The sequence below is a fragment of the Miniopterus schreibersii genome, assembly GCF_964146895.1.
Source record: "Miniopterus schreibersii genome assembly, chromosome: 1".
NCBI classification, from domain to species: domain Eukaryota; kingdom Metazoa; phylum Chordata; class Mammalia; order Chiroptera; family Miniopteridae; genus Miniopterus; species Miniopterus schreibersii.
Window position 1 is genome coordinate 192198247 of NC_138101.1, and position 243001 is coordinate 192441247.

Genomic DNA, 243001 nt, shown 5'->3' on the forward strand with positions numbered 1-243001 from the left:
AGAAGGCTCCCTAGTGTCAGCCCAGTCTGGTGCCTGTCTTGCACAGCCAGTGACCTGGGGCCATTTTTCAATGATACTTTTGACTCTGGCTACATTATCTTAGAGAAGTCTTAAGGTTTTGTATTCCAACGCCTTGCTCATTACCTGGAACACAGTGAGCTTGCAGTACAGGTAGGTGCTATTATTTGTTCAACCAAGTTGAAGGCATGAAGGAAACTGGCCCATTGGCGGGAAAAAGTGACTCTTCTCCTGAAGTCAGGAATTGATAAGAATCAGGGAGCTCAGGTGGGTGGCAAGAACCAGCAGAGGAGTGGAGCATCCCGGCCTGCAGAGTGGGGGTTGAGAGAGAAGCAGAGGGGTTGGGGACCTCCCCCGTGGCAGAGCCACAGCAGCAGCCCGGCTCAGTGCTGCCAGGCACATGGATGGAAGGAAACTACCTGTAATGACCACCTCTAGGATTTTGAGACGCAGCAATTATCAGCATCTGAAAACCGTGATAAGAGTTTAATCGCGAGTATGTAGCACTCCATTATTGGTAGAGTGAATGTTGACATTTAAATACATGGCAATCTATTGGTCTCTCTGGAAGTTGCTGAAAGCAATTCACACCGTTAGGTTGATTTCTGCCCATTGTTCATGGCATATTCGAAGTCTTTAAAGCTGACGAGGCCATCTGAGTCTTGATCTACTTCCCTAGAAAATGAAACAAGAAGTTACTTACAGGTTATTTTCATTACACTTATGCATCAGGTGCACATCAGAATATTTCTTTGCATGTTTATGGGAGAGGCACATATGTATCTACTTGAAGGCTAAGGATGATGCCTACTTTTTTCCTTACATTGATAAGCGGGAAGGAAAGAGAAAGGTATTTACTAAAACCCGCTGAAATAACATATTCAACACATTTAAAGGAATGAAGCCAATGCACAGGTTAAGTAAGAAAAGCAAGAAGGACGATTTTTCTAGTCATTTTGCAAATTCTTTTTGTGAGATATCAATAAATACATATGCATTACCCAACAGGAATGGGGGATAAACCAGTAAGGGGTCAGAACACTCTGGGCATGGTAATCACGGGACCAGTGACTGACACCCTGCACCACACCAGTGGCCTTTACATTCCGTCTCCCATTGGTTCTGTGCACTGATGCTAGGATGGGCCCTCCTACGGATAGAAACATTGAGCTTAAAGAGGGTAAGTAGTTTCACAAGATCACACTGCTGGTGAGTGGCAGGCTTGGAAATCAAATCAGGATCATTAAATTCCAGAACCAGGGCTCCATACTCTCTCTATTGCACGGTGCCTCCCTGCGTAAATAGGACGTTCAGGAGAGAAAGGATTGTACTGCGATTTCCACGTGGCTAAGGCCAGCTCCTGAAGTTCTCACTGGCTCCATTCGTGGCCTTGTAGGCTCTGTTAAACCCTCACAAACTCCCCATCAACTTCTCTGACTCCTATAAAGAGAGGTGAAGATGGGAGCCTCTGGCTGGTCGGCTGAGGGTGTGGGTGCCTTAGTGGGGTTGGCCCAGAACCCCTGAGACAGGACCATTGCCACCCCAACAGAGAGCAGAGAAATGGCACCCACGCAGGCAGAATACCACATGTCAGAAGGACATAATTACGGCCTAAGCCACACATTCAGCCATACTAGTAAAAGTATTGTTTATTTGAAAAGAATGTTTGAAAGGATAACTGATGAGTAGCGGTCACAATTCCTCTTTGGGGGGCATTCTAAAACAACGCTTTACATGCCTTATGCAAATTATATCCTGTTGAAACAACAAACGGTTTCAACCATGACACAGAGCTCTTAAAACAAAGACTAGCCCACATAACAGAGCCACTAATCACTGTAATAGTTTTAAAGCAGGCTTTTAAAATATTGAATTCTAAAATCAACTTTCTGAATATTTCATGCCAAAGTCTCTGAAGTCTGTAATGGTTCTGGATGGAGCGATGATAATTTTTCATTCTTTTGAAGCAGAGAAAAATCCCCACTTCTCTGCCCCAGGGCACAACCATGTTGCAGTGTGTTAGTGTAAAATGATTGCCGAGTGTGGAGGCCATTATTCCAGTTACTTCTCTAGGTGAAATATACACGACGATTTCATGCTATACAGGACCAAACGCAGGATGTCAGATCCCTTCTAAGGGATTAGAAATAATCAGAATCACATGTTACTGACTACAGAACAGAAACCATGCCTTTTATTAAATTAGATAACTGGAGATCCTTAATATTGCCTAAGTACCCCCCCCCCCGAGGAATTGGATGAGATAAACGGCCTTTTTTCTTTCCGCTCTGAACTGGTATGGTTGACGTCTGCGTATCAGAGGGTGACTTAAGTGGGTAACAAAGAAAAGTGATGTTTAGAATAAATGGCTTCTGGTGATATTTTTCGGTCTTTTTTCACGTATGGAGACGCGTGTGCTGTAGGAAGGGGGACCCCTCTGCCTGCCTTTCTCAGCAAGCAGCCTTCGCTGGAATTGCCCTCACTGCCTGTCCTCCCTGCCGCCTTTGCCGGGCCCTCATCCTAACAAGGCCGGTGCAGCGCGAGGAGCTGACAGGACGGGCTCTGCACAGGCCTGGGTGGCACGTCATTCGGTGAATGGAGGGACGCCGCGTTTATGTTTAGCAGGAGACACGGTACAACACTCTCTCCCCCAGGTTTCTTCCTCATCGCACCTATGCTTGAGCAGATCTGGTTGCTTCAAGGAGCGTGAAGAGGAAATCGCATCTGAGAGCTATAATTTTAAAAGCTGAGATAGACCGCTGTTCACGGCAGATGGAATTATTCCGAAGAGGGCAGGCTTCACGGAGCCCACACGCCCGGCGCCCTGCGAACCAGGAGCGGGTGCGGCTGGCGGGCAGGGTGAGGGGCGATCCAGGAGCAGGTGCGGCTGGCGGGCAGGGTGAGGGCGAGCCAGGAGCAGGTGCGGCTGGCGGGCAGGGTGAGGGGCGATCCAGGAGCAGGTGCGGCTGGCGGGCAGGGTGAGGGGCGATCCAGGAGCAGGTGCGGCTGGCGGGCAGGGTGAGGGCGAGCCAGGAGCAGGTGCGGCTGGCGGGCAGGGTGAGGGCGAGCCAGGAGCAGGTGCGGCTGGCGGGCAGGGTGAGGGGCGATCCAGGAGCAGGTGCGGCTGGCGGGCAGGGTGAGGGCGAGCCAGGAGCAGGTGCGGCTGGCGGGCAGGGTGAGGGCGAGCCAGGAGCAGGTGCGGCTGGCGGGCAGGGTGAGGGCGAGCCAGGAGCAGGTGCGGCTGGAGGGCAGGGTGAGGGCGAGCCAGGAGCAGGTGCGGCTGGAGGGCAGGGTGAGGGCGAGCCAGGAGCAGGTGCGGCTGGAGGGCAGGGTGAGGGCGAGCCAGGAGCAGGTGCGGCTGGAGGGCAGGGTGAGGGCGAGCCAGGAGCAGGTGCGGCTGGTGGGCAGGGTGAGGGCGAGCCAGGAGCAGGTGCGGCTGGTGGGCAGGGTGAGGGCGAGCCAGGAGCAGGTGCGGCTGGAGGGCAGGGTGAGGGGCGATCCAGGAGCAGGTGCGGCTGGCGGGCAGGGTGAGGGCGAGCCAGGAGCAGGTGCGGCTGGAGGGCAGGGTGAGGGCGAGCCAGGAGCAGGTGCAGTTGGCGGGCAGGGTGAGGGCGAGCCAGGAGCAGGTACAGTGGCGGGAAGAGTTAGGGGCGAGCCGAGGAGATGAAAACATCGCGATGTAAAGAAGTTGTACTATTTCTGTTCGCAGCATTCGGCCCTAAAGGGAGTTTACTCCGGTTATGAAATGAGAGTATGCTGTCCGGTGTCACCAACATGCGTTCAGCATGAAACCAGTCCGACGCCCGTCACCCGGATTAGAAATAAACCCTAGGGTGGCGAGAACCTTCTCTTGTTCGCTGCTGTGCCCCGCTTGGCGCAGAGCAGGCAACGGGCCTTTGCAGAGTGGCTGGGCTGTGGAAGGAACGAGCACAGCAGACTGGGGGGGAAACGGCGGGCCCCACGGCGGAGTATGTGCCGCCCTCCGGGAGGGACGGGGGATGAGAGCGGGGACGTCGCCACTGCTGCTATGGAGCCCAGTACCGAGCCAGAGAAATCACACACTGGAGATGCCCCTGGGACCCGTCGCCCAGGGCCCACAGCACTGTCGGTTCCGGCCTCCATGCCCGCCGCGTTTTACAACAGGGACGCGGTATGAGACCGAGTGAGGGGTGAGCTCTGGGACGAGGCTGCGGCGGGGCGCTGGGCGGGGGCCTTTGCGTGGCAGGCTGGACAGGGCAGGGGCACGGGGCGGGAGCTGGACGCCAAGGCAGGGCCCGGGCGGGCTGCCTGCGGGGGAGCCCGGGCGCTTCAATCGGCCCGGGGCTGCTCTCGCGCCAGCGCGTGGACAGAGACACGGTGGCCCTTACACAGCACAGTGTTGGGGCGCTGACCCCCACGCAGTCAAAACTAGCCTGACTCCCCCAAAACTTAACTACTAATAGCCTCCAACTGACAGGAAGCTCTACCGATACCACAGACAGTCCATTAACACAGATTTTGCATGTTACATGTATTATATATGGTATTCTTAGAATAAAGTAAGCGAGAGAAGAGAAAATGCTATTAAGAAAATCACAAGAAAGAGAAATTACATTTACAGTATTTATTGAAAATAATCCGTGTAAGTGGACTCCTCCAGTTCAAACCGGTGTCGTTCGGTTCGTATCCACCGTAGACATATAAACAAGCTTATGTTTCAAAGCTGGTTTTTCAGAGGAGTTAACAAAGCTTATACAGATGTGCAGGAGAATATAAATTGTTACTGATAATAACTGCTTTTAGGAATGTAGGTCCAGTTACCTGAAAGACTTTCTGGTTTGCTTGCTGTTGAAAAGCAAAAGACCCAGAATTGGTTTTGGGAGTAGGGACGCCAGAGAGCTGAATGCTCTGCGTAGGTCAGTATGACAACCGAGGACCGCTGGCAGAGGGGGTGGCAAGGAGGACAAGGGAGGGTGCAGGGAGAGGCGGCTGAGAGATGCAGGGGGAGGCTGGGATCCCAAACAAGTAGAACTCGCCCAGGAAAAATTCCCCAGTGGCGCAGTGATCAGAAGTCCTTGCGGTAACTGCCACGCTTGCTGTGTGCTTCAAGGTTGTTTGTATTACTTGGTATAACCTCTCTCTTTCTTCGCCAAGGGGTGCAAAGGGCACATACTCTAAGGGAGGGGGCGTGTTTGGGGTGTCTGTGTTGAGTTAGGTGATGAGTTTGGTCTGAGCAGGTGCAAGAGCAGCAAGTGGGGAATGGTTAAGACGATCTATCAACCGAATGAATTCAGAGAGATAAAAACTCAGATCCATAAGCCATCCAGAGCTTTGCAAAAAATCTTGGGGGGTGCTTTAAAATCCTACAGGCTGTGGAATAGGGGTTCCTGGCAATACTATCTAGACTTGGAGGTGTAGAAAGACCTCAGATGACACTGGGTCTCATGGAGAATTTCAGGCAGGGCTAGACTCAGCCTATTCTGCTGAGTTCCGACAGTTTTCATGCCTGCTAAAATGCATTTTCTGACTCATCATGTAAGTGGTTATAATTACTTTCATCGGCATGAGCCTTAGCATTTGCCTCTTTTACATCCTGATTTGTTAGGCAAGATTCTGTTCTGTCCCTTTTTATGATGCTGTGTGAACTTCAACAGCCCAGATTAGATGGGCTCCTGTGACCTAGAGGCTCGGGGCCCACCCTGAAGGAGACAGTTTCACACCGCAAATCTTTCATTAAGCCATAATGTTGCTCTAATACACTCTGAAGAGAAACATAAGTTGTTGCTTTTTTAATTTAAAAAATATGTAAATAGCCGAGCTGGCATGGCTCAGTGGTTGAGCACCGACCTAGGATCCAAGAGATCTCGGTTCGATTCCCGGTCAGGGCACATGCCTGGGTTGCGGGCTCCATGCCCAGTCAGGGTCGTGCAGAAGGCAGCCGATCAATGACTCTCTCATCATTGGTGTTTCTGCCTCTGTCCCTCTCCCTTCCTCTCTCTGAAATCAATAGAGATATATTTTTAAAAATAAAAAAATTAAAATATGTAAATAGTGAATGTTGCCCAAAACGTGTTTTTTGGTACAAAAATATTTCACAGACAATAGTGTGGTGAAGGCCTGGGGGGGGGGGGATGTAGGGGGGAGAGGCCAGTGGGGGGGGGGATTCTGTAATACTTTCAACAATAAAGATAAATTTTAAAAAATATTTACATCGTAACAATCTCTTGTAATGTTCTGAAAGTAGTTATTCCTTGGAAAATACTTTTTGCTGTAAAATAAGGTGAGAGAGTACCCCATGGCCAACTCTCCAGAGCCAGGTTTCACACTGGAATAGTCGCTTTTGCTCAAGTTACTTAAAAAGAAAAGAAAAGAAAAGAGAGGAAATGGTTGGATTTCATTACAGTGAAACAATGAAATATTCTCTATACAAATGATATAAAGACTATAAAAGTGACATTTTTCAGTGGAAACAGAACACAAACTAGTACATATAATTGTAGCCTTATAACATCTATATTTATTTGGGTAAAAGTTGAAGGTTACACTCTCAACAGAAACTTTGTCTTATGAGTAATGTCTTAAAATATTCTTTAACACTGATATCTTTTTCAACTAAAGGAATACTTTTTTTCTTTTTATTCTGAATTTTCTAAACAAGTGACCTTATTTCTCAAGTATGAATCCTCAATAGCCAGAGCAGGGTTTTGCAACCTCAGCTGTTTGGGGCTAGATAACTCCTCCTTGAGGGGCTGTCCTGTACACTGGAGGACGTGCAGCTGTGTCCCTGGTTTCTACCCACTAGGTGCTGGTAGTACCCTCCCCCCTCTCCAGTTGTGACAGCCAGAATTGCCTCTAAACATTGCCAAGTGTCCCCTGGGGGACAAAAATCATCCCTGGTTGAAAACCACTGAGCTAGGCCCTGGCCGGGTAGCTCAGTTGGTCACAGCATCACCCCAATACCCCAAGGTTGTAGGTTTGATCCCCAATCAGGGCACATACAAGAATCAGCCAATGATGCATAAATAAGAGGAACAACAATTCGATGTTTCTCTCTCTCTAAGTCAAGAAAGGAAAAAAAAAGAAAAAAATAGGAAAGAAAGCCACTGAGCTACAGGAACCAAAGTTGGAGACAATTCTTTGGAACATCCAGCTACATGTGCACTTACTATAATAATTGCTTTAAAGATTGTTTTTTTAACAAATGATTTCAGGGGCAGCTGCGGCTTACGTGTTCCTGGGATGGATTATGCAGATAACTGCCCACCACCACTAAGGTTTTGAATGGAGCCCAGAGAAGACCCCACTGGGAGGCCAGCTCCTGGTGGCAGCAACAGAGCCAATGACGGGCGCATGTATCTATGTTCCCAGCAAAGACACTGACAGACAGCAATTACTGTGAGTCACTGTGACAGTCACACAGGGCTTTGAAAGTTGACGCCGTATTGATTCACCTGAAGCACAAATGAGAAACTTAATGTGGATACAAAGATTTCAGTGAGAAAAGTTTCCTTAGTGGAATTTGCGGGGTGGGGAAAAGGGAGAGAGAAGCTCCTTCTTTTTGATTCTTTGCAGAATAGTTTAAACTCAAGTCAAAACTGCCATTACATTAGGGACAAAGCTGTCATGCTGACTGAACAGGGAGGGTAAAAATCACCCCCTAAGTGGGGAGCCCCTGCTGGGGAAGAGAGGACTCGCCAGCTGAAGACGCGATGATGACGGCTTCTCCAGAGAGCAGCCTCCTCAGGAGGAACCCGCTGGTGCCTCCCACCCCGTCCTTGCCTCTTTGCTGATGAGAGTTCTGCAGGCTCTACTCACTTCAGTTTATTAATTTTACCTTTTTAAAGACATGTGTTAGGCTACTGAGACATGCAGGAAAGACAAAGGAGATGTGGAGATGATTTCCGGTCTTTTCTGGGCCCCTAGGTTCAGAGTGTGTTGGACTCCTTTGGTGCCCCACCTCTCACGGTCTCCAGCCACTGCTGGAGCCCCTCTCTCACCCTGCACCAAGGGCCTCTGGGCCTCTTGCTGTTGGCCTGGGGCTGCTCTAATACCCGGGTGTGGCCCTCACACAGATCAGAAAGATCTGGAAGTATGGAAAAAGAAGGACTTAGTCCCATAGGCAACCCTTGACCAAGGAGGGAACAGGCGCCAATGGATTAACGCTCTGGCCCTCACTCAGGCAGACAACTTGGAGGTTGTTCTAGCAGCTCGTGGCTCTGGTGAGATTGAGATTGAGCTCCAGTGGCTCACAGAACACCAAACCGGGTACCAGGCCCTTGAGTTGGCGCCCCTCACCCTCCCTTCCACTCCTGCTCGCGAGCCCTCACCTAATGCTCTGCTTTCCAGGGGGAACCCAGGCTAAGACACAGCAGAGAGTTCATCTGAGAGATGACATTCTCATGGGGCATTTTAAACTGCCATCAGCCATAGCTTGTCACATGCTCAGATTCTCACTCAGGTGAAAGGGATCTCACTACTTGAAATGATCTATTCTCTGATCTAGAGTGTTCTTCTATTTGGAAAATGATTTTAGGAGCAAATTAAACATTGCCTTTAAGAAGAGCTCTGATGTTTGAAGTTCCAGGCAATTTTAATATCAGAGTTAACTGGAAAAAGATAGCAGCAGTATTCTCTTCTCTGTCTAATATTCATGTCTTATTTAATAATATTTAGTCTGTTAACAATACATAGTGTTATTAGACTTCAAGTGTTCCTTCAGCATGAGGACATTATATTCCTGAATATAAGAGAGTTCTTCTGTCTTTTGGATGCACAGGTACAGCCACAGACTGGCCGTGAGCAGGTGGTGGACTTGGCTATTTAGGATGAGCTATGAAGGACAAAAGGACAACCAGACCAAGAACAAAGACTGACAGAAACCAGGCAAACTTCGGCCTCATTAGGACCTGGCTCAGCCTACTAGATGCAAGACGCAGTGGACATTGTCGGTTCCTTCCCCAGCATCCACCCCCCCACCCCCCTGTGTTCTGCAGCTGCTGTGTGCCTGGTGTGGCTGGATCCCCACCCCAAGCTCCAGAAGTGGGATTTGACTGGCCTAAGCCAATCATCATAATCTCACCCTCCTTGGCTTAAGTACATAGCATCAGTACATAGCTTCCTCCCCTGGCACTACTAATTGGTAAAGAGTTGGGCCAACCATAATGAAGCCAAGGAATTTTGTTTGGAGTTGAGAAAGAAGCTCTTTCATTGGACAGCTGGGATGCAGAAGTGAGGCTTGGTATTACAACAGTCCTTTTCCTACTGTAAGGGTGCAATCTCCCCAATAGCTCTAAGATCCAATGGTGCATTGGTCCAAAAATTTATGTACATTTTTAAGTGTCAATTATCAGCCTGAGAATGGAGTTACACAGTGAGGGGAAGAGTCAGAAGAACAGCAGAGAGCTAGAGCCTAATCGAACCATGCCTGAAGGTGGAGTTGCCTGGGTTGTAAGGCTGCCTGAGATGGGTTTCCTGCTACTTGCAAATATCAGTGTCCTGATATACCAGGTATCCCATCTGAAATCTCTTATTAACCTTGCAGTATTTGGAACTTGGTAGACATACAGCAATACATATAACATTTTTGAAATGATGATTCCATTTTGAAAGGAACTCTAAAATAAGTCCTATTTCTCTTTAGGTGCTATTGCATGATTCTGGATTAAGTCTCTGTAGTTCTGCATTCTAAGGAAGTAATTTTCTTCCTGTATCCAAAAAAAATCTCTGTTCACAGTGCCTTAACTGTGATTATGTGCTAAAAGAGGCTATTGATGGGACCAATATGGTGTTTTCCCTAAAGAGTGACAAGATAGATTCTCTAGTCCAAGAAAAGGGAAAAAAATGGATGTGAAATACAGTCACAGCTGGCAAAAGTGATTAACCATAAATAATGACTCACTTTTTCCTATTTACTCGGTTTTAAAAATGAGGAGTCTTATTGAAAGCTAGAAATATTTTAAAAGGAGGAAGGACTGTAATTTCAGTGCGCCTGACGATTGACTACTTGCGGGCATGTGGATAAATGCAATCAACACGGGGCCCAAAGTCTCATTTCCGGCAAATGGTTTCAGGGCCCTTCTCTATCAAGTGTTTCAGCAGAGCCGCTAATAAATAGTGACGGGATCTCTTTTCTTGGTTTGATTCTCTGGAAGAGAAATTGGGATGTAAGAAAACAGCACAGATCAGACAGCTTTAAAGATAAAGAACAAAAGCCAGAGTGGACATCTTTGAACTCGTCATAAAAAGTCTAGTTCCTGTCCTTTTTGGGTGCCCGGATCTCCCACTCTGCCCCCAGGCCGTATCTGTGTAATAGGAATACCCTGAATGCGGCAGGAAGGCAGTGTGGTCCACCAGGAACGGCTGGCCGGCCGTGAGCTGCTGTCTCAGAGAGGCTGCGACCCTGGGCCAGTGTCTCAGCTGCTGTGAGTCACGGGCTCCTCACTTGTCAAGTGGAAAGACTGGGCCACAATTACTAAGATTCTATGCGGCTCTACATTCTCATGGATCTAAGCTGGATGTTATTATACAAACTAGTGGCTTTGTGCACAGAAAAATTTACAAAGCAATCCAAGTCCTGCTAGCCATTGGTAGCCTTTGAAAAGTACTTAGATCCTTTAATACTGTGGACAGTTGTAAAGAGCCATAAACATATATAAATGTAAATGCAGTGGGGAGAGGGGCTGATCCTACCTTCGACAGTGTGGAATATGAATGGAGATAAAGCCATTTCTATTTCAAATACATAATCACTTCGGCGGAGACGTCTAGTGCCATCTTGAACTTGATTATGAGATAAAAGGAATGGGACAGAGATGGCAATCATTTAATCTCTTAAGAACAGCTCTTCTGAAAAGCTTTTCACTCCACGCTCAGTAGATTTCTGGCAGGTTACGATCTGGCTAGAAAGAAAGCATACTGATGAGGAAAATGATGTTTTCAATAACACGCACTTTTACAGTACGAGCCCTTCCACAAAGGAGGCGATAAGATGAACTCCGGCCACTTGAACAGATGGCGCGCTGGCTCCGCGCACAGATGCGGCCTCTCCCCGAGCAACAAGTTCGCGCCTCGGACGGGAGGTGCGGGAATGAGGGGAGCTTTCCAGGGTAATGCAGGGAAGGCTGCACCCTTCCAGACAAGGCAGTGAGGGCCAGTGCGCCCAGAGGCTTGCGGAGCCGGAGACAGGCTGGGAGAATAAGGCTTAATGAGCCTCATTTTGCTAATGCAACAAATAGAGTTGAAGTCGAAATACGAACTGCAAACACCAAGCCATTTATCAATGCCCCGCTAATGACAGTTAGCCACTGCTTCATGGGAAGCTTGCTATTTTAAAAGCATACTTCCTCGGAGTCAGGAGACACCAATTGTCCAATAATGCTCATTTTCTCTAATAGTATGATATTTTTCAAGCGGAACATATTTTTAATGTGATAGAGGGGTTGTAGGGTTTTTGTTTGCTTATTTCTTCCTTTTTTAAGTAAATTTGATAAATTGATTCTGAAGCTCATCTGAAAAAAAAAGTCAGATGATTCAGATTTTTTTTTAAAAATATATCTTTATTGATTTCAAAGAGGAAGGGAGAGGGGGAGAGAGAGACAGAAACATCAATGATGAGAGAGAATCATTGATCCTCTGCCTCCTGCTCACCCCTTGCTGGGGATCCAGCACGAAACCCAGGCATGTGCCCTGACCAGGAATCGAACCTCGATCTCCCGGATCCTAGGTCAATGCTCAACCTCTGAGCCACGCCCAGCTGGGCCAGATGATTTTTCAAAAAATAGTAATATCAAAACAAAACCAAAATATAATGCCTGGCTAATTAAAACAGTGTGATTATGACCTGGGAATCCATGAATGAGAATAGCACCCGGGACTAGTAAATAAAGGAACTCAGCAAGGGTTAAAGGAGGCATTGCCAGTCGGTGGGGATGAAACAAAACAGGTTGGTGGGAAAAGGAGCTGGGTCATTGGCCAGCCGTTTGGGGATGGTGGCATCTGATCCCACGGCAGAGCCTGCTACAAACTCACTTCCTTCTCTTCCTGAGGCCACAGCTAAGCGTCCCTCACAATTAGACACGACTGGGAGTTGTAGCAAAGGGATGATCATAAAATAAGAACATAGAAAGATTGTCCATTGCTCCATCTAATTAAAAGCGCTCCCATTTAGAAGGAGTGTGCAGGACCCGAGAGTCACCTAGGGGCAGTGCCCTGGCCACACTCTGAAAGATGTTCTCATACTGTGTTAGAGCCTCACCAGTGATCCAAGGATCCAAGGGACTTATCCAGACAGCCTGGTTATTTGAACATTACTTGAAAATTCTATCAGGTTATGTTTTTCATTAAATGAGAATGCAGAAATTTACAAAAATTAAGATTTTTTTTTTACTGTTTATACTTTAGTTTTAAATAAATCATTTAGGAAAATAAGATTTTTACATCCCAGACCATTTCTCATTGATGTGCATCACTGAGCCAAGAGAAAATCTGGCCTCAGTTCAGCATAATTATAATAAATTATTTATGTTTTCATTTACAACATGCTCCCAGCATTTAAAACCTCTGGGTCTGCGGACAATGATAAACAACATACAAAAATGAATATTTCATAATGAAACAACTCCCTCCGATGATCAGAAGCACTCTATTAATAAAGGCCCACCTGTAATCTCAAAGCCACACCAAACGGAATGACCACGAGGGCTTTGAATATGAGAATTTCGGTAGAAAGAAATGAAAGTTCAGAGGCACATGACAAGTGTTTAGAAAACTATGAAATGCACCCAGAATGTCAACACGGGCCCAAGTTAATCAAGCCCTAGGCTATTACCAAGGGATTCCTAGTACAAGTTCAGAGGGGATATGTTAGGACTGGAACCGTAAGTTGTCTAGAAAACAAACTTGCTTTCTATCCTTGAAATAATCATTTTCCTCTGAAAAGCAATGGAAAAAATGTCCTTGAGTGAGGATTAAAAATATATAATAATAATAATAATAATGTTCAAGGTTCATAATGGGGGCAGGGAAAGGGGTGTACCCCCTATATGAGGTCTGACAGACTGCATGACACCCCCTGCCCCATCCTGACAGGTCTCCCCCTCCTGCCCAGCACTGAGCATTCTCCAGGCAGGGCCCCTGTGCTGGAAGCTGGAGCGGCACATGCCTTCGTGGGTGGTTGGGGGATGCGGAGGAGAATCTTCAGAGGTTTCAGCCTGAGAACAAACACGGGCCATGAGGGGTTTCAATAATGTGAAAGTCACTAGGGGACATTCGAGGTGTTGGGGGGCTCCTAGTCTTGGGGAGAAACTGTGCTCTCCCATAAATGGCCACACTAATACCAATCTCAAGGATTCAAATTGCTTCCCCATCCAGTGTGACATTTCCGGCCGATTATCTAGTCCCTGGTGCCTCCAGGCAGGGCCACATCATTGATTACCGAGCATCTCAGCCACTGAAAAAGACCTGGATCATCATTAAAGGCATTTAGTGTTGATCTGTGCTGGCTAAGTGAGTTAAAAGGTTCGTGCCCTTCTAGTAACAACTCCAAGAGGCTATTTCAGGATATTTATTAAACAAGTTAAGTATTTACATTATGCCCAAGCACAGAGGCACAGCCACTGAATGCATACGGAGGTGAGACCTGAGAATTTATGTCGGGAGAGCACTGCTTTTTCAGTTTCCTAGGGTGGGTGCTGAGGACTCACGAATGCTCGGGAACGAGTCTGAGGTGGGCAGGTGTCGACTGTGTCCTGACGAGCACCTCCACGAGTCTTTACTGCAGCCGAACTAAGGTGACCAGGTAAAGTTCCTCCTGACCCCAGAGGTTTTCCTTCCAGAGCATACGGTCTGCGTCTTGGAAAGCAGTGATTAAGGATTGGAGAGAAGATTTAGGAAACCTACAAAGCCTAAAAACTAAGGAAATTGGGTTATTACTCCTACAACTTTCCCCACAATTAAAAATTTAATGCAACAATAATAATAATAATGGATCCAATCCCAAAAGTGTTTTCTTTAGCCTATGGTACCTAGTGTGGTAAAGAAACCCATGTTTTCTCAAACACAGCAGCAGTCGAACAGTGGGCCGCGGTGCCATGGTTATCCTCAGCTTCCTCCCCACTCGGCTGAAAACCTGCCGTGGGCAGAGACCACCCTGTTTTTCTTAGCACTCGACACAGTGCCTGTCCCACTCTGCCATCCACCCAGCGTGGGCTGAACATATGCACGTGTGAACAGGAAGGGTGGACACGGGAGAAGAGAAACATCGCTCCCCACCCCATAATCTTAAACCAACTGCTAAGGTCATTTTGGTACCTTTCCTTCTTAACACAGAAACATTTTCTATCCTGTTATTCTAAACATAATCTAAACATTTCCCCCACTGTTAGCGTCTTTACCATATTCATTTTTTATCCTCAGTTTAGGATATGTATTTTATTGATTTTTAGAGAGAGAGGAAGGGGAGGGAGGGAGAGAAGAGGGAAACGTTGTGACAAACACCATCCCGCCGCGTCCCACGTGCGCCCCAGCCAGGGATCTAGCCCGCAGCCGGGTGAGAGCCCAGCCGGGAGGCGGACCCGCACCCTTCTGGGGGCGCTCGGACCAACCGAGCCCCGGCCAGGCCGTCACTTGGTTCTTTGACGGAACTGTGTAACTTTGTCAAATGGATTTATAATCATTTCCTTATCTGTTGGACTTTTAAAATACCCCAGTCCACTTGCTTTTAAGAATGTGTCAGTGAACACCTTCATGAGCGCTTTCTCTCCTTAGAAATCGGCCCGAGTTCGTCTCCCGTGGGACAAACAGGAGCCCACGGCGGGCCGGCAGGGGCCGGGGTCCTGAAGGTGGGGGGGCAGCAGGAAAGACACGGCCCCCCTGCAGCTTCAGGCAGCGCCAGAGAGCGAAGGCCCTCTCTCCGCACAGGGCAAAAGGATGGGGCGCGCACCCCGGGAGAGGCGCAGCGATGGGGCGGGACAGGTGCTGGGGGTGCGGGGGGCGCGGGGGCCACTCCCCAGGCAGAGGGAACAGCCTGTGCGAGGGGCTGCGGCCTGAGAGCGAGCTGCGCCCGGGCCCCGACGGCACCAGGGCTCAGCGCGGCGCCTTCAGGGTGCTGCTGGGACCCAGGGGCGCGGGAGGGCTCATCTGTTTGGCGACTCCCCTAACGGGTGGCCTGAGATTTAAATGACTTTACCTTTCATATGAAAAGACAACACAGTTAAGGTTGGTTCCAGTTCTGACTCTCTGAGAATATACACTTGGAAAGGAACAGATTTGCTTTTCACTTAGATTCCTGTCGGTACTTGGCAATCATTCGGGAAAAAGTGAAATTAAAAATAGAAACAAACTCATAGAGAACAAACTGATGGCTGCCAGAGGGAGGGAGGGGAGCGGGAGGGGATTAACAAGTACAAACTCCCAGTTATAAAATAAGTGCACAGAACGTCAAGTACAGCGTGGGGAATACAGTCAATAATAGCGTAATAACTATGGACAGTGACGGATGGTTACTAGACTTATTGTGGCGAACACTCCGTAACGTACATAAATGTTGAATCACTATATTGCACACCTGAAGCTAACACATTGTATGTCCACTATAATTAAAAATAAATTTAAAAAAGAATATTAAAAAAAAAAAGTGGATCTAAACTAAAGGGGGATGGGGGAGACTCCATTAAAAAATAGTACCCTAAATGTAAAATAATGTGGGAATACCTTAATAAGAAATGTGTTGAATCTATGCAAGAAAACTACAGAACTCCACTGGGACACAGCAGACGTTTGGAAAGTGGAGGAACGTGCCATTCGTGGGTTCCTGGCTGGGAAGACTGAATGGTGTCAAGATGCCAAATTCTCCCCAGTTAATTTATAGGTTGAATGCAGTTTTCATCAAAACCCCAAAGGGAGGTTTTCAGAACTCCCCCAAAATGACTCCACCATTCGTGTGGAAAACAAGCTAGCAAGAATCACCGAGAATAATTTGAAACCAAGAAACATCAGGTTTTAGAACATGAAGCAGAACTAGGGCGGGCGGGGGTGGGGTGAGGGGTCCTGGATGTAAGAGCAGGAAGACCAAGGGGACGGCAACGCCAGCCTGGGGAGGTCGCCCCGGATGGGACAGAGCTCAGTGCCAAACACGATAATGAATTACTTACTATTCATTGTTGTTCAAGGGATTATTTAACAAATGATAATGGAAAAACTAGCTAGCTTTTTGGAACAGAAATGTTCGGATGATCACCCCTCACTATATACCAAAATAAATTCCAAAGATATTAAAGGGCTAGACAGTCTTAAAAGTCAAGCCACAGATTCAATCCAACCAAGAAAATGGAAGTGAATATTAACTTGGTTTCTAGATGAGGGAAAGTTTCTTAGTATAAAAGCAATGGAAGAAATTGTGAAGGAAATGATCACAGACTTGAGTACATGAAAACTTAAAAATTTTGCACATCAAAAATCATACAAAGAAAAAAACAATAAACTGGAAAAATAACTATACTGAAAATCGAAGCAGGTAAATATTTTCACTATAGAAGAGAAGGTGGGCAAATGGCATGAATAGATAATTCACAGAAGAGGGAATCAAAAGAGCTAATAAACCTGTGAGAATGTTCAGTATCACTGGCAATCAATGAAATGAAACAAAAAAAAAAAGAGGCACTATTTTCACCTGTTAGACTAGCAAAGATTAGAAAAATAAGTTAACATTCAATCACTGGCAAGAACACGGGGAGGGGGAGATGTTGCGAGAGGGGTAGAATTTGTTAATTAGGTGATTTAATAAGAAGAATAGGGAGTCGTAAAAATGATAAAATAAATTCACAGCCTCTCACACAGTGTTCCCACATGTACGAACCTCTCCCAAGGAAGTAACTTCAAAGTGCAGACAAATATGCTGATTGTAGGGTTATTTATAGAGTGAAAATAGCAAAATAATGGAAAAGCATGGGCTATAAAACTCTCATTTATTTTAATAGCAAAAACATGGAGAGAAACAGGAAAAAATGAATACCAAAATATTAACAATGATTCTCTTTGGTTTAATAGGAACATGGTTGATTTTTATTTCCTTTTTCTTACCTTTCTCTATTTCCAAAATTATTCTACAAGGAGCATTTGCCACTTTTGTAACCAAATACCCCCCCATACACATGTACACCCACGTGGGCGCACAAAGTGCCCAAGCCCCCCCCCGCCCCCAGGACCACCCCTCCCCAATTCTGCCAGCTTCCCTGGCCTGCAGTTGATAGCCAAGGGGAAATTCATGCTTGATAAAATCATCTTGAGTGCTATGGCCAACAAAGGAAAAACATTTAGCACTTCGGGGGCTTACATAACATGTGTTTATAAGAAAGGAATGAAAAGAGGGATGGTACAGCCAGGAATTCGAGAAACGAGTGTGCCCCAATCTGCAGAGAGGAGCGGGCTCCGGGTGCCCTGTCTGGATGCACATTCCCCAGAGGCCCCTTTCTTTCCGTGACTACATGGTCCGACTATTCGGCTCCCTTGACACTCTCTCGTAAGAAATATACCCCTGTATGGAAGTTGTCCTGAAAACACCTCCCTGGGGGGAGAGAAAACAAAACAAAACCCTTTTCTTAGCCCTGGCTGGTTTTCTCAGTGGTTAGCGCATCAGCACTCAGGCTGAAGGGTCCAGGGTTCAATTCCAGCAAAATGCTCAATCCCGGGCCCCGAATGGGGCCTTGTGCAGGAGGCAACCAATGGATGTGTGGCTCTCCCATCGATGTGCCTCCCCTTCTACTCTGAAGAGCAATGGAGAAAATGTCCTCGAGTGAGGATTTAAAAAACAACATTAAAACAAAACAAAGAAACACCTTTTTCTTGGTTTGAACCAAACCGCAGGGACAGCACAGCCCTGAACGTCGTGCTTGGCGTCAGACGCGCTGGAGCAGCGTACTGAGCAAACTCCCCGGGACAGGGACTTTTCATGTCGTTTCTTCCGTTGCTTCTCTGCATCCCAACCCCAAACCACCCCCTGCGCAGCCAAGTGACCTGCTGCGCTGAGGGCCTCGGACCTGCCACCTGCCAGTGCCACGCGCTCTGGTGCACGGGAGAAAGGCCACTTCTAACCTGCCCACCACGCTTCCAAGTCCTGACCCTCTCTCCAGAATCACAGCACTAGTCACTTTTTCCTGTAAGGGACTTTAGAAATCACCCCGCCTGCTCTTTTCACTTTACAGATGAGGAAACTGAGGCTCAGGAGCACGAAGCAACTTTCCTAAAGTTACAGATCCAGTTGGCAACAAAACCGGAATAGAAAACCAGGTCTCTTGATTCATAGCACAGTCCTATGCCCAGCTAACAATTCTGGGCTTTCTGAGATCATGGGGACCTTGGTTAAAAATCCACATTGGGCCCTGGCCGGTGTGGCCCAGTGATTAGAGTGTCAGCCCTCGTGCTGAGGGGTCCAGGGTTCGATTCCCAGTCAAGGGCACACACCTGGATTGCACGTTCGATCCCCAGTCCGGTTGGGGTGCATGCGGGAGGCAACCAATGGCTGTGTCTCTCTCACACTGATGTTTCTTTCTCTCTCCTCCCCTCTCTCTGCCCCCCTCCCTCCCTTCCACTCTCTCTCTAAAAATCAATGGAAAAAATGTCCATTGGGTGAAGATTAACCAAAAATAAAATAAAATAAAATCCATGTTGATCTCATATTACACAGAAAGAAGAGCCAAGTTGCAGAATACCTCCAGCTCGCACTATGCACACACTACCTGAAGTACCAGGAACAAGGCTTCAGGACTCCTGGCTTCCAACTCCTCGAGCATTCTCAGTTTGTGTGTGGACACGAGATAAACTCTAGGACCAGGATCACTTTGTTGTACAGTCAATGGAAAGCTTTCCACAGCCTCGCAGAATTACGGGTTGAATAAGGCCAGGACCTGGAATTCACTAATCATGACATCACCCCAAGTGTCCTCCCCAAAGCTCCACAGACTAGCCGAGGGACCTGTCCCAAAATCCAGGGGTGGGAAGAAAAAGCACAAAACCATTTCAAAATATTAGTACTTCCAAGTTATGCAGTAAGTGTACACTTGGAAATGTTCCACTAAAGTTCTTAATTGTGCTTTTCCCCTGCAGATGCTGGGTCGTGCTGAAGAAAACAACCCTTAGCAAAACTTGACTTCAACAGAAGCCCTGGTATCAGAATGAGAGGGATTTCTTTATAAAATCCTTTTTAATACGAAGTAGACGGCTTTGAGCAATGGTGAGGAAGTAAACTGTTAGAGGAGAAAGGTGCTCCTGGAACTTCCTAAAGACTAGAGTTTTGATTTGGTAGAGCATCTGATTGGAAAAACAAAAACCAATGTGTATCCAGGGGAAAGTCGAATGAGCGGGTTAGAGGCAGCGCTGACTCGGGGGAACGTGATGTCTACAGGAGCCGTAGCAACACAGCACGGGAGTGCCAGTCTCCTCGAAAGGAAAATCTTGGAAAATTCAGAACAAAAGATGAAATATTTGTGAACCAAAAATGGAAAGTAACCAAAAACAGAAATAGGTTTTGGTTGTGTGTTTTTTTTTTGTTTTTTTTTACTATATAGTTAATTCACCCCTAGCATACTTTGCAGGCACTCAGCATTATTTGTATATTAGAAGGTTTAAAAAGGGAATTCTATAAAATATAGAGTCTTGATTTTTAATTTCTGGAAACAAAACAAAACGAAAAAACTTTAAAATAAAAAGTGAAAATTGTTTTTAGTGGAGATACAAATAGTAGTGGCAATGTCAAAGCAAAGATACTCTTAATCACACATGTTATTAATACACTCTTAGAGGGTTTTGCCATGGTGATAAGGCAGGAAAAACAAGTAAGAAAGTTAGTAGGAAAAGACTGTCACTACCTGCTAAAGTCATAACAATATAACCCAGGAAACTCGAAGGAATCTACTAAGGATTTTGGAAATAAAATAATTCAAGAATATTTATCATATAAAATATATTCCAAAATAACAACAGCATTTATTTTTAACAGTAACAACTATTAAAATTTTTGTTTCGAAATAGATTTCCCTTATAACAAGGACAAAATATATCCGTACCTAATATACCTTTGTTGGGTACCTAATTGGTAACTAACTTAATGCGGGTTATATAAGCCCAATAAAAATTAGCCACAAATATTTTATAGAAGAAAAAAACTAAACAAAAATATTGTAAACATGGCAATATTTCAAGTTAATTTATATATTTAATATATTTTGAAATAATAGTAGGATAATTTGTTCCATAAAAATTCTAAAAATTAGAGATTGGTTTGGACAATTAGGAGGAATTTGCTTTAGGAAATATAAGATTGTCATAAAGCAACCCACATTAAAAGCATGTTGCTGACTTCAGAAATTCATGGAACAAAGTAAAGAATCTAGAAATAGGACATATTTCTATGAATTTAGGACATAAGTTATATGAGAACTTACTATACGACAATCTGAGTGCAACAGAAAGAACTGCTGAGGTTATTCATTAATAATATTTAGACATATAAACTTAGACCCTTACTTAACACCAAAAATCATAAGAAAATTATAGTAAAGAAAAAGTTAACACACAACTTCCCAGCTTTAGGAGAAAAATGAAATAATATATTTATTCCAAGTGGCCATTTAGATTTACTATTTAAAAAACAGAAGAAATTATAAATAAGTGGCAGTTGGCTGGGAGAGGGGTAAAACTAAGGTAAAAGGTAAACAGTGACATGGAAATATTTGTGATAACTAGTACACATTCGTTTTTACTTCTAAATTACATGAAAAGCTACTACAAAGCTGTAAGGACAACTCAAAATTTTCAATGACAAATGGTCAAAAGTTACAAAAGAAAAAAATTCTAAATATACCAAATTTAAGTAAATGTCCAACTTGCCAGGTGAGTGGAGTGAAATAAAACTATAATGTAACATTTACACTCGAGAAAACAGCAAACATAAAGAGAAGTGAGAGAGACCAGAGTTGGGAAGTCCCCAGTGAACATACTACTATTTAACGACAGTATTTCAAATTCTTCTGAAGACAGCCTGACAAGAGGTAACTAGGCGCGCGTACACACACACACACATACACACACACACACACACACACACACGATGATATTTTTGACCCTTTAGTCCTGCTTCTGAAAATGTATCCAAAGAAAACACATTTTTAAAACTTCTGCTCTTCAAAAGACACTGTTAAGGAAAAGACAAGCCACAGACAAGAAGATCATCTCTGCAAAGCATAGAACTGATAAAGCAAATAAAGAATTCTTAAAACTCTGTAATAAGAAAGCAAACAACACAATAAAAATGGGCAAAAGACTTGAACAGACATTTCACTAAAGAAGACATACAGGAGAAAAATAACACGTGGAAAGATTTTCAACATTAGTCATTAGGAAAATATGGCTGGAACCACGAGATAACCATTGAACTGTACGAATGGCTAAATTTACAAAGACTACGGGTGCTGGTGAAGATGTAGAGAAACTGGAGTTTCTCATTTACTGCTGGTGGGAATAACAACACTTTGGAAAAGTTTGGCAGTTTCTTAAAAAATTAAACCTATACCTACCCTACACCCCAGCCATTCTACTCCTAGGTACTTAGCCAAGATGGAGGGGGCGGGGGCGGAGAGGAGAGCACATATCCATTCAAAGATTTGTACCTGAACGTTCATAGCAGTTTTGTTTGCAACAGTCAAAACCCAAAAACAACCCAAATGTCCATCAACATGTGAATGGATACATAAACTGTGGTACATCAATACAATGGAATACTACTCGGCAACTAAAAAGGAATGAAGTACTGATATACACTACAACATGGGTAAATCTCCAAATAATTATGCTGAGTCAAAGAAGCCAGACAAAAAAATGAGTGCACTTTGTGACTCTGTTTATAGAATATTCTAGACTATGGGACCTAATTTGTAGTGACAGAAAACAGTTTGGTGGTTACCTGTAAAGGGCGAGCAGGGATGTGGTTATGGTAAACAATGTTGCAATGAACACAGGGGTGCAGATATTCTTTCAAATTAGTATTTTGGCTTTCTTCAGATATATACCCAGAAGTGGAATCACTGGGTCATAAGGCAGTTTCATTTTAATTTTTTGGGGGGAACCTCCATTCTTTTTTCCATAGTGGCTGCACCAATCTGTATTCCCACCAACAAACAGTGCACAAAACTAATCACGGGGATGTAAAGTACAGCACAGGGGACAAAGTCAATAATACTGTAATAACTGCATGGTGCCAGGTGGGTACTGGAAGTATTGGGGGGAACACTCTGTAAGGTATGTGATCGTCTAACCACAATGCTGTACACCTGAAACTAATACAAAATAATGTTGAATGTAAAACAAGAAAGACTGTGACAAAGATGGTAGTGCCCAGGGCTACGCGAAGCCTCTGTCACTGGCAGGGCTGAGGAAACAAAGGCAGGAGACTGAGGCTGTCAGGACCTGGCAGGCTGGCGGGGGTCCTGGCCACTGGGACCAGACCTCTGGGGACAGGGCTGGAGGCTGCAGCCGGTGTCCAAGGGCCCAGGGCGGGCATCAATGGGACTAGAACCGACTACAGGCGCTGGAGTGAAGAACTGCTGCTGGGCCACCCTCCCGGGGGCTGAGCAGACAGAAGGAGCCGCCGCATCCCCTGCACCGGGGGGCCAGCCTGGAGCGAGGCAGCCGCTGAACAAGCCGTGCGGTCAGTGTCCTTGTCCCAGCCTCGCCCTGCAGGGGGCCGGGCACGGACCACAGCTCACTCCCAGCGCACGCTGCTTCGGCCACGATCATGTCTCATGAAATAATCTTATTTTTTCTTGACAGGCACCTTCGTATAAATGTTCTTATTAGCACCAGAGCCACTTTGGAGACCCCGACACCGTTTCCCAGGGCAGGTCATCTTCCCATCTGTTAAAGTTGTGTGGAGGAGAGGACTTTATAATTCCCTGGCTTTTCCCGACACTAGAAATCTTCACCTAAAGCTATTTGTATAACATTATATAAGCCCCCCCCCCCATTTAACCTGAGATATATATATCTGTGATCTCCAATATGTAACCACTTACAGCATTGCTTTTTAAATGACTTTTAAAGACTTGTTTACAATGATGGCCAGTATCTGCAATGATGAGTTTATAAGACCAGGAATAGAAATTGGATCTGGGTTAACTTTCTTTCCTCCTTTATTTGCCAGATTTATCAGGTGACCTCTGTAAGCATCAAAACCTCAAATTGGATGAGGCTGTTTCAGGCTCAACTTACTATTTTCTTGTTCCAAATAAAGTAACTGAGAGCATGTTTGGTAGTCTAGAGACTCTGTCAGAGAACTAATTCTTTCCAGAAAAGGCTCATTTTATATTCAGTCCCATAAGTCAGTGCTGCTTAAATTCACTGCGGTAAAGGACACTGTTAAATTCTTTCCACTCTGTTGCAAACTGATACTTCATAAGAATTAATAAAAATGAATTACTAGAAAAACAAAATGAAAAAAAGACATGATAAAAGCTGTAATTTTGTATTATTAGTTCAACAAATAGGAAATTATACTGCAATAAATGTTACCAGGGTAAACATAGTACAGGCGAAAAGGTATGAAATTGTATGTTTTGTTTACTCATTGAAAGTATGCACGTAGGCAACCGATACATAGGCTCACTATTACACTTGCAACTTTTTTTCATTTTAAGGGAGAACAATGAATCCCCATATTAAATGTCTATAGGCACATTTTGAATGAGCACAGTGTATATAAACATTTAAAGTTTTTAATGTGACAAACTGAGTTGCTTCTTGCTAGATGGGGTCGGCAACAAGGCTACTTGTTGGGGGTAGTATATAGCTAAACTGTTTCTGTTTTATTTTAATAATAATGAGAGAGCGAGAGGCAAGGAGGAAGGAAGGAAGGAGGGAAGGGAAGGGAGGGAGGGAGGGAGGGAGGGAGGGGGGGAGGGACCAGTTTCATAGAATGAAATGAAATAAGATATTTTTGAGCAATTTTAGTGAGTTCAGCTTAGTTTATTCATTTTAAAATTTTATCTAAAATTGAGAGGCCCTGGCTGGGTAGCTCAGATGGTTAGTGTTGTTCTGATATGCCAAGGCTGTGAGTTTGACCTCTGGTCAGGGAAAATACAAGAAGCATCCAATGAATGCACAAATTAGTGGAATAACAAATCAATGTTTCTCTCTCTCAAAATCAATAATAAAATAAAATGGAGAAAGTGCTACTATGTTTTCAGAGTCCTTTAAAGCTGTCGCTAGAAGTCAGTTCCAGCCATGTATCCTGTCAGTTACAGTTAATTTTAAATTATCTTTTGATGAAAGAAATGGATTCTGGATCCATGCTTTTTTTTTTTAGGCATCAATATCCTTTTGGTGGAAAGTAAAACTCGAAATGCTTTATCAAACTCTATAAGATGTTTGCAACAGCTCTTCACAGATGTGCAATATCAAGATCACCACCTTGGTCACTGATACTTGTTCAACTATGGAGCATGTGGCATAATAATCTGTAGAAACTCTTCTTCCCACCTTCTAACTTTCATTTCTGCCCTTTAATCATATCTGCTGTTAAAAACCATGCGCATTTCCCCCTCTGAGAAAGCACTGAGATCATTAAAGGCGCTGAAGAGCTTATTCGCACAGTCCTGCGGCCCCAATCATCTCTTCAACAAGCCGGAACCAGACTGTCTCCTGATCGCGCAGAAACACTGAGTTGGTCTGCGGATCAAAGGTTCTCGAACATATGTCTTCTCGATGCTCATCACTCCAGCCCACACTAACAGCTGTTGGCGGTCCTTCCACAGTATCACATAACACAAGAGAACAATCCAGAATTGAACACACCAGCTTGTACCTAATTCACGATGCTCAGTACGACACACCGTTAAGTTCCAGCCGCAGACCTCGCTGCCGGCCGTTCTCGGGAGAGAACCAGTGCAGCGATTTACGTCCTGATGAGCCCTACCCAGGGTTTCAAGGCCCGTGATGTTTCCTGCACCGTCCCAACACGCTCCTCCACGAAGTGTGAATGCACTTGTCGACGATGCGATCCCGCACAGCTCTATACAGTTCAGGCCTAGTTACGACCGTCAGCAACGAGGCTGCAAGCGGGACTCCCCCTGCGCATCGCCGGCGCGGCCCCGGCACGTGTGCAGGAGTCAAGTGAAATTTCAGCTGCAGCGGAGCCTGCTGCTGGCGCTGACCGCCCGAGCTCGTCCGGATCGTTAGCCGGCTCCCGGGTGAGCGGGGCCCTGGCCGGCTTTGCTGGGCCGCCCACCCTTTCCGGGCAAGCCCCTCTGAACCCGAACGGGTCCTTCACCGAGGCCTGCGAGGCCCTCTGCGGGATGCAGTCCTGGCAAGGGGAATGCGGCGTGTCGGCGAGCCCGGAGCACCCTGGCGTGTGTGAAACGCTGAACATCGTTTCCATCAGCTTTTCCACCCAATACTCTCTTCCTTCAAAACATTCTTGTGGGTTTACACTTACTTTCTATAATGCCCCGTGCTTTTTGATGGTTCCATTGCTTCACAGCCGGTACATCTCTACAATAACTAAACGCTTTTTTTTAGGACGTCAGCATGAACTGACCTCGGTGCGTGAGGGATCAGAGTTTTGAGGAAAAACAATATAAAGTCTGGGGTCTTTGTTTCTGCAGAATCACTTCCACCTTCCTCATTTAGTTATTCTCGCCACATTCAGAAAATATAAGTATTTTCTTGCCAAAAAAAAGCCAACAAAAACTCCAGGGAGGCCCAGCCGGCGTGGCTCAGTGGTTGAGCATCAGCCTAGGAACCAAGAGGTCACGTCCGATTCCCAGTCAGGGCACAGGCCCGGGTTGTGGGCTCCATCCCCAGTAGGGGGCGTGCAGGAGGCAGCTGGTCGATGACGTTTCTCTGTCATCGATATTTCTATCTCTTTCTCTCTCTCTCTTCCTCTCTCTAAAATTCAATAAAAACATTTAAAAAACAAACAAAAAAAAACCCTCCAGAAGGCTAGTTTTACCTTCAGTGAATTGAGGATGAAAATAACTAATATAAAACTTTTATCTCCCCAATTAACTAATGTTAATAAAATTAAAAATTTTTAATGAAAATGTGTAAATATGTTATAAAAATAAGTGCTTACATTTTCACAGGTTTTCCTACACTTTGAGCATACAGTTGTCAAGCTAATCATAAAATATCACACATTGTAATCGGGTCCCACTGCACAGGAAGATTTATTATGCAACTTGCACCACGTACAACTCACCACTTGAGCCTTCCGGTACTGCAGTGGTCTACACCCTCTCCAACGAGGCGAGTTCACCATCGCTATATAATTTATGTTCTTTATTTAAAATTCCTGACAATATAGAAATAAAGTAAAACTTGCTCCTTACTCAGTTTTGCCTTGTGCTGTCTTGGGCACATAGGTGAAGTCAGAAGATTAAGAGTATTAGTCATTTTTCCCACAAAATCTGCACTTGTCTCATCCATCCCTCTCTCAGCCATAAGCATTTTCTCGGACAGGTCCATAAAAATTAAAGTGGTCATAATATCACTTTTCCAGTTCACAATTACATTGTAAAAATGTGAACTATACAAGTCAGTAGGCAACGAAACCCTGACTTCTAATCAATTTTGACAATTCCTTCCTTCCTGGGCTGGCAGGAGTTTTCCCTCTGCTTACGTACAGAGTCGCACCAAGAAATCACGACCCAGATCATTATAAAGCGGCTGTGGCAGAGACAGATGGAAGCATAACAGTATGACACATGTGACTGTGACTATGCAAAGCAGGTCCTGCTGACTGACACAGGCTGAAGGTGGGGGGAAGAAACATTGGCAGGTAAAGGCCAAATAAAGAAAACACAAACTCAGCATTGTGTCTGCCAAGCATCTTTCTGCACATTAAATAACATCCATTCTAAGATGACTCTGAGTGGCTATTAGCGTAATTACTCGCTGAACGAATGATGAATGAATATACAAACGAACGCTCTGCATGTGGGGTCTCTTGATCTCAAAAAAACACACAAAAACACTGAAGAGTTTTTGCAAAGTGGGGTTCTGAGATTTAAGTACAGCCCCTAGGCTGTTGTTGGGTGTGTGGGCCCCTCAAGTTCTGAGTGTGAAACATGCAGCTAAGAGAAACTTTACCACAAAATATGGGAGGGAAAGGGCCATAATGTTTAATCAGTTGTCTCTGGGGAAGAAAAAAAAACCTCTGAAAATGTTCTATTTCCAATAATCGTGGGACATACATTGCCTTTAAGATTTGTTTCTCAGAGCAACAGAAGTCATTTACTTTAGGAGAACACCGCTTGGCTTAATATTTATTTATTTTTTCTTTTCTAGATCCTCTGCCAAGAACTACAGAGCAAAATGAAATGACAGTGTGGGGAGACAGCTGCTAAGTAATCTCTGTTGTATTTCTAATAAGATAGCTACATCATTTCTGTTGCTAACGTATAGCCATGTTAGTTTGGAAATAAGCTATTATGTTTTTTTCCCTTCAGTGGGTTCCAGTTGCAATAAGTAATATATCATTTATAATGGGAAATGTGTATCTCTCCAAAAAGTTTGTTCCTCCTTGCTCATACATTTAAAGACTTTTGAGTATATTGCTTGAATCTGAAACCAGCATATTTGCACACATAATTGGCTATTGATTGAGCACCTTCTATAGGCCAAGCAGTGAGAATATAGCAAGAGAGAGGCAGTCAAGGGCAGAACTCTAAGGAGGACAGCATTTAGGGGATGGAGGCTTGGAAAGTTGGCTGGGAAAGCAGGAAGAGTACAGATGTCAAGGGCAAAGAGCATGTTTAGAAGGTGCGTGCACTCGTGTCAAACACTGTGGAGAAGGGCTAAAGTACCCACTGGCTTTAGCAACAAAGAGGTCACTGTTGAGGACAGAGGATCAAAGGACTGTAGGTCTTGATGAAGGTAAAAATCAGGCGTAATGGGACCAGCACTAGATCCAGGCCAGAGGGGACCTGCCCTGGGCCCGCATTTTAGAGGGCTCTGCTCTGGCCCTTCTCCAGCCCTACCCCCCTCCACAGAACAAGAAATATGCAGGACAGAGAGGAGGTTGTAAGATATAAGAAGGTTGTAAGATAAGAAGAGACAGAAATGAAAGAGAAACAATTGAAAATCTTGGAATGAAAAAATATAATTGGCAAGTTTGACACTATTTAAGAGAGACTTAATGAACTGGAAGGCAGAACTGAGGAAATCTCCCAGAATGCAGTAGAGAGAGAGAAAACAGGGCGGAGGGGAAAAACCTAAAAGGAAAATTGAGGAGACATGGAAGATGTAAGGGAAATGGACATGAAACTAAAAGAAGTTTCAGGAGAGAGAAAATAAAATGGATGAGAGAAAATACTTAATGCTGCACATATCAGAATAAAGGAGAAAAAAAAATATGAGCACATCACATATATATGAAAAAAATAAAGCAGTCCAACACCTATTTAAAATGGAAAAACTTAGACTTGAAATATAAGAGATTTTTCCTTCAGCCCAAACTCTACAGCAGTATCATACTAAATGGTGAGCCTTTAGAAGCATTTCCATAAAAAGCTAGAAACACAATCTGGATGCTCACAACCACCGCTACTACCCAATATTGCATGAGAGGTCCTGACACATGGAAAAGAGTTACTTGAACGTGAAATGTTAGAGATGTTGCATTTCCTGGTAACGGACCAACGTACAGCTAAAGGGACAGACAGCTAACATAATGACGATGAAGGCCACTAGAACAGAGTGAAGGACCTAAACATTTAAAGTACTGGGTAGCACCCAGGATGGTGTCAGGGCTTTGAGTCTGGGGGGGAGGCTATACGTGATGCAGGTGACCTGGAGGTTGGTGGATGACTGTGCCATGGACACAGAGGGAAAATCAGTCAGATGGTAGGATGATCAGAAGAGCAGGGTTGCCCAGCCGGCATGGCTCAGTGGTTGAGCATCAACCTAGGATCCAGGAGATCCCAGTTCGATTCCCAGTCAGGGCACATGCCCGGGTTGCGGGCTCGATCCCCAGTTGGGGGCGTGCAGGAGGCAGCTGGTCAATGACTCTCTCATCATTGATGTTCCTATCTCTCTCTCCCCCTCTCCCTTCCTGTCTCTGAATCAATAAATAAATATTAAAAAAAAGAAGAGCAGAGTCTACCTACCATAGGGTGGGAATCGGTCTCCACAGAGCATTGTGCTTCTGGAGCAGTGTTTGCTCAAAAGACCCACTGGGCAAAGCTCTAAGGGAAACGCCAAACGTCAGTTAAAGCAAGAAGGCAGGTGCGATGCTCTACTCCCAGTGAAGGGCATAGGAAAGTTCGTTTACTATGGAAAAAGGGCTCCAGGAATGTCTTTGAAAAGTCTGAAGGAGGGGAAGGGCTGGGGCTGATCAGAACAAGTGAAGAGCGAAGTGGAGTGGGGATGAGACAACCAGAGAATGGAGGGGCTTCTGTTCTTAACAGAGATGATGGGCTGTGAGCCTGGTGGGGTTAGGGGCCCTGAAGACCAAGCTCTCTCCGTTAGTCTGCCACAGCCTTGACCCTGGCAGGAGGGTCCATTATGTGGGTTAGGAAATGGAATACAAGGCCTCTCTGGGTTACAATGGGAATAAAAAAATAAACTCTGACTTTCAGATGGGATCCACTAAGCATCAGATGCAGGCTTCTCATTTATCAGTGCCTTGTGCTACACTGCAGTCCACACTTACACATATTCAACAGAGTTATATTCACATTTACCAGTATTAGAAGTCTAGAGAAATTAGGATATGTGATTAATGAATGTATCTAAAACAAACACCAAAGTCTTAAATACAATAAACATCTAGTAGAGGGCTCAAGGCAGGAAATCTGGAAATATTTAATAGGTTAATCTTATATCCAAGCTACTTAAGATATTTTATTTTACAATTTCAATGAAGAAATTGCTTTGTACTTTGCATAATTAACCTCAGAGAGAGAGATTTTAGAGCCCGACCTCTTCCCTGACCACTGAACTGCTGCCCCCCCGCCGCCCCACCCCCAAGCAATCGTCTCCACTGCATCCGCCTTATCACTTCCCCCGATGCAGAAAATGGCACATGTAAGTCGTAGGAAGCATCCCTTTCAATGAGGAACAAATAGCAAAACAAGCAAGGAAATCTTGGCATCTGGGCTGTTAATTATGTACGACAAACACGATGTATTCACGAACATAGTACCCATTCATCTGTTTTTTTCAAAATGGAAAAGCACTACATTTAATTTGCGGTTCTCTGCATTTTAAATAGGCAGCTCAATGAAGCAATAAATGCGCTCATAATGAATAGATTTTTCTACGTAGGGAACTCTCAACGGCAGGAACATAACTGAAGACTTAACCTGGTAACCGTAAAAGCAAACAACAGAGACACATAAGGATTATTTGAATTGGCCAGGAAACGATGTGTTGGTGGTTAAAAAGAAAAAGGGATCACTATTGCTAAGGGAAACTTTTAGGCTGCGATGTAAATGCATTATTGTGTAAAAAGATAAGAGAGCTGTAATGAAATTCCTGGAATCTAAAATGAGAAGGGGCTTTCCTTCCGTCACCTGGCCCGGCTGTCTCGGCAGGTAGCGGGGCCGCCGGCCGCGCTGGCGAGCCCGTCCCCTCCCTCGCACTGCTCCGTCGCTGTCCTTTGCTCTGACCCCTTCCGAACCTGTCCGCTGAGCGCCGTCAGCTTCCGTTTCTCACTAAGTCGTCCTACATCTCAGCTTCTTCAGCTAACGCTCTTTCCACCTCAAGCCTTGAGTGGAACTTGGTTCCCTATGGCGACATGGCTTCCTTCCACCTGTCCCCCAAGTCCCCTCCCCTGACGTTCCTGGACCCTCACTCTACCAACTTCCCCTTCTCCCTTGTACCTTCGACCTTCCCCAGGGGGCTCTTCCCCGAGAATCACAGCCCTCTGCTCTCCCCCTGCCTCCTGCTCCCCGAGCCTACCTTTCCCTCTGACACTGTTCCGGATGCAAAGACCCAACGGCTTCCTCCTTGCTGCGAAATCAAAAGGACCCTCTTAACCCTCCTGTGACTGACTTGCTGGCAGTACTGTCCACCACTGACCTCTCCTGCCGCCTCGGAATCCCGTTCCCTGGGTCTCAGTGACGCCTAGTTTCTGGGCGCTCTTCATTCTCTGGGCACTTTTCTCAGACATCTTTCCGCTTTCCTTTCTTTGCACGGTTCTCTGTCGGGCCGTCTCCCCCTCCTGTTTAAACCTCCTCTCTGAGATACTCACTCAGCCCCCGGCTTCAGTCACCCCGTGCACGCTGGTGATCCTCAGGCTGACGTCTCCAGTCCAGGGCGCCCTCCTCAGCCTCAGAACCACACCTCCCGACGCTGCCTGGGCGTCACCCTTGGACCACAGGTAGCCCAGGTGGAATGCACCCCTCTCCTTTGTAAACCTGCACCTCCTGCCCCCCCCCCGTGGGTGAACATTGTCATCACTCCCGACTCTAAACCTGAAACCTGGAGTCAAGCCTGATGCCTACCCTTCCCGCTGAACCACACCAATCTGTTCCCTAGATATGTAAGCTTCTCCCCGCCAACATCGCGAAACCTATCCGCATCACTCCGACGCCTCAGCCATGCCCGGGCCAGGCTCCATCATCTCTGTGATGGCCACGATGACCCTACTGCGTCTTCCTGCCTTTCCACAGCCATTCTCTACGGCCAGAGGGATCTGTCTAAAATGCAACCTGATGTCACTTCCCTGTATGAAAACCCTCCAGGATCCTTCCCGTGCTCTAGGAGGACGTGTTAACTCCTAAACCCGCAAAGCCCTCAGGCCATAACCTGGCTGCGCCCTCTAGTCCAGCTTCACGCCTTGTCATCCCCTCGACTCTGTGCTCCTGTTGGACTCTACCTCTTTCACTTTTGCAGTGAAGCCATGACCTCCTGCATGGGGACTTTGTATATGCTTTTCCATGTACCCCAAACAATCAGCCTCTCCTCTTTGTCTGGCTAACTCTAATTCCTCCTTCGAGAATCAGCAGAGACATTAGTTGCTCCTGGGAGTCTTCCCTACGCAAGGCCAGGTGGCCCTGCAATGTGCTCCCATGTCACCTGGTGCTTCTCCTGTCACTGCGCTTACCACACTCCATGGCAATTATCTCTTTAATTGTGGGCGACTATTCCACCATTCTACCCCTACACCAGCCCAGGCCCAGGATGTGGTGGGCACTCAATATGCACGAGGTCTAAGTGGTTCTCAAACTTTCTGGCTTCGGGATTCCTTCACACTCTTAAAAATTGAGACTCGCAACGAGCTTCTGTTTATGTTGGCTATATCTATTGATATTTACACTAGAAATTAAAACTGAAAAAATTTAAAATGTTAATTCATTTAAAAATAACAATGAGCCCATTGCATTTTGACACAGATATTTCTATGAACACTAAGTTTTCCAAAACAAAAATTAGCAAGAAGAGAATTATTTTATGTTTTTTTGCAAGTCTTTTTAAATGTATTGCTTAATACATTACAACTAGATTTTCATATCTGCTTCTGAGCTCCCTTTGTGGCGCTATGATTACAGTATGTAAAGAAAAATACAGCCTCACACAGATAACTCACTGAAAGGAGAGCAGTGCTTAACAGTTTTTTTCAGATAATTGTAGATGTTCTTTTTTAATATGATAACTCAATAAGTGGTAGTTTCCTAAAAGCTAGGTATAACACAGAATTTGAAACCATATCAATTAACTTTTTATACTTTGTTACATTAAAGCCCACTGGTGTCTCTTGTACTTTCAATAGATCTTTTACACAAGCATGATTTTGTAACATCATGCATTGGTTATCTGAAAAATATTAATTCACAGAGCTATATAGATCTTCTGAATGTTAACAGATTTCATTATACAATATAAGAAATCACATTTGCTAATATCACCACTGAATTAATCAGAAAAGTCTTTAAGTATAGAGAAACTGTCAAGCTCGCAGTGGTGGATACAAGTTTCCCAAATTCTAATTTTCACTTGCAAGCTTGAATTTGATCATTGGCAACAAAAACTGTCAGTTGTTTTCCTGAAATGACAGGTTTGGTTCGCTCATTTTTGAGACACTATTGACAAAACACTTAGGTCTGAATAACAGTAGTTTGCCTGTCAGTCATTCTTTCAAATAAAATCAGTGTTCCATTAAAACAGTGGCCAGTTCAGACCTCAACTTAAACAACTGTGCAAGCGCTTCTGGAGACGTCGTGCTTCGGCACGGAGCAGAAACGCTGTTCGGATACGTCCCAGATGTTGAGAAGATGCGCGTGAGGATGGAGATTTAATAAAATAACTCTTATTGCTTCGTCAAGGATATTCTTAAGTGAAACTGACTTTTTCTTAACTGTGAGCAGAAGGTAGTGAAGAATACAGTGATGACTACTGCGGCTGGGTGCTTCTGCGCGATTCGTGTAAAACACAGAGTGATTCCCCCAGCTTTACTTACCCACGGCTTTCGCATCTTCGATGTAAACATCATGAGTGAGACGAGGTAAGCCGTGTCCTGGCTTTATGAAAATGGCTTTGACCTCTCGGACCCCTGAGGGCCATAGGCCACATGTAGAGAATCACTATGCTAGGTGAACGAACACAGGGAAGGAGGTCACAAGCCAGCTCGGGTGCCTGTGACAACGCTCCCTGGGGCACCAGCCAGCCCAACCTGACACCCACCCCGAGCACCTTCTGCATGGTTAACTCCTCCGCTCTTTATTGTCGGGCTTCCCAGTTGCTTCCTTCCACCCAACACCTGGTTTTGGGCGTGGACACCTGGACCTTGGAAATATTGGAAGGTTGTAAGTAGGGCCCAGAGGTTTAACTTCTGGGGGACTTTGGGAAAATGTCTCATGCTGGCCCTGGCAGTGAGGGTGAGGGGCACTGTCGTGGGAAAGCAGTGTGCAACGGGGTGATGGATGCTCAAGGCACGGTGAGTTGTGCTCCAGGCAGAAGCAGACTGAAGGTGTCCCTGGGGAGATGCGAGCCAGCTGGGAGCCCTAGTCCCATTGGGGCACCTCTGGGACAAGTGATCTCGAGGGTGGCTCCTTTCTTCCTTCCTCACAAACAGGAATACACTGCTGTCCAACCTGAGTGAGGTCGAGCTGAGTCTCCCCAGACACTGAGAGGAGGTATTTCCTAGTTAGGATGCTGAGTCTGGAGGCAGACTGCCTGGATTTGAATGTTGCTTCCATCACTTATAAGCTGAGTGACCTAGAGCAGGCGACTTTCCCAATCTTCAGAATCCCTATCTATAAAACAGAGGCAGAAAGTGCACCCATCTCGCAGCGTTATTACAAGGCTCTACAGAAAGTGCTTATCACTGTAGCTGTGATGCAGAAAGTGCCTAACAAATGGCAGCTATTATTATTATTATTATTATTATTATTATTATTATTCTGAAAGTGAGATGTGCAGCCCCTAGAAGGAGAAGAAACAAATCGAGGAGTTTCATGTTCTTCCCTACCGATCCGTGAAGAGGACCCTGGGGAAAAGTTGAAGACCCTGGAGATGTCCGGGGCACCAATTACAGAACATGTGACTCTCTATCAGAAGTGTTTCCACCCTTATTGGGAGGGACCTCTTTAGACATAAACATTGGATTATTAACAAAGTATTATAAAATGATGTAGTCTTATTAGGAGAGACTCAAAAGGACACTGCTGTGAGGTCTCGACCACAATTCTAGGCCTAGAGTCCCTTGATCTCCTCAATTCTGATGACCTTCACCTCCATTGTGCTCCCCAAACTGACCTTTAATGGCTAGCCCAGGGCCTTGTCAACTACCCAGAACTTCTTTGCATATGAGTTGTGCAATGTCAAGATCCCATTCACTGCACACAACTCCCTATTCTTACAACTTTATTGCTCATTTATTCCCAACTTCCCTCCGACATCTTTGGGATGCCCAGGATCTGGACCACTCTTTGCTCCAGTAATGCAAACTCCATGCCCCTGAGCGCGTCACGTGGTTGCAGTTCTCTATGCCTTCACATGCACTGCGTTCTCTAAAATGCCTTCAAAACATACATGTGTGTACACACGATACAGTAGGGGCATAGGGAGTATTAATATGAACCCTATCTACGTTATGGACATGACCGTGTCTCCTTAACCTTGGCGTTCCAAGTGTCTCTGGCGCTCTGGAAACTAGAGTGTGGTCTGCACCAGTAGGCTCACCATCACTGGCAGCTTGTTAGAGATGCATATTTTCAGGCTCCTACTGTCTTCGCTGGCTGACTCCTGCTCAACATTCAGTTTAGGCAACAGCCATAAGGGATTACTCAGAAGAGACTTGAACGTCAGACAATAGGAATTAAGTTAGAATAGTGCTCACTACTTATTGAATAAGAAACTCTGAGGATGGGTCCTGCAAAGGGTGTTCATATTGCCTTCCAGGTGACTATGCACCTAACATGCGAGAAGCACTACTCTAGGTAACTTAATATTGGCTAAATAAACTGACACATAATCAAAAACTTGGGACACTCCCTTTATGTATTTTTTTAAACCTACCTCCAGGCCAAGCTTTTGCTTTTTTGTCAGTCCAGACATATGTATATGTATATACAAAAATTTAAAAAAATTTAAAAATTCCAATCTTATCAAAATATCCAGTGAAATTTTACTTAATTATTTGATGACTGCAGGTCATTAAGCTTCCTCCTCAAAAAAGAGGCAGTTAAAACAAAACAGGACTTCTCTTATGATTAGTTAGTTGCTTAGTAGCTAAATTTACATTACAGTTCAGAATTTTGGTTGCAGGAACAGAACACTGGGAAGTTAAGCATGTGATGACTTGCCGAGGACCAAGCGGCCAGTTAGCGGAAGGCGGGGTTAAAATTGAGCAGCCTCGGAATTTCCAACCACGGCTGAGTCCACGGAGCCACAGTGCTGCTCTACTTCCAGGTGTATCACTGGAATTAACCTGATGTAGAGAACTTGGAAGGTTCCAGTAAACACTTTATTTTGGGGGCAGGCAATTAAATGTGCAAAGGTCCCTCGCCTCTATCTGATCATTACCTAAAGGCTGTTCCTATCGGGCCGGGAGTGATTTGTTGGTGTTGGAAGATAGGCAGCCTTTTTACATCTCCCTCTGTAGCTATTGAGATCTTGGCTCGCACCCAGCTGCCCCACTTGGGTTTTGTTCAGGGAAGATTTCTTCCAGCTGCTTTATTTGTTCCACGATTACATGTATGAGCTTCCAGAATGTACAAGATCACAAGTCAAATGAAAAGCTTCAGGTCCCAGTTCGCCTAAAGAGATAAAATTTGAAACCAAGGAAACAACAAAACATGGCAAAATGAAGGGCTAAGTGTAAATGAGACGGAACAGCATTCCTACTGAAAGGCAAGCATGTGCCAAAATGCAAAGGAAAAAGAGGCACCGTGGGGTAATCACAGTATCTGTGTGCTATATTTATGGTCACGCTTGCAAAGGGGTTCAGACTTCCTCTTTAGCATTTACGAGCTGATAGAAAGAAAAAAAAAAAGTATTTAAAAATAAACAAAACCCTGAACGCCCATGTTCACAGCAGCATTATTCATAATGGTCAAAAGATGGAAGGAAGCAACCCAAATGCCCGTGGACAGATGAATGGATAAACAAAACGTGGTGTTCACACACGGTGGAGCATTATTCAGCCTTTAAAAGGGAGGACATTCTGACACTATGCAGGTGAACCGAGGATATTATGCTAACTGAAATAAGCCAGTTAAAAAAGATAAATACTGTACGACTTTACTTATATGAATTACCAGGAGAAGTCCAACTCATAGAAACAGAAAGTAGAATGGTCATTGCCAGGGCCTGGGGGGAGGGGGAAATGGGAGTTGTTTAATGGAGACAGACTTTCAGTTTTGCAAAAAGAAAAAGTTCTGGAGACTGATTACAGGACAATATGAATACTGTGAACACTACTGCACCGTCCACATAAAAGTGGTTAAGATGGTTAAAAAAATAAGCACATAAACAGGTCTCCTGTTTTCAGGATCGGAGGAGTGCATATAAGAATGAAACCTGGGCATCCTGGATTCTGGCATCACTCCTGTGAGAGGCCGGGATCAGGACGAAGGGATGCAGGGCCAAAGGGAAAACGCAGGCCTCAGAGGACAGGGGTGGGCAGTCACCTGTGGCTGGTGGAAGGGGAACTGAGGAATGTGCAGATACAGACCCACAGGTCACTGGGCATGAGAGGAAGATGGCCTCTAGCATAAAAATGGAGAGGCTGACCAAAATAAATAAATAAATAAATGCCAAAAAAGCCTGGAAATTTAAGAAGCAAAACTCTGAGGTTTCACGAACCTCAAAATACATACTGGAAAGTCTTTAAAAGTCGACAGTCCTAACATGAGTGGAGGCTCAAACACATCACCCACGTTTATTACTTGTCCTTAAGCCACACGGTCTTGTTCTATCACAAATGGGACAACTGGCACATGTAAGAAAGATCAAACACGCTGACGCGTCCGGAGATTGTGCACGGACAGTGGAGATGCTCTTATCTGAAGCAATCTGGACCAACAGGCAATCAGCTACTTTTCAAGAGTCTGTAGAAATGAGGAAACGCTCAAAAGATGGATACACACAGTTGTGGGTGCTGTGGCACACCATCAGATCCCCAGCCGAAAGTGCGACCTGCTGAGAGTTCACAGCTGAGAACCTTGTGGGCCTCGGGGGAAGGAAGCTGCCTTGCTCAAGGTGACGTCCCCTCCCCTGGGGGAAGCCCACACCCAGTGTCTGCTCAGTGCCAGACGACAAGTACAAACTGCCTTTCTCTGTCACCTCTGCCAGTGCTCGGTCCGCCGGGGCTTTGACCCTCCGTGAGTCCTGCTTCCCTCACACCCATACGGCCTGGTTCCGAGAGCTCCCGGTCTGTTTCCCAGCACCCAGTCTAAGAAACTCCCATAACTTAAATGTTTAATTTTAAATATCAAATGTAAACATGCATGCATCCCCGAGATTCTGCTCTATGCTGAAGCCTTCTTCGAGAACAGCCCGTGGATGAGGAGGCTTTGATCTCCTTCCCGCATAAACTGAGCCTCCAGTGCGTTCCCTATGGTTTTTTATTGTGGTTTCCTGAAAGCATGAAAACTTAAAGACCAATGGGAAACAACCTACATGTGGAATCCCTCTACATTTTTTATCCCTCCCCCCAATTTTTAACAGTGACCTCACCCGCAGCTAATGCGACAGATTTAAAAATTTTAAACTGAAATAAAATACATAGAATATCATAATATTTACCATTATAATCATTGTTAACTATACAGTCCACTCACATTAAGTACATTCATATTGTGCAACCATCACCACCGTCCATCACCAGAACTCTTTTCATCTCATGAAACCAACACTCTGTACCCATTCAGGAGTGGGGTGGGCAGGGAGAAGGAAAGGAGGGGATCCCCCCTTTCACTCAGCCCCTGGCAACCACTATGCTACTTTCTATCTCTAGGAAAATACCTCAGACTTTTTTTAATTTAGTGACTAATCTCTATTAAGTCTTCCAAAGCCTTCAAAATTTAATTTTTGCATTCTGTTTGCTTAATATTTAATTAAATTACATAATTATAGTAACAAGTTCAACTGGCATAAATAGGTTTGAGAACAAACAACATAAACAGGTTTGGAAGCAAATGCACATCAGTTTGTTGGAGAAGCACATGAGTGCCCCAGAGAGAGGGCTCCCAGTTACAAGGATGCTGTGGCATCCACCAGATTGCTCTGCATCAGGACTGCAAGCTCTCTTTACGCTAGTGAAGTGGTTAAGAGAGCTTCCTCTAATACACAAAAATAGACATTGCTAGCATTTATTGAGCACCTACTATATGCCAGGCACTGTGCTGAGCACGTAGCTTACATTATGTCATTTAATCTCCATAATCCACAAGGCAATTATTACTGTCTTCATTTTATGTACAGGAAACTGAGGCACAGAGAGGTACTCAAGGAACTTACCCAAAGTCGCAGCACTAGGCGGTAGGGCTGAGGTTTTTAAGCTGGTGTGAATCCAAAGCCTGTCCCTCACCCCACCCGCCACACTGGCTCTTCAAATGAATGCTAAATAAAAGGTGTAAGGAGAGCAAAAATACAGTCATGATCCTTGGTTTTTATTGGCATCATGCAAAATGACAAAATATGTCACATCTAGGTTTTATAAAAGACTGTAATTTAACAAAGAAGGGATGCCTTGAACACCTCACAAGAAAGGAGTGTGGGTGGTACAATCTGCAATTGTTATTTGTTTACATGGGAATGGTTTCAGCTAATTAAAATAGGTATTTGTTAGGAAAGAACTGAAGTCAGACATTTTCATTTTGCTATCAGATTAGCACAAAAGAGAGTAAGCTGGAAAGTTTGTACGATATAATAAAAGCTAAGTGTGTTACGTCTCAAGATATCTGTTTAAATCAAAATAAAACAGTGAGCCGGCACATCTAAAATAATTCATAGTCAAACAGAAAGTGACTAATCAAAGAGGTCTCATTACAACCATCTATATTGACACCCACGTGGAAAAACCAAGCTACAGTTTTATCAGAAGTATTTTCCCCAGGAAAATAAAGCATGAATTTGTGGTTGTCTATTAAGAAGAAAAGTGAGTGACATTTCAAACAGATACAGACGTTAAACACGAATGGGGGAAAAAAGGAGGATTATGATTGCCAGATCATAAAATCACAGTGAGTGGAAGCAAGCTTCACGCAACAGCCTACGGGAGACCAGGCAGCGAGAAGGCCGCTGCTCCAGGGCAACACTCGCTTCTACATCTGCACACAGGTCACTCGCTGCTCCCCTCCCTCCTCACCCGGGACACAGACATAAGGCCAGCAGCAGGGGTTCCCTACACAAGAGCACTGCAGGGAAAGGCTGCCCGGGCCACTGGCTCTTCTCTGTCCAACAATCCATGGAATGGACACTTCTAAGACCCGGCTCCCTCCCAGATATCCCGGGACTTCTCTTTCAGGGAACCACCTGACCTTGAGGCCCATTTCTAGACAGAACACCTTCCCTGTTGTCCCACAGGCACATTCCCAAATTGGCGTCATCAGCCCCGCACCTGCTCCTTTTCCCGTGTTCCCTGTTAGACTCCCAGGCCTCCACCTCCCTCCAATGCACGTCCTGTCACCAGGTTCCATGGATTCAGGCATAAAACATCACTTGGCTGCATCTGCTCTTCCCCCATGCCCTCAGTTTAGGGCCTAGGCTCTTGCAATGAGGCCTCTTAGTCATGCTCAGGGTGGCCAGGGAGTCTGACACACAATTTTCTCATTTACTGAGCTCCCACTTCATATCTAAATACCACGGTTTGATTCCTTCATCAACCAGGGTAAAATCCCTGGGAAAAATGGGAAAAGAAAAGGAGACCTTCCCATAGCACCTTACGTGTGAGGAATTTCCAGCATCCCGCTTAGAGACAGAGGAACAACACGGGGAACGCCACACACTCATCTCTAGCCTGAATACAATAGGCTTGCTAATTTTCAAGACCCCTTTATTGGATCAACACACTGTTTCCTTCTGGCAGTCTCTTAAATGACAATGATTCTTTCAGGGAAAACTCAGAAATGCCCCTGTAATTCCTCCCGGGTGAGATCTGTAAGGATCCTCCCAACACAGCTGCCTCCCAGAGTTTTCCGGAGAGCGCCTGTGCTGGAGCACAGACACAGACCTGGCTTTGAACCCCAGACCCTGCCGCGCACTGTGCAGCTTCAGTCCAGTTACACACCCCTATAGAGGCAAAGAAGATGATACTCGTGAAATTCAACAACAAACCATAGCGATCAACCAAGGGCCAGCCACTGCCTCGAGCCCCTGGGATTCATGAACGTCACAGTCTGCCCCTTAGGCACGTCCTAGTCTAGCGGGGCAGACAGACACAGACCGAGAACTGTGACAAACCACGTGCTAGGTGTGAGAAGCCCGTGAAGGCGGGGAGACTGACTGGGATGACGGAGAAGGATCCAAAGAGAACTTACTCGAAATGAGATGCTTATGTAAAGGCCCCCTGCCTGCCCGCTGGCTCCCTTACTCAGTGCCCTGCGGCTGGTGTTTACCTTCCCCACTGGGGCTCACGCCTGCACTACCCTCTGCCCTTGTCCGTGTCTTCCTAAAAGTTCATCTATAAAATCGCCAACGAAACACCTGCGGGTCACTGGCTCCATTTTCGGAGAAATTCTCCTTTAATTGTAAGACGCTCCTCTGACCGCCTGGTTTTGGGGGCACCTGCTCTAACCAGCCGCGAGGGCCACGCAGGCGGTGCTCAGGGCTCCTCGGGAGGCGGGGCCGGTTCCTTCAGCTCCGCCTCCCTCAGGAGGCTCCTCCGAGGGGTAAGCTCTGAACTCTGTGCTGGACGGGGAGAGCTCGTGGTCTGGAACGCAGGGGGAAAATGACATCTTTTCATTCCAACACTTCATGGTTGTTACCACCACACCTCATTGCCTTACACAGAAAACAAGAAGGGAACAGACACTGGACATGATAAGGTGGAAACCAGAAATCCTGATGTCCACCTTCTGTTTGTGGGTAAGAAATAAAATAAATAGCTTGACTCACAGACGCTTTCAGGTCCTAGACAACGGGCTGAAGGCAGCAAACAGTGTTTTATGGTTATATAGGCTGTGGTGGTTTTAAAATAGGTCCACAAATTCTTTAGCGTTCCTCCCAAGAGTGGAGCCTGAGAGCCCGCCCTTAACTGTGGGCATTGGGGGGTCCTCCTTGCTCTTCCTCTCCTGAGTCACTTGCTCTGGGGGACGCCAGATCCATGTCATGACGATGACCTCCTGGAACTCAAAGATAAGAGTCTTTGGCGAGACGTGGAGAGAAACCGAGGCCTCCTGCAAACGGCAGGCACTAAATGCCAGGCGTCTGAGTGAGCCACCTCGGAAGTCGGTCCTCTAGCCCCACTCAGCCTTCAAATGACCAAGGTGCCGGCCAGCGTGTTGAGTGTGACCTTGTGAGAGGACCTGAGCCAGAACCACAGGCTAAGTCACCCCTGGATTTCTGACCCACAGGTGAGACACTGCTTTAATCTGCCTAAGAGTCTAAGAGTTAGGGTAATTTGTTGCTCAGAAATGTAGGCAGACCTCAGGCACATTGTGGGTTCGGTTCCAGACCACCGCAATAAAGCAAGTCCAAGGAAGGTCTTGCGGTTTGTTGCAAACGCAGCATCTGTGACGTGTGGTCAAGCAGGGCGCAATAAAAAGGTACGCCTGCAGGTGACCAAGACACAGGTCAACGGGCTACTAGGGATGAGCGTTTGTGTTCAGGATGGCATAGCTTTCTTACTTAGAAAACAACTCCCTCAGTTTCGTTCCTCTGGGGCACAGAAACACGACACACACCACTGTGGGTTGTGAGACAACACGGAGTTAATGCCTGTTCGACTTCAGTCCCCTGCTTCGCATCCTCCGCGCCGAGGAAAGAAAACTATAGTTCAAAATACTAGAATTACCTAACTAAAGAAAGTGATGGGTTGTGGCTTCTTCTTTGAAAGCAATGTAAAACACCGTATGTGAACTGTGTAAAGTATATGATGTCGGACCGCTGTGCTGTACACCTGAAACTAATACGAAATAATACTGAATGTAAAGTGCAATTGAAAAAAAATAAAGTGTGATACTGGAAGAAAGAAAAAAGAAATAAAATTAGGTAGATGGCAAGGAGGTAATAATGAAAGGCAATGACTTATCACAAAATTGTAAGAATTGGGAAAGTAGAGCAAAGTAGTCCTAGCCACAATCATTAGGTAACAAGCCACGAGTTTTGAATTTTATTAGAACTGGTGATTTGGGCACTTAAATAACTTATTTCATGTATTTAAAACTACAGATTTTTAAAAGTAGTGTGAATTAGCACTTAAAGTTTCAAGGTGTTATATCTGCAAAAAAGGGGCATTTTATTCTCATACATATTTATCTCAAAGTTTAGATTCACTTATTTACAAACATTTATTGTATACCTAATTTCTGCCAGACATTACCCTAAAGCAGAAGTGGGAACCTTTTTTCTGCCAAGGGCCATCTGGATATTTATAACATCATTCCTGGGCCATACAAAATTATCACCTTAAAAATTAGCCTGCTATATTTGTTCAAACATTTAACTGAATTTTGAGTTCCACCTGTGACTGCCTCAAAATGACTATGGCCCACAGGCTGGATGTTCCCCACCCCTGCCCTAGGGACTGGGAATAAACTAATAGAAACTATCGTCTGTGACCTCGAGGAACTCACAGAGAGTAGAGTAGTGTGCTCTCACATGAGCATGACCTAAGGAGATATCTGAAAATATAAATGCACAGGCCCATTTCTAGAAACTCAAATAGCAAAGGTGGGGGAGTGGGACCTGGAACTCTCCATGTTTTTTTTAAATTCATAACTGATTCTGAGGCTTAGTCTAGTGGTTCCCCACCACCAGGGTGGACAGTAATACAATACAGCCTATTTGCTTGATCACTGAATATTTACCGAGCACCTAATGTGGACTGGAGGTGCTGGGTGCTGGAGGTACCATCATATCCCAGAAAAAAGGCAACATGTGCTTAGAAGGCTAAGAGTCAGTGAGGAGGGAGAGGGTGTTGTCATAGACAGAGCACGCAGCACCTTCGGGAGACAGTAGGGGACTCAAGGACCTGACCACATCTTCCAATGTGGAATCATACCACGCGGTAGGCTTGATGGGTAAGTTAAAAAGAACAAAATAGCCCGGCCTGTGTGGCTCAGCAGTTGAGCACCAACCTAGGATCCAGGAGATCATGATTTGATTCCCAGTCAGGGTACATGCCCGGGTTGTGGGCTCGATTCCCCAACAGGGGCCGTGCAGGAGGCAACTGATCAATGACCAATAACTCTCTCGTCATTGATGTTTCTCTCTCTCTCTCTCTCCCCCTCTCCCTCTCTGTCTCTGAAATCAATAAAAATATATATTTTTAAAAAGAACAAAAGCATATTCATAGATTCTGAGGGTTTTTAATTTGAAAGACCTAACTGACCCTCTAGTATAAGCCTCTCACTTCATAGCTGAAAAACTCTAGGGTTGACCTGCCCAAGGTCATTCATTCAACAAAGAAGGAAACAGAACCTGGGTCCTGCACTTTTTTCTTTACTCTTAGGAATACAGGACATCTTCAGGAACCAGAAGGTCAAAGTATATTTCTCAATTCTAAAAAGCACAATTTCTGTGTTGTTACCATAGGCATACTATCTCAGGAGCTATCAATCTGGGGCGTTTTTAGAAAGACACAATCAACAAAGAAAAAGCAAGGTAGTTGTAAAAAATGTCTTTGAAGCTATTTCAGTTGTTGCTGTCAGAAAAATGTATGAATTTAAACTCTAGTAGGCATAAAATAAGCTTATAGAAAACACTAGTTTTGGAATCCAAATCAGTGACCTAGAAATAAACTTCAGAGAGGGAAAAGCGAAATTTTGAAAGAGTAGAATCAAAGAAAATAAAAATGCTATTTCCAAATGGTTTGTAAAAATAATGTTTTTGGGTTACAGTGGGAAAATGGGTGCATTTTAAATCTACAGGTATTAATCATATACTGGCGTTTTGTTACACAACACTAGTCAGGTAAGGAGTGGATTTCCTTCCAAGGTACTTATTAGTGGAAATGCCTGAAGGATCTTGTGTTACAGTCTCACCAATAACACAAGCTCCTCTCCCTTTTCGGAGTCTTGCTGGCATTTACTTCCACCACTTTTCTGAAGTTCTCAGAGGTCAACATTTTGTTCTCAGTCCAAAATCTCTGATTTCTTGACTTCTCTGTTCACCTCCCCTCTGTCTCTGTGAAACTGTGGGTTGCTGGCTCTCCTCTGCCACTCCTGGCTGGCTCCCCCCTCCCCCGGGGACCCTCTTGAGGCTCTGCTGGGCCCCTGTTCTTCCGAGCGCTCCATTCGCGCTGACGCGGCGCCACGATCCTCCTGTTCACCCCGGCCCCGGCCCCCGGCCCTCGGAGCTCGCCTCGGCATTTCTCCCTCCATTGCGTCCCAGTATTTCATCAGCTTTTGAAGCCATCATATTACTTTTGTGTAACATTCATAAGATTTGACCTTCCCTTCCCATGTCTCTCTCCTTTTCCCTGACAACAGGACCCCAGTGAAGCCCCAGGCAGTGACCAGGCCTCCTGTGGACCAGCCGCTTCGTTCCCCAGTATGTCCCGCAGCCTGAAGCCAGGTGAAGCCTTTCTCATCCTGTCCCTTCTTTGTCCAAGAATCAGTCATGCCCTGCTGACGTCAACCTCTGTGCCCCTCATCTGGAATGACTTCCCCCTTTGCAAATCCAATCTGATACTTTCTCCAAGATCCAACAAGAAATTCCTTCTCACACGATGCCTTCGCAACGAACTCCCCTCCACAGTGAAGTTTAATTTCCTGTCACATCTGGATCACACTCTCTCACACTCACTCTTGCAGCTAAAGGGCAGTTCTTGTAGAGACCATGGTAATGAGGGGCTGACAAAAGGGTCTCCATAAATGTTTGCTAAATTGAACTTAATGATACCACAGCTCTGCCAAAGCTTAATTTTAATTATATAAAAATTGAGGGAAAATAGAAAGCACATCTTTGTTCCAACTGTAACAGTTATACTTTAATTTCTTAAACTGTAAAATCAGAGATAAATACATATTAAAAGCGTTTTTTAAATTGGAGCTATTACTGGAACAAAATCTTTAACTATTCTTAAACTGTCTCTCCTTTGATGTTTAGAAAGATCTTATCACTCTGAAAATAAAGGGATCTTCTGGTATTTGTGGAGCTAAGGATTGATGGCAACGGGTGGACTCAAATATGTGAAGGATGAGTTGTGTCCAAAAAAGTGGGGGTCAGAGAGATATTTTCCAAATGGAAAATGAATTCTGACAGGAAGCTGCCTGCTGGGAAATGAAAGGAGGCTGTGAAAAGCTAGTAATCACCACCAAATTTCAGTTGTGTTGACTAGTCTGAAATACACATGTGGAATCTACAACATAGGTTGCTCTGTGAAGAATTTTATACAGAAGAGGAAACCAAAGATCTTTTCAAATTTGAGCATCCACATCGTCAAACGTGTTAAGATGCCACAGATAACAGGTCTGTCTTACAAAGTAACTGACGTTCGAGAGATCTTTGCAAAGCTCGTAAATCTTACGGCCTTCATGTCAAGGTTGGCCCCCGGCAGGGTACAACGGGCAGGAAGTTGCTATAATAAGATTGTTCAAAAATCACGTGTGAAAATTAAAATCACACATGTGTACTTGTATCTAATTTCCTCCGCATTATTTCTTTCTAATCACATGTGGAATGTTTTTTTCATTCATTCACTAAGCACTTACTGAGCACCGTTCAAAGCTCCAGAGATTCAGTGATCTCTATCCAAAAGGAATTCACAGCCAAACAGGAGCTCAAGGCTTGATGGAAAGAAATGAAGAGTAAAGGACAGGAAATAACCAAAAAGGGAGAAAACGCTCAATGGAAAAGTTTAGGTTTACTCCTAAATCTATTACATAAAAAATAACCCAACAGCTCAGCGCTACACAAAGCCAGCGGAGAACTTGGGCAGCTCGATCGCAGGTTCCGTTTTCTGAAATTTTCGAGTCTGAACGTGTCAGGCCAAGACAACAGCAGCGAGGGACAGTCCAAACATTTTAAGATGCTGCAAAACAGGGACTGTGTCGATGGAACAGTTTTTAGCAACCACAAATAAACTGTCCCTACATTTATTTCATAAGAAGTAACTGTTGATAGCTTTACTTTCTAGTTTGCTCTTGGCAATACTTTCTTCATCATTATTATGTCATCATAAAACAATTCTGAAAGAGTAACAGGAAATCGTTACAGAGATGCTGGAAAATACACAAGCAGTGGGAAGTGATCCATATGACCAAATCCTAACAATTCGACAGGAAACACATAACAAAGAAAATCATGAAATTAAACAAGATGCTCCAACAGTAATTTTAGGGGAAACAGAATGAAATGGAACTGCCAAAGCAGACTCACTCGGTGGCCCCGAATGCTCTCCCCTCCTGGCCAATGTCGGAGCCTCTCCACCCTCTCAGGCCCACCCACCCCCACCCCAGCAATTGTTCCCTTTCCTGAACGCCCTGTTTCATCTCACCCTGTGGAACTAGCAGTGAATGACTATTTGTTTTCCATGATTTTGCCTCTCTTTCCAAATAGATCACATGCTGTTCCCTGAGGACAGGAAGTGTGCTTTCTACTTCTCTAGCAACTAGAAAGCGCCCTGCACACAATAAATGTTTGTTGATGAGGACACATATGCTAATGTTAGTTTAAATATTTATGCGAATATTAACAAAATATAGTTGGTTCAGAAGAAAGGTTAAAAATTTTATTTTGCTTTACTTGGAAAGATGTCTGAGGAGTTCAATATAGTCTTGTATTATTTAGACAAGTAAAAATTGTAAGAAATGAAACCACTCCCATCAAGATTCATTTATTCTGAATATTTTTAAATATATATTTTTATTGATTTGAGAGAGAAGGAAGAGAGAGGGAGAGAGAGAGAAACATCGATGTGAGAGAGAAACAACAATCGGTTGCCTCCCATACACGCCCTAACTGGGGATCGAACTCGCAAACTGGGTATGTGCCCTGACCAGGAATCAAACCAGCAACCTTTTGGTGCTCGGGATGACACTCAACCAACTGAGCCACACCGGCCAGGGCTATTTTGAATTTTAAAATTTCTTTAAACTTAGATAAGATATATAGAGAACCAAAGATCATCAAACCTTTCACTAACCAATAATAATCTTTATTTTCATCTCCTTCCCCTCCTGCCAAACTCTAGTTTATAAAGTGATCCTAATACATCCAATGAAGAATACTGTTTAAATTTTTTTAAAACAAAGAATACTTTTCAATAGTGCATAATTGTTCTAAACAAATAGGATCTATGCCTTTTTTGAATTCAACCCACCATACTCACACACTTAGCCTATTTAAACTTCACAGACTCCCTGGTTCAAAGGCCATTGGCACAAGGGGTGTCAGAGACAAAAATCACTGGATAATCGGAACCATACCAGCAGGAAAGTGACTGCCTGAGTGTCGGGGGGAAAGGCTGGTGTGGGGAGCACACGTTTCAGGGACTCTTAGATGGCCCCACTGTCCCCTCTAAAGACAATTCCTTCCCCTTCTGTTGAACATTCTACAAGAAGACACAGGCTTAAAACACAAATACCCCTACACTGCCAGCACTGATTGGCGCTTCCCTAGAACCCACTAAATCCCGCTCCCATTGCCAGTATCCAGGATCCCCCTGAGGTGGGAGAGAAGGATCCCTCCCCCCCCACAGCTGGGGGGTTGCTCTGCCAATCAGCAGGATGGCACCCCCTTGCCAGCAGTGACTGTTCTCAGATTAGCAGACACTCCTGGACCTAGTAATTGGTTCAGGGTTGTCCCACGACCTTAGAGAGAAGCCCAAGACAAGACCTCGCACCCAATCCAGGCTGTGGGTGTGAGGCCTACAGCTGCTGTAGTTAGTGTCGCAACTATATTGGCCGTCAGGCCAAGATCACGGGACACGGGGTGAGGGCAAGGCTGAGAGATGCAGAGTCGAGTCCCAGCTCTGCTGAGTAACACACACCTCTGCAGGGTTCAGTCCTGGGAGCCAGCTCATCTCCTTTATCACTTAAGGCATCTGAGTTACAATCAGCACATGTTACATCCTACAGACAACTTCAAAACTGCACCATAAAGTTCTTATAAGTCATATTGGACAGAGTCTTGAAATGAGGTGTTGATTTCAATTAAGCCTGGGGAATCTGAAGGCAGAAGAGATGGCAGGAGAAAGGGAAAAGGCCATTTAGAAAGGGACAGCTGGGGAGGGGGACCTGGTGCACCTTTTCAACGTTACTCACGCTGCCATTCTGCCTCAGCCTTGGTTGTTAGGGAATCTGAGTTTTAAGAGAGATGAACTGAATTCCCCAATGACAAGATTTCAGACACTGTGTCAGGGATGATTGAAAAGATATTTTTGAACAGGGGCCCTGGGCACCCCTCAAATTACACACAGGAGGCAACAGCAGCCCCCTGCATGCCCCTTCAGATCTGAACAGCCCTCACCAATGGATTTCTTTCCCCTAAACCCAATTACACATATAGTCAGTGCCACACAGTATAACTTGTCACTTTTTCATTTTCAATTTTTAAAGTCAGAGACCCCAAACCTTTGAAGTTCTAGATCCCTAGCATGGCCTACAACACCTGGGAGACAGGTTCTCTCTGCTGCCCCCCTCCAGGCTTCCAAGCTCATGGCTTTTCCCTCCTCAAGTCTCACTGGCAATTTCTCAAAGTCACAAAGTATCTTTCCTCCCCCGGTTTGGCTCACACTGTACATTTTGCCCGTGATGCTCTCCACGTGGCCTGGCCGTCACCACCCTCTTCATTTGGCTGATCTGACTTGATCTCCAGGTGATCGCTGAAACGTCCCTCTCTCGGAGAAGCCAGCCGACCCCCATCTCACTCAGGGCCCTGGTTATAATCACTCATGGGATCCTTTGCTTTTCTAACACAGCAGGTAGATTCATGATGATCTGGTTTCAGCATAACTGTTCACCCAAGTCTCCTTTCCTGACTCGACTGTCCCTAAGTATAAAGGCAGGATCAGGGCTATTTGCTCATGACGTTTGCAGGGCCTGAATTTGCTGAATGATCTCATGACTCCTGATCTCTATTTAGTGTGATACCTCTGTCTCCTTCCACGGCCAGGGTCCGTGCCTTCTAGCTGGCTTACGCAAAACTCACACCTACAACCGGTCACTGATGTCCTCAGCTGATACCCCGGTCCTCCCCATCCCCTCGTAAACCTCACCTCCACCAGGGGAGCTTCGACTGCTACCTCACCATGTCAACATTTAGCCTTTTCTAGAACTAAGACATTCAGAAGCAGCACAAGGAAAGAAGTGATGAAAAGCAGGACTGGCTTAGGGGAGCTCTCCCCGGGGAACAAACTCCACATGGGGCTATTCCATCTGCATGGTGACCCTCCTGCCCCAGTATAAATTCCCTTGCTCGGCCTTATCTCTTATTTCACTGTTCTATGCCTTGCATAATCTATACTTGTTTGATTTAATAAGCATTTAACAAGTATTTTCTTTTAATACAAATGCCTCAGGGAGGCTAGGGAGCTATCAGTTGTGTACACCGTAGTATGAATTAGTTAAATCAAACCGCTTCCCCACTACCACCTACCTGAGATCAGCTACGCTGAAGAGATGAGAGTTTTGATGGAGTGGAGATGGGGAAGCAGCTGGTTACCTGGGAGTAGTGTGATACATGGACATGGGAACCTGTGAGGTAGGAAGGCACTGAAGAAAGGGTGAGCCTCGAGCCCAGACAGGCAGGGGAAAGGCTCCCCCTCCTTTCCTTTCCGCAGTTTAACACCAACAGGACCCTTAGGCATTGGGCATGAGTCAACCACCTGGGAAAGATACCTGGGAAAGAAGCATCATTTTATTCCACTGTCCAGTTATCACATTCCAGGTTCCAGATTCAACTTTCCCAAACCTAGGAAACCAATCCACTCTCAGCCAGCAACTATACTTTCGTTGTTTCTTCTAAAGGGGAAAACTCTGAACTAAGCCCATAATAACTGTGCAGTAAACACCTGTTTAACTGACAGATCAACTGTGTGCAATCTGATCACAGAATCAAAAACCTGGCCTCTGAGAAGAGGCCCAGGACTCAATGAAAATAAAGGTTTCTTTTTGATCATCTAAGACCTTCATGCCGTTTATAGAAGCAGCACAAGGAAAGAAGTGATGAAAAGGAGGACTGGCTTAGGGGAGCTCTCCCGGCGAACAAACTCCACATGGGGCTATTCCATGGGGTGGCCTGCATTTCAAAGCAGACATTATATTTCAACTATTATTACTGCATATGGGATTGTGTGATCTTTGGGAAGAGTGTATGACATGAAATGTTCCTACGATAAGAAAAGATATTTTGATTTTGCACCAAGCCCCACCAAATTAAGGTGTATAAGTACACATCAAGATGAAAGTACTCCACAGAGTTCAGTAGTGAACTGCCTCCTGTGAAATGCTCTCCTGAAAACACTGCCACTGGGGCTTCTCTTCCCGCTTTCTCTGGTTTCTCGAGCCCCGAGTGCTTGTCCTCAACAAGGCTGCCATCGGGAGGTACCTCATGGGACGGGCGCCCTCCTGCTATCTTTACACTGCAGCTCCTTACGTTAAGTGCTCTGTAAGTCAAAGTATTCACTTATTTTTTTCTGCAGCTGAACAAAGATACACCCGGGACTACTGGATCATAGACACAGGACTTCATTTTCACAGCAGCATGAGGATCAGCACACTTGTGTCCGTTCCCCTTACCCTCAAGTTCGATGGGGGACACAGATGGGCCCAGGCAGATGCCTGCAAATACAGAGGTAGTGTTGTGGGTAAGGAATCTTGAGTTTAGGGAGCCCAGATCTTTTCAAATGGCTGGTAAGCACGCCTGCCTCTTGTTCTAGAGGGAGACATAAGACACTGTCTTCTAAGGCTGTTCACTACACAAACATCCTTGAAAATATATTCTGGAGCAAAGGGCAGCCAGTGCTTCAGTCACAAGGTGTGTAGAAACAACAGAGGTCCATAGGGTCCCCACAGTCTCCCACCGTCTGCTATCCTTTAAAGTTTTTATGAAATATTTTATTGTATGATTGTTTTAAATTCTATCCTGAGCCCAGAAATGACATTCATATTTACAGAGCCTCATGGAGGGATGCGTGTCTGTGTGCAGCAAAGGGTTGCCCAAAAGGTGTGTGTTTATTAGGGTTGACAGACATGAGGTTTCTAGGTTCAGGCATTCAGAAGTTTGGAGAGAATCTTTCTGACTCAGTTTTTTCTTCTATTACACAAAAACAATTTTGCTCTATTTTGTAATATTAGTTTGGTACTTAATTCATAATTCTAAGAGACACAAAGATCTGCTGTGGGTTAGAATCGTAAAAATGCTGAACGTTCTAGCCAGTGTCTGTACAGCCAGCAAGCCTCCTTGATATGATGGAAGCTCATCCATATCGAAGCCCCTACTCTCCATTACCCTACAGTTTGCACATTTCCTCCCAAACTGTCAGTTTTCCCATGTTACTAATGTACTGACCTCTCCTTTATATTACCCAGCAATCTGTACCTTTTCTTTAAGTCCATCAGATTCCTTGCAGTACCAACGGGCTGACCTCCCCTTTCCAGTATCCTGCAATTTACACCTGTTCCCCCGACCCCATCAGGTTTCCCACGTCACAACTAATGTACTGACATCTCACAATTTGTACTGCATTTCTTGCAATTTGTACTCATTTCTCTTTTTTTCCCAGAAAAAAAAAATGAAGAAAAGCTGCATTGTTACTGTGTGTCCAGGGCTAAGGAGCAGACTGCTGAGAGTGAGGGCTCTGGGCTTCTCTATAAGCCTTTGGACAGGGCTCCCAATTTAGAAAAGTGTTAAGATGTGATTAAACATGACGAGCGGGGTTGAGCCGATGGCTAAGTAAATAAAGATGTAAATTCTATTATCTGTCCTTTAAAAAAGCTTTAGGGGCTCCACAGAATGAGCAAAGTCTATAACTACTAGCACAATTTACATTTAACTTACTCTCTTTTATTGCATCCATATGAAAGAGATGCTTGTTCACATGCTAACAATTTTCCTCAGTGTGTCCTACTGCTATTTGCCACATTTCTTCCTGGTCACTCTGAGGTGAGACTTCCTGCAGAAAGTGCTACCTCCGCTGAGTCTCCCAGGACTTAGAGTTGGTGAGACAAAGGAAACAGAATTAAGACAATTCCAGATGCAAAACGCCGCGTGTGCAAAGGCACAGAGGTGCATGTCTAAAACCTTTAGGGAACTTCAGATACTTCCTAATGGTTGGAGCACATCTGAGCAGGAAGGGGGCTGAAGCTACCAGGCCGTGAAAGAGCCACCTGAAGGAATGTGGACGTCACGCTCAGTGTAATTGGGAGCCATTGAGGAGTTTAAGCAGGAGGGTAGTGTGCTCATATCTGAAATCAGGATAACGTCTCAGGTGGTGGTCAGGAGGATATGTTCGAATGGAAATGATACTGAAGGTAGAAAAAGCAAATTAGGTGAGCACACAATTAGCTAGTAAGGAGATGATGAGGGCATGTGCCATGGGCTGAACTGTGTCCCCCTTCTAGGAGCCCAACCATGCCATGTAGAGATCACAGCCAGAGCCAGGTCTGTATGCCCTGATGCCCAGGTCCTGCTTACAGGCAAGAAGGAGCCAGCGAATGTCCACCCCTGACGCCTATACCCTCTCATGAGACAGGACAGGCCAGGGAGGGCCGTGTCACTGAGACGGGCAGACAGCCACTCTCCGGGTAGGTGACCAAAGCTATTTTTGAGCAACGTCAAGGTTACATCCAGGGAAATAAGGTAACGAGGCCAAGGAGGGTTTCAAAGGGCAGACTAAAGGAAACTGGATGAGAACAGCCTTTAATATGTGACATTTGAAAACAACCCAGAACCCGCAGCTGTGAAGTGTCTGTTTGGGCTTAAGGTGCACATTACCTTAATTCATTAATTCTCAGGACATCTTTCCCACATTTTAAAATCTCTAAAATTGTGATGCATCTTATAGTCCTTGGTATCTTCACATTAGGTCACAGTTTAACAGGCAGGATTTTTTCTTTCGTTAGTGGCACCAAATACAATGGGGCCCCGGAATCAATGGTGTGTCAGACTTAATAATATGATATTCTACTCTAGAAAAGGGTGTGGCACTTGTTTTGATCTGCTGCTTCGGTTAAAAACACTCAGCCTCAGTGATGGGTAAATCCTAGGGCTACTGAGCAGAGGTCACTGTGGACATCACTCAGGTCACACACACAAATTCTAAGTGCTACCTCAACAAGAGAGCGGCTCAAGGGCACCCCTTCATATGTTACGACACTGAGTAACTACTGGAGAGCTGACTGCGTTTAATTGACCACTCTCAAAACAGTGACCAGTAAGAACTCTAATTGGCAGAAAACACGGTTATGGTCTATCATGAGTAATGACATCCAGGTCCCAGAACTCAATAAAAAGAGCCTGATTGTTATCATTTTTTCGTTCAATTGTTTCTATGTTTGTAATTAAGTCTGTGCTTTCGTTCCAGCACTGTGGAATGCCAATCCCTTACTACATGGGGGGGGGGGGGGGGGGGCCTTGAGTACCCTCGGCTATTTCAAAAGATGGAAGAAAAATTCCACCTTACAGTTGGGACATACTGGAAGATGGTTCTGAGTAATATTTGAGACAGTAATCTTTTACCAGATGAACCCTGCAGTAACTGTGTATTTGGGGTTTCTATTGCCTTCAGTATTTACAAGGTCAAATCTAAATTCATATATTAGAATGCACTCTATTTTAACTGCTGAGTATGAGATGAGTCGATTTATTTGCTTGTTTTTAAATGTGTCTACTGGCCTTTAGAAGCTATATTTACATAAAGGTGGTTTTGAACTTTACAAACACGTTGGATGCTGCCTACTGTCCAAATATTTTAAATGAGGTATTAGATGTGTACAAAGCAACAACCTATATCCAAAATAAGAAAATGAAAGATGGAAATCATTGCTAAATGCCTTCCTAAATCATATCTTAAAAATAACCATTTTCACAGATTTCTTTTCATCATACTGAATTAAAATGTTTTCTTAAAATATGAAAACATGAATTTCTAGATCCATTTTCAATGCTTTATATAGACTATTACAAAGTACATTTTTGCCAACAATCAATATGTCTACTTCGGGCAGTTTTACAATGGTTATTACAATTCGGTGTCTAATTGTGTTTTTTTAGTTGACCTAAGAGACAATTAACAAATGTGAATATTTATCTTAACCTTCTTTGAGGTCTAAATTCATTTTCATCTCGGCTTTTCTCATTTTCACCTTGTACCAATTATTTACAAGACGTGTCTCTCTCTCTCCCTTTAACTGGCTTTCGCCCTTCCTTTTCCATTCTTCTTTAGAAACAAAACTGCCTGTTGTTCAGCGACGTGCGTACATCGGGATATACATTATTACCTTCCAGCGTCACCGAGGCGGCATTACTGTCCTCTGCGCCTTTCCCTCATTTGACCTAAACTGCACCATCTGCTTTCTGTGGGCCATTCTTCTCGCCGAAACACGTTCCCCCACCTTCCTGTCCTTTGATCACTGCTCAATAGCTATTGTATTCAATAGTTAGCCCCATTTTTTTTCTGTTCTCTGTTGTTTTTGTCAGCGTCTGGTGGACAGACTCGTAACATATGACTATTTTTCTTTTTCATCTACTCTCTTTGTCTTACTTCTTTCACTGTCCTTAAAGACATTAAACAGGCACCTCCTCTTCTATGGAATCTAGGCCGCTGCCTCCTATTTCCCTTTCTCGTGACGTTGCTTCTTTCTGAACCGTAAGGCCTGTGCCGCTCTCTTCCTCATCTCGCTCCTTTACTTCATTGATCACAACATTAACTGTGGCATAATCCCATAAGCCCTAGCACTTGCTCAACAGAAATCCGTTCTGTTTTTCAGTGAGCTACAAGGCCTCTAGAGCTGTGGTAAGATGCCAAGAAAAGTTCCCACAAAAAACCAAGCAACAAAACAGAAAACCAAATACCTCAATTGCTCACAAACATATACTGGCATTTTCTTTTCTATGCATGTCTGAGTAAATATTTTTGAAGAACACGAAGAGCATGCTTTACCTTTACGAAAGGAAATTTCTGGGCTAATCTGCACTGCTGAGCTCCAGGCTCTCGCTCCTCTCTATTGCTGTAGACTGATTTCTAGGAGAGCGCGGACTGGCTCACACCTCAGGATTCCCCGCATCCAGCTTGACTTACTCTGGCCATAACCTTATACGAGCTTCCATTTCCAGTCATAAGAAGAAAAAAGCGATGGCTCTTCCCCTATTAGAGCAGAGCGATTCTAAGCGAAATTTATCCTATGGAAACTCTCTGGAACAAGGCTGTTCTATCAGAAATGTCAGACGCGTGTATGTATATAGGTGCACGTTAGTATCAGCGTATTCTCTTTTCACATCTGGCCTATTAATAACTTTTAGTTCCCATTTATTCTGAATTTGGCAAGGACAGCTTTCTTACTATTTATTGTATGGCTCCTTTCTCCTGAATACCAGGCTGCGTAGCCAGATGAAGGGGCCAAATTAACTGATCTCACACTCAAAGGTTCTCGCCACATTTCAAACTGATCCTAAACAGAATTTGCTTTCATTTTTCTTTTCTTTTGAAGGTGGTTTATAATAAGTTGAAAAATAGCAATGGAAACTAAATAATAAAATGGGAAAAAATAAATGCTAGTTACCTAAAACCAATGGTAAAAATATGCCAGCTTTGTCTACCTATAAACTCGATGGCTTACGGAGAGGCAGTTTAGTGATGGGTAGACTCTAGCCAGTCGGCCTGGGAATCTTGGATCTTTCATTAAAATGAAACTAATATTACCTCTAGGGCAATAGAGTGTAGTGCTGAAGAATGTAAAGTCAAAAATTTATAAGAAAATGCAATAAGTTAAGAACAGTCAAGAAAATCCTGAAGAAATTACAAAGCTCTAGCACTTACACTACTAGTTACCAAGACTTATTATAAAGCCACATAATTAAGAGAGGGAGGTATTGGCTCAAGGATAGATGACTAGACCAATGCAAAATAACAGAGGGGAACTGATGTTACAGTCTCTCAAGTTCAAAGGTGGTTTAGAGGTAAAGTTCCTTCTTCCTTGGGCACCTCAGTCTTATGGCCTTTAACTGATTAGGTGAAGCCCACACACTTTATGGAGGGTAATCTGATTTACTCAAAGTCTACTGTTTTAAAAGTCAATTACATCTTAAAAATATCTTCACAGCAACTTTTAGACTGGTGTTTGATCAAAAACTGGGTACCATGGCCTAGCCAAGTTCACATATAAAATTCACCATCACACTGGCATTAGGAAAGACTTCTAAAAGAAGACCAAAAAAACATGAATAATTTTAAAATGATAAGTTGGACTTCATCAAAATAAAAAACTTCTGTCTCTAAAAGAAAATGTTAAGAAAATAAAAATAAAAGTTATAGACTGGAACCTGTATCTGGAATATATAAAACTCTTACAACACAGTAGTTAAGCCACTGATTTGAACATACACTTGATTACAAGAGATATGGATGGCAAGCGAGGACAAGAAACAAACTTATTTAAGTCAGTTATTAGGGAAACATAAATTAAAAGCAGAATGAGATACCACTATACATCTATTAAAAATGGCTAAAAAAAAATAGAAACAGAAATATTAGCAATACCAAGTGCCAGCAACAATGAGCAGCAGTCTTCTACCTTGCGAGTGAAAATGAAAATGGTACAGCCACTTGAAAAAAAAAAGACATTCACCAGTTTCTTATAAAATTAAAACATATATCTACCATGTGACCCAGAAATCACACTTATGAACCCAAAAGAAATGAAGACAAACATCCAAACAAAAATCTGAACACAGATGTTTAAAGTGGCATTATTGGGAATTGTTCCAAACTGGAAAAAATCCAAATGTCCATCAAGTGATGAGTGGATAAACAAACTATGGTACATCCATATAATAGGATGCAGCTCAGCAATTAAAAGGAACTAACCACTGCTACATGCAACACCATGGATGAATTTCCAACATTATGCAAAGTGAAAGAAGCTGGATACCAAAGATTTCAAACTGTATGGTTCCATTTATGAGACATTCTGGAAAAGGCAATAACATAGGGGCAGAAATAAGATCAGTGGTGTCAGAGACTGGAAAAGAAAGTGGAAACCAAAAGGGATAGAAATACTTAACATGTTGATTGTGGTGCTGGTTACACACTACATACAGTTGTCAAACTCATATGACTGTACACCTATGGATGGAAAATTCTACAACACGTAAATTATAACTCAGTAAACCTAATTTTAAAATACTGTCAGTGAAAGCCAAAAAGATGAAAACATATTACATTAGGATAAAATGTAGTGAGGGAAGAAAAACAGAAATATAAGTTCAAAAAAAAGGATGTAAAACTTCAAATTGTTAAAGAAAAATCTGTTCACATCACTTTAAATGCTTGTTCACAGGTTTTTTTTGGGGGAAAATGAGTATCTAATCACTATGGTATTTAGATTCCACTGGCTACATTTAAGAGCAATGTAATGGTTTTATTTTTAAATGCCAATATTTGTAACGCACTGGAAATTATATGCTATGCAACCATTTAAATGTACTTTGAAAAGTTTTAGCCATCAATCTAAAAATGCACGAGGAAGTCCATAGTTTCTAAGAATCCTTTTAGGGAAATACAGAGACCACCGCCCTGGAACACAGCTTCCTGAGACTCGGCCACAGATGGTTTGCAGGTGGCAGGATGCTGAGCCCACAGCCTCTCGGGCTGGCGGGCCCTTCACCTTCAGTCAGTAGCAACGTGTCTGTTTACCCAAATGTGCTTCATAAATAATCTCATTGCACCTATCTGGGGGCAACAAGGTGAAAATGACCGCAAAGCACTGCCCTCGAGGAATTCTTGTACATCTGTACAAACGCAAAGGCACAGGAAACTTAAACAACTTAAAAGTCCATCCACAGGCAGCTGGATAAATAAAATGTGGAATTATTTTTCAATGATACCCTCTTCAAGAAACCCAAAGAAAATCTGAGATGTTTAAACTGATAGAACTCAAATACCATATCTAGCCTAAAGAGCTTATTTATCTGACAGTCTTTAATAAATTCATTCATTCCACGAGAACCAAACGGCCACGTGCTTTGTGCTGACCTGAACATCCAGAGGCAATTGAGACAGGACAGCGTCGCTGCCCTCGTGAGCTTTAGAGTCACGTGTGGGAAACGGACAATCAGCAAACAAACATGAGAGACCATCTCAGGGACTGGGAAGTGCCACCAATGGCATGGGCCCGGGCAGCGGAGATGTCCTGCTGGGTGAGGGAAGGCAGGGTGAAGTCACTGGATAGGAAAGGCCTCTCTGCTGACGCAGTGTTTAAACAGGGAACCACAAATGCAAAGGCCCAGAGAGAAGGAAGCAAATGTCTCCAGCAACTAGCCGCTGGGCCTCATCAGAAAGACGCGAGCTTTCTAAGCCTATAGGAATGCGGGGACATTTGTCATCGTGCAATAGTTTGAAAGTTTTACAATTCTTTTTACAGAGTTAAAAATAACTTGTTTTCTATCCATGAATATCTAAATAAGCCTGACTTCTTGTGTGGTATTTAAGTAAAAAGAGTATTTTTACAGTATTATACTAAACTAATATAACGCTGAAAATAAAATAACAAAGACTCCTTAAAGTATTTATTGAATGACACTGGTGAAAATCAACCTTTTTCTAACATATGTGCCATCCATTTAAAAGATAATAACAGACTGTAAATATATTCTTGGGAACAGGTGCTGAGGTTAAAGCAAGCAAGCTTAGGCAGGGATCAAAACAGGTGACTATGAGCAGTAAAATAATATTAGAGTAACACATTTAAACATCTGTGTCATATTTCAGCACATGTGCTAACACTCAAACTTTTCTTGAAGCTATAATGTATTTTCTTGGGAATGGATACAGTAAATAGTTGATCTCTTCATTTCAGGAAAAAAAACCCTGGAATACACTAATAGAGAGGCGAGCTCTTCCAGCTATATTAGTTGCCATCTATATCCCAGATGGCCGTCCAGGGGCAATTTAAAGACCATTCCCTAAGTCACTGTCCGAGATACTGAAGTAGACAATATGGCTAATGCAATGATGGGAATTACAAGAAAGGAAATAAAACAGAACATGCTGTCCTGTCTTCGTTTATAAACCATCCTGCAGTGATACCGTCTCTTTGCAATTCTAATTGTTACGTCTCAAAGAGACCAAAAGGAGGTGTAGGAATAGTGGGACTAAACTGTGGTCAAAGACCAGACAACCCTCCTGTAGAAAGATGGAAACAAACAATTCAGATCCTCTGATTCAGGAACAGCTGAGAAAAGCTTATGAGATCAGGAAAGGTTTGTATATGCTAATGACAATGTTTTTCCAAATTTGAAAATTAGGAGCCACAAAACAACGCTGAAGATTAGAAAAAGTTGTATAAAGACAATTTCTTCTCATCACAGTTTTATGGACATGTAAGAAACATATCATCCACGAGATAAGACAAAAGGAAAAAAACACACACCCATAAAGCATTTGATAAATCATAGACTCTGAAGCTGGAGTTTGAATCCTGATTTCCTATTTATTAGCTGTGCTGCCTTGGACAAGTTTCTAAGTTTCTAATCTCTCTGCATCTCAGTTTTTCATCTATGAAATGGTTGTTGTGAGGGTGAAATAAATGAAGAACAGTGCTTGACAAATAGTGAGTGTTTTAAACGCGTTAGCCATACTCCACGTGCAGAAAAGAGTCCACGCACCAGGCCTGGCTACTGTCCTGCTTACAAGGACGGCCCTTGGCTGGCATCTGGGAACTTGGATTCCCAGAAGCTTCTCACCAACATGAACTCATAAGAATGGACCGCGTGCCTGAGACTGTGCAATAATATGGTTTATGGTGCACACCTGCTCTCCTTCTGGGAGTCTAGAATTCTGGTACATGCCAGGCAGAGAGACTGCCTTCATGATCGTCCCACAGTAAAACCCCTGGGTGCCGGGTCTCTGATGAGCTTCGCTGCCTGGCAACATTTCACGTGCGTTGTCAGGACTTGTTGGGGGAATTAAGCATGTCCTGTGTGACTTCACCGAGAGAGGCCCCCTGGAAGCTTGCACCTGGTTTCCCCTGGACTGCGCCCCACTGCCTTTCCCTTTGCTAATTTTACTCCGTATCCTTCCACTGTAACAAATCGTAGCTGTGAGTATAATTAAATGCTGATTCCTGCCAGGGAATCACCAAACCCTGGTCTCAGGGGCCCATCAACATACTCAGACATAGTTAGTTATTTTATACTAGGTATAAATATAGTAAAAATGCACTTTAATAAATCTTGAAGTTCAAGAAAAGTGATTTTTAGATATAATTCCTTGATGAAAAGAGAAAAATTTGCCTTGTTTCTTCTCATAAATAATGTATGAAATTAAAAGGTTGAGCCCAGCTGGGCGTGGCTCAGCAGTTAAGCGTTGACCTGGGATCCAGGCGATCAGGGTTCGATTCCCGGTCAGGGCACATGCCCGGGTTGTGGGCTGCAGCCGATCAGTGACTCTCTCATCATTATTGTTTCTATCTCTCTCTCTCCCTCTCCTTTCCTCTCTCTGAAATCAATAAAGATATATTTAAAAAAAAAAAAAGAAATTAAAAGGTTGAGATTCAGTGGTGTGTTTGTTAAACTATATCAATATTTCCTGATAATATGCTTTATGTCACAAGAAAATAAATATTTAGCTTACACCATCTAAATGATATTCAAGAGAATAGTAAGTGGTCAAGTAGTTGGGCACATCCTTCAAATAGCAACAGAAGATAGGGCACAACTAAAATGCCAGAATCACTAAACTTTAGGAACGCGCCTCTAATTTTACATATTTCTCTGCAGCTCTTACGAATGAGTGGTTAGTCTTCTCCAACACTTAACAAACCTGATGTTCTACCAAATAAATCAATTATCTGGAAAAAAGAGTTTGAAAAGAAAAATTTGAGACAAAAGTATTTAATAATTCATGCAAGTTTCTGTTTTTGGATTGTCAGGTCAATTTCCCAGCTGAAAAGATAAAAAATGCTGGATAAGACACTAAAACGAAACTACCTTAAAGGCACTGAGTTAAAAACACAGGAGGGCCAGGCCATATTCTTGGGGTAGCTCACACCCCCCGAGGTGAGTGGAAAGCTGGCATCCCAAAGCCACTTTTGCCCTGGGGTTGTGGCTCATATCTGCACTGGAACTTTGGTTTGGTGGCTTCATGGGAGAAGAGGCCGGGAGTCAAGACTCAGGGCTTGCCCAATTTATGATCTGTGTAAATTAACACTAATGATTTGGAAATATCATTTGGCATTATACTATTTTGGCACTAAGTAAGCACATGCATACATTATAACCCAGAAATTCTATTCCTAAGTACATGTCTGAGAGAAACACTTGCTCACGGACACCAGGAGTGAGGACACAGGACTGTTCAGACAGTATTATTAGCAATAGCAAGAACAAACAGAATTGGAGAGAAAAAGACCAAATGCCCGTGAACAGGAGAAGAGATAAATTATGGTCATGTCATACAATGGAACATTGTACACATTTAAAATGAGTGAATTATAATTGCATACAAAACAAGGATAAATATTGAGTGAAAATAAGTCACGAAAAGACTACATACATTTGACACTCATTTATATAGTTTTAAAATGAGGAAGAGTTGCCCAGCCGGGTGTGGCTCAGCAGTTGAGCATCGACCTAGGATCCAGGAGATCGAGGTTTGATTCCCGGTCAGGGGACATGCCCAGGTTGCGGGCTCAGTCTCCAGTGGCGGGTGTGCAGGGGGTAGCCGATCAGTGACTCTCTCATCATTGATGTTTCTATCTCCCTCTCTCCTTCTCCCTTCCTCTCTCTGAAATCAATAAAGATATATTTTTTTAAAATAATAAAAATAAATTTTAAAAAAATGAGAAAGAGTATACATTAGGGAAGCACATAGGCGTGTGCGTGTATATACACATATATATATATGTCTGCGTGCATGATGCATGTATTTTTAAAGCAGAAAAGTAATAATCACTGATTCCAGACAGTGGTTGCTAAGGTAGGGAAGCAGGAGGCAGGATACAGAAGTTTACGGGTATATGTGGGTTAATGGTAATATTTCAATTCTTGGATTAAATGCACTCGCTGTGATGTTAAACACATTGATGTAAATAAATAAACGATAGCCATGAAGGAAAAGAATTCCATTTAAAAAATTAACTACACACATTTACAAATCTACATGTTGTTCCAATCTGATTCAAAATTTATTAGAGCATAGTTTTAATTTATGCAAACTGTTAATATGCCATTTTGGAATAATTTACCATAACATTTAACTTATTTATACGAGATTGGAAAGACTAGCATGTAAACACCAGTCAAAAATAAGGAAGGAAAATAGTACATGGTCCTTCCTTAGAGTAATTTAAGGAAGTATGATAAATAGTTCCTTGGGTGCTAAGAAACTAAAAAGCTGCCAGCAACAAAAAGCCGCATGCACTGAAACCTCTCAGTCAAAGACATCTAGTTGTAAAAACATACACCGTTATAAAGACAGAGAATAAAGCTATGGTTCTACCTATAACCCATTTGCCACAGACTGCCTGTTAGTGTTCCCCCAAACTCATATACTGAATCCTAGCATGTGAGGGTATTCGGAGGGGAGCCTTTGGGAGTTGCTTAGTGCCCTTTAAAAGGGGCCCCAGAAAGCTCCCTTGCGCTCGCGCCACGTGAGGACACTCCAAGAAGACAGCAGTCTCTGAACCAGGCAGTGGGTCTTCACTGGACACCGAGCCTGCCAGCACCCTGATCTTGGACATCGGCCTTCAGAACTGCGAGAAATAAACGTCTGCAGCTTAAGCCCCAGCCTGTGGTCTTCTGTTTTAGGGCCGCAGTGGACTCGGACCCCACTGCAATGGGGAGCACACGGCGGCAAGGCTAAGACCTGGATCATAAATTGATCTGTCCCCACCGAGGTGTGTGACCTTGGGTGGGTCATTTAGCCTCATATTTGTAAAGTAAGAGACTGTACCAATTGCTCTTCAAGGATCTTTTTATTGGTGAAAGTCTGTGACCCTGTAAGAAGCTATTCTTATCAATAACCGGCAAAGCCGTGATGCAATTTCCCTGTATAGGGAGCAGGAGTAACAGTGCTCGAGCACCTGTGACGCTGACAATGTCCACAAGGTCTGCGGAGAGAACGGAGCCTCAGTGCCGCACTGCCAGGGGGCCAGTTAAAATGGGGAAGTTTTACTACACAGAGGAGAGTTTGCAAGTGGTCGATAAATCTGATTTTGGGTACAGCAGAGGTGTTCTGTGGTACAGAATAGCCTTTTCATGTGACTACACTGAGGGGAAAACTCATAATTTAAGCATTAGGGTTCAAACATTAAGCATTAAGTTCTAAAATGTCAAATAATTTGAAAAGTAAAGTAAATCTTGCAGAAATTCTGCTCAAACTGCCTAATATAATATAGGAAAGAAAGTTGAGCAATTGCTCAAAGAGAATGTGAGGATTCCAGCAGGCAGAGGCTCACAGGAGAAAGCCTGTTAGTCTGCTCGAGTGATACTTCAAACATTCTCCACATAATTTTAGACTCTGGACTTTCTCTTTTTAAAGTTCCCTCTAAAACCTCTGGTGGGGAAATACGTACGTACATAATGCCAAATGAAAGTTCCAAATCATTTGTGTGCACCAGGTATGCATCAAAAGGGATCCTATTTTTAAAAAGGAAAAGACACGCCACAAACAGGTAGAGATTTCTGTGACTCATAAATGAGAAAGGATCAGTATCCAGAATATATAATGAACCCCTATAAATCAATATAAAAAAATCATTCAATATTTTTATGTGGGCCAATAATAAAATAACCAACCAGCTAGTAGACATGATGCTGAACTTTACTAGTAATCAGGGAAATTGAAATTACAACAAGATGCCATTTCATAGCCAGCAGACTGGCAAAAGCTAAAGAGCCAAATGACAAGTGCTGATGAGAGTAGGATGGAAGGGAATTCGAGCGCCCTGATAAGTGAGAAGGTGAAACACCGCCGAAGAAGAGAGTCGGGTGCGGACACGCACAGCCACGATCCTGCCATCCCGCGCCATGAATGTGCCCTGCAGGCTCTCCCCGCTGTGTGGTCCAGAATATTCAGTGCAGCCCATTTGCAATAACAACAAATGAGTCCATCAATAGGAGAGGGAATGTATAAATTATGGGATATTCTTATGATGGAGAATCAAGTTCTGGGAAAAGCTGCCTTTTCTCTGTCTGCATTTCCACGCAGAGGACCCTCTTCTGGAGTAACGCTTGCAGCCTCTCTCCACCTCCTCACTCATCACCCCTGGAGAAATGACTTATCTCATTGGTGCCCCTCCACCTGCTCTCTATGTGCTCTGCTCCCCAATGCCACAGGGCAGCCCCCCTGGGGAGTCCCAGGCTAACTGCACAACCTGTGACCGGAAGGCTGCGTTCTAGCAAGCCCATCCCTCCAAGAGAACTAGTTCACAAATAAAGCTGGTACTTTTACCCACTACTCTCTAGCTCACACTCTCAGTTTGTCCTAGATGCTAAGAGAGGGTGCTAGCTACTGTGCCCCCTTGAGCCCCAACAGAACACTATACAGCAGGGGAAATAAAGGAAAGACACATGCATTAACATGAGTAAGTCTTAAAATATCATGAGAGAAAAAGCAATTTGCATGTAAGATTTAAAAATACACAAAACAGCCCAGCGGGCCATGGCTCAGCAGTTGAGTGTTGGCCTCAGATCCAGGAGACCACGGTTCGATACCCGGTCAGGGCACACGCCCAGGTTGCGGGCTCGATCCCATCGAGGGCGTGCAGGAGGCAGCTGATCAATGACTCTCATCATAGATGTTTCTATCTCTCTCTCCCTCTCCCTTCCTCTCTCTGAAATCGATAAAGATATATTTTAAAAAATAATAAAAAAATATACAAAACAATACTATGTATTATTTAAAATAACATAAATCTGTGTCATAAAATATAAAGACACACAAGAATGATTTTAAAAATTCAAGCTACTGTGCTAGCTGGCTTGTTCAGTGGTTAGAGCGTTGGCCCATAGACTGAAGGGTCCCGGGTTCGATTCCAGCCAAGGGCACGTGCCTCAGTCACAGGCTTGATCCCCAGCCCTCGTCGGGGTGCGTGCAGGAGGCAACCAATTGATGTGTCTCTCTCATATCTCTCTCTCTCTCCCCCTCTCCCCCCCCTCACATCTCTCTTCCTCTCTCCCTCTCTCCCTTTCTCTCTCTCTCTCTCTCCCCTTTCCACTCTCTCTGAAAAGCAATGGAAAAAATATCCTCGGGTAAGGATTAAAAAAAAAAAATTCAAGCTACTGATTCTCTCTGGGGCAGAGGAAGGGAAGGCAATCCAGCCGGGCTGCCCGGGGGCTGCAACCATGTTTGGAATGGAATGCTTTGTTTCTTACCCTGGGAGGAACATATATGGATTTCTTTTCCTGCCTCAAATATTTTGTGTCTATATACATACACACATTTACATACCACACGACATCTACCAGAGAAACAGAGCAGAGCCAAAGAAGCTATGAGAGCCGAGTGCCCTGCCGCAGCCAGGCCCTGTCAGCTCTTTCCAGAGCCCCTGGAACAAGGCCAGGAGAAGAGGCACTGGCCGTGCCTGGAGACAGATACTAAATGTAGCGCTGGCTTGGTTTTCTTCCAGACAGGAGGAAAACCTATTAAACCACAGAATCAGGGAGAGTTAGGACGGATGAAGCCAAACAAGCATCCAAGGAGTGGAATTTCCAGCAGCAAACCAGGGCCAGGCTTCTAGAACTTACTTCTGCCAGAATGAAACCTAAACTACTGCCTTTTTAAAAATAAAATATTTTTATTAATTATCTCTGAAGGAAGATTCAATAAGTGATCTTGCTAATGCATTTCAGTGTCTTATAAATCACTGGAAAGTTTAATTCAGTGGAAATTTTAAGTCAGTCTATTAGGACCACATGTGGTCTGAAGAAACACAGAAAGAAGGTGGTCGACATTATTTCCTGATTCTGTCAATCAAACACCCTGAATCCTAACCATAATAATAGAACAGAGTGTACAAATCCATATCACTTCATTTAAATATATATTTATTTAAAACATTCATGTATTTTATTAAACTGTTAATTCTGAACAACTTTCCTCCTCCAGGAGCAAGGCATTCAAATGATAAATGCTTTTGTACTGACACATGCACAGGTCTCGAAATCAATTTTTCACATCTGTGTCTCCAATCAGGGGGAACTGAAGGTGCACTAACTTTACAAATCACCCACGTTCAGACTAGATGCGTGGTCCTTAATATCATTGCACACATTAATTACAACACATAACCTAAGGATAAAGAAGATGTTAGAAAAGGTAGCTGACCCCTGATTGAAATAATAGATACAGCCCAGGAGAGTCGCTTTCCAATGAAAGTCTGTCACAGTTCCCGCCGCGCTTGTCTGTAACAGCCCTGTGGACTCGCCCTGTGGACTCATCAGTTTCTTGGGCCCAGTACGGACTCGGGAAATATCTGTTGAACTGAATTTAACTGATAATTAGAAACAAACATGGGGAAATGACAGGGATCCAAGAAAGCATACTAGCCGCTAGCATAACTGTATACTGGGGATGCCCAGAAACCCTATAAGACTTCAGGAGCCTAAGGTCTTTCTTTAACCTTCATCTCCCTTTTTACAAGGTTTGCAACCTTATGGAGGTTATGTAAATAATATCAATACAGTATAAATATACACATGATATGGACTATGATATAATGCACTAAGATACAGAATATAATATGCATCATAACATGCCCGTCTACCTTTCAAACCCTACCTCGGGTCTTCCTCTTGCTCATTACAGCCCAGCCTTCCTCTTTGCTCCTCAGTCCCACCAAGCTTATACCCACTTCAGAGCCTTTTCGACTGCTTTCCCTCTTTCCCGGTGCCTCTTCTCCCAAACGGCAGGCAGTTTTTCATCATTTAGATCTCATTCAAATGTCCCTCAAAAATGCCTTCCCTCACCTCCCATCTAAAACTACGTGCCCCCCCCAATCAGTCATTCCACCATTGATTCTGGTTTTCTCTCCTTACAGCTTGTTACCTCTACCTGAAGTTACCCTGTTCACTCACTCACTGTCTGCCTTTTTACTGTGAGCTGTGAGCTCCTCAGCAGCAGGGACCTAGTTTGCTTGGTTCATGGCTCTACTCCCAGCATCCAGAAAGGTATCAGGCACACAGTAGGTGCTCAATAACTATTTACTGAATGGGTTAGTGAATATATGCCAGCCCAATTTAAAAGTCCTCAGTTTCAAGGCTACAGCAACTGCATTCCCTATTTCATCAAATTCAAAAACCCTTAAGATTGGGTTCACTTGAAAATGGGGGAGAGCAGAAGAAAATGGAATTCTTAGAATGAATAGCAGAGAGCGTGGATGCCACAGAGAAGATCACTGAAGTGAACGTTGTTATTTAATTTACATATTTTAATCACACGGATCTGATCCATTAAAAACTAAAAATAAATCCTTTCACTATTTTTACACGAGGCACTAATTTAATTATATTCTGTTACTGAAGCTCTTACATTATTTTCTATCCAAATTACCATGTACTTTTCTAGCAATGATACAAGCTATCTCAATGTTGCAGGTATCCTTGCAGCCTGAGAAATAGTAAGAGGTGAAATGCAATATGAACATATTACTGAATAAAATGCCTATGAAATGGGATGCCTTTTCTCAGCCAGAAAAAGGAGACACAACACATTAGGTCAGTCGTTAGGAGTAAAAGCCCCATGAACAGAGCTGTGCCTGCGTTACATGTGAATCTGACGCTCCCACACGTCTGTGAGAATGTGAGTAATCTGTTTTACTGAATGCGCACTTAAAGGAGAAAGCCATCCCTTGAAAAACAAACTCAAGAATTATTCAAACACAGCTTTACTGGCATGGTTTCTGAATCTGTCGTGAGCTATTTTGTCTAAGTTAAATGTAAACTCATTTTTCAAGCTGACTTGCTACAACTAATAGGTTTTAACTCTTATTGAACTTATTGGGGTGACATTGATTAATATAATTATATAGGCTTCAAGTGTACAATTGTATAATACGTCATCTGTATATTGTATTGTGTGCTCACCACCCCAAGTCAAGTCTCCTTCCATCACCATTTACCCCCTTTACCTAAACTCTTCTCCCTCCCTCCACCCCCTTTCCCTCTGATAATCAGCATACTGTTATCTGTGTCTATGAGTTTTAGGGGTTTTTTGCTTTGCTTAATCCCTTCACCTTTTTCACCCAGCCTCCCGATCCTGCTTCCCTCTGAGAGCTGTCAATCTGTTCTCTGTATCTATGAATCTGTTTCTATTTTGTTTGCTGGTTTATTTTGTATAGCCCCAGAACCATAAAAAAAATCCCACTTTTATAAAAGCAAAAATCATTCTGTCTGAAATGAAGTTTCATTTTTAAAACTTCATGCATTTGAAAACATACACACACACTCCTGGAAGCCATCGTCATTTTCCCGTGAAAGAAAATGTTACTGGGATACAGCAGTAGCACAAACGTGAAATATACACTGTCAAATAAAGGCTTTTTTTCTATTTGGCAAATTCAGAGCTTATTTCCATATAGTGGGTAGAAGAGAAGGGGAAAGACAACTCCAGGTGTTTGCAAACCAAGAACACAACATTTTTTTTTAAACTTAGACTTGTGAAAATATTAGCATTTTAAAAATTAATGTTAGCTTTTAATTATGTTCAGGAAATTATAAGAGACAAAACAATTACTGTATTAGGGCATATAAATAATCACAATTTATTACCTACTTTTAAGACCATTTCTACAGAAATGTAAACTTTAAAATGCACTGACTGCTGTTAAGGAAGCATCTCAAGCAAACCTCATCTCCTGTGTACACACAGTGGGACAACTCGCAGGCTATGGGTCAAAGGCATGGCGTCAGATGGGACCTTTGGGGGGAGGTGGATTCCCAAGTTCACCCTCAGGTATGGTGATTTGCTACTTCTTGCTACATTCTTTCGTCAGTCAGTCACAAGGTCAGCTTAGATTCCGAGAGCAGATAAATGAACTCTACCCCTTGACGGGAAGGCCGCCAAGCCGCTTTGCCAGGGCTTACTGACGGGGTGGGGAGTTGCGAGCACCCCTACAGCCAGCCAAGCCCCTGCAATCTGTGAATGCGTGTGGTCGCTGCCCAGTGAGGGGGTGGCTAAGGTTTGGGGGGTTCTCGGGGGCTCTCAACTCAATGAGTTCAGTGTGAGAGATTTACAGTAGTTAACCACAAAAACTTCTATCCTCACATGTGCACACGGGGCACAGAAACTTTCGCGGGCGCAGCAGTGTCCCAGGTGTCCTTGGGGGGCTGGTCCCCAGCCCCGAGCCCACCGAGCGGCGGTCGCGAAGGGGAAGAGCCGCACCGCAGTGCAGGCGGGCAGCGCGTGCTTCGCGCGAAGTGGGAGATGCGGACAAGCGCTAAGAAGACGGGGGTCCCCGAGGAGTGACTGATCAGAAGGGTTCATAATAGAGGAGGGGACCCGACCGCGCCCTGAGGAAGGGCCAGGCTCATACAGCAGGCACAGTGGAGGGTGCATCCCAGAAAGGAGTTACCATGCGCAAGGGGCCACATGGGAAAAATGCAGACTGTGTTTAGCTCCTCGGTTGGGGAGAATCAGGAGAAGAACCTAAGAGGAGGGTGGGAGCCAGAGGGTAGCCAACCTTGAGTTCTGAGTTGAGGAGTTTGGCCGTTAGCCTGCACACTTAGGTGAGGCCTAGACCCCTGGACTGAGGTGACGGGAAAGAGGTTGACAGCGGAAAGACACTGAACACGCAAAGGGACTTGGTGACTGAATGGATCTGAGCAAAAACAGAGGCAAAAATCAGTGATGACTGCAAGAACGAATCCGAGAAAATCACGGTATCACTGACGGGAATCGAAAGAAAGAGCTGACCTGAGGGCCAGGAAAATGACTTCCACCTTAAATATGAGGAACTGCAGGTGACAAGGACCCTGAAACATTTTCAGCCACTTATTAACTGGGTGACTTTGGGAACAGCACTTACCTCTCTAAGCTCAGTTTTCTGATCTGTAAAATAGGAATAAAGGTAGCCTACAACTCACCAGGTTATTGTGAGGACTGGATGAATGCCTGGCACCATTAAGGCACCAGAGAAATGACACGTTTGCCATCACTATCCAGTGCATCATCTGACAAATAGCCCAATAGCTCTTTTTTGTCACATGAACTCATGACTATCTGATGAACCTCTTATCGGGTCTTTTCTCTCTCTCTCTCAATGCAGCAGATAATTTTAAACTTCCTATTCTAATGGCATCCTTATAAATTTTCCACAACGTTTAGGTCGGAGCAATTTATAACCCGGAGAAGGCTCCAATTCTACGACAAATTTATCACCACGAACCATTAAAACCAGTATGTCAGCTGACCCATCAGGATTAGATGTGAACATCTGATGGCCATGGTTTTTCCTGGAACCTTCCAACCCGCAGTCAGGCATGTTATCCATTGCGCCACTGGTCCATGCTGTAACTGTGGTTTTTCCTAAGCAGCATTACCCAGTAGCTCTAAATGGGGCTTCTGTACATTGAAAAAAATTGAAAGAAAAATGTTGTACACAATTTAATAATAATTTCCAACATGCTAAGGGATCACTTTGAGATGAAAGGTTTTTGTTTTTGCTTTCTTTGTTTGGGATTTAAAAAAAATAAGATTAAATAGTATAAGGTTCTATGGTAATAATGCAGCCACAAAGGGGACATTAGCAATGGGGAAACTGAAAGAAGGTAAACCCCAAGTAAGTCTGAGAATTTAAGACTGCAATTATTAGCAATACTGGGAAGCAATAAACACAAATGTTTATCATGTACATAGTAGGTGCTTAAAAACATTTGTTAAATATGCTGAATGAAATGGGTGAAACCAAATCATCTGCTTTTTCTTTTGTTCTCCATTTCTTGCTATTAGATCTTGGGCACTGTTAATTATAATTTTCTTTAAAGAGTCGGTAGACAGAAGGTGTGGAAACCGAGAATAGAGGTATTTAAAGCTAGACGTCCTTCATTAGAGCAGGCTGCTGTCCAGGGGGTCAGCAGACTAGCCTAAGTCGGTTCCCCTTAATACAGGATCCGAGCCTAAAGAACTGACCAACAGCCCTGTGCCCATCACGCTACCCCCCGGTGGAGAAGGGGCTATGGAGACACTCAAGCCAGTTAATTTTGTGATTTGTTTCAAGGTCTAACAAAAGGCTGAGACGAGGAGACAGATTCCCAGAAACGTGGACTTCAATTATTTGAGCCATAAATGTTTCCCATTATGATGTTTAAACAGTTCATGACAGTCTAAAATACGGACTTTTTTTTGCCATTAGCACAGTCACATTTTACAGCATTGCAGTATGAGGGTTTTTTGATATTTTTATCAAAAGACTTTATGACCAAATTGTCAGAAATCAAGGGGGAAAAATGTACAATTCAGCTAGTGTTTCCATATATCCACAGCCTTAGGTCTCTGAAAAGGGTTATAGCCATAGATTATATAGCTCTATTTTTGACTGTGAAAATTTATATGCTGTCTAGATCTTTATTCTATTGAAATAGAACTGGGAAAAGGCCCTTAAATAAAATGATTCCTTCGAAATCTGTAAACGGTAGTAGATCTGACTGATAAAGGGACTCAAAATCCCTTTCCAGGGTGCCCATGGGGAGCCATACAAAAGGGAAAGGCAAAGGTTCCCCCTGGCATGATGGGTATTCTTACTTGTATTTCCAATCTGGAACCAGACTCCCTGGGTCGAAGCCAAATTCCATCAGTTAATGTAATCTTAGCCAAGTTACTCAGCCACTCTGTGCCTCGGTTTCCTCAGCTGTAAAATGGGGGTGATACAGTGCCCTTCAGGGGCTTGTTGTGTGGATCAAATGAGTTAAGACAAGCAAGCATGTAGAGCAGGTCTTGGAGTGCAGCAGGCACTCGATGCCTGTTAGGTATTCTGGTCACTCCCTCACGCCTACTTACTCATCTTACCAACTACATCTCCCCTCTACTGCCCACTCTGTCCATGCTGTTCCCTCTCTCTGGATGTCTTTCCACCTAGGGATTTTTCAAAACCTACCTCGGTCACTAAGTTCTTGGATTGCCCTAGCTAAGTTAAATCCTTTGTTATTCCACAGTAGGCACCATTTTCTGCCTCACCTTATGGTCGCTCCATGAGACCATCCCTGCCTGACTTGCAGCCCTGCAAGTTCCCTTCTCAATGCCTTGCACGTGGCATTTGCTCAGGAACTGCTTGTGGGATAAACCAACACATAGCGTTGTCTTCTCTTGCCTTACCGACTAGTAGCTGTTCTTATTGCTGTTATTAAGCAGGAAAGGCTGCTCTCAGGAGGCCCAAACTGCAAAGTTGAGGCAAACATCACGAATGCCTGCTGGAATGAAGCATAATTTATTAAATGCAAAGCTAATTTAATTTCATGACAACTAAGAGAATTTCTGGAACAAAATCAGCACAGAACAAAACCTCAGATTTGAAATAAAGCCCACTTGGTCTGTACCCCCAACTGGGCAGGGTGTATGTAGCACTGCTATCATCTCTCAGTTACCCACAGTGAAGAGGAGTGGACCTTCCAAATAAATACCCATTGGCTGTGGCAAATTTTCCCGGCAGTCAAAAACCCCGTATGTTCTCCTGTCTCCTTCTCTGGGATATTCTAGACACCTTCATAAAACATTAATGAACAGTGTATGTCTACCGCGGGCCAAGCGTAGTGTTTTTATACGCACTCATTTGACCCTCCAAACAACTCTATGACATAGAATCTCTTAATATCCATAGCTTATGGGTAAGGAAACTGAGGGGCACAGAAGTAGGTAACTTTCCCAAAGGCTATGGGCTAGTTCAACTCATCCTATTTCAACCCATCTTCCCACATTTATTGTCCAACATGGGAGTGCAGTGGGGATCAGTATGGAATACCTAGAATGCTCAACTGCTGGTTAGAAAAAGAGAGCCAGAGGAATTCTCTCAGGCTCAGGTCTGGTCAGGTCTGGTCTGGCTGGGCAGGAAGGGCAACCATGTGAGTTACAATGAATCTAGGGGTCGGAGGAGCTCAGGCTAGATGCGAGCAGACCCCAAATCCTAGGGCATCCAAGCTAGTAGGCAAAGCAACGGACTCTCTTGGCAACAGTAATATGGGAGGCCCAGTGGATGTTCCAGATGGCACGTGCATTTTAGAGCAAGAGCCAGCCAGGAGCTTGGGAGAAGGCAGAGTTCTGGTCTTCAAGACAGGGAGCTAGAAAAGGGGAGTTAGGGTTTGGGACAAGCCCGCGTGCTAATCAGGAAAATGCAAGAAGCTGGACGCGCTGAGCTGGGCACACACTGTAGGGATATGGAGAAGATGAGTTTGGGAAGGTGGTCCCTGGGATTAACCCGGAGAGAAGCTACTCTAGGCACATTTAAGCCATTCTCCACACTGCAGTAGAAGACATCAGGAAAACCACAAATCTGATCATGTCGCTTCCCTACTTAACACATCTCGATGGCCTCTCAATGTCCTCAGGAGGAAGTTCAAACTTCTCAACAATTCACAAGGCCCTTCACGACCTGGCCGCTGCCTACCTCTCGGGTCTCATCATTCTGCATTTATCCTTTGGGTGCCACCACCCACCCAGGCAAATGAAAACAAGTGTCTTCAACGGCAGACTAGCGATACCGCACAACTCGGTTACCCAAAGTGCTTTCCTGTTGACCTCTGCAGGGGCGCTCTGTCTAGGCACACTCCCCATCCCTCTGCCTGGCTCCTCCCATCCTTCAGGGCTCACACTGGCGATCAATCTCTCAGCGCCCCCTCCCCAGCCTGCATGAAACATCCTTCCTAATTTCCCACGATGCTTAGAGGTCATCTTGCAGAATTAACTGCCTTGGATTAACTACCTATCTCCCCAGCTAGACTATAAGCTCCTAGAGGGCAGAGCAGTGTCTATTTTGTTTATTGCCAGATATTCCCAGTATCTACAATGCAGTAGATGCTAACAAATATTTGTTACCTTAGCAAGAAAGACATAAGACCAAGGGGAGAAATACACAGGGCAGAGCCCCCTCCTCTAGCAATTGGGGGGCAAAGAGCCGTTAAGTACAAGGTAAGGACCACACATACAATCAGGAGTCCAGGGAGAATGTGGAAACATTACTGAATATCTAGAGAGGGTCTAAATTTCAGGCACAGATTTGAAAGCCACACACAGTGAGTCCAATGTAGTCGCAAGAATACAGATGTCTAATGAGTACCTCACTCTCAGTGTCGAGAGCTTCACTCAGAAGACGTGAAAATCTGATTCTAGAGTTTTTACCTTGTGGGGAGAAGAGGAAAGACAGAGACGGGAGAACCCAAGGATTCAGAAAATACACTATCTCTTTAGAACTGACATGAGCCGAATGATTGGGGGACAGGGAAAGGCCAAGAACTAAATAAATAACTCGGGACACGGAGGTATAACACTGGGATGTGGCAAAAGGGGAACCATCAAGGCTACTTTGTTTTAATCATTAACAAAAGTGCAAGTAGGTCACGTGCTATGCATCAGGCTTGGGGGGAAACAAGACAAATTAATCTAAGGCTACTCACTTTGTGATAGCTTAAAGCAAACAACTTTTAGCAATATTATGAAGCCAGCTAATAAAATAAATAGAAATGGGGTCAAAGGAATTTCAACATGAAAATTTTGGGGGAAAGAACTGCACAAAGCAAAACAGACAAAATAGAAGGCTAACCAAACAAAAACTAAGTCCAATAAATAGGCATTGCTGTGCACCCTGGAGGACGGCCAAGGAGAGTGAATTTCAACAAAGAATGCTTCTGCCACCAGTTGGGAAAACTTCAATTTCAGAAAGGCTGAAGGGAGGCGGGAGGCGGCAGCCGCTGCCAACTGACACGGGGAGCATGGGGAGCAGAGGCAGATCACGTGTCACTTTAGGTGCTGTGGACAAACACCAAGGACCTGCCCCTAGCAAGACGGGATGAGGCAGATACTCCCTCCCCGCCCACCCCGTGCGCCGCCAGCTGTAAGAAACGAGCCCAGGTCATAGAGAAATCTGCAGCACACCTCTCTTCTCAATGTGCAGACAGGAAGACCACTGTAAAGACCTCTAGGCTACCATCCTAGTATCTAAAGCGTAGGGATGGATCCAGTCCCGGTAGCCCAAGTGAAACAAAGCACGGGCAATTATCATGAACCTGGATGCTGGGGACAGGGGCCTGGGCTTTGGTGCTGGCATCACTCTCTGGGTTAGAGCTCATCTCTCTACTCAGTTTTGGCCTGGAGTAGTCATAATAGTAACAGCAGTAATCCTAGTAGCAATAACCGTCACCACCACCAAAAAAGTCTCCCCACCCCCAGGCTCCCCTGCCTGAGCATTTATTCTATGCCAGGCACAGAGCTAAGCCCTTTGCCTGAATTACCCCAGAGAACTCTCCCAACAACCCAAAAAATATTTTTATTGATTTTAGAGAGAGAGAGAGACGAAGAAATAGAAACATCAATGATGAGAGAGTCATTGATTGGCTGCCTCCTGCATGTCCCAGGCTGGGGATCGAACCCGCAACCGGGGCATGTGCCCTGACAGGGAATCGAAGAGATCTCCTGGATCCTAGGTCAACGTTTAACTGCTGAGCCCACCGGCCGGACAACCCATTACTATCTTAATTTTATAGCGGCTCACTCTACAGGTAAGGGAGCCAAGGCAAGAAGAGACACTTTTCAAAGGTTTCACCTCCCATAAGCAAAGAAGCAGAGATTTAGACCCAGACAGTTATTCCAAAACATGCTCTCTTAAACAACAGACTTGACCGGAAACCCAGCAAGGAAGGCAGATAACCAACAAGCACTTATTAATTGTTGGCATGTTATGCAGTACTATGAACTATGCCAGGTGACACTGGGATAAGGTGGATTCTTTAAAAATAATGAGGAAGACTAAGAATTCCTTTCACTTACAGTGTAAAAAATTCTTGAACTTCATTTGCCTTTAAAAAAAAAATGACCCCTACTCTTTAATATTACCATATCTATCCAGCAAATACTTAGGTTGTTCAAACCTCTAAGGTAACTAGCAAAACAAAACAAAAGAGGAGTTGATAAGACATAGCTCAGGGGCTCTTTTTGGTTGGCAGGACCCAAAATAACAGAGTTATTTAGCTCCAAATACTGGGAGACCTGAGAATCTCAAGTACCTTAAAATCTCCTTAGCATAGCATTGCTTTTTGCTCCAACTTTACATTGCTTTCTTTATTGAAATGTCTGTACATTAATATGTGCTTTTTTTTTACATGACCTATTTTCCGATGGGACTGAGGAGGGGGAAAAAAATCACAAGTGCATATTTAAAGCCACAAAAATATTTAAATTCTCCCTATTTTTCTCATATGTTTTTAGTGCTTTCTATGTGCGATAAAAGATAAAAAACTTGTACGCAGGATGAATTGTGATGATGAAAGGACGCTAGGCAGTTGCTTAAGAAGCGAGAACAACAAAGGAATAAACTACTGCAGGCACCGCCAGGACTGGAAGGACACTGCTCTGTGTACTTCATTTCCATGGCAACTGGCAACGGGAAGATGAATGTTTCATAGTCACTCCGCTCTGCAGTGCACGTCTATAAATCAAACTTGCATACAGGGCGCGAGATTTCTGCTGTGGGCTGTACTCAGAGCCGGTTTATTTTCCTGTTACTGTATAATTATGGAAAAGAAGCCCAAAACAATGAGGTCACTTTGAGTCGGGAACAAACTCAGAAATTACCGATACACCTGCAGCCCGGATGCCATTCACCCGGCGAGGAGCGAGGAGCGGGCGAGGCAGAGGCTGAATGAAACCCGCCGGCTCGGGCTGAGGGCGGCCCTCCCCTCAGCTCTCGCTGCGCTGAAATGTGCGTCGCGAGCACCTTAATTAACCGCCTCCGATACAGTCGGAGTTTTCATTCTGATGAAATGATGCTCCGTGTTGAGTAGGAAAGTTTACTGAGGCTGAACAAGCATCCACTTGTTTTTATTTACGCTGAAAATGGCTCATGGTGTGGAAGTCAGGATGCAAAAATAATGCGCGGGCACTAAGCTGGGGGTCAGGGGACCCGGGTTTTGATCCAGCTCTAAGCAGCTGTGTCTCCCTTTTCTGAACTATTCTACAGGAGAGATGGCATCTGTGATTGCTCGAGTCTCGGCCACCACAGGATTCCATGATTCTGGAAACTCTAAATCTCAATGGTCTGAATCTATCAATTGATCTAACCGAAGATGTTAGCTGTGCTGTTCCTCAAAAATATATTCCTTACACTGTTAGACTTTAAATGCTATACTGGCTACAGCATCTAATTAGTAGAGTTTTATGATGTTACTATCTATTGAAGCCTTCTTTGGACTTGTTTCAACCTTCCAAACACAGAATATGCTGTGAAAAAAAATTTTTTAAAAAAAACAGATTTTTTAAGTTCTAAAAAAAATTTTTTACATAAAATCCTACCCTGATTTTTATAATATTATTAAAAAATACATAAATTCAAATGATCTTCCTGTTACACAGATAGGGGCTGTCGATGGATTCCTGCTGAGCGGGAAACGCCTGCTTCTTGGAGCCCGCAGCTCTCAGAGGTGTGCTGAGGCCGCCTGGACTCTCTCTGTGGAACGGTGCTGCTCAGTACAAGGCGTGGGACGAACAAGTGGGTGAACAAACTCGGAGTAATACCTTTGCTACGCCCTTCAGCAACCTTGTATTCCCTTCCTCAGTCTTAAATGTTTAGGCAGATTCAGACCAACACATAAATGTCCCCAGGACAGGCAAATACCCCAAAATCAGTTATGTCCAGGTGTCTCTTTTGTGAGTCTGAATCTTTACAAAATCTGTGTGGAACTTCATAACCTAGGAAAATCTTTTCACTAGCGAAGCATGAGACATTGTCCTAAGGCCCTGCCCAGGCCAGGGGGTATAGTGTGGGCTCAGAAATAACTGAGCCACTGCCCTGGACGGTGTGGCTCAGTTGGTTGGAGCATCGTCTTGCACACAGAAGGGCCATGGGTTCGATTTTCAGTCAGGGCACATTACCCAGGCCAGGTTAAGGGTTCGATCCCTGGTCAGGACACATACGGGAGGCAACTGATCGATGTTTCTCTCTCACATGACATTTCTCTCTCTTCCTCTTCCTTCCTCTCTCTCTAAAATCAACAAAAACATATCCTCAGGTAAGGATTAAAAATAATAAAATAACAGCCATAGTTTCTGCTTCAAACAAGGGAATGGAGGGTAAACAATACTCAAAGAGTACTCTTTATGTTGTGTAATGCTTACACCAACTCTGGGGAGATGTTACTGTTCCCGTTTTACAAGTTGGGAAGACTGAGCTGTAAAGAATTATATAAGAGACTAAGGGACAGTTAGGAAATACGTAGGGAAATTCAAAACCTGCTCTCCCTGACTCCCTGACTGCCTCTCAGGACACATTCAAGCAACAGACCTCTATTGGACTTCTCAGGCACTAAAAAACAAAGGGCTAAAAGGGTTTAACAAACAAACTTAGCCCCTAAAAAGCACACTAGTAGTAAAAGAAAATACAGTAGTACTAACAAGAATCAGTATTTCTTCAGTCTAAACCCGGCACCAGGAATACGTTATTGCCGGCACCCGTTCCTCAGACAGCAGGCTAGAGGCGTTCCCCGGATGGAGCCAGATGCTACACAACGTGCAATACCCAAAATGTGACTAGTATGAGAGCCAATGACATTTTTACAGTTTACTAAAAATGTATTCTGCTGTCCGTCAAAGAGATTTGGTTTGGTTCCTAAGCTCAGAAGATGTAATAATTTGAGCATATATTTTTGGTATTAATTTTTCAAAAACTAATAAGATAACATTTATTAGGAAAGGCTCCAGGTCAACCTCCTCTCCTTCCAATTAATTTCTTATCAGAGTTCTTAGCACCACCAACTGGTGGGAGAGATCTACTACATACTTGCTTGGCTCTCCATCTGCTTTGTTCATTAAGAGGATCATACATTTATTTCACATTTAATTTACAGCAAAGTAATTTATTTCCTTCTCTAAATAAAATTAGAAGTGACTTTCCTTGTCAGTCAAATAAATAATAATCCACTTTGGCTTTTTCACATAAGAAGGTATATTTCGGTTAGTAAGTCATTAGAGAAAACGAAATCTACCCACTAAAGCTAATTTGATTTATGCGACCATAAGCTCACACTCCAAAAAGCAAAGACTAAGAACTATAATGAAAATTAGAAACGAAGAGAGGGAGAGCAAAGTAAATGGTATGGAATACTACGTTAGCCTACAGTATCTATATAAGACATTAATTGGAAATTAAAATGAGGTAATTTCACATTTAAAAATTTTTCAGCTTTTTCTACCAAGATTCCTGACTCAAAGATGGATTCTGCCACCTGAGGTACAGCTATACATTGCCACTTATCCTTTCCTGGTTTAACTGAACCATATCTAACCATGGATAGCAGTACACATACAGCACAACTGAGCCCTGGGGGCTCAAATCTGATCTCTGCACAATAAATCAAGCTGTGAAAATAAGTATTCCTGGAGAAGTCCAATTTTTCCCCCAAACAACCAATTTGTGGATACAAGATGTCTATGAAAAGTACATCCGGCTACTTGTCATGACAAATTTGAAACCAGCAGAACAAATGACACCACACTATAAAAATGTGCAGAAACCTCTACTAGACAATGTGCTGGAGAAAAAGAAAAAGATTCCATCCAGTTAACTGAATTTGACCCCGATGGCAGGGTTCTCTTAACAAGTTTTCTCACAGAGCATAAAACTGCAATAATTTTACGATAGCAGTTAAAATCTCTATACAAATGTGTAGTCAAGTTCATATTTTTTAAAGCCTCTGAGTCTAAATCTGCAACTGAAAACTCAGTAAAGAAAATCTGTAATAGGCCTGGGACAGGCAGTCAGAGGATCAAGGTCAGCAGCAGGGGATCTAAGCAAAAGGATCCAAAAAGGTAGATATAGGGCTGGCCCACAGATCTCAGACATGACACGTGCTGAGAGAGGGAGGGAAACTGACTGTGGTACGTGTGTCTGGGAGAGGGGGGGGCACTGCAGGAAGGAAAGCTCAGTCCAGGTCTCAGACTGGCACAGAGCGGATCCAGAGCCCATTTAAAAGCTCGGGCCCTGCAGGCTCGTCAGAACCGAGGTGAGGCCTTTGGACGCAGGCACGGCCGAGGCCTGGGTTTTGGTGAAGATGAGGCGGGGAAAGCGGTATAAGCGTACGTGGGGCTTAGTCCCAGTTCAGGAGAACAGAGGTGGGGAATGCAGAGGATACAGCAGGGGGAAGAACGATCGGGTCCAGCATGGGGGTCCAGCAGCTGTGATCAGCCCCCAGAAACCGGTCTGGGCTCGTGAGACACGCAGAGGTGAGTGACGGGCAGGAGGGAGGGGTGGGAAAAGGTAAAGGTTGTTAGGCTTAGTGCCTGTCCTGTCTCTCCTGGTGACAGGCAGAGGCGAGGGAAAGAGCAGGAACCAGTAGGCACCACACGAAGTCTGTAGTGCATTTAATTACTGTTTCGCCCTGATTTTCTCCAGCAGCAGGTTGCAACCAAGGGGGGAGACAAGCAGATAATGTGAGCAAGCTGGAAATGATAAAACACAGTGCCGAACTCACAGCAAGTGATGAAAAGGGCGTTCCAAGTGAATCACAGCCTAACCCTGCCTTATGAAGAGACAACCGTGAATTCAGGTTAGCACTCTCCCCCAGTTAAAACGACAAAACTCTACTTATTCATTTTAAATATACTTTGTTTTTCCAGTGTATTTGGCAAAATACTTTGCAACTGTGATAGACTTCCAATGGCAACCTGCATAACACATGGCTTCCCATCAAAGCAACCCCAACTGGGCTGCCTACTAGTTTCATGTGATAAAAATGTGGCACCAGCTTCCTTTCGTAATTCTTGGTGAAGTTTCTTTTGCTTACATTGCAGATAACCAAGTGAAGCCTCAAGTATAACAATCCAAACCAAACCATATGAACAGGGGAGGGTTCATCAGGAGCATCTCTGGGCAGAGAGAACATGCACTGCTTCCTTAAATTTGTGCCAGGCGTGTGGGGATAAAAAGGCATCCCCCTCTCAGGGTGTATATACTGTTAGAAGTGAGAAGGAAACAGAACAGTGATTAAGAGCACAAGCCTGGGAGTGAGCCTGCCTGAGTATGAATCTTGGCTCCCTACTCACCAGCTTGTGACCTTGGGCAAGTCCTTTGACCTCTCCAGGCTTTTTTCTCATCTGTAAAATGGGAACACACAGAGCCTAACCCATGAGGATTCATTCAGCACAGTGTCTGGTACATAGTAGATAATCAGTAAATGTCAGCTGTCAGTGTTATTGAGGCTACTACCATTATTAGATGCATTAATGGGGCAAGTGCTATAGGAGCTCTAAGGAAGAAGAAATACATTCTGTGGGCTGGAATGACCAGGGAAAGTTAAGTGCTAAGGAATTTAGAAATGTGGATGGGGAAGTCAGAGGAAGAGAAGAGAGGGCAGTGAACCTGGCATGAGCAAAAATGCTACAAGAGAAATGAGTCAGGATCAGTAGGAAGCAAGTACATCAGAAGGGTGGAGTAGAAGTTTTGATTTGGGAAATGCTGGGAGACATGCTAAAGAGGACTGCCAGGTCTCTCTGTGTGGGGGCCTTGTAAGTCAGGCTAAGGAATCTAGACTTTATCTGGTAGGCAATGAAGAGCTATTAGAGTCAAGAAGAAACATTAAGAAGTAATGCTAAATTACTCTCATTATCCAAAATTTAACTAGAAGGGTAGCCAGTGATTTTCAAACTTTAATGTGCGTATGGATTGCCCAGGGATCACATTAAAGTAAGCACGTTTGATTCAGTACGTTTGGAGTGAGACCTGAGAGGAGGCATTGCTAGTACGCTCCCTGATCCCTTGCTGCTGGTCTTTGGAGCACTCTTTGAATGACAAGAATGAATCTATTCAAGGGAGCCTGACGGAGGAGAGCGACTGGATGGGAGGCAGGTAGACAAGACATGAGGCAGCAAAGCCACAGGTCAGTACGTCACAGATAAAAACACAGAGCTGGAAATCCTTGGTTCTGCTTTTAGGCTGTGTGTTCGGAAAATAACCCGAACTTTGAAGTGTAACTCTTCATTCTGACCCTATTTTTCTCTTGACACCTAAAACAAGTTAACTTAAATATCTCATATAAAATAGGAATTTATTAAGTACAAGTTTTTTTATTTTACAAACACAACACACAATATCGAAATTTTCTCCCAGAAGTTACCCATCTACCACAAAAGAAAAACATAGGACATGGCTTCCTTTCTCTATGAAGGAAAATGGCATGAATACATTCATGATGTGCGGCTATTAATAACTTCAAGGATGGCTGAAAGCGTTAGCAACATGAGGTCGTAAGAAAGAAACCATGGCAGCCCTTTCTTATGTGACAGTTGGATTAAAAGAAAAACAGCCCTCATGCTATTACAGCGAGAACAGCGTATTCAGCCATATATGCAGATGAGAAATTGGATACATTGGCCATAACACTTGCTATAGTGACATCTCAGAGACTAAACCCTGGGCTGGGTAGCTGTCAAACCCAGTAATTTCCTCCCGAGAGCAGCCTTTGTCACACTGACAGACCACATCTGTATTCATGCTGGGGTAGATTCTGAATAATATCTGTGAGACACAGAGAAAATAAAGGAGACTTCCAGGCCACTCTCCATGATAGATAACCCCATCAGTGAGTTTGGAGCCAGAAGGAGCCTGCCGGATCATGCAAGACGACACCCTCGTTTCTGAGAAGAGAGTGCAGGCCACAGAGGTTCGGGGACTGGTGGGAAGTCAGGCAAGTGGCAGAGCTGAGGCTAGAACTCGAGTCTCCCGATTCCCAGCCCTGGGGCTCACTGCACTTCGTGACCTTAATATGGCGCCAGTGTGGCATTTGGGGAGTAAAACAAAAATACATAAAAAAAGGCATGTTCCCTACAACAGCCATTCATTTGTACGAAATGGAGTCACCTATTCAACACATACGAAACGGCTGTGGGAGCGTGAGGATAAACACCTCGTGTGCCTACTCACGCCAAGCTCACACTCTAACACTGGGAATAACACGTGTATGCCAATAACTATGCACAAGCATGAACAAGAAAGACAGTTATGACAGATGAACAGTTGAAAGCAGAAGCTGGAGTCTGTTTCCTTTTAAGGGGTTGGAAGGGTATAGGGTAGAGCCAGCATTCAAGAAAAATATCTTGAAGGATGAGCAGAATTTGTATCTGAATGGGTTGAACATAAGAGAGCACTACAGTATCTGGATATCCCAAATGTGAAAGGAATGAAAACTGTCCTGGACAACATGAACTAAGTTAACCGAAGAAACGAAAATAACACGTTCGATTTGAACATCTGTATAACGAAGCCATTACTCTCCTCTACGTGTTTTCTGGTCCAGTGTCGGGGCAGATTAATTCCTGCATCACCATTCTAGAGTTTATGCTAGTGAAAGGATTGTCCTCAAATGCAAGGGTATCATTTTTGTCCATGGAGCAAAATGGATTAAGGACCCTCTGAAGAACAAATATTTTCTTAAAATGTTTAGACTATAATTGTTTCTATAGCTGGATTTTTAAAGTACAGTTTTATTCAATATATTACATGTGAAAGCCCCGGAGAGGGAATTCTGAGGTCATCTTGAAAAGCTTACACACATCCTACTCCCCAGAGTGACCACGTGCAAAAGGATAAATAGAAAAGGGGATCTCTGACAATAAAACTCTGAAACAAAACAGTTGAAATAAAAACTAAGGCAGTACCATTGCAAAGGAAATATACAAATTCATGAAATAAAAATTGGACTCTCAAGAAGTCTCCTCCTTAGGCCATTACACTCACACACCACACATAGCTGGTGATGGCTCTGTACGGTTACAAAGAGCCAGATAGGATTTCTAGTCTTTTTTCATACTTTTCTATACACAGGAGCATGTAGATACTTACAGATCAAAAATCACATTCACCAAAGCAGGTCCTCACTATAACAACTATGATTTTGAGAGGTCACATGACTACATGGATAAGAGAATCATTCTGATGCACAATGACTGGGAAATTCTCTTGTTAGAGATTGTCCGAGTAATGACATGTAACGAAGTCAGCTGCCAGCAGAAAGGAACTGTAGGAAGGTAAAGAACGAACGCAGGGAGGAATAATATTTCCAAAGAGACGCTAATGATTTGCAGAGACAAATGCTACCTTAAATCCTCTCCTATAGGCCCCTGGGATCTGTAAGACTCCCTTCCATGCAGCCTAACAGAAGAGTCTCTTGGTTCATTTTACCCAAGCTGGTGGCAATCCTTCCCTTTATAATGGCTGCAATATAGGCATATATGATCTTTCTGCCAAAAGAATGTCAAATATTCTCTTTTAAAACTGTCTAAGCCCCACCCACCCCCATTGACACCTGACACTGAAAACGTATTAGTCAATAAGTCATGATGCTCTTCCTGTCAACCAATTTTTTTAAAAATATGTCTTTGCTGATTTCAGAGAGAGGAAGGGAGAGGGGGAGAGAAACAGAGAAACATCAATGATGAGAGTAATTGGTCAGCTGCCTCCAGCATGCCCCCTACTGGGGATCAAGCCCACAACCCAGGCATGTGCCCTGACGGGGAATCGAACCATCTCCTGGATCCTAGGTTGACGTTCAACCACTGAGCCACGACGGCTGGGCTGTCAACCAATTTTTAATACCCCAAAAAGGAGAAGTGTATGGTCTATGTTTTTTTTGTTACTCCTCACCGGAGGATATTTTTTCCATTGAGTTTTAGAGACAGAGGAAGGAAGGGAGAGAGAGACAAAGAGGAGAGAAAAAGAGAGAAACATCGATGTGAGAGACTCATCGATTGGTTTTCTCCTGCACGCCATGACCAGGGCCGGGGATCGAACCTGTGAGCCAGGTACATGCCCTTGACTGGGAATCAAACCTGTGTCCCTTCCGCGTGTAGGCCAACACTCTCGACCACTGAGCCACACCAGCCAGAGCCTATGTTTTGTTTTCTGACCTTTCGCATGTAACAAGCAGAATGGGATTCCTACCCCAGAAACATGAGCTGTAACTTTAAGCGTCCCCTGTCACGCCTGGAGAGCACTTTGGTGCCTCAGTATTTCCACGTTGCGTTAATGTCTGACAACCCGCCTGCGCACTCAGAACCTAGCGGGCCGGGTCGGGGGTGGGCTCTCCACACATCCACGTTTCCTTCCACGGCTGGGAAGCAGAAGATTCCCAGCGCTTTCCGCCAACTGACAGGCGGTGGGAATGCAAACCTCAGTGCTCACGACGCGATGGAGAAGCCTCTCAGCGCGGAGAAGGGACATGCACGCGGGGAGACGCAGCCACAGAGAGCACAGGGCGCTGCTGGCGGGCAGGGTCAGAGACGGCATCAGCCGGCTCCTGATGGCAGCAGAGGCCAAATCACGAGCGGAAAATGTCCCCAAAATAAAGCAAGACGGGGCCATCGGAGATTAATGCATGAAAATCACACGTAGAGAGAGAAAAATGGGGAGCAAAGCTCCTGACTGCATTTTAATGTCCTCTTTCTTAGTTTATAAGAAGTAAATTAATCCACAAAGTGGAAATTTTACCATTGCTGGGTATTTAGAGTGACAATGGACCAACACTTATTTATTAAGTAACTACAGTGCATAAAGCAATAGGCTGGGAACAGTGGAAGAAGCTGTAGATAAGCTCATAAACCCAAGGAGCTCCCAGTAGTCTACAGAGATAATCCTAAACACTGTATTTTTGTTTACCAGGTAAGTGACTGAACAAAATACACAACCATAGGTACAGTCAAAATTTAGAGAAAAGAGACAAGAATGTTGGATGTAAAGAAAACAGGCTTTATTGAGCAGTACCTTGAAAAGACAGGTCAAACTTGGACAGACGGAGCAGAGGAAGGCACCGCCAGCAAGGGAAACAGAATGAAGTGTAAACACACCTCACACACTCTCAGGAACAAGCACGGGGCCAAGGAAAACACTGGGATTAGGGGCTAATGAAAGATGAGTTTGGAAAGGTGGCCAGATGTTGGACAGCCAGGTTAAATACTTTTAACTTGATCCATTAGAGTCACTGAAGATTTTGAACTTTTTTTAAAAGACAGCACTACAAAGTTTTCAGTAAGTTCCATTAATATTAAAAAGGATTTTTTTGTTTGTTTGTTTTAACCTTTTTGTGCTAGAAACAACCTATTAGCTCACATTAATTCTATTGTATAGAGTATTGTTAGTTCTCATACCTCTTGAACTTCTGCCATTCGTGGCGGGTAGAAGAAAGTTGCTTTAGTTACGCAAACACACTCAGTTATTTTAGAGCACAAACATACAAATCACGACTCTTGGCTCTAAGTGGAAATTATGTTTTAGACACTGAAAGGGACCTCAGATTTTGAAATCCAAATATTAAACATTTTATATCTCAGAATAACAAACGTACCAATTTTTGTTTTTTACACAAGGTATCATCTCTTGGCTTAAGAAAGTAGCCTTGTCCCTCAAAAGCCTTCCTTTAGTAAAAAACTTGCTTTTCTTAACTTATACTTAAAAAGCTAAAATAGCAGCCCCTAAGCAATCACCCATTAAAAATAAAATCTAAAAGATCATTGTTTCTCCCAATAAAGCAAGCACCTCTATAAAACAAGAGTTGAAAATAGATACAGAAAAGCTTAGAGGAGATATAAAATACAGCAAAATAACAAAAGGAAATGAAACATCAGCAGATACAGCTCAAGAAAGAAACGTAGGAGAAAAATAAAACCATAATAGGAGGGGTGCCATACTGGAGGCAGCAGAGGGGAGAACAGGCATCACTGAAGATATACTAAGAGACCTCAGCGAAACAAGCAAATGACACCGAAATTAACAATACATTTAAAGGGACTTCCAACGTAAGCAGTGTTCTTACAGAAAAAAGCAAGTGACGTGAAAATGTTAATGTTCAATCCATGAAGCCCTTTGATTCAAGGAAAATGGCCCAGATGAACATTTCTGAACATAAAAGACACCAGGGGAGATAGTTCTCATGATCCCTATTAGATGGTCAACTTCAGCTAAACAGAAACTATATAGCACGAGGCCTGGAAGTGAGTTCGGAATCCATTTAACTGTAGAAGTTACATTAAAACGCAAGAGGTTATGGTTGCAGAACAGAATGTGACTGTTAGGAACTCTGACGATATACTTAAAAAGACACTGCTTTTGTTCATGATAAAAATCACTAAAGTAGGCATAACCATAGTAGTGAGGCAACAATTCACAAACCATATACAAGTCTCTCGTTTGGTCCTTGGAACGCCCTCAGATTTAATCAGCGACACACCAGTGTTTCTACCACGTTATAAAGTGAAATGTTTCTTTCACGCCTTATGCCCCAAGTCTGTCTTTTTTAATTGCTCACTTTGGTTGTTTGGTTGGTTTTACTGGTGGGCTTTGTTGGTTTAGCTTGTAAAAGGGAAGTGTAATATGGGCAAGGACTTCTGAAAGGGACTGCTCTTGATCTTAGGAGTTGCTCTGGGAAGACTCTGGCAGTCAATGAAGTGAAGATTATGAAAACTTCCGTCATTAAAAGCACAGATGAATCCGCTCCAATTAGAAGCCTCCCTTCTCAGCTGCCTTCTAGTGATCTTCAGACACCACCTTCCTCCTGTGTAACTGTGGACCTGGGAAATGAACTCCATTTGTGCTGGTCAATTAAGACAAACGCCACTCAGGCTTCTCAGAAAGCAAGTGCCTAACCTTAGAAACACTACGTAATTGTGCATCACTGGTTCTCTTTCCTTGTTCCTGAAAACAGCCGCCAAAACAGAGAGGTGTCTGGAAGTTGGACATCTCTGTTTCTTGGGCTACTTCAATTTACACTTGGAGGAGATACTTTTCTCTCCTTTTTTGGTTTCACTACTTCATTGAATACTTATTATGCATCATTTATTCTGGCCTAGGGAAGTAGTGCCATAAAGAAATAATACAAAAGGGAGTTTAAACAGGGCAGGTTCAATGAACTAAAATGCCTTGCTTGGTTGTACACTGCAGTGGTCCCCAAATTGCTTTGATCACATAATCCTGGGAAAGATGAAGTCTATGAGCCTATGAATACATTTATTTATATATGCACATGTGCTACTATGTTACTCACATAATGTGCATTATAAAGCATAATGTAGAAATTCTAAAGAATTAAAGATGCAAATATTTTATTTGTTAATGACAAATGACTTTCTGCTGTCATCAGAAATTATGCATCATATTTATCAAGAACATGACTTAATATACTTTGTTATTTCTGAACATCTCAGTTTAATCCTTTGTGATTGAGCAATTTGTTTTAATACTTGATTTGGATGGCTGTCAGAGACATCTCACGAAGATGTGCAGATATGAATGGAAAAGGGCATCGTGGTGCCGAGTCCCTCGGTTTTTAATTCCATCCTTGAATAAGGAAAAGGTTTAGGGTTGTTTTGTTTTTTTAATGATTACTTTGACATTACTGCTAACTGACATTCAGCAAGTAAATGTCCATCTTTCCTGATATTAGTTGCTCTTGAAAGCTTATGAAAGCTATCAAATTTTTATATTTTAAAAACTGTGTTCTAAAAGCAATGAAACTTTGTAAGATTTTTTTCACCAGATTAAGACATTCTATTTTCAATGTATTAAACATGCAGATGTGAAGGGTTTTAATAGGTGATGCACATAATTTTTTAAAAATCACATTTCCAAATATCCATTTCCAAAAAATGCTCTCTGGGTAGCAAGGGTTTCTTTGGAGAAGCAGGTACTCTCACTCATGGTTAAAACATTACTTCTACCTTGAATGGCTATATTTAAGTGTATTGTTCAAAAACTTCTATGAAGTAGCTCCTCCTGAAACTGCTTAACACATAAAGGTAAGCAAATTTGGACACCTGTCTTTTGGTAAAAGGAAAATAAAGTAACAATTCTTTGTTCTCTTGTTACAACAACCCCTGTGTGGTAGAAATACATTGACATTCATGACACATCTCATCACAGAGTGTGTACAAAAATACTGTTATATTTTAAAGAACCTGCTGTTCCAGAATCAACTAAGCAATGCCGTCCTATGGCACAGTCTGCATGTGCCTTTAACTGCTTTGCTCTCCTTCAGTAGTTTGCTCAACAACTTGCCTGTGAATGATGCAGCAGAAGAATTTCATATATGTCACTGTCAATAACAGTGAGTGCAAATCCTTATTTCAAATAACCTACTTGATCATTTCTAATGGGCAGAGCTGACTGCTGGTCAGATTTCATCAAATTATTTTTATCCCAAATGGGAACACCTGCCAGATGTCCCTCAATAGCCATCCTCTCCTTCAGTATCAGAAACTCAGAGGGCACAAGACCACCCAGAGCAAGGATGACATTTCCCACATGGCCTTGAATGTGAGTTTTGGTCACGGGGACGATGGCCTTAAAAGGAGGGCATATCTTCTTTTTCCTTTCCTCCTACCTGGCTGGAGTTCAAGTGTGATGGCTGAAATTTAAGCAATCCTTGAAGCAGGAGGGAGAAGCCAGGTGTGGGAGCAGCCAAAACAAGAAAGGGGGAACCCAGGTCCTTCGTGAGTACGTTGCCATTGAATCGGCCCTGGACTGCTGTGTTTACGTGAGAGAGGTACACTGCTATCTTTCCTGAGCTGTGCTATCTGGGTTTTCTAGCTCCTGCTGCTGTACTGAGCCCTAATACACCTGGTAACAGGCGACAAAGAGCTGACACCGGTAGTCAGAGAAGAGGCAGCTCCACCACTTTCTCATGTCAGCATATTACCTTCAACCTGCAGTTTCCTAACAGAAGTTGCTTTTAAGCCACTTGCCCATTGTGTCCCAAATAGTTCACAAAGATAACATAACATACTCTTCAAATCTGCTTCATCAGGTGTGCATGCACTGCGTCGAGGGGGCCACTGTTAAGCAACCCAATTCTTCTCTCCAGGCAACTCAAGAACCATGTGCAGCCTGTGTCTGATGCAATGCAGACCATGGGAGAGCACCAACATCCACGTTAAATGCTGAAGCTTCATTGGTTTTGGTCAATTCATAAATACACAAACAAGTCCTGCTTTCTTCCTGTCACTCTCCCACCCCTGCCAAACGCTCTTAGGCACCTCCGTGGTGTGCAAGCACCCACTGCCGAGGGCATCGGTGTCTGAATAGCTGACTATAAATTTCTCTCTTGCAGCATGACCATCTACTATGAGGCGAAAATGTTCACTAGTGAAGAATCAGTATAAGGAGGTGTTCTCCATAAAACCAAAAACTTGTAAAAGCAGATAGTAAATCAAGGGGTTGGGGAGCATGTGGAGATTTTGGTGCCTTACCTGAAAACCTCGAGAATAATCCTTTCTGGTAACTTGGGAGCCACCTGCTTGAATGCTTTTTGGAAATCTTCCAGAGTTAAATACCCACGATCTATTTGAAAACAAAACATAAAACATTTCCTTACCTCTATTAACCCTCTGAACTATTATTTCAGCCATGCAACTTGCATGATACTTTAACATGTTATTAGGAGAAGAGCAGTAGTTTTAGTTGATTTTACATGTTAGGTGATGTGAGATTGTCTCATTGGAAGAATTTAAGAATCCACTCACACTCTCCTCAGTGCAGTCCCAGGTGACCTGGAAGGTCACTTCCAGCCCTGTCATTCGTGGGTTCTCTGAGTCCCAGGGGAAGGACTATAGAGACATACAGTGCAGTAACAGCATTAGGCGTCAAGTCTAAATTGCCAAAACAATTTATTCTTCAAAGTTCACTTTTTTTCTTCTTTCTTGGTATTAGAATTCTATATAATCATATTGAGAGAAAAACCATAACAGCAGCCAAGGTACTGAACCTGGACTCCATGAGTATTTTCATCCTGTGTGAGATGTGTGGGGCATAGGGGGTCTTGGAGTCACTCCTCTAGGCCACGTCCCATGTGGGAAAACAATTCCTCCAGTAATATGCGGGTTAAAGCAGGAGTCGAGGGAGACGTGATATGTCTTCCACACCTCCATAGGTGGCTCATGGCCTATACCTCACGGCCAGCCCTTCTGTTGTCCTGATTATAATCATAAGTACAATTATATAACTGTTAACATTTTTTCATCCATGGTAAATGTCAAGAATTTAAAGTCACCATGGAGAAAAAAATTCACACCAACATCCAAGGTAACAGCTAATGAGGACAGTAAAATAAACCTCCAAGTATATTTATCTGAAGTACTGAGTATACGTTCCCAGTCACAGTCTTTAATAGCAATTTTTAATTTCAAAACACTTTAAAGAGACTTACAGTGCCTGTCGAAAGCTGTGAAGATGTGTCTTATTTCATTCCGATACAGCTGAGCTTCCTTCTTTTTCCTTACAAAGTTTAAAAACTCCTCAAGTGATACACCTACAAGTGGGGGGGAAAATTTTTCTAAAAATGACTGCCTTCCTCTTTAAGAAAAAACAAAACATAAATAAGAATACATATCAACACATTTATCTTAATTTTGGTGGACAGTATTTATTCCTAAAGATCTATGAAGTCAAAAAGACATTCTGCTAAATGCTAAGCAGGCCCAACACTAGCAGCCAATAGCAAAAATAACAGAGGTTCCATTCGCTGGGCATGTCCAAGGGACAAAGGAATGGTGACCTCGCAAAAATGGAACACGCTTTCCTAAAACAGATCTAGCAGACGGACCCCAAACTACATATTAAACAAGGTCTCATAATTTTTCTTTCCTTCTGCTGCTTTGATCCCTTTTTTCCTAGCCAGGTGTCATTACCGCAGGTTTTTTCCCCAACTGGGAGATCGGGGCAAAGAAGTAGTTTCTCAAAAGTCAATACCAATTGCATACCACAGATAAAAGTGGAGAGAATATTCCATAAACAATAGAGCTGGCACCGTCCCCAGCCCCGGGTGCACCAACGACTGTTCTGCAGCCCCTGGCTCTGCTTCCCGCACTTCTCATAATAAAAGAGCCCAGCAGGATCATATGAGGTTGGATACTGTGCTTACAAAGTCTATTAAAATGAATTCTAATGTGATCTTTGTAATAGGTTTAAAGAGCGCAGCCAAGAAGTTAAACATCTTAGTGACCTGAGCCCTAAATATATAAGAAGAGCAGTTCATTTTTATACCTCAGGATTTCCATTAGAAAAAAATGTATCACTGTCTTAAAAATAGCCCCAAATCACACAATAACCACATGCTAATTTCTAAAAACTCACACCCTTTTCCTTTTGGTAAGGTCACACGGAGCTGCATACCCTTCCTAAAATAGTTCCAATGGTAGGGAAAACATAGAAAATAATTTTCTTCAGTTTCCACACATTTTCTTATTTGTAGTTAAAGATTTAGCAACCAAAAAAGTCGCTCTATCTTTATGTGTTGAAATGATTCCTTTACAACTCTTTAGGGCCCACTGTGTGCCGCATGCACTGTGTCAAGCTCTGGAAACAGAGGGGCGATGAGAACACACATGATTCTAGTCCCAAGGGAGCTACTGGTCTAGTGGGAGAAACAGTGATTATACAGTTTCAGTCACAAACACACACATAATTATAAACTGGGGCACATGCAACGAGGGAAAAACAGGAGGTTGTAAGAGTCATAGAAACTCTCCAGCAGGGGAGTCTGGTGAGGAGAGATCTCTTAGAGCGGGTAATATCTACACTAAGGCCTAAATGACGAGAACATCCCAACTGGCTAGAAGATGGGAAGAAGTGGGTTCCTGCCAGTGGAAACAGCAGCTGCCAAGGGTGAGAAGTGAGAGGAATGGAAGAGGCCATTGTGGTTGGGATGTAGTGAGCGAGAGAGCGACACAGGATGGGGTTGGTGAGATGGGCAGGCCCTTGGGGACCACAGGAAATCATTTGGGTTTATTTAAGTTACAATAGGAAGTCAATAAAAAATAAAAGGTTTGAATTGGGAAGTGACATTAACTGATTTAGATGTTTTAAAGATCTTCCTGGCTGTTACCTTGAAAAAGGACTGGGAGAAAGCAACGCGTAAAAAGGGAGACCGGTTAGGAGCCTACTGGCAAGAGACGTGGCTGCTAGGGTGTTGGCAGTGCGAATGGAGGAGAGGAAGGTGTCCAGACATGTTTCACGATAGATGGAGGGTTAGATGAGGCAGGTGAGAAAGAGGGAGACATCAAGAATAACCCCTAGGGTCTGGCTTGAGTACTCAGTGGTTGGAGGAGTCATGTAAGGAGCTGAGAAAGACTTGGGAAAGAGCAGGATTGGGGGCCGAGATGAGAGTGTGATTTGGACTTAAGTGTTCCATGCTTTGGAGACGACCAAGAGCAAAAGTCAGGTAGGCAGGTGGACATACTCTAGGCAACAAGGCCTGTCTCGCAGCACCTACGAGAGTGCTTGGGGTGTGCTGAACACATACGTGCAGTACGGAATTCGCACATGCGGCGATCCCCCCCGAAGTAGTCAGGGTATGTGCTGATGCGGCGTCCCCCTCACCCATTCACTCTCGTGACCAGAGAACGTATTTAAAACTGAAGTCATCATCCCATGTTCCCACAGGATCAAATCCGTAACTTGTTTCATGACCACCAAAAGCTAATCAACTAAATAGCATCTAGGTTAGCTGGAATTGTTGAATAATGTATTCACTGACCATGGCATATCTTAGGGGCCCTTCACAGTCCAGCCCCAGCTACCTCGCTAGCTTCCCTAGCAAATTCCTGATGTCTCCCCAAGACGGTCGGCTCTTTACACCCCCATACTTGTGCATGTGTTGGACACACTGCCTGAAATGTTGGGTCTCCTTGGGAATTTTTACATCTCCCTCCAGATGCAGCAAGGGCTGGCCTCCTCTTTGAAGGCTACCCTGGTTTCTTTCAGCTGAGTCCCTTTTCAGAGACCCAACAGGCCTCTGTCCATACCAGTCATAAGCCCCGACCAGTGTGGCTCAGTTGGTTGGAGCATGGTCCCGTACACCAAAAGGTGGTGGGTTTGATTCCCAGTCGGGGTATGTGCAGGAAGCAACCAATTGATGTTTCTCTTTCTCTCTAAAAATAAAATAATAATAACACAGTCACAGACTCTGTTGGGTCCTGTGGTAATTATTTGGCCGCACGTTTGCCTGAGACATGCTGAGGGAAAGCAGTCTATTGTCCAAATTTTTATCCCCAGTGCTTAGCACATTACCTCACACATAAGTAGGCACTCATTAATGTTTGTTGATTAAGTGAATAAAATAATAGGAAGATATTATTTCTAGTTTTCAGCAAAAAGCATTACAATGTGTTTTAATTGATCTTGTAACTTTGTAAACAAATGTCAAAAAAGTAGGTCAGTTTTTATTCACATAGTTAGCAAAATAAATCATCATTTTAGAAACTACAATTTCTAAATGCATATGATATAGTAAAAAAAAACACAAAATTCAGAGGGAAAGGAAAATGCATGCATAACATTTGCTCTTTACTTATCATTGCATCTGATTTAGGAAAATAATAAGAAAAAAAGCAAAATTCCCTGGTTCAATATGTGATTCACAAAAAAAAAAAAAAAAAAGTACATGAGTACTTTCATATCTTTTAAATTACATATTCAGAAAACTACTTGATATTTGGAGCTATAAAGTAGCCAGGTCTTTATTTCATAATCTTGTGGGATTAAAAGTAGATGTCCTTTAGCTTTTCCTAGGCGAAAATGTGGATTCAACTGTATGCTTATCACCACTTAGAGAGAGAAACAAGCTCATAACACAAATAACTACATATATATATATGTATATATATATAAAATCAAGTTCTATGACACTATTTTCTCACAGGATCATACATCTTATTTTTTTAAGTCAATACTCTAAAAGTCATCAACTAATATTAAACCATGTAAACACACCCTCACTGCCCCCTAACCCCACATGCCCTTAACTTGTTTTAATCTTCTATGGCAACACATTTCCAAATGCAAGCCCCTTCTTTAAAAAGGAGAGGGAACTTGGCATTCAGCTTGGCTGTCACACTGTAGTGGTAAGATCACTTTCAAAGCCAATGCATAGCAGCTTGCTATTCCTGCAGCTCTGAAATGCAAACGCATGGGCTATGCATATAAATTCTTTGGTTAATCTCTTCCCACCCCCAACAATAAAGATTAAAAAAAAAGAAGAAATGAAACGCAAACACATGAATGCAAGTTTTGTGCACCTTGCTGCTCTTTAAATGGCCTAGAAATAGAGGTCTTCCTACTAGCTCCACCTGCTGTTCCAATATTCAAACCCAAAATTACTTCAAGAAGACTTTTAGTAATTCTATTGTCATCAGATTTCATACCCAATGAGACGTGCATTACCTGTGCCCACCCCTGGAGGGAAAGAATACGTTCGAAACATTCTCCTTTCAAACACAATGTTGGGTCTTCTATGTACACTGTTCACTAATCACTTAAATGCACTTGACTGCAGCTACATGAGGATCACAGGTCAGGAACCACAAACCAGTGGCTTATCTGAGTTTATTATTAATCTGTCTACAGAAGGTGTTCAGAAATCTCCTGGGCAGCTGGATTCTATCAGTAGTGTGCAGCCTTTTTTTTTTTTCTTTTAAGCTGTGGCAAAGCCGAATGTGTAGAGGGGTTGAAGACAGAACTATTTGGTTTGGAGCGAGGTGGTCTCCCCACCATTCCCTGGCCAACAGTGCTCCAGGAAGTGCCCACACCGGACCCAGGGCTGAGGATTATGCCTTAGAGACCACGGGACCAATGATCTTTACAAATCCTGCTAGTATATGCTAGTCTCTGCACTTTCCACACCATTGGAAACGTTTCCTTCCATTTTATAAACCACTCTTGGCAGCCCTGGCTGCATAGTTCAGTTGGTTCAAGTGTCATCCCCATACCTCAAGGTTGAGGGTTTGATCTGGGCACATACAAGAAACCACCAATGAATGCATAAGTGGAACAACAAATCGATATTTCTCTCTCAAATCAATCAATAAATAAAAAATTTAAACCACTCTTAGCAAATTGGACACTTTTCATGTTCTATAATGCATATATTTTACTTCCCAAATACATGTGACATAGACACGTCATATAGAGAAACAGATTAGGAAATGTTATCTCTTCTCTTTTTGTTTTTTTTTTTAAAGCAATTTCCTAGGAGGGTGGATATATTCAAAAAGTCCAATGAAACTATATACATATTTTCTCTGAAAATTTCATTACGTATATATATTTTGTGGTTCACAGGTCTAAGCTTCAGGGGTCTGTGCACACAGAGAAATCCTCTTGAAAATGAAGCACTGGTCTGGTTTTGGCCATCACGGGAGCTTAAATTAGAAACTGCAATAAACCTGGGGAGAGTGAAGGAGAAAACAATAAAATTGCCAACATACTTAGACTGTAAGTCTGGCCCTAGACTTAGTAGAAAAGGGAGGGTTCGTGTCCATTTATGCCACATATTAATTTTTCCAGGCATTGAAAATGCCTGAAAATGAGGGTTTAAAAGGTGTACCTTTTTAAAGGTATAATGCAAGCCTTCTCTAGTTTGGGAAATAAACTTCAGATGATAATTTCTGGAGGCCAGGAGGGGGGGAAAAAATAGATAAAATGTGTTCACATAAAATACAGTAAGGACAGAAGGTGAAAGTGGCATCAATGACGTGTTGTCACAGTGAGATGGGTAAGGAAATTCAGAGGACTAATATTTTATTTCATCTTCTTGCATAAGAGTAAAATAAAGAGAAAAGAATCATCTTTAATGGAAGAAATCAAGTTTTACTATATCTTTGGGAGGAAACTGGCAAGGAAGAGTAAAACAGTTTAGGGCAGAATAGAAAAATCTGAACCAACAAACCTAATTTCAATCAAACGCGGACAGGAACTGTTACCTTTTTTTATTACATGCACCTCCTGCTCACGAGCCTTCCAAGGTTCCTTGGTGTTACCAGTGCGAGGTCCTGGTGCCTTATTCTGGAATTTAAAGCTTCAGGACACCTTCTAGGCAAACTGGCCCTCAGCCCCCTTCCCAACTCGCAGCTTCCTCCGGGGGCTTCCCCTGCTGCCGCCACCCGCCCACAGGTGGCACCGTCCGCCGCGCTGGTGCGGGGGGTGAGAGTTTTCCCAGGGTGGGTTCCAGTGACAGCTGAGAGTTTGGGGTATGCAGATCTGAGCGGGGGCAGGGAAGAGGGGGTACCGTAAAATGAGGGACAGGGATCTGGAAGAAGAAATTTCAGCCACTGAGCTGGACGCCGTGCAGAAGAGGGCCTGCGAGAAAGGCCGCAGAAAGACCCCTCCGGAGGAGAAAGTGCCACCCTGGCCTGTTCCATCGCCAGCTGTGGAGAGTGAGGGACAAAGCCCCTTCTCTGTACCGTTAACAAAGTGCCTCAGCCAGGCCCGCGTGGCGGGCAGCGTTTTTGCGGGAGCGGAGTGTGCGGGTAAGTCTCAGTTCAGGCCCAGTCCCGCGGCCTCTCGGGCCCGGGCAGGTGCGGGGCGGGCCAGGAGCAGTTCTCTTCTGTGCTGCCCCCTTTCCAAGTCCCACCCATCCTTCCTCCTCGGCCCGGCGGAAGGGAAGGTGGGCTCCTGTACATTCAGAGGTTTTCTTGTCTAATAGTACACAAGTGACATCTGACCATGAAAGAAGTGACAATTTCTCTTTCACCCTCCCTACCCTGCATTTTTTTTTTTTAACGTCTTTGTTAGGTCAGTGTCTGCGTCTCCTAACTTTTTTCTATTCCTACATTGAAACTTAGCATCCTCTTAAGTGGGCAAAGAAAAATTCAGGGTTGAATATCTGGGTAATACCACAGAATGACCCTAGGATTATGTTTCAAGAAAAGGTAATGTTAATGTGTATGCAGTTTCCTGATTATACAAAAGAACTAAGAAGTCAATTAAAATCTGAAGTGAAATAAAACCTAGTTGTACTGGATATACTGTGGATATAGGTGCTTACAAAGAACTTAAAAGACTAGAAAATGGAAATTTAAATTTGGGTCAAGAATATATTTAATAGTCAACTGCCTGGTTCAAAACAAATCAGACAGGACAGTAATAAATAAAAGCACATGAGCCAACTGGCCATTAACCTTGGCATCCACAAATTACTTTTCAATCGAACTGACGCTGGATAGCATGACTGAGTCAAACAGTCCGTAATCACCTTTATGACAAATCAATCTCTTTGATTTTCCCATCATTCAAAGGTAAAGGTTAAAAGTTCCTAGAAAGCTTTTTCTTTTTAAGCATGAAAGCAAAATAAGTTCACTGCTCTAAAAGGGTAGTAAGTAAGGAAACAGAAAGGAAAACAAAAAAAACAAACTCAATCTAAAATAAAATAAAATAAAATTCTGATGTACTTTGTTCTGGCTTTTTCCTGAAGGCATACTTTATATGGATCTGGGATAACACACATAGCTGTGGGAGGATTCGGTGGGGAAACATTCATGTGGTTTTCAACTGTTATTTGTACAAAATGCTCTACAATATGTCCCCCAATAAAGTCACATCATCTTTGCCCATCACGGAACTGCCTGGACATGTCTGGCATTAGACCCTCGCCTACACTGAAGAAATCTTAAGACACAGGTGCACAAAAGTCACCAACGTATTTATTGAACCGTTTTGCGGACATCAACACCCACTCGTCAGTCTCTCCATCGTGAACATCGCAGAAGAAATATCCCACACCCTGGAAAACTGTCTCTCTAGAAAAGAGCTTCACTGTATGGACCGCCGTACCTGGTTCTGATTCCCTATTTGCTCTGAACACTGGGCAGCTGAGAACCAAATTAGACATCAACATCTACCAACTGCACGGAACCTACCTTCTGTGTGCTGAACCACTCCTGACTTCAGCTCAGTTCCCAAGGGAATGAACACTGGCCTCAACTCTGTCACGATGACTAATAATGACTCACGACACTATTAAAATCAAGGGAAAGTTCTGTTGACTGGTTGAGAGGGTAAGCTTATAGATCAGACCTCCGTGGTCTGCTGCTTACTAGCCAGCTGTGCCACCCTGGGCAAATTACTCAACCTCTCTAAGCTTCAGTATTTTATTTTTAACTTACAAAATAGATATAATCCTCATATCATAAAGTTGTCTTAAAGTTAACAATCCGTACATAATGCTCATCACCGGATGTGGCAGGCATTAGGAAATTGTAGGTATAAGATCTATACTAATAATAATAAACACTGCGAGACAGGTAAAAGTATTTATAAACAAATAAAGAACCATCAAATGCCAGGATTAAGATATTTATTATTCCTCTCTAGAGCCCAGTTTTCTCATTTTAACAAAGGGAATAGATGACAGATGTCTAGGTTTCTTCTAGTTGCAAACTGTTTTCATTCTCTGTGCTTAGAGAAGATATAAAATGCATCACAGAGAACAAGGGTTGTAATGAAATAAAACCCTATAAAGGAGGCAATAGTGAACACTGGAATCAACCCCAAGGTAATCTGCTGCTTCCTTAAATGAGTGGCTTGATTTTTTTTCTCCCACTAATATAATTCCTAGATCCTGGTACCTGAACAGTTTTTGCTGATATTTGTTTGTTATGTTAGAAGCATTAAAAATGTTATTAGCACCTTTTTGCTCTTCATTCTGGCTGTCCTTAGATTCTCCCAGTGTGACTGTCCTAGAGACTTTCTACCCTTATTTCTAATGGATTTAACTTAACTTTCCACTCTTGATTTTTCACAAGGAACCTCCACAGAAACGACCCACTTTTAGAGAGATCAGGAGCTCATGGGAAGCAGGATCTGGGCACCCAGGTTTAGGTACTGTGTGACATGTGTGCATCTCAGGGCTCTGCCAAGTCAGGGGCAGTCCAGGATGTGAGTCTGGCCCTCAGCCAGGAAGCTGGGCAGCAACTGGGCACTACATAGAGAATCCTGGGCATGTGAAGTGGTGGCCTGACCCTGCCGGGACATAAGAGCTGCAACTAGCAGGAGAATTCCCAAGTCACAGCTACCCAGAAGGACTCTGGAAAGTTGATTACCTGAATGCATAGCTCCCAGAAAGCCAAGGCCAACATTTCAGTTCTTCTTCAAGATCAAAACATTAAGGAGAGATGATATATTTGGAAAAACATTTAATCTGTGCATAAGCCCTCCTACTGCAAGAAAAAGAACATATAGATATGACTTATGCCACTGAAAAGGAGGAAAGGGGGAGTTGGTGGCCTGAAATTCGTTTGGTATTGGGAAGGTCCAAGGGAAAAAATCATGTCAGCAGTAATCAGAGTTCAGCAGTGATGTCCTGCTGGGACAGCTATTTACTATTCCTCTTGGAAGTTTGCGGTCTTCAGTCTCCCCTTTCAAGTGGATGAGAACTGAAGCTAGAGAGTTAGCACGCTGGCTACAAGTCTATTCCTTTAAATCATGAAGAAAGTGGTGCTTTGAGAAAGTTAATTTGATATTCACATCAAGGCCAGGACAGGAAGGGAAAAGGCTGGAAGCTTGTAGACTCAGGACAGTCCTTTCCCAGGAATTTTGGAGCAAGGTGTTAAGCACCTACATTTTTACCTCATCTCTCTGACCCGGTCTTCCTGTTTCTCAGATGACTAATTTACTTTGGAACCTTTGAAATATAGTTTAAAATTAATTATTAGGAAAAGCTGCTGTGAAGGGAAGCATCCTAATGATCTAATTGAGAAGTGGATGTGAGAAGAGATGTAATATCCTTGATATGAAATGCAAGGAAATACACAGGGGAGCAGGTCGGGGAGCATTTATCATCAAAGTCAAAAAGCCCTCAGAGGGAAGACTAAAAAATTCCAGCATTGAAGTAATCCTTGGGCCATAATGAATTTGAGAAAATGTTCCATAATAAAGCAGCCTTCAATATATATGAGAGAACTGAGGCATGGGACAGACCACGTGAATGTAGTGAATGCATAGGAACTCTTGTCCGAAACTTAAAGCTCTAATGTACATCAGAATTCGTATCAAAAGGAAGCTCTATCCCTGCAACAAATGTGGGAAATATTTCTGCATGAAGTCAAAATTCAAGAATTAGAGAACTCATAAAGGAGAGGAAATTTTGTAAATTCCATGAATATATCTTCAGCCACAAGTCAACTCTCTCTCAAACACCAGAAAACAAAGAAAACATAGGGGAGGAAACAAGTGATGGATACTTGGAGCATCCATTTGCCACAGATCAGTCCTCATTTTACAACACTCAGGGAAGAAGGTGGAAGAACCTTCTGCCAGAATTTTCTCTTCACTGTATATCAAATTACCCACACAGGAAAGAAACCATACGAATGCTAGTGCATGTGAAAAACCCTTTTTACGAAGTCATATCTTACTAAATGTGAGATAATACATGGGGGGGGGTCTCATGATATTGAATGTGGGAAAAAGTTCTGCTGGAAGTCAACCTTTACTCTACACATCAGAGAACTCACTGTACCTGAAAAGAGCATGGGAAGTCTTTCTTCCAGAATAGCACCTCCCTATACATCAAAGAACTGGTGGAGGAAAGAAACGCCTTCTGTGTGACGTCAAATCCCTAATTCAGAATCAGAGATTGCACATAAGGGAGAAAATCTGAGAATAATGGGCATGAGAGGGTCTTCAGCAACAGCCACACTGCTATATCAGAAATGTCACAAAGCAGAGAAGCGCTGTATGAATGCCATGAGTGCGGGGAGACTTTCATCCAGACAGAATCGCGCACTGGCTGCCAGGGGACCCCTAAGGAAGAAACCCCTCAGCAATGCAAAGAAATGCGGAAAATGTGCAGAAGGCAGAAATCTTCCTTCTAGTTTAGAATATTGCATAGAAACCCAGAGAAAAAAATGTAGGGAAACCTTCACCAAGAAGTTGCAACTCACTGAACAGAAGCAATGTTTGAACAACCTGGGGAAATTCTCCTAGCAACAATATTGTTCTAAGTCATGTTTCACACGTAATACCAAACCTTGTATACAAAAAACAAACAAACAAAAAACAATCCAGTAATCTCTTTTATAAATCTAACATTTATAAATAAAAAGATTTTTCAAAATAAAGGGAAAAAAATCAAGGCCATCAAAAGGACAGAGGAGCCAGCTTGAAGAGGAACTCAGTGGTTAAACCTGTGATAAGTTTGAGCACTAAAATAAGGATGATAATGAATTATGAACCATTAAAAGCATATAAATTCACAAGTCCGTACTGATAAGGAAGGTAGGTAGGTAGTTCAGGAAGGAGGGAGATCTCTTGCTTATGGTAAAATGCCAAGAGCTAACTAAAAGCAGCACTGGGATTAGAAAATCATTATTTTGCAACCATTATAGCAAAAACTAGGTCAAACAAAAATCATGAATGGATGCCAAATCAAGGAGAAAATTTTGATGAGAAGCAGAATATTTGCAGTATCTTACACATGTCCCTCCCTACACTGCCTATTCGTTGCAAGGGAAGGAAATATAAAAAGAAATAATGCAATGGAGAAATTGGACAGCACCTTGACCAGTGATAAAAATTAATATTATCCATGAGAGAGATATTTGTGCCTCCAAATGTGGCACCCTGTGGGGGACATATTCCCCTAAACAGGATTCTGGCTGAAAATGCTAGACTTCAACCTAATTACAGAGAAACATCAGGCAAACACAAAATGAGTGCTATTCTTTTAAAAAACAAAACAAAAAAGAACAGTGAGGGGTAGGCTATTTCCTCAAAAATATCCATGTTATAAAAAGGCAAAAAAAAGTCTACAGAAATATTCCAGATTAAAGGAGGCTAAAGGGACATGACACCAAAGAAAAATTCCTGCAATAAATGAGGAAAGATGCTGCCACGGACATTATTAGATCAAGTGACAATGGAACAGAGACGAGAAATTCGATAAAAACATAGCATCGAGATAAATCTATGAGGTTAAGTGTGGTTACGTACAGTGCGGCAAGAGAGGGTAGTGGTAGAAAGTGCAAATGAGAAAGCAAATGGGGTAAAATGTTAACAATAAGAGAATGTGGGTAAAGGGTATAGAGCTAGTCTCTAGCCTATTTTAAATTATTTCTTAAAAAAGGAATTTTTACAAAGCCAAGCCAGCATGCTCTGGAGCCTATCTCCCCAAACAGCACGTATGCATCTCCCTTTCTCTCTGTGGCCTCTTCTCTGGGCCACTCTGCTAAGCTTAGAAACATCTTCATGTTCCAGAAAACAGAAAGCAAATACTGCTCTTGATCCACAGCCACCCTGGACCTGCTGAAAGACTGAGGCTTAGCTACTCGCGTACTCACACCGTCACGCTTTCTCACTTCCCAGCTATCTTCAGCCCACTCCAGCCTGGCCGCTGCCATCGCCACACAGAAACTGCCCTTGCTCGAGTCACCGAGCACCCCGGGCTGCCAACACCCAGGGATCCTCTCCGGTCCTTATGCTCCTTGACCCTTCCACTGCATTTGACACACCCGCTTCTCCTGGCTTTGGATCAAACACTCCTGATTGTCCCTGGCCCTTCAAACTGCCCTTTTCCACCTCCCCTCGTCCCCTACCTGACTTCTGATGGTTCTGGTTCCTAAGGTTCTCAGTCCCCTGTATCTCGCAAGGCGGTCTCGCCCATTCCCATGGCTTCAAAAGCCTTCTCCAAGCTGACAACTCCCAAATTTATTTCTTTAGCCCACAGGTTTGCTCTGAATTCCACCTTCATATAGCCCGGCTGCCTTGACCTCATTGCTTGAATCTTCTCAAAACTGAACTCTTGGTCTCCCCAAACCTGAAATCTTCTCCCCCAGCCTTCCCATTTCAGTAAGTGCCACTTAAGCTGCTCAAGTCAGAAAACCCAGATCATCCATTGGCTATTGAAATTATAAGCAACATTTTTTTCTTTATGCTTTTCAATGGTTTGAATTTTTCCTACAATAAACATACACTTATGAATACATGAATTCATCAAAATTAAAAGAACCCAAACTTCTTTCTCTGAAACAGAACACAAAGATGTGCTTAAACCCAATGCTTTATAGGCTCTATATCTGCTCTATATTTCATGCATGTCTAAATAAGAGTACTAAAAAATTAACATTAACTTTATTAATTACCGGAAGTGTTTGAATTTACTGAAGACATCACAGCATCAGCTTCTATCTAGAAAAGAAAAAAAAATAACAGGGCATATAATTTCATCAAATGTTTTCACAGTGCAAGTTCTTAATTCCTGGGGTGTGGGGAAGGGGTGTATTTTCTGAGAAAGCAACTCTGTTGAGCCTGCACACAGGCGGTGTCGCAGGACAGCTATAATGATCATTTTTCTCTTTCCTCAGTATCTACAAGATACCAGATGCTAATCTGCTGCAGACTCCACATTGGCCAACGCAGTCTAAGCATGGAAATCAACCTGGCTGTCACACAGGCAGCATAACCCAAAAGGTAACCTTCCCATTTGAGACAAATACAGAAATTGTTACAATAGGCTCCACCTGCTTTCACTAAATATTAAAACACAGTATAAACATTATGGAATTAGCACCTTGGCAGCACCTGACATAGTATCTCTTGGATTGCGTGCCCAGCACTTTCCTGGTTCCTCTTGCCTCCCCCAGATGTTCCTACTGCATCTTCTTCATGGAGCCCCCTGCCTACCCTTAAATGTCGGTACTCCCCAATATTCTAGCCTCAGGCTACTGCTCCTCACACTCTGGCTACTCTTCTTGGGCAGGCTATCCAGTCTCCCGTTTTGAGCTACCACCTGTAAACTGAGGGGTCCCCAATCTATCACCAGCGCTCACCTGTCCACCCAGTTTCAGATTCCTGTACCTAAGAGGCAGCACAATCTGAGAGCAGACCTTTACCGCCATAACAGGGCACCAGCACAGGATTTAATGACCGAATGCACTTGGCACGCTCGTAGCCTCCTCAAACTTAATGTGCTCCCATCTGAACTCACTGACTTTCCTCTGAAACCTACTCCCAAGTTTTCCTACTTGGTGGCATCACAATTGCTTCAGTCCTGGTGTCACACTACTCTCTTACCGCCACCACATCCAATCAATCAAAAGGGGGGAATTTCTCCCACCACCACGAAGTGCTCCCAGACGCTGCCCCTCAGAGATCTAGCTCCTCTAAACGACGCTCGGACTCCTATTACAGTTGCCACTAGGCTCAGACCCTCCTCCTTGCCCCCTTCACTTTCTGTCTTTCTCTTAGTATCTATCACGGAGTTTTATAAGTGTCTCTACACTGAATTGTAAACTGCTTCAAAGTAGGGTCTATGTTTTATTCACCTTTATATCTCTAGCAAGTAGCAATGTTCTTTTTATTAAATAGGAACATAATAAATTTCATCATGTAAACAACTGCATATGTACATAAGTGATTTATTACATAAGTGCTCTGCTGCTTCATGACCTGCATTCAGTAAATATTTCATTTGCTCAAAAGCAATACTCAAAAATAAAACTCTGAACCTCATCCCAGTATAAAAGTAAAAACCTGTGAAATTTCACACAGGGTACACATTAAGTGTCACTTACCTAATAAAACCTCCTTGTACAAATGATTGATACGTGTATAGGTGATTTGCTATATCAGTAACTTTAGTGTTTAGTGATCTTCAGACAATAAACGTTTCATTAGATTAAAAAATAAAATTCAAAACCTCAACCAGGTATGAAAACGAAAGCTAAAATCTGTTAAATTTCATGAAATGTACATACATAAGTTATCACATCACTGTGCCTGTCATTAAGTTCCTCACTTAGGTTCTAAAATTAAAACCAACTAAGTAGACACAGGGTGATAAAGGCAGGAGGCCAGGTATCTTTCCATCTGAATCAGGTTAAGTGCAGTCTTCAAAGACTGAGTCTGCTTAGCTGATCTGCTTTAATTTTCCAGCTGAAATGATTGCAGGTTAACAGGAGAGCTGCAATTTCCGGGAGCCAGCCCTACTTCTCTGAGCTCTGTAATCAGCCTCTCAGTGTAATCGAACATCCCCTAGTAGTTGAACTTCTAGGAACCCACCTGAGGTATTCATGGGAACTATCTGCATCAACAGACCGAGTTTACTGTGAAGTTGTGATGCATTTAAGCACAATGAAGGTTGGAGAAGTGGGACATCACTTGGTCCCTGGCCTCGCTGAGCTTGTAATCTGACATAGAGCCACTCATGAGCAGCAATGGGTCAAAGCGACTGTCAAGCTGTTTGGTCTTAACGAGGGCATGAACGAGGGCATGAGCGAGGGCATTCCGGGCAGAGTCCTAAAGCAGATTCACTGATATTCCGTTAAACTCTCATTATTAGTGAATTAATGCAACCTTTCCTGGAGACCAATATCCAGCAAAATTTCCTAAGTACCTAGGAATTGTACTTCTAGGAATTTATCCCACAGATGTACATGCCCAAGCACAGATACAGATATAAAAGGATGTTCATCGCAGCAATGTTTGCAGGAACAAAACAAAAAAAAAATCTAAACGACCAAAACCAGGAAACTGGCTAACGAAAATACTATGCAGCTATTTTTTTAAATGTGGTGGTGGTGTGTGCTTTTTATGTCCAGCTATTGTTAAGTCAAAAAAAGGAAAGTTACGTTTCCAATAGAATGCTATGTACGCACATGTTGGTCACGCGTAGCAAATTTTGGACTGATAACGCAAGAAACTAAATGATGGCAACCCGCCAAAGTGGGACCCTCTGCGGGCCGGGGGGGGGGGGGGGGGGGGGATTTACATTCAACTTTACACTTTTCTGCACTGTTTAAATTTTTTTAGTATGTCAATGTATTAATTTTATAATTTAAGCAAAGCAAAAAACCCCAAAAAGACATGTTAAGTCATTTTTTAAATCCTGCATGTCACTTCCTCTATGAATTCCTCCTGTTACCAATACTCCCCCTCCCGGCCTTTCCTCTTTTTGACACCTTTCTAGCATCTCACATTTATTCTAATCAGCAGCAGCCTGTCATGGGCTCCAGGGAGGGAGCTTGCTAATTCAGTTGGGGTCTAAAGAAAAGAAAGTAAAATTCAGCACCGGGCACATCTCGGAAGCTGCTTACAAGGCAGCGATTAACTTTATAAACATCACTCTCTGCCCCTCGCCATGCGGCGCGAGCCTCGCCGCGCGGCCGACCCCACCCCCACGCCCCGAGAAAAGCAAACGCACCTTGCAGGGCTTGTACCCGAACAGCATCCCCACGGCAACTTTGAAGTCCTCTCGGCTCAGGTAGCCTTTGTTATCTTCGTCACACGCTCTGAACACCTAGAGAACATCCGAGACCTTCCGTTAGGCCAGGAACGCTTGTTCTGTCATTTTCTTTATTACTACTTTATATTAAATTGGAACCGCCGAAATCTAAAACTCCGCCCGCCCAGCAGGCGGGGAAATGGGAGTTTCATTACCTGGACTTTTCAATTCTCAAGAAAGCTTAACGCTGGGCTCAAACTCACCCCTCAAAAGCTCCAAAGGCTTAATCGATAACCAGACGCAAATGCATTTTCCTTTAGACTCTCGGGATCATTTCTAACCCAAACTTCGGTCCTGGAAACAGGCAAAGGCGCTCGCTGGGGAAGGCGGGGGGAGGGACGCGGGTTAGTTAACGGGCGGTGTGGGGACAAGAGGGGACTGAGAAGCAGCCAGAACACACGGCAGGGAGCCCGAGCCTCGCAGCCCGGGGCTCAGTCACTAACACCCACACTTCGCAGGGACGGCCCCGTCCCGTCTCGGCCACGAGGCTCAGGAAGACCCAGGGAGGGAGGCGGCCGTGAGAGCTCCGGGGCAAGGTAAAGTCCGAGACACCTACTTCCACCCATTTCCTGTGCTCTGCGGGGCTGGCTTCCCACGTCCGCGGCCGGGCCCCAGCCTGGGAGAAAAACATCGCGACGGCCACTGCCCAGCAGGGACGGTCTAAGCCGGCGGCCTCCGCGGCCCGAGCCCTACGCGCCGCCGACAGCCTGCCACGCCCACAGCCGCTCCCGGAGCTGAAAGCTGCCGGGTTCCTCCAATGTCTCCGCTCATTGGACGGCCCACAAGCCATTAGCGTCGGCCCCGCAGTTCTATTGGCCAGAGGCTTTGTTTATAACGTTTCCCCGGAACAGCCAATGGCGGAGCGGCTCCCAGGCCCGCCCCCAGAGCCGGGCTCCGCCCAGGTTGAGCCCTTTAACTCCCTGAGCGCCGCTGACGAGCCGGCCCGCCCAGGGGCTGCTTCAGCGATTCCTCTCCTCCTCTGCTCCCACACCTCGCAATAAATTACTTTGGACGATTTTTGTCTACGGCATTGTGCTATCGTAGGAGAAACCAAACAAAACGAGCCAAGCCCGGCATGCACGTGCAGATCAGCAAATCACTGGGGTCGAGCCCTCCGGGGTCAGCTGTGTCCTCCCGGTAGCCCCTGCACCTAGCACGATGCCTGGCGCAAAGCAGACGAACCAAATGAACTCTTGAGCATATTTACGCAAGTTACTTCGTTCAAGCCCCTGGCAGAGGAGCTCGGTATGAAAGAGACTTCGAGAATAAGTAGCATAAGCAGCACTGAGCCCCAATTCCATAGCGAACATCCTTATTACAGCCAAAGAGTGTGGAGAGGGTTCCGTTGTGCACAGGAGCGTATCCTAGACTTGTCTTTCTTCGGGCAAATCAGCACGATTAAAAAGCACACGTACAAACACACGCCCGCCGGTTTGCATACGCGGTCGAGTCCGAGGGGAGCTCATTTAACCTTGCATTTCACAGCAGGCTTTACAGTGTGCGCCCCAGGCGAGCCCGTTTCTCCAGAGACACAGGCCTCGGCCCTCAGTTGCCTCGAACCTCAGCTGGTCCTCTCTCCGCCTTTAACCCCCCCCCCCCGCAGCCTCGAGCCCCGGGAGCCTGAAGCTGTCGGTGAGAATCCCTGTAAATGGGATGAGCTTTGCTAATGAACTAAGAGAAAAGGAGGTAACAGTGTCTCCGTGTTTTTGTTGTTGTGTTTTTGTTTTGAGAGAGAAGCCAGGAGGCGAGCCGAGACCGAGAGGCAGTGAGGTCTTCCTTCGCCCCCTCCTGGGAGAGCTCCCTGCAGCCCTTCCGGACACGGTGGTCTTTAGGACCCGGCGGCGGGCGTCCCGGAAGGGGAAGGGGCGGGGCCACAGCCTCGACGTCCGCTCAGGTCCGGGAGAGTTTGAACGGCGCGCAGGCGCAGGCGCCGGCGGCCGTGGCGCTGCGGGACCCCGAGAGGCTGCGGGAGCTGGACCCGCGCTCCTGCTCCTTCCGGCCGGGTCGCGGCGCGCGGGCCGCTCGGATCCCGCCTAGTCGTGAGTGCCCGGCGGGGCTGGGAGCGGAGCCTCTCGTAGATACCCGAGGTAGCGCTGGGCCTTGACTTCCTCGCGTCGTCGTACCTAATAGGTGCGAGCGGCAGGCGCCGCCACCCGGGTCCCGCCGGGAGTGTGGGCGTGAGGGCGCCCGCCGCCCGGGCTCTTGTTCCTGCCTCTGCACCCGGTGGGTGCGTGGGCTCGGCTGTGAGGAGTGATCGGTAGGTAGCGCTTGCTGAGCGTTTACCCCCCCCTCCACCCCGCCAACCACTTGACCCTCCCGTGCTGTTTCCCGCGTAGACGGGAGCGGCCGTGGTACTCAGTGTAGACCGGCTGTGGAAGTGAAATGAGTGAATCCCTGGAGAAAAGCTTCGAACTGTGCCTGGCCCGAGGTAGGCGCACAGAGAAGTTAGCAGCTGTCATTACTTCCCAGGCGTACCCCGACTTCACTCACTCCGCTCTGTCCCCACCGCCTTCATCAGGCAGCTCCCCGAGTCCCTGCAGGAGCCTCCTCTCGTTATTCTCCACGCAGAGCGGTAAGGAACGGAATCTTTTTTAAAAGGGGTAAACCGGGCCAAGGTCTCCTCCTCCCCTTATTAAAACCCTTCAGTGGAGCCCCGTTGTTCTTAGAACAAAGTCCAGTATCTTTACCACGCCTTCCTCCCCCTCTTCCCCACTGCCTTCGTCCTGGGCCATTGCATTCCTCGCCCAAGTCCTTCTGTCTTCTCTTGCAATTATGTTACAGCCTCCTTCCCAACCTACTGCCTTTGCAAGTTGGGTCCCCTCTACTTGGGATACTGCTTCACCCCACGCCCGCTGGCTCCTTTTCATCCCTCAGGCCTCACTTAAATATTACTTATTCAGACTGTTGCAAAATTAGGGCATCCCTGATACTGTCTCATACCTTAAGGTGTAAGGAATGTCTGTAAAGATACTTTGTTTCCTTGTTTGTTTATTTTTGTGTTGGTCTGTTTTCTTTCCCCCTGAAACCATCTGTATGTTAACTCTTTATTCCCGGTGCTTGGCACATAGTAGCTGCTCAATGAGCATTTGTTGAATGAATGAACTCTGGGAGGTAGGTATGGTACCCCTATTAGAGAGGAGGAGACTGAGGTTCAGCAGCTAAGTCTGAATGTATGTGTACCACCTGGCAATGACTGGATTTGAGATCGGGGCCCCTGTTTGCCCACTACTGGCCACACAGGGCCTCAGTTGAGGAGCCTTACTACTTCCAGGCGCTCCTGATGATTTGCAAGCTCTGTAAGAAGCGACTAGAAGTATAGAATCGCGGGGGGAGAGGAAGAGCTAGCAGCTTTAAAATTTGCATCTACAAAATTTTTAAGTCAGTAAAAGTTCTAACATTTCATGTTGGCACTTGGTGGGAGAATTTCTTTAGATTTTCCACCCTCCTTGGCATCTGTTTTCCTCTTGTGAGATAAAGAAAGTGGAAATTAGACTGTGTGGCCTACAAAATAAAAGTGTTTTGCTTCAGTGCAAGTTCTTTGTCTGCAGGTTTTAGCAGTTTGATTGAGGACCAGGCCAGTAAAGGTAATTATCTATTAAATAGTTTGGTCCTCATGGTAGTTCTTCTAATAGATAATGTATATACAGAATTGATCATTTGACGCTGCCTTGAGGACTTTGTTAAGATTTGGGGGAAGTAGCTTATCTTTGGGGAAGTAGGAAATAATCACCAAAGTCCTTCGGGGTTCATGCTTCAGTGAGGGATCGCTATGTAAATTCCAGTTTGACTGTAAAAATTTGAACATACTCAGAATTACTCTTGAAATCCCTTAAATTGGCCTTAACCCCAACCACCAGTTGGAAGCTTCAGGGTCAACAATGAACATTTTTGTTTCGTTTTCCACTTTAGCTCAACCCCCATTCGTGGGGCATCTAAGAACAAGGTCAAGATTGAAAGACTAAGGGAGAGGAGGAGGAGGTGATCAGGATTTTTCCTGCATTTTCTTTGCCAAATTCTGTAGCAGGTCCTGGTAATGTGCCTCTGACCACCTGCAAAGCAGCTGATGTTGGTTACGTGGCTCAGCATCTGGTAGGTGTCAGTGCGCCGTGTGTGTTGCGGACGCTCATATGGTAGGGAACTTGAGAGCAGTAGAGTTAGTTTGCTGATGGCTTAGTGAATGAGACATAATGATATTTCCATCTTTCGTTTCCAGAAGTATAATGTCTCAGGAAGGTAGTTATGGGAGATGGACGATATCCAGTAGTGATGAAAGTGAGGAGGAAAAGCCCAACCTGGACAAGCCGTCTACCTCTCTTCTCCAGCCTGGGCAGGAAGCAGCATGTGAGCCAAGCTACACCTGCTCCGAGGCTCGGAAAGCTGCCCACAGGAGGAAAATGTCACCCGTGAAATTCAGCAACACAGATGCCATTTCAGAAGTTTTACCTCCCAAGAGGCAGAAGAGTGGTTCCCAGGAAGAGCTGGGTTGGTGTCTCTCCAGCAGTGACGACGAGTTGCCACCAGAGACGCAACAGAAGGCAGCTAAGAAAGTGGCCGTCAAAGAGGAGAAAGGCGTCTCCCCTCCCAAAGATGGTGCTGCCCTGGGAGCTGGAAGTCACAGCCCCCCTGCCCGCCACGTGCGCACAGAGGATGGAGACGAGTATGAAACGTCAGGGGAAGGCCAGGACATTTGGGACATGCTGGTTAAAGGGAACCCCTTCCAATTCTACCTCACGAGAGTCTCAGGAATTAAGCCGAAGTATAACTCCGGAGCCCTCCACATCAAGGGTAAGTGGTGCTGGTGTCTGGAGCTGTCACACTGCTCTTGAGAGGCCCCGTTGGTGAAACTGCGAGGGTAGCCTGGTATTATCTCCAAGATCATCATGGTCTTAATCACTCTCAGGAAAAAGAAAAATACCATTTTGACAGCAAATGCAGGGGTTTGACCACAAACTGTTTACTTTGTCAGAAAATCAGAGGCTGTCTCTCACAGCCCTGTAGATCAACGCTTTGGAACACTTCGTGCAATGTTTAAAATTATTTAACTATTAACTTAAAGATTAAACTTGACCAATAACACTATTAATGAAGGAGCAAATACTTGACAGCAGCAGTTGCCTTTGGTCCCTGGATCAGCAGCATCACCTAAAACCTGTTAAAAATGCACGTTCCCGACCCCACCCAGATTCATTGGGAGCAAGGCCCTGCAAAGTTTTAACAAGCCCTTTAGGGGATTCTAATGCCCAAGCAAGTTTGAGAACCACTGCTTGGAAGTCTGGTTTTGTTTCCTGGCAAAGAAGCCAAAAAAGTTCCAGCATGCAAATAGATGTTTTAGTTCTGAACCGAAAGATGGCATTTGGTTGCTTTGGTCATTCCCTGGGGTGCATCTGTGTGGTATTGTGATATATACTAGGTCTTCATTCCTGGTTGCATTTGGTTTTTATCCTAAGCTCCTGAAACAGCTTCCAGGTAATTAAAGGTCAAAGACGTATGTTTTGTTATTCGAAACAAGCCCTGTTGTTCATCCACACCTGGGTTTATGTTAATAAAGTGACTTTTGGAAAGCCCCTAAGAGTCGGGGGGAGGGGGGGGGGTTGGGCTGGGCTGGTTGCCCAGTGAACCAACCACGTGATTAAAGTTAGGACTTGCCAGCATCTTCCCCCACCCCCAGTTATAGGAGAGAGACTGGAGGATAAGTGATTTAATCGGTCATGCCTGTGTAATGAGGCCTCCTTAAAAAGCCCTAACTGAATGGGTTTGGAGAGTTTCCAGGTTGATGAACAGGTGGAGGTGCTGGGAGGGTGCATCTGGAGAGGGCACGGCTCTCCATACCCTTTCCCCCTTACTGTGCCCTGTGCATCCTGTTCACCTGGCTGTTCTGAAGTGCCACCCTTTAATAATAAGCCAGTAATCTAGTAACGTGCTTTCCTGAGTTCTGTGAGATTTTCTAGCAGCTAACCTAACCAGAGGAGGGAATGGTTGGAACCCCCAAGTTATAGTCAGAAGTACAGGAGGTCTGGACTTGTGATTGGCATCAGAGGTGGGGGCAGGCCTGTGGGACTGAGCCCTTAATTGTGGGACCTGATGCTGCCTCCAGGTGGAGGGTGTCCACAACTTAGAGCAGTGAATACCTCTGCCCTGTCCTTCAGGGGAAGCTGGTTAGTCCTGGGTTGAGGAGGTCTCCTGAGAGGAACCTGAATGAGTACTTGAGGTAGTAAAAAATCAGAGATCTGGAAAGAATAACATGTATCATTGTCCTTATTGGCAGTTTCTAAAATTAACATCCAATATTGAAATTGTGGCTTTTAATTTTACATTGTATTTTATTAAAGAATATATAATATGTATTAATAGCACAGGGAAATTTCCTCTTGAATGCTATGGAACACGAAAGTCTGGCTTTGTAGTCATTTTTCAGTTCACCATTTCCTAAGCCAAATTTTGAGCATTAGTGATTATTATTACTAGAGAATTCCTATCACAATATGAACTAGATTTGAATGTTTTGTCTTCTCAGATATTTTATCTCCTCTCTTTGGGACACTTATATCTTCTGCACAGGTGAGTTTACAGTTAAGTTGTTTTGGGTTTTTTGGATGAATGGGGACAAATAATTAAACAACTCCATAAGAAAAGAGGGAGTGATAGGGACCTGTGCCTCAGTCCTGTGCAGGGTCCCTGGGATGACTCATGCCACAGCTGCAGTTGTGGGATCCATAGCCACCAGCGTGGAACGTGGATGCCACTATCTGTGGGCTCCTAGCTCTGGATTAGGCTACAGGGACTGGCTAAGAAGTCACTTTGGAAATTTCAGCCTGAGGGACTTCTTTTGGGAACACTGATCATCTCTTGGGACTCTGATGTGACCCCTCGGGAGGTGTGGGTAGAGAGGTGAAAGTCAGGTCAAGTTTAATTTGATTTTAAAAAGTAAGAAATTTCCTATACCTTCTGCATATTTGATTGCTCCTGCCAGACAAAGCTGGTCCTTTTGTGTTGATAAATCACCTTACTGCTCCAGGTTGTCAAGTAAATGGTCAGGGAAAAGGTTACTTCCCTGAGAAAGTGAAGCTTTCTATGATTAGGTATTTGGGGCTTGGCCTTGAGAACCCTGGTCTTCATATAAAACCTTGAGGTGATTGAATCACTCTGTCCAGCAGGAGGGTCAAGGGTTACTCAGGTGTGGGAGGAGCCCCCCGGGTAAGTCCAGTGCAGAACTTGGGGTCAAGATGTAATTGTTGTAAGCTTAGGGAACATCCAGTCCCAAGTGCCTGTTTACAGAGCTGGCTCTTAAGTTAGGCTGAGAGGAGATAGTTTTTCCTAAAAGTTCTTTTCATAATCACCTGGGGGGAGGAGATAAATTTATAAGCCCTTTTGTTTAAATTAATCAGAGAGCCCTCAGAAATAGCAAATGCAGATACTGCCAAAGCACACAGAGATGATTACCCTGAACCTGTTTCCTTGCTCACTCCTCCGTTCATTCAGACTCCTTGGACCTCGTGTTCCCTTCAAGATGTAGGTTTATGAGTATTGTGTCAGAACTGTCTAGGTTTATGAATAAATAACCAAACAGTACTCCATATAGACTGCTTGGCTAAATTACCGGCGACTGACTTCCTTTTTTTTCCTCCCATCTAGTTTAACTACTGCTTTGATGTGCACTGGCTCGTAAGACAGTATCCACCAGAGTTCAGGTGAGTTCCCTGGGATGATAGACGCCATCGTGACTGTCACGGGGCTTTGCAACACAAGACCTGTGCTTCTCAGGCAGCTGCCGGTCATCTTTTTTGCATGTCTTTTCAAAATATTGGGGAAATATTTTTTGATGTATCCTAACATATCACATGTGTTCCTTATACAGAGTTTACCATTTGCTCTGTCCAGAAGCAGATAAGAACAAATTCCAACCCAAATAAGAGAACTTTATGTCCAGTGTTAATGTGAAGGGAAAGATCACTGCCACCCGCTGTCCAGCCCTGTGAGCATGCCCCCATGTGGCCAGCATGCCACGCTTTACCTAACACATCAACGCTGTTCTGAGAATCACTTTCTCAAATCGTTCTCCCTGTAGTTTAAGAGTTAATAAAGGGACCTCCAGGGCCTTCCCTCATCCAGGTAATGGAGGGGATCCATTTTCAGTCCATCTTCTGGAGTCCTCAGTGTGGGGTTTGGCAATACAGACCAAATAGCATCACGCAGTGATGTGCACCGTCCTGGTTTCTAACATCTACACAGCAGAACCCATAACTACAAGGAAGGTACACGCAGGAGAAATGATTGTCAGGTCCTCAAAGTCCTTGGTGCATTTAGGGAACAGATGGTGGAAACCATCATTAACCGGATAAAATGCCATTGAAATTTCTCAAAACGTTGGCACTCAAGGGCTTGTGTTTGACCTGTGACACATTGGACTAGTTTTAGCTGCATGTGACAGAAACCCCAAAATAACGGTGGCTTAAGAGAAAAAATACATGCAGCCTAAAAAGTCCAGGTGGTAGACATTCGAGGTCTGGATTGGGGGCCAACGTGGTTCTCAGAGACATACCCTTCTGTCGGTCTGTCCCACCATCCCCATGTGCGACTTCAGTCTTCAGAATCACCTTGAGGTCCAGGATGGCACCTGGAGCTCCAGATCCCTGGTGTGTCCTGGAGGCAGGAAGGAAAGGGGAAGAAAGATGGAAGGACCGCGCCCCAGCCGAGCCCCTCTGGGCAGCCTTCCCGAAGTGCCTCTTGGCACCTGCTCGTGTTTCACTGAGCAGCGCTCGGTCACAGCACGACGACCAGCTGGGAGGTGCTGCGAATGAGGTCTTAGCCGAGCTCCCCTGTCCTGAATAAGATGGGGTTTGGGTAGGAAAGGAGAGGCGGCGGGCTGTCTGGGCGGCTCCTCTTGGCCATAGCCTCGCTGTTAGTTGTACTGGCACTTTTGTTATTTGTCCCTTTGCTTCTCAAAGACCTTGAAATCAAATTGTCACACCTTTCAAGTGTTGCCAAAGTGTAGACTACAACTCCTTGTGTATCTGTTATGGGTTGAATTGTCTCACGCAAAAAAAGATCTGTTGGAATTCTGACCCCCAGTACCTCAGAGTGTGAGCTTATTTGGAAGTAGGGTTTTTTCTGGGGATAATCAAGTTAAAATGAGTTCATTCGGGTGGATCTTGCTCTAATATGACTGGTGTCCTTATAAGAAGGGGAAATTTGGACCCAGGCACGTACAGAGTGAAGATGCTGGGAGAATACTGTCCAGGAGCCAGGAGAGAGGCCGGGAGCAGGTCCTTCCCTCCCAGCCCTCCCAGGGAACCAACCTGCTGGCACCTGGATCTCAGGCCGGGAGCAGGTCCCGCCCTGCCAAGGAACCAACTTGCTGGCACCTGGATCTCAGACTTGTTTCCGGAACCGAGAGACGAAAATTTCTGTTCAGTCCCCAGTTAGTCCCCAGCATACTAATGCAGTACCCACCGGGCTCTCAGTAACTAGTCAAGGGACAGAAGAGCCCAGCCTCTCCCACACCCACTCACTGCTGAGTGCACCTGGGGAACCCCATCAGGAGCGTTGTAAGGAGGAGGAGTGACCTAAGTGTCAGGTTAAGGCAACATCCAGAATTGATAGAGAAATTCAGATCGTAGAGGTTATAGTGCCTTAGGTCGTCGTTCAGATGCTGCCTGTGGTAGACTTTTCAGAAAAACAGAATGTGGAGGTTTATTAAGGGCAGTTGGCTCAGTCAGGAAGAGAACAAACTCTCCCTCCACTTTTTTTCCTGCTCAGGCGCTCGGAGGACTGGATGAGGCCCCCCACCCTGGGGAGGGCCGTCAGCTTTACTGAGCCCATCCTTTTAGATGCTCATCTCACCCAGAAACCCCCTCACAGATGCACCCGAAAGTGTTGTTTTGTCTGGACACCCTGTGGCCCAGTCAAGTTGACACATAAAGTTAACCATCACAACTGCCTTTTTGTGATAGTTTGTGGAACCAATAAATTTGAAGGAATTAATGCAGACTTCAACTTCTGTCAATAATGTTTAATCTTTTATTTTTTAAAAAGTCCTGGTGATCTGAGAACACTAATTGTTTTAGGTTATAGAGTTCCTCTTACCTTGTTCTCTGTACTGTTTTTCTAGTTGTAAAGTAGAAAAAGTTGGGAAGGTGTGTTTCTTAGTTTTATTTGAACTAACATGCTAAAGTTCTTGGGGGTTCGGTAGCTAGGCGTTTGTACCGGAAGTGCATTTTCTGTAATGTTTCTTTCTGTTGCACGTTGCTCCTTCGCTTATGGTAGAGAATCATTCTGCACAGTGATTGATGCATGTGGAAGTAGCTACATTTGTTCATCTTCAGTGATTGTTGGAGAAAACTCCAACTTTTGTTTTGTTGGGAGCACTTGTAAAGGTATATTGGTTTCTAAGGATTATATCGCTTTGAATTAACTGGAGAAGATCATGGTTCCCTTAAAAACCTTTTTAACCTATTCCTGAAGAGTATTCTTATGTTGTCCTTTTAGGAATTAAAGCTACAGCATTTTCAGTGTACCTTGGGCTCTGTTTCATTGAAATAGAACCACCTTTAATGAGTCTGTGATGCAGTGGACCTGGGCCTGTTCACTCTTGTATCCTGGGAGTCTAGTGCAGTTCCTAGCACACAGTAGGAGCTTGGTGAAAGTAGGGCTGGTAAAGTTCCAACAGAAGGGAAACTATACTGTATAGTATGTTGCATCATACTATACAACAGTAATTTTATATCTTTTAACCTGTATGAATTTATTAACATATTAACACAGAGCTAACTATATCCCCTTTGGGACCAAAGATGATGATTCATTACTCAAGGACTTTCTTGAGTCACAACCCCTCTAGGTCACAGTAGAGCTTCAGGATCCGGCCCCATGGCCCCATTGTAAAGGTAACTGGTCAGTGAAGATTAACTGATCACTGTTAGCCCTGTACTCAGTCCCCACAAAGGCCAGAAGCACGTGTAGGGTGATAAGGAAGCTAGCATTCCCTCACTGGGCAAGTCTGGCTTTATGAATGATACATACTTCTGATCTCTTTTCAGGAAGAAACCAATCCTGCTTGTGCATGGCGATAAACGAGAAGCTAAGGCTCACTTACATGCCGAGGCAAAGCCCTATGAAAATATTTCCCTCTGCCAGGTAAGCTGCTTATTGCCATTTGAGGTCATGCTTGGTCTGAGACTTGGAAGGAAATTTAGACATTTCATCTATCTACCTGCTTAGTGTGGGAATCCTCTCTCTAGCATCCCCAACAGATACTTGTCTGGCTTTGGCTTGAATGCTTCCTGAGGTAGCCCTTGTGGTTATAAAGATTCTTCTTTATGTTGACCTCATATCTCTGTATTAGGGTTCTTTAGGGAAACAGTCTATGACAGGGTGACAGGGGATGTATGTTTGGGGGCTGCTGGCAAGTCCAAAATCCATGGAAGAGGAGGTGTTGCAGTTTGAGTCCACAGGGAGTCTGGAAACAATTATCTCTTCCTTGAAGGAGTCCATCTTTTTTCTCTTGAGGCCTTCAACTGATTGGATATGGCCCACCTACCTTGTGGAGAGTAATCTGTTCTACTCAAAGTCTACTAATGTAAATGTTAATCTCATCTAAAAAAATACCTTCACTGCAACATCTGACCAAATATCGATACTGTGGCCTAGCCAAGTTGACACATAAAATTAACCATCACAGTCTTCCTCCTTGTGACTGCTACACATTGGTCCTAATTTTCCCCCTCTGAATAATTTTCCCCACATAGAATAAATCACTAGAAATAGTATTTTTCAAATACTAACTACCTGTCCTGAAAAGTTTAGGAGACATTGAGGCATACCTTATGGCGTGCTGCAGACTGGCCACTAGAGGGCGTAACAAGCCACAATCTTTTAAACCTTGTGCAAAGAACTATTCAGAAGCTCCCAGATTTAGTCTGAGGTACAGGATTGTGGCCCCATCCTGAACTATTGAAATACCTTTATGTCTTGTTTGTAAGATGAATTCTTGACTTTGACATCAGTCAAAGAGTCAATGAACCCTAACACTTCTCCCATATTGTGCCTATGGGGCAGAGGCTGGATACTGAGGCCTGCTGGTGGTCAAGGTTCAGACTACCTGGATCTATCCCAGCTCTCCATGACTAGCTGTGTCATTCTGGGCTCATCACCAAACTGCTTTAAGCCTAATCCCTTCATCTTTAAGGTGGGCTGCTAATACTGGGCTTCACAGGGCTGTTGCACAAGGGATTTTGTGCATCTGCCCCAAAAAGCACCCTGTTGAAGCGATGATCATCCTGATTTTGTGCTTAGACTTGCCCCAAGTAACACAGCTTATAGCAAAACTAAACTCAGAAGCCAAGTCTCTTGGCCATTGCTTTTTCTAAGCTAAATATCAGTTTATAGAGTGGCAGTCTTCAATCTAATTTTGTAATTATAAAGACATCGAATACAGTTCCTTGTTCTCTCTTCTGAGGCCAGACTGCTCGTGCATGCTGGTGTATGAGCATCCCCAAACAGTGGGTGTGACAGTGTGGTCGACTGGGCCACCTGTCCCTGAGCATCTCCAAGACAGGGCCTGTGTCATACTCACCTGTGTGTTTCAGTTGCTCATCACTGCCTCCAGCAAACAGATCCACCCACCTGTCATGTGATTGGAGGGCCAGGCTTGTAGCAGTACTTGCCTCCATTTGTAGAGTCCTTCCCGGTGCAGCTCCCTTTCCTACGCACTTGAAACACTTTTTCCCATTTACTCCTAACAGCTGTCTGAATCCCCTAACAGCTCCATCATTTTAAAGAGGAGTAAGAAGAAGCACGGAGATTTAAATATTTTTCAAAGTCATGCAAAGCTGTGAGGCTAGGGTTTTTGTGTTCCTAACTGCTGTTTTGATGTTTCTGTTTTAACTGTTTCATAGCCTGCATCTGGGGCATGTTCTGCTTAACCAAGGTCTTGCTATACTGGGTGTTAGAAAAATGTTTTGCTTCTCCACCCACCCCCATATGCATGTGAAGGAATTATTTTATAACATGAAAATGGATTTAACATGTTATCTTCTTCATTTTCATCATTTGCTATGTTATTAATATAAAAAAACTTCAGTTTTAATATCAACACAAGTCTTTCTGCTGTCGCAACATTCAGTATTTTTTGAATATGCTATGAAAACTGCATTTATTTCTGTATAAATCAAGTATGTCATTTAAAAACTTTGCAGTCTCGTTTGTTTTTATTAGATTTTAGTAACTAAAGAAGTTAGGCTTTTCAGCTTCTAATTTCTATAATTAAAAATGCAGAAAGTATTGAATCATTCTGGGTAACTTTAAAAAAGTTTTTTTAAAAACGGGCCTCACTGAATGTTATAAAAGCTGTATTGTTGATCAAGGGCTTGTCCACTAGAGGGCAGTAAAGTAAGAAGAGAAAGTTCACCTGCACCTTTTCTAATTTAATTTCCGATAGATAGGAATGTTTTGAGGTTTCTTTTTAAGTAAGTGACTTGACTTCTTTCTCATCCTAGGCAAAGTTGGATATTGCATTTGGAACACACCACACGTAAGCAATTTTTATGAAATGGGGGAGGGTATGATTTTAATAGGCCAAAGGATACTATTCAAAAAGTGCCCTTGGAGAAACTCAGGTGTGATGATTTTGCCAGGAGCGGGGGGGGGGGGGGGGGGGGGGGGGGCTGCTGTCAATAAAGAATTGTGGGAAGTGGAGCGGTTAACCGTGCTCCATCTATTTCTGAAGGATGTGACGAAATCCCAGAGTGTCTCTCTCAAGGCTTTAGAATTCTAAAGCTTTTCAGTTTCCCCAGAGCTAGGAGTGGAGTTAGCTCAGTTGGCCCTGAGCATCCGTAGGGAAGAAGTAAAGGAAGCCAAAGCAGCTCCATGTCCAATGTCCCCATCTAACGGGGGAGCCAGGCGGACTAACAGGACCACAGGATGGGCAGGCATGCCTCCTTCCACTTCCATCCGCAGTCTTTCTCACCTAGATCACTCATCCTTTACATGGCCCACTCCCACCCCTGGTTTCATGAGACATGAGACCGTGTCCATCCCTGAAGAAGCCATATGCAGTGAGAGGATGAGCCGGCACATCTGATCCAAACAAGCAGTTCCTCTGGCTTATTCTGTGGCTGTGGCCTCTCCCAGCCAAGGGTCCTGCAGCTGGAATGGAGTGGTGGCGACCTCTCTGGGTTACCGTGGGCACTTGTCATGCTGGCATCCCATGGGGCTTTGGGATGGTGCCCGGCACACGGCCTCTGCAGACGTGAGTTTTCTCCCCCTTCCCAGAAACAGCTTCAGATTTGGGGAGTGTCCCTTTTGCTGCCCCCACAGCTCAATAGGAAATATGCAGATAGAAATCTTCAAGGGAGACCCCATTTCCACCCTTTAATCCATTTTTAATTATGACCTGATTGGCACGTGCCATTTTGTCTCTGAAGAATGTGGGAGACTCCCCTTGGATTTGTTCACGGTTCTGTTTGGTGGGACTCACATCAGTGATTGATTTCCCTGATCATTGGTGCTTAATGGAAATATTTGCAAAACTTGTGTCACGAATTCATAGCTGGCTTATTCTTAATTACAGTCAGCTGCTAATTTGGTAACTGTGTACATAAATTTGCCCAGATTTCAGGAATGGAAAGATTGGCTCAACAGCTGTCGTTTCTTCAGCTCTGCATTCATTTACTGTTTGCCAGCTCGGGTCAGATCCTTGTTGTGGCAGGAGCTAAATCCCATTCCCTGTTCTTAAATTCTTTTCGGCATCTTTTTTTTTTTTTTTTTTTTAAACATATTTTTATTGATATCAGAGAGAGGAAAAGAGAGGGAGAGAGAGAGAGAAACATTAATGATGAGAGAGTGATTGATCGAGCCCGCAACCCGGGCATGTGCCCTGACCAGGAATCGAACCCCAATCGCCTGGATCCCAGGTTGATGCTCAACCGCTGAGCCACGCCCGGCCGGGCTTTTCGGCATCTTTTTATGCCAACCCTATCCTGTGCAGACAGCATCCACCTTGTTTATTTGGGAGGACCAGTGGTTCTGTTTCCCCCGCCTGTGAACTGACTTATATGAGTACATATTAAGTAGCATTTTGGCCTCAATAGAAATACAGTAATAAGTCAGGGCAGAGTTACTTCCTTGAGGAGTGAATCTCTGGTTGTGTAGAGAGCGAGCTTAGATTCCTGAAATGTTAGAAGACAATCAGGAAGCTAAAACCACCCAATGGTAGATGACTAAGGAAAGCAATGCCTTGAAGGACCGATGGGCGTGCACAGGCAAGAGTGTTTTACATCTAACAAAATGCACATTGTGTTTCATTCTTACAACCCTGTGAAGTAAAAGGGTTGATCATGTTACACATTAAAAAAAAAAATACAAGGTTCGGGGACACGGAAGGACTTAGGGATGTTAAATGCTCCCCAGGGTCATATGGCATGTACCTGATGGAGGCTGGAGCTTAGGTCTTGCAGCTTCAAAAGGAAAGCTCTCTAACTTATATAGTATCCCCCCTCTCACTTTTGAAATAAGAGAAGTACGTCTGATGACTGGAGGCCTGGGGAAGGCCTGCGGGAAAGAGCAGATCTATCTAGGACTGATTTGAGTTAATGGAGAAAAGGGCAGACTGGCCTCAAACCCAGGTACACTGCTGAGTGTGGCATCTGCGGAACATGAAAATGAAGCCTCTTTCACATTTTTTTAACCACAACCACAATAGGAAATACGTTTCACACTTCAGTCCTCTGCACACGTCTGTGCTTATATGGAGAAGTGATTAATGAGCCAGTACTGCCCTGAAATACACGCAGTACACTCAAGTTTATTGTTTCTTCTGCACTTTTTGTGAATGCTGGTTAATGCCAGAGCGAGAGGTTGTGACCATACTTTGAAAAACACTGGACAAGAAGGTTCCTATTGTCTCTGACAGGAACAGATGATGCCGAATAGATAACAAGGGGCCAGCCTGGAGGGGAGGTGTCTGAAGTGCCAGGACTGGCCATGTGGGGGGGATAGGGCAGAAGTTCATGGACCACCTAGTACTCGGAGCATTTGGGGAGGTAGTTTTCTGCCTAGAACTTGAGCAGACTTTGGTAATGTGTAGAAAAAAGGAGGATTATAGACGTTGAAAGTTGGGTAATATAAGAGTTTGAAGAATCCCTTTAGCTCTACGTTTGCATTAGCAAGGTGTAAGAGCTTTTGAAAGTGCCATCAATGCTTTCTGACGCCTTCTCTGTTAAGGAAAATGATGCTCCTGCTGTACGCGGAAGGACTGCGCGTCGTCATTCACACCTCCAACCTCATCCGCGAGGACTGGCACCAGAAAACGCAAGGGTGCGTGGGTTCTGTGTGCTGTCTGCCGGCGGCTGCGTGAGCTGACACAGGGCAAAGCCCGAGCATTCACTTTCTTCTTTTGTGTTTCTGTTTTTTCTAATTGTAAAAAATCCACACACATGGCATAGAAAAAAAACACATGCAGAAAAAATGATAGTGTTCTTTTAGTACCCCCCCGCCACATTTAGTGCACAATCATCCACAAATGTCTATTATACATGTAAACACAGGTAAATATCTACATACGGTAGGTTTTTTCATTTTTTTATAAAATGAGATCATTCACACTCTACAGGCAGGTACATCCGAGTATTCAAGGCAGGAAAGAGGATGCCAAGCGGAAGGTCTGAACCCATTATTCTCCCAGTAAGACCACCGATAACCTTTTGGTCTCCACTTACCCCTGCGCCACGTGGACTCAGGCTCGCCACCTCCCAGTGGGTATCAGACAAAAACTTGGGGATTAATCGTGTGCTAAAAATTCCCCTTACCCCCCAATCCGTGTAGTTTCCCACAAAACACATCTACACAGTGTTTTTTAAAAGCCTTTACTGTGTTCATGGGCTTGTGAATCTTGAAGAGAATGAACGTGGGGTTGTTTGGGCTTTGTCTATATTGCCGAGCCTTTGTCCTAGGTGCGTATATGTTGTGCGCATATGTCTAGCTTTCTGTTTTTTCTCAAGAGGGGTTTGGGTTTGCTTTTAGGTATTTGCCTAAATCAAGTTTTAACCATTGCTCTCCCTCCCGGTGAGCCCTGCTTTGCAAGTAGCCATAACTCACCTTTTTCTCACCTAAGCCGTTTTGTACACTCCGCCTCCTATTCAAGAAGGTTAAGAGCTGGGGAACTGCCTTTGTTAGAGGAAACGCAGGCACTCTTCGAGCAGCTTTCGGGGTCAGGCACTTTCCACTCATCCTCCCCCACCCACCTTGCCCCTTATCATTGCCCAGCCTGTGCCCACCCCTCACATGGGATGGATTAGCTGACTGAGTCCAAGTCCTGCCATGGGTTGAGCTAAAATGCAGAGCCTTCCAGCCTCCGTCCACTGGGCCTGCTTCAACATGAGTGTGTGTGTAGGAAAAGAGGTACCTCTCTTCCTTAAGACAGCCTGTCTGGGTTGGAAAGAATGTCTTTTCCCTGAGCCCAACACCCCTTAGTTCCCTCTCTGCACTCTGCTCCCCCACCCCAGCAGGTGGCTTTGAGCCCTATCCCATTTCCTGATCTGTTTCCTTTAAGCATGTTCCAGTTTGAGTCCCACTTAAAACCTGCTTCTCACAATGCAGGGTAGCAGACAGGTTCAGGGTCGAGGGCATCGCTGATGTAGCCGTGGGCAAAATCCTGCTGGGGTTACTACAGGTGGTGCGGATTTGCTATGACAGTTGAGAGCAGAGCTATTAACTGTCTTCATCAGTTAATGAGGGGAAGGTGTGAACAGATGAGAGGGAGCATGGAGGGGTTGGGTTGGGAGAGCTGGGCAAAGGATAGATCTTACTGGGTCTAAATAAATTCACAGCGAGGTGTTCAAAAATAATTCTGAATGTGATGGAGGCTGTCCGAGTGGTATCATCAGATTTATGTTTTGTAACTATCGCTGTACTTAGCAGTTGGAGAAAGATGGTGAGAATTCACCTCTTAGGGCGAGTGCAGAGTCAATACGGAGATGTCATTGTGACCAGCTGCCTTCCTGACTAATAGTCATTTTTTCCCATTCCAGAATATGGCTGAGTCCGTTGTACCCACGAATGACCCATGGGACCCACAGATCTGGAGAATCGACAACACATTTCAAAGCTGATCTCATCAGCTACCTGATGGCTTACAACGCTCCTCCTCTCCAGGAGTGGATAGACATCATCCACGACCACGATCTCTCCGAAACAAAGTACGTGTTGTCTTCCCTGTTTAGAGTCTGCACAGTAGGTAATTCCTGGACAGCTGCACGGGGCCTGGAGAGAGGTGGAGTGATATTTGGCTAGCCTTCATGACGAGATGTCACTGCATCTCCTGGTTCTCAGCCACCAAAGTGGAGCAGGAACTCTTGCCACGTACCCTCAGCCTCTGCTGGAGCCTTAAAATGAGCCAGTTCTCTGCCTGGTTCCCTACACCTTGTGGATGCTCCACCATTAGTCGATGTGCTTGAAAATAAGTTTAAGTATCAGTTACTCCTCTGAGGAAGTGTCCCAAGAAAATGGGTTGGCTCTTGGAATGGTTCATGATTACATTAGAGTCCATGTGTATTTTGTGGTTTTGGGTCCATAAATCACATCACTGTGGTCTGTAGCTTACATTTTATATCTTTGTAGTGTTTACCTCGTTGGATCAACCCCGGGACGCTTTCAAGGAAATCAGAAAGATAACTGGGGACACTTTAGGCTTCGGAAGGTAACAGAATTTTTACTGTTTTAACTTTTTTAATTTAATATATGTTGTCCCTCTTTTCACTTATAATTGTGTATTTTGATGGCAGCGCCAGAGTATCTCTAGCACAGTTCTGGGCGAATAGCAGGCACATGATAAATTGTCTAATTATAGTTTTCAATAATTTTTAAAGTTTTGTTAGGCCTCTTCTGTAGGTGTAGACTGTTCTAAATGGGTTTTTAGTTATATATCTTGTAATAAAGGTAATCAGAGCCTTCTCATTTTGTAGCTTTTGATCAGCATATCAAGGGCTTTTAACATCCAAATTCAACAAAGAACAGACTGTAGTGTTGAGTAGAGCTACAGCTGAGCTATAATGTTTTTTGTTTACTAAACCAGTGCTCTTAGAAAATAGTTACTACAGACATCACATTTACTGCAGGTATGAAAATGAACAAAGAAAGGTCTTTAACAAAATAAAACAACCAGCAAGTTGAAGATGAAAATTTTCTTCATCCCCTTTTAGGAAACACTTTACCGACAATATCCCTAAAGTGGCTTTCTTAAAAGCCTTACCTCTTTTTCCATGAATTATTTATGTTATGTAAGAATCCCCCTTGGTTAATGAAAATTTTAATTTTATTTTTTTTAAATGAGAGCACAGCTGAAAGCAGGCAGCATCTCGCAGCCAACACCTTCACATCTTGACCTAGAGAGTAGAGCTCACTGCACTGGCCAAGTGCCCAGCATTGCAGGTAGATGCCCACACCTGGGTTCGGAACCTGACCTGGTGTTTACAAGCCATGTCCTTGGCTTGCTCCTTAACCTGCCTCTCTTGTCATCTATAAAATGGGCATGATAATAGTGCTGCACTCACAGAATTGTGTGAGGATTAAAGGAAATGGATGCAGGGCACATGCCGAGTGGTCACCCGGCATTGGTGGTATTTGTAGGCTGTTGGCTTCAACAGGTTGGTACTAAGTGCACGTGTTGTGTGGGATCACAGTCTTCTGAAAGCTGAAGAGCCTCTTAGAGTTTTCCAGCCACTCTTCACACACAGGAGCTCATGTTGCACCACAGCTGCCTCCAGGGAAGACGGGAAGATCAGGGCTCTGTTTGATTGACATACATGGAGCAGAGGGACATGTCCAGGGTCATGCAGTTGATCAGGAGCCAAGCACAGAATAGACGCTGGGTCTTGTTGTTGTCAGTTCAGGCCTGTTCCCTGCACAGTGCTGCACCCGGGGTGCGAGTAGAGGATTATTTGGGCTTTTTGGTAGCAATGTCTATAAATATTGATGCCTAAGCTGTGTTAAAGAAAATAATCCACATTAAACTAAACAATACGTCAGTCAGAATACGAGCCCTGCCACGGGAGGCACCGTGGCTTATGTTTCTCACTCTCTCCAGCCTCTGTGTGGGCATTCGGTACATAGTTTAAGTGGATAAGATTTCCAAATATTTTCTGAATTGTTTCTCAAGCTTTGCACAAGTATCAAAACAGGAAACACCGATCAAGCTTAGTGTTTCAGGTTGTGTTGTCTATATGTAAATAGATTCTCTTTTATTTTAAGGACATCAGAGCCCAAGTGTTAAACCTCTTTCAGATGATAGAAGTCAGAATATACAGTAGCGTGGCCTTCTATGTATTGTGTAGGTATATTAAACAATTATGATTCCAAGGCAAAAATTAACTTCACAAGGCAGGGTGGTGATTTATCTGATATTCCTAGTAATATGGATCATTTTAAAATTTTTATTTGTTTTTGCTATTAGTACAAATCAAAGAATTTTGGGAGAAGAGGACTTCTCCTCTCCACTCACTCCATTAAAATAAAATATTTTCAGAATCTAAAAACAATTTCCCAAAGAAGAAGAAAAAATGCATACGTGGGTATGGAATTGATCACTGATCCTTTCAGCATTTCTTTGTTAATTAGGGAAGTCAGGGTGGCCTCCATGCCCTGAATCGTTACAGCGTTTTTGTTTGTGTGTGTGAGTGATATGGCTTTCACTATTATTTCTTCACAGCTCCTGAAAGAACATGCCTCCTCCATACCTAAGGCAGAGTCTTGGCCCATCGTGGGCCAGTTTTCAAGCATCGGCTCCATGGGGCCTGACGAATCCAAATGGTTGTGTTCTGAGTTCAAAGAGACCTTAGTGACCCTGGGGAAGGAAAGCAGGGCCCCAGGGAAAAGTGCCGCTCCCCTCCATCTGGTAAGTGCTCCTCCCCGGGAGTTAATTATTTATTTGCATCCTCTAGTCCGGGAGAGGAATCCAGAGTCAGTCCTTCTTGCCAGAGAGAGGTTGATTCAGTAGTTTGGGGATGGGAACAGCAGTGTTTTTAATCGGGTGGCCCTCTTATCACATGGTGCTGTGGCTTGCAGTTCAGCTAAAGCTTGGTGGTGTTGGTCACCAACGAGCCTGCAATTATCATTCCTTCCAGGTTGCCAAGCCCAGGAAAAAATATTGGATAAAGCAGCTCCCAGACAATTATGAGCATTGTTAATTACTTAGACACCTTTGAATTAATGGTTAATTTTGCATTCAATTCAGTGTTACTATGACATGTCACGAAAAACTCCAACCCAAGTATAATATTTTTATCATCAAATTAATTACCAGAAGTTCAATTTTTTCCCGTTAAGATGGGAACTTTTTAAAATTTAAAGCACGTTTTCTAAGTTTCTGAGGAGTTTTAATTGAGATTTTAATTTTCTTAAAAACTAATCAGCATTCCTTTTAATAAATAGTGTCTTCAACATGGTTCCTTTCAAGTTTTAATGGGGTTTTTTCTTATTTATTTTCAGGTCTATCCTTCTGTGGAAAATGTGCGGACCAGCTTAGAAGGGTATCCAGGTAATTGTTGGGAAGACTGTAACAGCTGTGTTTTTTGTGTATATTTCATAAATGCCCTGGTAAACTTTTAAAAACAAGTAATAAGAATGCCTTCCTCCTTGGGATGATAAATTTCTCTTAACTGGATAAGAATCGTGAACATATATAACATTGAGCACTGATAATGTTCCTGCAGTTGGGCAGGTTCTGTATGTTATTTAATTCTCACAATAGCCCTCTGAGTGGTTGCTAATCTCACTTCTACCAAAAAGGCTGCTCTCACCTCTCCCACCAACAGATTGGCTGTCTAGACAAGACATCCAAATAAAACCAGCTTCCTCTGCTGCTCGAGCTGTGCCTCTTCAGAGCGGTGGTAACTTTCCTTGCTCTGATCTCTCTCCCCCTCCACATCGTCCCTGCCTGTGTCTATGGCCCTGTGTGGTTGTTTGAAACATGAATCCTGGATACAGATCTATTTAAGGTTCGGAACTTACATTTAATATTGAGATGAAACTTTGGTATAGCCTGGTCTATACACCTAGCCTCTCAAGGGCTTCATCCATAAATGCCTAGGATTATTTTGTAGACATCGCCTCTGTTTCTCTTATACCAGTGCTGGACACCTAAACTTTTATTCGCAATTCAGCAGTACCCCAAGTATTTCCTTTGGGAGGTAATAACCAAAAACCTAAACAGTGTATGCCTCTGGAAAATAAGTCTAGCTGGCATTTGCTTATGGCTGGAAGCAGAATTTTCTGAATTTAGATTAATTTAGTCCACTTAGAGCTCATCAAGCTAGATGTGAGCCTTCCTGAAAAATCTCAGTAGGGTTTGGGGTGTTTTAGTCTGTTGCTTTTTAATGGCAGAGCTAAAATTATTTCACTGAGACTCGGAGACCTGGTGGTTGTGGTTTGTTTTCGTCTTCTTCCTGCACTTCTGATAGGCTAGGTCCATTGAAAGCATACTTTCTAACAGAGAAGAACATGGTATTTTCAGGAAAACTATCTTATAACTGGTCCCAGAACCCTGAACATGTTTTTAGTAATTTGCGGTAGGGGATGCAGCACGCTGCCTTTGGTATGCTGAAGAAATGTAAAGCCCTCCTTGGGTAGAGATTACTATGGAGAAGTTCCAACCCGTGTTCGGAAAGCGATTGGTGAATCTACACTGGAACTTTCCTCTGTTCAGAGATGAACAAAAAATTGGCTTCTAATTGTGTTTCCACTTGGTACCATATGTTTATTTTCTTTGCAGGAATATGGCTTTTAGAATTCCTTTTTTAAAACTGAACTGTTTATTTTAGTGATCACTGTCCCATTTGTAAGGATCCGTTTCGCTAGTACAAGGTGTGTTTAGGAGCAGCAGAGTAGCGAGTGAAGGAGGCAGGAACCGAGTTCTGGGAGTTATCCTAGTCTGCCCCAGTGCCCCGGCCTTGGGCCAAACAGAGGTGCCACACCTCATCTCGCAAATCAGGGCTGAGGATGTCTCGCCTGCATGAGGACAGCAGGATGGGCAGGATTCTTTCTAACACTTCAAGTCTGTGCTGATGCAGATATTAAATTACCACCCTGAGTGATCAAATACCTTTTCCTTTGCAGGTACTAAACATTTACATTTAATATGCATCCCTAAGGAAGTAAGCCCCACTGAGAGAACATACCTAGTGCAAGTGTAGACATTTTCTTTCAAAGAACTATTTTTTATAAGATGAGATAATGGAAGTAGCTTTGTTTTTTCCTTTAACCTTCCCACTGTTGTTTACTATAGAGTTTTTTCTTAATGAAGGGTCCTCAAATTATATTCCATAAGTTTTATTGTTGTTGTTTTTTTTCTTTCAAAAGCCGGGGGCTCTCTTCCCTATAGCATCCAGACAGCAGAAAAACAGAACTGGCTTCATTCCTATTTCCAGTAAGTAATTGGTTTGCAGTGCTGCTGCTGCTGCTGCTTCAGGAATAAGAGTGTTATTTGTCAGATTTTTTCAAGAACCTTACATAAGATAGCTATATATTTTAGCTGCATGTGTTACGGAATAGAAATAATTTAAAGCAAGGTTTAGAACATTTTTTTGGAATAGGTTTTTAATGCCAAAGTAAAATTTATCTCTGTGGCATTTCTATTTATATATTCACACACAAAATGATAAATAAGAGAGCACATTGGGTACTTTAGAATTTACAGTAGTACCTTTTAGTTCATATTTCCAGTGCGTAGAACATAATCATTCTGTGTACACGGTCTTTCACTGTGTGCCCGCAAGCTGCTGAGGGTAGGATCCTCACCCTGCCCCTCTAGCACTCAGGGTAGTGTTTGACACGTTGTAAGAGTTCGGTGCGTGGCTGAATGGACAGCGAAAGGAATGTCCTTTGTCCTCGAGCTGCAGCAGTCGCACATCTGTATGTTCTGGGCTGGTCCCCATTCCTTACTTGCTTCAGCAGCCACTTATTTGGCTGGACAGCCAGAAACGAAGGCAGATCACATCCCAGTAGCTCTCAGTCTGATCCGGGATGTCATCTGGAAGCCCTTCTTTAATGCTTTTTCAGGAAGTTGTTCCTTCCAGAGGACATTTCTTCAGATTGAGTGCCTTCCAGTATTGTCTGCATTCAGGTGGATTTAATAATCTGGCGATGGACCTAATCCTGATCGGTTTCTGCAGACAATCTGTTCTCTTGAGGGACCATCCTCTGATAAGTAAGGATTGTAGCCTCATGATCCAGGCGATGATTTTTTCCCGTGGCACCTTAGTCCTTCAATGTTGGAAGCCTAGAAACCAAACAAGATATGCAGGTGTCAGCATTTGATGAAAGTATTTCTGATGTATCCCCCTGCTTTTCAACTTTATGATATTCATACTGTTCGCATTTTTCCCGTTTTGTATTTTGTTTTATCAACAAGCTTTTACTGAGCCTCTACGCAGAAAGGCCTTGTGGGAGCACAGTTTGAGCTTTTAAAACCTCACAGTCCAGCTAGGAGACGAGATGTGCAGACATGCTGTTGAAAGCACAGCAGAAATAATACAGTATTTGCTTACGTGTGCACATTCACAGCAGAGAAGCCAGGGGCGCCAGGTGCCAAAAGCTGCTTTTTGTAGGTGGTGGTAAATTTTTTTCCTACTTACCTACATTCCAAAACTAATGTGCGTTATTCTGCCACCTGAACAGAGTTTTAGAAGATCTCACAGGTCATATCAAAGAGATCTGTGTACTCGCTGTTTTTTAGATTACAAGATTTTGCCTTTCTTATCAGTAATTGTGTCTCTCCTGTCACTAGTAAGTGGTCGGCTGAGACTTCTGGCCGCACTAACGCCATGCCACACATTAAGACTTACATGAGACCCTCTCCAGACTTCAGTCAGATCGCTTGGTTCCTTGTCACAAGGTAAATGGTTCTTATATTCCTGATGGGTGGGATTTATAAAATGTGTTTGTAACTCCTGCTCTGAACACTGAATGGGTTTCCAAAAGGGGATTTTATGAATCGTCATTAGTTTTCTGTGTTTCTCTCTCACGTGAGCCTTATTTAAAGGAGCCCATAACTTATGCCTTTATAGAGAATGCTGTCATGGCCTGATTTTACTCACATAGCACCTGAGAGACAGAACTTAAATAACACAGAAAATGCTTAAGCATTTTCTCAACCATTCCATAACAACGGAAGAGGTAGACCCCAGATGTAAATGATACCTACTGGTAACTGCCTTCATTTTTTTGGTTGTTAGCACCTCATCTCAAAGTCAGAACATCCCAAACTGAGTCCGTCTGTCTCAGGAGATTTCTTTCCCAACATCCTTCTTTGCTTTAGTGGCACCTGCGCACTCTCACATCATCAGGCTTGCAGCCCACTGCCCTCTTGTCCTGTCCCGTCCTTCGAGCATCCTGCAGCATTAACCAAGGTCCTTCCTCCAGTGGGTGCTGGACACACAGGATAAAACAGTAAGGTTTACACAGTGCATTTGAGATGCTCAGAAAACAGACACAGAAGTAATGGCAATAGGAAGGGATCCGTTCTGTGCTTGAGGTGGGCACGTGGGTGCTTTGGAAATACCCATCCAAGCCTATTCATCCTTGAAATGTCTCAAACTTTGCTTTTCTAATCCTTGAAGTTACCAGGTCAGATACTTATCACCTGGACTCCTGAAAAGGCCACCCGTCTGCTGTCCCGTCACACGGTTGTCCTCTTCCCAGGCCCCCGTCCTAGTTGTCGGTGACCGTTTGCCTTCGCTAACACGAGTTTTCCTCCTTGTCCTGTGTTCAGAATCCTCCTGCGCTTCCTGTAGACTAAGTCCGGAGTCCTCAGCCTGGCACTCAGACCTTCCACACCTGTATTCCCCAACACATGCTTCCAGAAACAGCCAGGCTACCCTCTGCCCCTGAAATCATCCTGCCAGCAGCCCATGTAGTTCCCTCTCCTGATCCCTTTGCCGTCTCTCTGCGTCTCAGTTGCTGCTCAGGTCCAGTCTCTTCTCTTCCTGTGGGCTTTGTCTCCCTCCTCCAGATCCTTCAAGCTAATGTGCACTGCTTACTGTCAGCTCCAAGTGCTCTTCTAAGCACATTGCATCCTCTCTTCTTCCCTCCTCTCCCTCCCTCTTTCCCTCCTCTCCCTCCCTCCTTCCCTTCTCTCCTTCTCTCCTTCCCTCCTTCCCTCCTCTCCCTCCTTCTCTTCTCTCCCTCTCTCCCTTTCTTTCTCCCTCTCTCTCATAATCCTCACAGCAGTTCTACAGTGTAGTTATTAATCCCCCACACAGATGGGGAACTGAAGCACAGAGAGGCTGAACCAGTGCCCAAGAAGCCAGGCCCACCCTCAAGCACTGTGCTCTGGGGTAGTGAGTCCCTGGGCTAGGTGGGAGGCTGCTCATTAAATAGATGCTCAGGGAATGCCTGACTGACGTCACATTTAAGCAGAGACCTGAAAGAAGTGAGGGAGCCATGTGGACAGAGAGCTGGGGGAAAGCATTCTGGGCAAAGGGTGGAGAGGCAGAGGCAGGAATATACTGAGAATATACGTTTGAGAAACAGCAAAGTGGTTTTGCTGGAGTGAGCAGAGTGGGAGGGCAAGTGAGATCAGAGCAGTAACTCTGGCCAGACTTTGCCTTTTACCTGCTTCAGAGGCCAAATTACTATTGCCTGGTGCCTCCTGGGTTTCCTGAAGCTTTGTTAGTTATGGGTCTGAATGAATGTATTTGATCATTTGAATTGAGTAGAATAAGTGCTTTGTAAATATTTGTTCCATGAGGCAAGACATGGTTTTAATGTAGCTGGCTTTAGCTTATGCCCAAATAGTGTGTTTCTCAACAGGGCCCTGTTGGCATTTTGGTCAGGCTAATTTTTTGCAGTGTCAAGCCTCATGCATTAAGGAAATTCAGTAACCTGTCCCTCACATACTAAATGCCTGCATGGTGAAAGTCCCCTGGGTGCCCCCTGCCTTCCTGAGTACCCCCTAGATTCTGCCCTGGTGGAGAATATGAGCACCTTGAGAATAAACTCAGAGCTGACTTACGAGAGCTGCTCTGCTTTCACTCAATATGTTTTCCTGCTTCAGCCTGGTGAGGACCCTGGATTCTAGTCCAGATGAGGTGACAGTGCTGAGCAAACCTTACAGTCCTTCAACCAAGTGGCAGATGTTTTATGTTTTAAGAATTGGATTTTAGCAAAAGAAACACATCAAAAGCTATATAAATTTAACTCCTTTTTTGGACACTTTCCTCCTTTTATTATTACCAGTGTTCATGTTTGGGAAGCATGACTGATTCCTTTAACTGCACCAAAGTTAAAACAGTTCCCAGAAAAAATGATAAAAGTAATAAGGTAGATGATAAGGAATAATAATTTTGACTGAAGTGATTATGAAACTTTTTATAATCCTGATCCGCACACCTAAAAAAAGTGTCACCTTTTGAAATTTGGTACTTTTACACTTCTGTTTTGGACCTTGTGTCAGTTTCCTGCTGCTGTGTAATAAGTTACCACAAACTGATTAGTGTAAGTGGAGGGTCAAATTGTCGAACAGGGCTGCATTCTCCTCTGAGGCTCAAGGTTCTCTTCTGAGCTCACTGGTGCTTTGCAGAATTCTGTTGCTTATGGCTGTAGGACTGTTTCCTGCTTTCTTGGTTGTTGTCAGCCGAGAGCCATTCTCAGTTCTCCGTGGATAGTTCACAGCACAGCTGCTTGCTTGCACTGAAGCCAAAGGAGAATCCTCAGGAAGAATCCAGTCCCTCTCTTAAGGTCTCATCCGATAAGGTCAGGCCCACCCATGATCATTCCATACCTTTTGATTAAATCAGTTGGCTGATTTGTAACCTAATCGTGGGAAAGAAATCCCATCATATTGACAATTTTCGCTCCCTCTTAAGGGGAGGGATTATACAGGGTATGTACACTGGGGGCAGGGGTGGGAATTCCACCTTCCACATGCCGCATGGGTATTTACTGCCCAGTTTCATTCATCCATCTTATTCTCCAGCCTTCATTTGAAGTAATTTCTTAATTTTATCTGTTTTCAAAATTGAGGTTTATTTTCCACAGTCAAGCAAAACTACCCTTGGATGTCCTCAAAAGACAACCCCAGGCTCCCAAGGCTGTCTGCGAGTGAAGTTCTGTAGCTATTTGGAGACAAAGGAGGCTGCTTTATTGGAGTGAGGGAGTAGCGCTGCAGCACGGTGGACAGGGCTGTATAGAGTTGTTAAAAATAATAAACCTTATAAAAGATAAATAGGATTCCCGTATGTCCAATTTCCTGATCTTAAAAAAGACACTCATCACTTGAGAGGCATACTTCACATATTTCCTACAGTGTGTGCGTAATATCCCATTAACCTGTCATTTCCCTGCCCATCATCAGCAGAGGGCGGTGGCTTCTTGTCGTGGGGACTGTTTTCTCCCATTGATGTTTCACAACTGTGGAAACTGGCTACTGAATATCAGGCATTGAAATCTGATAAAAATGCTTATAAAATACTAACACAGATTTCATCTTCCACTTTAGTTTTTTAAATACACATAAGTCACAGTTTTTCCTTCCCTCTCTCTCACTATATGGTGATTGGGGTTCTGACTGAAAACATTTCCACAGATCCTGGGCTATATTTTAGTGTATAGTTGCCACATCCCCAACCATTATAAAATCTGCACTAAAACCACTTTTTAACTAAGTTTCCACTTTATTGGACTGTCTGCATTAGAAGTTTTGTTCTACTCTAAGGGAACATGAGTTTTTAATTTCCATACTTCTTTTCCTTCCAAAATACTCATCCTGATTTTTGGTAATTATTTGTTTAATGTCTATATTTTCAGATCAACAAATGGAGTGTCTTGTACAGTGCCTGGCCTATAGTGGCTCTGAAAAGTTTGAATGAATGAATGAATGAATGAATGAATGAATATCCCTTTTAATCTAACTATCATTCATTTTCTAATTTCTTCTTGGGCTTTAAGTTTATGGTTTTCTTTTTCATACTGCTTGTCCTTCAGGTTCATCTTAAACGTTCTTCTTTGAAACTTCTTCTGGCTCAACAGGCGTAACTCGTGTTTTCCTTTGTGTCTTGTAACACTTTGTGCTTGGTCCTGTTCCACTTTCCTTGTTGGTTCTTTATGGTCCCATTTCTTCAACATTTTATGAGCTGCTTGAGAGCAGGTGGCAGGTCTTACCCATCTTTATATCCTCAACATCTAACATTGTGCATGGCTTATGGTTAGTGACCAATCCGTGTCTGTATCAGAGCCCTTTACAACACTGGTTTTTCCAGATAGATAATAGATGCACAAAATAGGGAAAGGTTGTGCAGAGAAAGATGCTCTTCCCGCTCCTGTCCCCAGCCATCCTGCTTATCAGCTTTGGACCATAGCTACTATGGTTTTAGGTTTAATAGCTTTAACCCCTTCTATGTTTACAAACCCAGGTGTCTCAGGTGGTGATATTACCCAATCAGCCAACATACTATGGAGAAAATAGCACCAAAGTAGAGTCCAAATGCCCATGTCCTAATTTGGGATTGCTTATCACCTGGGCTTTTCTTTTACTTATTGAATGCTCAGGATGATAGCAAAAAACATGTGAAGATTCCCTATTGTATGGTCAGTGTGTTAAACATTAGTTAACAGCTTGATTTTAGTAGCTGCTAACTACCACATGTTATTATTAAGCTCATGTTCATTAGACCTCTTGAGATTCAAGCAAGCAGCTTATAATTTGACTTGGGGTGGTAAACACAAAATACAATACAATATACAGGTGATGGATTATAGAATTGTACACCTGAAGCCTGTTTAATTTCATTAACCAGTGTCACCTCAATAAATTCAACTTAATAAATAAGTAAAAGCTCTAGCCCGTTTGGCTGAGTGGTTAGAGCATCAGCCTGCAGACTGAAGGGTCCCAGGTTTGATTCCGGCCAAGGGCACGCATCTCAGTTGCAGGCTCCATCCCGGCCCCAACTGGGGTCGCATGAGGGAGGCAACCAATAGGTGTGTCTCGTGTCTCTCACATCCATGTTTCTCTCTCTTTCTCTCCCTGCCCCCCCCTCCCCCCGCCTCTCTCATACTCTCTGAAAAGCAATGGAAAAAAAGATCCTTGGGTAAGGATTTAAAAAGTAATAATAAATAAATTAAAAGAAAGCAACTTATACAGCCTTTATCTGTTTTGTTTAACATATCAATGTATAATATGTGACCTAAAGACTTTTCAATAGATAGTCTTTTCTAAACTTAACATGGTTTATTTAAAAATTGCCCATAATTATTCTAATCAATTAGAACTTATTAGATATTTGTTGGCTGGCAATGTCTTCTTTCTGGTTGCTTTTATGGAAAGCTATGTATAGTTTTTGATCCCACCATGAAATCCTGCAGTGTTTGATGGGCAGCCTGTTGTTATGGAAATTGCCGGGCCTCGATGACAAATACAGTGTTTAAATTTTACCACCAGACTAGGCAGGCAAGGAGATGAGCTAGAAGCAGCAGCCCTGGGTGACCGGGTAGTGCCTGGGAGTAATTGGCAAAGCCAGTGAGAACAATTGTGAAGGCTGTGCATTGTGGGTGGGCAGAGAGCAAGCACTGTTGCAGTTGCCTAGCAACTGACAGGCATTATGGGATAGTTGAGATGAGCAGAAATGTTGGTGCTGCCACTTTTCGGGAAAGCGAGACAAGCTTGACTACAGAGCCACTGTGGCTTTTGAGGAAATAGAAAAGGCTGTCAACATAGCTACGCGGTACTTCTCTGACATCTGTTCCTGTGATTCGGAAACACGTAGGCCTTTTTCTCCTTTGAGCTTTTGGGTCCAAAATCAAATAGGATCATACACACACTCAAAAAAAGGTATTTGTACATGTCACCCTAGCCGGTCTGGCTCAGTGGTTAGAGCATCAGCCTGCGGACTAAAGGGTCCCGGGTGCAGTTCTGGCCAAGGGCATGTACCTCAGTTACAGGCTCAATCCCCAGCCCTAGTCGATGCGCAAGCGGGAGGCAGCCAATTGATGTGTCTCTCTCACACTGATGTTTCTCTCTCTTCCCTTTCCAGTCTCTGAAAAGCAATGGGAAAAATATCCTCAGGTGAGGATTAAAATATATATTTGTGCATTTCATTGGGTAGACTTGGTTGCCTGATGCTGCAGCTCTAAGATACTGGGATTAGTTGGTAAGCCTCAACTAATGGTAACAAGTAACCATTATTGGTAAAAATTGGTAACAAATAACCATTATTGGTACCAGTAATAGTTATCAGTACTAAAGTCTGCGAATGACTTCTGCTTTAGAGATGATTCAGGTCACATCACCACCCTCACTGTCCTGCATTCTGGGACAAGTAGACCAAAGGCAGAATGAGCCCCTTTTCACACTCAGGGGAGCAGGTCTCATGGAGCATTATCCCTGATGGGAAAAGGCTTGAGACCCCCTGATCTAGGGCCTCTAGACCCTTTGTGCACTGGCATTGCTGGTCACAAGGGTGCCTGTGGCTTGAGACTAGGAGGTGCTACTTGGGAGTCCTTCACCAGGCACAGGCACCAAAGAAGTGGCAGTGGAGTGGAAAAGCAGAGATGGATTCACACAGAGCCATTTTTGCAGAAGAAAGCAAAGGACTCAGGAATGGGCTGAGAGTAAGGCAGGAGGCATGGGGTTGCCTGCAAATTTGTGAGCAGTATCTCTAGGCGAGTTACAGATGTCATCAGGCCTTGTGGAACCAGCCTCACAGAGTCTGCTCCTCACACTGTCTCGGGAGGTCTTGATGAAAGCCATCTATACTCTGCCCATGAGCTCGTGATGCTGTTCCCCCTTAGTCTCCAGGGAAGAATGGTTCTCAGTAGACTGCACCACTGGGACCCAAGGAAGCAGGCAGGGCACTTCCTTCACAGGCTTTGGGGGGTTAGGGAAGTCAGTTGAGCAAATACTGGCTGCATATCAGACCTCTCAGTGTTACCTGGCTATATAAACAGTCCACTGTCTGCAAGCACAGCTTTGCTTCCAGACGGTTGCTTCAGCTCTCTAGGCTGTTTCCCCACGTACACGACCAGGAGTTGGGCTAAATCAGTGGTTTTCACGCCATGTTCCTTTGCACCCCAAGAGTTCTGGACCCCCCTTTCAGAGCCTACACAACAGTGGATGGGGGAATAGGGTGCAGGCAATTATTCCTGGTTCACCTGGAGACACTTGCCTTTTGTCTGCTTTAAATGTTGCCTCAGAATGAAGGATTCTCTAGGTTTGGTTTGGTTTGGTTTGGTTAAGCTTAAAAGACAATTATAACACACAATCTCCCAGGGCCCATGCTAACAAACATTTCATAGTTTTGCTATTGAAAATATTTCAAGTTTTTGTTATTGCTTTTCCACCATAGGTGATGATCCAAAATAATAGAACATATCAGTAGAAATTGAAATAGCAGGCCAGGCATGGCTCAGTGGTTGAGCATTGACCTAGGATCTAGGCGATCAGGATTCAATTCCCAGTCAGGGCACGTGCCCGGGTTGCGGGCTCGATCTCCAGTCGGGCGTACAGGAGGCAGCCGATCAATGACTCTCTCATCATTGATGTTTCTATCTCTCTCTCTCCCTCTCCTTTCTGCTCTCTGAAATCAATAAAGATATATTTTTTAAAAAAGAAAGAAATTGAAATAGCCGTTTTTGGTTATCACATCGGTTACTAGTAAATACATAGTGAAATTCTTTAGTAGGGTGTTGAGTACCAGTTTTGACCCAAAATTTGCAAAGCAGCTGTTGATCCTGCTTGACGGTATTTTTCATCATTTTGGATTTGGGATGCTGATGTGATGGCTTCTAAAGCCATGTAATTCCATTTGTGGGATCAAGTTTAGACAGATCCTTTTGAAGACGGGTTAGTGATGAGGCTGGAATGAAAGCTAGCCTTCAGTGTGGATTGGAAAGTGTTTGCTTGGTGTCATAGCCTGCCTGTGACTAAGGAACGAAGTCAGTTTGCAAATAGATTTCTCAGAATTTGGTGATTTGTCACAGTAACTTGCAGAGCTCACACCCAAGTATCTGATCTCTCATAGTGCTCTGCTCTCGTCTGTCTGTGGGAAAACGTGTGTCATAATCATTCGTGGTTTTTTTCCTGCTGACATTTCTTAGCCCCCAAAACACAGCTGGCGTGTTGCACCCCCTTTGGTAGTTAATCTCACATGATTTTTGTACATCTGCAGAATTGGTTTAATTTTAACCATGCTATTAAATTCCTGGCACTTTATCACTCATTAAAAATTGGGAGACATATCTGTATCAAGGGGACCAAGATCCTCTTGACTTCCTTTACAGAATAAAATAGAAGCTCCCTGCATTTCTGCTGCGGGGACTTGTGCAAGGACTGTGAAATCTGTGAAGCCGTTTGGTGAATAATTTTTAGACCCATCCTCCACCAACACTGTCCAGGATTAGGGGGCCTGGATGGACTTGCCTTCCAGAGGATTCCATTGCTTAGTGAATCACAGCAGAGAGAAGGACCAGAGTCACCCTCCCATAAATTTTAGCAAAGCATTGGTGATGGTGATAGCTGGCATCTACTGAGCATCATTCGTGTGCCCAGGACTTGACGTACCCTCTCTGACATGGGGCAGGTGCATTACCATATTGAGATCTGCAGCATTGGCCCTAATTGTCATCACACGTGTGCAAGCTCAGATTTTGCTCTCACCCACTTACCCTTGTGTGCCTTTTGTGCTTGTCAACAATTAGACATTTTCTCTAGATTCGTGATTTTAAAGTTTTTAATTCCCTAACCATAATTAACAAATACTTTTGATAAATTGTATCTTCTACGCCTTTGCATGTTAGTCTCTTTTCTTGAATTAATCACATGTTTCTTGCTTGCATGACATCTGCAGGATTCGCTTGGGAGACATCTGTGGGCTGGAATCTCCACAGGCAGCTTCTTGAAAGAGATACGGGGCCTGCGGGGGAGGAGAGGACTCATGCGGCCATGGGGTGGGCAGGGTGGAAGGCACTGTGGACGAGGAAATGATATTTACAGAGATGCGGAGGCCGTCAGTAAAGCAGTTCAGTTAGAGAGACTGAAAAGTGTTACTGTGGTCAGGCTGCAGAGGGTCTAAGTGCTAGGCAGTGCATTTACCTGGTGCTTAAATGGAAAGGACGTGCTGATGCTGAGAGCCACGGAGCAAGACACAGACCGAGAAACCAGAGAGGCAGTGCATTTGGATCTAGAGTCTGGGGAGAAAAGGGCTGAAGTAGGGGATCTGATTGGAAATACAAAGGACTTACAAGAGTAAAATAGTGTAGTGTCTGCTTTATGTGGTTGCCTGTGGAGCAGATAGGTCCAAGGTGCCTGAGATTTCTGAGCCTGACCGAATGAGACTGTGGACAGGAGGGAATGAGGAGAGAGCTGGTTCTCAGGGGAAGGCATGCTGGTAGGTTTGCTATTTGGAGTGTTGGGTTTGAGGTGACGTGATATTCCAGTAGAGCGTTCCCACTTGGGTTTAGAGATGCCCATTTGGAAATTCAATGAGAGGTCAAAGCAGGAGAAGCCTGGGAGTAATCCTTGTCAAGGTAATAGTTACACTTGGTGAGTGGAAAAGTCCCCAAGGGAGAGGACATAGGTAATAAAATTGTGTTCTCTTTAGCCGCTAAATCTGTGGCACTCTGTTAGAGCACCAGTAGGCGGCCAGTGCACACTGCATGTCAATAAACAAATAGCATAGTTTTAAAGTGGATAATTCACGGAGTTGAGAAACATAGATATCTAGTAAATACGGTTAAAAATTCTGAATAGTCGGAGAAGTCAAATCTAAATGAGCTATATTTTGCCTGTTAGATTAGCAAATATTTTTGTAGATACTATCAACCTGTGTCTCAAGGATCCAAGGGGAGGGTCTTGCACGCCATTGGTGATTGTCTGAACAGGAAAGCTGTCTTCAGGGAAACTGACAGAATCCATTAGAATGAAAGGTTATGGTTGTGTGTATACGACTTGAATACTTACAGTGAGGGTCTTTCCATATTACTCGTGAAACTTTTTTTTGTTGCATAGAAGGAAGCAGAGCCCCAGGGCAGTAGCACAGGGAAACCTAAAGCAGAGGGGAAGGTAACAGAATGGCAGTGAGTGTGTGACGGGCACACTTCTGTGGGGTGTCGGCAGGGGTGACAGCAGCCTCAGCCTTAACCATTTCCCTCCCCGTCTCCCCAGCTGCTCAGGCTCCATCTCCCCTCAGATCCGCTGCAGCATCTGTCCCATGCATCTGTCTGTGGACGCGTCTGCTCCCCCAGCCCGGTCCTCCCGGATGTGCGGCTGTAAGCTGAGTCTTAGTCATCTCTGCACACTGTGCAGCTGCTGCCTAGATTAAGTACCTACGATGAAAACAAATGTTCTATCGCTGGACACACGTTCCCATAGCAGCAGTCATCTTGGGAATTCGTACACCTCCCAAGAAAATCTTAAAAGTAAACCCAGTCAGCCGCTTGAACAGCTGCGCAGGCCAGGGTTGGAGGCGGCAGACTTTTAAAGATGCAGGTGGCAGAGTCTGGCCCAGAGGTCGCCTTCATCACTCCCCTCTCCTTCCTTGCGTGGCTGTTTCCCAACATATTATCATGAACATTCAAATGAACACTCCTGGGCTGTGAGTTCCCAGTGGCAATAGTGGATTTTGTCTTTGGCATTGTAATGCGTGGGTGGAGGGCGCCATCTGGTTAGATGTGAGTATGGACGTCTCATCACTGTAGACTAGGGTCTGGAAGGGGATGTTTGGTCTCATTGGCTAAAACCCTTCATTCCAGAGACAAACTGAGGCCTGGGAAGAAGAGTGCCTTAGAGAGTCGCAGTTACTGGGGAAGCAGGGACAAAGTCCTCTCTCCTGACCTGGGGTCCAGGGATCTTTCCTCAGCATAGGCCTCCCCTCTCCACGTACCTTAGGTAGAATCTCTACTTACTTGAGCTTTCCTTTAGGAACTTTCTGTCATAAATTAGTTTAAATTTACAATGAAAGGTTTAAACTTCGCGACATTTCCATGTTATGGACTAAGATCAGGTGTCTAATTAGCAGCCGCAGTGGCAAGCTGTGACAGTCCTCTATCACCAGGGGAGCTCCCTATCATTAGGGGCCTATATTGCCAATTGGATAATTAACCATTCATTGGTCAGCTTAGCTGGGCGCTCAGGAAAAGCACCCACCCTGTCCTGGCTATGCAGTATCAGTTTGCCTGGCCTGACCATATCTCCAGAATCCCCTCTCTTGGATGTTTCAGTGAGGATAGGCCCCAAAGGAGATTCTTGTGGAGACTTGGAGGACGAACGTACGGACACAGAGCAGCAGCTGTTTTTATAACGTCATTACTTGCTGCTGGCTCACCTTGTTGGCCTGAGGCAGCAGCTGGGCTTGTAGTTGCTGGCCCTGCCTCTCTAAGCACCGGCCTCACCAGGAGTGTGTTTAGCTCTGTGGCAAAGGGCCTGGCTTCTGCAGGACACCACACTCCCCCTGCCAGAGGCAGCACCCCGTGGCGTGGTTTCAGTCCGTGCTTGTGGCCTCAGCGAGTTGCTTATTGCTCTCCTCCACTCGCTTTCCGTCCTGCCCTAGCTTCTGCTTGCCCTGCAGACGCAAAGCTCCGGCATCAGGGCAGAGACGGCAGCATTACAGAGAGAGACTGCTTACCCAGCTCCCGTGGTTACATGTCAGATTCCTCTGTGTATCTTTATGTACACATACACACGTGTGTGCGCGCACCCCCCCATACCCCTCCAGTGGTTCTGTCTGACTGCACCGTGACTGCCACCCACCGTCCCCCAGAAGCCACTGTCTGCTTCATTGTGACTGTTAGTGGCCTGGCAGTTTCCGGTGAATAATATGGCTTGCTTTGGACATCCAGAACCCTGCCCTCTGGAATCCTCCAACATACAGAATCGTTCCATATCCCGAACAATGCAAAGTAAATTAAATACCCCAGCCGCCTTTGGTGATGAAGCTTCATTCAGCACCAACAAAATAAACCCCAGCACTGCAGGGAGAGAGCAGCCCTGTCCAGCAGGGGACAGAAACCAGAGGACTGGGCAGAAGCAGCAGCATGGCAGAACGGGCTCAAATAGTGGCAGTGGCCACAGCTGGAAGCACAGGTGGTGGACGTGGTTCCTGAGTGGCAGAGAGGAGAAGCGGGAACTCCTTTGGAGTTTTGGGAGCAAAAGAACTTGTCGTAAGCAGCTCTGTGGTGTCCCTCACTGTGCCTCAGGAGAGACACTTGTAGATGTCTGTTCACACCACCACACACAGCAGAGTGTGGAGATATATACCCTGTGTCCTGATTGCCCCAGGAGCCAGTGACCCACAGTGTATTCAGAGCATAAAAACTTATGAAAGGTTCTATTCCAAGCATATTGATTTATCACCTAGACAGCCTACAGGTGACTTCTGGTCTCAAGATTCAGGGTAGAGTTTGCAGTGCTTAGAAATCTGTTAGAAGCTAAATACAGAGAGGGGTTGGGGGAACCGCCTGAAGAGGTATCCTCATGGACTCCGTTGATCTTTACTTTGGAGTTTGCCCTCACGTCCTGGAATGTTGAGGAAAACACAACTAATTAGGAGAGAGGGAGAGCGAGCCTTCTGGAAAGTACCTCTGGCCCGTGGTGGTAAGATGCTGACCAGTCAAGGGAGTTGTCAGGAAAGCAATCATCTAGAAATGGGGAGATTGTTTGTAGGAAGACTGCTTCCGCCTCACGCTCACTGGTTGGTTTTGCAGTCAGACCGGTATCTGCCCCAGGAGGTCACCTTATTTTACTAACAGGCGAGAGGCCTAAAAGCAAGCTGTCACCTGGGACTGGAAAGAAACTATTCCCTGAGTTGTAATACCATGTAATACCACATAACACCACACCATTATCATCTTCCACTTTGTTTGCATTTTATGTTTGTGACACATCACAGACCTTGGTGTTCATGATGTGGCCCTTGGGCATCAGAGGTTCCCTGTCCTTAGTTAGGTCCATTGAAGGAGGCAGGGAGATCTGTAAATACACTTTGTTTTTATCTTTTTAAGTTAGCTTAATTGCGTTAAGAGTTTCCTTAGCTCTGATTTCTCTCACCCTTCATGTCTGTTCCCATAGAGCCCGGAAGAGATTATCATTTTCTCACCTTACTTGGTGACTGTTTCTCTTTGACTCCGGTTCCCACCAGTTCCTGCACTTAGTTCAGAAGACAACTCGGGGCCCCAGGGAATGAATCTTGAAGTACTCGGTTACCCAGGAGGTCCAGCTCTAAGGGGCTGAATAGCTGAGGCTTTACTCCATGTTCTAAAAAGAAACGGAATTTGGGTGAGCCTAATTGAGGAACGTGTTCGCAGTGGGTTTACATTAATTAATTGGCCTCATTTGCTTCCAGAGAGTCTCTGAAATGAGGCCTCAGCTCAGTCTGTCGTCTTTCATCTGAGCGTCCTCGTAGCCCCGGTGCCTCCCATCGGGTCAGATCCGAGGCTCCTTCCTCCCACTGCATCATGTGATTTTAGCCGCATCTATGACTGTTCCCGTATAAAACATGATTCTGAGTGCACTGTTTCTTTCTAGATACCAGTCCCAACCTAGTGCCCTCAGAGCTTTTCTGTAGATTAAAAGTCAAAATCGGCATACCTGCCCAAAACAAAAGGCAAAAAAAAAGAGGACTGCCGATGCTTGATACTAGTATATAATGTGATATTGACGTCATTTTTTCTTAATTGCTCCTTTTTTATACAACAAAACCAAACGTCCTGGCCATACCAGGGTCTTGGAAATTAAAAGGGTTTGCAGAGAAAAAAGAAATCTTCCTAAGGAAGGATAATTGTTTTAATAGCTGCCCCCGGGAAAACGCAGGTGAGGGTAAAGCTGTCCCAGATTAGCAATTGGATGCATCTTTAGGACTAACGCGCAGCTCTGCCAGAAACTGAATGAACCTGACTGCGGCCCTCCGTGGTTTCCATTGACGCTTGTGCAGCTGACATACCTCACTGAGCCGGACCCTCCTGTCCCCTTGTCCCTGCAGTGCAAACCTGTCCAAGGCGGCCTGGGGAGCGCTAGAGAAAAGCGGCACCCAGCTGATGATCCGTTCCTACGAGCTCGGGGTCCTTTTCCTCCCGTCGGCATTTGTAAGTTCACACTTTTCCTACCTGACTGGTCACATGTGAAATGAATTGGGTTTCTATGGTTTCTTCCTTAGTCCGGATGACCCGTCCGAGGCTGGGAGTTATCAGAGCCAGGTGCTCTGATAACCTGTGCTGACGAGCAGCTAGATGGCTGCTGTCAAGGAGTTTACCTGATTAGAGATGGAAGATATTGACAATATTTAAATAAATGTCATGGCATGGAAGCATAGATGAGACTGATGAATGTCAGAGGGATGGAGGAGGGCGAGTGGGTGGAGGGGGAGAGAGTAACCAAAGAATTTATGTGCATATATACACAACCCAAGGACATGGACAATGGTGGGGAGAGGGACTGGGGAGGGGGAAGGAACGGGATAGAATGGATCATTGGGGAGAAAAAGGTACATCTGTATTATTTTAAACAATAATAAAATTTAAAAATAAATAAATAAATAAATGTCATGAAACATGACGTGAAGATTTATTACAAGGTGGTAAGTGATGAGTCGCCAAAGCAATGACTCAGCCACATGCAAGACGTGTTTGGTTGGGGTGATGCCTTTGGGAGCAGGAGGGCTGGTGGGGGTTAAAGGATGCTTAGATTTAGGGCCAAGGGAGAGGGATGGGCATCTCATGTGAGAGCAATAGCATGAGTGCCAGCAGGAAGGTTCATGACATCTGCCAGAGATGGATTCAGGGTGTCACAGAGCACATGGACCGACTCCCAGATAAGCTCCCTGGGAAAATCCTGTGTCAGAAGCCTTGTCTATCTCAAGGTGTCCAGCACAGCCAGCTCATGTCTGTAGCTAAACCCCAGGTAAAGTGGCTGGTTTTCATATAGGGACTTGGTTGTACAAGCCCTATGTGTCTCCAAACACTAGAACCACAGACATTCCCACTGTAAGAGGCACACAACTCCCGAGACCTCCCATCCCCGCCCGTCACAGGCACTCTGGGCGCACACTTGTTGGTGGCACGCTCGTTGGTCAGAATTGCCCTCACGATGAGATGGCTAATGCTTTGTTTTTCTTTCTTTTTTTTTTTTACCACTTACTGGGTTGAGTTTTGATAAACATGCACACGATACAGCTCTTTGTAAACCACTGGGACTGGATCAGATTAGCTCAGGGAGTGCTGTGTGCTTGTCCCTAGGCTTAATCCCTGACCCACATAGCCTGTGAGCACCTTAACGCCTGCCCAGCAGTCCTAGAGGTTTCTTTCCTCACTCCTGAGAGCTCGCCCCCCCCCCCTCGCCAATCTTTGTCCACCCTTTTCTTCTCCATCCCAGAGGGCCTTACTACAGAACTGTCAGGCCTCTCCTGAGGGTAGTGTCGTAAGGTTACAGTACTTTTTGTTTCCTTCAGACTCAAACACCGAATCCCAGCACAGCTTACAGCTGAAGGTTTCGGCTTCTGCAGCCCTATAGGTAGATGGTCACCCATTTTCTGTAGACAGGTGTGTGGCTTCCCACAGGTTCTGCAGGTGAGTGCGGTCCGGCCTCAAACCTCAGGCTCTAACTGGCCCTTCCTGGGATCTTTCAGCTTTGTCTCAAGGGAACTCTACGTTCACAGCACCAGAGTAATGATATTCGGAAATTTGGTGTGGTTATAGTGACTGTAGCTTTGAGCGGAGGCCAGAGTTACCTTCCAGGTATAACTTAAACAGTGGACTGAGTTCCACATTGCTGTTGGCATTGTCAGCATTTGCAAAATTCTAGTTCTTTCTCATGTTCTGATCTGATCCCTTGTGAAATGATAATGGGAGGGAGGACCCTTCTAAGCTACTGGTTTTTACCTCTGCTGTCATTTCTGACTGCATCCTAGAGGAGGCTAATAGAGAGAAAATAGGCATAATCATTTAGATCCCCAAACTGAATCTCTACTAGACTTACATCTGTACTTTTGGAATAAGAAGGGGCCCCACTGTGGCTCATTGTAGGTGAAGTAGAAGTTCGGGTATTTATAAACACAAGGCAGGGATATATAAACAGATTCCACCCCTTCTCCCCCATGCTGTGCCATCAGATTCAAGAGCGAGGCCCCAGCCCAGTGACCATATGATTAACATACTGAGAAGACAGCAGATTCTCTAACAGTCAGTTCTTGGATGGTCTCAAGATGAGCAGGCCTCCTTCATAACACTAATAAGGACCCACAAACCGCCACCGTCTTGTCATCCTCCTTGCTGATGGGTCGTCCATGTCCCTCAGTGAATCATAAATGACCTGAGCAAGGTGCTGAAGTTGGGCGTGTGGACCATGCACAGAAGTGTTTGACCTTGCCCTCCTAATAGTCACGTTAGGCAAGAAGGTCATCAAATCAAACAGGCACCTCGTACGAGAAATGTCACAGGCGCGGACTGGTGCTGAGATGTGTGAGGAAGGGGCCTGGCCTGAGTGAGCAGACCCCAGAGGCTGTAAGGGGTGTTTGTGTTCTTTTAGTTGCATTTTACAGGCTCCAACTTGAGCTCACATAGCCCACAGGAGGGGGGAATGTCATGGGCTCAGAAGGAGAGAGGAGCAGCTGAGACTGGGAGGCCCGGAGCCTGGCCATCTCTGGGGCCTCGGCAGTAGACACCCCTCAGGCTGCTTCCACTGGCGTGACCCCCCAGATGGGCTTCTCCATGCAGTCGCCGGCCATTCTGTGTTTATAATGTCTGCTCGAGCTTGGGTCTGCCTTCCATGCCTCTGTAACCCCCCACCCCCGTAGAGGTCTGATTTTAGAGAAGGGGGGTTGCTGTGAGCAAGAAGACAGCCTCAGTGGTAGATGCTGCCTGAGGGCTCCACCCACGGGCGAGTTGATGGGTGCTCTATCAGCCTGCAGAGGAGGTCAGGGGCTCTCGCAATACAGGAGACTTTGTCCTTCAGCTGCTGTGTCACATCTGTGTCACTTATTGCCATGCAAAGCATCTGGAAAACCAGTCAACTGTGGCGTGGCCTTCACAAAAATTAACATTTATGACTTTGAGGGCAGACCGAGGCTCTGTGCCATGAGCTAATTTGTCATTTTACTGAGGTTATTCAAGTACAGACTGAGACACTTAGGCGGTGAAAGAGAAGCTGTTGAGCAGAACGACTCGGCCGTTCCCTCCTCGCTGTATCTCAAGCCTGGAACTGAACATTCTGTCTGCCAGGGTGACCTCGGGGGCTCGGATCAGCTCCACCGGCTTCCATGCCTCCTGTTTGGTAGGCCCTGGACAGAAGCAGGAATGAGTACGGGTCTTTGTTCTCATGGAGCTCGTTAAGGAACACTGACTACAGAGCAGTGGTATAGGGTGTTCAAAATAGAAGGACTCTGAGCCCAGTGGTGTGGCTCAGCGGTTGAGCATAGTCCCATGCACCAAGAGGTCACCAGTTCAATTAGGCACATACCCAGGTTTCGGGCTCCATCCCCGGTGGGGGGCATGGAGGAGGCAGCCAGTGGATGTTTCTCTCGCATTAATGATTCCCTTCCTCTCTCTGAAAATCAATGAAAACATTACATATATATGTTTTTGATAGGCATCATTTCATATATATATATGGACTCTGAGAAGAGGGAGCGTGTAATCTGCCTGGGGCACGTGGGGAAGCTTCTTTAAGGAGATCACATTTGACCGTGGTCTTGGAAATGAGTATGAGCTTAACCCATCGTCAGGGAGATGAGGCTTCCAGCCAGAGAGAATGGTGCATGTGATGTGCCTGGGAAGGAGCTGGGGTGTGAGCCATGGCCCTGGGGTTGGAGGCCTCCCCTGGAGGACAGTGGCAAGCAGGACACACTGCCCACACAGGTATAGGCAGCCATTGGGTTTTTAAGCAGGATTACTGGTCTCATCGGGTCGATTTTCAGAGAATTTGAATCTTATGAAACATCTCCAATGATGATTATAATTTAATTTATATTATTCATTGTGGGTGTCGTCAAAATCATCTTAATCCCTTAAGCCACACCATTATAAAATTCTGATTACCACTGAATTACTGTAACCATTTACCCCACCGTCCTGGCTCAGTGTAGAAAGTCATCCCTTGTGCCTTCTCTTTTACCCTCATGTCTGTTTAATCACCAAGCTTTGTCATCCCTAACTCTTTAATGCTGCCTGATAATCTGACATTTCTGGCCATCTCCGCTGCCACTGTGTCCAAGGCACCTCAACTGCTGCAGTAGCCTCTTCCCCCACTCCCCTCGGGCTCCTCCAAGCTGCCCTCCACCCTGCTGCCAGGATGTCTTTGTAGACCACAGATCCAGTCCTGTCGCCCATCTGCCTCAAATCCTGTAAGACAGAAGCCTGACTCCTCGGGCCTGGCCTCTTCCCTCTCACTCCTCGCCCCTCTTGTCCAGCTGAGCAGAGCGACTAGCCTTCTTATGAGCCAGGCCCACCTGTATCAGTCAGGGTTCTTCAGAGAAACAACCAACAGACATATAGATGTGTTAATTCAGTCATGACCCTAAAGTGGTTATTGACAAGAGTGCAGTTCGTTATAAAATGAGGCTGATGTCCTTCCTTCCTTTAGGTTTCTCTCTTCAGTACTAGCACGACATGCCTTTTAATGTTTTTAGTTACATGTTTGCCAGATAGACTTACTTAATACCCAGTTTTGTAGCCATTCTTCTGACTGGACATCATCGAGAATCTGGTTTCTTGTGTTGAACGTACTCAAAGGTTCTGAAGGCTTTGCTAGAGATGAATGATGAAGATTCATTCAAGAGGCTTAGCAAATGGAAACAGCCAGGCAGAAACCCAGAAGTGTTCTGAAGGGGGGAAAAAAGTTGAGTTTTTATAATAAAAAGTGCATTCTTAGCTCTAGGAGTGGCCCAAGATGGTTATCAGTCTGATGTTGGCGTCTGCAGGATGGATTCCAGGTGGTCTGGTCCACGTCTGCTGGCCGGGTAATGGCTGGGGGGTGGTCTGGCCATGTGAGTCCTTCATGGGGTAATCAGAGGGTTACCTGGAGGTCTGATGTATGTCCAGGCACTGGTGCAAGACTGGAAAGTTCAAAAGTTTACCTTCCCACAGTTTTAAAACAAGAATAGAATCATCTCCTTGTGCCTCAGCCTACCTGATTTTAGTAATTGAACAGCTTGACTGCAGTGACTTTATTTTATTTCTTCACTCTGTTCCTCACTTGAGATCAGCCCACCTTTGTGCTTCTTAGGCAGAACTCCATGTCCAAAACACCCACATTTCTCAGCCATCAACAGCCTGCGCTGCCCATTTGTCCTTCACCAGAAAGCCATCCTGACCACTGTGTTCTGGAAGGCTGACTCGAGGCCAGCATAGCACACAGTCAGGTTCTGTGTCCAGAGTGGCACAGTCTCAGGCACCCCATGGGCAGCCATCTGGAGGGAACCTGCAGCTCGCTCCTTCCCCACAGCCACAATGAGGACCTGTCACTCAGGAAACAGTGGCTGTGGGAAGTGCGACATTCAGTCTGGCCTAAAACTAGTGGGTGGAGAGCCCGCTTTTCACAATAAAGATGCCATCTGAGTCCTCTGGGATCAGTCTGGAAGCCTCTAAGTTCCTGATAACCAAATGTTGGTATGTTCACATTTTTCTGCTTCTTTTAAATGAATTAATCAGTGAACACATCATTTCAAGATCAATATAACTTGCCGTAGAGCATGAAGCTAGTATCTTTTCCATTGATTAGAAACGCTTTCAAGAGCTTTGGGGATTTATGTCAAAGGTTGCTACATAGTAGGTGCTTAATAATGTTTGTTAACTTAAAGACTATTCTTTTGAGGTCTAATACCAAGTTGTTCATACATGCAGACCCAGGGAAAAGCCCCAAGACTAAAAGTGTACCTCTGTAAGCAGAGGGCAGGGAAAGACTGAAGAATGGATGGGCCACTCCAGTCCGGTTATTAAGAGAGACTATTAAGGGAAACTTACATAGGACGCATGTCTCGGGCAGCTGCAAGACGAAATGGATCCCTGCGCCACTTGGCAAGCACCGAAGAATTACATGGAGTAAAGGGGGACAGTCACAGGTACCAGCACGTGTGTGCCGCCAGCTACAAGAGATGCTTTACATGCTTGACCAGGTCACAGCCTGTTCCAGGAACCAGCACACAGCAGGAGGCATGGGAGGGGGCTGATTTATGTCAGGGTGAACATCAGTTATGACCAGACAGTCTCCAAGGGGGTTTGCAGAAAGCACCCTTCGTCTGGCCCAGGTCCAGCCTGTGGGACAGACAGGGATCGTGTCATGGAACAGTTTCTCCTCCACACCAAGTATATAATGTTTTTGGGTTGTCCCTTTAGTGTAGGTGTATTTAACTTTTAGAGTATGCTACCTCATTTCGCTCCTGGAAATCTTAATATAGGAAAGATCAGTGATTCCAAGGCTCAGTAGCTGTCCTCCAAACCCTGAGGCATCTGTGAGTGTATCGGACATACAGGTGTTTCTCCCTTGCACTCCATGCGTTTTGGTGTTTATTGCTCACACACCTTGTCTGGTGCTGTCTGTGCCCTGGACTCGAGCCTGCCTAGCATTTCGTGGCTAGAATTCCTCCTACCTCTGGGAACGCACATAATCAGAACCGTTTCCCCCAAAGGCAGTCTGCGAATCCCTCTCGGGACCGCGAGCCACCTCTGCCCTTTCGAAGCCCCAGGCTCACTTGCCCCCAAGATGGCAGGTTCTCTCTTTTCTGTGAGCAGAATTAAAAAGGCTTCGACCAAATCTCTACTTTCTCTTTCCTCTGTTCTGGTTCAACTGTTTTATTGGCTTTTGTTGCAAAAACGGCAATATCGTCCTAACTGTGGCTCTGGCTGAAAGAAGCCCCCCTTTACTTCCCGTTGCCACCTCTGAGGACCTGCCTTGGGCTCAGCCCATCTGTTAGGGGCTCTCAGGGTTTCCAGGAGGCCATGGCTGGGCGACACCGTTGCAAGTGATTTCTTTGTAACCACTCAGCAGATAAAGCCGGGTCTTCTGTTACTTCCTCTCATACTCCTCCCCTTACCCATCAAACCCAGTTGCCACTGCCATCTGTCCTGTCAAGGCATTTTCTTCTGCTGCTGTGGGTCATTGTCTTCTGATCCCACCTCTCCCTTCCTTCCCATCTGAGCTACAGCCTAATTCTACCCGTAAACCTTCAGTGGCTCCCCTTGGCCCTCAAGACGGTGTCCAGAGTCCTGCGTGTGGCATCCAGGTCCACTGTGAACGGCACCAGCGTGCTTCCCACCCCTTCCTGACACCTGGGGCTCCCTCACCCTCAAGTGCTCGTTAGTGTACAGGTGAGGTGGGCTGTGGCAGCACTTGCCACGTTGCCATGTGCGATCGTGGGCCACTGCTCTGCCTCAGAGGCTCTGCTGTAACTTGGAAAGAGACAGAGTGTAGACAAACACATGGAGAGGTGCCAAGGACCAAGAAAAAGAACCCTCCCACAGTGACACAGGTCGACGATTTAGGGGCATCCGATCTAGAGGAGCCAGAAAGAGAGAGAGTGGAGCTGGGTTCATGCTTACAGGCCCTTAGACTTTGGGTCTGTTGTTTTCCTTCTGTAGGCCTCCTTTTTCCCAGCTGTGAAATGGGGACAGAGCAGCATCATTTGGAAATTAAGATTTGTGATCTGTGGAGCTTTAACGGTGGTGCCTGGTACCTTTCCAGCACTGAGCGCAGGTTGCAGTTACATTAGCAGTCTCAGCAACAGCAGTTCAACACACGGTTCAGCAAGGTGCAAGGCAGAGACCAAGCCTCAATGAGAATCCTGACGTCACAGCCATGATGATGTCATGTGGGTTTATTCTCCTGGAAATGTCTCCTAAGCCCCCAGCTGGAAACACTTCCCACTGATGATCGTATACTGACCTGTAGGAAGGACAAGACAGCCACCTTCCTGTAATCTACTTCCTTGTTACTTAGTCCATCTTTGGGTAAGTGCACTCCTTCTAGAAGGTTCAGCTGCCACTACTGCTTTACCCAGGAAAGTGCACAAGGTTCTGTTGCTGGAGGATGCTCCTCGGATGGAACTAAAAAATAAGTCACGTCTCTGACTGAAATCTGGGCACATTTCTTGTTCTCTCTGACAGCTAAGCAAACTGCTGGACCTCATCCATCACAGCAATCAGCAGCGCCTTTACTCCCAAAGCCACAAAGGGAGAAGCTAGTAATTTCTATGTGATACGTGTCCACCTTTCACCCGGTGTTTTATAAATGTATTGTCTTAACCATCTTTTAAGTATCCAAGCCTGGGAAGGGTGCCTTTCTGTGTTTCATAAAATGCCGAGCGATACCACTGTGATGTGTAAATAATGATCATTAGAAGACAGCTTCGAATTGTTTGACATCCAGATTGAAGGGAAAATTGGTACTGTTTTTATATAGTTGTGATACCCTAGAATTTGGATCAGAAATGGCATTTTTAAAAGGGCATATTGCTTTCCTGTCAGACGTGAATGGCTCAGACCTTCTCGTATGTGAAGTCAGATACCGTGAAATGGAGCCAGATCCAGGTCCAGGCCTGAAGACCCTTAATCCTTCGCGAGGATGCATTTGAAAATCACAGAGCTAAGCCAGGAGCGAAAGAAGAGGGAGTCATTTTTACCCGGCGCTCCATAAACTATTTAATAGTCATTAAATTGGCATCACTTCCAGCTTCTGGCTTCCTTCTTTTTAAAAATGTCAAGAACGAAGGTTTCCAGAATTTAGCACATTCTGACTTCCTGCCTTAATGTTGCCTCTTAGATTTGCAAGGAATTCTTCCTTTGTTGTGGCTCCTGGTGGGTGAGTATGAAACTTTTTGTTTATTTAGTGGAAGGAACTTAGGACCAAGAATTAGAAAGGCAGGGTTTGATTCCCTCCTTGCCACATAATAACTCTGCGGCCTTGGGCAACTATTTAACCCTCAAATTTGTTTCCTCCTTTGCAAAATACGAGTCATGACATCACAGAGAACACCCTGAATATACTTATGTTATACTAATTTATATCCACATGCCAGTTATCTTTGTAAATAACTTATCATCGCCATAGCCACTTAATAGATGAGGACACCAAGGTCCAGAAAGGTTAAGTAACTGACCTAGAGTCACACAGCAAATAAATAACGTACATAAGGAAGAGATTGTTAAGATTCTCCTCGGATCCACATGTGGAAGGTAGGTGTGGGCAGAGACACTGGTACTGGCTGTGGCGGTGGCCCAGCAGCCCTGTGCTGCGTGGGAGGACGTGTGGGGCAGAGGAGATCTGCAGGGCCCTTCCAGGTGCCCCGGCTCCTGGCCCCTTCTTCCTCTACCCTCATAGGTCCCTTAGTTTTATTAACTTTTCCTGCTTCCACTGACCCCACTCTCATCCATACTCACCTCGTTTGTGTGCCGTTTACATTGTTTCCTCATCACTCTCTGCTAGTCCATCTCGAGTTTTCCGGCCGCAGCAAGGCTAGTCCTTCTCCAGCCTGACAGTCTGCCTTTCAAGTGGGACTTCTCTGTGCAAAAACCTTCTGCAGCTCCTCCCTGTTCATCAGAGTCAAGGCTGCACCCTATAACTGGGGTCTTATCACGCTCTGGGTGGTAAGTGGTGGACAGTCAACTCAGCACGAGCAAAAAGGCAAACAGAGGGCAGGCCCCTTGTGCAGGCAGCGCTGAAAGCGGGCTCAGGCCATATTTTGGGCATGCGGTTTGACGGGAGTGCGGGCGTCCAGCAGCTCAAGGCTCACACCTTACTAATGAGCTTCCCAGGAGGAAGATGGTCTCTTCCCGCCACCTCTGACTTGGGCCACATGCCCATCCCGAGTCACTTTGGCCAGGGGGTGGGCCCAGTTACAGCCACAGAGGTTCGCGCTGCTTCCCAGTCAAAACCCTTTCCTGTCTGGCTGTTTTCTCTGCAGCGTCCCCAGCCCTCCTCTTCTGTATTGGTTCACTTGCAACCCCCAGTGTGTGTCTCCTGTCCTGTACCCACGACCAGCCTCCCTACTAGGTTATGTGATCACCAAGGCGAAGAGCTGTAGTCCTAGCTCTTTGGGCTCCTAAGACATTAGTGCTGTTTGATATGTGAGTATTTAAGATAGAAAAGGTGGATTATTTGGATGAGTGAACAGAAGGAATGAGAGACATACAGACAGACCTGCAAACAAAGTGTCAGGCTAATCCTGGAAGGGACCTGGGAGATGATCGACGTGTGGAGTCGGGAGGACACAGGCAGGGTATGAAGCATCCGCACTCCTGTGCAGGCCCCGCACTAGAGGGAAGTGGCGGGTACGTCCATCGGCCTCCACGCAGAACCAGAACCTGAACTCGCACCCTGATTAAGATCCAGAGTTAACACCCTATTCTCAAGTTCTTGGAATAAACCTTCCATTTCAGTGGTTCTCGAAGAGTTCATTTTTCTGTTCTATCGCATTATATTGGAATGGTTTCCATGTACATAAAAGCAGCTTTTGTCGTCGTCTTACACCAGTGCGAGCAGCCTGTTACTATAGCAATGCTGAAAGCATCCTGAGATATTTTTATACAGTGTCTTCTAAACACACACTGCAAACTACAGAGCGGGTAGCTGAAATGGGCTGTAGTGTCCAAAGTTGTTTTTCTCTTGCATCTTTATATCCTTTATTAAACTTTTGCAAACTTTAACTTAATTTCTGAAATTTGACCCTCTCTTATTTTTAGGAAAAAATAATTTGAGGCGGGGGTGTAAATATGTTTGGCCTATCAAACATTGAAAATAGCTCTGAGATAACTTGAATTTTGTTGTGAGCGTCAGAAAGATCTGTCGTTTTCACAGAATGGGGAGCCATCATAGATCCCTCTGTGTCTGCAGGGCCTGGACAGCTTCAGAGTGAAGCAGAAATTCTTCTCGGGCAGCCAGGAGCCAACAGCATCCTTCCCTGTGCCATATGACCTGCCTCCAGAACTGTATGGAAGTAAAGGTGAGACCAGATGAAGGGAAACCTGGGCGTGGGGACCAAAGTGGAAACAGACAGTACTCAGGAGAAGCCCTGGGTCTCCCAGTGGGAGGCTGGCTTGTGGGACATTCTGGAAGCATGAGTTTGTAGAGGCTCCTTCGCACCCCGTCTGGGGCCACTGGAGCCGTAGTTCTCAAACCGGTTGGTCTTGGGACCCCTCTGCACCCTTACCGTTATTGAGGATCACAAAGAGCTTTTATTTATGTGGAGTTTTATACCTGTTGATATTTACTGTATCAGAAATAAGACCAAGAAATTTGAAAATATATTTGTTTGTTTTAAAATAACCCATTATAATATCTATATTTTTATGACTATTTCCAAAAGAAGTTGGTGAGGAAGGTGGCATTGTTTACACTTTTTGCAAACCGGGTCAATGGGAGACGGCTGGATTCCCACAGCTGCTCTCTGGTGATAACACACATGTCAGAGCCTCTGGACACTCATGAGGAACTGAAAATGACAAATAATGGCTTAATATGATGAAAGTAATTTTGACTATAGCCCCCCAACGTCCTCAGGCCACACTTTGGAAACTGCTGCACTAGACTGACTTTCTCAAGGACAGTGACCTTGTGTTTCTCACAATAAAAAGTCAATGGAAGGTAGTTCAGAGTCACGGTGTATATGGAGGAAGGCTGGCTGACTGGCAGGAAGTAGATGGCACCACCTCCAACCCAGCCCCGCAGGCTGCAGTTATGCTTTTCTCAGTCACTGAATGTCCATCTTTGAGGTGAGTTTACACAGGAGGAGATGTATGACCAGGTGTGGGGGTGGCACAAATTTGCCTCTACCCTCAAGGTTCTTGAGGCTGGTCTAACAATCAAATAGACATGAGACAGATTAATGAGAGAAAATCACCAAATTTAATACATACATGTGTATGGGAACCCCATGTACATGAGAGAGTCAGAGACCCCACATGCACGAGAGGCTCAGAGACAGAAAGGGAACGTGGGTGTATGAGACACTGAGTGAGGGATGAGGCAATGCACTTGGGGGGCTTCAAAGGGTCATTGCAGGACAAGAAGAGTGAATATTTGAGAAATGAGTTTGCCCTGCCTTAGATGGCCAAAAGAGGTGATCTAAGGCCCCCAATTCAAATTCTAGGTAGTTAAGGGAGGGGCAGAAATTTCTCTTGAAATTTCTGAGGTTAAAGTTGCCTTTAGCTCAAAACAGTCTGCATACCACAGAGACACATCTTGGGGCCACTCATTCTGAACCCCCACCCAGGCCCTGCTTTCTCATTTAAAATGGCAAACGCACATATCACACAACCAGCATGTTTTCCTCTGGAAGGGAGAGGCCAACACGGGGCCAAATTATAACCTATAGTTTGTGAGCAAGTGCCGAGTCTGAACAAGAAAATTTTGGTTTTTGATCGGAAAGTTTTAATGACATCACCCCATTAATATTCCAAAATTTCTGATTCCCTAGCAGTCAGCCTCACCCAGTGGGTCCCTTTCTCCCCAAGACAGTGAAGAATAGCCTCTGTCTACTTCCCCACCCTTTTTGGCTTTAGTGGTGATGGACCCATTTCTCAGATTGTGTTGACACAGCTAACGTTCAATCCTGTCTCGTGCTGTCTGGTGTGCCAGAATCATCTGGTTGACACTGAGTTCAGAAGGCATTTTTTCCCCTCCTTTCCAAGCTGAGTACATTTTTTTGAATCCTTTAAACTTGTATGTTTATACATCTTCATTTTTTCTTAGCAGGGTTATATAGGTTTTATCAGAATTTCAAGGAATCTGCGATCACTGCCCCCCTCCCACCCCCTTTCCATACACACAACAGACAACATTGCTTTAGAATCAGACTGTTTGTATGTGATGTTACAACTTATGAAGTGACCTCAGGCAGTTATTTGCGCTCTCTAGACCTTAGTGCCTCTATCTGCAAATCAAGAAAATAAGAAAGCCTACTTCATGGGGTTGTTGAAAAGGAACCGAGATGCGATCTGTAATGCACTTGGCACGGTGTTGTAGTTTGAGTTAGCCGTCCCTGCAGGTCAACCATGGCTTCTGTTATCTGAAATACCGGCTTGGCTCCTGGCATGTAGTAATAATAATGGGTTGGTGGTCATTCTCGCCCTTTCTCCTTGTGAGCTGATGATGAAGGCAGCCTGGGGCTGGTGCGGGACCTGCCCAGCATCCAGACTGAACTGATAACCCCTCCTTCCTCCTCTGGCTTTGTTGCACCTTGGTCTTTTCTCCCTTTCAACTTTCATCCTGGTTGGTTGGTTGGTTTGTTGGTTTGTTGGTTTGAACCGGAGTTCTCCTGAATAAACATATTAGAGGTGGGCTGACTGGAATTGCCTTGGGCTTAGGTCTGGCCTTGGGCCTTGTACTTCCCACGCCAGCCCTTGACTAGGCTTCTACTCCTCCCTTTAATCCAGATTTCCAAAGGACTGAAAGCAAGAATGGAGGAGGTAGAGGAACCTTAAAAGTATCCTGAAGTCCCTTTCAGTCCCAGTAGACAGAGTGTTCCCAAGAATTGAAAGTTTGCAGCTGGGCAATGTGTTAGAGGAACAATAAATCATTTTTCTGGCCAGCAAGGAGAATGCTTTCCATTGTTTAGCTGAGTTTTCTCTTTTTTATGCATTTCCTTTGAAAGATACATAGGAGAGCCTGGAGCATTTTATTTTTTATCACTACTGTTTTATCTTCCACACTGCTTTACTGGTGTGTAGAATACTGCCAGGGATTCAGATACCACCACTTCATGTATAGCCAACATTCAAGAGAGTCATCTGGTCTATGAAAAGGCATTTTACCAAGACTTGGAAAAGTGGGTGGCTAAGAACAGTTTAGAAGCACTTCGTTTGAAAAGTGATTTTTCAAGATCTTGCTAGAAGATTATACAAAAATCTTAGCAAAGACATACACAGCTGTGAACAAATTACAGTTCATTGTAAGGGGCCACCACACCATCCTGAGACCAAGAAATTGGTCAAAGGAAGTAAAGCGAAACTGCAGACTGGGTACAGGTATGCCTGCCTCACGCCTACCTGCTGCTCACTCGGCCGCCGCCTCTTGAAGACACAGTGCGGGTGCTTGGAAATGCCCGTGAGTGAGACGGACGCCGTCCTTGCCCTCCCCGAGTTCACAGGGACCCTCTGTTAACTTAGACTTAACCAAACTCATTTTGCTAATAGGAATTGTATTTTTCAAAGGGAACTTTTGTAAAGCAAAATCACCAATATTTTAAAATCTAACACAAAAGTTCCTGTATGTCCCACTTGCGGGGTGACCCCAAACCTGAAGAGGCTTTAGGGAGATGAGTGTAATCCCCCCAAAGCCCCTCCAAAGGCTCCTGTGCATTGTGCTCTTTTCTTACTTTCATTCTTTGAGAAAGACGAGTTAAGGTCAGGTAAGGCTTATCTTAGTTGGATTTATAGAGTAGGTTATATGTCAAGTTTAAGAAGTAGTTAAGCATACAGAGCTTCAGAGGTTTGAGTTATATTTTACTTATCGAGTGGTCTGTTGCTTTTTAGAAAAAAGCAACTATATACTATATACAATCTATATAGTATTCTTTCAAATTTTTTACATAATTCTAGATTTACAAAAAGTTACAAGAAAAGTACAAAGAATTCCCGCATAGTCTTCACCCAGGTTCCCCAAATGTCAAAATTCTAGCACATTTTCATCATTCCTTCCCTCTTCCCTTATTTTAACTTTTTTCTGATCCATCCGAGAGGAGGCTGCAAGCATGATGTCCCTTTTCCCCTAAATACTTCAATATATATTTCCTAAAAATAGACGTTCACTTACATAACCACAGTACTGGAAAGTGGAAATTTTCTCCGTCCCCCTTAGTTCTTCCAGCTGGTTGAATAATTAGAATGACATAAGACAGTTTAACGGGAGAAAATGGTGAATTTAATTACATATGTACATAAGGGGTAGGCTCCTTGAGACCCAAGGACAAATCAGGCAGTTGAGGCTTAGAGTCCATCCATCCTGAGCTAAGGACCAAGAGGGGTTGTGGTTTGGAATTGATTTAGAAGGGAAAAGGCAGTCCACATGGAGTTAAAGCAAATGTTTGGCCGCCTTTAACCAGGAGACTTTGATCAGTGGGTCTTGCTGAATTCCTCCCTGTCTGCCACACTAGTTCATATTAAACTAGAGAGATCTATGATATCTCCCTTCCTGGAGCAGGTCCTCCATCTAAATTCTTTTAGGCAGTTTGGGGGAAGGTCAAAGGTATTCCCTGAATGTTTTGTTTCTTAAAAATAACCAACTTAAAATGAATATCCCAAAAGGCATATTTTGGGGTGGCAAACTTGGCTCCCTTCAGTTCCCAAAGGGGTTTAACCCTTCCCCCTACTGTTTAATTTTAAATAAGTTCTTGCATTTAGATAGTATGGGAATCAATTTCAGCCTAGACCTATCAGGATTATTGCTAAATAGTAGAGTCCAGATTCATGAAGTATTTTTGTGAGGAAAACAGAAATTTGATTTAATTTTTTAATCCAAAGAAAATACAAAAGAGGTAGAATGCTTAAAATCATTGTTAATATGTTTCATTTTAATTCTTAAGGACCTGTTTTGGAAGATCTTTAGAAGTGAGGCTTTTATTTCTTTTTTTTTTTAATGAGACAGCCAAAAAAAGTTTTTTAGATACGCTTTTGGTCATCTCCTTTAAGATCTATTTCTGTTTCATTGCACAACCAGAAGGCTGAAACTAAGCTTCCAGCTTAGCTTTTAAAATGACTTTATAATCAGAAAGTTTAAGGAAATCTAAAATTATCAAAGTAAAAACGAGTAACTATCAGATGGCCTTGAAGTAAATAAGTACTTGGTGAGGCCAGAGTGAGAGGCTACAAGAATGCCTCTCTTACTTGAGATGCAAAATAGCTGTCTGAAGCACTGATTCAGGCAGAAACCCAGAGTGTTCTGATTAGGATTTTATGGGAAAGGGAAACAATTACATCAGTAGAAGGAAGGAATTTTTGTGGGTGTTAATAAGCTAAAGAAGGGATTTCTATAGGTGCAAATAAGCCAATATAGTGATGCTAATTCTGTTTTGTTGTTATTAAGCCTCACCCAAGGATGTTTTTTCCATTGACTTTTAGAGAGTGGGAGGGGGGGAGAAAGAGAGAGAGAAACATCCGTCTGTCACCTCCTGCACACACCCCAACCAGGGCCAGGGATCTAACCTGCAACCCAGGTACGTGCACTTCACTGGGAATCGAACCTGAGACCCTTTGGTTCACAGGCCAATGCTCCAACCACTGAGCCACGCCAGCCAGGCCGTGATGCTATTTTTTGAAGATTATCTTTAGTTTTCAGTCTTCTAGTCATGTCCGCTTTCCTGTTAGTTTTGCAAATGGTTGTTTGGAGTATGGTGCTGGCTTAGCCCAGACCAAAGGTTATTTTGCCCAGTTTTAACCTTCCAAAGTTTCGAGGAGTGGGATGCACAGGGCACATCCTCAGTATGGCAGCTCCAACTCTTCTGGAAGTGGCTGCATTGGTGTTATTTTTCTCACGGCAGGCACGTGATTGCAGTTCTGCAAGTTGGTGACCCAGGCAGTGTAAAATATCTGGGAAATTTCCTTCACATTTCAGTCTGGCAAGTCTTTTATGCAGTCCCTGAGTTCAGAGTAGGCTACAGTGAAATGACATCAGGAATCTTGTGGCAGCTGGTTCATCTCTTTGGGGTCACACATCACACAGCCTGCTCGTGCCCAATATAGGGAAAGAGTGAGAAGTGATTGCCCAGGTAAAGTAATGGCTTCTGGAGGTAGTATATCTGCAAAGAAGCAGCAGGAAATGTGCATATGGGTGTTTGGTGGGGAGGGGGTGCTGGGATAGAGACTCATAAATTCATCACTCCAGGAGCCGTTTCTTAGAGGGTTAGAGGAGACAGCTTAGTGCCCAGCTAAATAGAACAGGATCTTGTACTTTACGTGGGTTTGTCTGGTTGTTAAAAAACCTGCTAGGACTTACACAGCATATAGGATGACAGTCTCACCCACTGAGTTTAGGGGGGCGGTAATGATAATAATAATTACAATAGCAGCTGGCACTCTTTAAGTACTTATTATGTGCCAGGAACTGCTGCTGAGTACTTGGTATGAATTAATTCATTGAATGCTCACTACCCCACGATGCAGGTACTACATAAGGGACCCTAGCCCTAACCTCAAGCACTTGGGCTAGCTCAGCCAAGGCCTCCTGGGCAGCCTGGTTCCAGCTCCCATGCCCCCTTTACCCTCACACTGTCGCGCCTCCCCATGGAGAGCAGTTTGGGAGTTACAAAGAGATGGAAGGTGCACGCAGCCCCTGACCCAGGGAGGGATGGGATAAGGCTTCACACAGAGAGAGAGCCCCACAGCGCCCCCTTGTCCCCAGCCTCCTGCCTGCTCACCTCCACTGTGCCGCCTCCCACTGAGCTGTCCTCTACACCCCTGCCGTGCAGGTCTGATCAAGTCTTGCTCTAGTTTTAAATCCTCCATTGTATCCAGAAAAAAGACAGCTTCCCATCCCCGTTAGCCTTGGATCCCAAACTCGGATTATGTCAAGATCACCTTTTGAACTTGGTAAAATGCATGTCACTGGGCCCCAGCCCAGGGGGTGTTGGAACAAGCTTTCTAGGGGTGCAAGTGATTGATTCTCACGTCAGCCTGGTCAGGGAACTACTGTGCAGAGATGGTGACGTCCAGAATTCCAGCACCATGGCGTGCCTGCCGTCTGTCTGCCCACTGGGCTGGAAACTGAGAGGACCCCAGCTTTGTCCTGCAAACTACCTGCTGTCTACCCACACTCAACAGATATTTCAGATACGTGCATGACTGTATCATGAGGAAGGTCTCTCAGTGGGACAATTTAGGCAGGTTGCTTAAAACAGGCCTTCATCTAGGCTGTTGATGTTGGTCTCCAGTGGTGATGGTAAAAGACAATGGAGTCACCACCCTCTTTGCACCTTTCCTGTTGGCCTTTCCTGCGGCCTTCCCTCCAGGTGGTGGAGGCCTTTCCGTCACCACGGGAAACGCTTGGCCTGCAGGAGCAGACGTCTGCTCACTTACGGAGCAGAGCATCGGGATTTCACCATTAGGGTGGCGTCCAGGTCCTGCATGGTCACTGTTGGCAGATTTCAGGGGAGAGGAGGCAACACAGTGGTGCCCTTGAAGTTCCTGGCTGGCTGGCGGGTGTTTGCATCACAAATCCTGCATTGGTGAAGAATCTCTAATAGCTGCTCAAACAGCGAGAATCGGGGTGCCCTCTGCCTTGAGGTGAAGCAGACCCGATGTTAGCCCACAGCCTTTTGCAGGGAGAGATGGGTAAATACAGAGAAGTCCAGCCCCAGAAGATGGTTCCCCGGTGGAAGAGAGCGGAGGCTTTTCTAAGGCCAGTGAGTGGTCACGGGGAGTCCAGTCTCCACCCCCACCAGTCCCTCGCCTTTTATGAAACCAGCGTGTGACGCAGGCCCAGGTTCATGGTGCTCTCGCAGGCTTGTTCATTAACAAGTGTGTGGTTTCGTGCTTTCACAGCATCTCAAGGCCAAAGGCAAGAGAACAGGACTCTGGTAACTTGTTGCCATCTCTGCATTCTCTCCCTGCTGTTTTGGTGCATTGTTTTTTGTTGTTTTTTATTTTAGAGAGAGGAAGGGAGAGAGATTTGTTGTTCCACTTATTTATGCATTCACTGGTTGATTCCTGACCAGGGATCGAACCCCCAACCTTGCCATATCAGGACAACGCTCTAACCAGCCGAGCTACCCAGCCAGGGCTTCCCTGCTGTTTTATGGCTCGCTCTGCGATCACTCAACACGGAGCTGCGAGGAGAGAGCTGCTTGCCTGTTTGTCTGCCAGGCGGTCCCGAGCTGCCATGTGCCTCTCCGGGAAGAGGAGAGGGCGGCTGGCAGGGCTGAGCAGGCTTCAGTGGGCTGGTCCCTCTCCGTGGCCCCGCTCAGCGGCCTGTTCACTCTCAGTGCTCAGTTTTCTCTCATACTCACCTGGGCGGTCATATGGGGATTTATTTTTAGTCCTTACAGTGTATTTACTCCCTACCCGTATCCTTAGGTTCTTTTGCGATTGTTTGACGCTAGCAGTAGTGATACATGCTAACAGTGATTTGTTCAGATTCTTCTGAAACCTCAGTTAACAGGGAGAAAGAAAAGTTTGTATTTGTTGAGCATCTACAACATGCCAGGACCTCTCACAGGTGCTCTGTCTTTCATGCTTCACAATAGTCTCGGGAGGTTGCCGATGTTATCAGTTCCCATTTCCCAGGTGAGGAACCTGAGGCCAAATCCCAGACGCCTCCCTGGCGTGCACAGAGAGCAAAGGTGGGGTTCTAGCAGGTGTCAGGTTCTTCATGAGGTTCTCTCTTGCTGGACACTATCTTGCACATCACATGGATTTGTCTCAATCCTCATGACAGCTTCACAACGTAGGTACTGATAAGGAAACTGAGGCTTCAAGGTGAAGGGACTTGTCAGGGTAAGTGGCAGCCAGAATGTACCCCGGGTTCCTGCTTGCCTGCTTCTGTGTCCACTCACCCCATCTGAACCCGAACCTTTACTAAAAACCATTATCTGAAATGGGCTGTTGTCTGGGGTTGGTTCAAAGAGGTTGTTTACAATTTGTACACTGCAGCCCATGAGTGGTTTTATCCTGTCTGGTGAGTGGATTCTTTGTGCCCTGTTTGAATAAGTATTACCCAAATATAATGTGTGTTTTTCCCCAGATCGGCCGTGGATTTGGAACATTCCTTATATCAAAGCCCCAGACACACATGGGAACATGTGGGTCCCATCCTGAGGGACGAAGCTCTGTGAACCTTCAGTTTGAGACATGGAGCCCCAAACACTGCATCTTCTCATTGGTACTGGGTGTTCACATCCCTTAAAGTTTCTCTGCACCCCTGGAACTCGGCAAAGGTCACTCTGTGAACATGGGTATTGGTCACAGTTGTAGTGGTCATCATTAGCATTTCTCACTAAAAGTTCTATTTTCTTAATTCCCTTTTCTGTGTTGTGCTTTGGAATGAGAGCTATTAAACCTCACAACGTGAAAAGAATATATAGCTATAGAGTTCTCGTATGACTAGAACCTCGTGATGGCGTCAGCTCTTCTGCATCGAGGGTTGATGACCATGTGTGTTGGACGCTGTCAGGAAAGGTGCTGTTCATTCTGCCAACACTTGTCAAGGGGCATGTGACTGTTCACTTCCTCACCCGGCCCTCTCTCCGCTTCCTGAGTGTCTGGACCTGAGTCCGCAGGTTCCAGGCACCTGTCGCTGAGGCTGGTGTGGCTGTCCTTCAGGCCAGTGACCCATATGGCCCTGCAGCCCCACAGCCCCTGGAGGCTTTGGGTCCTCCCAGCACCGTGCTGGCTGCCTCACTGCCTACAACGGGTCGCGCTAGACCAGGCCGCCTGCCATTTCCTCACCTCTTCCCCAGGTGCATGGGTGTCTCTTCCATCCCCACAGATTTCCATACACAGAATCATACAAAAGCACACAAGTATTTTTCTTGGAAGAAATCCCAAGAGGTGACCTGATTTGGTGCTATCAGTTCACAAGTGAGGAAACTAAGGCCCAGAAAGGTTCAGGATGTCCTCCCAGTCACACAGCTCACTGGGGTCAGAGCTCTGAGCGTCTTTCCATTTTGTGTACATGTGTCCTTCACACTCAGAGTCAGGGTCCCGGGGTGGTGTAGATATTCTTTGTTTTCTTTAGCATGAGGCTGATTTCCAGTTTGTCACCAGCCTCTACAACTTGCAGTTCAGAATAGAGTCAAATGTTAATTTGGGAAGATTTTTTTAAAATAGTTTTTTAAACTGTTTTCAGAGGCATAGAATGTTCACCTTATACAATGTGAAGGGCAGGTGGGTGTGCTGGCTGATGCTCTAACCACTGGGAACACCAGCCAGGGCTGGACCGGTCTTTTTAATACACATGAATAAAGAGCTCAGAGGGAAAGAAGTTGCATCCATTGGGGATTTTCCATGGGTTATGATCGTGGTGTGTCATCGCACCATGGGGCAGATGATGCCTCATTTTATAGCAGGGAAAAAATAAGGTTCAAGGTCACAACTAGTATGTGTCCCTTTTGACCCCAAGGACACAGGAGACTCCACTGTGTCTGCTCTGGGTGGCTCTTTGCTCATAGATTCTGTAGAAATTAACATGGCAACTGAATGCTGATTGTGTGTGTGTGTGGAGGGCGGGGGTGTTTCAGACAATTGATTACTAAAATTTAAAAGCCTCTGTAAATATTTGTTATTCAGTAATATTTTATCAATATTTTTATCAAAGTTTACATTAGCCAGGATTTTAGTTTCAGAGACCAGATCTACTTTAACATAAGTCCAGCAAATGCTGAAGCCCGAGGACCATAATGTAACTGAATCTATCTTCAAGTCTCAGCTCTACCTTCCAGAATATGGGCGTCATTCTCAAGCAAGCTCCCTCCACATGGAGGCTGAAATTCCCCACCTCCAGCCCAGCCTCAGGGTCCTGCTTTTCTTCCAGCTGTACTGCAGCTCCAGTAAAAGTCCCCTGACGCAGCTGATGGCTGGGTTGAGTCACATGTTCATCCCTGGTGCGAGCTCGCCAGATCATGGGTGAGGCAGGCAGGTGTCTTCTCCAAAGACAAGTGGACGGTGCCTGGTTCATTCCAGAGCAAGAGCTCTCTCTAGGTGCACTATTAATACTGTGCCAGGGGAACCTCCTTATGCCTCACCCTGCAAAAATGTGTGCAAGTGAGCAGATTCTGCTCAAACGCGAAAGGAGACCAGATGGGAACTTCAAAATCCAACTTGTGAACCCGTAGCTGAACGTTCTGGAACAGGTTTTTCAAAGTGCAGTCCCAACCCTTTAGAGAATCATGGTATCATCTTGGGGGGTCATGACTTGCACTTTTACATGAAATATAGAAAATGTCTGTGTGTGACACAAAGGAAGGTTATTTTTGTTTCAATTTATGTATCCCTGAGTGCATTCAGGGTTACAGTATAAAATGCATTCTTTCCCAGGTTTGCTAGTTCAAGCACCCTGAGTGAAGACAGGGTCACCTGGGTAATGACTAGAGATCTGACCAAAGCCTGCAAGGTGCCTCCACGGCAGTCAGGACTGAAATTATCTAGTCCCAGCCCTGCTCCCTCCACACCATGAGACCTCAGGCAAGTCACCCGATGCCTCTGAGCCTTCATTGCTTTATCTGTTGAGTGAGGCTAGTACCTATCCTTCCTGCCTCACAGGACTGTTGCAGCAGTGCTCTTAAACACCGGTGAAAACTGCATAAGTATATGTTGTAATGACTCTCATTCTCAGTAAGTAACAGTGCTTGGAGCTGACAGTCTCTCTGGGGCACTCAGAGAATGTTAATTCAGGGATAGAAAACTAGTATTTTCCCATAACTGTTGCCTCCAAACTACCAAACACAGGTTGTTTCTGGAAGGCTGGGGTAGACTTAAGAGTTCTGGCTGCAGCAGGGGGCAGTAGGCCTCTGGGTTCCACAGGAAGGGGGCCCTTTTCACAAGGAAGCCTTCATCCCTGGGCCCGTCTCTGAAAGTCCTGATGACTGCACACCGACCTGATACTTCCTGCCCTGGAACTACGGATCCACGGTGCCTCCCGCCTCCCGGAGAGGGTCCATGTGGCGGTTGGTTGAGACTGAGGGGTCCGTGTTAGCGCTGACACTACACCCCTGGGAGGAAGCCCATTTTACCAGTGAAGAAAGCTCAGAGACATGAATGTGCCTAAGGTCAAGTTCTTAAGATCACGAGAGCAAGCTCCTGCGTCCAGGACTCGGATAGCATAACGGGCTCAGGAAATGGGCATCTTTTCCCTGGCCGGTGTGGCTCGGTTGGTTGAACATCCCGTGCACCAGAAAGTCAGCAGTTTGATTCCGGTCGGGGCACATTCCCGGGTTTTGGGCTTGATCCCCAGCAGGGGGCATGCGATTGATGTTTCTCACATGGATGTTACTCTCCCTCCCTCTCTAAAAATCAATAAAAAACATTTTTAAAAAAAGAAATGGACATCTTTAATAAGGCTCAAATTGGCAGAATCTGCCTTTAGGTGGAGAAATGGACCCTGTGGTCTCCATGAGCCACTGAACAGCACAGCCGTACACACTTCTGAAGAGCCGGCCTGAGCCCTGGCTGCACACTGCCATTCTCTCCCCCCACACACCCTTGGCAGCGGGTGGCCTCTCCCCGTGGTCTCTAGCTCCTGTTGCAGTGGCACCCTGACTCCGGCTCAGAGCAGAACTGGGTGCAGGGGTAGGGAGAGGGCCTTGGCTGCACGAGGGAATGTTTAGGGGTGGACGGAAATGTTCCTGTCATGACTGTGGCCTTGGTTACAGTTTACAAAACCCCTTGAGTTACACACCAAGTTGGTAACTTGTTCTTACCAGTATCATTTATTGATTCTGTTGGGACGGAGACAAACTTGGATTCCTATTAACCTAAAATCCCAGATAGCTCAAAGGTGTAAATGTAAAAATTAAACCACAGAAACACTAATGCTAGTATCAGACATCCAGATATAACTCTGAAAACACGACTCAACCATAGCAGGAAGCACTGCAGAGTAGGGTCAAGAAAGTATTTCAAAGACCGTCTAAGGGAGAGGCCATACGGACATCCCCGTGTAAATTCCTGTGCGATGTTAGACCTTACGCGTGGGTGCGAACCCACCCTCTGCAGTACAGGGCTTTCAGCACGGCCTCTGCTGGGTCACTGACGCGCAGGGGAGCTGCTTGTATGGTAAATGTAGAAAGCGCTGCTGGGACAGGTTCCCTAGGATGAACTCCTTTTAGAATTTAGGAGCAGGGAAGGGTCTCATTCTTTGGAACCTGTCTCTTAGATAATACAAAATATGCTACTTAGGTCTTTATTTTTTGTCTCAGTGGGTAGGAAGGTCAGATCTAAATTTAATCATTTATTAGTGAACAGATTGATTTTCTTTTCCTTTCTGGTATCTTGCTGTATGTGACAGCATGATTGAAGTCCAGTTTGGAAGCAGATATATATATATATATATATGATATAATAAAATTCAAGATCCCGTTTAGCAACAAGGGTTCTGAGCCTCTCTTTCCCTCGCAGTTAGTAAAGGGAGCACTGATACATCAGGGGACTAATGCCACACCGGGCCTGGGAGGGGGCAGGTGGCACTGGAAGGAAACGTGTAAGTTACCAAGGACACAAATATACTTTGGTGATCAGGGCCTTACTCCTCCCACGATTACTGTCACACAACACCCAAACTGCAGCTAGAAAAAAAAAAGGAGATTGAAATTTCCTTCCTTTCAAAGGACTGTGCCTCCCTAGAAACACCTTCCTGCTGAGAAGTGGCCGCAGCTCCGAAGAGCTAGCCTGCTGCTTCCGCTGCTCCGTCCCCTCACTGCCCTGTCCGAGTGGCGAGTGGTGACCTGTCAGGCGTCGGCAGTCTGGCCCTGCACAAAGAGCTCCCACAGGAAGGTGCTGTGAAGAAATAAACCCGAGTCACCACTACTCTCAGTATCATCCAGCGGAGACGGTGGGCGCACCTTGTCTTGGGACGGAGAATGTTTTACAGGATTGGGAGTCCTAATTAAATTCCACATTTGCTGCTGCTGCTGCTGCTCTACACAAGACTGAATTTTACTGCTTCCTTCTAACGGGTAAGATATATCCACAGATTATTTACAAAGGCAGATAGACAAATGGCCAAAAGCACAGTGGTTATCACGGAAATGCAAATTAAACCACAGCGAGGCACCACTCTACACACCCGCCGGTGTGATGAAAATTAGAACGTGATCCTGCCAGGTGTTCACAGATGCGCCGGGAGCTGTTGGACACTGCTGGTTGGCACAGCTACTTTGGAAAGATGTTAGGCAGTTTCTTGTAAAACTAAGTGCACACCTGCCCTACGACTCAGCACTTCAACTGGGTATTTATTTACCCAAGAGACATGAAAACGAATCCTCAGACTCCTGTACAAGCATGTTCCCGACAGTTTCATTTATGATAGCCAGAAACGTCTCACAAAATAGGAAAATAAAATTATAGTATATTCATGCAGTAAAAAGCTAGGAGTCAAAAGGCCGGACTTATTCTAAGACATAACAGGTAGATATTAAAAGCATAATGCCCTCCACAGACGCGTACGTAGCTCTGTGCTTACATTCACGTGGGGATCTGGAACAGGCGAAACCAATCAGTAGAAAAAATCAAGGACAAGTTGATAGGCTGGATCGGTAGGTGTTTACCTTGCAAAGGTGTATACAGTTGCCAGAATTCCTGTAATGGTTCACTTAAGATTTTCACATTTCACTAAATTTTACCCCAAAAGAAAAGAAAAAATCTGTAAGTAAATATTGAACTCTCTTGATATGCAGGGAGGGGTCCTGGGGGAGAGGGACCGTGCCCGACTGTCCACAACTTACTTCGAGTGCACTTAACCGGGACGGGCTGGTGGGTGGAAGTGGGTCGGTGCGTAACGAAGCAGGTGCAGCGGCCCGTTCACTGGAGAACCAGGCGGTGACTGTATGGGGCTCACTGCCAATTTCTTACAACTTTGATTTAAATTTTTCATAATAGAATGGGAGGGGGGAGTAGCTGCAGGACTCCCCCACCGTGTGTACACATGCCCCCCACAGCCGCTGCCCCCAATAGGCTAGAAAGAAAAAGTGATGGACGGAGCTGAGAGAGATGCTCGAGGCATCAGGGCCTCTGATGGCGGGTGTCAGAGCCCGGGCTGTGGGTTTCTTCTCGGCTCCCGGGGCGGGTGGCTGGGCTTTGAGCCTGGAACCACCCTCTTGGGAGGCGGGGGTGTTTCGCTTAGTGGAAGATGCCCTCGTCTCCGCTCCTTTAGGTCTCATACTCGCTCCCACATCCCAGGGGCTGGTGATGGCGGGAGGCCACGTGGAGGGCACCGGGGGGGGGGGGGGGGGGGGGGGGGGAGGGGGGCGAGCTGTGTCTGAAAGGGACGGGCTCCCTCTCCTGGCCGGAGAGGAGCCGGCACGGCCCCAGGAGCTCTTGACCCGCCTCTTCAACGCCCACTCCCCGGGTGTGCGCGCGCGGGTGGGAGCCCCGCAGCTCCCCGAGGGCTCGCGGAAGCCCGGGCACCTGCGGGCGGAGACGCGCTGGGGGCGGCGGGGGGCGGGGGCGTCGCTGCGCCCGCGGCCGCGCAGCTCCACCTGTTGCGGCGTCGAGCGCGCGGGCAAAGCCGGGCCGAACTCGGGGTGCACCTCCGCGCCCCGAGCCGCGCTGCAGCGCAGAGCCGCGGCCGGGAGGGGGCCTAGGGACAGTCCGGACCGAGCGGAGCGGGAGGCGCTCCTCGGGCGCTGAGCCTTCCGCGGGGCCGCGGCGCCAGAGCCCTGCGAAGGCGGGTCCTGGGGAGCGGCTCCCCGGCCGTTTGCTGGGTGTCCTGCCGCTAGTCTGCTCGGGGTGAGGGAGGGCACTCCGCGCGGAGCCCTGTGGGCGCAAATCTCTGGAGCACACGGAGGCAGCCAAGTTGGGGTGCAGGGGAGGCATTCTCGGGGGCCACGGTCTCCCGGCCGCGAGGTCCCCCCAGCCCCCGTCCTTGGCAGCCTCTCGGGATCCCCGGCGGCTCGTGGTGCGCGCTTCGCACCCGCGGAAACAACACGTGGGCTGGTGGGTGGGGGCGGGAGACACGCCCCCGCGCAAGATTCAGAGGCCAAGGGCGCCCTGGCCCCGGGCCAGGCACGGGAGGGTGACCCTCCCGGGAGGTTCCCCAGCTTCCTTCACTCCCTCCCTGCAACCTCCCTCTCTGGTCTCCTCCCCCAGCCGCTCCCGCCGGTGCCTCGCAGCGTGGGGGCCGGGAGGGAGGTGGGACCCGTGCAGGCCCCGGCGCAGTCTCCTCCGCGCGCCCGCCGCGGGCCTGCTCCAGCCCCGGCCGGTGACCAGAGGGGCCCGAGTGTCCGAGCGCCGCCGCCTCCGGACGCAGCGCCGCGGACGCACCTGCAGGGCCAGCGCAGGGGGACCCCGCGTCCCCGCCGCGGTCCTGAGAAGCGATGACCGCAGGGACCGAGGCCGCCGGGCTCGGCTCACCCGCCAGCGCCCCCGACCTGCGCTGCGGGGGACACTCGGCCCCGCGGGCGTGCGCCCCGAAGGCGCGCCACGCCCCCTCCGCGCTCTGAGCCGCCGCGCCCTCCCCCCAGCAGCCGCGGGCTCCGCGCCCTGCCCCACGGCCCGCGCGCGCGGGCAGCTCGGCGGCGGCGGGAAAGCGGACTCGACGCCGGGAGTCGGGGCGGACGTGCGGGGCCGGCTCCGCGGGGGCGCCGGGGGAAGCGTCCCGCCGGCATGGGCGAGCCGGCCGTCGGGCGGCGCGGGGCGGGCTGAGCGCCCGGCCGAGCCCCGACCTCCCGGGAGATCCGGGCGAGAGCCCGCCGCGGGCGCGGGCGCGGGGCGCCGGCCATGGCCTGCCGGGGGTGCGGCTGCGGCCCCGGGCACCTGAACGAGGACACGGCGCGCTTCCTGCTGCTCGCCGCGCTGCTGGTGCTCTACCTGCTGGGCGGCGCCGCCGTCTTCTCGGCGCTGGAGCGCGCGCACGAGCGCCAGGCCCGGCAGCGCTGGGAGGAGCGCCTGGCCGGCTTCGGCCGCCGCCACCAGCTGAGCCGCGACGAGCTGCGCGGCTTCCTCCGCCACTTCGAGGAGGCCGCCGAGGCCGGCGTCCGCGTGGACGGCGCGCGCCCGCGCTGGGACTTCCCCGGCGCCTTCTACTTCGTGGGCACCGTGGTGTCCACCATAGGTACGTGGGGCGCGGGGGGCGGGGGCGCGCGGCTCCGGGGCCCTCGCCTGGCCCGCAGGGGGGCGCCTCGGCTTCTCCCGCTCGGCCCCGCACCCGCAGCCTGAGCGCACGCGGGAGCGTGTGGTAAACGCAGCGTCTCGGCCCCTGCGCGGGATCGCGCCCGGCGGACTCGGGCCCCTTCCGTCGGAGCCGCTCTGCCCCGGGAGAGGCTCAGACCCGCCGGGGAGCTTGGCCTGAGCTCGGGGAACTTCAGGGAGGAAGCTCGCGGCCCCGGCTGGAGCCCGCACGCGCCTGCGGAGCCCGCGCCGCGCGGGGCAGGGCGTCGGGGGAGGGCGCACATTTAAGGGGCCTGCCCTTGACCAGGCTTACGGGGGACATCAGATCCCACGGCAGACGGAAAGTTAGGCAAGGTGCTAATAAGGCTGGGCCCTGGTTCCTACCAGAATCACCCTCGGGCCCCCCCCCCCCCCGTGGTGCTGGGTGTGGTTTGGGTTTTGCGTTCCCGAGGAGGGAAGCACTGCGTCCAGGACCCGCGTGAACTGTCTGGTGGGTAGAAGAGGCTGCGCGGGGCTGCCGGCTAATGGGGTGGAGGGGGCCCTTTACCGTCCGACTGAGGAGCTAGAACTTCTCTAGAGGCCATTGGGAGCCAGTGAAAGTTGTTGAGCAGGAGCGTGGCATGGCTACAGTCCGGACGCCTTTATTCCCCGCAGAAGGAAAAAAGTCGGGCGTCTTTGCCCCACACCCCTAAAGATTGTTCACCCTCGAAACGTAACAGGGGTAAGGGGGCTGGGGAAGATGCTGCGGAAACGTCGAAGAAAGAAGAGAGCTGGAGCAGAGGAGGGGGCGGGGACCAAGCAGCAAGGCCGCAGTGGCAAACACGCGGGCGCAGGTGGCCCTGTGCTGGCAAGAGAGCTTGTGAGCGAGGCGGGTGACAAGGCGAACTTCCCTGAGGCATCTTCTGCAGACATTCTGCCAGAAGGAGCACCGAGTGTAACAGATCAGCCTCGGCCCGATGAGTCAGGAGCGGTTTCAAGGCTCGTCTGGAAGCCCAGGGCTTCAGTTGGCGAGTAGGAGGCAAGGTGGGGGAGACTCACACTCAGGGACACACAGGCTGCATCTGAAGGGCTTCATCCTCAACTGCCTGCCTCACAACCGCCACCCCACCCCACCTCCCATCCCGGTGGCCCTGCCCATCAGCAGACCGTTAGGACACCACAGCAACTGGGTGTCCGGCAGAAAACCCACAGACCTGTCAGCGTTCTCCACGATGGCCAGAACACGGCCCCGAGGGGGTAGAGAAGGAGCACTGCCCCCCACCCTTCTCTCCCCCAGCCCACATTCCTCGCAGAATTCTCTGAGCAGAATTCCCCAAGCCCCTCGTCGCATCACCTCCCGAGCCTCAGAAGACACTTCCAGGATTTCTGTGTAGGGAGCACTCGGCTGAGCAGACTGATGGGCAGCGCTGCCCTCAAACTCCCCTAGAATCTGCTGTGTTTACATAGCAAGCACAGGGTTTTTATTTCGATGGAATGATTGTGTGGGGTGGATTCGATGGGAGATTGGGGGGGCTGCGTCCTCGCCACCACACGCCTCCCCTTGGTGATCCCCTTGGACACGGAGCTAGGAAGGGGCAGAGTGTGTTTAGACACTGGTGAAGAGAGTGCCCTAGGAACTGGGAATGCCTTGGATGGCTGGGCATGTGAGAGGCAAAAGTAGGAAAATGGAGCCCGGTGCCATGGAAGGAAGCCTGCAGAGTCCGGAGGTGGGGCCGTGGTCCTGCCTCTGCAACGTGGGCAGGCGTCTTACCTGTCTGGAGCCCCATCCCTCTCATCGGAGCTGTCTGCGCAGTGCTCACCTTGGCTTCTGGCACATCGTAGCTGTGCAGTGACTATTAGTCCTGTCTCCTGCCCACCCCCACCCCCTGCCCCTTTTGCAGGGTTCTGGGGAGGGACCATGAGCTCACGAAACGAATGTCCTTTAAGACGTACAGAGCACTATATAAGTATGGGCTAATTTTTACAGTTCTGACATTTCCCTGTAAACTGTTTCATTGCTGCTGTAATAACGCACCGGCTGCTCTTTATTAGGGGACATATTAGGCACATACTGTGATTAGTGTGTGACTGTGTGATGCAGCTAATTGTTGCATTATAGTCACTTAATTTCCATCAACAACTCCATGAGGTAGGTACAATGATCTCCATTTTATAGATGAGGGAACTAAAGCTTCATGTTCTTTGTGAAATAAAGTATAAAGAAGAAAAAAGTGAAAGCATCTGCAACATCACCCCGAGTGGACCATTGTTAACATTTCAGTGCATTTCTTTCTGCTTTTTTTCCCTGTACGCACATACGGACGTATGTATTTTTTAAAATCAGGATCATATCCTGTGAACCATTTATCTTGCATTTTAAACATAACATTACATGATTGTGTTTTTCTTTTAAAAATCAGTTCCACTGCCCTTTATTCTGCAAAGACTTTGTGGTAACACAGCAGGAAGGCATACAGTAAAATCACAACACGGGAATAAAACTGCAGAATCAGGGGAAAGAAGAACAGAAATATGGGAAACAAAAGGGTCTGGGAAGTTGCTAGAGAGGAGCTTTGTCTTAGTTTAGGCTCCCTCGGAAGCAGACCCGGGGCCAGGAATTTGAGTTCAAGCGGTTTATTGGCAGGTGCCAGGGATGCAGGGAGGTGAGGGAAGGACGTAAGTCAATGTAGGGGTGCGATTAGGCAGGAGCCACAGGGGCAGCTGGTACAGGCCGACCTCAGAGGCATGGGTTTGGTTCCAGGCCACCATCATAAAGCAGGTGTAGCAATAAAGTGAGTAGAAACCTTTTTTGCTGGTGGGGGGTGGCTTGCCTTCCATTTGTAAAAAAAGCAACACCTGTGAAGCACATCGGAACGAGGTGTTCCTGTTCTTACTCCCATGTGGGAGCTTGAAAACAGTGCAAAACTCATGACCCAGGGCGAGCCCAGGCGAGGGAGCTGGAGCTTAGACACCCACACCTGTCAGCTGCGGGTTAAAAGGTGCTTGGAGGGCAGGGAAGCACAAGCCTGTAATTCCCAGGTGCTTCTGGTCTAGGGTAGCCCAGTGACAAAGATACAGGCACTGCCCATTTGACGTCAGACCAATGTGACTAGAAATGTCAAGGGGTCTTCAAGGAGTGTGGGCAGGGGACCCGCAGTGGCTATTCAAGCTTCAGATTTGGTTGCAAGCTCCTTAACAGAATCATGACCCACCCTGGAGTTCTTATTATCAGAGAAAAGGCCTCCCCTTGGGATTTTATGTAGAAAGCATTGCATAGGATAGTGGGTCATATTCACAAACAGCATTTTCCTAGAAAATGCGATTGAGGATTTCATGTAACTGTTGTCTGATTGAGACCTTTGATTTAAAAGTCAGAGAAGAGTGGAAAACAGTTTGACAGTTTCTCAAAAGGTTAAGCACAGAATTACCATATGACTCAGCAATTCCATTCCTAGGGTGTATATTCAGAAGAATTGAAAGCAGAGACGCAAACAGGTATTTATGCAGCCATGTTCAGTGCAGCATTATTTACAGTAGTCAAAAAGTGTTTATCAACAGATGAGTGGATAAATAAATGTGGGATGTACATACAATGGAGTATTATTCAGCCATAGACAGGTGTGAAATTTTGATGTATTCTACGACATGGATGATAGACCGTGAAAACATTTTACTTAGTGAAATAAGCCAGGCACAGAAGGACAAATATTACCTAATTCCACTTATATGAGTTGCCTGGAATAGGCAAATTCCATAGGGACAGAAAGTAGATTAGAGGGTACCAGGGGCTGGGGGAAGAAGAGTAGGTTTGTTTAATGGGTCTGGCATTTTTGTTGGGGATGATAAAGTAAGTTTTGAGGGTACGTAGTGCTAATGGTTATACAACAGTGTGAATGTATTTAATGTCATTGAGTCGTACACTTATGAATGGTTAAAATGATAAATGTTGGGTGTATTTTACCATGATTTAAAAAGTTGGAGCAGCCTGGCTGGTGTGGCTCAGCGGTTGAGCACTGACCTATGAACCAAGAGGTCACGGTTCTCTCTCGGTCAGGTTTCAGGCTCCATCCCCAGTAGGGGGCATGCAGGAGGCGGCTGATCAGTGATTCTCATCATTGATGTTTCTCTCTCTCCCTCTCCCTTCCTCTCTATGAAATCAATAAAAACGTATTTTAAAAAATTAAATTAAAAAGTTGGAGCAGAATATTAAGACACAGGGATGTTGATTTCGAAAGAGACTGGTGATCAGACTTGAAGCAAGAATGCATTTGCAGTAGGTACTGCTCAGAGGAGCAGATGGACAGTGTAGCTGGTAAATGACCCTTGTGTAAATATCTTTTCTCTCAGCTGTGCTTTTGTGAGGGGTGTGTTCTGTCTCTGCCTGTGTATTTATAACTCAGCTCCTGGCCAAAAAGGATTTGAGGTCTTTGGCATATAATATGGTCAGGGTGGGCTTAGGCTTTAGGTTGCCCCTTAACACAAGAGTTTACTTTATACGCACAAGGCCTACTGCGGGTGCAATGACTCCCCAGGGCAGCTGCCTCCTGTGGGGCCCAGTGTTGCAGGTTTTTTTTATCTTGTGGCCCAGAAAGGGGGAGAAAGGGCTGAAGAGTGGAGCACCAGCAATTAATTGGCCACCAGCGGGAAGTGACACAAGTCACTCTCACACACATTTCATTGGCCACATCAAGTCTCATGGCCACACCCAACTTTAAGGACACTCCTCCTGTGAGTGGATATTGGTGAACAGCACGGATGCCTACCCCACATACATGGGTACCATGCACTGGAAAGGGGACACTGATGGAGTGAAGACATTAAGGAGGTGAGAAACGTAGCAGGATAGGACGGTTAAGCCACAAGTTGTTAACACAGAAAGATACACCTCAAAAGGACCTGAGTAATTGTCAAAAGTGAGCCTCAAGTTTTCCAGTTGTCAAAATATTAAGAGGCAAAGACAACCACTAAATGGCTCCCCTGCTTCAGACTGGCTGCTTGGAAGACACCCAACCCTTTCAGACTTGAATAAAAATTTCTCCTACAGGTTTTCACGGAGGGGAGTAGATAACACAGTGAGTCACCTCCTCCACAGCATCTGGGCCCTAAATATGAAAGAGAACCGTGTGCTCCTGCATCCCAAATGCAAAGTGCAATTCAGTAAAAAACCCTGTGCAAAATCCAGAGCCACGCAGGGCAAGCATACAGCTCCAGGTCACGTGGTCCAGCAAGGACATTTAGAATTTTCTACCAGTGGTTCCCAGGCTTTGGTGTCCATAAGAATTCACCTGAGGAAAGTGTGAGGCTTGTTAAAATGCAGATGTTTGGGCCCCCCATGCAGAGCCCCTGGTAGAGCACATCTGCATTTGAAGAAATGTCCCCAGGTGTGTGATTGGCCCGGTCAAAGTGCAAACCTTTGGCGCTGAACTGAATATTGTTTTCAGAATCTATTTCTTGCTTTATGGAAATAAGGCTGAGGAAAGAGCTTTTGAAATCAAATAATATCCCGTTCAAACAATAAAATATTGGGAAACACCGTTTTACAGTAGAGAGCTATAAACTGACACCAAAGCTAACGAACAGGCATTCGGAAAGAATGAGACATCCCTCTAACACATTGGCGGGTGTCACACGTCGGCGGATGTCACACGTTGCGTCAGTATGTACATCACGCGTCGAATAGGCACTTTACGCCTTGCAAAGCATTTGCACACACACCTTGTGAGCTGGGCGGAGAAGTTATTAGTTCCATGGAAACCCTTGGCCGAGAGCACATCAGCCCCGCAGACTCGCTTTTCCTTAGTGACCTCAGCACGGTTCCTTTTCGGCGTCTGTCCCTCCGTTTCAGCCCGTCCTGCTCAGGCCTCCCGGCCCTGGACTGGGCTCGACAGTTGACTTCACGCCGTCGCGTTTCCTCAAGCCCCGCTTCTGCTTTTAAACAGCAGGTAACCGCAAGATGATGGACCTCAGGGAGTTCCTTTCCCGTGGGGTCTGAGACGGCACCGTGCAGCTGAGCGAAGGGGAAGCCAGGGAACTGCGGCTTTGTCCCCCGCTCCCGCGGCCGTGCCCTGGGCTGCCCGCTCCTCTTAGTCCCGACTCCGCGCCCGCTTTTTCATTAGCGCTTCGGTCTTGGGGTTGACCGGTTCCTCTGCTGCGTACGCCACTCTTAGTCTCGGCAAGTAAAGGACAGGAAGGTGACAGCTGTCGGCGCGGCCTGCAGGCGGGCGCAGCAGGAGGCTGGGAGGCTGCCGCAGGCCCCGCGTCCCTTCCCGCGTGGCCCTCTCCCCGTTCTCACAGAAACGCTCCTCCAGTTCCCCACGTGGCGGCATTGCCACCGCCACCAGGGCAGGAGAAAGGGCAGGGGCAGGGGCCGGCCGCATCGGTCCCTCGGAAAGAACTTTCCTGGAAACCTCAGCTTCTGTTTCCGCCTCGGGGCGGGGACCACGCGGAATGCCCTCGGCGTGGAAGCTCGTCGCCGTCGCGGACACAGCGACGGGTTCCCGTGCGGGGCAGAGGCAAGGACGGTGTTGTGTGCAGGCAGCTTGCGGTGTATCCCCTGGAAAAATACTGTGTGGGCGTCTTTCCTGTGGGGATTATGTGGACGGTATCCTATGAGGAGCCTACTGGGCACTTTTTTTGCTTTGTTTTCATCTATTTGCTTAATTTCATACTTTGGCTCTGATCCTTCATTTATCTTCCAGCTCACTAATTATTTTCTCCATCGTCTGAACACTTAGTAGGGACCTACTATGTGTTCGGCGCTGGTAGAAATATTGGAAGTTCGTCTTTGCTCTTCTCCTGCTGTCTTTATTATCATCTTAGTAGTTCTTGACTTACAATTTCTTTTTCTTTAACATCCTCGGGATCTATTTATTGGAGGTTTGTACCTTTCGCACCTCGTGACCTCCTTCACCCATTTCACCCACCTCCCACCCCCGCCTCCGGCGATCACCAATCTCTTCTCTGCTTCTGTGAGTTACGTTTTTTGTATTTTTTTTAGAGTCCACGTATAAGTAAGATCATAGGTATTTGTCTTTCTCTGACTTATTTCATTAGTATAATGCCCTCAAGATCCATCCGTCTTGTCACAGATGGTAGGATTTCCTTCTTTTTGTGGCTCAATAATATTCCGTATTGTGTATGTGCGTATATATGTCTATATGTATATATGTAGGTGTGTGTATATATACGCACGCACACACACCGCATTTTACACCCGTCGATGGATACTTAAGTAGTTTGCATGTCTTGGCTATTGTAAATAATATTACAGTGAACACGGAGGTGCAGCTATCTTGTCAGGTTAGTGCTTTTATTTCCTTCAGATAAATACCCAGAAGTAGAAATGCTGGATCATATGGTGGTTCTAGTTTTAGTTTTTTGAGGAACCTTCATACTGTTTTCCACAGTGGCCACAGCAGTGTACAGCCCCCCGAGCAGGGCACCAGGGTTCCCTTTCCTCCACATCGCGGCCGTGCTCTTTCTGATAATGGCCATTGTAGCGAGGGTGGCGCGAGGTCTCGCCGTGGTTTTGATTTGCGTTCCCCTGATGGTTGGTGACGCTCAGCACCTGCTCCTGTGTAAGGTTGGCCGTCTGTTTAGAAAAACGTCTATTCGGATCCTCTGCCTCTTTTTTAATCAGCTTGTTTGGGTTTTGTTGTTGTTTGTTGTTTTTGCTTTTGCTTGTGTGAGCTCTTTATGTATTTTAGATATTACCCTTATCAGGTATAGGACTTACAGATATTTTCTCCCATTTGGTAGATTGCCTTTTAATTTTGTTGCTAGTTTCCTTGGCAATGCAGAAGCTTTTTTTTTTTTTTTTTCTAATATATCTTTATTGATTTCAGAGAGAGGAAAGGAAAGGGAGAGAGAGAGATAGAAACATCAATGATGAGAGAGTCGTTGATCGAGCCTGCAACCCGGGCATGTGCCCTGACCGGGAATCGAACCCCGATCGCCTGGATCCTAGGTTGATGCTCAACCACTGAGCCACGCCCAGCCAGGCGCAGAAGCTTTTTATTTGACATAGTCCCACTTGTTTATTTTTGCTTTTGGTGATTATAATTCTTACACCTCTTTTCCCTGTTAGAGTAGATTCTCTTCATACAAGCTCGCGCAGCTGCGAGGTCCCTCCTGCCCTAGTTTCTTGGCTATTTCATATAATCCCTTCCCACTCCCAGTAGAATCTTCAGACCTTTCTTAGGGACTTAACATTTTAAAACTGAATTTATGTTATATTTAGCATTTTCCTCACTAAGCCCTGTTTTGTTAATTCTGGCTGTTGATATTTTCTGCTCCAGATGTTATATTTGGGTATTTGGTATGAAGGCATGCTTGTACTATTTCTTCACCTACCATATTTTTAGACTTATTTGTGTGTGTTTATTTTTTAAATTTAGCAGCCTATGAGCCAGTACCAACACCTGTAAAAAGAAATGTGTGAAGGGTGTGCTTCGACCACGTAGGGATATACCTGGGTTCCATTGAATGGATGATGCTGAAGACTGAATTCTGAGAGTTGATGACTTAAAGGAAAAACCATCACCTTTTCTTCAATTAATTGAGACAGATTTCCCGGAGGACATGGGGTCTGGGGGCTGGTTGGGAAGAATTGCTGACCTCATTCTCTCAACAATCCTTTGAGTTAGGGAAGGGAAGGCTCAGAGTTAGTAACTTTCTCAAGCACATAAAGCTGCTAAATAAGGGCATGTGTGAATTAGGGATTGTATTTAGCTTCAAGTTACAAGACCCGAAAAGCACACACAGGCTTGGTTGTGTCCCAGAAAAGAGGTCTGCATTGCATGTAGGCAGTTCAGGGCTGGTGACTGTGCAAGGTCAACAGGGAGTCGAGCCTTTTCAGCTCTGCCGTCCCTGGGGTGCCCTGCTCCTCAGGGCTCAGCGTGGCTGTCGGAGCTCCACCCATCACATCTGCAGCACAGGTACCTCCAAGGTGGCAGGGTGGAAGAAGGGGAGAGGAAAGGGTGTCTTTGCCCTTTCAGGGAGCTGTCTTAGGTCGGTTTCTCCAAGAAGCAGACTCTGGGCTAAGGGTTTGGCTGGGAGTGATGAAGGAAGTGTTAGCAGAGGAGACCAGTCGGAGAGTGAGAACATGAGGGTGAGAAAAGGGAAGGAGCCACCTAGGGGGGTATGTTATGGACTCTGGAACAAGAACCACACCTTGGTGTTGGTCCCACCTTGAGGGAAAGGAACTGGCTTTTCCGTTCCCACAGTCACTCCTGGGCTCTGGCGAAGGGTGGGCAGGACCTAACATAACACGTCAGGCACTCACTGTCTGTGGTCACAGGTACACACTCTTGGCAGCCAGCCTGCAGCATCTGGGTGTGGAAGACACGCCGCGCTGGTCAAGGGGCTTCAGGGGCTCTGAGTGGGGCACACACTACAGCAGGCTCCCCGGGAATTCCACATATTTCCCTTATGTTTCATTGTCCAGAACTTTGTCATATGGTCCCACCCAGCCGCGGGAGTGGCTGGGGCATGAAGTCTTTATTCCGGATTGTACTGTGTCAGACAATAGTGACCGAGGCAGAACGAGAGAAAGAACCCTGGAGGCACCTCCCGGAGCTCGCCACGGGGATGTGACAGTGACTGAGTCACGGGGAGCCTCAACTCTCAGGCCGCGGGGAGGGATCTCCACTTGGCGGCTGGCCTGCTGGCAGAGACTGGGGAAGAATCGCACGATAGAAAGGGGAATGTCGGGAGGTTAATTGGCAGCGTGTATCATCTCCTAGAAGAAGAGTCTGGAAGCTGGGAGAGCCGGGAGGAGTCCGTGACTACAGCCCAGGGTCTGGAGGCCAGGACAGCAAGGATCCAGCAGAGGAGACCAGAGAAGGGCAGGTGAAGGGCCACCAGGGCCAGCCCGGTTGCAGAGCTCAGATGAATCGCCTCTGCCTCCCACAGGGAACAGGGCAGAGCGTGGCAAGGGCAGGACGCAGGGGGGTACCCAGGGCGCGTGGGAGCAGACCAGTGCGGCGTTGGCCCTGCGGGGCTGGCAGGTGCCAGTGCTTCGGCCTGGCCTGGCTGTCCTGCCTCCCTCGCCTCCCCGCGCCTCCCCGCGCCTCCCCACTCCCTGCCTCCCATCCTTCCTTCCCTTCTTAACTAAGGCTGTGACTGATGTTAGTCTCCAAAGGAAAAACAGTAATGCAAATAAAAATTTAATCCTTTATTTCTTGTTAAACTAAAGCCATTAATAAAATTAGCTCTCTTACAAAAAATATTTAATGGACAGGAAAGATAATTTTTTTTGTTAATCCTTACCTGAGGATATTTTTCCCATTGCTTTTTTAGAGAGAGTGGGGGGGAGAGAGAAACATCCGTGTGAGAGAGGCACGTCGATCAGTTGCCTCCCACACTGGGCCCCAGTTCGAGAACCTTCAAACCTGTGACCCTTCGGTGTGTGGGCCAACGCTCTAACCACTGAGCAATGCTGGCCAGGTCTGAAAAGATAATTTATTGACATGTATAACTGACATTCGCAGCTCAGACAGGCTGGATCTATGGGTTCAAACCATGTCAGCAGGTCTCTGTGTGTCTGTCTCTGCTTTTTTCATAGGAGCGCCAGTCTTGGGGCCCCCTTCAGAGCAGTGAAGTTGGTCCCAGCAGCTTCAGGCTGACATGACCCTTAGCATCTGGACTCAGAAGGAAAAGACCCTGTCTTCCCAGAACCCCTGAGCGGAGCACTGCAGGGCCCTGCATGACATGTTTGCATGACAGTCTTAAGAAGAGCTAGGGTCAGGTCACACACCCTCCTCTGGGTGGGTGGCAAGGGGCATGCAACGGAAGGTAAAGACGGGAACGGTTCCCAGACTCACACCATCACTGTCACTTGGAGGATGCTCTTGTCAGAAACCGGTACCCAAGTGGGGTCAGTTGGAGGGATCCTGAGTCGAGTTTTGAAAGTGTTGAGCTTAGGGAGCTACGCGTTACGGCGCTGTGAGGTCACTAGGCAACAGGAAATGTTCAGCCCCATTATAATCTTACGAAACCACCATCGCATATGGACCAAAATGTCATTCTGCAGGGCATGACTGTATCTTCAAAAGAGGTATTCATCTACTTTTTTTCTTTCTTGTGATATCATTGTCTTGTTTTGGCATCAGGATGACACTGGCCTATGGGATGAGTTGGGAAGTGTCCACCTGTGTCCTTCTGAGGTCGCCCAGGATGTGCAGCTGTGGTGCGGGTGTAATTAAAATGCCCCTCCTCTCGTAGGACATGTAGGCTGTTTCGAGTTACTTGCGAGTACAACAGCTCTATAATGCATGTTATTAATTTTAACATTTAAACTCTTAGTTGTAAATATGTATGGGTACTGCCACAGTTTTGAGAATTTGAAAATGTAGACATTTCTCTTCACTAATTTGCAAGAATCTTGTTATTCTCACAGCCGACATGGACTGTGTTCTTCCCCCTCCTTGGAACGATACTAAACACTCTAGCTACATAACAGTTCACCCTGAGGGGCAGGACTATTCTTTCTTCATTCTATGGGTGAGAAAACAGAAGCACAGAGATTTAATAGCTTGTCTGAAGTACACAGCTAGGAAGTGGTAGAACTTTGATTCAGACTTTGTTCAGCCATGATTTAAATTTTGGAGAGTAAGTTCGCCTCTGAGTCAAAAGTCTAGTGAAACTAGAATAAAAACCTATGTCCAAATTCTATACTTATTTTTTGCCATAAATGGATTTCTATTTGATGTTACTGATGAATATTTTTTGCAACTTATTGTTTCAAAGAAACTGGGCTGCCGGGCTGTGTAAAAGGACAGCACCTAGATGGTCCCATGCTGAGTTTAAACAGCGTCTTTTCTCCCCTCTTCTCTCCTTAGGACCACGCCCAGTGCCCATCTCATATCAAATATAAAATTCAGTTTGGTTCCATCGAAATGCATTGAGTTCCTACTGTGCGCCGGCCTGGCTGTGGAGGTTCTGAACCCAGGTCCGTGGGTAGAGGTCAAGAGGTCTGTAAATTTGGATGAGAAAATATTTCCATCTTGATGTTTACTGACTTCTCACTAAGCAACTTCTAGCATTTCCTTCAATAATGAGTGTAGACAACAGCCCCGAGGTGGCAGGAGCAGCACCGTAGCTTTGTCACCAGTGGAAATCACAGCCGTGTCCTTCTCGTGTGGCAGCGTGGCAGGTGCCACCGTGACCACCCCCCTCACCACTGCTTCCGAATGATGGTGGTTGCTAGACCCGTTCTTGCCGTTTAACCATTTCATCAAGAAGCACATGTACTACCACACACGTTTCATTGTTTAATGACTGCATTTTCCTATGGTTGCTTTTGTAATCCTCTGCATATTATTTCATTCACTTGAAAAACATCCCGAGAAGGGACCCGTCGGCTGCCCCAGGCTCCCCAGCGCTCACGTGACAGAAACAGGAATTGAGGCCCACACCGACGTTAGGCTGATTTTGAATGAAGAGGAAATGGGGAAGGTCTGTGCTGCTGTGACAGCCCCTTGTGTGATTAGCAAAAGGCATCGATCGCCTGCAGTTTGGAAACGGACTTGAAACACTCCTGTCGCCCGGTCGCTGTGCATAAGCTCATCTTTCCCTGATGATTCAGAAGACATTTCAGAACGTCGCAATGTCTGGAGGGTCGTGGTTGGGAGTGTCCGTTGCCACACTCCCTCAGAGCAGTGGGGAAGAAGCAGATGTCCTACTTAGAGGGCGCTCGTCCTAGAGGGTGGTAGCCTCGGCTCAGAGCTGCCCCCCCCCCCCCCCCCCCCCCGGTTCCTGTACCTCTGTGTTCTCAGCTAGTTCCGATGTCCCTCTGACTCTCAGCCCAGCACCTCCCCTGTGGGCCTGGTGTTACAGGTACTGTTTGTTGTTAATACAGACTTGGGAATATAGAATACTTCATGGGTATTTAGCATTACTTCTTGTTCAAAATATAAATTAGAAACTGCAAATTTGGCCAAAGGCAACATGCTTTATTCGGCCTGCAGATGGCAATGTGCTGGTAAATGTTAAACAACCAGATTTTTAAAAAAAACTACACCCTGATTTGTAGCATTTTGCCTATTTCTACGGGGTAAATGTTCCCAGCAGCAGCTGATTACAAGCTATGAGCATGAAGTCACTGCAGGCAGGAGGCAGGGTGGAGAATGGGCCTGCGTAACTGGCCCTTGTGCGCCTGTACCAGCCAGCTCCAGGACACTACCTCAGACCACAGAGTGGCTGAGAAAAATTCAAATTAACTGTCAACTTTTAAAAATTAGACTTCCCAGTCAAAATCCAGGTTTCTGGTTTCTCTTGGAAAAATGGAAAATCTAGGTATTCTGGGTGCACATCCCTACATGCCAACCGCTCACAGAAGAGCTATGGATGCTCCCTTTGGGGAGCCCTGTTCCCCTGGTCCCACCCCACCTAGGCCGAGTGTCACCTGCCATTTATCACTGTTTGACTTCTTTCCTGTCCCCTGGCTTAACTGCTGAGATTCCTCTTGTCTCTCTGAGATACAGGAACCAAGCAATCCCATCCTCTGCCTTAAGACATTTAATAAGCAAGAATCGAACCAGAAAAGCATAAACTTTGAGACAGGCTAAAGGTTCTCCTGTGGGGAGTGAAGACCCACTAACTGGGAATGGTGAAAAGGGGCAAGTTCAGGGAAACTTGGTGGATAATTAAAGACGTGGCGAGCTCCGCATGGAGGTGAAAGGCAGATGGCATCTCTGAGGTCTCACCGGGTCCCGTCCATGCTGGTTTTGGGTAACACCAAGTGTCTGGGGGAAGACTGCTCTGAAACCTGGGGTGCAGACCAACCCCGCCAGAGTGATTGTGCCATAAAAACCTCATTATTTATGGGTACTAGGGGACCCATAAAGGGCATTAGACACTTTAATGTCCTGTTCTTGGGGGGGAGGCACGCTTCTGCGCGTGATTTAGGAGTATGAGGGTGAGCCAAAGGGGCTACTGGAGGCCCTTGGAGTTTCCAGCGAGAGCCTTGGAGGGTTAGAGGAAGGCGGTCAGAAAGCGTTGGGGTGAAGAATCGCATTATGTATGTACTTAACCACCGGCAAGAGTGTTATTTAAGAATAAAATCTACTTCACGTTGGGAAAGGGAGCTAGCTCTATTTTTAAAGGCACTTTTTGCGAACATTAACCCAGTGAAACGTTTTTCATGACTCCTCTGTGAAAACTCTCCATGGTCTCACCTCGTGTTTGGGAGACTGTAGGAGCTCAGGGCTAAAGGGCAGCCATCCGTTCAGGCCCTTCTTTCTGACAATTTAAATTAAATAAAGAGAGGAGGGGGTTTTAAACTGATTATTGAAGTTTATTAAACACAGATGCAGTAAAGCCATAGTTAAAAAAAAATACTGAGGTTTGCAGGCAAGAGATTAGGAGGATAGATGTCAAAGGGGGCGTTTGGAGGGGGCAGGAAAACCTGCTGGTGGGTGAAGATGGGTAGGAAGCGAAATACCAGATGAGCTTTTCAGGCTCCAACGTTCTCATTCCTGTCTTTGGAGCTCTCAGGATGCTCTCAGAGGGGGAGAGGAAGACAAAACGGCCACCATTTCTTAGGGACCCACTTTGCACCAGGTTTTAAATCTCCCCCAGGCAGTGACTGGGCAGACACTCTAAGTGGGCACCCCAACTATAGTCATTAAATGTGCTGAGCTCATCCGTGCGCAGGGCACCATACTAAGAGCAGACTTGTGATCATCCCATTCGACCCTCAGAGCAACCCTCCAAGGTAGATGGTGACGTCCCCATTTCACAGACAAGGAAACTGAGACTTAGGCAACGTGCTCCTCGCCCCACAGTCAGCAGAAGGGCGAGCGGGTCCGTCTGGCTCCGAAACCCACGCTTTTTCTAGATGGCTCTGTGACCTTCACAAACCTCGGGTTACACTGCAAACTAACTAATTAGATGAGTGTAACGCACGCCCCAAACGGGGTAGGATTGCTGTTGCTCTTGAAGCACAAGGAAGAAAAGTTAATCCAAAACAACATCAGGGACGATGGCATCAGCTCCGATTCCACTTGATTTTGTTCTTCCTAGATAGTTGTTTTTAAATAAAGGCTGTTCCCGTTTCCTCCATTTCTCTTTGCCACCTCTGCATTTTTAGCAAGGGTGAGTCAGGGAGAACGGTGGAGGCTTTGAGGCGATAATCAAGGAAGCCGGGTCCTGCGGGTGTGCCCAGCCTAGATTAGAAGTGGGCTGAATCTTGCTAAAGGGCTGCGGGGCCCCACAGAGAGCAGAGCTCGGTGTGAGGTGAGGTTTCCTGTGAGGACCCGTCTCCCGTGTGCTTGCCGAGAGCATGGTGACGGCCTCAGCTCCCTCCTCCCAGGAGACTCGAAGGTCTCCTCGTGCCAAGTCCTCAGGTATAGAAGCCTGGGGGACAGCCCTGTCTTTCTCAGGACCTGCATGTGCTTCTTCTGTGACCGAATTAGCGCCCAGCTTTTGGAAATGCTGGTCTGTTGCGCAGTCGGCTGGGCCGTGTCGGGATCTGTTGGGACGGGATTTATGCGGTGGGCACCGCTGTCCCCCGCTGCTGCTTTCTCTCACTGCATGACACCCCCTGACTTCTGCTTCAGCTCTCACTCCGTGGAGATGGGCGGGAGTCTCCTACTTCTGCTTCTACGTGGAACCGTGTGCTCCAGGTCTGCCTGGTTCAGCTGTGTGTGTCTGCATCCAGCACGGTGCCTGCACTAGGTAGGGACACCCCGTGGCTGCCATCTGTGGACTAAGCGATCAGGGAGGCAGGTGGTGCCAATGGACCAAAAACTGTGCGTACTTGGCTTTGACACAGAGGAGTGGTTTCTACCCCCAGCAGCTTTCCTTCTCCAAGGAAACCACACCTGACTCAGGCGTTCTCTTTAGCTGCTCTGTTGATTCATTACCTAAGGCCACTGCATCTCCTGCTTCCCCTTTGCAACTCAGTGTTAAAATTACTTTGTTTTTTCTATGTCGGGAAGCCCCTGAGGGCTGGGATAAAGTTTCTTTGGAGTTAATCCCGCTGTGGCATTAGTAGTAGAGCTAATCCACAGCTGGCTAATTAGGGACTGGCCACGTACAAAAGAACTAAGTGAAACTAAAATGCTGCATGTAGGAACCCTGATGAAAAGAAGCGAGTTCGCTTTTTACCCTAAAAACCCCATAATAGGTGCCAAGGCTGCATTTTTGTGACTTAATTTTTTTGTCAATTGGCCCATTCTCAAACCTCAGTATTGTTTGACCCCTAATGAAATCTAAACTGGAAGTGGATTCTGCATAATGAAATTATACTTAATAAGCCACTTTGTAGCTGGAATGGGTGACCTCCAGGACACAAGGCTTTCTCTATTTCCTGGAGAGAAAATTGTGTACGTCAGAGTAGACAAAGGTCTAATCAGCCCGAGGTTACTTATGAGGCAGCCTGAGCGTGAAGCGGTGGGTTGAACAAAGGAAAACAGTCATTTCGTCAAATCAGAACCACTGGTTTGGACAAAGCTTTGCTTTGTCCTCATGAAACAGCAGAGCGATTCTGAAAAATACGCTGAACCGCTGCCACTTTTAAAATCGCACGCGCATCTCAGGTCAGATATTCCGCTCAGGCAGATGCCTGCACGTTCTTTACCAGGAGGGGGGCTGCAGCCTGTCGGGGGGGTTACCCTGCAAGGTTCGGCTCTCCCTGTGCCTCACTTTCTCCATCTGTAACGGGGTGGGAGAGCAGCACCTCACCGAGTTGAGCTGAGGAGTAAGAGAATGACCTGGGCAAGGCGTTTTGAACCTGCCCGCTGTCCAGTGGGCACTGGGCACTCAGTTCATATAGTTCTGATCGCGCCTTCTTGCTGAAATCGCTGACCCAGCAGGGGACTGTTTCTGCAATCTTTATCAGAAGTCCCCACTTGTCACGGATCAGTGATCCCGGTGAGGGTGTCTTGTCCTCCTACCTCCAAACCAGTGCTGAGACGAGGGGGCAGGGTCTCATTCAGGAGTGGCTCAGTGCCAGGGACTCCTCTGGATGTATGTGGGTGCCCCCTTCATTCTGGTTAAAGGGGGGCGTGCGCCCCTCTGGTGTGACACTGCTAACAATAACCGCCAACGGGGAGAAAGCTCACTGGAGGCCCGACTGCGCGGAGGTCTTCCTTTCACTAGAGTTACTTCATTGACAGATGAGGAAACTGAGGCTTAGTGGGATTAAGGAAAACTCTTGCATTTGCTCAGCTGCCTGGTGGCAAAGGCAGAGTTCAGTCCTGGATGGTGAGACTCCAAATCCATCATCTCAACCCGGCCCCACCCAGACACAGGGAGGGTGTTATCTTCTCTCCAGCCCCCGGTTATTGGGAATCAATGACAGGGACAGTCTCCTCTTTCCTGTGTGTCCCACCCTGTGAAATGCCTCCCTCTTCAGTGCACAGCCCCTGGGAACTGAAGCCTTCCCACGGAGCTCGTAAATCAACACATGTTTTATTAGATGGCCACACTAAGTTTCTTTCTCTGGTTGGTCGCTGTTTTCCCATTGAACTGGAAAGTTTTAGTCTGAGGTGTTAGACATCAGACTTCGAGGAATTTTATTTTCATGAACACTTTGGGAATTTTAACGGCAAGCTGGGGTCTTTTATCCAGGGGCTTTCCCCATGAAAAATAATGCAGGTATTTTTAGAGAATGAAAAATACAGGGAAACTCGAGCATGCTCTTCCCCCCAGGACAGAAAGAGGCCTCTGAGCACATCTCCTCCCTCTGAAGACTTCTTTCCCTCTCCAGTTTCCTTGGCTGACGTGCCGCGTGGATCTGATCTTACCCAGACGTTGAAGGTCAACCTCTCAGCTTCCTGAAGACCTCCAGACCTCAGCTTTGTGTCTGCACATTTCTGGGGGAAGCAGGAGTCAGCTGCCCTTGTCCTTTCTTCCTCTCCAGATGCTCCCCCTCTCTGGCATCTCACCTCTGCTCCTTCGACGTCAGCCCTCCTCTTAGCTGAACCTCCTAGGCCAGGGCACTCCCAGCCCCCCGAGTCTTCTCTTCCTGTGCTTGGGTGTCAGGACCTGAGTCACCTTGGGGCTTGGCCTCTGGACCCTTTCCCCCCTTCAAGCAGTAACATTACCTTTCGTGGAGACTGTTTTACACGCACTGTTCTCCAGGCCGTTCTCTGACGAGCGCCTGGAAGCCTCCCTGGAAACAGTTCTCCGAAGGCGGTTTTCTGCTTCACACAGCGAGCGCCCAGATGGCAGCGAGACACACTGCCCTTGTCACAACACGCGTTGCCGTGCTCAGGGACTCTTGTGATTTGCTTGATAATTTTACCCTTTTTCGTTTCTTTGAAGAAATAAATTGTGTGATCATCTGAATAATTCTGCCAGACTTGCCCCACGAGGGGGACAACTGTCCTTCGGGTTTGTCCCCGGCCACGCGTCCTCGTGGGATGACCGGGTTAAGCCCAAGAGACACTCTACTCAGGTTTGGCAAGAAAAGTGAGAGAATCCCTTCCCTTGTGAGGTGGTGTCACCTTGGACTTGGGAATTGACTACTTGCCAGCTCCATTTTGCTATTTACAAGTTGGGGGTTGGGTTTGGGTCCATCTGCACCCCCGCGACATTCAGCACCGCTCTCCTTTCTGTTCTTCTGGTCCTCCCATTCCTGCTTCAGGCCCTTTGGCGCCACACCCTGTCGCCCTGGATTGTGCATTAACAGGCTTAGAATCTTCTTAGGCTTTGGGTCTTTAGCTACAAAATCCATTGCCTTCCAAAATCTGAAGTTTGGTTTTTTTCTTGTCATTTCTTTTTGAAGGCCAACACCAAACAAACAAGGAAGGCAGCAATTTGTGTCCAAAGAGAGCCAGGAACAAGGGCTCTGTTTATTTTGTAATTTGTAATTTCTTTGCCTCCAAGGAAAATATTCTACGTAAAATAATAATCATTGAGCTTCCTTGTGGGGCTACATGACATTGCAAATCATTGCCCAGGGCCTTGGCAAGGGGAGGGGCGGAGAAGGAGCTCTTCAGTGCACACGAGGAGCCCTGCAGACAGCAGGGCAGGCTGGGCGGGCAGTGCGGAGGCTGGGAGGTCAGTCCTGGCAGGGGCTGGGTCCTTGGGTGTCTGGGCCTATGACACAAGTCACCTCTGTGACCTGGGCACTCCACCTCTCTGGGTTTCAGATCTTTTGTCTAATAAATTAGATGACTCAGCCAGAACAGTCCTTCCCAGTTCTGTCATAGCCAATAAGTTCCTTTTTATGTCAAAAATTATCTCATAATAATGAAATGACATGTTATAAGTAAAATAAGCTGTCTATACATATTTCAAAAGAGACAGTATACTGACGTAATTATAATATAAAGAAGAAATTTAACATTTTTATAGGAAAATAATGTGTATGTTAATACCTACATGCTTGGGTCTGACTCTGATGAAGTGGTCAGGTGCTGTGCATACAGGTGGGCACAGGTATGCTGTACTGCATACCACTGCACCACTGTCTGCGACAGGGTTGTCTAAGACGGTGTCTTAGGGTTCTCCAGAGAAACAGAACGATGGATGGATGGATGGATGGATGGATGGATGGATGGGATGGGATCAATGGATGGATGGATGTAGGGATGGATGGATGGATGAGATGGATGGACGGACGGACGGACAGATGGATGGATGAGATGGTTGGGTGGATGGATGGGATGAATGGATGGAATGGATGAATGGGATGGGATGGATGTGGATGGATGAGATGGATGGGTGGATGGATGGATGGATGGGATGGATGGATAAATGGATGGATGGATGGATGAGATGGTTGGGTGGATGGATGGAATGGATGGATGAGATGGATGGATGAGATGGATGGACGGACGGACGGACAGATGGATGGATGAGATGGTTGGGTGGATGGATGGGATGAATGGATGGAATGGATGAATGGGATGGGATGGATGTGGATGGATGAGATGGATGGATGGATGGATGGATGGATGGATGGATGGATGGATGGGATGGATGGATAAATGGATGGATGGATGGATGAGATGGTTGGGTGGATGGATGGAATGGATGGATGAGATGGATGGATGAGATGGATGGACGGACGGACGGACAGATGGATGGATGAGATGGTTGGGTGGATGGATGGGATGAATGGATGGAATGGATGAATGGGATGGGATGGATGTGGATGGATGAGATGGATGGATGGATGGATGGATGGATGGATGGATGAGATGGATAGATAAATGGATGGATGGATGAGATGGTTGGGTGGATGGATGAGATGGATGGATGAGATGGAAAGCTGGATGGATGAGATGGGTGGATGGATGGATGGATGGATGGAAGGAATGGATGAATGGGATAGGATCAATGGACGGATGGATGTAGGGATGGATGGATGGATGAGATGGATGGACAGACGGATGGATGGATGGATGGATGGATGAGATGGATGGATAAATGGATGGATGGATGAGATGGTTGGGTGGATGGATGGGATGGATGGATGAGATGGAAAGATGAATGGATGAGATGAATGGATGGATGAGATGGATGGATGGATGGTTGGAATGGATGAATGGGATGGGATGGATGTGTATGGATGAGATGGATGGATGGATGGATGGATGGATGAGATGGATGGATAAATGGATGGATGGATGAGATGGAAAGCTGGATGGATGGGATGGATGGATGAGATGGAAAGCTGGATGGGTGAGATGGGTGGATGGATGGATGGATGTAGGGATGGATGGATGGATGGATGGATGGATGGATGGATGGATGGGATGGTTGGGTGGATGGATGGGATGAATGGATGGAATGGATGAATGGGATGGGATGGATGTGGATGGATGAGATGGATGGGTGGGTGGATGGATGGATGGATGGATGGGATGGATGGATAAATGGATGGATGGATGAGATGGTTGGGTGGATGGATGGATGGATGAGATGGATGGGATGGGATGGGATGGGATGGGATGGGATGGGATGGGATGGGTAGATAGATAGATAGAAGAGAAGATTTATTATAGGAATTGGCTCACATAGTTATGGTGGCTGAGAAGTCCCATAATCTGCTGTCTGTAAGATGGAGAACCAGGAAAGCCAGTGGGATAATTAATTCAGTTGGAGTCTGAAGGCCTGAGAATTGAGAGACTGACAATGTAAGTCCCAGTCTGAGACCAAAAGCATGAGAAGCAGGGGCGCTGATGGCCAAGGGCAGGAGAAGATGGATGTCCCAGCTGAGGCAGAGGGAACAGATTTGTCTTCCTTAGCCTTGTTCTATTCGGGCCCTCGGTTGGTGTGATGATGCTCACAGCACTGGAGAGGGCGGGCTTCCTCACTCAGCCTGCTGACTCAGTGCTCATCTTTCTAAAGACACAGTCACAGACACCCAGAAATGATGCTTTACCAGCTCTCTGGGCATCCCTTAGCCACGTAAAATTAACCATCACAGAGGGTGAACAACTCTGGGTAATACTTAAAATGAACTTGAATCTTCCTTCAATTTCTATGATAGTTGCATTCCTGGAAGTTTCTATGTATATTAAAATTATGCAAAAAAAAAAAAAAAAGTGTGTTTATTTGTAAAACAAACAGGAATTATATTCTAGGCTCAAATTAATACAGACAGGTTTTCTGTGTATATGAATATCCACTGGGATGTTTGAAAATTATTGAGGATGCAGGACAGTTCTTTAAGGAGCTGACCATACCACACACACCGCTAGCATCCCTGGCTCCTGCCCACAGGATGCCAAGTCTTAAGACTGCCAGTCCACCTGCCAAACACCTATTTCCTGAATGCCCTGTAGGGGCAGAGCTGCCCCTGTTGATAGCTCTGCCTTCAGTGAACCCAGAGATGTGCTCTAAAACTCCATGTACACACAGATTTCCTGGGTGGGGGGGGGGTGTCTTATTTCAGTGCACCTGATCCAGGAGCTCTGGGTTGGGCCCACAATTCTACATTCACATCAGACTTCTGGGTGCTGCTGCGGGCCCAGGACCACACTTTGAGTAGCAAGGATCTGAGGGACTCACATGGCACCTTCTTGCACTAAGTTTCTTTGGATTTGGGGCGTGTCTCTCCAGTGTGGGTGTCTCTGACAGCCACCTGCTATCAGATCTCCTGTGGTTCCTGTCAAGAATGTGTGTCTAACCCTGACTGGTGTGACTTGGTTGGAGCCGACGCACTGAAAGGTTGCTGGTTCAGTTGCTGGTCAGAGCATATGCCGGGTTTCAGGCTCAATCCCCAGTAGGGTGCGTGCAGGAGGCAGACGGTCGATGTTTCTCACTCTCCCTCTCCCTCTCACTTCCTCTCTCTCTAAAAATCAAATTTTTTTTTTAAATCTTTTAAAAAAAAACAGCAAAAACGAATGTATGTCCCTGAGCCTCACCCCAGACATCTTGAATCAGGAACTCCTGACACCAGCATCTCAATACTTCCCTGAGTATGGCCCTAAAACCACTGCACTGAGAACCCCAAGCACGTATCCAGATGTCTCTGGACCTAAGGGTCTTTTTGAACAAAGCCCTGTTTCTCCATCCAAATCTCAGATGCCGTCAGGTGAGAAACCTGTCCTGGGACCTCAGACAGCGGTTGGGAAGTCGACCCCTCCTCTGAGGTTCTGGACGCCCAAGCCACTTACACATTTATGTACCGTGTTCTGAGTGTATGTTACATTTCACATACACACAGATAAGACCTCGCCTCGAGGGCTTTCGTAGATGAGGTCCGTTAGCCCAGGGAAAGCATGAGGGGAATTACTGTTTACTACACAAGCCCAATAATCCTTTATTTTCCAGCGGCGCCCTTTTTATATTGGTCTCATTCATTCTAATCTGCTGGTGGGGGAGGCGACTGTGGGAGACACCGTGAAACGTTCCCTTTTGCTGTCCTGAGAGCAGAGAGATGCTGGCCTGCACCGCTTCGGACAGGCCGCCCGGAGCATCTGCAGAAGGGACTGAGTCTCCCTCCAGATGGAGAATGTCCCCCTTCACCTCTGTCCCAGCATCGGAGCCCCAGGTGGCTCAGCCACAGCAATCAAGCCCCCTTCCCTCTGAGCAGGCTGTTGGCTACCATGAGAGTATCACAGTTAAACCTTCTGAGAACATTTTTCCATAAATAAATAAGGCTTCTGATATCCTCGGGTGAATCGCCTTCTCTAGAAATGTCCCGGCTCCTCCCCCTGCACCCCTCACCGGTGGATCATGAGCTCTAGGCTCTGGAATGGACCCCGCTCCTCCAGGGGAAATGGGGCCCAAGGAGCCTATAGGCCAGTAGTTCAGCAGCAAATCAACCTTGGGACCGGCTCCCCCCTGACCTTGTGCCTTGGCTCCTAAAGCTAGGACTCTTGTCTTTTGGCCAAGCCTGAGCCTCGGCCCCGTTTCTGATGCCCGTGTCTCTGCCGGGTTCGCATCCCGCCGTCCTACCCTGCTTACTCCTCTGTGCTCTGGGTCTTGTCTTTTTCTGATCTTCCGCAGCTGGTGCTCAGCGGGCCCGCATCCTGCGCAGCTCCAAGGGGCCATCTGCACTGTGTCCTATGGGCAAGTCTGTGCTACTGATGTAGAGGCAACACAAGCAATCAAAACTCTTTTTAAATGAAGCAGATCACTCTCCCCATTGTCTGTCCGGGCTCTGCCAGCCCGTGGCACGTCAAGTAAGCTCAGGCACTCGGCAGAACCGGGAGAGCAATACAGTAGATTGATTCTGGACAGTGGAGTGCTCCTGGCATATCTGAGACGAATCCCTCAATTCTTCTGTGGCTTTCCTTAAGAAATACAAATTATCCAAGTTCTCGGTAAATATTATCAGTGGACATAACCGATGCAAAATGAAACTGGCAGCAGTTAACACTGCACATGATACAGTTTGTCAGAAACGAGAAACTAAAGAATGCAGACTTGTTGGGAAGGTTGAAAAGTGTACTGGGAGAAATTAGATGTGACAGAAGAAAAATCCCACGCAAAATAAAACCAGCAGAAAGAAAAATGCCAGGTGGTAAAATTGATTTTTTTAAAAAACCAGTGGGAGAATCAAATAATCTTGGCAAAATCCGGATATGCAAAATGTGATCAAAGAAAATGGATCTTGGTAGAAACAGAGTCATTAAGGAACACTCGGACTGTCAGAAGCCATGATGGACAGACAAAAAAAATCTTTGAGGAATCACATTTTGGGTAATTTTTTAGAAAAAAATGCAATAGAAAAAAAAAATCTTTAAAAAGGGAAAAACATGGTAATAGTTTAATGGCACAGAATGGGAAAATTGTTGAGGGATTAAAGTGGTTTATAATGGCATTCGCGGGGAAAAATACTTTCTCAGTGAAATTTCCTCAGCGTTAGTAAAATTCAGATTAAAATCTATATATCCATAAAGACAGAATTAAAAATCTATTTTAGGGCAAAGCACCAACTGGGTCAAGTAGAGTCTCCAAACAATGGTGGGGCCCAAGTGAGACGTGAGGACTGGCCAGCTAAGCAACGTGCTTGATCGGAGACGAGCGGAAAAAGCACGTTGGTGGGAAAATCGGCGAAACCCTAATGCAGCTCCGACTCCAGGGAACAGGGTGGGCCGATGGTGGTTTTCGGTTCTGACCGACGTGCCGTGGGCCCGGTCCGCAGCCCCCGGAGCCGCCCGGCTGTAGTCTTACCCCGGCCTTGCGGAGGCAGCGGGGGCCGAAGGAGCCCAGCCGGTGGCGGGGCCGTGTAACGAGCGAGGGAACCCGCGACGGGGCTTGTCCTGGACGGAGCCCAATGAGAACAGCCATGTGCCGCGTAACGACATTTCTGTCAACCGGGGACCGTACATACGACGACTGTGGTCCCTTAGATTACGATGGAGCAGAATTTCCTGTAAGAAATGGAAGGAGATGTGGTTCAGGAGGAATTTTTTTTTTTCTCTGATGGTGTAATGTCTGGGACTTGGCAACAAGTTCCCTGTCACTCACAGCAGCTCAGCTCAGCTCAGCTCAGTTTTGAGGGCACAGATGACAATCCCAGATGACATTTGGAAATCCTGCGGCACACCGATGGAAAATCGCTGGCCTAGCTGCTCACCAGCACTACACCTTCAGAGGTGCCGCAGCCCTCCCAGATCGAGCCTGATGGCCTTCAGAGAGCATCGCTGTAAATTCTCGGTTGAGGACCTAAGACCAGAACAGGACCCAGGGCCACAGGAGCTACCTTAGCAAGTATTAAGCTCCACTGCGGTGTCAGTAAAGCCTTCTGTGTGGGGCCAGCCTGCCCCTGGACTTTGGAAATATTTTCAGGTTGTAATGATGTAAAGCATAGATAAGTTATTTCTTCCTTCAGCTCAATGCCAGAGAAAGCCCTTTGTGCCAGGTAGGGTCAGTGGAACCAAAAAATATTTATTTCCAAAGTCAGATACTGAGTTCTCAGTTCCACACCCTGTCCATGTTAAGTACCCTCTTTTTTTTTCTTCTTTTTTTTTTATGAAAACCACAAAGTTCCTTAATCCGACCACTGCTCCAGCGTGCAGTAGCCAAAACCACGTTGCCATGACAGCCCCCTGTGTTCCTTTATTCTTCCATCTTGATTTCTCATTCCTGCTGGTCTCAGGCCACCTTTCACTCCCTCCTGACAGTCTCTGTCACGGTGATCTATGCCTTTCCCAGCCAGTTTCTCCTCGGTATTTCCAATCAGTCCAGCCCACCTCCCTGTTCTTGGAGCAGCATTGACAGCTTCGGGGTTCTATTTCTGACCCTGTCAGAGGAAGCAGGGGGAGGGCTTGTAGGACAGTGTTTATAAAGCCCACGGTAGTGTCCTAGCCTTCACAGTCACTCAGCACTCACCACTGACTCGCCCAGAGCGACTTCCAGGCCTGCAGGCTCCGTTCATGGTCAGTGCCCTCTACAGGTGCGCCATTTTTTATGTCATTTATTTACAGCACCTTTTCTATGTTTAGATACACAAACACCATGGTTTTGCAGCTTCCTGCAGTATTCAGTACAGTACTGTGCTGTACAGGTTTATAGCCTTGGAGCAATAGGCTAGACCAGCGATTTTCAACCGGTGTGCCGCAGAATTTTCAAAACATGCAATCCCTGACTATTTAGTCAGGGGCACTGACCTCTTTTCCCTTAGATTGTCAAATAAAAAAATGACAACAGCCAACACAACAGTAGCTGTCCAGTGTGAGTGAATCAAAATTATACCTTTTTTTTTTTGGTCAGATCAGCAATAAAATATATTATTTTGGTGTGCCGCAGAATTTTAGTAATTAGTTTATATGTGCCATGAGATGAAGAAGTTTGAGAATCTCAGGGCTAGACCATAGAGCCTGGGTGTGTAGTGGCCTGTACCATCTGGGTTTGTGTAAGTGCACTCTATGATGTTCGCACAATGGCAGAATCACCTCATGATGCATTTCTCAGAATGCATCCCTGTCATTAAGCAACTCGTGACTAATTTTCCACACCCACCCTCCAAGCCTGAAAAGTGTATGTGGAGGCCCTAACTGGGTGCAGTCACGTACCAGGGGGCCTTCCCTGGGGTCAGTCCGGGCGGGATCCACATACTTCTCTCAAGCTGTGTCCTCAGAGCAGCTCCTGGGCGCAGGCAAGGCAGCAGGAAGCACGTTCCCCAGCACAGGGAGGGAGTGGGGAGCCTCCAGTTGCCTGGGTCCAGCTTTGGGGCCAAACCAGCAGTCACATCTTGTTGACCTTCCCCAACACATGGTAATGTGAGATGTTAACATCAGGGGAAATTGGGCGAGGGGGATCTAGGAACTTTCTGTATTGTCTTTGCAACTTTTCTGCAAGTCTAAAGTTATTCCCCCAAATGTGGTGGGGTCAGAATGCCCTGGACAAAAAGAAAAAAAATAACTCAGAATTCCCACTGCACTCTCCCCTAATTACTGTGGCTCACTTCCCAGTGCAGCCCCTGGGTTGTGCCACATCAGTTTAGTTCTAGGGAATTATACCTGGTGCCACGCCTGCCCCTCAGCACCCTGTGTAGACTTTTGTGCACTGCCAGCCACTGGCATCCGTCCACATGTCTCCCCAGTTCCAGACAGCTTTCTCCTGCTCATCCCTGGAGCTGGCCGCCTTGGACCCCCCAGTGTATGCACCTGGGCACTCAAACTCAGCTGCACATCAGAACCCCCTGAGGGGCTCTAACAATTCCCAGAGCCTGGTTGCCACCCCCAGGGATTCTGGTGTCAGTGGTCTGGGCCATGGCCTGGGCTTCTGGATTTTAAAAACCTCCCCAGGGAATTCATACGTGCAGCCAAGTTTGAGAACCACTGGTGTCGTCCCTCTAAATTCTGTTGGCTTCTGAAAAGCCTGGTTGAGCCCTGCCTGGACCCTGGAGGCCACACGGGTCCCAGCGCAGACGCCTACCTGCGTGCGACGCTCCCACGCTCCACCACCAGGAGGTGCACGCTCCCGATTTCCAGGGTATTCCCGGGAGCATCCTCCAGAGTGAGGGATAGATGGCTGGTTTCTCCCCTGAAAGCTAGGTGAGAGCGGCCCCGCTGCATAGCAGCCCCTCGGCGCCGGCGTTGTCTTCTGCTGGGTGGCCTTAGCCTTAGCTCTGCACGCCGCTGGGCCTCCTCTGACCTCTCCCTGTGCAGACAGAGTGTTTCAGGCGCCCTCCCCGTGTGGCCCGGACAGAGCCTATTCTGGTGTTGGCACTTAGAGCCAAAGTCAAATCAAAGTCACTCGACGCCTCCAACCCACTGAGCACTCCAGTGTCCAGGGAGAATTGTGCCTTTGAAATACTGGGGCTGGGACCTGGTTGCATTTCAACCCCTGGATGTTAATGGTCCCAAACACAGAGAGGAGTTGGGGGGGGGGGAGGGTGTTTCATAACAGCAGTTGCTGGATGCTCCCCCAGTCTTATTGAATTAGACTCTCTGAAGGGTGGTGGCTGGGAATGCGTTGTCCTAGTTCCTCAGATGATGCTGGGGGAGCCAGCCCACTGCTGCTGGGAACCGAATCACCCCAGAACATCAAGGGCTCTGCTTCAGAACTCAGAGTTCCTCATAAAAATCTGGAATTTACAAAGAAGTCGTGCCCACACCCCGTCCCCGGAGAACTGGCATGAGGTTTCCCGGTGGGGCTGGACACTTATTGGAGTGGTTTATAAACTCCCCCGTGATTCAGATGTGCAGTCCTGGTCGGACACAGCATTTTTCCTAGTAAATACCTTGGGCTTGAGGCCCTGTGGTCTCTGGCACAACCGCTTGGCATTGTCACTGCAGTGTGAAAAAAGCCTTGGATGTTACATGATGAACATGTACAGCTGGGTTCTATGAGTAACACTCTCCATAGAAACAGGCAACAGGCCGATTCAGCACATCGGCTGTGGCTTGTGCACCCCTGACAGGACACCTGGGGAGAGAGAGACAGTGGGCTTCTCTTCCCAGGCCAGTGAAAGTAGATTTCCTGTGGGTGGTGCCCAGGCATTGGTCTTTTTCAAAACTCTTCGGGTGAGTTTTCCATGGGCCGGGATTAAGAACCACAGCCGTAATGCACTGTCATCGCACAGCGCATTCTAAAGAGCAGTGTCTTGCTTGGATACGTTTAGTCTGCTCCTTGCTTTTTATAAAAAAAAAGTATTTAAATGGAAGTATTCCAAGAATATTGTACTATGCCTGCCTTGGACATATATGTGGTCAAGTGTACATTTTAAATGTACAGCTTGATGAGCTTTTACATTTATTTCCATGCTCCGCACACATTGTGTCCACGTAACTACACTCCCATCAAAACAGAAGACAGTCAGAGGGCCCTTGTTCCCCTTCCCAGTCAATAGCCTCCTGAAGTTTTTTTGAAGTCTGATTTTAAAGCTGCTCTCAGAATAGGTGTCCCTAAGTCACCAAGTGTCGGACAGGTACTTTGCCCACAAACATTCCTGCACTGCGGGGTGAAGGCCAGCCTAGGGTGTGGCTGGAGAGGTCTGTTGCACGTTTCGTTGCTGTGACACGCCGAACCCTCAGAGAGGAAGTCCAGCTGGCCCCGCTGGCCTGTGCTCATCGGGGAGCGGTGAGGCCCCGCGGGCAGCAGGCAGACCGTAGCAGCAGCCCTTGCTGGTCAAACCCGCACACTTCTGTGGGTCCTGCTGGAGGAAGCACACGCCCAGCAGGGCTCAGACAGCAGGTTTCAGCCCAGCAGGCAGCGTGAGCGTCATGCTCCCATAGGGTCACTTGCGCCCCCGAGTCCCATGGAAGCAGCACATAGCAGGCCCAGGTGAATGCGGCACACCCATGGCCTGTGTCACATCTGGGGAACCCTGAGCGCAGGAAATACCCAGTCTTAGGAGGGGCTGCAAGCAAACGTGCTCAACTTTTCTCCCAGAGGGAGACATTAGCTTTATTTTTTTTTAATTGTGGTGAAAGTTACATAGCATAAAACTAGCCATCTTAAAGAAAGCGCTTCGGTGGCATTTAGTGCATTCACGATGTTGTGCCACCACCACCTCCGTCTAGTTCCAAAACATTTCATCACCCCCAAAGAAAACTCCATGCCCATTGAGAGTCACCCCAAACTGCCCCTCCTCTCATTCCCCGGCAACCACCAATCTGCTGTCTCTGTGGATTTCTCTATCAGATGTTTCCTAAAATGGAATCGTACGCTATGTGACCTTATGGTCTGGCTTCTTTCACTTAATATAATGCGTTCAAGGTTCATCCACACTGTAGCTTGTATCAGTGCTCCATAGGTGATGGACATTGGAGTCGTTTCCACTTTGGGCTACGACAAATGGTGCTTCTGTGAATGTTCATATACAAGTATTTGTTCGAGTGCGTGTTTTCAATGCTGGGGATATATCTGGGAGTGCGATTGCTGGATCGTACGTAATTCTATGTGTAACTCTTTGAGGAACTGCCATACTGTTTTCCACAGCGGCTGTAACATTTTATATTCCACCAGAAATGTAGAAAGATTTCAATTTCTCCACATCTTCATCAGCATTTATCCCCCCCCTTTTTTTTTATTGTAGCCATCCTAGTGGGTTTGAACTGGTATCTCATGGTTTTCATTTGCATCTCCCTAGTAACTAATAATGTTGAACATATTTTTGTGTGCTTGTTGGCCACTTGTATATCTCCGTTGTATAAATGTCTGTTCGAGTCCTTTGCCCATTTTTTAATTGGATGTTCATCTTTTTGTTGTTGAGTTGTCAGCGTTCTTTATACACTCTGGACACAAAATCCTGCTCACTAGGTCCTTATGAGATAGATGATTTGTGAATATTTTCTCCCACTCTGCAGGCTGTCCTTTCCCTTTCTTGGTAATGTCCTGTGATGCACCAATGTTTTAAATTCTGATGGAGTTCAATTTATCTACTTATTTCTTCCCTTTTTTTTTTTTGGCTTACGGTTTTGGGGTCATATCTGAGATGTCATTGCCAAGTCCTAGAATGTAAGCAGATCTGCTCCCTGCCCCAGAGCAGTTTTGCAAACATCCTTAAACAGAGCTGTTAATGACCTTTGCTCAGAAGATATGCAGAAATACTAGAATTATCTCCCAACAAACTAAAATGCAAAGATGGCAGAGATGAGAGACAGAGATCAAAACACAGCCTTCATGCCCATTCGGGGAGTGGGGAAGGGATGCTTATTCTTAATCTGATGATACGGGCCAGTCTCCCATTTCAGCTTAGACTGCCTTGAGCTGGGAGTGCATATCTTGCAAGTGATTGAGTCCTGAGCCATGTGGTGATGTACAACTGTGGTCTTCTGCTCACCTAAGTTTTTATAAACTCAGTAACAGCGACTGGCTCATAAATGGTGTCAGAGAGGCAACAAAAATGCCTGCCAACAATTCACTTTGTTAGCTCAATGCCAGACTTGAATTATCTGAATCACCTGTCTCAGATGCTCTTATCACCTGGCTAGGTAAACTTTGTCACCGCAACACACCCCTAGATACATGCCCTTGGTGAGTGTTCTGAGCACCCCTCTACAGTGGAGTCCTAGCCTGGCTGTGCTCCAGGCTGAGGTATCTGAGGGTCCCCCAGGAGAACACCTTTGGAATGTGCCCGTCTGGGCTAGGAGTTCACCCCTGAAGTAGAAAGTAGCAACGCTTCTTTATTTCTGTATCCCAAGGCCCAGACCCTGATGAGAGTACAGTGTCCAAGACATGTTCATTTTACAGGATAATAGCTAATAATAATCATTAGGAGTGCTTTAAGTGCGATTTCAAGTTCATTCCTCACAACAGCCTTATGAGATAGAGTTCCGAAGGAACTGAGGCATAAGGAAATTGGGTTTCTCTTGTCCAAGGTAACAGAGATTATAGATGGTAGAGCTGAGACAGAGGCCTAACCAGGGTGGCTTAGAGCTCCACAGCCCTTTCCACTCCTGCCCAAGTAGGTGAAGAATTGGACTCTGATTCAGGGGGTCTACCTTGGCTTGGAAATTTTGCAAACCCCCCCTTTCTTTATTCCCTTTCATTCCTGCTGGTATAACTGGCCATCTGTTTTTCTTTTTGTTAATTGTTGCATATGTTTTTCAAGTCCGCCAAGCATGCGTTGTGTTCCCACTGTGGACTCGTCCCCCCTGTGCTGAGTGCACTTTGATTCTCGGCTTCCGTTCTGTTCATTCGTCAGGTGGATGTGTGTACTGTGTGTGTTGTCTTGCGCTGTGTTGTGCTATGTGTGCAGATTCACACCATTCCATTGAAGAGAACCGAGTAATCCCCTCTAAGGGTTTACTTCAGATTATATCTACCCCGTTTACCCCCAAATAATCATATTTATATCTGATTATGTATATTACGCTCATAAAGGGAGTCCCACATTTGTTTTTCGATGGCGGAGTTGGCAATATTTGTATTTAGCCCTGTGGCAGCTTCTGGTCAGAACTTAACATTTGGAGCCATTAAGAGGTCTCTTCTTACCACCAGGCACTCCATGCTGGCAGCCAGAGTTTGGGTTCTTGGGCCTGATTGACTGCAAACGAATACCTCTGGCTGGGCAGTGGAGGGAAGGGAATGAGTGAGCTGGTGGATGGACGAGTCTGGCGGTTTTTTCCTTTTTGCTCTCCTGATGGAGCTGGCCGAGCCCCTGAGATTCTCCCTTGGTTCAAGGACCCAAGGAGACGTCCCAGCACCATGGTTCAAGCAAAATATCCTTAGCAGAGGCCAGAGGGGGTACAGCTCTCCTGATAAGCAGACCCCATAAGCAGTTAGTTGTCTTCAAACTTTTTGTCCGTATGCCTCCTAAAAGAATTTTGGAAAACTCACACATTTTTAAGTTGACATCTAGCATTTCTTCATAAATGTGAATAGTAAAGGTGGATTTTTAGAAACATCATATTGATATTTAAAGCAAAACTATTCTATATGTCTTCTAAATGTACCCCGTGGAATCTAACTACTATAGCAATTTCATACCAACCCATTTCAAAAATATATAAACAGGATTTTCTTTAACTGTCAGAATTTTATATTGTTTCGTTTTCTTTTGGAACTTGCGTGTCCACCCCGCTTTCCCCAGGGAAACTCATACTAATACAATTCCTTTTACATGTAAGTCTTTCCTTGATCACCTGTCTCCTCACAACAAAAACCCATTCATGAATTGAAAATTAACATTTTTAATTTCCAGTGGTCGTAGGGCTTAAAATTAAAAATAAAATTCTTCCTGGCTAAGATATTCTTCAATCATTAGTAGTACACAATTGATCAAAACCATGTGAGTATGTAACAGATTTGGGTGAAAAAACATAAAAAGTGGAATTTTCTTGAAAACACATATCTAAATGAGATGAACGGAGCTGTATAATTTTTTCCCAGTGAATGTACTAAGGAACAGATGTGACTTGTTGCCAGAAAGAACTGAGTTTCAATTCTACGCCTATTTTTCATCGGAAGCTAAGCGTTCAAGAAGGCTTATCCATCTAAATGAGGGTGGGGAGAAATTTTATTTCACAGTGCTCTTCAATTCTTTGAATGCCTTCTGAGTTATGGGCCGAAATTCATGTGTGCATTTTCATCAAAAGTTGTATTTAATGACTGTGGAAGAAAGGCTCACACACACACACACACACACACACACACACAGCATCTCCACACACTCATCCCTGTGAACCTTCCCTGGTGTGTGGCTGGCAAAAAGGGGGTGTGCCGATGTGACCAAGGTGAGGATCTCGATTACTCAGGTTGGCCTGGTGCAGTCACAAGGATTCATAAAAGAGGGACACTGGAGGGTCCCTTGAGGAGAAGGTGATGTGAGGATGGAAGCAGAAGAGCTTGGAGGATGCTGCCCTGCTGGCTCTGAAGGTGGGGGAAGGGGCCATGATCCAAGGAATATAAAAGGAACTGCAGCTCTCGAAGCCAAAAGGCAGGAAAGGTTTCTCCCCTCTGACCCTCCAGAAGGAACCAGCCCTGCCCCTACCTCGACCTGAGCTCAGTGAAACTGTTTCAGACCTCTGGCCTCCAGAACTACAAGATACCAATTAATTTGTGTTGTTTTAAGACGCTAAGCTTGTGGCGATTTGTTACAGCAGCTGAAGAACCTAAGACAGGATCAGCTGGCTGCTCAGCTGCATCCTAGGAGGCCAGCGAAGGCTGAGAAGCCACCACCCACCACGGTGCTCATTCCAGCCCACAGGAAGGATGGGGGGGGACACACATAATCCAGAAGTTGCCACATTGTGTCTTTTAATCACATGGCCCCACCCACGTGCAAGGAAAGAGGGAAAGGTAGTTTGTTTTTTCTGAGTGGCAGTGGCCCAGTTCTTCTAGGAGGTTCTATTTGAAAGAAGGGAAGGGCGAATTAAAAGGAAAGCAGCCGCTAGCTCCGGAGGTGGCTGCATCTCTTCAGGGAGAGAGGGTGGTGGCGTTGGCCACAGAGAGAGGAGGACGGGTTGGTGCTGGGAGGGTTGGCGTGGCCGCGAGGGCGGGGAGGCAGCGAGGCCGCGCCCACACCCCTGGCTCTCGGGGCAGAGCAGGTGGCAGGGGCCGGGATGCAGAGCGCGCTGCGAAGTGCGGGGGTGATGTACTCGCCTTATCAGCATCGCAGGCCTAGGTCAACATTGACGTTCATCGGCAGGTTTCTATTAAGTTGATTCAAGAGAATGTTTTGTTAAAGGGATCGAAGTCGCTGAAGCCGCACTTGGCACAGCTCCTGCCCTTCGCGCCCCCCTAAGCACCGGGACTTCCTTAGGGCGTGGTTCCCGCCCGCACCAGGAAGACGTTCTGGGGAGGGTCGCCTGGCATCAGCTCGGTGACATTCGATCGTTTGCATGCGTCGTACCGGGATAGCTGAGCCCCCTGGCAGCACGGATCTCCTGGGTCCTGTTTCTGCCGTTCGTTGTAGATGGTTTTATCTGAACTGTTTTATTTTCTCCCATGACACACGTAATACACACTCATTATAGGAAAAAGGCAGCACTCCAGAGAAAGGGGAAAGGAGGGAGATCACACGAGATCCACCCGCTGAGGGACCCACTGTACCAGCAGCTGTTGGATTTCCTTCCAGGCTAATCTATACACTTCTATGTGTCCTGTACCTTTTCCTTAGTAAGTGCCAGAACAGAAGCATTTTCCAGTTTTGATAGCGTCACAATGGTCTGTGCTGGGCATGTGCTATATTTTATATTTTATTATCTTTATCTTACCTATCCTTTCTTACTGAGCATTTAGATCGTTGCTGATTTTTTTAGTGTTGTATATAATGTTGTGAGCGATATGCTTATGAATAAAGTTATTCCTGTATTTAGCATCTTTTCCTCGGAATTGAGTAACAGAAGCAAAATTTCTGGACAATGGGGTATGAATATTTGAATGGCTTTTCACCCAGAATTTGGCATTGCTTCCCAAAACGGCCGTATCCCTTTATATTTTAAGGATCGTGTGTGAATTTGTTGAGGTTTTTTTGGAAAAGTGAGATTCACAAGTGGCCCAAGGCATTCGGTAAATGTGGGGTGGGGGGTGGAGAAGCTGTAACTTGGAGACTGATCTTAGGAGTCATTTTGAAGATCACAGCTGAGCTGAGAGAGGAAAAGGTTGGCATAGACTTGCTCGTGACACCCTGTTCATTCATTCGGTACATGCCCAGCAAGCCCTCCGGTGAAAGCAAAGTCACGCAAATACCGCAGGAGCTTTCCCATCCCAGGTTTTCCCGTCACACCGTATCTCAGCAATAGCACGAGGCCTTGTCGTATTACAGATGAAGACTGAAGCTTAGCGACTCAGCCAGGATCACAGCCACAGAGGGGCAGAGCTGGGACCTAAACCCGGGGTTGGGCTGCTCTGATTGTATTTATTGAACTACTGCTATATTCAAAACAGCACGGTCAACACCAGGGGAAACAAAGGTGAAAGGGGAAGGCCCACCTGCAGGAGCTTGCACTCAATAAGGAAGGTCAGAGGCACCAGACCATCAAACGGTATTTTATTCTGCTCAGGCTGCCACAACCGAGCACCCACGCCGGGTGGCTTAAACAACAAATTAATTTTCTTACAGATCTGGAGGCTCCAAAGTCCCGGATCAAGTGGTCGGGACGGTTTCTTCTGAGGTCTCTCTTCCTGGCTTGTAGACGGCTCCCTTCTCTCTGTGTCCTCATGTGGTCTTCCCGCTGTGCTTGTCTCTCTCTTAATCTCCCCTTAATGACCTTAATCTCCCACCCTAATGACCTCATTTTAACTTAAGTACCTTATTAAAGACCCTAGTATCCCCAAATACAGTCACATTCTGCGTTACGGGGGAGGAGGGGTGGACTTCAACATAACAAGATTGTAAATCCTCAGTTATGAAATAAGACTAATTCTAAGCCAGTGGCTTTCAACCAGCTGTATTTTAGAATCACATGGGAAGGTTTTGACAACTATCAATGCCCCAGGGAGTCTCAGTTGGTCCGTGGAGGGCCCTGGCATGGGTGTTTTTTTAAAAGCTCCTCGGTGATTTGAGTGGGTACCCAGGACTGAGGACCTGTGTAACTAAAATACTGAAGAGAGACCCGAGTTCCTCGCATCATCTTAAACTGTCTTGCTTTCTCCCCGACAGACACTTAGCTCTCTATGTAGAATACCTTCTAACGGCAAAATAGAGCAGGAGCTCACGCCTGTCAGCTTGCGGCATTCCTTGGCCCTTTCATTCGTTCAGATCGTCATTAGCGGAAGGCCTGTGATACGCTAGACACCGTGCTGATGGGATGACCTGAACGATGGCACCCTAAAGATGCCCATACCCCAACCCCTGGAAACATGAATGGGGAAATTATTCCGGATTATCCACACGGGCTCCGTTTAATCCTGTGAGCTCTTAAAAACAACCTTTCCTGCCCGGCTGGGAGTGGCTCAGTGGTTGAGCATCGACCTAGGATCCAGAAAAATCACAGTTCGATTCCTGGTCAGGGCACATGCCCGGGTTGCGGGCTCGATCCCCAGTCGGGGGCGTGCAGGAGGCAGCCCATCAATGACCCTCATCATTGATGTTTCTATCTCTCTCTCTCTCTCTCCCTTCCTCTCTCTGAAATCAATAAAGATATATTTTTTTAAAAAAACAAACCACCTTTCCTAGCGCAAGTCAAACACAAGACGATCTTAGACGCATGACAAAGACTCCAGCCACCATTGCTGTCTTTGACGATGGAACAAGGGGGCCTCCAGCCAGGGAACATGGGCAGCCTCGACCAACTGGGAAACTGGGCAGCTGGGAAACCCTTCAGCCCTCAGCCGGGGAGGAAACGGGGCCCTCGGCTCTACAGCCACAAGGAATTGAATTCGTCAGCAGCCTGACTGAGCCAGGAAACCATTGGCGCCCAGCAGCTCTGAGAAGGAAGGCAGCCTGCAGACACCCAGGGGTGAGCTGGGTGAGACCCGAGCTGCACGCCTGACCTACGGAAAAAGCAGAACTCTGAAAAACAAAGTCACATCCTCCCTGTTGTCAGGGAGTTTAGCTGCTCGACTTTGCCAAATTATAAAAGCAAAAACAAATCAAGTGTTGGCTAGCTGGTGTCAGGCTCAAGGTTTTAAATTCGGGGGCATTAGGTGACATGGGAGGTCCAGGTTCTGCACTTTTTGATGGACGTTGCAGCAAAGAGGAGGTGGAGGAACCTGTTAGATTAAAGGGAAAGGGAAATTGTGGTGGTGGAAATACAGAATGGATGATCATTCAGAAAGAGGTGGCTTTTTATCAAGAAAATAATAGTTACAATGGCTCCTCAGACTTCAAAGGAATTTCTGTCTTCTCCCATCCTTAACCCCCAAGTCTGCTTAAGTTTAAGATGAAAGCTCATGGTAAAATCGTATGCACCACGTAAGGAAATGCTCACACACATACACACACAAAAACCCACAATAGTAGGGGGGTGTCTCAGAGGGACACAGGAGCCAACTGAAGGCTCCCAGTGGTCAAAGCTGAAACAATCTAAGCAATAAAGCAGTAGTGGATAGTAACATGGGAGTCCATACTAATGTAAGTAGGTGATTTAATAAATGAATGGGGGCACAGAGACAAATCTCCCCTGAAGAAGAATTCCTAATAAGCCTACTCGTGAGAAAACATCAGACAAATCCCGAACGAGGGACATTCTACAAAATGCCCAACCAGTACTCCTCAGGACCCTCAAGGTCACCACAAACAGTCTGAAGGAAGTGTCACGGGCCAGTGTTGCCTACGGGGACAAGAGGACGAGTTGTAACTGAATCTGGTGTCCTGGGTGGGATCTGCAACAGTAAAAGGACACTGAGTAAAACAAAGCTAATAGGAATAAAGCATGGACTTCGGTTAATAATAATGTGTCAGCGTCGGTTCATTAATTGTAACAAATGTAACGTTCTCACAGACTCTGGCTGTTAATCGCCTTTGAGACTAGATGAGGGTTATATGGGAATTTCCTGTACTGTCCTTACAATTTTTATGTGAATCTAAAACTATTCTAAAATAAAAACCTGTTTTTTAAGTGGGGGGAAAAATCTTATGTCCTGGCCTGTGTGGCTGTTGGTTGAGTGTTGTCCCATGCACGAAAAGGTCACTAGTTCGATTCCCAGTCAGGGCATGTGCCCAGGTTGCGGGTTTGACCCCTGGTCCTGGCACGTAAAGGAGGCAACCAATCGATGTTTCTCTCAGCGATGTCTCTCTCTCTCTCTCTCTCTCTCTCTCTCTCTCTCTCTCTCTCCCCTCACCCTCTCTCTCTTCCTCTCAGTTCCTCTCTCTCAAAAATAGTCAATAAAAGCATATTTTTCTTAAAAATCATATGCACCGTACACATTTCTTCCATAGTACCATATATGTTCTGTAGAGTAAGAAGAAGCTTCCTGCACTTTCCGAGCAGAAAAAGGAGCCCTGTGTGTGGATGTGGTCACGCCCCCCCGCCCCCCCCCCCCAGTTCTGGGGGAGGGAGCATTTGTTCGGGTGCTGAAAGCACTGGGCGCACTGCATTGTTTTTTGTACACCGCTTTCTCTGCGTCACATACATCCCTCTCATCATAGCTTCTTAAAGCTGTTTGATGTTCCAAGAGCATGTTTCATTTAACAAAGTATATTCTGTGACCATTTGGAGTATACTTTGGGGAAGTAAGGACAAATACGTAATCGTAGAAAACAGAGAGCTTTGGTGATGGCCCGAGTTGAGGGCAGACTTGGCTCGACCCTGGGCCTGTGGGAACCCCGCTCAGCCGTGTCGCTTAGACTAGCTTTCCGCGTTAGGGTGGCTACCATGGAGGCGACGCTAAATCAGCGCACGTGGGGCTAACACCATAGGTGCCTACCCCTCAGGTCCGTCAGAGGAGGGGCAGGAGTCGCGTGTCTCATCTTCACAGGCTCGGTGGTGCAGATATGCAAGTACCTGATGGGGTAGTTAAGTTCTCTGTCTCCAAATGAAACTTATTCCTTCATTGAAAGATTGACAAATATCCACGCAACAATTTGTTTCCGATTCCAGGGAGGATTCAATTGGTAGTAAAAACAAAACAACTTCAAATAATAATTTAAGCTGTAAAGGCACCTGTAAGTGGTTAGTTTTTGGCACTTCGGGGGCCTCGTTATTGAGGCCTGGGCCCCTCGCCCGTGGCCCCTCTCCTTCCTCACTGCCTTTCGGCCCATTCCTGGTCCCTGACTTGTCTGCCCGGCGCATCGCGGGCTCTCATGTTCTGTGAGGGAGAAAGTGCCGGCGCACAGCACATGACTGGTCTGGAGACGGAGGTTGGCGAGGCCCGGGGGGTGGGGGGGGGGATTCTCCGTGGCGTGCGGCCCCTTTCAGGCTGGTTCCCTCTGCAGAATCTCCTCATGCCTCTGTCACAGAATACTTTCCTCGAGCCTCATTGCCCTGATCAGGCAGGGATAGTATGGTACTTGGCAGAATTCATCCCCTCCCCACTCTTATTTTATTTATTATTTGCTACCTAAGAAAAATGCATGCAGCATCAATGTAATTTACAAATCCTTTTAAAGTGGACCCCCATGAACCCCCCCCTGCCCGAAAATGGGAGACTTACCAACACCTGCAGGCACCCACCTCCCCTCCCCGGAGGTGAAGACTACGCTGAGCTGTGTGGTGCTCACTCCCTGGTTTTTCAAAATTGACGCTTTCATCACATAAGCGTATATATCACCTTAAGCAATATATTGTTTCATTTTGGCTTCGAGAGTTACCCAAGAAGCATCTTACTGAATGTCGTCAACGGTAGCCTTCTCCTCGGCTCCAGGATGTTTCTGAGATTTGTCTCCAACGTGTGGACCTTATGTCTGAATCCATTTCTTTTTGGTTCTACGTAGGATGCTCCCATAGGGATATTGTGCAGTTTGCTTCATCATTCTGATTTCGGGTATTTGAGGTTTTTTCCAGGTTTCCGTCGTGACCATCCGTGGCACCGTGAACGTTCCTGGTTGATGCCTCCAGGTGCATCCGTAGGATTGTTCACAAGGCTGCTTGTTCTCCAACGTGAGCGTGTGTTGGAGTCCCTGAGGGGCTTGCTAAACAGATTGCCGGGCCCCAGTCCAGGCCTCAGGCTCAGTAGGCCTGGAGTGGAGACTTTGCACTTCTCATAAGTCCAGGTGGCGCCAATGGCTTGGGGCCATGCTTGGGGAACCACTGACCGAGGGAAAATTCCTAGGAGGGGCTGGGCTGGGCTGCAGGGTGTGCCCCTGCCCCCCAGGATGATTCCCAGGTGTTTTCCTACATAGTTGTTACTGTTATTTCCTGGCAACACAAGTTTCCACTGAGCCACGTTTCCACCAATGCTTGGTATTATTTATGTCCTTTCTCTACATGCAACGTGACCGAAACTGTGAGAGGGGAAAGAATTTATACACTGAGACAAGCATGTTTTACACTTTTTAGAAAAAAGATAGAGATCTTTACACTGGGTATGTTTCATTGGGCATAACAAGCAAAAGAATGGGCTCTGACAGGTTTTCCAAGGAAAGTAAACAGTGAACAATTCTTGTAACTGTAACAGAACGTCTCTGACCAGAGGCAGGAGAGCCGATGGGTTAGTCATCCAAGTTCAAGTAGCAAAGGTGAAACCGGGGAAGGCCCTCGCGCGACGGCTGGCACCATCGGCACCGTCATTTTTGTCTCTTCTCCCCTTAGAATATCGTGTCATTGAGTCAAAAGGCCCTTGGTTTTGAGAAGATGAAGACCCAGGAGGGAGGGATGGGATTGAAATATGATGACATTGTGACAGATAAGATGATCATAGACCGATGTATCACGTGCCAGAACTGGACACGAAGACAGAGGACATTTAAAATAAATAAGGGGAGAGGGGGGATGGTTGGTGCAGGACACTGGTCCGTTCCCTCGGCCACATGGCAGCACAGCAGGGTGTGGTGGGAGGAAGATCAGCTTTTGTCAGCCAGACCTGAGTTCGAATTCTGGTGCCTCTGCGGAAGCCTTGGTGCGAGAACTGGCCCAGATTTCTTGGTCTCTCCTGAGCCTCAGTCTCCCCCTTGTTGAATTAGGCTCACTCCTGTCTACCTCCCAGGGCTGTGGAGGGTGACATCAGGTGACACTTGTGAGCCCCTGGGACGTGGTAGGGCAGTGAGTAAGGGCTCCATTACCTCTTTTCCTTTGGGACAGGTTTTATAAGAGTAGCGACTATTGCCATTTTTACATTTGTTCCCCGTTTGCACAGCCCTTTCCCGTGTCTGATTCTCAAGGCGCCCGATGGGTGCTATTGTATAATCCTCACTGTGTGCCCATCCCCATGACCTGCCTCGTCTCTGATGAGTTCATTCACCTCTGTAGTTAGGTCCTGCCTTTCTCACCCTGCACCGCTGTAAACTGTAAACAGCTGTGTGCATGAGCCACGGTCTGTCACTCTGTCATCTCAATGTAGGGACAATGGGACCCTTACAGACAGGATGACATTTAGCCTGTTCCCCTCCTCCGCTCTGCACAGAAACATCTGCGCGAGAACACACATGATCGAGCACTTGCTCTGTCCCAGACACGTGGCAGAGGCTTCATCTCATCCAAAACTCACCAAAAAATCTGCAGCTGAGGTGGGTCCAATTATCACTCTCATTTTATCCATGACAAGGTCGCCACAGCCCTCAACAACGAAGCCAGTCCCAGAAGACTGTGCGCTGTAGGACTTCATTTAGATGAAATGTCCCAAATGGGCAGATGGATGGAGGCAGAATGGGCCTGGGGGCTGGAGACAAATGGGGAATGACTGACGCTGGTGGGTATGAGGTTTCTTACAGGATGACAAAAATGTTCTAAAATTAACGTGGGCGTGGTTGCTCAATTCTGTGAATGGGTGACTCACATGGTATGTGAACTATATCTCGGTAAAGCTGATTTTTAAAAAATTGTATTTAAAACAAAACCAAAAGAAACACAGAGAAGTTGGGGAACTTGCCCGATTACAGAGCTAGTGGGTGACAGAGCTGGGATTTGAACCAGGCACGTTGAGTGTAGGTCCACCCTTGGTACCCCTGATTCCTCTCTCCCCGTATGTCTGTCTGACAAACTCAAACTCCCCCTTCAAGACTCCACTCAACTCTGCCTCTCCCGCAAGGCGTCCTGCATTTCCAGGCAGCCTGCGTGCTCCTCCCAGGCCCTTGCCGCCCTGAAAAGACCTCCTTGGAGTGCTTTCCATGGGGTCCTGGAAGGCGGGCTACCTATTTGCCCCCTCAGTACAACTCTGTGTGCTTCTAGAAAAGAGAGATGGGGTCCTCCCCCCCCCCATAGTCCCAGCACCAGCCTTGTATCTGGCACCAGTCACGTGTCAGGTCCTGACACCGTGGCTGAGATCACGGGGTGCAGGCCCGCGTGGGGCGCTTCTATGGGCACAGCGGGCTTGGTGGGTTTGACTGATGAGCCCTTCGCACTGACAGGGCCGCGGCCCAGCTAATCTCCACGCGGGTCACAGAGCATCGCTTCCCTGATTGCAGACTGAACCTCACCCCAGGCAGTTTCTTTGTGAAGCCTGCACAGTTGATGAGATAAGAGGCTAGATAAGAATGCGTGTGATTCGGGGAAAACACATTATTGCTTCTGGAAAAATATCCACGAGTTCACGTCCAAGCATAAACTCTCTTCCCTGACACACGGAGCTGCCGCGGCCTCATTTCTGACCCTCCGTCTTCCTTCCTGTTCTAGTTTATGGAGCAAGCTTTGGGCGCATCAGTCAGAACCCCACTGAAATTGGACACGGGTGGGAATTTCAAGAAAAATTTCTCCGTAAGGAAGATCCAGAGTTTGTAAAACATGCTGTCGAAGACCAAAAGGAAAGGCCCCAAGAGGTTGTCGCCAGTAGCAGCTCACGTGCGCTGGCCCTTAAGTTGTGCTGGGCTCTTTACACCGTGAACCCCTTTCACCCTCACACTCTTGTGTCGTTTGTGCCCATTTCGCCAGGGGGCATCTGAATCTGCGTTGGCTCCCTTTTCTGGATGGCACAATTGCGGGTGGTTTTTCATTTCTCTTCTCTGCTCTTCTACATGTTTTGATTGTTCCCCCCCCCAATGGATATGTATTATTAGGAGTAACACATATTAAGTGTAATTATAAACAAATTGTTATTTAAAACAAACCAAAGAATGTAGCGGCCGCTGAACAGAAACTTTTGCCGATGACGGGGTGCCCTGCACTGGGAATTGTGGGTCCCGAGATAGCCTGTCAGTCACGCGGAGGACAGACCTGAGAGTCTTTCTCAGGCTGCGAGGCCTGTGGCCAAAGCAGGCAGCTTACTGCTAAAGTCATCTGTGAGTTATTGCGTCTCACATTGTTAATTCACGGAGGAAGTGGGCCTGGTGGCTCATTTAGGGGGACTCTCACCTCCATGCTGCTGACCCAGGTCTTCCAATAAAAACACAACAACCTTTGCCTAATCCTACAACTGGGACTCATTCAAAAAGCAAACAAAGATAAGGGTGAGGTGGGTTTCACGACAGAAAAGCCTGCGTGCGCTTGATGACTTCTTGGCAGAGGAAGGACGGGAAGTGTGCTGCCGGCCAGCGTCGCCTTGGGCCTCCTTGGGGCCCAGCTCGCCGGCCGCGCAGTCATGGTGTGGGGCCAGCGTTTCTCTCTGAGATCCAAGGGAAGGGAGGTGCCGAGGTTCACTGACACCTCAGACTGTTGCAGAGCTGATAGAGGCGGCTGGTAAGTGATTTCTCAGATTTTCAAAACACGAAGCTGTGGAGGTTTCATTGTTTTTCGTTCAGTGACCACTGACTGTCCGGTGTCAGGTCCAAGGAGACCTTTCCACCTCCATTTACCTGGCGGATGCTTTTCACTGACCAGCAGACGGGCGTCAGAGAGAAGCCAGTCTAAAGTCACCGGTAGGGTGTGGCCCGAGTCACAGGAGGGCACAGGAAATGTCGCCTCGTTGGGAAAGCTGGAGGGCACTTGGCTGGCACTTCAGCTCTGCATCGTGCCGATGGCCTCCTCAAGAAAGAGAAGCTTTTTCTGCGGTTTTTAGTTCTGGTGGAGTTTTGGTGCCTGGCATCCTCAGGGAGTGTTAAAAAAAGTTTCCCCAAGTACCTGAAATAACTTATTGGAAGGGGCCACATCACTGTGATAGGAGGGGGTGCAGATAAGCCATGTTCTTCCCTGAGGAGAGAGAACATGCACCCAGCTGTTAAAACTCATCTGGCTTGAAGGGAACCACTCCACAGGTGCTAGAAGTACAGGGTGGGCCTCAGGACGCAGGCACCTGCAGGGGTGGGCCTCAGGGTGCAGGCCACCAGCCGGACATGCACACTTGAGTAAGCTAAGGCCAGGGCAGCAATTGGGTAGACGGACAAGCCAGGTGATGTCTGAAAAACACACACACACTGTCACTTGAGAGGGAGGGAGGTCTGAGAGTCATGAAAAGTGACCTGACTGTGGATGAGAGCAGATATGTTAGGGGGTGAGCAAAAGGCTGAACATTAAGGAAGTTTGTGCACGTTGGGCATGCACACCCCGTATCTCTGGCCTGCCGTTTCCTCACTTCCTCCGAAACGGAGTAGATACTGTAGATAGTCCCTGATCTATTTGCAAATCTCCTTGTGGTTCCTATGCAACAGGCCACTTCTAAGTGGAAACAGGCAGCTGGGAGCAGGTGACAGAGGTTGGGGGGGGGTCTGGAGACAGGGTATCCAGAGACTCTCTTCTCAAGTAACTCCTGAACCCAGAAGGGTGTATCCTTTAACAAGGGCACCGTAGGAAGCATTACATAGGTCTCTCCCTTAGAGCAGGGACACAAACTTATTGATTATAGGGTTGCTTTTAATTTTGCTAAAACCTGAACTGTGTAAAGTTTCACTGAAAATAAAATAATCAGTGCCAGTGGTTGTCATTACACTAACCACAGCACGTAGCATCATGCAATTGAATGGTTCCTTACTTGGCTGGCTGTCCAGCTAGGTTCTGAGCTCTTTGAGGGCAGTAGTCTGTGTCCAGCTGAATTAGATGTTAGTGAAGGCTCCAGGATGGACTCGGGGAGAGACTGGAGACAGGGAAGGTACTCCGTCTCTGCTCCCCTCATTCCAAGCTGAATGGAGGGTGACTGCAGGCCCAGTTGGCTCTTAAATCCCGCTTGGGATGGAGAAGTACTGCTACTAGCTGGGTTTTTACTTATTTATTTTTAATATGTTTTTATTGATTTTTTTTTTTTTTAGAGAGAAAGGGAGAGGGAGAGAGAAACATAGACATGAGAGAGAAACATGGATCCGTTGCTTCCCACATGCACCCTGACCGGCAATCAAACCTGCAAGCCTGGGTATGTGCCCTGACCGGGAATAGAACCGGCGACCTTCTGGTGCACAGAATGACGCTCATCCAACTGAGCGACACCGGCCAGAGCACCAGCTGGATTTTTAAAGTCACAAGGCCACTTTCATTAGTACTCTCGTGTGCACTTCTCTGGCTAAGACGGACAACGAAAGAGAAATGGAAAGAGCAAAGCACAAGTCACAGAATAGTGAAGCTGTCAGTGAGAGTCATTTGTAGGACACATTAGAGGTCGTAGAGCAGTTCAGCGAGTTCTTCTAATTCATATTTCTTCTTTTTACGTTTGCGCTCATTTAAAAAGAGCCAAAGTAAACACACAAAAGCATGGTGAACTTTCTTCTGGCCCTTGGTTTCCTTCCTCCCTGCTGCAGCAGGGTCACTGGCTACTTAATCCCACGTGCATTTTCCTGCCAGTAACAAGGTGCACACTCAACATAGTAGCTTCTTTCCCCTGCTTTTCTGCAGTGTGGCCACTGCTCCTGTTGTTGAAAAATGATACATTGGGAACAAATGAAAGACGACTGTTAATCGTGAAGTTACCCCGAAACATGGAGGAAAGAAAGGAGCTGTGAGACGTGAACACTCTAATTGACTGTGAGCTGTGTGTTCACCGCATTAGGACCGCAAATGTCAGAATTTATTTTCCTGCTCAGTGACCTGACACAATGCTAATGAGCTGCTTACGCACACAACTGTGCATTTAAAAAGCCTGTAATTCTTATAATTAGAGACTGATTTCGCTGCCAGCCTGGCAAGTGGTTTGACTGTTTGTGTGAAGACTGATGACTTCTGCTTTGAGGAGCTGCTGTCACCCGGGGTAGAGTGGGAGAGATCTCAGGCCCGATTATTCAGCCCCTGGCGGTATCTCCTCTCTGACCTGGGTCATTTGGGGTCATTTCCCTGTTTCTCAGCACCCATAACAGAAAGTAAAAATATTTTATTTATAGTTACTTTTATTTTATTTACAAAAGAACTTGACGCTGGAAGCTATTAATTTGACTTTTTATTTACAGTTTTAGCCCATGTTATTTTTTTCCAGAATAGAAATAGCTTTATTATTATTTTCTGTTTATAAAAGTAATTATATGCTCATTGTAAAAAAAATTTTTAACAATTCAGAATATATCAAGTGTAAAGTTCCATTATAAGTCCTACTCCCCAAAGTCGCTACTATTAAGAGTGTCCTATCACCCTGGCCAGTGCGGCTCAGTTGGTTTGGTGTCATCCTGTTTGTCAGAAGGTTGCTGGTTCCATTCCCGGTCAGGGCACATGCCTGGTTGTGGCTTGATCCCTGGTAGGTGGCGCGCAGGATGGGCTTGACAGTGGGAGTCTGGAGTTTCATGGGCTCACTCTTTTTTGGTGAGTTTGAAGCACAAGAGTAGGAATTTAATGCCATGAGAGAAAAAGCAAATGGCCCAAATGGTCAGGTATTAAAATCGACCAAGAGATCTAGATAAAGGAGAAGCAGCTTGCTCTTTCTACAGGCCTGTGACTGGCGATGCGTGTGTTGGAAATAGCCGTCTTCGAAGCGGACACCTGCTCAATCAGAGCTTAAGTCAGGCAGCTGCATTGCAAAAAACCCCCAAACTGTCAGGGTTGATACTGCAAGGACCCACAGTTTCAGGGGAAACGGGGAGGCTGCCATGAGAGAAATTAAATTAGGGCAGTAAAGGTGAAGACAGGCAGGCCCCCTGACTTTGGGGAGTGAGCTGAGAGGAGGGTTATAAGAGTAAGTGGGAAGCCACACCCCAGAGCCTCTGGGCATCATTAAGGCTCCTTAAATAAGAGTTAGATTCTCCCAGTGTTCAGTCTGACCCGCAGAGTAAAAGGCCGGGGAGGTTTGCTCACTTCTGCTGGTTCTTGAAGACCTACCCCCCATTGAGAACCTTCTGGTCCTTGAAGGCCCCTTAACAAGCAATGAACTTAAGCATTTTTAACATGCCACACAACAAAGCAGTCATTTAGATCCTGGGGAAATGGAGCCAAGGAATGGTGCTATTCGTTGCTAAACGTTGGTGGAGGGGCTGGGATCATGGGTCATCCCTTCCACGCCAAGCCCCTCTCTCCAAAGAGATAAATCTGGTGCTACAGCTGGACAAGCGCAGAAATAAACGGAAACCCATTTCATTATAACATTGCTCCTTTGACAGTCCCACTGGATTCCCTGTAAGATCCCTCTGAATTATCTGAAGATGAATAAGGGTACCAGGAGTGCCTGCCTCTTGGGCTTCCAGAGATTAGGTAAAATAACCCAGGAAAAGCTCAGAGCACAGAGCCTGGTACCTAGCAAGCATCTGATAAATGCTAACTGTTGCTATTATCATCATCAGCCACTTCCACTTGATGTGTTTCTGTCTCTGCCACTGCACTTGCAGGCGGGGCCTGTGGTTTCCTTCCTCGTGATCTCAGTGTGCAGCACATAGCCTGGCGCACAGGGGGCGTCCAGTGACCATTGTGCTGTGGATAAAGTTCCTGTTTACTTGAGGTCCTCCATCTGATGTCACCAGAACTGAAAGAGGAATTGCAGGAGGGGACATGGGCTGCAGCCCGCAGGCCTCTGAGCTGCGAGGAAGACGCAGAGGCAGGGATCGCTCTTCAGGCCCAGCATCTCTCCCAGGAGCCGTGACACCTCACAACCTTTAGCTGCCTACCAAGGAAGGTGCACAGAGTAGAGCAAAGGGCCTCCGTCCCGGGATCACCAGGCCATGGGTGGGTGGGTCCTGGCATGGGCTGTGCCACCTGATTTGTTAGGTGGTTGGTTCCATTTGGGTTCTGACCACAACCTGCTCCTTCATCTCCGATTTGACCCTATGCCCCGACTTCTGTCAGGATTCCTGTGCTTCGCTTCTACCTGACTCTGCTTAGGTTGTACATGTTCTCTTTGGTGTGGCCTGAAACCCCTGGAGATTTCTGCCCTCTCCCACCATCCTGAGTGGTCTCCACCAGCACTGCAAATGAGCTTTCCTACCAGAGTGCCATGTTCCAAGTGAGCCACCAGGCCATCCACCAATACCTAGATGTTGCCGGGCCGGGCGTGGCTCAGCGGTTGAGCGTCGACCGAGGATCCAGGAGATCACGGTTCAGTTCCCAGTCAGGGCACGTGCCGGGGTTGCGGGCTTGATCCCCAGTGGGGAGTTTGCAGGAGGCAGCTGACCAATGACTCTCTCATCATTGATGTTTCTATCTCTCTCTCTCCCCCTTCCTTCCTCTCTCTGAAATCAATAAAGATATATTGGGGAAAAAAAAAACAAACCTAGATGTTGATGGAGCAATCTGCCACTTTAGATAAATTCTCCTGCCTTTTTGGCCTCAAGTCATTTTAGCAAGGTTGAATCTCTCTATTGTACCTACTCTAACTGCTCCCTTTGCCTTTGCAAAGAAACTCAACCAGAAGATTCTAAAAGACAGACTAAGAATCTGTTTCTTATTAACAAATCTTAAATGTCTGGGTATCTGGTATGTGCTGAGCTCACAGTCTAGGAATGGACAAGAGTTTATCAATATCACTGGTCACAGTGAGGTCAGGGGCTGGGGAAGCCAGAAAAGTCATTCGGCAAATACCTTGAAGGACGAATATGTATGTTTTGGTTTTGTTTGGGGTTATTTCTTGGGGGAGGATAGGGGATGTTAATAATTTTTTTCTAATTAGAAAGGCAGTACCCTCCTCCTGCTGTATACCACCAATAATCAGTTGTGAAATATGTTGAATATTCTCCTGGAGACACACCCAAAAGAATTGAAAGCAAGGACTCAGATAGATACTTGTACACCAGTGTTCACAGCAGCATTATTCAAAGTAGCCAAAAGACAGAGCCAACCAGAATGTTCATTAACGATGAATGAATGAACAAAAAAATATACATACAGTGGAATATTATTCAGCCGTAAAAAAGAAAGAAGTTCTGATAAATGCTACAATGTGGGTGGACCTTAAATTTATGCTAAGTGAAAGACGCCAGACAAAAGGGCACACGTGGTCTGAGTCCACTTAAATGAGGTACTTATTTGAGGTACCAGTTATTTGAGGTACCACAAATGCATAAAGACAGAAAATAGGATGGAGGTTACCAGGGGCTGCAGGAGAGTGGGGAGTTGCTGTTCAAAGGGTACAGGGTTTCTCCTTGTGAGGATGAGACGTTCTGGAAATGGATGGTGATGATAATTGTATAATATGTGAATATATTTATTTTTACTTATTTTTTTTGTTAATCCTTACCTGAGGATATTTATTCCATTGATTTTTAGAGAGAGTGGGGGAGGGGGGAGAGAGAGAGAGAAAAGAGAGACGAGAGACATCGATGTTGATTGGTTGCCTCCTGAGTGTAGGCACCTCAACCGGGGCTGGGGATCGAAACTGCAACCCAGGTACGTGCCCTTGACCAGGAATCGAACCCGAGACCCTTCGGTGCGAGGGTCGATGCTCTAACCACTGAGCCACACCTGCCAGGGCAACATGTGAATATATTTGATACCCCTGAATTATATACTTTAAAATGGCAAGTTTCCTGTTGTGTATGTTTTAAAACAATTGAAAAATCAGTAATAAAACAAGCAATGAAAAAGATGTGTGTGGTGGAGGGGAGACTTCATTCACATCGTCTTTTAAAAAGCCGTGCAGCAGGGACCAGTCTGCGTGACAGGGTTTGTGCAGGATCCCCGTGAAGGGGTGACAGGCGCCAGCAGGCTCACTTTCAAGAGCTCTGGGGACGGAGAGAGACCCGTGGTCCCGGGGAACTCGGTTTGACGAGGGTGTCATCTCTCCACAAGTGAGCCTCTCAGGATAAGGCGACCCCAGTTAAAATCCAGACACCTTCTCTGGAACTTCACCAAGTGATTCTAAAGCTCATCGGGGAAACCAAACATGAACTAAGCCAGGGAAGGTTTGGAAAGAAAAAGGAGAGAGGAGGAAGGGGGGAGCGGCGAAGGGAGGGGGTTCTTCATGGATATTAAAGAGAACTGTTTGTTTTTGGCGCCTGTCCCGGCATAGATAGAACAGTGGAACAAAATACAGAATCCGGAAACAAATGTCTGATAAAAGTGGCATTTCTGATAAAAGTGACATTTGAAGAGAGTAGAGGAAGAATGGAGTATTTTTTAATGATGCTGCAAGTCTGCACATGTGGCAAAATTGTATACACTTGAGTGCACACACACACACACACACACACGCACACAGAGTGCAAATAAATCGGGGAATATAAGACCGGTGGGTTGCATCAATGTCGATATCCCAGTTGTAATATTACACTACAGTTTTGCAAAATATTACCGCTAGGGGAAACTGGGAAAAGTATAAACACTCTCTGTATTCTTACCATTGCCTATCAATCTGCAATTATCTCAATAAAAAAATTTCAATTAAAAGTGGCGCTGAGAATAACAATGTTTAAAATGTTAGATCCCTACAGTTAAAGAGGAATTAAATCATAAGCTGCTTTTAAAAGTAGAACCATTCTCCACTGAATCCCAAAGCCAAATGCCACAAAAGAAGAAATTGATGGATTCGCCTACCTAAAAACTATTCAGCATAGCAACAAAACATTTATGTAAAAATAAAAGACAAACATAAATTGGGAAAAAATATTTAACGTACATAAAAGACAAGTTAATTTTTAAAAACAGGTATATATGAAGAGCTCTCACAAATCAATAAGAAAAATAATACTCTAAGAAATACGAGACATGAATAGGAATTCACAGAAGAAATACAAAAGGCCAAGAAATAGGAAAAATGTACCCAATGAAACAAATTGGTGAGGAAAGGAAATGTGAGTTCTGGAAGAAATGTAGTTGAAGGCAGCTGAGAGGCGATGTCTTGTTTACTGATAACAGCCCAGCGACTGCACGTAGTACACACTCAATAAATGTTTGTCAGATGGATGAGTGAGCAGAGGTGGCGAACAAACACAGGCGACCTGCCAAGGAGAAGGACACTTCAGATGCACACTGGAGAGAAGAGAGAGGCAGAGGTGCAGAACGTTTTTAAGGGGAAAAAGGGCAAATTCGGTGAACTTCTATTGGAGAGCCTGTTTTGCCAGTAAAACTAGAAATGGCGTCATGTGAAGACAGCCCTTGGTGTGGACCCCCCAGCCCCCGTGAGAGCGCACTGAGCTGGGAGAGCCTCTGAGCCCGGTTCAGGGTGTAAACCATTCTCTCCAAGGCCTTTTGTCTGAATGTGCGCCTGCGCCTCCCTCTTCCGTTCCCAGGGGGTAGCAGTGACTTTCCCTTTTCCAGCCGCGTGTTTTTCCGTGAAATCGGGCCCCACTCAGCATCGGCCGTGTGACTGACAAGACCTGCGCGCGATTCAGGGTGAACCTGGGCCCTGGTGTGCACTGGGGCCTCGCACGTATTCTGAGTTCACATTTCCTTCTCTTAAAAGTAATTTACTAAAGACCCTCTCCTTGGGTGAGAATTCCCGGGAGGTGTTTGTCTTCGGTGTTTGTTCCTTCGGTGGGAAAATAAAGCCTAGTGAATCGGCCCTTTCTTTCCCCGTGACCAGCTGAAATACCTTTGTTAGGATATTTTCAAACATTTCCTCTGGCAGTTCAGTTATTACAGTGATTCCATCTGTGCGTGAGTGTCACAGTGCTTCCTGAGATGGGTTCTCTGCTGGCTTTGGGCAAAAGACTGATTTCTGGAACTAATAATATCAGAATTAAATGTCTTTAAGGAGAGGGCCCAATAGGGTCCCCTCAAAGAATAGTTTATTACAGAGCAGTGATTCGTTTAGATACAGCCTAGGAGGTGCCTCTAAAAAGAGCAAGGTTTCAGTGGTGGGTCTCTAAAGAGTCTTTTTAAAAAATGGAAGGAAGGGAGGGAGGAAGGGAGGGAGAGAGATAAAAAAAGAAACATTGATGTGAGAGCAAGACATTGATTGGATACCTCCTGCACCCAACCAGGGCCAGGGATTGAACCTGCAACCCAGGTACATGCCCTTGACCGGGAATCAAACCCGAGACCCTTTGGTGCTTGGGCCGACTCTCCAGCCACTGAGCCACAACGGCCAGAGGAACACATTTATTTCTTAAGTCCTATATGATCTGCCGTGTAGCTTGCCCAGGCCATGCCTGGTTCTTAAAAGAACATCACACACCTGAGTAAAACCGTCAAAGACAAGAGCCACCAATACATTCTCCAGGTCTTTGGCTTTCACGCTGGATTTTGGGGAGCACTAGCATCCCACCGGAGCGAAGAGGCTTCTGTGGGGAGGGGGAGGGGGTGGAGAAGGTGGGCTGAGAGCCATCAGAATACAGGTGGCATCTTCATAGTTCCTCAGAGTGTCTTGTAGCCAGATCTTCTCACGCATGGTGGAAACATTCTGCTTAATTGAACCATTTCTCCGTCGTCCGGAGGAGGGCAATTTAGCTCAAGAGAGAACATAATTATAGGTGCTCGCTTTTAAGGAGTGGTTTCACGATTTAAAAGTTAAGTAGCTCTGGCATTGGAACACCTACTCGAGATAAGTAAATGATTCTCCCCTGTAAATGGGAGCAGAGTCAGCTATAATGACAGCTTTTATTTCAGCGTCGTGCCTGCTGATGTCTGTGGGGAGGAAAAGGCTTGAGAAAGCATGAAACACCGATCTAAATACCCCCGCAACTCAGCGTATTTCTCAGGGAAATGCAATGTGTAAAACTCCTCTTCGGGAGCTGACTTATTCTGATGCCCTGGAGGCTAATTTTTGTTGCCTCTGAATATCAAAATGACTGTGACTTTTAGTCATGCACACTATTTAAAGAATTCTTCTTTGTCACACCCAAGTTTTCAATTTTCATCATTAGAATAAGCAGTAATTTATTTTTTACTTATAATCTACTATTGCTAAAGAGTGTAGAAAGGTCCCCTAGTTCAGAGGTTACCAGGAAAATAGTTACATCTTTACTACATGGGATTTCAAAATATTTTGTCAAAGATGCTTCCTTGTTAACAAAATGAGAGAGGAGTTATAACCCTAAAAGTAGCAAATTCCAAAAATATTCTTAACTTTAAGAAGAACCCATAACTCCTGCATCTACACAGTAACGGCTGCAGAAAATAGCTCAGGTTTACAATGGAAATATCTCCCCTTGGTACACTGTAGATTTACCTGCCCAGCCTGTAGGAGAGCCATGGATACCCAAGGTGAGCTCTCCCCAGAATCCTGGGGATGATCGAATATATAGAATGAGTCAGATTTGTGCCCTGCACATGTGAATCACAGAATATCAGAATTCGAAGGTCCTTAGAGTTCATCTGGGCCACCCTACCCTCATTTTCCCAAAGGGACAACCAGAATAAGTTGTGGCCATCACACAACTAGTTACTAACAGTCTGAACTAGAACCCAGGCTCCGAACTAGCTTGCTGTGTGACTTTGAGCAAGTTTCTTAACCTCTCTGTACTTCAGATTTCTCCTCGCAAGGTTGGCATGGGGATTGGAGAAGTATTTTCGTGTGAAGCACTGAGCATAGTGTCTGGCTCAGGGTGAGTGCCCTGTATGGGTGAATAATCACCATTATCATCATTGTGATGCTGTCCTGCCTGCTTGGAGGAGCTGAAATAAACAGTCAAATGGTCTTGTGCGTAAGAGCCCAGGGAGGTTTAACACCCGTGCAGGGCCCTGAGCCACAGGACTAGTGCTGGACTGTGAGGAAGACCCACCGCGGCCAGAGAAGGCGGGTTTACAGCCCACTGGGCCTTCTCGGGAGCTTCCCAGTGGTCAGTTGTGAAGGAAGAACCAGGCCAAAGGAGAGACATTCTTAGCTCAATTTTATTAATTCACAGGGATTGCTCTATTTTAGTTCATAGGAGGAAATTATGGTGAACGCAAACATGGCACAGTGTTAAATCCCATCGAGCCAGAAGGGAGTTGTGTTTATTGCAGAATCCTATCTTGCAGAACCCAACCAACAGGGTTTGGGATGGGGGAGGGTACTTTTAAAAGTTTTTTAAGGTCTTGAAAAAGGATTTTGAGTCATCAGCTTAGATTTGCTGGTCTACGGAGTTGCTCAAGTGTGAGGTAAGTGGAAATTATTTCCTACAGAGCATGTCGGCTTTGGGTGCACAACTTTACCTTCCAGTTATAGGGTCTAAGCCATGGTTTGCAAATGAAAGCCCCGACAGAGCACAAACGTGAGCATTTTCTGGCGTTACTCTACTGTCTGAGTGGCCACTTACCGTGAAACGTGCTTCATTCCACACCGGTCAGGGTGCGTCTGTGTACGTTGACTTCAGTTCATGCCCCTCAGGACCTTAGCTGTCAGTGGGAGAGTCTATCTGGAATCCATTCTCAAGAGGTGGCTATTAAGCACTGCCAATGCTGTTACCACATCTACACCAGAGGGTGTGTTGGCTAGCATAAGGAACGTTAGAAATAATTCTCCATCAAAGAAACGAGTGGCACGCAAAATATAAAGTTGGCCGAACAGATTGCCCAGCACCCAACGCCCATGCGTGAATGAGACAGAAAATTCACCAGGCAAAGCCGGGCTCCTTCATGGCAGCCTCGAGGAGGAGCTCCTGTGTCTCCTTGTCACCTAGAAGTCAACAAGAAGAAAGGAAACAGGCAGAAGAGTTGAACAGGTGCTAAAGAAGATGCCCAAATGACTCCAGAACATGCGAAAAGAGGCTCGATTGAATAACATCAAGGAAATGCTAATTAGAATCACTGGGTACCCACCAGAGGGTTAAAATTAATATTGGCAAGCGTGCGGAGGAGCTGGACCCCGCAGGCACTGATGAGGGCGAGGTAATTCAGTGCGTCCACTTTGCTGAACGCTCACATGCCCTGGGAGTCAGCAGCTCCACTCCTGAGTGCACGTATCCGAGAGAAATGCGGACATATGTTCACCAAGAGACACGTTCCAGAATATTTGTAGAAGCGCGGCCCGTGATAGCCCCAAACTGGAAAGGATGCAAGTCTGTATGGTCAGTAAAATGCTCTCTTCACCCCACCCCTCCGGTGCCCCTAAGCTGGTGTCTGCTCCTTAGCATGAAACAGGTTCGACAACCTGCTTGATTTCCAAATGAAATTTCCATTAAATTCCAAATACTTGCCCTAGCCGGTTTAACTCAGTGGTTGGAGCGTCGGCCGGCAGACTGAAAGGTCCTGGGTTCAATTTCAGCCAAGGGCTCAATCCCTGGTGGTCAGCGTGCAAGCAGGAGGCCACCAATCGATGTGTGTGTGTGTGTGTGTGTCTCTCTCCCCACATTCAACTCTCTCTGAAAAACAATGGAGAAAAAAATATAATATATATATATATATATATATATATATATATATATATATCTCCTCGGGTGAGAATTTAAAAGAAAAAAAAAATTCCAAATCCCTTTTGGGCTTCTTGAAGCTCCTTTGGGTCCCTTATACCCAATTATCACTGAAGAAAGGAAGGAGGAGCTGGAGGGGTGGTTACACAGAGAAGAGAAGAGATGCCTGGTGAAAAAAATTACAAGCCCCAGAGAGAAGACATCATTCATGGCTGCACCTGAACCTCCCCAATGTAGTAATCGCCTCAGTGGACAAGAAGTCCCTGAGGGCAGGGACCTGTCTTTCCCACAGTTCTGTCCCTCACTCCTGGAATGACGCTCAGTACGTTTACGGGATAAATGAATTTCCATGGGCCTGTGTACTCCCTGTCTTTGTGTGAGCCTCTGTGTATCTCTCTGACCGCCTGCTGAGTGTGGTGGTTCAGGCTGTGCCCTGTGCCAGGACGGCCTGCAGGGTGGGGAGGGCAGGGGAGGGGGGTGGAAACCTGCCCACCTTGTCATCGCCAAGCCGTTATCACCGGCGTGTTCACCGGGAGGGCGAGGTGCCTTTTTCTGACTTGCCCAGTGGCCCCAGCTCTGAACCCCGCATAGCGTCTTCAAAGGAAGTGAGACCCCCCCCTCTCGTTCCTGGGGGGCCTAGGGCTGAGTGCTTTGGTGAAACTGTCCGTAGGTCTTTTGTCCGCATCAAAGCCCGAGACCCTGGCCCCGTTCGCAGCACCGACCTGCCTCACCCTCCTCTCCTCTGACTTTTGTCCCCGCAGGCTTTGGGATGACCACTCCAGCGACAGTGGGAGGAAAAATCTTCCTGATCTTTTATGGCCTCATCGGCTGCGCGAGCACCATCCTGTTCTTCAACCTCTTCCTGGAGCGGCTGATCACCGTCATCGCCTGCATCATGAAGTCGTGCCACCAGCGGCAGCTCCGGCGCCAGGGCGCCGTGCCCGCCGAGGGCCCGCGGAGCGCGGGGCGGTGCTGGAAGCCCTCGGTGTACTACGTCATGCTGATCCTGGGCCTGGCCTCCCTGCTCGTCTCCTGCTGTGCCTCGGCCATGTACACCTGCATCGAGGGCTGGAGCTACTTCGACTCCCTGTACTTCTGCTTCGTGGCCTTCAGCACCATCGGCTTCGGGGACCTCGTCAGCAGCCAGAACGCCACGTACCAGGGCCAGGGCCTCTACCGCTTCGCCAACTTCGCCTTCATCCTCATGGGCGTCTGCTGCATCTACTCCCTGTTCAATGTCATCTCCCTCCTCATCAAGCAGTCCGTGAACTGGATCCTGAGGAAAATGGACGGCGGGTGCTGCCAGCGGTGCCAGGGTGGCCTCCCGGGGTCCCGGAGAAACGCGGTCGTGCCGGGCAACCTGTCCGTAGAGACGGGCGGGGTGACGGAGAGCCCCGCGGATGGGCGGCGACCCCCGGTCAGGCGGCGTCCCTCGGAGGAGATGATCTCCATGAAGGACTTCCTGACGGCCAACAAGGTCTCGCTGGCCATCCTCCAAAAGCAGCTGTCCGAGTCGGTCAACGGCTGCCCCCACCAGGCGGGCCCGCAGCCGCAGGACAATGAATTCTCAGGGGGGGTAGGAGCCTTTGCCATCATGAACAACAGGCTGGCGGAGACAAGTGGGGACAGGTAGGATTGGGGAGGCCAAGGGAGAGTGGCCGCCAGAGGACTGTCGCCCAGCTCGGGCCTGCCCGTGGCAGGGTCCACTCTGGGGCCGTCCCTTCGGGCTTCCTTAGAAATCTCATGTTTTGAGCTCCAACGGCCAGCTTTCAGGGCTACGGGAAGCTGAGGCCTTGATGCCTTTCTCCTTATGTTCATGCTTTACATTTAAATTCAGTCTTTTAAAAACTAATCACAAAGCAGCCCAAGACTGTGAGCTTGCTCCTTTGCTCGTGTCCTGCTCCAGGGTTTTAACGGCCTGGAGGGGTGGGGCGTGGGGTCAGTAAGCCTTGATTTCCTGCTGCTCTGCTTTTCACTTGGAAATAAAAACCCTTAAGATGCTGACTTTCTCCTGGAACCCTGCGTGGCGAGGTTCACCTCCCCTCCCAGCCCCTTCAGAGCAGCAGGGGGAAGGTTTGACGAGGTCCCCGGGCTCCGGGCACCCTCCGCGCAGGTTTGTCCACAGTGCCAAGGGTAAGCCAACCACCTGTTGTACTCTCTCCCCACTCCTCTGCTTTTTGCTTTTCCTTCCTTTTAATTTTAAGATCTTAATGCTCGACCGAGTTATCTTTGGGACCTCCATGTGCTAAGAAAACGAAACTCAACTTCAGGCCTTGAAACTGCAGCAAAGTGGTGGGGGAGACTCACCTTTGAAACTAAAGAATACCGTTGATCACGTCCCCCTTCAGCGGTCACAGAGGCCACTTTTTGTGTTTACCGGGGCTCGGGGCCCATCACAAAGGTCACTGTTAACTATTTATTACAACCGAAAACTCAATAAATCCTCATTTTATTAACTTAAGAGTACACGAGTGCTCATTATGACGGTGGGAGGGGGGTGCCTGATTAAGCAGGCATTTATTGCGTTCTGAGAAAAAGGAAGCAGGAAATTAACCTTTGGAGAGATGAGCATTGTCTTGGATTCGTGGCTGGAGAAACATTCTAGGCCAGAAAATAAAAGCTGGCTTTCCTCGTCAAATCTGTTTCAGTTCTGCCTCCTGGGATTGTAACAAGTCTGGTTGCATAACCTCCCGAGTAGTTAGAATGTCCACGCTGGGAACAAAGACTGTTCATCCTCACGTGTGCAGCACAGAACAGTTTGGGGGTGAGAGCAGAGTGAAAAGGGGCTGTTGTTTTTATACGATAAGAGTGGTGTACACACAGTGCTTCCAGAAATGATGAGGAATGGAGGGGTCAGTAAAGAAGATAAAGGGGGAAAGCTGGGCCTAATGAAACCGAAGTGTTGAGCAGAAACCATCAGAGCTGGGAGCACCCTTAGGAACCAGCCCATCCACCCCGCTTGTTTTTCACACAAGGAAATAGGCACCGAGGGACTGCTCCTTGTCTGAGTTCTCAGGGCCGATGGTGCGCAGTTAGGGGAACCCAGGTCTCCATATGGGGAAGTCGGGCTCTCCATCCAGGCTCCGCTCAGCCTCAGAGCCCTCTGGCAGCAGCTCCCTCTTCAGGCTGGTTGCCTCTTCTTCCAGCTGGCAAACCCAAATATTTTCTTTCCCATGCCAGAAGTGCCCAGCGGCAGAAGTGAGTTAAATAGCAGCACTGACTGGGCTTTGAACTTGAGGCTCTGCAGCTCCAACGTCAGAGATCTTCAACCATAGAAGAAACAACTCTTCCATACAGAAGAATTCCAAGGAATGAACATGGAAGAAGGAAAATAGAGAACCGCCATCAGGAGGACATCAAGGTGACAACTGCTGCAGGAGGGATCCACTGATGGACACTAAAATGCGTGACATTAAAGTTTAAGCAGAATCGGTATTTGTAACCTCAAAGGATCTCCACCAAAATATCTAGTAATTACAGAGAGAAAAATAGTAACCTTCCCATGTAGCATTCTGGCAGACACCACATTAATCAAGTAAGTTACCGTCACCAGTAGCACATAAGAATGTCACGCACCACCTGAAAGGACGCCCTGAGAGGGGCACAGCATCTCTGTGACATCCTTCCCAGCAGCACATAACTTCAGTCTAATCGTGAGAAAACAACAGACAGAGTGAGGGACATCCTACAAAATAAAACTGTGAAACTAATGAAAGACAAGAAGACTGGTTGGTGTACTGTTACAGGTGGGAATGGGGGTGAAATCCAATAACTTGTAGTCTAGTTAATAATAGTCTTGTACTAAGGTTAAATTCTTGGTTTTGATGGTTGCTTTGTGGTTATGCAAGATGATAACATGGGGGGAAGTTGGGTAAAAGGTATATGAAAACTACTATTTTTGCAACTCGACTATAAGTCTAAAGTAAAGTCTATAAGTCTTGAAGTAAAAAAATTTTAAAAAACACAAGACTTTCTCAAGAGTGCACAGAGCCAGTCACACCTTGATTTGGGCCATGAGCTGTTCATACACCTATGATTCCACTTCAGGTCTCGCATCCCAAGCAGGTCTTGGCATTGATCTAACATAGTCGTTCCGAGAGTGTGGTCTCCAGCCCAGCAGCTGCAGCAGCACCTGGGAACTTGCTGGAAATGCCGATTCTCAGCTCTCAACCCAACTTAAGGAATCAGAAGCTCAAAGGGAAGGGCCTAGCAATCTGCATTTTAACAAGTCCTCCAGGTGGTTTTTTCCAGTGGGGAAAAAAAAAATATCGTGAGCATGAGCTAAAAAGGAAAGGAGAGAGGCCCTCCCCTAGAGCCCAGCTCACGTCCCCATCAAGTTTTGGGGCTGTTACCAGATCTCAGTGCCTCCCAGACTGAATCTCTCTTCTGCATCTCGGAGCGATTTCAGATGATTTTGAATTTCCCAGACACCAAAATACTCTGGAAACTATGCTCTCCCTAAGGTATTAGACGAAGGTAGTAAGTTAGCACCCTGGATTGAGGCAGAAGGTGGTGGTTTTTCATTTGGAAGGAACTTTCAAAAAAAGATCACCTCATGATTGTCCTTGGGTAGAAGGTTTCTGTGTCACCCTAGGCCTTTGGCTGCTTGAATTTTGTTTAGTCTTTGCAGCAGCTGGCCTTGGAGTTTAAGTCATTGCAGAGTTTCCTGCAGGAGGCGCTGTGCATCCATTGTGTCCCAACATCCCCGAAATCCCAAGAATCGCCAAGGGAGATATTTTTAATGCAGATTTTCAGGCCTTTCCCCAGACTCTCTCAATCAGTATCTATCTGTCTGTCTGTCAGCCTGTCTATCTCCTGTTAGTTCTGATTCTCTAGAGTACTCACTAGTACATGTTTGCACTTCACTTTCTCTCTCTCTCCTGGATCATTCTGGGGACCTAACAGTTCTCCTCACTTTTTATGAAGAACTATCCTTCCCTTTTGAATTATACAACTTTGGGGAAAAAAGAGCCCATTACTGATCTAACAGATATCTAACTAGCTTCACAAAGGAGAATTCTTCAAAGTGATTGCTGATGAAGATGCCATTATCTATTGAAGTCAAAGAACTTTCTCGAACATGGATTTACTGAGGGTGGGAATATCCAGTTACAATATTCTGTTTTTGATCCAAAACATTTCTTCTTTCCTATCTTACTTTTTTCTCAGATTAGTGATGGGTTTGGGGGTTGAATCCTGACATGATTTGAAACCCCTTGTGGGAAGCAGACAGACAGCTTCCTGTTGAATGTTTCAGGTACCCATTCTCTGCGCTGAAAGTAGGGAGACAACTGTCCTTCAGTGACAGAAACTGCCTCTCACCCAGAGGCTCTCAAAGAATAATTTAAGAAACGTTCCCCCAATCAGTTCCCTGTTCAAAGCCTTACATACAAGGACCCTTAGTTGGAAACCTCAGTTGTTCCATGAACAGAAGATATAATGAGTGGGCCCGGGGAGTGGACGCCCCCCACTGGACAGTCATAATTAAGCTACTTGATAAGTTTCCTAATGCAAGTTGTGGTGGCAACTCATTGCAAGGCCCATCCCACAGTCCCTTTTGGTCCGGTCAGTTGGTTGCCTTTCAGCCGTTGAGCAACCTTTGGGGGCTGCTGCCGAAGAGATTGATCTGAAGATGACATAACCTCTCTACCCTTGGACGCTCCATTTTCTTTCTCAGCTTAACCACCATGATCCCTCATCTCTCTTAATTTCCTGGTCCTTTTGTCCTTTGCTTCAAAAGCCCACTTCTGGAGCCTCCTGTGACCTGATCGGAGCCAATTGGGTCGTTTATAATTTTTAGGCTCTCGGTGCTAGGTGGTGGCGACCTCTGAAAATCTGACATGAGAATTCGCTACCCCAGCAAACCTGGCTGCCAGGAAACAATGAGAGCAAGTCTTGGGCCAAACTTTACCCTACCGAGAGACGTGTTAAACAACCATCTAGTAGCATTCGGATCCCAAACCAGTTCATACAGCCAGTTCCATGAGCTCCATGAGGCCCCAGCTCCTGTCCTACCTTCTCTGACCACGCTCTGCATAAAACATTCACTGCAGCGTCAGGCCACCACAATCTCTAGGTCCTGTAGCAATTCAGGGACTTGGCGGAGGGGCTGGGCTCTGTCATCCCCCTTCTCTTCTGCAGGGCTGGTCTCTTTGATCGACTCCCTCTGTGACGACAACACTGACTGAGGCTTTGCTGTGCTCCAGGCACTCTGCCGAGGGCCTCACACACCCCGCCTTACGCGGTCCCTGCAGTAACCGCACAGCGCAGGAACAGTTAGGGTCCCTGTTTTACAGCAAAGGGGCTGGAGCTCAGAGAAGTGACCTGTCCGAGGTTACAGAAGTTAAAGGTGCCCGAATGAGAGGAATGAAGAGGTAGGTTTGGGCTGACACCAAAGCGTTGAACACGTAGCCATGTGCCACGTGGAATCGCTGCACCAAACCGGAGTCACTCCCAGCAAAACAAAGCAGAAAAGAAACACAAACTTCCTTTGGTTTGCCACCGTCTCTGTCCCCGTCTCTCTGCTCCCCTTCGGAGCCGCACTCCCCCAGGCAAGGCCTGCAGCGGCTGGTTCCTCTTCTCACCCCCTCCCCTCTCCCCTCCGCCGCCAGGCTCCCCTCCACCGGGCCACTGCGGTCACCACGGTCACCACCACCAGTGACGCGGTGAGCAGCACCCACACCCAGCGCTGTAGGACCACAGGCTGGGGGGAGCCTGAGGGCGGGAGACTGTGCCTGGGAATTACCTGGCGGGGTGTCACCCCGAAGAGTTGTGCCTGTTTTGTGGCCAGTGGCAGGTCCAGGGTCAGAGGCAGGAAGTGATTGTTGCTGAAGGGAATAAATACATCTGGGGCTGAGGTGGGGGGCTGTGTACGGGAACCCCGGCCCCTAGATGCTGGAAATAAATGGGCTTAAGATCCTGTTGTGTTCCTTATGGCAACTCAGCTTTTCCACAGTAAAGATGTAACTCATCAAAAAAGGAAGGGAGGGAGGGAGGGCAAAGGAAAGAAAATGAATAGAAATCACCCTGGATTATATTTGTCTTGATACCAATGCAGCCATAAAATATAATGTGTGGATGTTCTATGGAGGAAAGGGGTCCCAAGAGTCACATCACAGCCCACTCTAAGTGCAGACAGGTGGGAGTTCACTCTCAGTTCTTTCTGAATTGAATGCAGGTCCCTGAAGAGAGGGTTCCAGGGACATTAACTTGGGGTGAATATCAGCCAGTGTTCCTAATAAGAGGGGAAAGATGTAGTCAGAGAGCCCGCGGTGTCCACGGGGAGGGGACAGTGTTAAAGAGGGCAGGAAGTGGTTGCAGGCAGGGTCCACAGTATTGCTAAGGGCTGGACTTGACCTTGAGAACTCTTGTTCCATTAGTGCTGCTGGGACCGAATCCTAATTCCACACTAATTGGATTAGTGGTAAATGGCAGAAATAAGTGGACAAATAGGCTAACAGGTTAAATTACTTTAAGATCAGAAGTGAAATGAAATGCACAGAGCCCCAATCCCTGCAGGAAGAGGCAAGGTTATTTTTAATGGAGCACAGCCAGGAACGCCCCGCCTTCAGGGGGCTCACTGCCTGGGGAGAAAAGTGCAGAAGCAAACAATCACAAAGTGATATCACATTAAAGGGACAAGGGGACCACAGAAGTGGAAAAACTGCACCTCAGAGAGTCAGAGATGACTTCCTGAAGAGGTTAGATTTAGAGTGGATCTTGAAGGATGTGTAGGAGTTCACCAGACGAAGGATCAGTGTGAGATGGTGAAAGAGCACAGGCGCTGGAGTCAAGCAGGCCAAGGCTCCGATCCCAGCTCCATTCTTTACCACTCGTGTGACCAGAGACAAGTTATTTACCTCTCTGAGACCCAAACGGCCTATCAGTCACATACTTGCCATGAGGAGTTCTGGGGAAGATTAAAACAATAATATGTATGCAGTGTCTAGGTGCAGCCTGGGCCCCGGCAGGCTTTTTGTAGGTAGGCACCACCAAGAGGAAGGTGCATTAGGAACTGAGGGTACTTATAAAGGCGGTTGGAGGGATGAGTCACACGAAGGTTGAGAAGAGCGTATGTTGGAAGGCTGTTGGAGTCCAGGGCACCTGGGTTTTCCTTTCTTCCAGGCCTTGACATAAGAGCTGTGTGATCCTGAGCTAGTTATCTAGCTTCTCTGCAACTGTAAAATGGGAATGATAACAGCCGGGCCTCATCGGGCAGTTGTGATGATGCAACGAGTTCATGCAAGTCAGAGGTCCAGCACAGAGTGAGCCATCAGTAAATGGCAACTATTATTTCATCGTTGGGATGGAATTAAGAACCAATAGATTATATCTGGCCCTCCATCTGCCTTGATAGTATTTGTTAATAGGATTTTCTCTTCATTTATCTCCCTACTAGAATGTGAGCTCTTTGTCTCATGCACTGCTGTGGGCCCAGTATCGAGCAGAGTGCATGACACACAGAATATACTCCATGGACATATGTAAGAGGGGTGGAGGGATGGACCCATGGGTGGATGCATGGATGGATGATGCATGGATGGATGGATGCATGAATGCATGGATGCATGGATTGATGGGGGGATGGATCCATGGGTGGATGCATGGATGGATGAATGCATGGATGGATGCATGCATGGATTGATGGAGGGATGGATCCATGGGTGGATGCATAGATGGATGGATGCATGAATGCATGGATGCATGGATTGATGGGATGGATCCATGGGTGGATGCATGGATGGATGAACACGTGGATGAATGCATGGATGGATGGATAGATGGATGGTTGGCTTCTTGGTTTAGGAAAAGCACAACACTCATTGCAGGGAGAAGTCCAAGCACAGCTGTGACCGTGGCTCAATCCAGCTGCTGTTAAAGCTCTAGAAAGGTTTCCAACAATGGCCCTGGGAGAATGGAGCCAGAGGAGGCAGATGGGAGTCCTTACAGGTAGGTGGGAGAAATGGGCATAGGTGGAGCTTACCCCAGCTCCTGAACACAAGTGCAGGGTCAGCTGGACCATCGAGAGGATCCTTGTGGGCCCTCAGCCACTGGCCCTAGGGAGCCTGGAGCCCCACCAGCACAGTACTGATGGGAGCCTGGCCTGGGCCCCCCAGGAGGGATGGTGGGGTAAGTGGAGGTGGGGTGTGTGACCTCTCCATCCACTCAGACTCTGGCCATTCTTTGTCACCCTTTTCTGAGTGTTAGGAGACCCATGTTCAAGCCCTGGTCCTGGCCCTCGCTGCCGTGGCGCTCAGGCCACTTATAGGACCATCTGTGCTTCAGTTTCCTCCTTGTACAATGGGAGTGAGAAGACCTCCTTCTACATTGTTGTGAGCATTGGACACAAAGTGCCTGGCACAGTGCCTGGGACAGAGGAGGCACTCGATAGAGGTGGTGGCTATTAATATCCCTGCTATACTATTATTACTAATAAAAAAGGCACTTTATAAACTGGTACAATTATTACTACAATCCATAGGAATCTCTCCTGCTGGACAGAATAAAGACAACTTTTCCTGTCTCAGCTACAAAATTCCCCTCTGATAACAAGCCATTTGGGGCTGTGGCCTGTGAGGATCTCCAGCTTTTTCCTGGCTCCTGTGCACCTGTGTTCATTCACTCACTACCTCTGTCTCTCCCCCACCCCTCTCTCCTCCTAACTCCTCAACATTCTGTTTTTCCTGAGGTCTTCCCAGCCCCACCCACCACCACCAACAACCAGAAGTGACTCTCCCCTCCACTCAGTCCTCTGTGAGACTTTGCACAGAGCCTCAGATTCCTCATCTGTAAAAGTGGGTGTGACATCACCACCTCCCAGGGCTGTGGGAGGATCCAGTGAGATGAAGCAGAGAAATTGTTTAGCCTAGTGCCTGGCACATAGTAAGTGCTCAGTAAAATGGTAACCATACAATTATCTTCTTACTTCTATATTTGCACCTCATTTCCTTCGCTTCATTGTGAGTTTTGGATTTGGGGGCTGAGCTCTGGAGAGACCTCCAATGATCCCCACATGCATCATAGGGTCAGTTTGGGGAAAGAGTGAGGGAGTGAAAAAAGGGGGGAAAATGGGAGGGTGACGAGCTGTGTCTGCCCACGGAAACAGGAGGGTGGGTGTTGAAAACAGCATGGTCCACACTCCTTGTTCCTTCTTGTGAGATGGAACCACCAGGGGGACATGCGTCCACGCGTGGGACCAGCAGGTGTGTTCAGGTACATAGGGTTGGGTAAGAGGCCAGGATGGAGAGACCATGGCCCAGCCTGGCCCACAGAAGGTAATGACAGGAGATGTGTCCTAGATGCTGCCAGAGAGTTTGATGTCTAACCCTCCCGATACCTGCCCTGAGAGGCAGCCACGATCCCCTGCACTTCAGAGGTGAGGAAACAGAGGCCCAGGGAGGTCATTAACTTGCCAAAGGTCATGCCCTTGCCCCCAATGTCTAACTGTTCTTTAACCTCTTTATGTCACACATTTGCATCGTGGAGAGGGGCAAGGTGAAGGGCAGGGAAATACGCACCACCTGTGGGAGTGAGGGGCGCTGCTAAGTCATGTGGCAAAAGATGCATTCAGGGGCCATTCTCCCGTCCCTCTGGCCTTGTACCTGGCAGCACCAGGTGACATAAAAGAAGCGGCAGGAAAATGTCAAGTTCCCTCCAGACAGCAACAGAGCCGTTGACCTCCCTCTGGTCGGGATGAACTGGTGTTTGACTAAACCCCTCAGTGGGTTGTGGGGAATATTAGCTATTGTTTTTCTTCACCTCACTGTCTCCGATAAGGTTTATGATAATGTAATTCACAGCCGCCTGGGTCTTGAGCCATTACAAGGCGCTCTGTCTTCCTAATCGTCACATCAGCCCCATGAAGGGCGCGGAGGACGGAGAGAGCTGGTGAGAATGTAGAATTTATAACAACAGGAAGAGTAATAGTACTTTTTTCAGCTCTTGCTATGTTCCAGGCACAGATTTACACAACTGACTCACTTGATAAAGAGGAATTACTCAGCACCGGGGCTCTGGGACTAGAATCTGCTTTGGTATCCTAGGGGTTCTGCCTCCCAGCTGTGCAGCCTTGGACAACTTACTTAACCTCTCTGTGTTAGTTTCCTATAGCTGCTGGAACGAACTGCCACAAACTGGGTGGCTTGAAACAACAGAAGCGTGTTCTCTCTCTGTTCTGGAGGCTAGAAGTCCTCTTTTTATTAAGACGCCAGTCATACTGGAGTAAGGGCCCATCCTACTCACGAATCGACTCCAGTATTAGCCCACCCAACTTAACTAATCACATCTGCAATGACCCTACTTTCAAATAACCAAGTAAGGTCACAATCTGAGGTCCTGGGAAGGACGTGAGTTGGGGGAGGGGGATTCTGCCCAAACCAGCACATTCTCCAAGCCTTGTGTTTTCTTTCTCATCTGTAAAATGGTGCTGTTAGTAGCTTCTATATTTTGGGTTTTATGAGAACGGGATAAGACAAATGGCTGGAAAGCTCTCAGCACAGAGCTTGGCACGTTGAAAGTGGTCATCAAATGCAGCAAGTCCCCAAATATTGTCATTTCCTTCAACGTCGATCCATTATAACGTCAATGAGGAAAAAAATGATTCCTGGCGGGGGCCACTGTCCGTGTGGTTTGCATGTTCTCCCCACTGCCTGCATTTTCCCCGGGTTCTCTGATTCCTGAGCCAGTGTGTCCTGCCTGCGGTAGATGCTCAATAAATGCTCCAGGACAACCACCTGAAGTCCAGAGGGCATGTCCCCAGCCATGGAGTCCCCGGGTCCCTGGGCCAGAAGGAGAAGGAACAGGGAGGGTTCCTGGGCCGGGAGCCCCAGCCTTCTGACCCGCAGGACTTTGTCCACCCCCCACCCCGCAAGCTATCTGTCTGTCTGTCTGTCTCTCAGCTGTCTGAAACCAGCTCTTGGGACTGACACACCTGGGTAGTGATGTTTACTATTCATGTTGCAAATTGTACCCTGTAAATTAGTTGTCGCTCTGGCTGCTGCTTGGCTGTAACCCCCCAGCAGCTGGCTTTGCAGTCGCTCCAGCCCCGCAGGGACTTGGTGCTTGTACGTTGCCCCTGGGCGCCTGCTGTGTGTAGACTTGGCAGAGACCGAGAAAGCCGAGTTTTGACATTTGGTGAACACTCCCGTTAGCAAATCGCACCTAATCTTAACCTCTGCGCGGGCAGCTGGTTTCTCCCGGGAGTCGGAAGCCTGCGGGTTGCGTTGGGCGTGCACCGGTGCGTGGCCCTGCTGGCAAAAGCCACAGGTCGTTCAGTAAGTGGTTCAACTTAGAGGTTTATACACCCAACTTAGCAGGGGCAAGGGAGGGGGGAGAAAAGACTTCTAAGGAAAGAACAAATAGGTGTTTGTAGAAAAGACAAATGGGTTTTTAGGGCAAATAGAAGATAAAGTTTGTGATGATGTTTGTCTAGACAGGTGTGAGCAGGCTTTCTGTCTCCTTCAGAGCCATAAAACCGCCCAGAGGGGGAATTTCTGGCCTGTTCACTGTTAGTCCCTCCCTGGAAAGTGGAGGCGCCCCAGGGCGGGAATCCCTGGCGGCCTCATTTCCCAGAAGTTGCTGCTTTTAGTCAAATAAGAGGCCCCTGCACCTGTTGAATCTCAAATGTTTTCAGCTTAAAATAACCTTCATGCCAACTCTAGGGTTCTGAGTGGGTCCCCACAGTGTTTAAGCTGAGACCTGAAAGTTAAGTGGAGGAAGCCAGGCAGAGATGTCCCCAAGCAGAGGGCGGGGGGTCCCCAAGGGGCCGGCTGAGTCACTGAACAACCGAATAGGAAATTGCAGAATGTGAACTCTAGGGTGCATCCCAGTCCTGAAACTCTCTGGGTTTTCTTGAGACAAAAGGGCGATGAAAATAAAGGTTGGGGACCAGGGTGTCTAAGTTAAACATGACTGCCCATCAGCAGTATGACCTCGAGCAGGTCACTAAACATCTCTAAGCCCCAATTTCTCATCTGCAAAATGAGGATCTGAGCCCATGTCTGAGAAGGCAGTTAGCGGGCTCTCGGCAAG

General features: G+C 46.2%; 3 protein-coding genes across 13 annotated transcripts; 2 read left to right on the plus strand and 1 right to left on the minus strand.

The window, feature by feature from the left end:
- Positions 1–489: 489 nt before the first annotated feature.
- EFCAB11 (EF-hand calcium binding domain 11) lies at positions 490–108719 on the minus strand. Of its 3 annotated transcripts, none has more exons than XM_081123793.1 (6): positions 108530–108719; positions 107893–107988; positions 104834–104879; positions 92128–92229; positions 91172–91262; positions 490–693 (listed from the first exon to the last, which is right to left on the minus strand). In XM_081123793.1, the coding sequence occupies exons 1-6, from the start codon at positions 108602–108604 to the stop codon at positions 612–614; spliced, it is 492 nt and encodes a 163-aa protein (XP_080979919.1). In that variant the 5' UTR covers positions 108605–108719; the 3' UTR covers positions 490–611. The 3 variants fall into 3 exon arrangements, with proteins under 3 accessions (XP_080979919.1, XP_080979917.1, XP_080979918.1); XM_081123791.1 differs by lacking the exon at positions 490–693 and adding an exon at positions 4603–6349; XM_081123792.1 differs by lacking the exon at positions 490–693 and adding an exon at positions 62345–62536.
- Positions 108720–109861: 1142 nt separating this feature from the next.
- Positions 109862–169881, plus strand: TDP1 (tyrosyl-DNA phosphodiesterase 1). Of its 9 annotated transcripts, XM_081140205.1 has the most exons (18): positions 109876–110230; positions 111883–112062; positions 112187–112758; positions 114488–114531; positions 115606–115661; positions 119010–119106; positions 121467–121501; positions 124192–124284; positions 125997–126164; positions 126586–126664; positions 128672–128857; positions 129451–129499; positions 131320–131386; positions 132746–132853; positions 146925–147027; positions 155690–155728; positions 157760–157868; positions 166598–169881. In XM_081140205.1, exons 3-18 carry the CDS (start codon positions 112194–112196, stop codon positions 166669–166671), a joined length of 1872 nt encoding a protein of 623 aa, XP_080996331.1. In that variant the 5' UTR covers positions 109876–110230; positions 111883–112062; positions 112187–112193; the 3' UTR covers positions 166672–169881. The 9 variants fall into 9 exon arrangements, with proteins under 9 accessions (XP_080996330.1, XP_080996335.1, XP_080996338.1 ...); XM_081140204.1 differs by lacking the exon at positions 111883–112062 and having other exon boundaries at positions 109862–110230; XM_081140210.1 differs by lacking the exon at positions 155690–155728 and having other exon boundaries at positions 109866–110230.
- A 4404-nt stretch (positions 169882–174285) lies between these two features.
- On the plus strand, positions 174286–232426 carry KCNK13 (potassium two pore domain channel subfamily K member 13; the record flags this gene model as incomplete). The annotated part of the gene is made up of 2 exons (XM_081145175.1): positions 174286–174619; positions 230734–232426. The coding sequence occupies 2 exons, from the start codon at positions 174286–174288 to the stop codon at positions 231603–231605; spliced, it is 1206 nt and encodes a 401-aa protein (XP_081001301.1). The 3' UTR covers positions 231606–232426.
- Positions 232427–243001: the final 10575 nt, after the last annotated feature.

What these genes read in the sequence shown, in the direction of transcription:
- EFCAB11 (XM_081123791.1), bottom strand. Translation starts at nt 108,604, where the DNA reads ATGTTTTTCTCCCAGGCTGGGGCCCGGCCGCGGACGTGGGAAGCCAGC. An exon ending in TCGGGTACAAGCCCTGCAAG is followed by an intron (nt 104,880 to 107,892) that starts GTGCGTTTGCTT and finishes TTTCTTTTCTAG; the next exon opens with ATAGAAGCTGATGCTGTGAT. An exon ending in AGTAAATTCAAACACTTCCG is followed by an intron (nt 92,230 to 104,833) that starts GTAATTAATAAA and finishes CCCCACTTGTAG; the next exon opens with GTGTATCACTTGAGGAGTTT.
- TDP1 (XM_081140204.1), top strand. Translation starts at nt 112,194, where the DNA reads ATGTCTCAGGAAGGTAGTTATGGGAGATGGACGATATCCAGTAGTGAT. An exon ending in GCTTGGTTCCTTGTCACAAG is followed by an intron (nt 132,854 to 146,924) that starts GTAAATGGTTCT and finishes TTGTCCCTGCAG; the next exon opens with TGCAAACCTGTCCAAGGCGG. An exon ending in TTTTCCTCCCGTCGGCATTT is followed by an intron (nt 147,028 to 155,689) that starts GTAAGTTCACAC and finishes GTTGCCTCTTAG; the next exon opens with ATTTGCAAGGAATTCTTCCT.